General features: G+C 41.4%; 1 protein-coding gene and 1 pseudogene across 4 annotated transcripts; one reads left to right on the top strand and one right to left on the bottom strand.

The window, feature by feature from the left end:
• The first annotated feature begins 95500 nt into the window (after nt 1–95500).
• Nucleotides 95501–189065, top strand: LOC132439771 (nitric oxide synthase-interacting protein pseudogene; annotated as a pseudogene).
• Nucleotides 189066–232966: 43901 nt separating this feature from the next.
• On the bottom strand, nt 232967–287577 carry XPNPEP1 (X-prolyl aminopeptidase 1). 4 transcript variants are annotated; one of them, XM_060034097.1, is made up of 21 exons: nt 287497–287577; nt 279805–279893; nt 274787–274911; nt 262913–262976; nt 261614–261718; nt 258097–258189; nt 257700–257843; nt 255367–255462; nt 253147–253228; nt 251369–251579; nt 247250–247339; nt 246588–246638; nt 245342–245400; nt 245130–245207; nt 243169–243240; nt 241363–241423; nt 239803–239872; nt 238765–238938; nt 238072–238148; nt 236756–236854; nt 232967–233520 (listed from the first exon to the last, which is right to left on the bottom strand). In XM_060034097.1, the coding sequence occupies exons 1-21, from the start codon at nt 287526–287528 to the stop codon at nt 233392–233394; spliced, it is 2001 nt and encodes a 666-aa protein (XP_059890080.1). In that variant the 5' UTR covers nt 287529–287577; the 3' UTR covers nt 232967–233391. The 4 variants fall into 4 exon arrangements, with proteins under 4 accessions (XP_059890080.1, XP_059890082.1, XP_059890084.1 ...); XM_060034099.1 differs by lacking the exon at nt 287497–287577 and adding an exon at nt 281466–281610; XM_060034101.1 differs by lacking the exon at nt 274787–274911 and having other exon boundaries at nt 287497–287517.
• Between the last annotated feature and the right edge of the window lie 781 nt (nt 287578–288358).

Below are 288358 nucleotides of genomic sequence, written 5' to 3'. Positions count from 1 at the left end.
GGTTGACCACCTCTTCGCCACATGGGCTTCTCCAACTTGATCACTTACTTTGTCAAACCCATGAGGACAGCCTCTCACCTAGGGAAGGACCCAGTTTCTCTTTTAATGGCTTTCACTCCAGACCCACCCAGGATAGATCAGAGAAAATCATTCTGTTTAAATAAAGATCAACTGATTTGGATCCTTAAATACATCCGCAAAATCCCTTGTCACTTTGGCATGTTCTACTGGCTAGAAGCAAATCACAATTCATGCTCACGCTCAAGGGGAAGAGAGTACACAGGACATGAATATTAGGGCATAGAAATCATGAGGTTACCCTAGGATCTATCTGGCACAAACACTGTGTGTACTATTTTAAAAATGACATAAAACATGCCTATGAGCCTCCAGTCTGCCCTGACTTCTGCCTGCTTCCCATCTCAGTGGAGATAACAGCAGGGGAGCTCATCCAGTAGTGCAGTAAGTTCAGTGGGGACAGGAGTCCAGCCCCTCTGCCTGACCTCCCTTGCTCTTCATCTCTTGAAGAACACGTCTCGTGCACTACCACTGAGGCCACTGTCCTCCCATCTATAGGTTCAGTTCTGCTCTACTTCTAAGATAAGTCCAGGCTTAGAGCACAAAACACTTGTGTATTTTCATCCTTTCCCCTTACTCTCCTCCCCAAATCCAGTGAACCTTAACTAAGGCCAAACCATTCTTCTTTGGGATTTCCAGAAAGGTAAGGTTCAGCGCTGACCATTAGACATCATCACTCCCCAGCCACATTCCTTGTTATTCTGATACTATTGAATGACTTCTGGTTCCCCAGCTGTGTCACAGTCCTGTTCTCTGTGCTCAGACACACTCTCCTGACACTTTCTACCACACTCCCTCAGTATCTCCAGTTTGTAAAACGTGGCATATGCATTAGTCCTTTCAGAAATGATATACAGGCACCATCCTCAAAACTTATGCACAGCTTGCTTCCTGAAGTCCAGGATAGCCTGGAATGACTCAGGACAAATTTATCAGTTCTCCAAATGGAATTTCTAAACTGATGGGCTTCACAGACTGATTATTAAAAAATGTCTCTGTAGCCTAGACACAGATGAACAAATGCTCTTAGGATCTTATTGAAATCTGTGGTTAGTCTACCAGAATGCAATTTTGGTGTTTATAAATGCATTTGACAAAGCTGAGCTGATTTTTAATTTCAGTTCTGTCAAAAAAAATCAATCAAAAAATAGCTTTTATGAACTTATTTGTTAAATGCTCAGCACTATACTAGAAGCTGTAGGGGATTAAAAAGAAGAGTAAACCACAGTTTATGACCTCAAAGACTTTACAATCCAGTTGTGGATACACACACACCATTCATGAAACAAGAGTACACAATAAAAGATAAAAATAAATAATAATAGTTGCCACATTTTGAGGATCTATGGAACTAGTCACTTTAAAGAGTGATTTTGCAGCCTCACAGCAATTCTGAAAGTTCTCACTTATTTTCACAGCAAAATGGGCAGAGCCAAGTCTTTCTGATACCAAAGTTGATGTTCTTTCCACCTAAAACAAAACCAAGCAACACAAAACAAATGCAAGATCCTGAGTTCCTCTTAAGATTCTTATTCAGTTGCAGTCTGGCATTTAATAGTTTTTTAGGATATCACGTGGTGTACTATACGGCCAAGGAGTAGAAGTGAACTAAAACAATAATTCATTGCATGGCCCAAGTACTAAAGAATATACATATTAAAAGCTTTTAGTAAGGGAAAATTTCTAGCAGGTATGCTGGGAAGAAATAATGTGCCCTATAACAGGTGTTTCCCAGCCACCTGGGACTTAAATGTTAATCAACTTGTTCCGTAGTCATAGCTTGACTTCAGGTCTAAGAAAAAGTAAATGAATGGATAATACTAATATATACATATTATTCACGAAAGCTTACACTGTATCTCCACAAGCATCATTTCATTTTAAGTATCACAAGAATTTGGGAGCAAGTAGGGGTAGTTATTTTATTTATTTGTTTCCTATTGAGAAAACCAAGGATCAAACTTGCTGCAGGTCATACAACTACCCAGTTAGCAAGCTCTGTGCTCACTTCATTACTCGACTCTGACTAGCCCACCCCCATGTCCCTGCAGCTTGATGACACCCAGGACAGGATACCTATCTGTGGGGCCCAATGCAAAATGAAAATCAGGATTCAAAGTGTATTAAGAATTTCAAAGTGTATTAGGAATTTCAAAACAGCAACTGCAGGGTATTAAAGCAGCATGGGGCCCTTCTAAGTAACTGCACAGGTGGCATGCCCGTGAAGCTGGCCCTGATGACACCACTGCAAATTAAACTATGAAATCAATAATTCAAGGAGCTACTAATTGAATAAGGCAAAGGGTATGGATGTACTAAAACTAATCACTTCTCCAGGAAGCACTGCAAAAGTACCTCTGACAAATGCAATCCAGCAATCCAAGCTGTATGATCATAAATTATTCAGATTAGGAAATGCATGCCCATCAGCTTTTGGGGGAATGAGATAAACACATTTCTTCCCAAGTTACTTACTGAACACATTAATATGTATTTTCCCAAATGTAATGAACTGACATGCTTCAGACTGTGAGAAAGTGAAGGCATCAGAAAGTGCATTCAAGGGCAGGAAAACCATCAAATTAACTTGTAGCTTTCAGCAAACTTACTCTATTTGGCCTATGCTTCTAGCATGCCATTTCAGAACAAACAACTTCAGGAAGGCAGCTACACAGGTGCTTTCACAACTGAGTGAAGAGCTGAAATAAGAGACTGGCAGTGCTATCAATGAACAGCAGATGTTTGCAGGCGAGCTGGGATCTGCTGTTTGAATTTCCAGAGTAACATGAGATTCCGGAATGTATAAAAAAGCCCACTTTTGTCAGTCACCTCTGAACACCACACCACAGAACTATTTGGGTGTGAGAACCAACTCCGTTCCTTATGAGGGAGGAGTGAGGAACCAGCAGATTGCCTTCTTGTCCTGTTATCTGTACTTTGATCTTACTAGAAAACTTCTGAAAACTGGAAATCTTGTCAAGAAAACTCCAGAAAGATTTTTGAACCAGGAAATGCGCATTTGGGGGGTGGAGAAGGAGAGAAGGAAACATTCCTGCATAAGTAACATGTTTCTTTCTTTTTTTTTTTTTCATTAAAAATAAGCTAAATGTGATCTAGGAAAAAGAAAGCATTTAAATCAATCAAACATAAATAAGGGAAAAGTTACACAAATGTCGATTTTATTCTTCAAAACAAGTGTGCATAGATTACAATATATTGTTGGACAGCAGTTATCATCTACTCCATTTGAACGTGAATATAAACAGTTGCTTGTCCTGGAGTTCAACCAGTCTGTATTTAAATCCCCAATAGCTATTTAATATCTGGGTGAGCTTAATTAGGAATATTGGGTTCTTTTGATCTGGAGTAACAAAAACCAACTTAAGCAAATAGGAAAAGATACTAGAGTATCTTACTAAACCCAGTAAATAGTTGAATAACCAGGTTATAGGAAGAGTGAGAACAAGGACAACTGCAAGGACCTCCTCAAATAAACTTGGTAGAACTTTCCTCTTGGTCTCTGCCATCACAGCAACGTGGTTTCTACTGAAAGATTCAGTGAAGTTCATATATCCACACTCTGAACTCTTCTAATACAGGCATATTCACTTGGATGGGTTTTATTGATAAGTATCAGTTGAGGCTCACACATCCAGAAGTACTAAAACGTTCACAAATGTCCAGAAGACATGGAACATGAATACTAGTCCTAAGACAGAAGAGTTTTACTCTCAGTTTCCTTTCATTTGCCCCACTCATTGTGGATGGACAAGAGATAACATGTTGGAGTGCTCCAAGACAAAAAGAACTGTGTACTATGGGTGTGCTTAACTAAGACAAGGGTTTGCCCAGAGATTATTACAGGGAAACAGCACAACATAGTGATAAGGATGTGGGTTTTCTAACTGAGACACCATTGGATTCAAATCTGAAATGACCCACTCCTTGATCAGCTGTTTGAGACTGGGAAAGTTATAAAATATCTTTGAATCTCAGTTTTTTTAATTAATATCATTTTCTCTGAATGTTAAGATAATGAAAGGTCTTTGTGGAAAACTGAGAACTATGGGAAGTTTCAAGGCATACATTGTAATTGCCCTGTAATCTAATCCCCTGGGCCAGAAGGTTAACACTGTAATATAATTCTTATAAATTTTATATATATATATATATATATATATATATATATATATATATATATATATATTTCCCACAATCACTGCTTCAGCTGCAGGCCACAATTTTGAAGTTTTGTTTCATTTTCATTCAGTTAAAACTATTTTCCCTTGTGATCTCCTCTTGGATCTGTTAATTATTTAGAAGTATGTTATTTAATTTCAAGTTTCATGGATTTCCAAGATATCTTCCTGTTATTGGTTTCTAATTTACTTCTGTTGTGGTCACAGGACATACTCTGTGTGAGTTCAATCTTCATAATTTACTGAAAATTGTTTTATGGCTCAGTATGTGGTCCGTCTTGAATATCCCATGTGAAAGGATTGTTTTCTGCTCTTACTGAGTGCTGTGTTCTATAAACATCAATTAGCTCGAGCTGGTTAATGGTGCTATTCAAGTCTTCTACATCATTACTGTTTTTCTGTGGCAATTATTAAATCAAATTTTAGAGTAATGTTTTGAAATATCCAATCATAATTATAGGTTTATCTATTTCTCCTTTCAGTAATGCCAGATTTTGCTTTATGCATTTTGAAACTATGTTGTTGTGCTTACACATTTAGGATTGCTATGTTTTGTTGATGAATTAACCCTTTCATCATGGAATTTTCTTCTTTACACGTGCAAATCTTCCTTGTTATGAAGACTATTTTTTTCTCATATTGCACAGCTACTCTAGCTCTATCATGATTATTCATTGTATTAAATATACTTTAGGGCTTCCCTAAAGTATATTTTTATACTTTACGCAGTGGTTATACGCAGTGGTTGAGAGTCCGCCTGCCGATGCAGGGAACACAGGTTCGTGCCCCGGTCTGGGAAGATCCCACAGGCCGCGGAGCGACTAGGCCCGTGAGCCATGGCCGCTGAGCCTGCGCATCCGGAGCCTGTGCTCCACAACGGGAGAGGCCACAACAGTGAGAGGCCCGCGTACCGAAAAAAAAAAAAAAAAAAAATATATATATATATATATATATATATATATATATATATATATATATACTTTAAATGCATTTTTAGTCCTTTTCATTAAACCTCTCTGTGTCTTTTTATTTATGTGTTTCTTATAATAAAGTCACCCTAACTGGATCTTCTTTTTAAATCCAGTTTAACAGTCTTCACTTTTAATTGTGTTTTTAGGTCATTTGGTTAACAGTGTTGTTTTTTGTTTTTTAGGAATCCAAATTTTTTATGTGAAATATTTTGACCTTTAAATATTGCCAACTCATTTAAATACATTTTTAAAGCATTACATGTGTGTGTTCGGGGTGGGGGGGGTGCGGGTGAGGGGAGTTAGCTCCTGGTCAGATTCAATCATCCCACTTCCAATCTCTATCCTCTGGTTTAACTGTTAACTGATCAACTAATCAGTTGATCAGTTTAATTTTCTCTTCAATTAAATCATAAACCCCTTGAGTACAGGAACACCCACTTTGTAACCATGACAGAAAAGCATATGATAAATGCTTGATAAACCATTGATTGACTGTTGGTGGACAGGTGACATCATATGCATACCCCAAGGCACAGTCCTCTCCATGACAGAGTGCTAGGGAGAGGTCTGGAGGGGATCCCACAATGGGACACTATGACCAAGGTGCTGCCTATCCATTGAGTGTCATTCCAGTGAGACACACGTGCACAGAAAATAGATCCTCCCAAAGTCAACGTCATCTGCCCCCAAGGGATGGGATGCCAGGTCACATTCTGGACACTCTGCCAGGACAAATTCAAATTCAAGAGCTTTTAAATTCCAGTGGTCTGTGTAGTACAGAGAGAAGATGCCCAGTTCTCAGAGAGTCAGAGTTGTAGAGAGAAACAGAAAAGGCTTCCAACCCCTCTGTCTTTTAGGAGAATAATATCCTGACTCTTAGTAAAGTTGTGGCATGGCCATTGTTGTTCATTCATAGTTCTGGGTTCTTACCTTCAGAATCACCAACTTCACATCATCAAGTTCACAAAAAGCCTAAGGAATGAACCAAAGGTCCATCTCTGTAGTAAAGGCAGGTTCAAAGCAAGGAACCAGACACTCAGATTCAAAGCTTTAGTTTATCCCTCAAGAGCCCTGGCTAAGGTGCCTAGCCTCTCTGACCCTCTGTCTTCTCAGCTGAAGAGTAAGAACAGTCAGCTTGCAAATACCTCTCAGTGGAATAGATAGCAGTGTCAGGAGTGGGGAGGAGCACAGCCTCAAGTCAGACATGAACTTGAACCTGTTAGCTGAGTGACCCAGGGAAAGTTACTTAACTAACCTCTTTGTGCCTGACTTTCCATACCTACAAAATGAAGGCAAAAAATAGAACTTAGCCCACTAAGTTGTTCTAAAGATCAAATGACATTATACCTGTAAAGTATGCTGCAAGTGATAAGTTTGAGTTCAAAGGTGGCAGGGAAATTGGTGCACTGTAAGGAATTACTATTACAGGATCTTTGGTTCTAGTCTCCAGAGTTGCCAGCACCCCACAGGGGTCATCTCGTTGTTGTTGTGCTGTTGTTGTTCCTTCCCCAAGATTGCAGGGTCCTGCGAAGGAGAACTTCTCAGCAGAATCTATTTCCATCAAAAGCTAGTGTGTTCACTCCTCTGAGGCTACACAATTTGCATGCTTCATGCCCACTTGGAAACAGATCTAGGCAAAGGCACTTCTATGCTTCAAGATCTTACACACAAAATGTCCTAACATTGCCTGAGAGTGCTTTTATGAGCATGTGTGTCTTCACTTCAGGGTGCCTAAATGGGCCTCTATGTTGCCTTCCATATCTCTGTGAATGTAGGTCTCTTTGTATCTCTGTGTGTATCCTTGGCTACGTCTATACACGTGAACTCTTGTGTGTGTGTCTCTTTCTGTGTATAACTGTTTGTCTCTTCATGAAACTATATGTCTACCTCTTCTTGTGTGCATGTTTCTCTGGATATGTATCCAGAGTCTGTGTTATGAATGTGTGTGGGTATGTGTCTGCACCTGTGGTCTTTTTTATGAAGTTCTAGGATTGTCCTTCTGTACCAGGATACATGTGTATATGTGTGTCAGGAGCCGTAGTCTCTAACCATGGACCATGGGGGTGTGTGTGCATGTGCCTCTGTCTGTGATGTGTGAGTCGCCCATCAGGGTTGTATACGTATCTATGTTCTCTCTGTGCTGTGTCTGTCAGTGAAATTCCTTGTTTATGTCCCTTACCAAAGGGGCCACAAGCATGTGTTTCTGTGACAAAAGACAGAACGGAACAACTTCAATTTGGCCCATCAATGCTCCTTAATTACTCTGTGCTATTGTCAAACTCTTGGAAAACACAGGCCACTGGTTTTCAATCTATCTGCACGGGTTCTGGGGAGCTTTTAAAGGAACACTGATGCCCAAACTCCAGAGATTATAATTGCCATTTATTACTCTGCAGTGGAGTCCAAATATGAGATCTTTGTGAAGCACCCAGGCAATTCTAATGTGCAGCCATGGTTGAGAAAGACTGTATCAGGGAAATGGACAGGCCTCTTCCATTCTCCCTAGAAAGATGCACACTGCTTTCCTTGCCTGTGACATTACTAATATCAGGGGGAGAAGGAGGCAAAAAAAACAGACCTTCCCTCTTTCTAAGGAGGAGGCGCTACCACAAAGGACCCTGTGAGTCAACAGTCTGCAAATTAACCTATGAAAATAACTGAGGAGAAACTCTCCTTCAAGCCCAATCCTTCTTCCATTCCAGTAGACATTTGTTTTGTTTTACATATATGTCTGTCTAATTAAAAGATGTAGAACTACCTTAATTTCTATATAAACTCATTGTGTTTACTAAAAATCTTTCACAAACCAAAAGAGGATTTATTAGTATAATAAACCAAGTGCTTCATAAAAATTTAAATGCATTTTTGAGCATTTTTTACCAAGGAAAAGTGTTAAAAGAGGAAGGGTCCATGGGGCTTCCCTCGTGGTGCAGTGGTTAAGAATCCGCCTGCCAATGCAGGGGACACGGGTTTGAGCCCTGGTCCGGGAAGATCCCACATGCCGCAGAGCAACTAAGCCCGTGCACCACAACTACTGAGTCCATGCACCTAGAGCCCATGAGCCACAACTACTGAGCCCATGCGCCACAACTACTGAGTTCGTGCACCTAGAGCCAGTGCTCCACAACAAGAGAAGCCACCACAACGAAGAGTAGCCCCCACTCGCCGCAACTAGAGAAAGCCCACATGCAACAACGAAGACCCAACGCAGCCAAAAATAAATAAATAAATTTATTTATTAAAAAAAAAAAGGAAGGGTCCATCATGGGTCAAAATCTCTCATTTGTAGGAGTGGAGATCTAAAGTTGAATATGAGAAAGAATCCAAGAAGGAGGAGGGAAGGAATAAAATCTCAGATGTTTAGACCCTGGAAGCAGAGCCACCACATTCCATAAGATGCTTTTGTACAAATTAGAAAATCCTTTGCCCAGGATTGTCCCACTCACCTTCAGAGCAGCGTGCCTTATGATTTAAATTATAAGGGTGGGAGCCTGTAGGGAAGGTTCTATTGAGGGACTGCCTATTCCCTCACTTGCAACTCCTGCCTCTAGGGAAGTTCTGAGACTCTGAGGATCTTCCACCCATGTAGACAGATTTGCTTTTAGGCAAGAGAAAGGTAGTAGACTCTCAAACAGTCCTTGGGAAGCACTACTGAAGCTGGCAGAGTACCTGCAACTCAGTAGATCTCACTGAATATTTGTGAGAATATGAATAATGAATGATTGAATGAATGAATGAACTGCTCTTTAGCGATCTAATGGAGCTGAACAGGCAATTCAGAGGGCTCTATCAGCCAACTAAAGGAAGCACAAAAAGTTGACAAGAATACTTTCTGAGCTCAGTAACTTTCTCACCAGGAGAACCTTCCTGTGGAGCAAAATACACACAGAGAAGTAAGACATATGCTACTGTCCCCAGTGAGGGAAATGTGAAGAAAATATACAACCTGTTATGTATCCAGAGCCCATTTTAAGGAAATATTAATTTTAAAAGATGGGATTGGATTGCCTAAGAAGTTTAAGACAGGAAAGATGGAAGCCTCACAGAATTTTAGAGCAGGAGTTGACCCTGGAGACTGTCCAGCACAGTCCTCCCTTGTTGTAGTTGAAAGTCTGGTGCCCAGAGAGACATGAAAGTGTCCACCTAGTCCCTCAACCAACTGGTGGTGGACTGTGATCAAGAACCCCAGTTTGGGGGCTTCCCCGGTGGTCCAGTAGTTAAGACTTCGCCTTCCAGTGCAGGTGGTATGGATTCAATCCCTGGTCGGAGAGCTAAGATCCCACATGCCTCTCAGCCAAAAACCCAAAACATAAAAAAAAAGAAGCAATATTGTAACAAATTCAATAAAGACTTTAAAAATTGTCCACATCAAATAAATCTTTAAAAAAAAAAAAAAGATAGAGAACACCAGTTTAGTTAATCATCATTTGCTGCTCTTTCCATGCTCTCCGGCTCCTTACCTCCCTGAAGAATGGCTTAGGCAAAGCTATTTGGAGGTGCAAAGACAAACTGAGAGACCTCACTAACCAGTGTATGGACCATTATAGCTCTGGGGGTTCTGCTTCCCCAATTCACCCAAACTATTAATAAAATGATCATAATTACTTCTCCTCCAGGAATTAAGGAAAAATCCTCCTTTTTCTCTCAGGCCCACTGTTTAACACATGGATGAAATGGTCACAAGCATGATGCAAACCTTAACCTTAGCAAGAGGAGTTTGAGATTACCTCATTGCTACTTATCCTCTGACTCAGGGTGGTGGACTCCTGGGGTGGTAGAGGGGAGGGCCAAGTGCTTGTATCTTCTGATGAAATCAAATCTCTTTGTGAGAGTTTGGAAGCAGAAAAAAAAAAAAATCAAATAAACATTTTTCTCTGTAGGGTGCCCCCCAAAACTTCCCAAGAGTAATCCTAAAGCTTATGCAATATGTTTGTATAAATCAGTCATCATTAAAAACTGTTCAAGCAAACTGCCAAATCGATCCTACTATCAAGTAGATTCAACAGCTTTTATCTGCCCCCAAATTCCAGTTATCTCTTACCCAGCAAATTCCTTCCACCCCGCCCTCTACATGCAAAAGCTTCTTCCTGCTTCTCTTGAAAGCAACAGGCTGCCACCCCCTGGCAAGAAATCATCTTGGAGAAACAAGGTTGGATCTTAAGACCCTTGAAATGAAGGAAAGAAAATGTCAGGCTAAAACGTGTCAGTTCTAAAAGGTACTAATCAGAAAGTGACCATTAGAATGTTGCCAAGATTTAGTTTCCTAGGATGGGCAAAAGAAAATATGTAAGAAAAGAAGTGAGAACATTGAGGCAGAACCTATAAGAGAAAGAATTATTCCTTGGTAATTCTGCTACTCTGAATTGAGCACTTGCAGGTACAGCATGCTTCTGCATTTCCTTCCCCCCAAGAATAAAAAAAAAAAAAAACTCAGGACTGAAAAACTTTATTGCATCTATACCTCTTGAATCCCCTGCCCCGCATCACAACTTCATCAATTTTCCCACTCTGCTCAAATAGATGTAGCGATTTTGTATTTGTAACCCTGTTAAGAAGCACATTCTACAGTTTATATATGCCTATTTTACCTTCCTGCCTTGTGAACAGAAAAATCAGTTGGAAATCCCAACTAAATAGGGGATTTCCCTTAAACAAAATAAGGGAACAATGTTATTCTCACTAGTAATCAGAGAAGTGAAAATTAAAACATGAAAGTACTGTTTTTCACCCAGGATGATAGTAGAAATATTTGTCACTGATAATATCAACCACGTAAATAAAGATGTAATAAGATTAGCACTTTCATACACTGTGAGCAGCAGTATAAATTGTTACTACTTTTCAGGAAAGCACAATGACATACAGAATTCACACTCTTTGACCCAGTGTGCATATTTCTTGTAATTTTCACATAAAAAAATAATGCAAGGAATAAACAAGTAATAGACACAAATATATCCATTGCAGGTTTGTTTTGAAATGACCAACTTATTTGTAACATTGCAGAGTATGCTTATGATACAATGTTAAATTTAAAAACAGGAAAACCAGCCAGAATTTTCCTGATAAGCAGTAGGAATCCATGCTGGTTAGTTTCACCCTCAAAATTATATTAAAACAACATTACAAAAGTGTTCCTGCAGAAACTGCAAGAGATTCATGGAAAGGACTCTGACAAGTACTGAAAAATACAGGTTTCTGATAACTTTTCAGATCATACCACTGAACTAGGTAAGAATTTACAGAACTCTAATGAAGAAACTGATGGCTTTGCAAAACTTCTAACAAAAGATGAAGACAGGGACTTCCCTGGTGGTCCAGTGGATAAGACTCAGAGCTCCCAATGCAGGGGGCCCGAGTTCGATCCCTGATTGGGGAACTAGATCCCACATGCCGCAACTAAAAGATCCCACATGACACAATGAAGATCCTGCGTGTTGCAACTAAGACCTGGTGCAACCAAAGTAAATAAATAAATAAAAATAAATCTTAAAAAAAAAAAGATCAAGACCAACAAGAAGTAATTGTATGGGACTAAATGAACTGAGGAGAATAATTATAATATGACTTTTTTATTTGAAACATTGCTGAATTTTTTAACATTTTAGTTTTCCATATTTAAGGAAACTTTTTCTCTTAGGCTATCTATGATTCACAGCAATTTGATAAAATGTACCTTGTAAACAAAAATGAAGCATTTACTTTTTCTCTCTGCCTTATCTCTCCAGAATTTGGAAACTCTCATTTGAGTATTCTTATTTTTATGGCAGTATAGTCATTTGCATGAGTTCAATAAGAACCTGTTCTCCTTGTAACAGGACACAATCGGAAATACAGGCTACAATACCAAGAATTTGACTAGAATGTCATATTGGAGAGAGATATACAAAGACTCAGATATGACCAAACAATTTTAAGGAAGTGCTGGGAAAAATCAGCCTAGTACCTTGCTTGTAAACTTCCAGCAAAGTAACCTTAAAAAGGGCTTATATGGTCAATCATTATTCTTGCCGCATTAATGTAAATAATCAGGCCATTTCAATGTAAACAAATTAGTTTTACTATGATCATCTTTGATAAAAAGGAGGATAATTATGGAGGGAGAAATTAGTTTTGCATCTTTGTAGATATTAGGTTCTTATCCTATTAATTGTCTTTAAGGCTCTGTTATACACCTGTAAACTGGACTGGATACTAAACTCTTCTGGTTTCCTCAAATATCAGACTACAAATCTCTAAACTGTTTCCAATTTTCTCCCACCCTTTTGATTTAGAATCAGTAAGAACAAAGACTGCCCTTAAATTTCCTTGGAAGGGACTATACCGGGTCCTCCTCACTTTACCCAGATGGCAGCCAAACTTTAGAGACTCAAGCCTTAGGTGCACATCTTATAGGTAAAGAAGGCTCCACCTGACATCTAGTCCTATACAAGCGCTGGAGACTTCTGAATCAAATTCACCTGCAGGAATTGAAGCAGAAGACAGCTGAAGGAGACAGCTTTCTCAAGATGTCAGGACCAGACCTGTATACCTTTTTCCCACAGTTACTTATCTTATCCTCTCCCTTTTTTTCTTGGAAAGAAACACCCTTATCTGCATTTTTCCATCTATTACAAAAGGGTGAAACTTACCTAATTGTTGGGCTTGCCACCAGAAATTTCAATCAATTCTTGACAATGGTGACCATTTAGTCCATCCTGTAACAAATTTTTTCACTTGTCACAAGTGTTACTGCTAATTTCACCCAGTGTCCCCTTGACATCAGCTACAAAGTAAGACTTTTGAAGCCTCCCACCGTCCACCCCATTAAGCCTCCATGGCCACCTTAAACAGGAACTACCCAGGGGCATACATGACTATAAGTGTGCCTCCACAGGAAGAGCCTTTCTCCTTAGGATCAGAATAAGTGCCAATGAACACATGATCAGAAATTTCTCCCTAACATTAGGAGAGCAAGACAATTCCACGGCCAAAGCAGTAGCAGGCCAAAAATGACCACGTGACTCTTTGGATAAAGTAGTTTTAGACAATGGCATGGCCCTTAATTATCTACTTGCTAAACAAGGAGGTATTTGTATGATAGAAAATACCACCTGTTGCACATGGATAAATACCTCTGGAGAGGCAGAAATTCAATTACACATGATCAGGGAACAAGTGCACTGATCACAACAAATTTCCCCTGATACTCTATGGTCTTTTGATCTGTTTATCTGGCTAACATCATACAAACTGGACTTATATTACTTTTAACTCTGCTTTGCATAATTACTGTTTTTGCATAGTTATTTTTAAGCTCTGTACCTGTTGCCTGTCAAACCTTTAGAAACGACATACCCAATAGGGTGACACTAGCTCAGTGCTTCAAGATGATCTCTAATGCTTACAACCTAGATGGGATATAGACTTTAGATGGGAAATCCCTGAGAGTTCTTCCTCATGCCCCTCCTTGTTACTCAAATGTGGCTTCAATGGTTTCCAATTGCTATGCACTTTCCCTCTGACATGAAACATGACAACCACTAAGGGTCCTTCCTGGTACCAAAGTGACAAAAACCACTAAATATGGACAACCTGACTCTTGATCAGCAATGCTTTCGAGGAAAGATCTTGACCAAAATAGGGAAATGTGAAAATAAATAAAAGAAAACTTCATTTAAAATGGAGTCAGGAAGCCCTGAAGGGAAAGCTCTCATGCATGTACCACTCGTGGCTGCCTGCATAACCAGCAGGAAGAACAACAATAAAAATCATTTTAACAAGGTCTGTTTGGATACAATTAATTCTTTGTGTAAAATTCTCTCAGTCTCAACTTCTTATCCATGATGATAAGAATACTACTTTTCTTCTAGTACAAAGGAGGACATTTTTCACATGGAAATTTCATCTCTTGCTTTTAAGCATCTCCCTGCCTCAGCAACAATGCTTTAGCCACCACTTGCAGCCAATAAGAAACTGCCACAACCTCAAATTCTTGTTCCTCTCCAATGAACTTTTATCCAAAACAACACTCCCCAAGTTCCTCCTAAACCCTCATAAAAGCTGACCTTCCCTTTGTCTATTTGGATTTGCCTATAATTCATCATAGCTTGCCTGTCACGAATTGCAATTCTCTGCTATTCCCAAGTAAACCCATTTTGCTGGTAAAATAACTGGCTATTTTATTTTTGAGGCTGACAAGTTCTATATTCACCACCCTTCCTCGGTGGTTTCCTCACTTTTGCAGTTACTCCTCACACAAACTACCAGTTTTCAAGGCATCTTGTAAAAAGCATAACATAAAGGGGAGGGGGTGAGATGAACTGGGAGCTTGGGATTGACATATATACACTAATACGCATAAAATAGATAACTAATGAGAACCTGCTGTATATTGTAGGGAACTCCACTTTGCTGTACAGTAGAAACTAACACAACATTGTAAGACAACTATACCCCAATTAAAAAAAAAAAGCATAACATATGCATAACGTAACATAACATAAAAATAGCTCTCCCATGGTGGGAGAGCTACGTCTTCCATTCTTGATACCATCATCAGAGGAATTCCTGGCACATGGGTTGTGTTCAGTAAGTACTGATGAATCTATTTATAGTTAATGATGATTGCTATCTCTATATGCAATAGGGATGGGCTGGGTGTGCAGCTATTGGCAGGCAGCCTTTACTGCGTGACTGTTACTGGGCAACCACGACAGTGTGATAGAAGAGGTGCGGTGCAGAGCCGTTAGCAGGCCCGCTGCCACTACCATTACCAGGCAACCGTTACTATGAGACCACTAGCGCTTTAGGTGGAAGGCTCAGGTTAGGCCAAAGGTCGGGTGGGTAGCTGTCCTCCAGCAGCAGACAGTTAGGTGAGAGGCACAGCGCAGCCTTCTCCCCGGGGCCCTCCAGGCCTTCCAGCCTCAGGCCAGCAGGTGTGCTGGGGGGGGCCTGGGGAACAGGCTGGGGGCTGTGTACTTCAGGGTTCCAGAGCCCTCGCCAAGGCCGCCCACAGTCCAGGCCCAGGCCTTAAAGTGGCAGTGAACCTCTCCCCCATCCCCGCCTCTGCAACCTAATGGCAGCTGCAGTCTGCATGGGTCTCAGTCCCTGGGACCTGGCCCCTGCCGTTTGGGCAGACTGGGGAGGCTGGGTCCTGGGGGCCTGGCTCCCTCAGTGATGATGGCTGGGTAGAGTCTAGGGACCTGTCCCGGAGGATGCCACCAGCTGAGATCTACCTCCTCAGCTGGGCCTGGGCACTGGCGGGAGGACGCAGACTGGGTGCTGGATGAACGCTCCCGGGCAGGGTAACCAGCCCCCGCAGAGCCAGGACCTCGGAGGGTGAAAGTTGTGCCTTGGGACCTTGCCCTTTCTTGTCAGAACAGATAATACGATTTGTTTGGTGGAAATTTACAGGAACACCGTGACCTGACCATGGCCTGACCTCAAGAACAAAGGATCTGACACCAAGAAGTTTGCAACAACTTAACCACACCCCTCCCTCACCTCTCCTATAAAAGAGCTTTCCAGTTCCAGGGTTTTTAAGACATGCAACACCGGTCTCCTTGCAAGGCCGTGCAATAAAACTTTCTCTCTTCCAAACGCCGATGTCTTGGTATTACTGTTTGGCCTCACTGTGCTTCGGGCACACGGACTTGCATTTGGTAACATATACAGCACTCTTAGCATGAGAAATGTATCATAACAACAACTCCTTAGATCTCACCCAGAAGCCCGTGAGGGTGAGTAGTGCAGAACATCTCACTGTGACAGAGAAGGAATCTGGATTCAGAGACCACATCTCAAGTCTGGTTGACAGAGCCAAACTGAGACATCTTCCTATAACAACCTCCAAGTTTCCATCTCAAATTTCTACTTGGCTGAGCTGTTACTCATCCTTCAAGAACTAGCAGATATTTGCCTCCTCTGTGACAATGACAATGCCCTAGAGAACGTGACCCCCAATCAGCTCTGTGTTCCTATCACTCTTACACATATGTTCTGCAACATTTGTCACAATGTAATGGTCTTGGGTTAATAAGACTCTCAGACTGATAACCCTTGGGAAGTAGCTTCCCTAACTTTGTCATCTATGTCTCCCTAGTGCCCAGCACAGAGCCTGGGTACACGGTAGGAGTCTGATAAAATATGTTTGACATTTTATTTCTGTTGTACCACACAAACAAGTTAAAACCAAACCAAGATATTCATAGGATTATGTTACTCTTTAGCAAGCAATACTTGCTTGCTAGAAGGACAGCTGCACATGAATCTCACAAACATAATGTTGAGCCAAAGAGGCCAGATCCAAAATAGTACATATTTACTTGAAGTTCAAAAGCAGAGGCAAAATTAGCTGATGGTGTAAGAACTGCTATTGTGATTTGTCTTAATACAATCTGTGCCTGGACACCAAAGGGATTCACAAAAACTTTTAATGTGTTCACAAATTTCATTACCAGCTGGCAATGAGTCACAACTAAAAGTGACACCCCTCTGGGAACGTTTCTGGCAATTACATGACAACTGAAAACACCATGAAGGATACCTTTATTTGGTATTAATGTTCTCAATGCCTGGAGAACACTTTAAAATAGTCTTTACCTATGGCATCCAAGATTTTTTTTCTCAAGAAGTTAAAATTTCTAGGATCAGCTTAAATTATAACCGTTCTTTCAGGTTGAAAAGATGAAGAATTTTCTCAAAAACATAAAACCTCCCCGGAAAAGATCAAAGATTACTGGCTTCCACCTGCTCTGTGTCTCGCCCAAGCCTACTCATGCCTCTCTCCCCAGTTTCAGCCTGCAGGAATACAGCAATCCCTTTCCTCCATTAAAGCAGGGAGGAGGCCTATGATTTTGTTCTCTTCATTACAGGAGGTGAGGCAATGGGACAAGAGGGGGTTGTTGTCACTGGGATATCTTTTCCTAGGAGTGATCACACCAGGGAACGGCGGCTCATGCACAGGCTGGACAGTCTGACCACACTCTCCATGAGACGAGAAGATGCCACAGAGCTCCCTCCCTGTAACGCCTGTGGTGAGTTCCCGCAAAAAGGGAATCTCTAAGGGCAGACTGTCCACTGGCATTCTCCTCCCCTCTGAGGGAAGAAGGTAGAAGGGGTGGGAATCCTCATCTAAATTCCCCTACAAACAGGAGAGTTTTTGGTCTAACTTAAGCCCACAAGAAAGCCCAGCAAGTAAAGTCCCTGGAAGGAATGACAGCCTGTTGAAATTTAACTCTTTCATCTCCATAGCCCTGACACTTTGTGGCTCCCAATTTTTTGCCTGGTCTTCACACCCCTGTGAGCAGGGAGACAGGTCACACTGTCTGCTCACTGTGAAGTTTCTGTCAGGGTTGGGCTTTGGAAAGGAACATGGGGATTGGGTGGGATGGAGGCCACTTCGATAGAAGATGGTCTCAAAGGCTCTAAGTTTGCAGCAACTCCGGAGTTTAGAAACCCCATCTACTCACATTCTCCAAGAGATCACCGTTAACAATTTCACCCTTCACCTCTCCTCTCCTCGGGCTGCTGTCGTGGCCACAAGAGTGCACCAAGTCTACAGACGCGTTTGGAGTCTCCCTGTCGAGAGCCAGTTCGATAATGACTAGCCTTAGCTCTCCAGCTCCAGGTGGTGGCTTCGCCTGGGTACTGGTCCTGTGCTCCGGCTCTCGGGGGTCGCAGTCCGGGCCCTCGCCTTGGTCCCCTCAGATTAGGGAGCGCACGGAGCGAGGCAAAGAAGTGGCAGGAGCCCGGCCTCTTGGCCTTGGTGAGGGACAGAAGTTCCCTGGGGGTGAGGACCCTAGGCCCGAGGGACCCAGCAGGAGCCGCTGCCGCAGGCACCCAGTACCTGGAGAACCCAGAGCCCCGTGCAGGCGAGGAGCGCGCTCGGCCCGGCTGGGGAGCCGCCGCCGGCGCCAACTTTTCCCATCGTGGGAGCGGAGAGGAGCGGAGAGGATCCCGGACCAGGGACGGCGGCGTGGGGCTCTCTGCTGGCCGGCTGTAGGGGTCAGTCTCTCAGAACCCCAGCTCCAGCCAAGTCGGGCAGCGGTGTGGATGGACCGAAGCTTCGCGGGCAGGCGGCGACCGCCAGCGAGGAGCAAGGCGCCACCACGCGGGCTGGAGCTGGGGTCTCGCGACGCTAGCCGAACGCGCCGCCTGCGGAGCGCATGCGCAGAGCCGGAGCGGCAAAAGGTCCCGCTTGGCGCCAGGCTCCCCACAGTGAGCCGGCATGGGTTGTGGACACACTGGGTGCACCGCCGCCGCCAAGACCCCCACCCACTAGCTGGCGCACCGCCGGCCGACTGCTCTAACCCCGCGGACTTTACAGTCTCAAAGCTGGTGCTACATCGTGAGGTGGAGGCTTCCTCCTCTCTGTTTGGGGCCATCTTGACCTGACCTGGAGCACAGAGTGTGTTTCCTGGCCTGGGCAGAAAATGATGCTAATCACTGATCTTGTGTGTGCTTTGGATCCTGACTTCCGAAAGTGCTCCTCTCTCATTGTGCACCTCATCCTATTTAAAAGAACACTTTCCCACAGGCCACCTTCGCAGGTTTGTGGGTGTGTGTTTTGGCTTCCTCAAAATACTGCAAACTTCTTGAAGACAGAAAGACTAAACCGCGAGTTCCAGGAGAGAAAGCCCTGTGTTGGATTTTGCTCACCTTTGCAGCCCTACTTAGAAATATGTGGAAGGCCAAGGATGACACAGATATCCCCCGCAGGTACCAGACAACATTGATCTTGTTTTCACCTTCAGGCGGAGCCCAGAGGTGGTGATATGTGCATTTTAGTGTCTCCGAATGAACCTAAATGGAGTTAGCCAACTTCAGCTCCAGTACTGGATATTCTGCCACTCGTTTGTACAGGATCCATATTCCAGCCACCTCTCGGCTAACTGAGCCTTAAAATGAAGGGGTTGTGTAGATGGCAAAGTCTCCTCCAGTATCTAAAGTTTTGAATTGTAGGATCATATCAGCCCAGAATCTCAACTGCTGTCTAAAGGTTCAGATGAAGATCTTTGGTGGGTGAATTTTTAAAATATGTTTTAAATTACTAAGTTTTTACTTAAAAGCCAGTCTTTTTTAAAAATAGGGATAGGGGGCTTCCCTAGTGGGGCAGTGGTTAAGAATCTGCCTGCCAATGCAGGAGACAGGGCTTCAAGCCCTGGTCCGGGAAGATCCCACATGCCGCGGAGCAACTAAGCCCGTGGGCCACAACTACTGAGCCTGAGCTCTAGAGCCTGCGTGCCATAACTACTGAAGCCCGCGTGCCTAGAGCCTGTGCTCCACAGCAAGAGAAGCCCTTGCACTGCAACGAAGAGTAGCCCCTGCTCGCTGAAACTAGAGAAAGCCCACGCACAGCAACGAAGACCCAATGTGGCCAAAAATAAATAAATTTAAAAAAAAATAGGGCTACGATAGGGAGGGTGGGAGGGCGATGCAAGAGGGAGGGGATATGGGGATATATGTATACATATAGCTGATTCACTTTGTTATACAGCAGAAATTAACACAACATTGTAAAGCAATTATGCTCCAAAAGAGATGTTCAAAAAAAAAATACGGCTAAAATGTCTTCAAATTTCTAAGTCCTCATAGACTTTGTAACATTGCTATTTGTACATAGGAATTAGAAAATAGATATCCATGACTAAATTAATGAATCTGAGGACAATTCATGCCTATTACAAAAATAATAATAATAATAATTCCTGTGTGTGTGTGTTTTCCATTGCTATTTTCATGGTAACATCACTAAAAATTTGACCCCTGTGTCTATGACAGGCCTACCTTGAAGACAACATAAGAATAGATCCTCACTGATGTTTCCAGTAGAGTTCAAGAAAACTTCTCTTGCACAAACTCTCCCAAGGTGGGTTTATAACAAAGTTCCCTGAGTCATAATTCTTAAGATCACTCCAAGGTAAGTAGGAATAGAAGGAGGGCAGCCTTCTCAGCCAATGAGGTTGAATGTGTTGATATTTAATGGAGGGATGTCTAACATTAAAACAGCCTGGAATTACCTTCCAAATTTCCCTTTTTTGTCCCTTGAATAATGTCTCATCCTTGGAGCCTAGCTCTGTACCCTTCCATAAAGATAACAATATCTGGTGGGATGTGGCCTCTAGATACGAGAAAGGACAGTGGAGATTCTCCCTCACCCTAGATTACAAGTGTTCTTTGTGAAATCCAGGCTAAGGCATTCCCTTCTACTCAGAAAGCTTTGCAGAATCATTTTCTTTTTAAAAATAATTAATTAATTAATTAATTTAATTAATTTAGTTTTGGCTGCATTGGCTCTTCCTTGCTGCGTGCGTGCTTTCTCCAGTTGCGGCGAGCGGAGGCTGCACTTTGTTGCGGTGCGGTGGCTTCTCATTGCGGTGGCTTCTCTTGTTGCGGAGCATGGGCTCTAGGCACGCGGGCTTCCGTAGTTGTAGCTCGCGGGCTCCAGAGCGTAGGCCCAGTAGTTGTGGCACCTGGGCTTCATTGCTCTGCGACGTGCGGGAACCTCCCGGACCAGGGCGCTTGAACCCTTGTCCCCTGCATTGGAAGGCGGATTCTTTTTTTTTTTTTTTTTTTTTTTTTTGCGGTACGCGGGCCTCTCACTGCTGTGGCCGCTCCCTGCTGTAGCCTCTCCCGTTGCGGAGCACAGTCTCCGGACGCGCAGGCCCAGCGGCCACGGCTCACGGGCCCAGCCGCTCCGCGGCATGTGGGATCTTCCCGGACCGCGGCACAAACCCGTACCCCCTGCATCGGCAGGCGGACTCTCAACCACTGCGCCACCAGGGAAGCCCCAGAATCATTTTCTTAATGCCTTCTCTTCAAGTCCAGCTTACCTCCTTTCCAACCTGGGTAAGTATGCTGGAGTTCCTCCAAGAGAGGAAAAGCAGATTGAAGAGTAGAACCCAGATAGATCCCTAGTCAAACATAGGACTGGGAAAAGCATATATAAAGGGGGTAGGAGAGAAGAAATCAGAATATTTGAAGGCTATGAGCCAATACTTATTTGCCTTAATGTGCTTACATTTCAACTTAGGACTGTTACTGCCTTAAATTATTTTTCCAACCTGAGGTACTTCCTGCAGAAACTTGGTGAAAATACAACTGATTTTTCTCCCCATAAAGGTTGCATTTCCTTTCTTCCTGAACTAACTTCCTCCCTAAGCTCCTTGGAATGGGGAAGTTTGAGATCCATTTGAGAGGAATTCACTAAGGCTTCATCATTTTTTTCATCTCCAATCTTAGTTTTCCATTTGAAGAAGGGTTTAATCAGAAAGATCTAGATTAAATTAGTTCCAAGGTTGGTTTGTTGTCTGCTTGGGTTGTGTGTGTGTGTGTGTGGTTACTACTATTACACTACCTTTTAATTCGTAGATCTCTGCTCCCCTCTGCCCACTGTCAACAGGAAGAGGTTAAAAAACACCACAAATTCCCCAAATACACCTCCTTTAACAAAACTACCAAAGAAATAGCCTAATCAGGTAGAGAAGTGAACTAATATAATCAAGTAGTTTCTAATCCACCCTTTCCTTAAGAGTTTTGAACAGATCCCATTGATGGGATGCTAGAAGGATGAGCTCTCCAGTGGGTGGGGGAGGGGGAGGGGAAGTTGATGTCAGCGGCCAGGCAGTGGGTATAGATAGGTGGTTCCTACAAGAAATCTGAAGACTCTAAACATGAAAAATATATCTCAACTCTTTCTCCTTATCATGTCTACCCTAGCAGCTTCCACACTACTGTCCCTGCTTCTCTGAGATTCCCTCTCTATTTCTTCTGTATAAAATTCATTCGCAAAATGGGTTTATACACCCAGCAGGACCAGACAATGACACAGTGGGGGGGGAGAAGGTGGAAAATAATTTGTTTTTATATATTCTTAGTTTTTATATTCAAAATCAAGCATGCCCATACTGTACTTTAAATACTCCCTTTGTGACCATAACAAGTTGAGTTTATCTTTTTACTGATATTCCTTATATAATTATACTTTTGTTATTTCAATAATTCCGTTTTCTTTATAGTATTTTAATAGACATGTTTTAGAGCAGTTTTAAGTTTATCACAAAATTGAATGGAAGGTACAGAGATTTCCCATATAGCCCCTGCCCCTGCACAAGCTTGGCCCATTATCAACATCCCCCAGCAGAGTGGTACATTTGCTACAGTTGATGAACCTATATTGACACATCATAATCACCCAAAGTCCATAATTTACATTACAGTTCATTCTTGGTGGTGTACATTCTGTGGGTTTGGACAAATGTATAATGACATGTATCCATCATTATGTCAATAGTATTGTACAGAGTAGTTTCACTACCATAAAAATCCTCTGTGCTCAGCCTGTTTATCCCTCCCCACCCCCAACTTGATAGTATTTTTATTAGTCATTTCACTCTCAATGGGAATGTGACTCTGCTGCCACCTGACACAGTTGACCCTTGAAAAACATGGCTTTGGACAACATGGCTTTGAACTGTGCAGGTCCATTTATACAAGGATTTTTTCTAATAGTAAGTACTGCAGTACTACATGATCCACAGTTGGTTAAATCTGCCAATTTGGAAGTATGAATACAGGAAAACCACATATGTGAAGGGCCGACCATAAGTTATAGGCAGATTTTCAACTGCAGGAAGTGTTGGCTCCCTTAACCACCACGTTGTTCAAGGGTCAACTGTATATTAACATAAAGGTTCAATTCATTTGCCAATTATCAAGGATTATAATGTCTAATTACAAATTAGATGGTACTTTCTTTATTTGCTCATTTATTTGAAATCCTTTTTCATGTAATTACCTCCAAAAGTGCATACTTTTCATTACTTATTTTTGCTGATGGGTTAACGAACAAAGCAGTACTTTGAAAATTATAGCCATCTAACATCTACATTTAACAAAGACTCCACACTCTAAGGGATATTATTAACTTGACAGCAGTTAAAAACTACAGCACAAACGCTTCACTGAAAGATACATTATGATTTTAATAAATTTCTAAAATGAGATAAACAGATCTTTGAAGGTTCTTTCCTACTTTGAAGTTTTATAAATCACAATTAGAGAACAAGTTTAAATGAATTTATCTTTATATGAAGGTTATTGGGAAATTTTTAAGATTCTGGGATATTTTTAGGGAAACAAATTTGGTGAACATCTGTTTTGTGCCAGGAGCATTCTGTCTTTATTTCATATTTTTAACAACTCTGATCTATGGCACTTTCACTCCCACTTGACAGATGAGATAACCAAGGCTTTGAGTGATTAAGTAATTTCCTAAGCCAGCTGCAGGGGGGCATTCCAGGCAAAGGGACCAGCTTGTGTTGTGCGGAAGCTGAGGTCAAAGGCACACGGGGAGATGGAGGAAGTTAAAGGAAGGCCTTATGGCTGGAGCATGGGGATGGGGCAGAGTCCAATCTGCGGCCCAGGAGGCAGGCAGTGCAGCTCAGGAAGGGGTTAATGGCAAATGTTAAGGAGAGACTTCTTTGTATCTTCTTCACACTCACTGTAGTGTGAGGAATGGATTGGAGGGGTGATTACAAGAGTCAAGGAGAAAGCATGTGGCTTTGTGAGAGACTTAGGGAAGAGTGATAGGCACCAGTTACTGACTGCAGGGTGATGCCGGTGATGAGGGAATGAAGATGAGGGAGTGATTTCCAAGCTTCAGACTTGCTCACCTGTGTGGAATGTAATACTCTTCCTTGGGACAAGGAGTACCAAGAGAAGAACCACTCACAGGATTTTGTGGGTTTGTTCTAAGACGTGGTGGGGTGCATTTGAAATATGCAGAATAGGTTGTAGGGTGTAGGGGTATGGAGTTCAATTGGAAATATCTGGGCCAAAGCTCTAAGTTTAGGAGTAAAAGTGAAGACCATTAAATATTTACTGCAGTGTTTCCCAAGCTGTACCTTGGACCTTCTAAATTAGGGGCCCCCACAAATCCATCCTGTCACTCAGTGTTCTCAGACCTTCCTGTGCATTGGAGTCACCTGGGTGTAGCAGAGCAGACAAACACAGTGTGTGCCAGCAGAGCGCCTGGGGTTGAATCCTGGCCCTGGAGCTAGTGATGTACACTTGAGCAAATGATCAACCTATTTAGCTCTGTTAGTCTCCGTCTGTGTAAAATGGGAACAATAGTATCTACTGCACAATGTTTCGTAAAGATTAGATAATATACATAAAGCTCTAAAAATGATACCCGATACATCATAAGAACTCAATACGTGTTAGTTATCATAATTTTCTGGGAAGCTTTCTAAGATGGGGATTCATGGATCCCAACCATTTGTCTGGGATTTAGTTCACACTGTATCTCAACTTATGTCCTTTCAGTCTGTGCCATATTTATACTATCCCTCATTAATTATTTATATCAAAGTAATACAGGCTCATGGTTAAATAAAAATTCAAGATGGGTTTATCATAAAAAGCAACAGCTTTTGCTCTCACTGCTCCTCACCTGAAACCTCCCTTCCTAGAAATAAACAATTTTAGTCATTTTCCTGGTTTCAGTTTTCTGATGGTTGTTATAGCCATAGTTCTTAAGTATTAAATTCATGCCAGTGTACCATCATTTATCCCCTTTATATGTACATTGCCTTTGCTTTCTGTAGTTTTTGCATCTCTTCTTTTCACAATTCTTCTAGTTGTTATTCTGTCTCAGCCTTGTATCCCAAAGGAGCATAGTGAAAGGAGAAGGAGGATCTTTCTGCCTTCCCTTCTCAAGTCCCAGGGCTACATAGAATCAGTGGCCTTCCAGAGAGAGAGCATTGCCCTGAGGCCAAAGTCAGCCTTGAATCCCTCACCAGCAGGGGGCCAAACCTGGGATTCCCCATGTGACTGCTTTTAGAGGGTTGTTTACTTATCTCACTGTAGGATGCAATTTCGAAAAGATTCCCAGTACTGTGCATTACAAAAACTTTGTAAGAACACACAAAGTAGCTTGGTGCTCATCTCAGGCAAAATTTGATGACCTTAAGCTACAGTAAGACTTTCTTTGGCAAAAACGTGTCTTTCCTCTTTGCCAGCATGCTGCCTGCCACTTTATTTACCTACGTGAACATGCATAACTGCACCTGTTAAAATAAATGGGACAAAACATGAATGTCATTGCTTTAGCCTGCGACATTTGGGCTTTGTTCTTTGAAGCAATCATTCACAGAATGCAACATTTCACCTGTTTCCTTACAGCAATGAATGACAAGTTAGTTTAAAGTGATGTTCCCATTCTCATTTGGAGTTACAAAGAAGGGACCTCTTAGGATATTTGAAGTGTTTCCTAGGAGGGATTTCTGCTCAGCTTGCAGAAGAAAACATTCAGGTGAATGCATAAGAGTATGAGTTAATTAGTAGGAAGGAGACATCCAACAAGACATCTCTGCTTACCAAATACAGGTAAACGCAGGGAAACACTTTTCATTTGATTTCAAGAAAAACTTTTTGTTGAGTACAAAATTTATCTTACATTGTCCTGCTACAGAGTTAGCAAAAAGAGCATCCAAATTTAAAAGCATTATTTTGGGACAGAATAGAAACGGAAGGATAAATTATTTGCTGTAAATTTTGCCTTTTCAGCTATGTGTTTATAAAACTGTTATTGTGACAAAGTCTCACCTCCCCTCTAATTTCAGAAAGGCTGTCAGAAAAAAAAATCTGTTCATTTTATGTCTAGGAGGAAGCACATAGTAAGAAATAATGATGCAATCTTCCATTTGAATAGTGTTTTTAGCTTTTCAAAACGCTTTGCTCTCCTATTTGAATCTCATGAGAACTCCATGAAAATGTGGGGCTGGTGTAAGTGTCTGTATTTTTCAGATGAGGAAACTGAGGCCAGAATGTGAATGATGGGTCCATATTGTCTTTCATAGGGGCTGCACCAATTTATATTAACATTCACAGCATGCAAGAGTAACCTTTTCCCCACATCGTCACCAGCATTTGTTTTGGATCCTACAGCTTTACTAAATTTATTTATTCGTTCTAACAGTTTTTGGTGGAGCCTACAGGATTTTCTCGATATAAGACCATGTCATCAGCAAACAGAAACAGTTTTACTTCTATCTTTCTGATTTGGATGCTTTTCATTTCTTTTTCTTGCCTGATTGTTCTAAGACTTCCAGGACTAGGCTGAATAGGAGTGGTAAGAGTGAGCATCCTTGTCTTGTTCTTGATCTTAGAGGAAAGCTTTCAACCTTTCTCCTTTCATCATGTGTATAATATTAGATGTGGGCTTGTCATATATGGCCTTACTATTTTGAGGTATGTTCCTTCAATACCAAATTTGTTGAGAGTTTTCATAATGAAAGATGTTGAATTTTGTCAAATGCTTTTTCTGTATCTATTGAGATGATCATATTTTTTTCTTTAATTCTATTAATAGGATGTATCATATTTATTGATTGTGTGTGTTGAGCCATCCTTGCATCCCAGGGATAAATCCCACTTGATTGTTAGCATTTGTTGAGAATTCTTACATCTGTATTCATAAGGGATATTGGTCTATAGTCTTCCTGTAGAGTCATTATCTGGCTTTTGTATCAGGGTAATGTTCCCTCCTCTTCAACTTTTTTGGAAGAGTTTGAAAAGGATTAGTACTAATTCTTTTTAAAATTTTTGGTAGAATTCACCAGTGAAAACATCTGGCCCTGGGCTTTTCTTTGTTGGGAGATTTTTTTTATTACTGATTCAATATCCTTATTCAACTTTGGTCTTACTCATTATTTTCAATTTCTTCATGATTCTGTCCTGGTAGGCTGTATGTTTCTAGAAATATTTCCATTTCTTCTAGGTTGTCCACTTCGTTGGTGTATAATTGTTCATAGTAATGTCTCATGATCCTTTATATTTCTGTGGTATCTGTTGTAATGTCTCTTATTTAAAATTTTATTTGGGGGTGGGTCCTTCTCTCTTTTTTCCTGGTTAGTCTAGCTGAAGATTTGTCAATTTTATTTATCTTTTCAAATAACCAACTCTTAGTTTTGTTAATCTTCTCTATTGTTTTATTATTCTCCATTTTACTTATTTCTGCTCTAATGTTTAATATTTACTTCCTCTGCTAACTTTGGGCTTTGTTTATTCTACTTTTTCTATTTTCTTCAGGTTTAAAGTTAGGTTATTTGAGATTTTTCTTTTTTCTTGATGTATACATTTATTCATCAAATTTATCTTCATTCTTTCTTGTTAATATTAACTCATGATAACCTCAGTTTGGCTCAGAATAGTGAGAAGTAGTTCAGTCCCTGCTTAGTCATTTTATCTTCAGATGAATAAGTTGTTTGTTTTGTTTTGTTTTTTTATCAAGAAGGCTCTGTACCTGGATAGTACCGATGGCAGCTGACAATCATATGAATTTAAAGCCCCAAGACAGGCTATCCCCTCAAGAGCTTCCTACATAGACTTAACTTGAGAATCAGAATCCTAAGACAGTTTAGGGGTGTGTTTGTACTGAATGAGGGCCATGAAATAAACCCAAAGGCAATGGCATTTTGTTATATTGTATTTCAGTCCTTGTCTCTAATAAAGTATGAACTTGATTGCCTCTCTGAATGTTATTAATCTAAGACGGTTCACATTTAAGTGAAGAGATAGCTGGCTGAGTGTGTTTGTGTGTACGCGCACGCACATGTGTGCGATTCTGAACAGCATTTAGTCTTTAATCAGAAAGTCCCTGTGCAACCTAATTTAAATGGCTTAACTGCTCTGAGTCACTAATCTTCTGCATTGCCAAAATAAAGATACAAATATATCTAAATACAGATCTGTAAAGGTGAATAACTCAGATTTCTGCACAAAATAAAAAAGTAACTTTAGAAACCTCATGAAAGATTAACTCATAGGTAATTTCAAAATCACTAGCCACTCCAAAATTTCTAACAACTTGAATCATTTCACCATCTATGCCAGTTTGGGTTCATGATTGTGATTTGAAGCACTGTAAAAATATGAAGTGATTTCAGAACAATCTGTGGTAAATGTATATGCACATGTATTTGTCCTGGAAGGCAGGAAGACTTTGCCTATCTTTCTGGCCCCCCTTTGTATAATAAAGATCCAAGTCTGTTAAAGATAAAGGGTTTTACAGAAAAGTGGAGAGCGGCTTGAAGAAGAGTGCAGAGCTTTTCCAAAGGCAGGAAGCAGTGCCCTCATGCTGGGGGAAGAGAGCGAGCTCTACATCCCTGGGCAGGTGAGGGTAGGGGGTGCTGAGACAGCACCTAGGCAGGCTCTAGAGAAGAATAGATGCGAGGGTCACCAGGATAACACCACCAGCACCAAGGACCTAGCCTCACCCCAGAGTTTCTCATACCACAAACGGAGTCAGTAAAAAGAGCGCCCCCTACAGGCATGGACAGTGAGGATGTCAGCAGTCAGCATGCAAGGAAAGAAGGGATTCTGCCTCCCTTTTCTGGACATGACCTGTGTCTCGAGATGCTAGAATAGTTCTGTGGATAGAAGGGGCCCCGTAATGACTGAAACTGATTTTCTATCTAGTCCAGCTGGATGATACATGGGGCTAAATTATGTTGGTTAAAATGAATGAAAGTTATATTTCTTACATTTCTGAGCTAATAGGCTACCATGCATAGCCATTATGAGTACTGTGTGTAATTTCCGCAGTCCCAATCTTTGATAATTAGCAATCCATGTGTGATAATTATTGTAACACTGGCATCATAACAGGTGTCTGCTGAAGACCAGTGGATATCCACAATACCCATGTCTCATCCAAGCCTAGGCAATTATGGAATTCCAAAATCATATTTTCTTTCACCTTTCCATTAAAGGACCAAAGACATGAATGAAAGAGTAACTGATTTTTCAAATTTAGATTAAGTTTAGGTATGCATGACAGGACCCATTTCCCATAAGCCTTGCCAACACTTGAAACTTTTAGACTGTTTAATATTTACTGACATCTGCCAGTTGATTGAGGGCTACCACTTCTGGAAAGGATTTTTCTGGCCCTTAAAGTCTGAGTCTGGGCAAACAGGTAAAGGTTGTGTGAGGGAGGAGAAGGGAGATACCTTGATAGAGGAGTTGGAAGAATTATTTTCTCCTGAGGACTCCTGTCTCCAGGGGTGAGAGGGACAAGTGTCAATCAAATCCTCACTAAATACAGGCCCAGGACATAGTATTGATTCATTTCTCTGTGTTGAATGTGATGACTTTGACCTGTCCCAGGATGCGAGGTGCCAGCCTTTCATACTTGCCAGTCTTTACTGAAGGCTCAGAATTGCCTGTGATGTGCATCCCATTCTGGGTTAATGCTTATTTAATAAGCATTATTAAATTTTATTTCTCTATTATTATTTTATTTCTCTACTAAATTTGTGGACAGGATTTCTGGATTTGGAGAAGTTTTTAATTTTAGTTATATTTCTTTTAATTATATTTTCTTTTTCACATGCAATCAGTGATTGCCACTTGGAAAAGATGTGTTAGAAGTGGGTAAAGGTGTGTCCTCAGTCATATTTTTCTCTTTCGATATAAATAAAGCATTTTTATGAGCCAGAGGGAAGTATCAATGTGCTCCCTGGCATTCTATCTCCTGCTCTTCCCTTGTCTGCATGTTGAGGAGGGGCTGCCTGTTAGACATCCCTTACATTCCATAGAAGGTGGAGGGACTCTTCAAGGAGGATGATAACTGGAGAGAATAGAGGTCACAAACCAGGATGTCTTCAGTAACACATAAACGCACGTGCTTCTCAGCTCATTGTTGAGAAATGAGAGGACTTGGGAAGCCCTTTGGACACAGGCTGTGTAGTAAATGTATGGGGCTTGCTGGCCTCCTCTTACCTGAGTTGCACATGGCTTCCATCTTAATAGGGTTTCCAAGCTGCGTTCAAGTCATTTCCAATTCCTTGGGAGAAGAAGGACTTTCTTACCTGCTTTTCAAGGCCCAGTCATCTGGCTCTTTCTTGGATCCATTCATTTCCGATTTAATTAACTATTTTTTACTTGAAAGCAAGACAGCATAATGTGTGTTCTTAAATTGCTGCTGGAATTTATACCCAGATCTGGTGACCTCAAAATGGGAACTCCGTGTTCTCACGTGGAAATGATATTAATGGTAATAATTCTTCAGAAAATATTTGCAGTAGGAACATTTTTTGAAGAATTAAATGTATGTGGGAGTAACATTTACCTCTTCATATTAGTTGATTTATATCTCTTTTAGCTGTCTAATATTATTTTATTTAATAGACAATACATCTTAATGATTTAGGAGCTTTCTTTTCTTTCCTTCCTTATTTTCTGATTACCAGTCAACAGATTTCTCAAGTGTCCTAGGACCAGAAGTTCCCCTTTTCCTTAGGTCTTCTAGAAAAGTGAAATGATCCACAAGAGGCCAAGAAGAGGAATGCACTGACACAGAATGAGCTGGGTCTGCAACTCCAGAAAGTTCCACAATGTGCAGAGATTCCATAGAGGGGACCCATAACAGTGCTTTTTCTCTGTTTTAGAAAATCCTTTTACTCTGGGAATTTAAAGTCCGGATCCCAGCTCACTAACAAACATCTGCTCTTCATTGATAGCACCATCTGGTATTTCAGCTCCTCGATCTGTTGTAGAAGCTTCGTGTAGCTGCCTCCCCAAATTAATTTTTCTATAACAACTTGTTTTCTGGAAGCACAGGCCAAATAGGGTAGTTTTGCTGAAAGCTACTAATTTGATGCTTTGCCCCTTGTTTGAATAGGCATTCCTACGCCTTCCTCTCGTCGTGGTCTGAAGTCTTTCAAGCCATTATATTTGGGGTTATGTGGGATGGAGGGAAATGCACGCTAATGCCCTGAGCAAGTGGCTTGGGAAAAAATGTGTTTATCTGCATTTCACAAGCTCATGAACATGCATAGCCTAATTTAAATTATTTATTTAGAGGGATGATTATGATAATACAGGCTGAGCTATATCTGTCCTAGGAGCTTAAAAAGTACTTCCTAGAGTAGCGATTACTCTTAATATAGCTATACCCTGCTCCCCACTCAGTTAGCAGCTTCTTCAATGATTGATCTCACCATTCAGCTTGCAGCAGTGCCACGAAGTTCCATGCTGTGGGAGCAGCTGAGTGATGCAGTGAAATGAGCACTAACGAACCAAGTGAGGTTCAGTAAGTCACTTGGTCACTCTGGGTCTCAGTTTTCTCATTAGTACATAAATTACCTGACCTATCACACTACAGGTTGTTGTGAAGCTCAAATGAGAAGAGTACCAAGACACAGTGCAATCAGTAATGAGCAATATGCACATATTACAAATTTCATCCATTTATCTCTTTTTTACAGATTCCGATGAAATCAGGTACCTGTTGCTGCAACTCTGGAGCAAGATGCTTAATCTGTAAGTCTGTGGTTTAGGGACAAGTTGTCTCATCCCACACCAAACTCTCTCTTCAGAATACCGTATACTTGTTTTTAGCGTTAGGCTGCACGGTGGCAGTATGATTTGGCACAGTGGTTCTTCACCTTGGTAACATGTTAGAATTACTTAAGATTCTTTTTTTAATTGAAGTATAGTTAAGTTACAATGTTGTGTCAGTTTCTGCTGTATAGCAAAGTGATTCAGTTATGTAAAAATATATATATATTCTTTTTCATATTATTTTCCATTATAGTTTATTAAAAGGTATTGAATATAGTTCCCTACGCTATATAGTAGGACCTTGTTGTTTATCTATTGTATATATAGTAGTTAGTATCTGTTAATCTCAAACTCCTAATTTATCCTCCTGTCTGTGGGTCTGTTTCTGTTTTGTAAATAAGTTCATTTGTATCATATTTTAGATTCTACATATGAATGATATCATATGATATTTGTCTTTATCAGACTTACTTCGCTTAGTATGATAATCTCTAAGTCCATTCATGTTTCTGCAAATGACATTATTTCATTCTATTTTGTGGCTGAGTAGTATTCCATTGTGTATATATAGCACATCTTCTTTGTCCATTCATTTGCTGATGGACATTTATCACCTAGGATTCTTTAAATATGCCAATACCCAGGCCTCAAATAAACAGAATGTCTGATGGCATGACCCAGGCATCTGTATTTTTTAAAGTACATCAGTTGATTCAAATACACAGAGAAGAATGAGAACCGCTCATTCAGAGGAAAGAGCAGCATCCAGACACCCTTGGCTCCACCATTCTGCTGACTATGTGACCTCAGGCTGAGGTCTCTGGACCTCAGTTTATAACGTGTAAAATGGGGAAGGGAGAACTGACAACTTTCCGAGTTTTTATGAGGATACAGGGTCACTTATGTAAATTGCCCAGCCCAGTAGAAGCTCAGTAGTTGTTCACTTTTATTATTTATATACTGACTTTTATTGTATACTCTTTTTCTCAGTATGATTGTGAGGGTCCACATCTGAAATATAAACTTTTTGAGGACGGAGACTGTGCTTTACTTTTCCTCTAAATCCCTTACAGCTCCTAGCACAGTACTGAGCATAGAGTAAAGAGGTATATATCAACTATCAATATAATAACTATTTTGATTAATTTATTGACAGGAAACTCAAAGTCATCTTCAGCTCTGTTAAGCGTATTTTAAAACATCAGAATTACATTCTAGTAATTCACCACAGCTTTTGATAAAATCCAAAGGGCATTTGATCATCTCTGTCTAAGCCACAAAACCTTTTCTGTAATCAAACTACAAGCCCATCAGCTTAGATATTACATTTAAAGGACAGTCATGTTTGTCCCAAGGCATTTCATTTGATACAAGGCACAGGAAGGAAGCTTTATCAGTTTAGAAGGCAGGACCTGACTTTCATTTCTGAAAGAACTAATATAGGAATCATGTTCTGGAAACGGGTGCAATTGGAAGGCAGTCAGTATAGCCAGGTGCTTGGGTGCGTGAACCTGGGAACTGATTGAACTCCTGAAGGTGGGATGGACAGAGACTCTGGGAACAAGGTGGGGAACCAGAGGGTATTCATTACTGTGTCAAAGCAGTAAGGAACTATTTACATCCTTTCTGGCTTAAGCCCGGATTGGTCTTAGGGGTAGAACAGAGGGATCTGTGGGGTCAGCTGTAGCGAGGGGAGAGACACAGCAAGGAAGGTCAGGCAGAGGTCATTCTCTCTCAACTGGACATGCTACATCACCACACGAGCATCCCTGCTATTCTCTACACTATGTTGGGCAGCAGGCATGAATTAGAGCAGACCAGCAGCCTGCAGACATGTTCTGGGTGGCTAGTGTATTTAGTTCACACAGTGTTTTGAAACATAGCATAACTAGCAACGTGTTACTCTAGATCTTAACAGAATTCAGCAACTTCATCACCTTCTGTGCCATCTGCCTGCCCCTGTATGATTTTTAGTTTGCAAACTCAAGTTAAAGCCTGTTGATAGCCACAGAAAACGGCTGTTGTTTCTGTCAAGTGTTGTCGATAAAATTTTATTGCTCTTCATTTTATTGCACATTCCAAGTTTCATTCGGGTGTTCTTTAAGATTCCCCCGCCCCCCGCCCCACCCCCCCGCAAAGGTAATGGTAACTCAGACCCATGAGAGAACAGAGATATGGTTCTTATCCTGAGTCATTATTTACAGGGCCCCCATAGAGCTTTGGAGTATGCGCCATAGGTGTGCCTGGGATTTGAGGATGCAGGGTTGTACAGAAACATATGGTTGTAAGAAGTCAGCAACAAACTGGAGGTCAAGGAAAACTAAGGCCCCAGAGTCATGGCTTACAGTAAATCAAGTCAAAACTCAAGTCATCTGAGCACCAACATGTGGACCAGAATGGGAGGCAAGGTCTGCCTCTGTCAGAAATCTCCAGTGTACCATTCTCTCTAGGAGGGTTGACCATGGGCATGAGACAGTATATGTGACAATTTTGTTATGTGTTTTACCTGGAAAAGAAGAGCTGTCACCAGCTCAAACTTCTATATTTCTAGTTTTAAAAAGTTGCCACCCTTTCCATTTTCTCTCAGGTCTCAGAAAAATCACCTTTGTTGGAGTAATTAGTCAAATAACTAGGCCTGATATGGGAAAAGAATATGGAGGGTCATTTTTGTTTTTAAACATCTTTATTGGAGTATAATTGCTTTACAACAGTGTGTTAATTTCTGCTTTATAACAAAGTGAATCAGCTATACATACATATATATCCCCATATCTCCTCCCTCTTGTGTCTCCCTCCCTCCCTCCCTATCCCACCCCTGGAGGGTCATTTTGAAAGAGATGACTCTCTGGGCTGATGTCTTTCTACTTATTGGATTTCCATTAATACATTATTACCCTGTAACTATTTTCATAATGGGTTTTTTAAATTTTGATTTTTACTCATGGCTTTTATAGCATGAAATCCATGATTGTAACATCACAGTTTTTTCCTTTTTGCATTTCTTTCCCAATTTTTTCCCCAGATGTACCATATATTGCATTATGTCTGTAATATAATACAGTTGTGACTCTTTGCCATATAATCTGTTATCAAATTTTTCTCTTAGAAAAATACTGTTTTTATATTCATGAAGACAATATTATTCTATGGCAAAGTTATCTTTTATTAACATTAAAATGATAGCATAATATGCATATACATTTGCATAATATTCATTTACATTAACATAACATTCAATTGCATTTACCTAAGATAAATTACCCGAAACAGGTTAAATACAATAATGTGCATTTTAGTTGTTTTCAATTGTTTGGTTTTTTAAAAAGCCTCTTACTTCTTTATAATTACAGCTGGGATTTGGGGATGCAGGGTGTTGTACAGAAACATATAGATATAGATAAAAATATAGACATAATCAGTATCTGCAGAGAATTGGTTCCAGGACCCCCAGAGCTACCAAAATCTGTGGAGATTATGGCATAGCATAGTCGGCCTTCCATATCTAAGGATAAGGAACCAGTGGATATAGGGGGCAGCTGACTGTATTTCCTTAGGATAAATCTCGTAAGTTGGATTGCTGAATCAATGATTCTGAATATAAAACAAAACTTGTTAAGTTTATAAAGAATTTCCCTATAAGTTTCTGATTTTAATACTCAAACTTTCCAGTAAAGTGGGCAAAGCACAAATTATTTCATCCATTTTACAGGCAGAAAAACTGAGCCAAAGAGAGATTAAATGACTTGCCCAAGCCGGATGAGCCATAGTGCAGAATAAGACCTAAAATAAAAGTCTTCTAGTTCTTGGCTTTTCCTTCTAAACAAGAGACATTAAGGAGACTTTCTGTTTCGCTTTATTTTTTTAATTGTCATTATCATTTCCCTAATTTATAATTTTTCTATTTTTTGTTATATTTTGGAGGAAGGGTAGCAAGGGAGTTTAGTGAAGTTCAGTAATAATAAAATTCAAAACAAAATAATGAGGAAGTTTACCATAATAACTAATGACAGTAACAGAGCCCTGTAAGATACCAGGCACAGCGCTAAGTGATTTATATCAATAGTGTGTGCTGGGGCCAGCAAGCTGATTGTATGGACATCTTCCCAGCTTGAAATGGCCAGGGCGGGGCACTTACACCATGGAAATCAGCACGTGCTGACCTCTCCACCTCAACCTGAAGAGCTGCTTGCCAAACATTTACTGGCATACCCCATGAAATGAATTATTTCATTTCATAGCTCCAAACAAGCTGATTTTACAATGATAATCCTCATTCTCAGGTGAAAGACTAAGGCCAGCGAGGGTAAATGATTTCCTGGTATTAAACACCTATGAAGTAGCAGATTTGGAATCTACACCAGTCTGATTCCAAAAATTAACATTTACCCACCAAATATCACTGTTTCCTATCCATCCAAACCAATGCAGATAGTTCAACAGCATTCTGAGATGACTGGGGGCAGATTCTAGGTTATGGATTTTGATTTTGCTTTATTTTTCCAAACTCAAGTGGATGATAAGGCTCAACTTTGAAATAATCTTGCTGTCTCTACCAGTCCCACTGTAACCCTTTGAGGCAAGTTGATGGTAAAAACAAAAAACAAAAAGAGGCTCCCCTTTTCATGAATGAATTGTTCCAAGGGCATAAGTATCTAGCCCAAGGTGACTAAATGAGTCCACAGCCCATATAGCCCACACTCAGTCCATTGGGCCCCACTGATTCCCATGGTGAGGGAGCTGAAAGCCTCGGGCTTGTGACTCAGGTAAACAATGGAGATGGATGCTCAGCCTGTTTCTGCAGTGAAATGCCATGTAACTTGACTGTTGTACCTGATATTGCACAACCATAATTTCCTTTATGTAAATCATTCCACATCCCCTTAAAGATAGTACCCGTATTTGTTAATATTGTTGTTCTCCATGCATGCCATCTATGCCAGAGCTAGTTATTCAAGGGATTTTCTTTGCATAATTATTCTATTCTGCTCTTATTCTAGATGATTTACATAAAATTGACTTATTACTTTTTCAGATGTAGAGATATAAGCCAACGATGGATAATAGCAACTAATAAGAGGAAGCTGTTTCAGGCAATTATTTACAGTGTAGAAACAAATATGTTTGGTGTGCCAACCGCAGGCAAAAAAGAAAAAGAACCCAGCATTTCTGGGGGCTTAGAAACTACTTATCAATCATATGAGATGTGTAGTTGGTCTTTGTGTTTCTTAGAAAACTGGGACTTTGGAAAAGAGTTTATTAACTACAAATGAGCATTCCCATTGAAATACCTTCCATCTAATGTAGGTAACTAAAATTACTCAATATCTGTAAAATATTTTACAGCTTTCAAAAGGTTATGGATATAATCCTTGCAATACCACTTTAGACAGATGGTGTTAATGCTCAAAAGTCATACAGCTTTCCAGTGGCAGGAGAACTCAGGCTTTCTTTCCTGAGGTCCAGTTCATTTTTCATTCTACTAGTACCACATTGTATCTCTGGATACAGGAAGCACATTTAAGGTGCATAAAATAGACATTCGGGTGCCAAATCAATGATCTTTAAGAGATGGGCATGCTTATGATTGAATTTTTTTCTTATTTACCTTCCACTTACTGGCTTCAAGGGACAACTGTCACTGAAATATTCTCAGATGTATGATTTGGGATGAAACAGAGCTAACTCCTACCCAATATCTCCTAAATTTCTCTGACAAATTCTCAGCAGTCTCTTACTAAATATTTCTGGAGGTAAACTGTTTAATTAGATCTTTGGGAAAGTGTCTAAGACACTTTTTCTTAATGTGAGTCAATATTGGTCTTTGACCTCAATTTAGGACTGTCTTCTCCATTTACACAAAGATCTACTTGTATATAGCAGAAAGAATGATAGATCAGGTGATTTTACTGTTTACTCCAGACCAAAAAGCTCTGCCTGAAAACTCTTCAGATTTTGGAATTCTTTATCTAATCCCTGCTATAGATTTTTTTTCCTAAGTATCAATATATCTAAATGCTTTTTCCTAAAGAGTCCAAATGATAATTGTATGATATGGGGTCCGGGTTCCTCACTAATCCAGACATCTTTAGTTTGTCACTTAACTGGTCAATAAAGTGAAGAATTTTAAAATTCTTCATGATGTGCCAAACCACAACTCCATTCAGTATATCTGCTCTTACTGGGGAAAGCAGTTATGCAAGTTTCAGTGTTAAGAGAACAGAGATTTATTTTAGGTAGATCTTTTTGGGGAGATGATTGCTGAGAACATCATGTTTCACCTTGTTTAATGGTCATCGTGATTTACTGGAGAGAGAATGGAAAATTGGTCAAGCATATGGAATAAGTGTGAAATAAGCGATTGAGAGCTCTGCTCTTTGGCAAACAAAATTGGGCAGTATCAGTAAATAAAGGAATCACTGTACTTTAAAAAGTAAAATGTTTCAAGGTTAGTATAAGCAAAATAAATGAATTTAATACGTGTAGAAAAAAATCTGTACAGGTCATCAGGATACTACGGAAAAACACATAATATAGGAGGAAAATGAATTTCTATATTGGGGGCACCAAAAGAGTGATCCAAACCAACTAGTCTTAGATTTTGATTTATAATCAGCTGAACTGCTTTTTTCTCCATGACTCTCAGAGACTTCCTACCTCTGAAAATAATAGTATAGTGATCAAAACCATGTGAATACATAGCAACAGTCAGTATGAGCTGATAAAGTCCAAATCCCGGTTTGCTTCCTTGGAGACATGTGTTGAGAGAGTTTGAGAAGGATTCCTGCAGTAGAAAAAGGAAGTAGTAAGGTGGGGGTAGATTTTGGTTTGAGATAAAATTGTTGCTCTGAGCCTCGTTAGGGAACTTCTTGAACATTGCAGATTTGTTGGATCTTTCATAGATTTTCCACATGTTCAGTGTAGATAAAAACCAAGTGTCTGGGCTCCACGTAGCCTCCCATGTCGTCTGATTTCACTGTTGTCTGGAGAAACTCCCCAGATGGAGAAGCCTTTTAAATTTGAGGGTCCATAAAGGGGGTGACTAGGAGGAGCAATTTCGTTATCACTGCTAATTTTAGGAACACTTGTGCTTGGAATTCTTTACTGAGAAGAGGCACCTAAATACTTACTGCAGAGTGATTATGTTAGGATAATCCAATGGAGGTATTTTTAAAATACAGAAAAGGAAAAGTAAAGCAGAAAGAAATTACTTAGTTATTCCTCATTCCAAAGACAAAACGTACAGATTTTGATGTCAGCCCTTCCGTTTTTTTCATATCTGCATGTGTTTTCATTTAGCTATATTGTGCAAAATGGGGTGTATTCTGCATCTACTATTTTGTAACTTGCTTCTCACTTAATACATTATAAACATTTTTCATACCATTAAGTATTCCTTTAAAATTTGACTGTGTGTGGCTGCATCGTGTCTGCAATTTGTTTAGTCAGTGTCCTGTTATTAGATTTTATGTTGTTTCCTATTGTTCACATTATACTTGTTCATAAATATTTGTGTGCCTATGACTAATTTTTTAGGATAAATCCCTATGTGAAGAAATATTGGATAAAATAGAATGAACATTTTTAGCTTTCAATACTTACTGCCAAAGGGCTATTTCCATGGTCTATCGCCAAGACTGAGTATTAACATTTTTTTTAAATGGAAATTTGGGGCTTCCCTGGTGGCGCAGTGGTTCAGAGTCCGCCTGCCAATGCAGGGGACGTGGGTTCGTGCCCCGGTCTGGGAAGATCCCACATGCCGCGGAGGGCTGGGCCCGTGAGCCATGGCCGCTGAGCTTGCGCGTCCGGAGCCTGTGCTCCGCAACGGGAGAGGCCACAACAGTGAGAGGCCTGCGTACTGAAAAAAAAAAAAGGAAATTTGATAGGTCAAACACAACATTTCATATGGTTTTTCTCTGATTAATAGTGAGGATGATTATACAGTTTGTCCATCTGGACATTTCCTAAGCTGCTCATTCATGCTCCATAGAATAACAATAATGTGTCGCTGGACTAGAGCAGCCAGACATTGCTGACTCCAGTGTTTCTCCTGAGTCAGTAGTGAGGCTGGTGGCTAAAGCTTGGACCGAAAACAGAAAGTCAACCACAGCTCTGATAGTGGCTTGCTACAGCATTTGGGCAAGTTAATTCTCTCCTGTACCCTGTTTTCCCCATTTGAAATATAATAACCTCAACCTGTATTCTACATAATCTTACATTTGGGATAGGATGACCCTATCCTAACCTAAATCCTATAGTGAGTGTGTGATCCAGATCTCCTTAAGCCTCAGCTGCTTTCACATTCTCATCATGTTTTGGGTTTTTTGGGTGGCATCTGGGCATTTTTATTTGTCCTCTCATGGTCCTCAAAGCTTCCAAAGTAAGAAGAAGTTTGCAATTCTAGAAAATATAATAAATGCTGAAAAGTTACTGATCATTTTATACATGCCAAGCATTGAACTAAGGACTTCAAATAACACACACCAGGTCCTACAACCTCTTAAGATAATTATTTTTTCAGATGAAGAAATTGAGGCTAAAATAGTTTTTCATAACCTGCCCATAATTCCTGTGGTTAGTAAATAACAGAATTAGGCCTAAAACCTTGGTTTTCTGACACCAACCAATACTTGCTGTGAGTATCTTGGGATCAAAGCCTGATTTAAAAGCAAAGCACTATAACTTTCCAAATACAATAAATATCTAATGCCAGGTTAAATTCCTTCTGGCACCTAGGATTTCCCTAGGCCATCTTTTCTCACTGTCAAGTTGATGTGAACTTAAGAAATGCAAATAACATTTGATATTAGATTAAATTAATATAGTTAGCAGAGTTTATCAATGACAGAAAAACAAAAGCAAACTCTCTGCAAAATGCATCATAATATCAAATTTGATAGAAAATTCATTATTTCCATTGAAAGTTTGAAACTATGGAGTGCCTTAAAGATAATTTTCAAACTTCTCATCCATGAATATGCAAACTGAGACAGCAATGGGGAAGTTAGTAGAAACCAAACCTGGGATTAGAATCTAGGTCTTTTGATTCCTAATCCAGTGCTTTTTCTGCTAAAACATTGTGTAACTTGTGACAAATGATGAGTATTCTTGGATACAGAATATAAATACACAAGCGCAAGGAGACATATCACAGAGGTGTTCCACTTAGAGATTATAATAGCATCAAACTGAAAATAACCCAAATTTCAATCAGTAGAACATTTGATAAACAAGAGTACATAAAAACCATGAATCTTACCCAGCCCTTCAAAATCATAACAGAGAGCTCTGTTTATTGTCCTAGATAGAGGAGCATGATGTACTATTTGACAGAAAAAAAAAAGGCGTATTACAAAGTAGCATGTATAACATGGCCTGCTGTTGATACATATGAAGTTGCACACTTACATCTGTAGATAATGCGGCTTTTGCTAGATGATGGGATTATGATGATTTTTCTTACTTTTGTCTATGTCCTTGGTTCAATATTATTTCAATTGCTTCTAAGAATTTGTTATATGAAACAAAATGCTTTAAAACAAGAAAGCAGTTCTTATTCTGTGTACCTTTTAAAATGACCTAAACCAGTGCTTCTCAAGCTTTAATCACCTGGAAACCTTGATAAAATGCAGGCTCTGATTCTACTGCCTGTCCATGGTCTGGGGTGGAGCCAGAGTCTGCGTTTTAAACAAGCTCCCATGAGATACCGATGCTGCTGAAGAGAAGAACAACACTTTGCATTACAAGGATCTAACATTTTTGTTAATTACCCCAGCAGGTCTTTTCATCATTCATTCCATATGTAGTTTCTGGCAATCCTGGCCTGGAATTGTTTTCCCTTGTTTGTTAGTGCTGTAGTGATTTCTAGGTAAATAGAACCCTGGAGCTTTCTTATTTTTCATGGAGTTAATAAACATAAACACTGGGGGACACTATTTTAAATTCCTGCACACGCATTATAAAACTAGAAATAGTACTCAATATTGCTTCTCCCATCAGATAATTTTTATCTTGATATCCTCAACTGAGGATATTCTCTGATTTAATGGCATTGGTTGTTTAAATGTATGAACAATTGGGGAGCAATTATGATTAAAAAAAGAAAACAGCAATTGACAGGTTGCTCAGAAAGTTAAATTAGGTCATAATATGAATGCTAATTCTCAACACACTTCTTAATGTATTTTCATGAAGAAAATTAAAGCATTTTAAGAATGATTGGGTATGAGAATGGCCTAAGATTTCTTTTATGAAAGCAAGGTGTCAAAACCCTGTACTTTGGAAGAAAATTGGATGAAATAATATCCGTTAGAAATAATAATGTAATCAACAGTTACGTAAAATATGGCCAATGTTATTACTATGTTTAGCATTCATTGAGTCTTACTAGGTAGTACCAGGCTGATCAAATTGATTTATGTGCATTATTTTATTTGATGTCTTATTAAAATTTTGTAAAAGTTCAGTAACATGTCCAAAGTAACATATCTAATAGGTGGTAGTCAGTATTTCGATTCATATCTGTGTGACTCCAAACTCAAGATCTTTATCACTGTGTATATACTTTGAGACTCATTCAAGGAATTGAGCGTCTGCCTGATGTGTACCAGGCATTGTTCTAGGTAACAGGGAACATTTAGGGAATGAATGAAACAAAAACCATGTCTTCATGGAGCTTATGTTCTAGAGAAGATAAAGAAATAAATATACTTATAGATTTGTATGAGATCTTAGTCATTTATCTGTATAATCCTGAGTGAGAAATAGAAAAGTTGCTTCCCTCTTTTGGCCTTCATTTCTTCAAATATAGAATTTGGATTTTGCACTCTTAAGTTTGCTTTAAGCTCTCAAACCTCTATGTCCATGAAATTTCAAACCATTGTGTTTATCTTTACATTTCCTGCTTCAGACTATCAATAGGACACCTTACCAACGCTTCCTGATTTCACATTTTAGAGGTGTTTCCTTTTCCAGTCATTATTGTTATTGATATTATTATTACCATTATTAATGACTATGAATGCCAGGTCAGGCTCCTATGAAATGACTTGGTGGCTTTCCACGGCAGTGTTTATGTCACCTGCACTCCACCAAGCCACCTCCTCCTACTTGAGCCACACTGCTGATCTTGCTTGTGGGCTCTCTGCCATTGTAACGGATGGGGCCAGTACACTGGACTGAGGACCTCGTGTATGAGACTCAAATGCACTCATTGGAAATTATTGTGGAATGCTCTTCAGTCGTTGCCATGAAATGAAACAGTGTTCCCATCTGGATTCCAAAAGATTCTGAGTCTTAACTCAATCTTCTCTCCTTTAGGAGTTTCACACCTAAATATTTCCTGCCCCTTATAGAAAAACACTAGGCAATACTAGGACCAGCACAAAAGGAATCTGGGTATGGATTTGCTCTCTAATACTTCTGCAGAAAATAGGTGTCAGTAGGCAGTTCAGGCCTCTTGATTCGCTAGTGTTTCTCTCAATCATCAATTCACTTACTCTGATAATACCATATATGATTGCCTAGTGTGTGTTAGGTACCCTGGGATCATACAAACTATGATTAAAATAAGGCCTTTCCTTCCAAGAGCCTTATATTTTAAACATGATTTTTTAGACATGCAGAATTGTAGGACTAGAGCAGTGTTGGATATTTTAGATAATTTTTGGTATGAAAAAGTAATACGAAGTATCTGAATCTTTCAGACACTGATGTGTAGAAAAGAATGGAGATGAAGCCCTGCAATATTTGTAGTGGGTGGCCAACAAATTTTGAAGTATATAAACATGATCGGCTTTTAGGGAAAAGACATAATGATCACTTCCATAGGTGGAGTAATGATTGGTGGTGGGGGGGGTATTACTCCTTTGAATTTGGAAAAACTTGTCAGACCCTGAAATTTCAGAAAAAGCAGTAAGTGAAGAAGAGGATGTTATATATGTTGTCTTCTGTGTAGAGTAAGAATAACTTGAGTCATCTGCTGTGGAATTATACACATATTCAAATAGGGACAGCCTACCAATGTCAAGTTTGATTGAATTCTGTGCATACCATCATCCCTTTTGAGCAAACAGTCTCCCTCAGTTTCAAATATATAACTAACAGAGGCAAGATAAGCTCTTGTCTTGCCAAGGAATACTCCAAGAATTTACAAATTGGTCTCAAGCCCTTCACACTTCCTTGGGAGTGAAATAGAAATTGACTAGGGTGATCAAAGTCCCTGTTGTCTGCCATCCCCATCAATTTGCAATACCCCTTTCTTTCAAAAAAGAAATTTCATTTCTTACCCATATTCTTATTCTTATTCTTATTCAGGCATAAGAATAATGAAGTGTGTTATCACTCTACTTTTAACCAAAAGAGACCTTCTTTGTAGGCACCCACTCAGTTTTGAAGATCCTAAAGCAAAAAAAGTACCCCAGCCCATCTGTTGTATGATAAAGAATTTGTCTGGTCTTTGACGCAGGTTCCTTGAGTGGAACTTCTAAAATCCTTGGACTTCCCCCAAGTGACAGGAGTGTCTTTGTTATGCATGAGCCCTCTGGATCACATCTGAGTTTATATTAATGATATTAGATGATACAAATGGGGATGGTCACCAGAAAAACCAACCGTGTGATTACAAGGTTGGCTCTTTGGGCCAGCCCAACTCCCGAGAAGTGGAGTGGGGGGCTGGAGATAGAGTTCAATCGTGTAGCCAACGTTCAATCAATCATGCCTAGGTAATGAAACTCCAGTTAAAAGCTATGGACATGAAATCAGAGGATCTTCTTTGTTGTTGAACACATCAATGTCAATGTGCCTGGAGGGAGATGGGCCATGATTCCATGGGGAGAGGGCATTGTAGCTGTGCGTTTGGGACCCTCCTAAACCATGTGTCTCTTCATTTGGCTGGTCCTGATCTGTATCCTTTATAACAAAACTGTAACCATAAGCAAAGCACTTGTCTGCATTCTGTGAGTGATTCTAGCAAATTGTTGAGCCTGAGGGGTTGTGGGAACCCCTGAATTTGCAGCCAGTTGATCAGAAGTGTGGGATTCCTGAAGTGCAGCTGGCTTCTGAAATGAGGACAGCCTTATGGAGGACTGAGCCCTTAACTTATGGGTTCCACACTGATTCCAGACGATTAGCACCAGAATCAAATTGCAGTACACCAGTTAGTGTTAGAATATAATCAAGGAAGAGGTTTGACCAAAGGAAGCAGTGCTTTCACGCCTGGTCACTGTAGTTAAATTCTCCTGCCAATATGGACATTTTCAGAAAATCTGAAGCTTATTACCATAATTTTTGCCCTTTTAAAAAAATTTTGCTTTAAAAAGAGGGTCAACATATACAAAATAAAAGTAAAGTTCAAATGAATGTTTAAATGGACTTCCATTTCAGCCACAGAAAGACACATTACTTATTTAACAGGCCATGGATAAAGCTATGTGGCCACAAACTGGAAAATGGCTGAAGACAACAGACTGGACCACGGTTTTTCAGGTTTGAGTGTGACAGCCCCTCCCTGGAGTGGGAGTTCTCACCTTCCTCCACCAGAGCTAGACAGTTTCACAAGGGAGCAGTGACAACAAAACATGACTTCTTAAGAGTAGTAAGAGCACAGACTGCGGGATTTTGCAGAACTGGGTGTGACTCCCAACTACAGAAATAATTAGGTGTGTGACTATAGCCCTGTTACTTAATAGTGTGAGCCTCAGTTTCCTCACCTGTAAAATGTAGATAATAATTCCTCTCTTCTTGTGTGATGGTGAGGATTAAGTGAGATGAATAAATGAATAAAAGGTAACAAACTGTGCCTGAAAATAAAAATAGCTTCATAAATAGTATATTTAGGGCCACTCTGCAACTTGAGACTGCAGCTCTTTGTTATCTTATCTCTCAGTCTGTCTTCATCCTTTCTGGGTTTTGCCCCAAAGAAGAATTTAATATTTCTCTGCTGAAACTTCAAGTCATTTATAGAATATTGAAAAAAAAAAGCATGCATTTACATTGGACTCTAAATGTCACTACCTTCTTGCTCATCTGGGCCTTTTTTGGCAGTTCAGTTGAGTTGGGTAAGTTTACATGGGCAGTATTTTCAACATTTGTGTTTCAACATAGTGGCGTGTGTGTGTGTGTGTGTGTGTGTGTGTGTGTGTGTTTCCTTCAAGCAATTGGTATTAAAATACTTGCCTTTTGTGGACAAGCAGGACCGTGTTTCTACAGTTCATGATTTCTCTGATTTGTGTATTCTTTTGTTCCTTATCTTAAAAAATGCTTCAGGCCCTCTCTTTAATCTCTTGTGTGGATTTCATGCAAGCAAACATCTGTGAGCCCCCCTATAACCACAGCAGCCCCAAACTGAGTTCTCGGAAGGCTTTGTTTCCTGACTTCAGAGCACCTGTGTGCTGAATTCAGAAGCCAGAAGCTCCCTCTCGTCAGGTAGAAAGAGAGGTAGCCACAAGCCTCTGGTTAGAACACACCTGCCCTTCAGGCAAGGCTGGAACTGGAAGTTATCATAGATGGGGCAGCGAGAACCTTCTCTGGTTTCTTAAGACTGAAGTCTCAAGTCTGCTACTGTAGGCTCTCTCTTCCCAATGTTTCTGTTGAGTAGGTCTGAGTCATTAGAGAAACATGGGTTCAAAGGTGAGAGAGGGAAGCTCCAAATGTTGCCTCTGGGGGATTAGTTGAAAATATACTCAGATCAGGTGGTATTCCTGGCATTTGTGAAACCAGTGGAATATTTTACCTGAGTACACGATCTGTGCTGTACTTGGTACATAGGGAATGACTTTGTTCCACATCATGGAAAGTTTGTCATGGGAGAGAAATCATTTCAGAGAATAAGAATCAAGGTTGCTCTGGAACTTTCTTCCCCCTTGATTTTACTAGATAAGCTCTACATAAGCCTGTAGGAGGATTAGGTGCTCATCACACACTGCTCTCCCTCCATCAACACAACCCCAGTGCAATTTCCTATCAAAACCTGCTCTGGGTGGACATTTGCTGACTCTGCTCTGCTGACAATTGACTAAGGATAGATGAGAATGGGACCATGTATTATGTACTGTGATATGGAAATGACTTTGAGAAGGTGGTTTGTCACAAAAGGCTTCATAATACTTCATCTTAACTCTCTAGATTTACTAAATATTGTTCAAGTCTTTGCTGTGATTTTTACCAGTAAACTGAATTCATAATATTATAAACTTAATAAAATCATGTATATATAATGATCCTAAAAAGCCATGAAGGTGAACAGACTTTTCATAAAAGGACAAAGTCATTTTATGTTAATCTTTTGGGGTCACAAGCGAAAGAATGCATGCTGTCCATGTATAAAGGTAACTATTTTTTTCAAAGATAGTGTTTTGTGGATAGACTACTTTAAAATATAGGTCACAAAAGCACAGAGATTTCCAGTGCCTCCTATCTCATATTAATTGCAACTAAAAATTCTGGGGCAATACAAAAAACAACTACTTGAGAACTTGGAGACCTTAATAATAGGCAGATTGAGGAGGGGAGACAAAACTTTAAGGACAACTGGTAGGGGGTAAACTTCTCAAGGTTTTCCTTTATTCCCCAGGTTAACCCAAGGGCTACCTCAGTGCTTAACTACATAGTGAGTGAGCAAAGCAAAACCTCTGAGAGAAACCTTGTCTTTCTGGCCAGAGGACCAGGAAAAGGAGCCCCTGTGAGCCTTACTATGGGGGGAATTAACGTTTTTGTTTTGTTTTGTTTCTCTCTTTTTTTCCCCCATCCTTAGTCCAAAGGCAGCCCTAGCCACAGCAACAGCTCTGGCAGCAGAACAGTAGCCTAAAACCCCAAGAGAAAACGTGTCTCTCTCTGTCCAGAAGAATTCAGAAAAAGAGACCTGTGGTTCAAGGAATGTGGAGAAATCCCATTATTTTTCTCTCCCTTTTCTCTCTCTGCTTTGACTCCAGAGTAGCCCCAGCCATGTGGAGCTGTGCAGAAATAAGGATGGATGAAATTCCAATATGAGTCCTGTGTTTCTAGTAAGACGACTAGGAAACAAAACACTAGGAACAAGAGAATGTGAGGGAAATCCCAGAGGAGAAACCAGGAAGAGAGGATCCCCTATTTCTGTCATGATCAAATTCCAGGCTCAACCCCCAAGATACACATGCATAGGATAGACCCCAAGTAGCATAGCAAAGGCTTTGAAAACTGAACAGATGTTGGATTCTTCAACTACAGAAAGTTAAGCAGAACTCATGGGCTGACGATGACTGAATTATTTCCTTCTAAAACAAAGAGTTCCCTGGCGGTCCAGTGGTTCGGACTCAGCGCTTTCATTGCCTTGGCCCAGTTTCAATTCCTGGTTGGGGTACTAAGATCCTGCAAGACACAGGACGTGGCCTAAACAAACAAACAAATAAATAAAACAAAATCAACATTATTTGGAGGATTTTTACAATACCAAGGGTCTGACAACGTAATATTCAAAATGTCCAGAATATAACCCAAAATTACTTTTAAAAGAACCCCCCAAAATGCTCGATTCTCAAGAGAAAAGACAGTCAACAGATGCCAATACATGAGGCCCCAGATTTTGAAATTATCAGACTTTAAAAGCAGTTATTATAATCAGCTCCAGAAATAAAAGTAAAAATGCTTGAAATTAATGGAAAGATATATACGTTCTCTATAGAGAAATAGAAACTGTAAAGAAGAACCAAGTTGGAATTTCTGAACTGAAAACGACAGCATTTGCCATAAAATATTCACTGAATGAGTTCAATTGAATAACAAAGACACAGAGGAATGAGTTATTGAAATTTAAGGTATAACAATAGAAATTTTCCAATCTGAAAAACAGAGAAAAAGGTTGAAAAAAATGAACAGAGCCTTTGGAAGCTGTGGAACAATCAAAAAGATCTAGTGTTCTTTTCATTTGAGAATATGAGGAAGGAAAGAAGAACACTGGTATAGAAAAAAATTGAAGAAATAAGGGTCAAAAACTAAAATTGGTAAGAGTGTAAAGAATTAGACTGTTTTGCAACTCTTGTGTAGCAAAAACACAAGAGAATGTGGTTTTCATTGATGGACCTAAACTAATAGTTTTCTTGATAAATTCAAAAATGCAGAATGTACTTTTCCTCGACTTACTTTGGACCACCATTTGAGGACTGAGAATGGTTAATCTCTTAAATGCACTTTTCTGGACTTTAGACCCTCTTTTCAAGAACTGGAAACAGCTTAGTAGAGTATCTTCTTTGCCCTCACATCAGATTCCTACTTTATCATTCCCATTCTTCATATTTCCCCTTCCTGCTGACTTTAATAAGTCAAAATCCTTACTAACTGTCAGAAGTCTAGTGCAATCAGAGTTTTGGGTGGTCTCTCTTACTATAGCAGAAATAAAGCTTTCTCTTCTCTCATTTATTGGTGGACATCTTAATCTAGAATCTCAAATACCAGTATGTACCAATTTCTTATTTATAAGAAGGAACTGAAAATACATACTAGATTTTCTCACTACATTCAAAGACTTCAGAGAATTTTCCATATGAAACTGCTGCTTACATACTAAGTCCTCATCACCTACTACCTCAGTGTCCTACCTTTCTGCTATTTCTAGTTCTAGTTCCTTAAAATTTATCTATCATAGTTGCCAAAGTGACATATTAACATGAAAATATGACCGTGTCACTCTACAGTTAGAAATTCTTTCTGTACATTCTCTTGGTATAAGTTCTTTGTCAGATATGTTTTTACAGATATTCTCATACAGAATGTGGCTTGCCTTTTCATCTTCTGATGACTAGGATTTTTTTATTTTGAATAAATCTAACTTACTGTTTCTTATGTTTTTAATGCCTTTTGTGTTCTAAGAAATCTTTCCTGTCCTAAAATCATGAAAATATTCTACTTGTATTCTAGAAGTCTTATGGTTTTGGTCGTAGTGTTTAAGTGATCCATCTCAAATTAAATTTTTGAGTAAGATAGGAGACAGGTTTCATTCTTCTGTCCAGCTGTGTAGATGCTCCAGAACCATTTGTCACAAAGACTTTCTTTTTCATGTTAAATTTATTTGTGATCAATTCTAGACTCTTCTGTTCCATTAATCTATTTGTCTCTGCTTATGCCTTTGTGATATGATTTAGGACAGTGAATCTTAACACTAATTTGCTTGATATCTGGAAGTCGTAATGGATGTTATAATAAATACAGTTTCATTTCCTGCTCAAAGATCAGTGGTCTTCTCCACAAGTAAGATCCAAGGAGAGATACACACCTCTGCAGCTCCAGGATAACTTCATCACTCACAAAACTGTCCGTAAAATTCATTATACAGGTTTCTCAGGGTCCGATTTATTTTCCCAGTCCTGCTTTTAGAACAATGTTTATTGCACCAGACATCATTGGATAGAGGCTCCAGAGCATTTGTGCAACCTCAGCTACCATCTTGCTATCACCTAGGACCAGTGAGCTAACTCTCCTCTGTGCATGATAGTCCCAAAATATTGCTTTCTTTTCCACCTTAATGGATGATTAGTGGGCTGGAAGGCTAGTCATTACTACCATTATGAAATAGGTTTTCAAGCTAAAACTGAGATGGGCAGATCTGTGCATTTTCCTGTGTATTCATTTCAGATTGGTCTGAACAAAGTACTATAGACATTATTCTAGGGAACAATTCCATTTTGTCTGTAGGACTGAATCAGGTGACCTATCTGTAATGGGGCCTATTATTCCTCTGCATTCACTTCTAAAATCTTATTATGATAGAAAAAGATGGGCCAAATCAGCTTCAATTGCATCCAGACTTCAAAAGTAATTTCATATCTGCTTCTAATCTAGCTATTTAAAAGTATAGCCTCCAGATGAGTTTCTCCATCTATCTTTCTTGTAAAAAGTGATTATTAATAAGAAATAGATGATTATGCCAACCTTTCCTTTACCACATAGAATGAAAGCATGCATCTCTTCCGTGTGAAAAATATAGGGTGCATGTTTCCATAATTACAAATATACTTCTATCTCTTTTATTCCTGCTGAGAACAATCTTTCTGGAAAGCTGTTATTGATGGCTTACAATCAGTGTGCAAATGATAGGTTTAGAAAATTAAAATAGCTCTAATAGAGTGGCAATAGATTTCTTTTTCAATATGTATGATGGAAAACTACAAGAGCTTTGGACATAAGATATCCACTAATTTTTTTCTAAAGTTTAGTGTTACCTGTATATTTCATAGCAAAGTTGGAAAGGACTGAGCTTGCAAAGACACTGGACAGTACTGTCAGTGAAGCATCAATAGAAAGATCACCAGTTCAGGTTAAATATTTTCTTCTCTCTTGTCTTGGCAGCAACCCCAGCTCTACCTTCTCTGCTGTATATAATATAACTTACTTCTATAAATTTATGAAAAGGACTAAGAGTTTTAGAGTCTTACACTTCATGGGAGGTACATAGACGTATCCATCCATCACACTTTCTACTCCAACTCATGCTAATCTATTCCATCTCTCAACTCCTAGAGCACCTGCAGAGAGTTTTGGACTTTAATGTATCTGTTCTCATAATGTCCGGTTAATAATTAGTCTTTACTCCTTCACAGAGGGTTTAACTCCTTGAATATTGGAAACATGTCTCTCGTTTCTTTGCCAATGATCTTAGCCTTGTGTTAGCCATTAAGTGGATGTCCAATAACTCTTCATATATTGATTATAAAAATAATAATTATTTTAGCTAACATATATTGAGCTCTGATATGTGTCAGGCTTAACTAATCCTCATGACAATTGAATTATATTATTATCCTATTTCTACAGATGAGAAAATTGATATTTAATGAGGGTAAATGGCTTACTGAAAATTGCTTGGCTTGTAATCATAGTGAAAGAATTACATTTTAAGGCAATAGACAAAGAAGCTACTGTACATAGCCAGTAAACACTATTAGTAAAATTTTTAGTCATAGGTATCCTCAGAAATGTAACTGTAATTATCAGATTAAGCTAGTAACTTGTTGGATTTTGTCAGATAACAGAACAATCCAGAAGCACTATCAGTCACAGCTCTCTCAAATTACTACAAAGAAAAAACATGTCAATTTAAACAAACAACTAGTGAGGATTAGTGATGAGAGTATAATAGAACCTACAGATCATTAGTTCATTGTTCTTCCCAGCCCCATCTCCCATTAGCTTCACCCTAACTTCTAGTTCTTAAAGATATTTATAAATCAGTGCAGTTCCTTCTCTCAGGAATTTATATCCACTGTCAAAAGGCAGGATTAAATTTGCCTGGTGTCATCCTCAGTTGACTCTAGCCGTGCTTAGCTAGCTCTAACAGAAGAAGTGAGAATCGTAAAATATCATGAGCTGGTATGTTTAGATGAACCATGTTGCATATATATGCCATTCATGGAGTTGGGTTCTTAAGAAGCAAAATAAATTGTTTCCTTAGAGGAAGTGCCTCTGGTAGAAGGCAGAGGTTTCTTTTGGTCTAAATAGCAAGAGATATGAGAATGAAAGGAGAGAGTTGATGTTAGTTTCAGGTGTACAGCAAAGTGATTCAGTTTTACATATACATGTATCTATTCTTTTTCAAATTATTTTCCCATTTAGGTTGTTACAGAATATTGACCATTATTCGTTGTTCTATACAGTAGGTCCTTGTTGGTTATCCATTTTAAATATAGCAGTGTTAATCAACTATACTCCAATATAAACTAAAAAGTTTCTTAAAAAATGAAAAAAAGAAAAGAAAAAGAGAGATGATGATTAAAATGTTTGAATTAAAGCTAAACATCGTTTCTAAATATAAACGTATCCATTGTGAGCCTGACAAATTTTTTTAAAGTCAAATGAGAAAAGAATTCAGAAATAAAAATGAAGCCCTTACACGTCAGTTAAAGAGCAAGGAGACTTGTGTTTTCTCAGAGTATGGTATTTTCCCTCGTCTAGCAAAAGAAGAGTCAGACTTGAGATTTGGTGATATGAAAATAATTATGTAATGGGGACATTTGCTGGAATGTCTAAGTGGTGAAGAGAGGGAAATCACCAGGTAGTAGAGAAAGGGATGTGCTGGTTGGCTGAATTCTGAGCAGTGTGCATTATATAGATGGTGGGGGAAGAGGGTGGAGGGTTTAAAGGATCTCCTTCCTTCCATGAGAAGGGCTGTCACAGAGGAAAATCAGAAATTCTTTAGGCATCATTATCATATGTGCACCTAACAACAGAGCAAGGTTGGTTTAACATCTGAAAATCAATTAATTTAATCTACCATATTAATGGAATAAAATGACTATAAATTGATGAATGGATAAATAAAATCTGGTATAACTATATGATGGATACTATGAAGCACTGATACATGAGACAACATGGATGAACCTTGAAAACATTATGTTAAGTGAAAGACACCATCATGAAAGACCACATATATCATTCCATTTACATGAAATGTCCAAAATAGGCTACTTCTATACAGACAGAAGGTAGATTAGTGATGGCCTAGAGCTGAGGGGGTTAGAGGCTGAGATGGAATGAAGAGTATTGCTGATGGCCACAGGATTCTTTGGGGGAAGACAAAAGTATTCTAAAATTAGATTGTGGTGATGGTTGCCCAGCATTGTGAATACACTTGAATTGTACACTTAAAATGGGTGAATTGTGTGATATAGGAGTTATATCTCAAAAAATGTTTTGGTTTTTGATTTGTCTTAAAATTTTTTGGATATGGCTGAGCCCATGGCTGAGCTGGGAGGCTACTGTAAGCACTGAATATTTTGTTGGACCAAAAAAAAGTAAGTGCTCAAATATTGTGTTCTTATCAAATAAATGCAGAATTGGCCTGGAGGGGTGCCCACCGGCCAGATTTGAAATAATTTGAGCAACAGAAATAAAATCAGGGCTTCCCTGGTGGCGCAGTGGTTGAGAGTCCGCCTGCCAATGCAGGGGACACGGGTTCGTGCCCCGGTCCGGGAGGATCCCACATACCGCAGAGCGGCTGGGCCCGTGAGCCATGGCCACTGAGCCTGCGCGTCCGGAGCCTGTGCTCCGCAACGGGAGAGGCCACAACAGTGAGAGGCCTGCGTACCGCAAAAAATAAATAAATAAATAAAATCATACTGTATAGGAAAAACTATATTTAAACAATCCATGAGTCCATAGTATTGATAATATTAAAAATAAATGTTATGTAAATATATCTAATACATAGAAAGAAGAGATAAAGAAAATCTCTTCTTTATAAAAGAATGTCAGATAGTAAAAGTAGAAGGAATGATGGAATTAGAAAATCAACATTCTGTTAACCCTATTATAATAATCATTTAAGGAGGGAACATCAATAAATGTAAAAACCATTGGATCAAAGGGATTGGAAGACACATTCACATTATCTCAGAGTATCACCCAACAGATTACTAATAACAAAGGGAAAACTGTAAAATTGAGTGATCTGATAGTTGCCCCCTTAACCAAGTGGTCAAGCTTGCCATCGCCAATAATAAGATGTCCTGATATTCTGTGTCTCCTGACATAAGTATTGTGAGATACACATCACCTTTGTTGGGTTCTTGCCGGAAATGTGTGATCTGAATTTAACCAAGGTATAACAGTCAGACAAATCCAGAAGGTGGAAAGTCCTGCAGGACATGTGCCCAGGAATTGTCAAAGGATGCAATACCATAAAGAAAAAAAGGGGTGAGAGGAAAGTTTTAGGTTATGGGAGACTAAAGGGACCCAACAGCAAATGTTATGTATATATCTTAATAGGATTCTTATTTTCAAAATAAAGCTATAAAGGGTGTTTGGGGGACAATATTGAAAAACTGTGCATGGACTTCATGTTTGATGATGTTATTGAGTTAGTTGATTTTCCTAGGTGTGACAATGATATTGTGTCTGTGTAGGGGAAAAAAATGTTCTTGCTCTTGGTTTATGCATGACCAAGAAGTATTTCGTGGAGAAATATCAAGATGTCTTTATGCTACTTTCAGAAGATTTGGGGAAAGAGATGTATTAGCTTATATCTATCCTCACAGAGACATGTCCGTGTGTTTACATATACGCACACACACAGAGACAGAGCTATTTGGAAAGCTTAAGTGTAGTAAATCTACATAAGGGATGTACAGGCATCTATTATATTCTTTTTTTAAATTTCCATGGCTTTGATATTTTCGATACTAGCTTATTGCCCATATTACTAATCTGGGAGTTTAATGCTGCACATTTGTGTCTCATGTATTTTTTTATTCTTTGCAGCACTAGTAAGGTACCCACATCATAATAAAAATATGTAATTGCTAACAGAAACAATCATCTTGACAGGGGCTGCTTTTAGATTTTGCCCAATAGTGGAGGTAGAATGTTCCAGAGAGATCTGAAATTCATAAGTAGATAAAACCTGTTCATTAAAGATCTCTCTGTTTGTACCATGAAACCTCTAGCATACAGAGTGAATGGGTTTTCCTGTGTTCTCAATGTGCTAACATTCCCTGCCCTACTTCCTCAGTGCAAGAAAGATTTTCTATAATGAAAATTGTTCCCAGAATAGGATTAATATAGATGAGATTGCCCAAATACAATACGAATGATAATCTCTGGAGTTTAACTTTCCAATTCTGCAGGATTTGCAAGGAAAAAAAATTAAATTTTCCTACAGATAAATGCATTAACATTTAATAAAAACAAAGATTACAGGGTTAGTGAAAAATAAGGAATTTACATAAAGTCATTTTATATTTGATCAAATACACTAAATTGAGTAGCATAGTGTCCCAGATATGAAAAAGGTGTGGATAAGAGGAAAATTTACAGGCTGATGAAATATTTGGTTACTGGAGTAAAAAATTTCCAATGCATGTGTGTTGGCAAAAGTGACCAAATTCCTATTTTCAGAATGATTATCCTTGTAGCTCTTGGTAGACTTGTGATATCAATGATCTAAGAAATTGACCATGATATATAGTATTTATGTTCCAAAAGATCGGTAATGGTCATGGGAAAGCATAGTGTAATTTTTGTTTTCTGCCATCTCCTTATGAGGAATGACTCTTCTTCACATTTGATTAGCTTTGCTGGAGCTATTCTAAAAGTGGGTACCAGAGCCAAATGAGTAGGCTTAGAGTGGAAACTGGGAAAGTAGTCTTTGTGTTAATCTGGATGGGCTAGACCATGCTGCAGGAACAAATGAAAACCTGATGTATCAGTAGTTTAAGATAATAAAGCTTTATTTCTTCTTCACAGAATGCCCAGTTCATGTTGGGCAGCCGTCCACTATGTTGTAACTCCTCCATCTGAAACATGGGACCTCTAAGGCACCGTGGGAAGAGAGAGATCTAGAATATACCGTGAATTGTGTACAAGAGCCAGGTCTTGAAGCGTCTCTAATCCCTCTTACCCATCTTTTCTTGGCTAGAACTCAGCCATTTGGCCTCAACTCGACTATAAGAGAGGCTAGGAAATGCAGTCTTCCTGGGAGCCCAGAAATAGGAAATGATGCAGGGGCTGCCTACCATTGCTTCTGCTGTAGTATTCTCTTTACAGGGTGGCTACTCATAGGATGAGTTCCTGGGGTACCTGGTGGTCAGTTTTTTACAAATGTGCCCAAAACCTAGCTAAGAATGAAGCCATCACAGAAGAAAACAAAGTAGAGCCGAAGAGCTTTTGACCATCACATTGTTATAGTCTGTGGATCCTGCTGGGATGGTGAGCCAATAAGTAATGCCACTTCCTTTGTTTTCTCCCTCTTCTCAACCACAGAACATGCAGAATTATTGAATATATGGTTCATGAGCATGGTACGCCCACCCTACATACCTTCACAGCCACCTGCATATCACTTAGCACAGTGCACCTAAGAAACAGTTTTTGGATGACAATGAGGGGCTGGTCCCCTGTGCCAGGCTATGTGCTATTAGCTTTATAACAACTCTCTTATTTACTCCTCCCACAGACCTGTATGAATTACCATCAACCTTGTTTTACACATCAGGAAACTAAGACTTAGGAGATTACTTGACTAGAGCACAGTTTATCCTAAAACACACAAAAAGCTAGGATTAAAACTCAGATTGTCTGACTTTAAAGTCCAGTGACTTAATCGCTATACAGTACTGGATGGATGAATCTGTCATCTGTCATCTCTGGAAACTTGGCTTAGAGGACTGACAACATTCTCACTTGGGCACTCACTGTGAGCAAATTTATAACAGGTATTATTAAAGGATTAAAAATAGATTGTTGTTCCTGATTTAGAGCAACTTTTACTTTTCTCTAGTTTCTGGAGTATGGTGGAGGTAGCAGAGGTGGTCAGGGTAGCACTTTAGGATTTTCTGGGGTATAGGTATGTGACATTGGAAAAAATTCTCCAGGCAAAGGTGATAGACCTCTGCTTTCTGCCCTAGATGATGCTACTAATCTAAGATTCTTAGACGTATATGGAACGTATGAAAGGAAGAAGAATGACCCCCAAAGATAGCTACACCCTAATCCCCAGAACCTGTGAATGTTACTTTATATGGCAAGAGACTTTGCAGAGAAATGAGTGTTAAGGACCTTGAGATGAGATTATCCTGGATTATCCAAGTTGGCCCAATCTAATCACATGAGTCATCAAAAGTGAAGAATTTTTCCCAACTGCAGTCAGAGAGAATCTAAGATGGAAGGCAGAAGATCTGAAAACAGTAGTGTGAAAACAATTCCTCAACAATTCCTTTGTTGGTTCTGAGATGTAAAAGATGATGTTCAAGGACTAGAGGAAAGTTTCTAGGAATTAGAGGTTGCCCCCAACTGACAGTCAGCAAAGAAACAGAAACCTCAGTCCTACAACCGCGTAGAACTGAATTCTAACACCTGAATGAGCAAGGAAATAGATTCTCCCCTAGACCCCTAGAATATCACACAGCCCTGCCAACATCTTCATCTTAGCCAGGTGAGATCTGTGCCAGACTTCTGACTTCCAGAACTATAAGATGATGAATTTGTGTTGTTTTAAGCCACTAAGGTTTTGGTTACTTGTTACGACAGTATAGAAAACTAATACAGTAGGCATTTAAGAAATAATTTAGTCTACACATTCATTTTATTACTAAAGATACTGAGGCCAAAGAAATTAAATTACAGTTTAAGATCTCATTTAGGTTAGTCTAGTTTACGGGGACTCGAGTCTATAATGAGAATAAATTACAATAATAAACACAAATTGTCAAAAATTAGGTATTGCCACAGTTTCTTACAAAATTAGGAAAATGGATATATTTGTGATTCTCAATAAAGGAATGCAGTTGGCTAGCTCAGTGGTTCTTTGCAAAACAGAACACATTACTATCACTTGAGAGATTTTAATAAAGGCCAATGTCCAGGACCAATACATAGAATTTCTAATTTTATGCATTTGTGGTGGAGTCCTGACATTATTATTTTTTAAAGTTTCCGGAGGTGACTTTAATGTGTAAGCAGAGTTGAGAAACACTGCTTTAACAAGTATTCAGCTTGCTAAGCTTCCTCGTGACATCTGTAACGTCTTTATATATAATCACTTACGTTGGTTCTACAATAACACCAAAAAAGCCAGTGTGTTACATCTCCTGGCTATCATTTGATAATGATAGACTTGTCTGCACTACCCCATCATTAACAAGCCCTTGTTCCTTCAATTACTCCTTATTCAACAGTTTCTTCAATATATTGCTTTTCTATTGCTGCATGACAAATTACTCTAAAACTTGACATTTTAAAACAACAAAGATATATTATCTCACATTCTGTGGGTCAAATATCTGGGTGCTTCTTGTTCACAGTCTTTCACAGCAATAAGGTATCAGCCAGGATTGCGGTCACCTGAAGGCTCAATCAGGAAAGATCCATTTCCAAAATCATTCCCATGGCTATTGGCAGCCTCAGGTCCTTGCTGCTTGATGGCAGAGACACCAGACCCTTTCCATATAGCTACTCACCGGCAGCTTGCTTCCCTAAAGCAAGCACAGAGAGACAGACAGACAGAGACAGAGACAGCAACATAGATACAGAGAAACAGAGAGAGAGAGTGAAAGAAGTGGGAGAAGGAGGCAGGGAGGTATCAAGCAAACTAGAAATCACAGTCTTTTGTAACTAAATCTAAGAAGTAATATCTCATCATCTTTGCCACATTTTATTAGTAAGAATTTAGTCAGTAAATCCAGTCCACAACCCAAAGAAGGGAATCCACACAGCAACACTTTGGGGCCAGCACGGTATTATTTTAGATCAAATTCGGATACATTAGTTAAACACCCAGGTCTATGAGACATCAAAGCCCACCCTGCACTAATCCACAACACTACAAGTTTCCATGAATTATACTCTCCAATTCTAGAACCAAATTTTAAAATTTCTACCTAACATACTCTATCTCGCTCAGCCACCATCTGGATGTTTTAGAATCTCCTGACCTTGGAAGGTGAGACCCACTTGTTCCACCTCATCAGAGAGACATCTTGCACCATAGTCCCATATTTTATTTTAAGAACCATCTAATTATGTATTTTCTCTTTGATCACCTTTACCCTGGAGGATTCTCTTTTTACGTATTATCATTATACAAATTGAAGTGATCTTTATCATTATTTTAATGTTATGAATTTTATTGTATTTTGAATAGGTAATGTATATATCTGACACAAAAGTAAAAAGAAAATATAAAAAAATTGTGCCTTTGTGCAGTATTTATCCTCCTCACCTGAACTCTGAATCCCATCACCTCTTGCCTTATTAAAACCTTAAGCTGTTAAGTATCCCCTCCTATATCTCTAACCTCTCCTTCTCTACCCAGCATTTCCCAGTACCATTCAAAGATGCTGAAATCACTTCTATCTTTAAAACAAGCAAAATTTTAAAATAACTTACGTGAATCACATATTCTCCTCCAGCTACTGCTCTGTCTTGTTTTCTTCAAACCAGTTATCTCAGAAGAGGACCCAACTTGTACATCTTCCCCACCTTGGGTAATGGCATTGCCATCTAGCTGGGCAAAGTAGAAACCCCACCGTCTGCACTTCTTCACCTACCATTTATTACTCACTTTACTCCAGTATGACTCTGACATGTTCTGCTTTATCAGAATGCTCTTAGATCAACCATGACCTTCTCTTTACAACCAGTGGGCATTTCTAGGTCCTCATTTCACTTGAGTTCTCAGCAACATTTGACACTGTTGAGAACTCCCTCCTTTCTGCAGCCATACCCCATTCTCATCTCCCTTGGCTTCTGTTCTCCCATTTCCCCTTGGCATTTCTTCTACTTTGGTAGCTGCTCCTTCTAAGTCTTTCCCAGCTCTTCCTTACCTACCTGCCTTTAAAGATTGGAGCTTTCCAGGGCTCAGCCTAGGCTCTCTTTCCAATCTGTATTTTTCTGCAGGTAATTTATCTTCTTAAGACTTCTAGATTTATATTCCCAACCCAAAACCCTTTTCCAAGTTCCAGATTGGCATAACCCCCTCCCACGAATTTCCACTTAAATGTTTAAATGCTTATCAAATCCGTTAAGGATGAGAAGTAAAATCAAGGTTATTTACCCCAAATAGGTCCTCTTCCGTATCTTGAGGAATGGCACCACATTCCAGTTGGCAAACTAGAAACCCAGATGTCATCCTTAACCCCTATCTCTCCTTCACCTCCTTTGTCTAGTCCACCACAGGATTTACGTTTTACCGCTTAAACGTTCCTTGTTTGTGATTTCAGATACATTACTCGGTATAGTTTTCAGCTATAATATTTCCCACTTCCCAAACCCCACCGAAGTCAGTTACTCTGTGGAGATGCCCTTACATTCCAATCTGACTGTGGCCATCGAGAATGAGTTTATAATTTGAGAAGCCTTTTGTGATTTATAGTTTAAGGCACTTAGTTAACTCTAAAGGTTTCCTGTCAGTTCTTCACTGGACAGAGTTAATTTCCACAATTTCAGGTTTAAGTAAAATTATTGTGTCTTTATTGCCTTTTATGTTTTTTAGTTCATTTTTTGAATCACGCACTATTGACTTAAATGCATTTTTTTTCTTAACCTCTTCTTTTTTTTTTTTTTTTTTTTTTGCGGTACGCGGGCCTCTCACTGTTGTGGCCTCTTCTGTTGTGGAGCACAGGCTCCGGATGTGCAGGCTCAGCAGCCATGGCTCACGGGCCTAACCGCTCCGCAGCATGTGGGATCTTCCCAGACCGGGGTGCGAACCCGTGTCCCCTGCATCGGCAGGCGGACTCTCAACCACTGCGCCACCAGGGAAGCCCTCTTAACCTCTTTTTGGAAATGAATTATACTCCCCTAAACCTTCCTCTCGGCCTAAGTGGAAAATCTTTAAAAATTGTGAAACAGGGCTACTACCTTGCTATTGTAGAACTGTCCCACATTAAGTTGATAAGTCATGCAGGAAGAAGCTATTTATCAAAGAAATATATGTATTTGAAACAAGTTCAGTTTAGTTGCATGATGTGCTGGATTAGTTATCCAGCCCTTAATAAATAATTTATAAAACTCTGACCTGTTTGAAAAATAATAAATGAAACCTCATAATAAATTTTTAAATGTTCATATGTCTTGAACTGTACATTGAAGAAACGTTATTATAGGTCTTCAACATATCATACGCACCCATTATGCTGAATTCAGTAGTGAAATGGTTGTTAGTATATTTCTAAATAAATGCAAATAAACCAAGATGGTAGAGTAGGAAGACCCTGAGCTCACCTTCCTCCATGGACACACCAAAATTACAGCTTACAGAGAAACTATTTATGAGAATGACCTGAAGACTACCAGAAAATATTTTCCACAACTAAAGATATAAAGAAGGAACCATAAAGAGACTGGTAGGAGGGGCAGAGACATGGTATAGTCAAGACCCACACCCTGGGTTAGGCGATCTACTAATAGGAGGATAAGCACAACTGCAGAGGTTTTCCCCAAGGAATGAGCCTACGTCAGGCTCCCCAGCCTGGGGGATCCTTCACCATGAAGGTAAGCCCCCAGAATGTCTGGCTTTGAAGGCCAACAGGGCTTGCATATGGGAGACCTAGAGGGCTGTAGGAAACAGAGATTCTGTTTGTTGTTGTTTTTTTCTAAATTTATTTATTTATTTTTAGCTGTGTTGGGTCTTCGTTGCTGCGCGCAGGCTTTCTCTAGTTGCGGCGAGCAGGGGCTGCTCTTCATTGCGGTGCGCGGGCTTCTCATTGCCGTGGCTTCTGTTGTTGCAGAACACAGGCACATGGGCTCAGTCATTGTAGCTCACAGGCTCTAGAGCGCAGGCTCAGTAGTTGTGGTGCACGGGCTTGGTTGCTCCGAGGCATGTGGGATCTTCCTGGCCCAGGGCTCAAACCTGTGTCCCCTGCATTGGCAGGTGGATTCTTAACCACTGCGCCAACAGGGAAACCCGAGATTCTGTTTTTAAGGGGTGCATGCAAAATCTCACACACTCTGAGTCTCAGAGCAGAGGCAGTAATTTGAAAGGAACCTGGGTCAGACCCACTTGCTGATCTTGGAGAGTTTCCCGAAGAGGCAGGAGGCAACTAGGAATCCCCCTGGGGATATAGACACTGGTGGCAGCCATTTGGGGAGCTCATTCTACCATGAGGACACTGGTGCTGCCAAGCACCATTTTGGAGTCCTCCCTCTAGCCTGTTAGCACAGGGGGCTTCCTGGGGCTCTAGGGCCTGACATCACCCTAGAGCCCCCTGGGCCTGCAGACAGACAGCGGGGCTGGGGCCAGCCCCACCTACGAGTGTACCTACAGTAGTAAGACCCAGCACAACAAAAGCATCATGAAAAGATGCTCAACATCACTAATCATCAGGGACATGCAAATCAAAACCACAATGGGATACCACCTCACACCTGTCAGAATGGCTATCATCAAAAAGACAACAAATAACAAGTGTTGGTGAGGATGTGGAAAAGAGGTGATTGTAAATTGGTGCAGCCACTGTGGAAAACAGTATGGAGATTCCTCAAAAAAAAAATAAGTAAATAAATAAAAATAGAACTGCCATATGAACCAACAATTTTACTTCTGGGTGTTCACCCAAAGAAAACAAAAGCACTAGTTTGAAAAGATATATGTGCACTCCAATGTTTATTGCAGTATTATTTAATATAGCCAAGATATGGAAGCAAACTAAGTGTCTGTCATTAGATGAATGGATAAAGATGTGGTATACACAGAGTGGAATATTACTTGGCCATAAAAAATGAAGTCTTGCCATTTGCAAGAACGTGGATGGATCTCGAGGCTATTATGCTAAATGAAGTAAGTCAGAGAAAGACAAATACCACATGAGCTCACTTACATTTGGGATCTAAAAAACAAAACAATTAAAACAAAATGAAAACAAGTTCATAGATACAGAGAACAAATGTTCTCTGTGGTTGCCAGAGGGGAGGGGTCGGGGGAGTGAAACAGGTGAAAGGGGTTGAGAGGTACAAACTTCCAGTTATACAATAAATAAGTCACGGAGATGGCAGTTCACAACATAAGGAATATGGCCAATAATATTCTAATAACCTCATATAGAGACAGAGGGTTACAAAACTTAGTGTGATCATTTCCTAATGAATGCAAATGGAAAATCATTATGTAGTACACCTGAAAGTAACATACTGCACATCAACTATATTTCAATTAAAATTTTTAATAAATAAAATAAAATAAATAAAACGAAGGAAATTCTGACACATGCTGCAATGTGGATAAACCTTGAGGACTTTGTGGTAAGTAAAATAATCCAGTCACAAAAAATGACTAATATCACGTGATTCTATTTCTATGAAGTACTACAGTAGTCAGACTTATAAAGACAGAAAGTAGAATGGTGGTTGCCAGAGGCTGGGGGCAGTGGGGAGTGGGGAGTTGTTTAATGGGTATAGCATTTCAGTTTTGCAAGATGAAAAAAGTTCTGGAGGTTGGTAACATAACAATGTGAATGTACTTAACACTACCAATCACACACTTTTAAGTGGTCAAAATGGTAAACTTTACCTCAATTAAAAAGAAAAAAGAGGGCTTCCCTGGTGGGGCAGTGGTTGAGAGTCCAGCTGCCAATGCAGGGGACATGAGTTCATGCCCCGGTCCGGGAAGATCCCACATGCCGCGGAGCAGCTGGGCCCGTGAGCCATGGCCACTGAACCTGCGCGTCCGGAGCCTGTGCTCCGCAATGGGGGAGGCCACAACAGTGAGAGGCCCGCGTACCGCAAAAAGAAGAAAAAAGAAAGTAAACTTTATGTTGCATACATTTTCCCACAATAAAAATAAAAAGGAATAAAGTACTGATACATGGCATAACATCATGAAACTTGAAAATATTATGCTTAGTGAAAGCAACCAGACACATAAGACCATATATTGTATGCTTCCATTTATATGAAATGTCCAGAAGAGACAAATCCAAAGGCAGAAAATCGATTAGTGGTTTCCAGGAGCTGCGTGGAGGGAGGATTGGGATTTCCTGCTAACGGGTATATGGTTTCTTTTTGGAGTGGCGAAAATATTCTGGAATTAGATAGTGGTGATAGATGCATAGTTTTGTGAATATACTTAAAAATACTGAATTGTATACTATACAAGGTGAATTTTATGGTATATGGATTAATTATCAATTTAAAAAGCTGTAAACAAAAAAAAATACAAATAGTGTGAAAGATAGATAGATGGTAAATAAACTGCTATTGATTTCAAAGTGGTTGATATTCTTTATCCCCATCACTCACTCTCTGCTACCATAAGATGAAAAGTAGATAATCTTATGTGACAGATACCATCATGTAATATTTGGTTCTTCTTGAAGTCCTAACTGAACTTCAGTACGCAAGGAATCAGCACCTCATTCACCGTTACAGTGTTCAAAGGAAAATATAGTATCTGGTATTTATAAAAGCATAGGGATTTCCTTAGTACTCATAAACGAAAACATACCCTGTGAACAGAAATTTACTCAAAGTGGATCAATGACCTAAATGTAGTAGCTAAAACTATAAAACTCTTAGGAGAAAACATAGGGGTAAATCTTCATGACCTTGGACTTGGCAAAGGATTCTTAGGTATGACATCATAAGAAGCAAAAGAAAAAATAAATTAATTGGACTTTATCAAAATTTAAAACTTTCATGCTGCAAAGGACATTATCAAGAAAGTGAAAAAAACAACCCACATATTGGGGGAAAATATTTGCAAATCATATATCTGATAGGGAGCTTATATCTAGAACATATACAACTCAATGAGAAGAAGAAAACTCACTTTTAAAACGGGCAAAGGATCTGAATAGACATTTCTCCAAAAGACCAATAAGCATATGAAAAGATGCTCAATATCATTAGTCATCAGGAAAATGTAAATCAAAACAACAATAGATACCACTTGACATAGACCAGGATGGCTAGGATCAAAAAGACAGATAATGACAAGTGTTACTGAGGATGTGGAAAAATTCTCATACACTGCTGGTGGCTAAGTAAAATGGTGCAGCTACTGTGGAAAACAGTCTGGCAGTTTCTCAAAGGATTCGTCATAGAGTTACCAGCAATTCTACTCCTAGTTATATATCCAGGAGAAATGAAAACATATGTCCATGCAAAAACTTGTACATGGATATTTATAGCAGCATTATTTATGACAGCCAAAAGGTGGCAATAACCCCGATGTCCATCAATGATCAACAAAAGGTGGTACATACATAAAATGGGATAGCATTCAGCCATAAAAAGGAGTGATGTACTGATACATGCAACAACTTGGATAAGCCTTAAAAACATTATCCTAAGTGAAAGAAGCCAGTGGTAAAAGTCTACATAGTATATGATTCCATTCATATGAAAGTCCAGAACAGGTAAATATACAGACAATAGGAAGTAAATTACTGGTTGCTTTAGGGCTGAGGAGAGGGGAGGTAGGGAGGGGAAGATAGGAAGCTGAGAGCTAAAGGTTATAGGGTTTCTTTTTGAGATGATGAAAATGTTGCAAAATAGACTGTGATGCTGCTTCTACATATCTGTGAAGATACTCAAAACCATTGAATTGTACACTTTACATAGATGAATTGTATGGCATATGGATTATATTTTAGTAAAGCTATTGTTACAGTGGGGGGTTCTTCATTAGCACCAGAAGAGGGGGCAGTTCTTTGCTCTGTGCTCCCCAAGGATGTGGCAACAAATAAAAGGGAACAGTTTGCAGAACAGTTGGGTGTATGCATTCTGGAGTCAAGTTGCTTGGCTTTGAACACTGGAATACCTCCTGTCACTTCCCAGTTGTGTCACGGAGCCCCATCTACCTTCTCTGAGCCTGTTTTTTCATCTTGGTAACAGTAGCATATATGGCATATGATGTTAGGCAAGAGGGATCAAATCAGAAAACTCATGTGTCTGAGAGAGTGTAAGCACCCAATAATTATGGACTGGGGGTGAGGGTACCTTGCTTGATATCCCTTGACCATCTCAAAGCATCTAGTCAGGCAAAACATCGGCTCAGCCCGTACGCGCCCAAGCCTCTCTCAACTGGAATAACTTAGGGTCTCTACGCCCAGGATCTGCCCAGCTAACTCCTCACTCAGTCCCGGTCTGGAGAGTACTTTGTTTCAGCAATTTCAGCCCACCAGGTCAAAGGGTATGGGATGCATATCACTACTTTACTTTTTTAAATTAATTTTTATTGGAGTATAGTTGATTTACAGTGTCGTGTTAGTTTCTGCTGTACAGTAAAGTGAATCAGTTATACATATACATATATCCACTCTTTTTTATATTCTTTTCCCACATAGGTCATTACAGAGTATTGAGTAGAGTTCCCTGTGCTATATGGTAGGTCCTTATTAGTTATCTATTTTATATATAGTATTGTGTATATGTCAATCCTAATCTCCCAGTTTATCCCTCCCCCCACCTTCCCGCTTGGTAACCATAGGTTTGTTTTCTACATCTATGACTATTTGTTTTGTAAATAGGTTCAGTTTTACCATTTTTTTAGATTCCACATATAAGTGATATCATATGACATATCACTACTTTAGATTTGGCATCAGTCGTGCCGATTTTGTGGTTTAGAATCTAGACACTAGACACTCGAGTGTCCCTTTCAACTCCAACTTCCTGCCATGATGATTTTAGTCTTTACGACTGGGCTTTTGCCTTTGGTTTCTCACCCTGAACCAAGGTTACTGGTTGATACCACAGCCAAGCCCCTAACTGACCTATTTGGTTGGATCCCTGACATTCTACCCTGCCGTTGACATCACTCTCTCCCACAGAGTTGAATATTGTTCTGGTACTCAAGAGCTACTAGCTTCATCTTGTTACAGGGACTGATTACCTGGAGGCAGAGCCCTTCTGCCCACCTGAATTAGGGTGCTCTGCTTCCTAGGCTCCTACTACTATTTCTTGGTTAGATCTCCATTAAAAAAAGACTTGCCTGAACTTTGACCTCTGTGGCCAAATCTTCAGACATAACGGATTAGAATGCCAGCAGTGCATTGGGTTGAACACAGTAGGACCCAACCTTCAGTCTGGTCAGTTTCTTTATGCAGAGTCAAACCTCCTTCTCTCCTGCCTTGGATCAGTGGCTCAGCTTCCAGCAGGCATTCAGCTGAGTGACAGAATTTTTAATTTTTATTTATTTATGTACGTATGTATGTATTTTTAATTGAAGTGTAGTTGATTTACAATGTTGTGTTTCAGGTGTACAGCAAAGTGATTCAGATATAGATAGATACATAGATAGATTCTTTTTCAGATTCTTTTCCCTGATAGGTTAAAAAATGTTGAGTATAGTTCCCTGTGCTATACAGTAGGTCCTTGTTGGTTATCTATTTTATATATAATAGTGTGTATATGGTAATCACAGACTCCTAATTTATCCCTCCCCCACCTTTCCCCTTTGGTAACCATAAGTTTGTTTTCTATGTCTGTGGGTCTATTTCTGTTTTGTAAATAAGTTCATTTGTATCCTTTTTTTAGATTCCACATATAAGCGATATCATATGATACTTGTCTTTCTCTTTCTGACTTACTTCACTTAGTATGATAATCTCTAGGTCCATCCATGTTGCTGTAAATGGCATTATTTTGTTCTTTTTATGGCTGAGTAGTATTCCATGTGTGTGTATATGTGTGTGTGTGTGTGTGTGTGTGTGTGTGTATGTATACACACACACACACACACACACACACACACACATCTTCTTTATCCATTCATCTGTTGATGGATGTTTAGGTTGCTTCCATGTCTTGGCTATTGTGAATAGTGTTGCAGTGAACATTGGGATGCATGTATATTTTTGAATTATGGTTTGAGCGACAGAATTAATAAAGGATGTTAAATCATCATTTGTCTGTTAATAGGGTTTTTTGATGATTGAAGTCAGAAAAGTGGTTATTTCAGTAGAGGTTACTGACTGAGAAGAGGCACAGGGACGCTCCTAAGGTGCTGGAAATATTCTATATCTTGATCTGAGCGAAAATTATTCAGTATTTACATATGTAAAAATTTGTCAAGCTGCACATACAAGATCAGTGCACTTTATGAACTTCATATTTGTTATGCCTAAATAGAAAAAGGGGGAAATACAGTAATGTTTAATGTTGAGGAACATGATAACAATAAGTCCTGTGAAAATAGTCGTATGTACTGTAGAAATAGTCATGAACATATTTGCTTTACGAAAATCTGCTAAAGAAACTTCTCTCCATTTTCGCTGAGCCTTGCTTCAGTTTCTCCAGAACATATATTTATTTTCATTTTGTAATTATAACGCTTATTTCCCCTTCACTTTGGCTTCCAGGCAGCTCTAAGTCCAATATTCAGTCAATCCAGGTACCTGTGTAGTATTTTTCTTGTGTTTTTTAAATTAATTTCAACCTTACCATACATTTTGGCTTATTTTTTTCCAACTTTAAGTATTTTGTCCTTAAATTTCTTCACTTTCTAATTTTGGCAATCAAAACTGTAGATAACAAGATCTCTACTTGGTTTTATTTATTTGGTGCTGTCTTCCATGCTTTTATTTATTTATTTTTTTTAACATCTTTATTGGAGTATAACTGCTTTACAATGTTGTGTTAGTTTCTGCTGTATAGCAAAGTGCATCAGCTATATGTATACATACATCCCCTCCCTCTTACGTCTCCTTCCCACCCTCCCTATCCCACCCCTCTAGGTGGACACAAAGCACTGAGCTGATCTCCCTGTGAGATGCGGCTGCTTCCCACTAGCTATCTATTTTACATTTGGTAGTGTATATATGTCCATGCCACTCTCTCACTTCGTCCCAGCTTACCCTTCCGCCTCCCCGTGTCCTCAAGTCCATTTTCTTCTACTTGGTTTTAAAGGATACAATTAATGACCTTTTAAGTATTTTCTGAGACTATAATTGTATTATTTATATACTGCATCCGTTGATTCGATTGAGTTTGTTTCCTTGGGGAGTAATTCTTCTGTTTGATGTTATTGGTACTTCTCTATACTGATTCTAACTTTCCTTGATGTTTGGTGATTCCTGATTCTTGATGTTTACAGATCACTTTCTGAACAGTTCTCTTTTTCACATTTCTCTTTTTTAGTGAATTTGGAGGGTGGATGTGGGGAGTGGGGAGGAACTGGAGCTAGATGTGATGTCATTTGGTTTCTAATTTTCAGAAATTCTTTCATTTTCCACCCACTAGTAGCAGTTCTTTTATTTTACAGCACTGCTGTTGAAATTTTTCTTGGAAAGTAGCAGCACCATGGGCTCAGTCTGCCATCTTGAGATCTCTTGAGAACATGAAAGATCTCAGCAACAGGGGAGCAATATGAGCTGACAGCTGTGGAAATACGTTCACCAGTGACACCAGCATTCAGTGGGCCAAACTCTGGGAGTATGAGCTGCGAGTCAGAAAAGCATGGAGGCAAGATGATGGGTAGCGGGTGATGTTGGCAGGCACTGCTGGGTACCTACCAGGAAACAGACTTTATAATCTGGATCTGTCTCTTATTGGTCATTACAGTGCAGTTTATGGACAGGCCAGCCATTTGTAAAGGACCAGGGACATAGCAGACAATAGCCACCTAGTCCTAAGAATTCAGAAAGTTTTCTTAATTCACTACCCTCCTCCCACTGATTAGTAGCTCTCTGCTCAGATGTGCTGCCTGTTACTGATGTCAGGCATAAACCTCTAAGACGGCAAGCAGGCAAGCATATGGAGACTGGGTCCCTGTGGAGAGACTGGTGCTTTCTGACTTTTTCAGCCTGAGGAAGAAATGCTTTGGGTCAGTTATTTCTGGCAATTGCCTGGGGGTAGCCCATGGAAGGATTTGTTAGTATTTTTGATGAAGATCCTTTTGAAGAGAAGGATAGAGTTTTGAGAATTTCAGTTCTAGTCAAAATAAAGATTTTGTTAGTAATCATATTTATTTCTTAGTGCAATAGCAATGATTTAACAAAATATTCTATATAAATCTCAGTGTACAGTGCTTGGCATATACTGAACACTTAATAAATGTTAGCAGTAGTTATTTCTACTATTATGTGCTTTGTTATCTGCTTTGACTATTGCATTGGGTCACTGTCAGTCACCCCTCTAAATACCTAGAATACCTAGAATGTGTGGCGGTACAGAGTTAAACCCAAACTATCTCTATATCATTAGAGTCTCCATGGAGTGTGTAGTGAAGCAGCTGTGATTGTATAATAGACAAAACAGCTGCAGCTACCCTGAAAACGTTAGGGTGGAAATAAAATTATTCCTTTCAAATGTTTTTTTTCTTTCAAATTCAATTAAATAGGTTTATAATAGACTCTGAAGCCACTTACAAAGTCATGAACACAATATCATATCCATACCAAGTCCTTTACGGCTTCCAGGGCTTTCATTCCAGTGAGAAAGCAATTCTTTCCTGTTAAATGGAAGTTAATGAGTTTGAAAACATCGCCCAGCAGGAGAGCGGGCAGTGACCATCCTGACAGCTTTCAGAGAGATCTGAACTTTGTCAGTTTACTGACACAATTAAGCTGTGATGTTTTATTTGTATTTTTGAGGCTTTGCCATAAAACATTTACTTTCTTTTGTTTTTCTTCTCCACCCCTCCATTTCTGTTCACTCTATATTAACAAAGATTAAGGCTGCAATTCGAGTCAAAACATGATCTCCTTAAATCAAAACAACTTATGAAAGTGCATTGATGAGAATGTGTCTAAATACCCCAGTATACTTCCTGATTAGTTGTTTGGTGACTCCCAATGCATAATTAAAGGTTATTCAAGCAAATTCCAAAGAAGAGCTTCCTTGTTTTTTTAAGGTATCCCTAAAATTATATGTTAACTGTCATCGTTGTACTTCCTTCTTTTTAGAAATGTACTATGGATTTTTAAAAGGCAAGGGAGGGGGGCTTCCGTGGTGGCACAGTGGTTGAGAGTCCGCCTGCCGATGCTAGGGGACACGGGTTCGTGCTTGGTCCGGGAGGAACCCACATGCCGCGGAGCGGCTAGGCCCAGTGAGCCATGGCCGCTGAGCCTGCGCGTCCGGAGCCTGTGCTCCGCAGCGGGAGGGGCCCCAACAGTGAGAGGCCCGCGTACCGCAAAAAAAGAAAAAAAGGCAAGGGAGGGGATTGTGGAGGCCATTAATTTGCCCGGGTGTTTGATGCAGAACTTTTTCTTACTTTTCTTTAAACTTCCTGCTGATCTCCGCTTACCTGGGGCTGTACTAATTTGCATGTGTTCACCTTAGACCCTTCAAGACAACAGAATTTAGGCTGCTGGAAGTTAAGGAATCCTCCCTAACAGAAAAGAAAATCAGTGAAGGGCATTTCTTCAAATCCATACCAAGCCAAAAAGCAAAAATGCTGGTTTTTCAAACTTTCCAAACATCAAATACAAGACCTCAACCTCACCAGTCACTATATCTATCTATAACAAAAACAGAAAAACGGCTTACCTGGTGATTAAGCCAAGCACTCGCCATCTCTGGCTGAGGCAGGAGCACAGGTTGCAAGAAACTGGGAAATCCAGGCCAATCATTAGATGTGAGCTCCCTTCGGGACACTTTCTAGGAATGCATTCTATCCCAGCTGGCCTTAGGCCTCTAAGCTGCAGTGGAGAAGTTCCCAGAAGTGAATTTTTCAAGTTTCTGAGAATGAACCCTCCTCTCTCCTTCCCAGACTGGCTGGAAATATCAGAGTGTTCTTTGCTCTTGCCTTTTGACTGACTCATCTGGGACATAACCGTGGGTCCCACTTAGAGAAGCATTGTTCTAAAAGAGGGATGAAAACAAAAGATGTATTTAATTATGATTGTATGTAATTTTTAGATAGGTATTTCAATCACATAGTTCAGATTTCAGAAGGTACGCACAGTTTGGTAAAATTGCCCCTCCAAATCCAAATAACCAGCCACCCTGTCTCCTCGCCAGAGGCAAGCAACTTTGTCATTTTCTTTTGCTTTCTACCAAAATATTCTATGCAAAATCAAAAGTATTATAAATACATATTTCCTTTTACTCATCTTTAAACAAATAAGCTTTGGTTTGTATCTTGTTTTATTCAATTAATAATATATCTTGGAGATCATTCTCTACATTTTAAAGTACATTCCGTATCAGGTCATAGAGAGCTTTCTCATTCTTTTGGGGAATTTATCATAATTTAACCAATCCTCTACTAGTAGATATTTGGTTTGTGTCTAATGATTTGCTCTTACGAATGGTGGCACAAGATAAAGTTGTGTCCTTGTATCATTTCACACATGTGGGAAAGTATCAGTGGGCTAAAGCGAAATTCCTAAGTCAAAAGGTAAATTTTACTTAAAATTTTGACAAATATTACAACTTTTTCTCCTTTAAAACCTTCTACCTGTAATACATGAGTGTTTATTTCATTAGACCGTTTTCAAACTGTACATGACTTTTTTATTTTTTGCCAACCTGATATATGAAAAATAGTACTCAGTAGAGTTTTAAATCATATTTTTTCTTATATGTGAGACTAAGCATCTTTACATATATATTATTTGTTTTCTGTAAACTATCTTTTCCCAAATTTTTACTAGACTGTTGGTATGTTATCTTATTGATTTGTACGGTTCTTTACATATTAGAAAAATTAGCTATTTCTGATATGTTACAGTTTAATTTTTAGTCTGTCATTTGTCTTTTGATTTTGATTATATGCAAAATAAATTGATATTTAGAAGGCCTCTTCCACATCAAGATTTTATGTGTGTGTGTAATATATATGTGTATATATGTGTGTATGTGTGTGTGTAATATATATGTGTATATATGTGTGTATGTGTGTATATGTGTGTGTGTGTGTGTGTGTGTGTGTGTGTGTGTGTGTGTATATATATATATATATATATATATATATATATAAAGACTGCTGTTTTCTGAGACTCAATAGAACATCAGAAGTTGATGGAGACAGAGTAGTTTTGAATGGACCCTGGGCGCAGAGGAAAGGTACCAGGGGAGATCACAGAATAAAAGAAATGGAAATGTTTGGTTAATGAGCAAATGCAGGAGTCCCCTGGAAAAAGGTGTGACAAGAAGATACTAGGAGTATAAAGAAGCTGGTTATGAGACAGACTGATAAGGAAAGGGCTGGCAATGTTTACAGATCCTATCATATGTTAATCAGCAGGATTCCCCTGCTTTGGTTGGGTTTGCCTCTAGAACTAAAGGCATTTCTTTGCTTACACAGTGACAATGGGCAGGCATGAGAAGGAGAACAAGAACACAGACACCCACAGGTCTGTAACCACCGTTTACAGAGCACTGGTGTGTGCCACACCCCTGCTAAGCCTTGTACAGGCCCAGTGTTATTTTTAATATTCACCACCGCCCTATGACATAGGTACTGTTGTCATGTATATCCTACAGATGAATAAACTGAAACTTAGAGAAGTTAAGTCAGTGCCTCACATTTCACGTCTATAGAGTGGTTTCTATATGACTAGAAATCTCTTAATTCTTTGCTGTGCAACTAAGAGAGCATTTTTATTAAGCTAAACTCTTAAACAGTTGGAGCCAATCAGTGTCACTTGCATATCTATAGTGAAACCTTCTCTGAAGGAAGCAGGGAGCAGCATACCAGTTCTGTGCTTCATCCAGTCTTTGAGAGCCTCTGCTTGCCTGCTGTCAGCTGGGAGTGCTCATACAATGAACCAAGCATCTCCAAGAAGACCCCGTTTTTGAAACGTAGAGACATGCACTGCAAAGCAATCATAAGGGAGCTAGGGATAAAAAAAAAATGTCAGCAGTTTTGAAGCAGAAAAGAAAAGGTTTATGAAGAAAACTCTATTAAAGTCATCAACTTCCTCTTGCTTTAGGTCAAAAACTTACAGCATGCTGGAATACTGTTTGTTATGTTACAAAAGAGTGCCAGCAGTCATCTGTTTCCTTGCCCTTGTCGTGTTTCTGCCCGGGGTATTTATATTTGATCATTGTTCTCTTAATGGATTGAACTAATAAACAAGCACGTGAAAGCTATAGTACCTACAGATCTAAAGTAAAAGGGAGATATAAAGTATATTGTCTGAAGATTTGTAATGTCCTTTCCCGAAGTATCATCAGGGAAGTCAGTTCGGCAAGAATGTCATTGATTTATGGTTGAGGACTAGGGAATCTATTGGGAAACTAAATGCCACCCAATTAATTCATCTTGGAAAAAAGGAATTCACAAAGTAGAGGAGGGTAGAGTAGAAAAATCCCTCTCTAGTGTGGACTTGCCTGTCTTTGAGAACAAAGTTCAATTCTCAGAAGATTATACTTAAGGGGGGATTAACCCTTGTCATTTCCACAATACATCAAGCTCAGAAAAGAATGTCTCTTAATCATTTTATGGAATTACACATGGTCGATCTTTGATGATTAGACTTTGATCATCACCAAAGACAGAACCAATAGGACCCAACTGGGGGTGCCTAATAAAGACGAGGATGTAGATTGATGAGGTTAATATTTAATCATCAACAGAGCCAGAGCACACAGAGCAAGTGTTTAATAATTATTTGAATTCATGACAGAAAAAAAAGGAAGGGAGGTTGAAACTGGTAGTCTCCGTGGTCAGGATTCATACCCATGGCCTATGATTCTAGCCTAGAGCAGTCGTTTTGGAATAACATTTTAAAATATAAACTCCTCATATTTGGGGGATCATACTGTGATTTGCCAGACATCTTAACTACAGAATTTAGCTGTGGCGAAGCAATTTTAGCTTCTCATATATTCAGCTCCCATATTTAATAGAGGAAAAAATTGTGGCTCAGAGAGATTTGATGGTCATCTAAGGTCATAGCCCTAATTAACAGCGTAGCTGGGGTTAGAATTTGAGTTTCCTGACATTCTCTTCTACACAAATCTAATTTTCTATTAATAGAAACCCAGAGATCGAGACCAATAACATTCTGGTTTATCAGCTTTTCTTCCAATTCTATTTGCACCATGTATTAACTCATTTAATTTATATGTCAAGTATTTATTGAGCATCTACTGAATGTCAGGTTCTGGAGGCCACTGAGAATACAGCATTGAATGAGACAGCCATGGGCTCAGCCCTCATGGGTTTTACTGTCTAATGGAAGCCAGGCACTAAATGAGTCATTACAAATGAAAGGGGGAGCTCTTCAGGGCAGGCATTAATTCTACTTTCTGGGCAAAAAAAATAAAATGCCCCCAAGAGGCTCCTAAGCAAATGTAGGAGCAAGAATTTGGACCTTTGACTCTAAATTCAGGATTCTTACGAAATCACACTTACCTTTAAAGTATAGAAGCACCACTGCCTTATATTGGTTATCAATCAGTTTCTTTGTTGCCACAGCTCAGAGCCTCAGAGAGCAGGTGCTGAGCGTCACATCAAATAGTTACTGAGCTCACAAGTTATTGGTGTGAAAGGGATACCTGGAGAATGTAGACCATCTCCTGCACCAGAAGATCTCATAGTCTGGAAGGAGAGAGAAGGTATGTACCCAGAACAGAGTGCAACGTGAGTGAGCACCAGAGGGGGACAAATGAGATGCTGCGTCAGAGGGCAAGGGAAGGAGACAGGACCTGTGCCTGTCGGTGGACAGGCAGGTGGCACAGAGCTCACGGAGGAGCAGTGGAGATGCCCACTGGAGTCTGAGAGTGAAAGGCTTGGATTTCCAGACTGTGGCCACTGGGGACCCGCTTGAAGGTGCCTGAGCAGGAAAGTGTGATGGGCAGACTATCCCCAGGTTCCAGGGGATTAATCTGGTCATGATATTTCTTAATTTCTAAGAAATGGGTAGCTCTATACCCACAGCTTGGCAAGGATCTTCAAATGAAGAGATTCCTCCCCTAAAAAATGAAGAAGACACATGTGACCTAGCATACTCCAAGTCACCTCTCGAGGATGAGTTTTAAAGTTTTGACTCAGATTCTCAGAATACCCATTGAATACCAGCATTTTTCTAAATGACAAATGCACATACCCTTGACAGAGCAACTGACCTCTGGAAATTTTACCTCCGGAAGTGTTCGCGTTGTTCCCTGCAACATCCTTTGACATTGATTCACTATGCTGTACAGCAGAAACTAACAGAACATTGTAACTCAACTATACTCCAATAAAAGTTAGTTAAAATTAAAAAAGTAATAACAAAAGATTGGAAACAACCCAAGTGTCCAATAGGAAATTGATGGAATCAGTTACTGTATATACATGCAATGAGACATTATGCACATATAAAAAACATGAGAAATCTTTCCATGTTCTTTAAAAGAAGGGCTGCTAATTGGGAAAAAGTGGTACAGAAGAGTCTGCTACTTTCTGTATAAAGAAGGAACAAAGAACTATATTCATATTTAATTTGCGTTTTCAAAATCCCAGAGGGATACATTTTAAAAAATCTACTGAAAAGTAGTTATCCAAGGGAGGAGGGTAGAAAGACAGGAGTGGAAATGAATCTTTTCATTCTGATCCTTAATTATATTTTAAATACGTGAGGGCATTACCTAGTCAACATAGTATTTTATCAAATGCCAAGGAGCAGAACACATTCAGCGGGCACTTCCGTTGCCCATGGGGCTGGGCTGTGATTCCCAGCTCGACACAGAGGCTCCTGAGCAGAGTGCAGACCTGGAGCTTCCATACAGAGGAGGGCCACTTACCAGCATTTATTCATTCATATCCCCTCCAGAGAATCTAATTCCTGCTCTCTGTGATCAGGCAAAGCTGCTTGTTCTCCTGCAGCAGAACTTGTGCATCAAAGGAGGTTTTGGAATGTACTCAGTCACTGAGGTACCATCTCTGTGATGGCCTGTGCCCTGTGCCCAGCCCTCCTAGCAGAAAGAAGCAGGTAATCGAGCACTGGCCAGTTCCCTGAGCTCAGAGGGCACCTGCCTGAAGAGCAAAGGGCACCCACTTTCTAACAAAGATTCCACTTTATATCAAATCTAGAGGATGACAGTTGTCATTAGTGTCTAACTAGAGGATGACAGTTGTCATTAGTGTCACCGTCAGCAATTCAGGAGTTGCCTCCTTCACCCCTCTGTCTTCCTCTCAACTTTCTTAGAGTGGGGGTCTGGGTGTGTGTGTGTGTGCATGTGTGCATGCGCTATGTGTGTTCTTGCTTGTGAAAGAAAATAGAACATAGTGATTTAAAAATACAAAACAAATTTGCGTAAACATGGGTTCAAATCTGAGTTTGGCACTTATCAACATGGCCTTGAAAAGGTTACTTAAGACTTTCCTGGTGGCGCAGTGGTTAAGAATCCACCTGCCAATGCAGGGGACGAGGGTTCGAGCCCTGGTCCAGGAAGATCCCACATGCCACGGAGCAACTAAGCCCATGAGCCACAACTACTGAGCCTGTGCTCTACAGCCCGTGGGCCACAACTACTGAGCCCGTGAGCCACAGCTACTGAAGCCTGCGTGCCTAGAGCCCATGCTCTGCAACAAGAGAAGCCACCACAATGAGAAGCCCACGCAAGGCAACAAAGAGTAGCCCCAGCTAGCTGCAACTAGAGAAAGCCCGCGCGCAGCAATGAAGACCCAACGCAGCCAAAAATAAATAAATAAATAAATAAATTTATTAAAAAAGTAAGAGGTTACTTGACATAGCCCAGTTTCCTCACCTAAAAATGAGGTGGTTTTATAAAATAAAAGAGAAAATATATTAAAGCATTAGCCTTTTACCTGGCATTCAGAAAAGACTCAATAAATGTGTTGCTGATGATGTACGATGACCTTCTCCTTGTTGTGAAACCTCTGGCGTAGAATAATCTGGAGCCATTGGGTAGAAAATATATTGAATAACCCTATCGGCTTGTTTAGATCAGTTGCAATAAAGAGACGTGGAATCTCCTCCAAGAGTTCCATGGAAACTTCTTTCATCTTCCTGAAATGATCTACCTGAAACCAAGAGGTGATATCTCCTTCATGTAGCTTTGGAAATGTTCCCAATTCAAACTATATATTTGTTTATATATGTAGCCAGAGTGGCTGACAGACATTTAAGCTGCATTAGGCTTCTTGGCTGTAACCTCCTCCTCTAATTAGGCTTGTAATTGCAGAGCAAGGACAAATTGATTCAGCCAAAACATCCTCTACTGGGAGCCTGGCCACAAGACGGACTCAGCGCCCCCCTCTCTTCATATTCCTTATTTTTTTTTTTAATTTATTTATTTATTTTTGTCTGCGTTGGGTCTTTGTTGCTGCGTGATGGCTTTCTCTAGTTGTGGCGAGCGGGGACTACTCTTCGTTGCAGTGCGCGGACTCCTCATTGCAGTGGCTTCTCTTGTTATGGAACACAGGCTCTAGGTGCGCGGGCTTCAGTAGTTGTGACACACGGGCTCAGTAGCTGTGGCGCACGGGCTTAGTTGCTCCGTGGCACATGGGATCTTCTCGGACCAGGGCTTGAACTCTCGTCCCCTGCATTGGCAGGTGGATTCTTAACCACTGCGCCACCAGGGAAGTCCCTCTTCGTATTCTTTAAACACACTCAGATGACATACCCCACCATCCCCTGGAGAAAGCAGAAACTCACGGCTGCTCGCAGGCCCCGGTCTGGCTCCTAGAACAAGGCTGCTGCTCCATTCAGGTTCACAGCTTTCTGTTCCTGAACCTTTCAGTGACAGAGAACAAGGACAGACTCTGGGGAGAGACCCTGGACTCTGAGGAGGGTCCCTCTAGCCTGTCCTCTCACAGATCTCTTGAGTGAAGCTGTGACTCTTCAGGGAGTCCTCTCTCTTTGCCTGCCTTCCTTCTTTCCTCCCTCCCTTCCTTCCTATTTTCCTTCCTTCCTTCCTTTTCTAATACAGATAAATAAATCTAATAAGCCTAAAGGATTTGCTACTACTATACCCACTTTAAAGGCTTAATCTTTTTGTTAAAGGTGAGACAACTTGCTCTGAAAGACATTAAGCAGCTTATCCAATGATGATTCAGGTAATGGTGAGCTGGGATAGGAAGCAGATCAGTCTGACTCTAGAGCTCACACTCTTAGCCACCTTGCTGTACCGCCCCTCATTTTGAAAGAGGGTCCTTGGGCTAATTGCTTTGCAGAGCATGAGAGGGGCATACCACTGGGCATTCTCCCTGTCCGTCGTATTTTAATGGCACACAGAGAAACCTGATTGCTTGGGCTGATTGGAACGTGAATGCTGTAGAGGAGGCTTATTAATGGACCAGGGTTATTCTGAGGTCCTAGCAAAGCATGGGTCATCTCCAACTCAAAACCATCAAGAGCTATAATAGCCACTTCTTTCCAGGATATTATTCAATAATCAAAGTCGAGTTAAAGGGTAAAAAAAGCAACACTATATCTCCAGAGGAGGATATAAAGGATACAGGATCTCCCCTTGCCTGTAATTCTAATACATCTTCTCAGAAACCTAATTTGGACTCAGGGCTTCCCCATTAACTATATAAATGGAATTAAAGACTTGATTCCAGCAGAGAACATGAAGTACTTAAGGAATTGCTTCAGCCAGATGACGCATTATTAATAGTAATAAGGGGTGGAAGTATATAGTATTTCTATGGCCCTTTATTTGCAGAGAGTGTTTGTTGGCTTCCTCACACACATATTACAATCCTAATGGTCATTTTGTGCACTCCCATTTGTCATGCCTGTATGTATTTGCAGCATTTAAATATTTGTGACTAAATTAATGCTCATGGAAGCCCCGTGTGGTCTGCTGCTTCATCTATTCATAGAACACTTGCCTTCCCAGCCAAGGACCTCACCCAAGTCTCCTTGACCATCACAGGCTTCTGCAGGCTGTTTGAGGTCATGAGGCCTAGAACCAATTGTCTTCTGTCAGTGGAGACTTTATTGATATCCTGGCTCATTGAAAGATCTTCTATTCTTGGGACTATGTTTCTGTTTTTAGCTGCAGATTCTTTTCTTGACTCTATTTCTGTAGTTCAGTGCCTTTAATTAGGTTCACTCTTAAGATACCTGAGATTTAATTCACCAAATCCTAACTACAGGCTTAACTGGCATAATGCAGAGTAAATTATGATTTGCTGTAGATAATATTTATCTACCACTTTCCACTGTAAGTCCACATCTGATACTGCTTTTCCTGTTTTATGAGTTAGGTGGTGATGATGATGATGATGATGATGATGATGATGATGATAATCAAAAAAGAATTCATTGGGCTTCCCTGGTGGCACAGTGGTTGAGAATCCGCCTGCTGATGCAGGGGACATGGGTTCGTGCCCCGGTCCGGGAAGATCCCACATGCCGCGGAGCGGCTGGGCCCGTAAGCCATGGCCACTGAGCCTGTGTGTCCAGAGCCTGTGCTTCACAACGGGAGAGGCCACAGCAGTGAGAGGCCCGCGTACCGCAAAAAAAAAAAAAAAAAAAAAAAAAAAGAATTCATTGAGTACTGAGATATCAAGCACTTAGTTGAGTACTTCACTTACACATTCACATTTACCCCTCACAAGAAACCTGTGAGATATTATTACTATTATTGTTATTATTAATATCATTCCCATTTTACAGAGGCAGAATCTGAGGCCCAATTCACATAAGCCAGCCAGTGAGCTTGATACTCACAGCCAGGTTATCTGACTCTACCCCATGCACTGAAACCATGATAACCCTTGTACAACCCTCATTTGCTCCAGATCTCTTGAGACGGGCAAGCTGAGGATATGTTGTGCTGGGTTTTTTGAACTGTTATCTATCTTAGTCTCACCTATGGTTTGTTTAGGAAACTTCTGTGTACTCAGGTTGCCCGGATGTTGAAAGCTAAAAGTCAGAGAATTATGCTCCTCTGTGTTGCCTCTCCTCTTTATCTGTTTTTCCCTTTCCAGAATGATGGCCTGAGTCTCAGCTTTATGGGGTTTTTTTAGAATAGAATTGAATTTTCTTCATTTTACAATCTAACACCTTCTACTCCATGTCCTAACAGCAGTATCCTGGGCTTTGGGGATTGCTATTGGTCCACATGTTGGTGACAGTAAATTAGCATCTGGCCAAAAGACCCGGTTTTTCTTGTTGAGAAATATGAATCTCTGAGGCCAGGGAAATTCTGCAAAATATAACAAAGTTTACTTATATTTCTTCTGTACTCTCACCTCTGGCCTTTCCGGTGTCCCCAGATCACTCCTCTCATGTAGGAAAGCGTGACTGTTGATCCACACTGCGTGTAGGTAACATAATGTGTTACCTCTTTCAGGTGGCACTAAAATATATGATAGTATGTGGAAGACTTAAGCTAAAAGAATGCTTCTCAAGTGGTAGAATTTAATGTTGAAACAATAACACTTAACAGGTATCATGTTCTTACTTAGCTACACCAAGTTCTTCCTGTATTATCTCATTTCATTCTTATGTCAACTTTATACAACAGGTACATGATTCCATCTTACTAATGGAGAAATGACATATAGTCTGCCTCATGTGTCCCAGCTGGTAAATGGGGGAAATGAATTCAAATGCTGATCTGTTTCATTCTAAAACTACACCTAACCTCTGTGGTCCAACCCGATGAAGGACACAGGTGTGATCAGGAGACCCTTCCCTATGATGATCAGGCAGAGGTGCCCCCCACTCTGCCTGCACACAGGCTGATCCTGACAAAGGCTTAGCTGAGGTCCCCTCTCACATCCACAGTGATGATGTTTCCCTCCCATCTGTGGTGGGAATTTACCAGGTGGCAGAGGGTGACAGTGAGGGTGATTCCTGAACCCGGGGTATGGCTGATGAATCAACCCAGGGAATCCTCAGAACCAGCTCTCCTTTGGACAGAATTAACCTCTTTCCTTCTTCCATCCTCAGTAGGAGAGGAGGGGATCCTACACAAGGAAGGAGAGAGGACCCATTTATTGAGCACCTACTGGATGCACACTCTGTGCTAGGCTCTTTCAGACTTATCTCATGGAGAGCTCAATCCTCCTTTTCTTCATAGGGATCTGTTGACTAAACACTGTTTTGACGGAGCAGATACCTGCAAAATAAATCACAGAGAACTCATTTGGCTTGGCTTTTGCATAGTTTTCATCATACAAGATAAGACATTAGATCAAAGTCTGTGCATTGGTTAGTTTTTATGCACCAACTTGGCTGAGCTATAATTCCATTATTAAACACTGTCAGGTGTTGCACCAAATGTGGTTAACATTTACAGTCAGTTGATTTTGAATAAAGGAAATTACACTTAATAATGTGGGTGGGCTTCAGTAGTGGTTAGATGTGGTTAACATTTACAGTCAGTTGATTTTGAATAAAGGAAATTACCCTTAATAATGTGGGTGGGCCTCATCCAATCAGTTGAAGGCATTAAAAACAAAAACTGAGATTTCCCAGAGAAGAAATTCTGCCTCAAGACTGCGATATCAACTCCTGCCTGAGTTTCCAGCCTGTCCTACAGATTGCAGCTTCCACAATAGCATGAGCCAATTCCTTAAGAATAAATCTGTCTGTCTATACCTATAATGTGTCATCTGTTTCAGCCTGAAAAATTTGAAACTCTCAAAAGCGCTCAGATGGGAGCTGCCAACCCTTGGAGTAACAGTGCTGCCTCTGCTTTGTGTCTTGGGTGTCATTCTTTAATTCCCAGCATCCCTCTAGTCACTCTTTAGGTGTCACTGTCACCCAGCTCAAGAGGTGAGAGGCCACATGGTTCTGAGTTCTTCCAATTCTACCCCCATTGAAAAGTTTAAAAGAACACAGTGTGGCTGAGCAGGTGCTGCAGAGGCTTGGAGTTTGTGTCACTATAACGTTGTGTAGTGTGGACCTTTAAAGAAGAAAGGGGCTGCCTGCATTGTCTCCACCCCATCTTTAATGCAGATGAGTTGATCATAAGCACCTTGCTGTCCTCCGTGGAAAATGCCAGTTGTGGAGGTCTGTGTCACTTTCAGAGTCTCCATCTCAGGGCCTCAGACTTTTGTAGCATCAGACATTTGTAGCATGGAGTCAAATTTAGTCAAATGTGACAGATTTAAAGTCCATTAAGTCCTGGGGAAAGAGCATCTGAAGAGCCCGAAGATGAGCTCATTTACCTCTCTTCAAAGATAAGTTAGTGAAAAAGTTCAACAGAGGAGTGTTCAGCAGGTTGAAGCTCATAAATCTGTCAGTAAACTTTACTGACTGCATACAGGAAATTAAGCAAGGCTTTTTTTTTCCTTACCTCCAATATCATTTTGAATGATGTACTCTGCCTTATGGAAAGATCATCTTCTTCTTGGCTGCTAGCCAGGCTTCTGGAAGACAGGGACAGATTTTATTTATATATCAACCTGTTTCTGATTCAGAGTTTAGGGTGACATATAGTCAGGCATCAGGTTAAAAAAATCATCTGTTAGAGGTCAGTCAACCCACTTTCAATTATGCTCAACGGGATATAATTGGTGATATTGACAATGCACTGGATTGCATTGATTTTCCCATTGGAGTGAAAAACCTTGGGACACTTTTCTTTTTCGTCCCAGTACCCTGTTAGTTGTGAAAAATTCTCTAAGGAAAAATTATGTTAGTCATAAGTTTTTTAGATATATCTATGCTGTTTTCCTGAAAGACTTGACCTTAAGTGTAAATAATTTACAACTTACTGCATGCTGACTCTGCAGGATTTCCACCCTGTCTTATTCTGGTTCTGTAATGAAACAGAGACGCCCAGCGGAAGGGTGAATAGGAGCTAGAAGCCAGCCACACTCCACTTGCCAAGTTACTCACCTTGAGGAAGGGGCATCTTTCTCCAATTCACATGAGTCACTGGTTGTTTATATACACCGTTATATTTATTCTGCACAAATGTTGCACAAGGTAGAGTTATGAATGTGGAGAGAGGGAAGATTAGGATGTACCCTGTGCCGTAGGGTTGGAATTATTGGGATTAGTACGGACTCATGATATTTAATAGAGAGACAGACAGACATAGTCATAAATATATGTAAATGTGTGTGTTTGCACACACCCACACACACTTGCATGCGCATTTTCTAACTCGGTCTACTTAGAATAAGGCATACTAGGGCTTAAATCTTAGTACCTTGTCCATGTGGAGATGGCTTTGGTCAAATCATTTACCAGTTGTAACCCCCATCTTTCTCATCCAAAAAAACCCCCAAAAAACAAGAAAGAAAGGAAAATGGGGATGGTAATAATAGCTACCTAACAAGGTTATTGTGATGATTAAATGAGATAAAACATACTTATGAAGTCTGGCACTCCCAAACTCATTCTATGAGGCCACCATCACCCTGATACCAAAGCCAGACAAAGATATCACAAAAAAAGAAAACTACGGGCCAATATCACTGATAAACATAGATGCAAAAATCCTCAAGAAAATACTAGCAACCAGAATCCAACAGCACATTAAAAGGATCATACACCATGATCAAGTGCGGTTTATCCAGGAATGCAAGGGTTCTTCAGTATATGCAAATCAATCAATGCGATACACCTATTAACAAATTGAAGGATAAAAACCATATGATAATCTCAACAGGTGCAGAAAAATCTTTCGACAAAAGTCAACAGCCATTTATGATAAAAACTCTGAAGAAAGTAGGCATAGAGGGCACCTACCTCAACATAATAAAGGCCATATATGGCAAACGCACAGCCAACATAGTCCTCAATGTGAAAAACTGAAACCATTTTCTCTAAGATTAGGAACAAGACAAGGCTGCCCACTCTCACCACTACTGTTCAACATAGTTTTGGAAGTTTTAGCCACAGCAATCAGAGAAGAAAAAGAAATAAAAGGAATCCAAATCGGAAAAGAAGTAAAACTGTCACTCTTTTCAGATGACATGATACTATACATAGAGAATCCTAAAGATGCTACCAGAAAACTACTAGAGCTAATCAGTGAATTCAGTAAAGTTGCAGGATACAAAAGTAATGCACAGAAATTTCTTGCATTCCTATACACTAATGATGAAAAATCTGAAAGATAAATTAAGGAAACACTCCCATTTACCATTGCAACAGAAAGAATAAAATACTTAGGAATAAACCTACCTAAGGAGACAAAAGACCTGTATGCAGAAAACTATAAGACACTGATGAAAGAAATTAAAGGTGATACAAACAGACGGAGAGATATATCATGTTCTTGGATTGGAAGAATCAACATTGTGAAAATGACCATACTACCCAAAGCAATCTACAGATTCAGTGCAATCCCTATCAAACTACCAATGGCATTTTTCACAGAACTAGAACAAAAAATTTCACAATTTGTATGGAAACACAAAAGAACCTGAATAGCCAAAACAATCTTGAGAAAGGAGCTGGAGGAATCAGGCTCCCTGACTTTAGCCTATACTACAAAGCTACAATAATCAAGACAGTATGATACTGGCACAAAAACAGAAAGATAGATCAATGGAACAGGATAGAAAGCCCAGAGATAAACCCACACACATATGGTCACCTTATTTTTGATAAAGGAGGCAAGAGTGTACAATGGAGAAAAGACAGCCTCTTCAATAAATGGTGCTGGGAAAACTGGACAGCTACATGTAAAAGAATGAAATTAGAACCCTCCCTAACACCATCCACAAACATAAACTCAAAATGGATTAAAGACATAAATGTAAGGCCAGACATTATAAAACTCTTAGAGGAAAACATAGGCAGAACACTCTATGACATAAATCACAGCAAGATCCTTTTTGACCCACCTCCTAGAGAAATGGAAATAAAAACAAAAATAAACAAATGGAACCTAATGAAACTTCAAAGCTTTTGCACAGCAAAGGAAACCATAAACAAGATGAAAAGACAACCCTAAGAATGGGAGAAAATATTTGTAAACGAAACAACTGACACAGGATTAATCTCCAAAATATACAAGCAGCTCATGCAGCTCAATAGCAAAAAACAAACAACCCAATCCAAAAATGGGCAGAAGACCTAAATAGACAGTTCTCCAAAGAAGACATACAGATTGCCAACAAACACATGAAAGGATGTTCAACATCACTAATCATTAGAGAAATGCAAATCAAAACTACAGTGAGGTATCACCTCACACCAGTCAGAATGGCCATCGTAAAAAAATCTACAAACAATAAATTCTGGAGAGGGTGTGGAGAAAAGGGAACCCTCTTGCACTGTTGGTGGGAATGTAAATTGATACAGCCACTGTGGAGAACAGTATGGAGGTCCTTAAAAACTAGAACTACCATATGACCCAGCTATCCCACTACTGGGCATATACTCTGAGAAAACCATAAACATATGGTATGGGGATATATGTATGCACATAGCCTTTTCACTTTGTTGTACAGCAGAACCTAACACAACATTGTAAAGCAATTATACTCCAAGAATGATGTTAAAAAAATAATAAAAGGGGGAAGTCAGACTTTACATATCTGCTGCTGGGTCTTTAACTGAAAGCCTGAGATAGGACTCACACAAATGCTGGAGTTCTGTGGCTTCGCTGATACAGATGGCACTTGAAGAAGACCATCAAGAGAGCCTTGCATGTTCTTGAGAACTGCAATCTGGCGAATTATTTAAAGTAGTGTTCTTAAGTCACTTGAGGAGTCGTTAAGCACTCGGTATACTGATTACACTCTTTAGATTTTCTTTGGACCAAATTACAGCATAAGAATGTCCTTCATAAACATGTAATTACTTCGAGGGAAAAAAATCACATTTCAGGAAATAATAATAGTAAATTATATAATGCTTTACATATTGACTTGCATAATTTTGTTAGGTTTCTAAGGGTCTTCATGGAACATTTTGATCTTCGCAGCTTGTGATCAAGAACTTGTGGATGCTTTTCCAAAAGCAAGAGCCCAGGCAAGGAAGCAGCCTTTGGGTTAAGGCTGGGTGGGAAAGGGGGAACAAGCCCCCCAGAGAGTCAGAGGAAGGCTGACTCTCCTCTGAGGAAGAATGCCCACTTTTGGGTTCAAAAGAACATAGACTGTGGATTCCCCAGGTAGAACCTGGGTCAAACTTATTTTTCTTCACTTTCCAGCAGTGCATCCTTGGCATGTATTCCTTGTCTGAGAATTGTGGATAATAGCATCTACTTTGAAGTGTTGCTGGGAGGATTGTCCATCACCATTGTTGGCCCTTGGACTGTTGGCCAAGGTCTGGGCCTTCTTTTTTTTTAACTTATTTTATTGAAGTATAGTTGATTTACAATGTTGTGTTAATTTCTGCTGTACAGCAAATTTTAAAAATTATCTGATCCTCTCTTTCTTGGGAAATAAAACACCTCCTTTGTCTAGAGTAATGGTAGGGAAAATAAAGGTCAGATCATTTCAGATGCCATCAGCCTCTTTTGATTTGAGATCCTCAGGTTTAGTCTACCTTGTGTCTATTTATTCTCTCTCTCTCTCTCTCTCTCTCTCTCGCATCAGCTTTATGGCGTAAGCATTCTTGTCTAGCTGACTCTTTCCCAACACTATCACAATGTAGACACTGAATTATTTTCACTGACTGAATGAAGTGAGGGTCAATAATTCAGTGTCAAATGTCTTGGGCATGAAATTGTCTTTATTTTTTTCATTGAAGTATAGTTGACTTACAATGTTGTGTTAATTTCTGCTGTATAGCAAAGTGATTCAGTTACACATATACATACTTTTTTTTGTATTCTTTTACATTATGGTTTATCACAGGATATTGATTATAGTTCCTTGTGCTATACAGTAGGACCTTGTTGTTTATCCATTCTATATATAATAGTTTGCATCTACTAATCCCAAACTCCCAACCCATGGGGCTTCTTGATTGGTCCTGGTGCTCAAAGTTATGGGCTCACTGGACCTTCTGCAGATAGTGGCTCAAAGCAGACCTGTCTCATTTGGCTGCAGTTTTCTCAAAGATCCTCCTCTACTTGTCCTGAAGATCCATCCCAACTACTGTGAAAAACTATTTGCTTTTGCCGAAATGATTTTACTTTGCCTTTGCCTTTTATAAACCCAGTTTTCGCTTATGTTATAATTAGACCAGGGGAGGGAGAGGGCTGATTATATACCTTTGGCTCAGTTAAACTCAGGTTTTGTTCACAAAACTTCTGCTTATAAATATTTCCTTGGGAACATATATGTTGAGAAGACTAAATCTCCTTGTAGATTTTAAAATACTTTCAGAAAGACCACATAGTATCTTAACTCTATTTTATAATCTTTAACTCACAATTCATGCTTTTCAAAGCACATTGTATTCACTGTATCATTGGGTCCTCAGGGCGACGGGATTATTATTTCTACTTCCCAGATTAGGGAGTATGAAGTCCAAGAGTTTGTGATTCAGCATCCACAGAACTGACATTAGGGTTTGGACTGTTCTTTCCCAACGCTGTGTTCCCAGTGCTTCAACTTTACCATGTTGTGTCCCATTAAAGATACTTCATGTGTGTAATAATAATAATAATGGCAAAAATAATAATAAAATACCTTCAAAACACTTTGTACTCAGCATTTTTCTTCTTTTTCCCCTCCAGACTTCTGCTCCCAAGAAATATGTTTCAGTACCATGTTTTATTAACTTTAACTAAGTTTACAAGAGGAAGTATTCAACTAGAACAACCCTAATTGGCTAGAAACATAATATAATAATCTCTTTTCACCCAAATTGTAGAGGAGTTAATTGGACCTGCAGAGCCAACAGTTAAACACATTGGTTTAAACATACAGTGAATCTAATTTACTCCGAAAACATTGTTGCAGAAGCAGGGCAAATGGAAGGGAAGGAGGGAGTATTCTGAGCGGAGCTTTAACTCAGTTTAGTTATCTGTTCTTGCTAGATAAACAAAGCAAAACATAATAATTTACTTAAATATATCTGTTTGTGTGTGTGTGTGTATGTTTGTAAGATAGATAGATAGGTAGAGAGATAGACACTTTTCCAATTGAAACAGTCAAAAATTAAAAAATTATAAATTTTATATTGGAGTTGAACTAAGCCAAAATCAGCAGGTTGAGATCACTGTGTTCCCTGCCCCCAGCCCCTCATAACCATTATCCCTAAGAGCCTAAATACAATAGGAAGGGTTTTTTTCCATGTAATTTTTGCCCTATGGCAAAAAACAAACAAAAAAAAAAACCTTAAAATTTAGTGATTAAGAACTGGTCCAATTTAAATCAGCGGTTACTAGTTGCTTGGTATATTAGAAATCAAGTATATTGATTTTTAGTATATTGATTTTAGTTCCTCCTGCCACTCAGTGGGCTCCCAATCTCTGTTTGGCAAGCTTTGAAACCTGCTTACCTCATGAGGTCCAGACAGCTAAATGAGAATGGACTTTTAGACTGAAAGTATTACTAAGATGTCAGCAACTCGTGTGGAGATTCAATTCAACAAAAGCACATAGAAAACACATATATCTTAAAATGAAAAGTTTTCAAGATTCTTTCACTAACGAAGGTGCTCTCAATGGGACATTTTCTGATAACACTTTGTTAATCAGTGTTTTGCCTTTTAATTATACCACGTAATTCACATACTATGTGATCCTTACTTTTCACAAATTCAAATTAATCATCATTCAGTTGGTGTTAATTAATAAGTATTAGTTGGCAAGCCACAGATTTGGAAATTTGTATTAAGCAAATATTTCCACCACCTTCTGGAAAGAATGTGTCTCTATATACATCTTCTGAACTTCTTTTTTTTGAGACTTCCCTAAGCAGAGGTTGGAGTAACTGTGTCCTTACTCATTATTAGTTCAGTGCTTTTCACAGCAAAAAGCACTGTCACATATTCTACACTTTGGATTTGAGCTTTCATCTTGAGACCTTTCATTAACATATTACTTAATGCCTAGAACCTTATTTATGTGTCAGGAAAAAAAATCAGAACACTGTTCAGATTGGGCTTGAGGGAGATAACTGCAGGAACAAATTTTGTTGACGACTTTGGCTGAGTGTATGTAGTTTGCTACTCTTTTTTATTTTTTCTTTGCTTGGAGGTAAACTCAATGATGTCAGTGATGTGGGTCCTTCTCATTTTTATGTTGCTGGAATTGGCACCTGTTGTTTGGTCTGATTCCAGACTACCTTCTTCCAGGAAAAGCCTATTGTTGAAGGCTCTCTCTCTCCACACCCTTAAACTCTGTCATTTATCTCATATTTTCTAAACAGATACCATTTATTCATATAGCCCTGTCCTCCTGGCCACATTGATTGGCCCAAAAATGAGTGCCTGACCCAAGCTGGGTCAATGAGTCTTTCCTCATGGATATTTGGATTTGGAAACAGGAGGAATATTTGGCCAATCTCTCTCTGGTACTGAATCCATAAGATGTACATCTGGGGAGATCTTGGTGGTCGTGTTTTTGGCCACATAGAGGAAGCTACTCTGCCATAGAGAGATAAGAGGCTGAGATGACCCAAAGAGGGAAATAAATGAGAGAGGAAGAACATCCCGATATTTCTATTATTATAGAGGTCCAGCCATAGCCTTGTTCTTGGGTTCTTGACCCAACATTTTCTGATGGAAATGTTCACATATATAAATGTTGAAATAATTTTACAGTGAACACTCGTATCTACCACCTAGATTCTACAGTGAACATTTTGCTGTATTTGCCTTATCACATATCTATCCATCCCTTATCCATAAAATCATATTTTTCATGCATTTTAGCTTAAGTTGCAAACATCACTTCACTAAAACCCTGAACACTTTAGCATACATATCATTAAGCAGAGTTCAATTATTGTTTACTTATTGAGGTAAAATTTACATATAGTAAGATGCACAGACTTTAAGTGTAGCATTCAGTGAGTTTTGGCAAATGCATACATCTGTGTAACTCAAGTCCCTATCCATATACCTAGTATTTTCTTTAAATAAGTTTCTCTTTTCACTTAAGATAATTCAAGTCTTTACTTTCTCCACCTGCAACCAAGAGAGTCATTGTTATACTTTAGCAAATTCACAGCTGAATTGGGAATTGGACTATCTTAGTCTGCTTTTGTTATAGCTTAGTACACCATAATAAAATAGCACAGACTGGGTGGCTTGAACAACAGACTTTTATTTCTCACCATTCTGGAGTCTGGGAAGACCAAGATCAAGGTGCCCGAATTCAGTTCCTGGTGAGAACCTTTTTCTTGGCTTGTCGATAGCTGCCTTCTCACTGTGTCCTCACGTGGCAGAGAAAGAGAGAGAGCCCTAGTTTCTCTTCCTTTTTTTCAATAACAATGCTGATCGCATCACGGGGGCCCTACTCTCTTGACCTCATCTAAACCTAATTACCTCCCAAAGGCCCCACCTCCAAATATCATCATATTGGGGCTTAGGGCTTCAATATATAAATCTGGGGAGAACACAAAAATTCAGGTGAAGCAGGTTGGCGCTGTCAGTCAAGTCTACTATATCCTTCATGATTTTCTGCCATTTTATTCTATGAATTACTGAGATGGGGGTATTAAAATCTCCAAATACCATTGTGCCTATTTCTCCTTGCCATTCTAGCAATTTTTGCTTCATGTATTTTGAATCTCTGTTATTAGCTGCATAAATGTTTAGAATTGCTATGTCCTCTTGATAAATTGACCCTATTACCATTATGAAATGAACTTCTTTATCCCTGGTAATATTCTTTGCTGTGAAATCTATTTTGTCTGATATTAATATAGATGTTCCAACTTTCTTTTGATTCATGGAATGACAAGCCACATATGGAAGAAAATATTTGCAAAGCATATATCTGATAAAGGACTTGTATCTAGAATTTATAAAGAACTCTCAAAATTCAATATGCAGAAAGAAAACAACCTCATTTTTTTAAATGGTAAAAAAGTTTTAACAGGTGCTTCACCACAGAAGACACACAGATGACAAATATGCACATGAAAAGATATTCGACATCATTAGTCATTATGGAAATGCAAATTAAAATCACAGTGCAGTCTCACTTCACACATATTAGAATGTCTAAAATTAAAAAGACTGACCATATCAAGGTGTCAAGAATCTGGAGGAACAGAAATCCTCAGTGCACCTGCTAGTGAGAGTGTAAAATGCAACAACCGCTTTGGAAGACGATTTGGCAATTTCCTGCAGAGTTAATCATATGCTCACAGTGTCATGAAGCTGTTCCATTCCTGAGACTTTACCCAAAAGAAAAAAAGCATATGTTCATACAAATGTACATGTTCAAAGCAGCTTTGTTTGTAGTAATAGCAAAAAAATGGAAACAACCTAAATACCCATCAACAGATGAATGATAAACTGAGGTATATGCAGATAAACTATTACTCAGCAATTTAAAAAAAAGAAATGAGGGCTTCCCTGGTGGCGCAGTGGTTGAGAGTCCGCCTGCCGATGCGGGGGACGCGGGTTCGTGCCCCGGTCCGGGGGGATCCCACATGCCGCGGAGCGGCTGGGCCTGTGAGCCATGGCCGCTGGGCCTGCACGTCCGGAGCCTGTGCTCCGCAACGGGATAGGCCATGGCAGTGAGAGGCCCACGTACCGCAAAAAAAAAAAAAAGAAGAAAGAAAGAAAGAAAGAAATGAGCTATTGATAAACACTGCAACATGGAAAAATGAGAAAATAATTATGCTGAGTAAAGGAAGTAAGACAAAAAAAATAGCACATGCTTTATAATTCCACTGACATAAAATCTAGAAAATGAAAACTAATCTAAAAGGACAGAAAGCAAGATACAAAGCAACATGAAGGATTGTTTGGGGTTAAAGGATATGTTCATTACCTTGGTTGTGGTGATGTCTTGACAGGTGTATACATATGTCAAAACAGATTAAATTGTATACTTTAATTATATTCAGTTTATTATATGTCAATTATAATGCAATAAAGCCGTTTTTTAAAAAGTGCCATATCTATCCAAGAAAAATGAAAACATGTGTCCTCACAAAGACTTGTAAACAAATGTTCTTAGCATTATTCATAATCACCAAACATTGGAAACAACCAAAATGTCCATCAATTAGCAAACAGGTAGACAAAATGTCATATGTCCATACAATGGAATAGTATTTAGCAATTAAAGGAATGAGCTACAAATACATGTTATGACACGGATGAACTTCAGAAACATGATGCTCAGTGAAAGAAATCAAACACAACGAATACATATTGTATGATTCCATTTATATGAAATATCCAGAAAAGGCAAAGCTATGAGAGACAGAAAGTAGCTTAGTGGTTGCCTAGGGAGTGGGTGTGGGAATGGGAATTAATTGTAGATGTGCATTAGTGATCTTACTGGGGTGATGGAACTGTTCTAAAACTGATTTATGGGAATGGTTGCACAACATGGCAAGTTAACTACAACAAATAGTTCCAAATTCTGGCCCACCTTGTCTCGATTTTCTCAGCTCACGGTGAACTCTCAGAATGGATGTGCATAACTGGAAGCAAAGCTTGAGGAAACTTAACAGAAACAGCTACAGGAGTTGAGATACTGCCCTGTGCCCTAATTAAATAACTCCTCTGAGTAATACTGTTACCTTGAAAATGTGATCTTGGAAGATAGCTGTTTGAACAATGAGCACATTATAAGATTATGGCCCTGAAAATGAACTGTAGACATTATAGGAAATTAAAGGGGAGAACAAACATCACAGTGGTTTCATATGCCAGGTTGGTATCCATCAGAGGGTAGTACTACCATCTTAGTATATTAAGAAGTGTAAATTCTGAAAAACATTCCTAAGTGCAGTGAAAGCCAGGAAGTTATATTATAACCTAGGGCTTAGTTTTTTATGTATGCCATGAAGCTGTGAAAAGGAAAAAGAAGAAAAGGTCGATTTTTTTTTTGTTCTGGAAGTTTTTCTTCTCTCTCTGATGGTGAATATAAATTTCATCCTTAAAATGGAAAGGCAAGGAAATAGAAATATAATTTTACACACTTTTGCATTGTCCAGTGGGAAGGCTTATAGACAGGCAGAAATTACTTCATATCTTTCTGGGATTTCTGTCCCATAGAAATAGTGTGGTATTATATTTGTATGCAAAGCAGTGGGGGTCCTGCTGGCAGTGAACTCAGTGAAGGTGGGACTAGAGTGTCCTCAGGGATGGTGGTTGAAGTTAACCTCATCACAGCCTCACTATCCAATGACATTGACTCCTTGTGTTTGCATGTAAACCAGAATTCAGTCATCAGCACTACACCTAGGCAATACTTGCCTGATGGGAGTGAAGGCAGATGAGAAGCTTCACTCACAGAATATGTGACAACGACGCTAAGGAGAAAGCCTGGCGAGGTGACAGTCTACAGGGTCCTCGGGAACAAGGTGTTGTACTTATCAAGATTTCTGTGATCCTCTGCACTTCGATTACTGCTAATACTCAACTAAGGAGATGTCCTTGTGTTTGCTTCTGAAAAGAAATACATCTCCACAAAGAGGGGAGATAACAGCTGTTATATAAGATAGTGAAATGCATTGTTTGTGCTTCAAAGCAGTTCCAGCTCGCAATGCAACAGGAGCCTTTGCTTTTGAAAATACTGTTCAAAGAGAAGCACCAGTGGGCTTGAGTGTGAGCATTGCCTGAAGCACTTTAAATGCTACTTAAGAAGGATATAGAATAGATCTAAGCATGTCCATCAGATTTACTTCATTTTTATTTTCTAGGGATGGACAATTTGAGTTACTTTCAACAGTTTGATTCAAAAATAGATTATCCTGTTCAACACTGGTCTTTGACTCACAAAAATGTTATAGCTAATGATGAAACAGTAGCTAATATCTATACAAGGGTAGAACATTCAGTAAACTGATAAACTGAGGAGGTGAAAACGTTGAGTAAATTCATGAACAAACAGTCTGCTTTGACTTCTGCTGTGAAGGGTAATTCATTCACCTTATGTTTGAGTTAATTACAGAAATATAACCTAAGTGGGCTCCTGCTATGAAATGATAAAATGCACAAGATTAATACACAAATGTGGGAACATGTACACATTTTAATTCAATAATACAAACTTGCAGCTTTAATTAATAATAGACAATCAATCAATAAAAAGGATTGATTTTGACCAATAAAAATGTGACTAGTAAACTTGCTCCTTATTTTTCTCTGTTCTGGATTTAAGAGAGCCATTGGTCTCTTCTTATGATACTAGTTTGTGATGCACTTGTCACTAGCCTTCCTGTCTTGTCACTGGCCTTCCTGTTTAAGGATGATGCCGCTGATGGTGTTGCCATCTGTGTGAGCAGATGTAGCTGTGATGTCTGGTGGATGTTCACCTGATCTTTTCACATCATTCTCTGTAGCAAGAGCTGCTGCTAAACAGGCTTTGCTGTAACCAACTTTGACGTTTAGACTCCTGTTGGGCCCAAAACACATGTTCAGAGTCAGCTGCCCCATACCTCTTACTTTCATACTGTATTGGCCTAATTACTGCTTTGATTTCCTACTTGTCTCCAGCTTGGCCTCCACGTTATAGGCGAAGGCATATCTTTAAGGTGTTGCTTCTCTTTTGTCTGCTTCTCACCCTTCATCTGTTTAGATAGAAAGGCAACAAGTCAAGTAACCATAGTCCATTCTGATGGACTGTAGGCATTTCAGGAAAAAAAAATTAGAGGGGAGAGCAACTATCACAATGGTTCAGTATCCTGGACTGGTAAGTGGCTCAGGACCTCTTTTTTCTTATTGAAGTAGAGTTGATTTACAATATTTTTCTAGTTTCAGGTATCTATTTTATGAATCTGTTAATCCCATACTCCTCATTTGTCCCTCCCCCCACCCGCTTTGGTAACCATAAGTTTGTTTTCTTTGGCTGTGAGTTTGTTTCTGTTTTGTGTATAGATTGATTTATATTATTTTTCAGATTCCACATATAAGTGATATCATATAGTATTTGTCTTTCCCTATCTGACTTATTTCACTAACATAATATTCTCTAGATCCATCCACATTGTTGCAAATGGCAGTATTTCATTCTTTTTAATGGCTGAGTAATATTCCTGTGTGTGTGTGTGTGTGTGTGTGTGTGTAGCCAGTCGTCTGTTGATGGGCACTTGTCTCAGTATCTCTTTACAGAATCTAGAAGAAGGCTGAAAATTAAACTTGTATTCCACCTCTCATGAGTAGGAATAGCCTTTATGTCAATACTTCCTGCAATGAGGGGTAATATTAAATAATTGTTATATTAAATATTAATATTTATGTTTATTAAATATATTTATATTAAATTATATTAAATAAACATCAGGTTTGTATGAGAATTAAATGATATAAACACATACAAAACATCAAGAACCATGTCCAGTATACAATAAATGTTCAGTGAATATTTGCTTTTGTCTTTGTATAAAATAAAAATCACCTTCGATTCCAGAATTTGAGGCAACACTGTCTTGGCAGAGGGATTGTCCTAAAAGAAATAAAATATACAGTAGTTCAGCTGAGTTGCCCAGGTGACACCACCTAGTGGGGGGTCCAGGGAAAAGTGAAAGAACAGGGTTAAGGCCTCGAAAAGTAGCACCAGGGGGAATGAAGAGGGCAATGGAAGGAGTGAGAGGCAGAAGTAAAAAAAAATACTTGCTCCATTCCAGCTTTGCTAGAAAGAGCCAGGTTACACATGAGTGCAGCACCACATGAATGCCACATTTGGTGTATGCATGGGTGGGGCTGGGGATGGTGAGAGAGTGAACGCCTTTACTCAGATAAACCATGGCACTGGGGTGCGGTCCTGAGGGGTAAGGGAAAAATAAAGACACAAACATTGTTAGAACTAAGTTTTAGCTCTCCCTCTTGACCCTGAATGTCCACTGCTCTGACCCCCATAGAGATGCATCAGTTTCTCTATGGTGATCTATTTTGGGGAGACCAAAACCAAATCGATTTGGAGAGGTCACGAGGCTTATTGGCCTCCAAAGTTCACTTTTGAGCAGGACTGTCTCAAGATACAACAGACAGGGAGTGGTCAAATCCTCATGGAACTCATACTCCTCTGTACTGCCAACAGCATCACCAGCTTACCTTGGGCCACCTTTATTTGTTTTGGGGCTTTGTTGTTGGTCCTAGATCCTAGATGCAGGCCATATAAGGTGTCCTTTCCTGCAACTTTCCTAAAGCAATTAAAGCCCCCTTTAAAAAGTTGTTTCCCAAATCCCTTTGAGGGGTTTACAATGAATCACATACAAGATGAGTGTGCCTGCAACTTAATAATAATAACAATAATAATAATAATTTATTGAGCACTTTTCAGGTGCCCAGACCCTGTGCTAAGCACTTCCTAGGCCTTATACCATTTAATTTTCATAATCACCCTCTTTAGTCTTTCTAGAAATGTCTTTTTGGGAAAAAAAAAAAAAAAAAAACCTCTTTAAAAGTTCATTCCTGAAATCCCAAAGTTCCCCAATAACTACTTCTCACAACAGTTTTGCTCCATTTCCCATGAACACCTTCAACTCTTCCCAACTGCAAGGGGAACAGTTCATACTGCAGACACACCACGAAAGCTCAAGAAGCTCACAGTACCCTAGCAGGCAAGGCAAGGAGAAAACAAGAGGCTTCAAGGCACCCAGTGCAGCTTTCAGCTCTGTACATGTCCCTAATTGTAGATTTCCCAAAATTGTCAAGGGGAGAGGAAAAGTGAGAGGATAATAAAGTGAGAGGATAATAAATTAGCCTGTGATCTAAGCCACTCAAGTTGGAAGAAGTTCTCAGGAAATTGACATCTAGAGAAACTCAGCTTGCTTGCTCAACATAGTCCTATTTTTGTTTATAAAAGTCACACAAGTATATTACAAGTATATATTCATCCCACAAATGTTTCTCTTATTACATTTTTCTCTGTAAACGCTCAACAACACCTATATGCAAAGACCATTAGCAGAATGCCAACATAGGCTTTAGAGTTTGTAATTTTAAAAAGCAACAACTAATTGTAGAGCAATTATACCCCAATAAAGATGTTAAAAAAAACAAAAAGCAACAACTAAGATCTGCTGTAACTCATAAAATATACAACAAGGGATTTTGAGGAAGATTGAAAAATAGGAAGAAAAACTGTGCTCCCAGCAGGCAAAATATTCATGATATTTTTAATAATAATGAAACATAAGACCTTCATAAGGCAAAACTAAAATCCATTTTGCGTGTGAAAAAAAATAGGTTCCATTTAATTTTTTTAGGTTTTTTGGTTAGATTTTATGTTTCTTACTGAAAAGTTTGAGGATATGAAAAGTATAATAAGTGCCTGAGGGGAGATATGGAAGAGGGAGCCAAATAAGACTAGGTGAGGTAAGAAGCCTTTCTACAAGAGTATCTTCACCCTCTTTTCTTCACAAATTCAGTTTTGTTTTACTTTCAGAAGGCAAAAAGGGAAACCAAGTATTGGCTGGCTTGCCTTTATTTATATAATCTATAATATCCTGGCAAAGCATACATTGAGGGGTATAGTTTGTTACTTATGCTAACTTATGAGGTTTACCTAATTCACCTTAGAGAGGGAGGAAGGGAGAGAGGCAGGAAGATGAGCATTTTTAGTTCTTCAAAGGAATTACGATCATCGTCTTCAAATACCAGATGGATTTGTCCTAACGGCGATGGATTAGACTTACACTTTTGAGTGGTATCTGCAGGCATGAGAGTTCAATAAGGAAGAATCCAATATTGTAGTTGCTGGTTTCATTTTATCTTCCACTCAGTTCTAAGGTCCCTGAAGTTGGGATCACATTTTTTTTTTAATTCACTACTGTTTCCACTGCCTAATAAAGTAGTTTGTTTTTTGTTTGTTTGTTTTTCTTGCGGTACACGGGCCTCTCACTGTTGTGGCCTCTCCCGTTGCGGAGCACAGGCTCCGGACGCGCAGGCTCAGTGGCCATGGCTCACGGGCCCAGCCGCTCCGCGGCATGCGGGATCTTCCCGGACCGGGGCACGAACCTGTGTCCCCTGCATCGGCAGGCGGACTCTCAACTACTGCGCCACCAGGGAAGCCCCTAATAAAGTAGTTTTAAATAAGTGTTTGAGTAGGAGCATAACTACGTGATGGTTGGACCTGTCCAGTCATGGAAGCAGTAAGCTTTCCATCACCAGGGATGTTCCAGCATTTCTGACACGTGGGGTTAGAGTAGAAATCTGAGTGTGAGGCAGGGATTGGGCTAAAGAGTATGTGATGCCTGATTTAATTCTGATCTTCTGAGATCCCATTCATTTGGAATATCTGTTTTGCCTCTGTGCCTGTTTACACAGTTTTTAGGAAGCTCTTTCTCCCCATCTACAAAATAGTCCTCAAGGAAGAAGATGTAATTGCATGGCCTGTGCTAAGGATGGGGAGCTGTGTGCTTTTTCCTAGGTCCTTCTTATGTTTCCAGGAAATCTGATGACTCCCTCCTTTATTCCCTTCATTGTGTCGTGGCCTTCTTGGCTAAATCTTCCCCTGTTACCAGAAAAGAGGGTGAAGTTACTCTGGTATAAAGGTTTCAGAAGGTGCTGGTTACTGAGGCCACTGAAAGAAGCCTCACTCCCCAAGAGGCTATTGTTCTTCTTACATGATACCTGATTGTGAGGCTTCTTAAGAAATTCACCGAGGAGACTGGGCCACAGTCAAGAGAGTAATGTTACTGAACATTCCCTATGCATTGCTCCTCAGAGCCATCTGACCTCTGCATGTTCCTGTGATGCGTATATATATGATGCTCCTCCCATGAGTCAGCAGAATTGGGAGAAAGCAAGAAAGACAGCAGGTACCTCAGGGCCTCCTGGGTTCCCAGCTCTCCCTCTTTGAGGGACAAATCGTACCATTTGGAATTTCTAAGAAGTAGAAATTTTTTGATGTTGGAAGGCGTGCCCCAATCAGCCACCTAGGATTGTCTGTCTCCCTGAGAGCGGCTCTGATTAAAACCCCTGCCGCAGTCTCCTAATCGACCTGGAAGTGATCGTGTGTCATTTCGGGTGTTCACTTGCTCCCTTCATCTCCCATCCATATGTTGATTGGCAGAAATGCAATAGTTACTGTTTTCATTTATGCTTAATTTAAAATTTTATTGGCTTTGGGGAGCAAACAGAAATAACAATTTGCAGGAAGTAGTATAGAATACTAAACATTTGAGAAGGGGAAAACGTATAAGGAATCAGAAGAGAATATCTCATGACACAGGGAAATGGAGTTGGTCCAAAAGAATGCCCATGAATCTGCAAACTAAATTACAGAAGCTCTCTCAGAAGGGGAAAAAGGTGGAGGGAATACACATACTTTGTCTCATCTAACACTCACCCCTTTGAAGGTATGTCAGATGGGAATTAAATTATTCTGATTTGACAAATGGAAAAACTGAGGTACTAGATAATCAAGCAGCTCACTCAAGAGCATAACTCAGTGACTGAACCTAGAGCATTGATTTTTTAAGCTCTTTGGGGTTATAGAAACAATTAAGAATTCTTGGAAAGACTTTCTCTCCAAGGTGCGGGGAAGGTGTAGCATTGCCCAAGCTAGTAAATTTTTGTGGTTTATTTCTGGGGATTCCCATACCCTTGAAGGCTTTGGCCTCTGTGCTAACGACCTTTCTCACCTGAGGAACATTTCCCAGTTTCCTAATTCCATGCACCCACTGGGGGAATTAAAACTGAGGTATTTTGTAAATGCATTTGAAGGTCATTTCATAAAATGAATCATGATTGTCCTTAAAATGGCTAACACGCTTATACTCTTGATCTAAACTCTCTAGGGAGTCACCTAGAATGTGGATTAAAAGCTCCTCTCTTGCTGAAGACTTGGAACCAGGATTCCTAAGTGCAATTCAATGGGCCTGGGCAAGCCTTTAACAAAGCTTTCTCCAGTCCACAGTGAAATAAGAAAAATAAGAGCAAGTGAGTTTTTCATAAAGATAACTTTAAAATTTCTGAAATCATGTCTTTCCCATATTTTTAGTGATGAGTAGTTTTGCAAGGGTTTTCTCTGCTTTAAAGGGAATGGTGGGGGACTTCCCTGGCAGGTCAGTGGTTAAGACTCAGCGCTTCCAATGCAAGGGGCACAGGTTTGATCCCTGGTCGAGGAACTAAGATCCCACATGCCACACAGCATGGTCAAAAAATAAAATAAAAAGAATTAGAACTTAAAACTGGAAATTTTTAAAAAGTTAAAAAAAAAAAAAAGGGAATGGTGGTATTGAGAGTCCAAGTGTTGAATGGTCAGAAGTCCAGTCTCTGGCTCTACCACCCACTAGCTGGGTCTGACTGGGCAGTGTTCTTAGCCTCTTTGAGCTTCCACTGCATTATCTGTAAAAAGGGAATATTAACAGTATCTATACCGTAAGTGTTGTGCAGATTCAATATAAAGAATCAGTCACATATTAAACCCTCAAACGTTAGCTAATGTTAGGAGTAGATGGTAATGTATATCACTATCTATAATATATAAAATAGATGGTAATGTATACGTATATATGTACACATAGTCATATGCATAAAACCATAGCAAAAAGAAGTTGGCAATTCTAGATAGATGCCTGAAATTATGTTTTTTTAACTTTACCGTCATGTAATCCAAATGTCTAGGAATTATTGTTCTTATTGTTATAAGAGGAGAGGGAGAGAGATAGAAGGGAAGAGTGAGCATCCAGGGGTAGGGAAAACTTTTTAAAATTATCTGATCCTCTCTTTCTTGGGAAAAAACCACCTTCTTTGTCTAGAGTAATGGTAGGGAAAAGAAAGATCAGGTCATTTCAGATGCCTTCAGCCTCTTTTGATTTGAGATCCTCAGGTTTAGTCTACCTTCTGTCTATTCATTCTCTCTCTCTTACATCAGGTTTATGGCATCAGCATTCTTATATGGCTGACTCTATCCCAGCACTGCCACAATGTAGACACTGAATTGTATTCACTGAATAAGTGAAATGATCAATAATTCATAGTGTCAAATGTCTTGGGCATGAAATTGTCTTTATTTTTTTAATTGAAATATAGTTGACTTACAATGTTGTGTTAATTTCTGCTGTACAGCAAAGTGATTCAGTTATATATATACATATATATATATATGTATATATATACATTCTTCTTTTGTATTCTTTTCCATTATGTTTTAGCACAGGATATTGAATACAGTTCACTGTGCTAGACAGTAGGACCTTGTTGTTTATCCATCCTATGTATAATAGTTTGCATCTGCTAATCTCAGACTCCCAGTCCATCCCTCCCTCACCACCCACCCCCTTGGCAACCAGAAGTTTGTTCTCTATGTCTGTGAGTCTGTTTCTGTTTTGTAGATAAGTTCATTTGTGTCATATTTTAGATTCCACATGTAAGTGATATCATATTTGTCTTTGTCTGACTTACTTCACTTAGTATGATAATCTCTAGGTCCATCCATGGTGCTGCAAATGGCATTATTTCATTCTTTTTTATGGCTGAGTAGTATTCCATAGTATATACGTACCACATCTTCCTTATCCATTCATCTGTCGATGGACATTTAAGTTGTTTCCATGTCTTGGCTATCGTGAATAGTGCTGCTGTGAACATAGGGGTGCATGTATCTTTTTGAATTATAGTTTTGTCTGGATATATGCCGAGGAGTGGGACTGCTGGGTCATATGGTAGTTCTATTCTTAGTTTTTTAAGGAATGTCCATTCTGTTCTCCATAGTGGTTGCACCAATTTACATTCACACCAGCAGTGCAGGAGGGTTCCCTTTCTCCATACCCTTTCCAGCATTTGTTATTTATAGACTTTCTGATGATAGCCATTCTGAATGGTGTGAGGTGATATCTCATTGTAGTTTTATTTGCATTTCTCTAATAGTTAGTGATGTTGAGCAGCTTTTCATGTGCTTGTTGGCCATCTGTATGTCTTCTTTGGAGAAATGTCTATTTAGTTCTGCCCATTTTTCCATTATGTTGTTTGTTTTTTTGTTGTTGAGTTGTATGAGCTGTTTGTATATTTTGGAGATTAATCTAGGCATGAAATTGTCTTGATGTTGTAGGTGCTCTGTCCTCTCTTGGCCCACGCATCCCACTGGTTAAGGCACAGTCCCTGCCCAGCTCAGTCCAGGAACCGTGACTGGTGGGGGGGGCTGGAATCTTCCCTCCCTCTGTGCTACAACGTGGGACCCAAATGACATCAGGCAGGCAGTCTGTCTCTCTCTCTTTCTCTCTCCTTCTCCTTTTTATAATTTTAATGTATTTCAGCATCTAAGATGACCTACCCCACTTCTTTATCAGCCACAAGCAACTCATTACAATTGGTTTTTAATGTCAGGTAGCTCCCAGCTGTAAAGTCGGAACATGTTTGTCTTATTTAAGTAGGGAGAAAGCCTTTACCTGGGATGAAAGATAATGGTGATATGAGAGGCACAGCTATCAACTGTGGTTTAAAGTAGATGCGTTTGTAAACGAGAGTAAGAACATGCCTACTTCAAGGACTGAACTGCTCTTTGGTGGAGAGTGTGCTAGGGACAAGAGCAGTGTTTGTATTTCTTTTATTAGGCATTTCAGAGAGTAAACAAATGTCAACACTTTCACTGAAGGCAACAGGCAGCCACTCAAACACTCTAAACACAAATTGCTTTGACAAGTGATCAGGTGTGTTCAGAATAGAGCCCATCCCCTGTAGGCCAGGCGCACTCCATACCAGCACCCAAGTGTTCTGCAAAGTCAGAGTTTGTGCCTGTTCCATTCCCACCTGAGTCGAACTGATTTTAGAGAGCTAATGCCAAGGTAAATGCAAACAAATTAACATGGCCCAAAGTGATAGGCAAAAAATTTTTAATTGGACTTTAACCTCAAACCAACAAAATACTGAATGTTAAACAATTTATAATTATAAAACACAGCCCACAGTGAATTAATTTAGGTCTCTACGATTATTTGTATATTGAAATAGAATATCAGGTTTCTACTTTATTTATCTAAATAAACTGAGACTGAGGGCATTAGGTGAGGAGATAGATTCAGTAATTCCTATTGTTTGTCTATGAAATGAGTTGGATTTCTAAATATGATTGAAATTTTCAAATAATCTCATTAGTAGTCTCCCCTCCCACCTCTCTGAAATGGAATCCTTTGATCAGCAGGGACTAGAGAGGAAGGATATTAAAATGAAAATTTATGCTTGATTAGTGCAAGAAAGGCATATATATATATATATATATATATATATATATATATATGTAGATTTAAAGAGAGATGCTAACTCTTCTTTAGGAAATCTATTTAACATCTATTTTATAGATGATCAACTCCTTCACAGTGGAAAGGGGAGGGAGGAAGTGGATGAGCTGGGGGAGTAGAATGGAACAGGGCAGGCCGATAATTGCTCCCTTTCTATTACAGTGTAGTTTCTCCAGCAGCAACCAAGTTGAAATTAAACATTTATCATAGCCAAGTGCAGATGTATTTTTTTCAATCTAAAATTTTTGGTCTGTATTATTAGTACAGATCAACACTTCCCAAGAATTTTCTGCCATATATAAATTCTTTAGACACTAATTAATAGATGTTAATTGAAAAGTGGTTTCTAACATTAAATGAGTTTGTTCAATCCAAGGTTTCCCAAAGGTAAAAGGATGTGCACACAGCAGGAATTTTGCTGCTTATAAAAAGGAAAATTAACCTCTGTACACATTCTATGAAATGCCACATGGTTGAAAAACATGGATCTATCTAATAAAAATAATACCCAATTTAAAAATCCTAGTATAAGCCAGGAAATGGGATAAATGCATATACAACGGCTAGGCTGAATCATATCACCACAAAATTCATTCATATGTTGAAGTCCTTACCCCCAGTACTTCAGAATGTGACTGTATTTGGACAAAAAACTTTAAAGAGGTAGTAAAGGTAGGGGGACCTTCAAGATGGCAGAGGAGTAAGCTGTGGAGATCACCTTCCTCCCCACAAATACATCAGAAATACATCTACATGTGGAACAACTCCTACAGAACACCTACTGAATGCTGGCAGAAGACCTCAGACTTCCCCAAAGCCAAGAAAATCCACACGTACGTTGGTAGGGCAAAAGAAAAAAGAAAAAACAGAGACAAAAGAATAGGGACAGGACCTGCACCTCTGGGAGGGAGCTGTGAAGGAGGAAAAGTTTCCACATACTAGGAAGCCCCTCACTGGTGGAGATGGGGCATGGGCAGGGCAGAAGCTTCAGAGCCACTGAGGAGAGCGCAGCAACAGGGGTGCAGAGGGCAAAGCGGAGAGATTCCTGCACAGAGGATCAGTGCCGACCAGCATTCACCAGTCTGAGAGGCTTATCTGCTCACCCGCCAGGGCAAGTGGAGGCTGGGAGCTGAGGCTCAGGCTTCAGAGGTCAGATCCCAGGGAGAGGACTGGAGATGGCTGCGTGAACAAAGCCTGAGGGCGCTAGTGCACCACAGCTAGCCAGGAGGGAGTCCGGGAAAAAGACTGGACCTGCCTAAGAGGCAAGAGACCATTGTTTTGGGGTGCACAAGGAGAGGGGATTCCTTCCCTGTCTGCCCAAAGAAGGCATAGTGCTGCCTAAATGAACTCCAGAGACGAGCGCGAGCTGTGGCTATTAGCTCGGACCCCAGAGACGAACATGAAACACTAATGCTGCTGCTGCAGCCACCAAGAATCCTGTATGCAAACACAGGTCACTATCCACACCCACCCACCCCCTACCCCCCAGGAGCCTGTACAGCCCGCCATTGCCAGAGTCCCGTGATCCAGGGACAACTTCCCCGGGAGAACACGCAGCACACCTCAGGCTGTTGCAACATCACGCTGCCCTCTGCCGCCACAGGCTCACCCCACATTCAAATTATAACTACCATACCCCTCCCTCCCCCAACCCTGAATGAGCAAAAACCCCCTAATCAGCCACTGCTTTAACTCTGTCCTGTCTGGGCGGAAACAGATGCTGGAGGGTGGCCTACATGCAGAGGTGGGGCCGAAATGAAAGCTGAACCCCAGGAGCTGTGTGAACAAAGAAGAGAAAGGGAAATTTCTCCATGCAGCCTCAGGAGCAGCGGATTAAATCCCCCCAATCAACTTGATGTTCCCTGCATCTGTGGAATACCTGAATAGACAACGAATCATCCCAAAATTGAGGCAGTGGATGTTGGGAGCAACTGTAGACTTGGCGTTTGCTGTCTGTGACTCATCTGTCTCTGATTTTTATGTTTATCTTAGTTTAGTTTTAAGCACTTGTTATCATTGGTGGATTTGTTTATTGGTTTGGTTGCTCTCTTATTTTTAATTATTATTATTTTTTAATTTTTTATTTTAGTAATTTTATTTGTTTATTTTTCTTTCTTTTTTTCCTCCGTTTTCTTCTGAGCCATGTGGCTGACAGGGTCTTGGTGCTCCAGCCTGGTGTCAGGCCTGAGCCTCTGAGGTGGGAGAGCCAAGTTCAGGACACTAGACCACAAGAGACCTCCCAGCCCCACATAATATCAATCAGCGAGAGCTCTCCCAGAGATCTCTGTCTCAACACTAAGATCCAACTCCACCCAACGGCCAGCAAGCTCCAGTGCTGGACACCCCATGCCATAAAATTAGCAAGACAGGAACACAACCCCACCCATTGGCAGAGAGGCTGCCCAAAATCATGCTAAGTTCACAGACACTCCAAAACACACCACCGGAAGCGGACCTGCCCACCAGAAAGACAAGATCCAGCCCCACCCACCAGAACACAGGCACAAGTCCCCTCCACCAGGAAGCCTACACAAGCCACTGAACCAACCTCACGCACTGGGGTCAGACACCAAAAATAATAGGAACTACAAAGCTGCAGACTGCGAAAAGGAGACCCCAAACACAGTAAGTTAAACAAAATGAGAAGACAGAGAAATATGCAGCAGATGAAGGAGCAAGGTAAAAACCCACCATACCAAACAAATGAAGAGGAAATAGGCAGTCTACCTGAAAAACAATTCAGAGTAATGATAGTAAAGATGATCCAAAATTTTGGAAACAGAATGGAGAAAATACAAGAAACATTTAACTAGGACCTAGAAGAACTAAAGAGCAAACAGACAATGATGAACAACACAATAAATGAAATTAAAAATTGTCTAGAAGGAATCAATAGCAGAATACCAGAGGCAGAAGAACAGATAAGTGACATGGAAGATGAAATAGTGGAAATAACTACTGCAGAGCAGAATAAAGAAAAAAGAATGAAAAGAATTGAGGACAGTCTCAGAGACCTCTGGGACAACATTAAAGGCACCAACGTACGAATTATAGGGGTCCCAGTAAAAGAAGAGAAAAAGAAAGGGTGTGAAATATTTGAAGAGATTATACTTGAAAACTTCCCTAACATGGGAAAGGAAATAGTCAGTCAAGTCCAGGAAGTGCAGAGAGTTCCATACAGGATAAATCCAAGGAGAAACACACCAAGACACATATTAATCAAACTATCAAAAATTAAATGCAAAGAAAACATGTTAAAAGCAGCAAGGGAAAAGCAACATATAACATACAAGGGAATCCCCATAACAGCTGGTCTTTCAGCAGAAGCTCTGCAAGCCAGAAGGGAATGGCAGGACATATTTAAAGTGATGATGGGGAAAAGCTATAACCAAGATGACTCTACCCAGAAAGGATCTCATTCAGATTCAATGGAGAAATTAAAACCTTTACAAACAAGCAAAAGCTATGAGAATTCAGCACGACCAAACCAGCTTTACAACAAATGCTAAAGGAACTTCTCTAGGCAGGAAACACAAGAGAAGGAAAAGGCCTCCAATAACAAACCCAAAATAATTAAGAAAATGGTAATAGGAACATACATATCGATAATTACCTTAAATGTAAAAGGATTAAATGCTCCAACCAAAAGACATAGACTGACTGAATGGATACAAAATCAAGACCTGTATATATTCTGTCTACAGGAGACCCACTTCAGACCTAGGGACACATACAGGCTGAAAGTGAGGAGATGGAAAAAGATATTCCATGCAAACTGAAATCAAAAGAAAGCTGGAATAGCAATTCTCATATCAGACAAAATAGACTTTAAAATAAAGACTATTACAAGAGACAAAGAAGGACAATACATAATGATCAAGGGATCAAACCAAGAAGAAGACATAACAATTGTAAATATGTATGCACCCAACATAGGAGCACCTCAATACAGAAGGAAAAGGCTAACACCCATAAAAGGGGAAATCAACAGTAACACAATCATAGTAGGGAACTGTAACACCCCACTTTCACCAAAGGACAGATCATCGAAAATGAAAATAAATAAGGAAACACAAGCTTTAAATGACACATTAGACCAGATGGACTTAATTGACATTTATAGGACATTCCATCCCAAAACAACAGAAGACACTTTCTTCTCAAGTGCTCAAGGAACATTCTCCAGGATAGATCATATCTTGGGTCACAAATCAAACCTTGGTAAATTTAAGAAAACTGAAATCGTATCAAGTATCTTCTCCGACCAAAACACTATGAGACTAGATATCAGTTACAGGAAAAAAAACTGTAAAAAATACAAACACGTGGAGGCTAAACAATACACTACTTAAAAACCAAGAGATCACTGAAGAAATCAAAGAGGAAATCAAAAAATACCTAGAAACAAATGACAATGAAAACACGATGACCCAAAACCTATGGGATGCAGCAAAAGCAGTTCTAAGAGGGAAATTTATAGCAATACAATCCTACCTCAGGAAACAAGAAACATTTCAAATAAGCAACCTAACCTTACACTTAAAGCAATTAGAGAAAGAAGAACAAAAATACTGCAAAATTAGCAGAAGGAAAGAACTCATAAAGATCAGATCAGAAATAAATGAAAAAGAAATGAAGGAAACGATAGGAAAGATCAATAAAACTAAAAGATGGTTCTTTGAGAAGATAAACAAAATTGATAAACCATTAGCCAGACTCATCAAGAAAAAAAGGGAGAAGACTCAAATCCATAGAATTAGAAATGAAAAAGGAGAAGTAACAACTGACACTGCAGAAATACAAAGGTTCATGAGAGATTACTACAAGCAACTTTATGCAAATAAAATGGACAATTTGGAAGAGACAGACAAATACTGAGAAAAGCACAACCTTCTGAGACTGAACCAGGAAGAAATAGAAAATATAAACAGACCAATCACAAGCACTGAAATTGAAACTGTGATTAAAATATTGGCAACAAACAAAAGCCCAAGACCAGATGGCTTCACAGGGAAATTCTATCACACATTTAGAAAAGAGCTAACACCTATCCTTCTCAAACTCTTCCAAAATATAGCAGAGGGAAGAACACTCACAAACTCATTCTAGGAGACCACCGGCACCCTGATACCAAAGCCAGACAAAGATGTCACAAAAAAGAAAACTACAGGCCAATATCACTGATGAACATAGATGCAAAACTCCTCAAGAAAATAGTAGCAAACAGAATCCAGCAACACGTTAAAAGGATCATACACATGATCAAGTGAGGTTTATCCCAGGAATGCAAGGATTTTTCAATATATGCTAATCAATCAATGTGATACACCATATTAACAAATTGAAGGATAAAAACCATATGATAATCTCAACAGGTGCAGAAAAAGCTTTCAACAAAAGTCAACAGCATTTATGTTAAAAACTCTCCAGAAAGTAGGCATAGAGGGAACCTACCTCAACATAATAAAGGCCATATATGACAAACCCACAACCAACATCATTCTCAATGGTGAAAAACTGAAATCATTTCCTCTAAGATCAGGAGCAAGACAAAGTTGCCCAGTCTCACCACTGTTATTCAACATAGTTTTGGAAGTTTTAGTCACAGCAATCAGAGAAGAAAAAGAAATAAAAGGAATCCAAACTGGAAAAGAAGAAGTAAAACTGTCACTGTTTGCAGATGACATGATACTATACATAGAGAATCCTAAAGATGCTACCAGAAAACTACTAGAGCTAATCAATGAATTCGGTAAAGTAGCAGGATACAAAATTAATGCACAGAAATTTCTTGCATTCCTATACACTAATGATGAAAAATCTGAAACAGAAATTAAGGAAACACTCCCATTTACCATTGCAACAAATAGAATCAAATACCTAGGAATAAACGTACCCAAGGAGACGAAAGACCTGTATGCAGAAAACTATAAGACACTGATGAAAGAAATTAAAGACGATATAAACAGATGGAGAGATACACCATGTTCTTGGATTGGAAGAATCAACATTGTGAAAATGACTCTACTACCCAAAGCAATCTATGGATTCAATGCAATCCCTATCAAACTACCACTGGCATTTTTCACAGGACTAGAACAAAAAAATTCACAATTTATATGGAAACACAAAAGACCCCAAATAGCCAAAGCAATCTTGAGAAAGAAAAACGGAACTGGAGGAATCCGGCTCCCTGACTTCAGACTATACTACAAAGCTACTGTTACCAAGACAGTATGGACTGGCACAAAAATAGAACTATACATCAATGGAACAGGTTAGAAAGCCCAGAGGTAAACCCACATGCATATGGTCACCTTATCTTTGATAAAGGAGGCAAGAGTATACAGTGGAGAAAAGACAGCCTCATCAATAAGTGGTTCTGGGAAAACTGGACAGCTATATGTAAAAGAATTTAATTAGAACCCTCCCTAACACTGCATACAAAAATAAACTCAAAATGGATTAAAGACATAAATGTAAGGCCAGACACTATACAACTCTTAGAGGAAAATATAGGCAGAACACTCTATGACATAAATCACAGCAAGATCCTTTTTGACCCACCTTCTAGAGAAATGGAAATAAAAACAAAAATAAACAAATGGGACCTAATGAAACTTAAAAGCTTTTGCACAGCAAAGGAAACTGTAAAGAAGACGAAAAAACAACCCTAAGAATGGGAGAAAATATTTGCAAATGAAGCAACTGATGCAGGATTAATCTCCAAAATATACAAGCAGCTCATGCAGCTCCATATCAGGAAAACAAACAACCCAATCCAAAAATGGGCAGAAAAACTAAATAGACATTTCTGCAAAGAAGATAGACAGATTGCCAACAAACACATGAAAGGGTGCTCAACATCACTAATCATTAGAGAAATGCCAATCAAAACTACAGTGAGATATCACCTCACACTGGTCAGAATGGCCATCATCAAAAAATCTACAAACAATAAATTCTGGAGAGGGTGTGAAGAAAAGGGAACCCTCTTGCGCTGTTGTTGGGAATGTAAATTGATACAGCCACTATGGAGAACAGTATGGAGGTTCCTTAAAAAAGTAAAACTAGAGCTACCATATGACCTAGCAATCCCACTACTGGGCATATACCCTGAGGAAACCATAATTCAAAAAGAGTCATGTACCACAATGTTCACTACAGCACTATTCACAATAGCCAAGACATGGAAGCACCCTAAGTGTCCATTGACAAATGAATGGATGGATAAAGAAGATGTGGCACATATTTACAATGGAATATTGCTCAGCCATAAAAAGAAACGAAATTGAGTTATTTGTAGTAAGGTGGATGGACCTAGAGTCTGTCATACAGAGTGAAGTAAGTCAGAAAGAGAAAAACAAATACCATATGCTAACACATATATATGGAACCTGAAAAAGAAAATCGTTCTGAAGAACCTATGGGCAGGACAGGAATAAAGACACAGACGTAGAGAATGGACTTGAGGACACGGGGAGGAGGAAGGATAAGCTGGGACAAAGTGAGAGAGTGGCATGGACATATATGCACTACCAAATGTAAAATAGATAGCTAGTGGGAAGCAGCTGCATGGCACAGGGAGATCAGCTCGGTGCTTTGTGACCACCTAGAGGGGTGGGGTAGGGAGGGTGGGAGGGAGACTCAAGAGGGAGGGGATATGGGGATATATGTATACATATAGCTGATTCACTTTGTTACAGCAGAAACTAACACCACATTGTAAAGCAATTATACTCCAATAAAGATGTTAAAAAAAAAAAAAGAGGTAGTTAAGGTAAAATGAAGTGGACCCTAATCCAATATGATTGATGTCCTTCTAAAGAGATGAGATTATGTCACAGACAACACAGACCAAGAGATGACCATGTGAGGACATAGCAACAAGGTGGACATCTACAAGCCAAGGAGAGAGGCCTCAAAGAAGTAAACATCCCAACATCTTGATCTTGGATTTCTAGCCTCCAGAACTGTGAAAATAAATTTCTGTTGTTTAAGCCACCCAGTCTGGTATTTTATTATGTCAGCCCTAGCAAATTAATGTCATTATGTCATGTAATCCCCACAATGACCCTTTAATGAGAATGGCATTATTGTTATCACCTACTTTCACTGATGAAAAAACTGGGCCTTGAGTATCACTAGTACAATGTCTAAATGAGTGCCGAACCTTTACAAGACCTGCTTGCTTTTACTCCCAAGAATATCCAGCAATTCTTTCTCAGATCTCGTTCTTCCTAATCTTACACATCTTTGCTGAAAAAAAAAAAGAAGGAAACTTGCCAAGAGGTTAACTATGGTCTGGAATATGACAAGTAATTTTTACTTTCTCTGTATTTTCCACAACAAACTTGCATTCGTTTTCCAATTTAAAAATATAAATAAATGAGAAAAGGAAGATTCATGATTAATCCCAGCTATCTAATTTGCCTCCCTAATGGATCCCCATAAGTGACGTGTTTTCACTCTGTCACACCTCCCCTGTTAACCCTTTGTGTTTGTGTTACTCTCAGTGTTGTGTCCATGTGTGTTTGCCCCAGTCACTTGGCTGGCAAGCTCCTTAAAGAAAAGGCAGTCTCTTGGTGTGGCACCTTATGTTTTCATATCCTCTTGCATTTAGTTACTATTTTGACGTTACAAAAAGAACATATGCTCCATAAGAACAACTTTTAAGTTATTTATTATGTATTCTCTATTAAACAAATTTCTATATTTGAAAATTTGGGCTGAAAATTTCCTTGTGCTTAAGGACTATCCTGCACTTGGGGGGCGCTTTTTTTCCGAATAAATTAGCAGATAATCGCGTTAAAGGCTTTGGACACTTTTAACACTTGGATTCAAATTGTCTAAGAGCTTCCTTGAAGAGGGGTGCACTCTCAGCATGTGTGAGTGTCAGCTGCATCCTTGCCAACACTGGCCATTTTCATTTTTAAAATAGTCTTGGCCAGTTTGACAGGTGACGGTGATATCTCCTGATTGCTTTAATTAATATTTCTTTAAAAATTGAACATTCTTTCACATGGTTATTTTACAATTTAATATCCTCTTTCTAATTTTTAATCATTCTATTTATTAATGTCTTATTTATTTGTATGAGCTCTTCTGATAAAAGTATAATAATCTTTTGACATATTTACTGGAAATATTTTTCCCAGTCTGCCTTGTAATTAAATGAAGTAAGATTTTAAATTTTACACAGCCAAGTCTGAAGATTTTTCAGTTCCTTCTAACTTAGGTATTACTCTCTGTTTTCATTTAATTTTATTTTCTTTCTCTTTTTTCAAGATTCTCATATTTTCAGTAATGACTTTGTGCTTACAATAAATGTTAAAGTGAAAAGTGCAACTTAAAGTCAATTAGTTAGAATAGATGGGGAATGACTAGTGAATGGAGTGGTTGATTCAGATGTTGTTTTTCCAAGGGCTAACTTGTACCCTGCTGCTTTCCTGCTTACTGAGTATGAATATCTCTGTCCTGGATTCCACAGTATTTCAGAATTTCAAGTTTGGTATCCAACCTCCACAGGCAAAGAAAGAGGAGACAGATAAAGAGGAGAATTCTTTAGTGATGACGTTCTCCAAGGGCTATTTCCCTTCACGCCCTAGTTTCCTTGGCTCTTTTCTCTGCTTCTCCAATGAAGAATGTGTGGAATGTGTTCATTCCCTTCTTCTAAGAAGCCTCCTTGGCCACTGCCTAAGGTCAGATGCTCCCACTGTGTACTCCAGGATAGTACTTGCCTCAGCATAGCCGCTGTACTCTCTTACTGCACTTTCTTTCTATTAGTTGCCCTCAGATCACAGCTAGAATGTAAGTTCTTTGAGGGAAGGGACTACTAAAATAAAGATCGCAGTGGTTTAATATAAAAACTAAAGCGTAAACTCTGCAGAGAAATAGGAACACATTAGAACCCCTCTCCCCAACCCCACATTCACTTCTTGGGATCTAATAGTTGTCTTAAGACAAATGATTCAAATTCACAGCCATCAGCATGTACACTGTTCTTCTTAGCATTCTGGCTGATTATTTTAGGACATTGCAGCTAACCACCAATATGCTTCTTGCCTGGAGACTTCTATTCTTGCCTGTAGGGACCTGGATCACTGTCTGTCTATAAAAGCTACAAAACTCAAGGCCCCAAAAACAGAGATTCTGATCTTGACTACAGCTAGTTTGATATGGTCTCATGGCAATTCAGGGGAGCTACTTAACTTTTCTGAATGTCAACTGCCTTATTTACAACTCTGGGAATAACAGCAACTACCTTAAACCTTGTTGGACGCTCTTGAATTTTATTGCATGAGGTAAAGCATGAAAAAGTCTGGCCTGTAACTGGCTCTCAATAAATGCTGCTTCATTTCCCTCTTTGGAGTTGCAGGTGCTACCTCACCAGCAGATAGTTACCCCAGAATAATCCACTGATGAAAGTCGGTGGCCAGACCAATGGTCAGCCAAGCCCTTTATCTTAATCCTGGCTCCAGGCTCTCAGTTATGGCCCAGACTTGCACTTGCCCTGAGAAACAGGGATCTACTTAAAAGGCCAGTCTGGGATGAGCTGGTTCTAGTCTTGACTCAGAGTAGTTTAAACTCTCACATGGCTTTTCTAATAATAAACTTTGTCTTATATAATGTGAATTATATTAGTCTCCCCATGAGATTATAAGTAACCTAAGGACTAGGAGAGTGTCAGTCATCTCTTTGCACATTATGGCATCTGGTGCAGTGCTCAGGAACCAGAGAGGCATAGTAATACTCTTTGAATTCGATTTCCCAATCATCCCATATTTAGAGAAGAGGTATTATGCCTCAGTTGGAAAAGTAAGAAGACTGACCCCCAACGAATCATCAACACAGTTGTCTGCCAACCCAAGAATCTGTCTTGAGTGTTCATCCCCTCCACACAAGACTTGGGGATCCCATACTGGTTAGTTTCAGCCAAACAACATAACCTAATCCTTCTTTCCAGGGGTTGGTTTAGCATGAATCAAAGAGGCTTGAAGGGGGTATCCTGAGAAAAGTGTCTGCTATTAAAAAGAAACACATGAGAAGAGAGAATCGGACTTCTTTGGAAAGATGCTGTCCTATCACCGTGTGACCGTGAGGGAAATAACCTGATGAACAAGGCCCACATGTCAAGGAGTAGAAAGCTGGAAACATCCAGCTGGGGTGATGGGATGCAGCTGTGGCTTAAGGACCCTGGGTCCAGCCACCTCTGCACTTCTTGCTATGTAAGATATTAAACGTGCTCATTATTAAAGCCAGGCAATTTTTTTGTAACCCAAAGCAGCCCTAATCCCAAGCCCTTCCAGGAGGTCATAGGAAAAAACCTTTTCCTGGAGCCAGGTGCAGCAAAGGTTTTTGGTCTGATCTAAGCTGAGGGAGCACATCAGTCACCCGGTCAGTCTTTGTCTTGATTTAGAGTTTGCACATGGCACACTGTTCTCTGTGAAGTCCTTGCAGCACTAGAATAAGATTCAAAACATCTTGCTGGCCCTCAAGGAAATTTAAGTCCCCCCAGAGGCCTGAGATGTGACCTGCCAGCCTGATCTTTACGTGATAGCAGGCCGTTCCGTTACTTATCTCTTCAGCACTGGGTGCACAGTAGGTCCTCAGACAACGTATGCATATTGCCTGACTGATCAAGTAACTCCAAGTAATGTGCTTCCAGGGAGCATGATTCCCAGAAGCAGAGGAGGGAAGGGGAAATGCAGGAGTGAGAGGAAAATGTAACCTCACTTTATTTCTGTGGTGAAAAATTCATCCTAGCTTTTGCTTTGAAGCATTACCAGGCCTTGTCTCGGAAACTGGCAGTGACTCGCACTAAGAGTTCCGAAGCCCCATGTGGATGTATGAGAGGCATCTCTTCAGTTATACAGCAGAGGCTGTTCCGTGGAACTCCTTCCAAATTACCCTTTTAACGTGGTGATTATTTTTTTTTGTATGTGTGCCCTGAACAGATTCTTAAATCTGGAAGCAAAGAAGAAACTTGGGGGAAACGTGTGTCTGGATGACAAAAATACTCCTTTGTGAGAGTCTGAATTCCTTTCAGCTATTATGTGTTTCATAAACATCACAGTGAATTGGCAGACAGTCTGGCTCAGGCATTTGTGGAAATCTTTTAAGGACAAAGTGATGCCTTGTCTTCTCATTTGTTATGTTTTATTTTTCTTGTGTTATATATGAAGTTCTACAGTGGAATCTCTTCTGACCTTTGATAGAGAAAATAACTGGGACTAAATTATTATTTAACTTCCACAGTACTAACTTGTGTTTTACTTCCTAAAAGTAAAAAATAGCTCTAAATATGGGCTTTTTTATTACTCTTCTCTGCCTCTAGGTTCTGTGCTCCTCATGTCCTGCTACAGGGTATCCCAGGCCAGAGGAAAACAGGAGAGCTAGCTCTGGGGAAGAAACGATGGAAATTGTGGACGGAGGACAGCAGGGCCTTAATCTGGCTCTGACCAGTAGCCACCTGAGGGGTGTGGTGAAAAGGGCCATTAGAAATGAAGGTTAGGGGCCCTTCACAATGGGCTGTAAGAAATAAGAGGTTTGGGCTTTACTCTGCAGACAGTGGAGATCCAGAAAACATGTATTTGAGCTGAGGGGTTGTCTTGGTTGTGTTTCCCGGAAGCAGACACTGAGAGGAAGATTTGAACCCAAGGAGTTTGTTTGGGAGGCAGTCAGGCAATGGGAGGGTAGTGGGAAAGTGATGTTGAGAACAGGGACAAGGCCAGCAAAGCAGAGCTATTGGTTAAATGTACCCCAGATGAATACCATTAGGGCAGAGCTGTCTAAGCCCTGTGGTTCACAACTAAGGCTCCTAATCTCGGTTTTATTCTACCCCATAACTGGTGGATGAAACCTCAGAGAAGAAGGGACTCTACAGCAACAGACAAGTGAAGCCTGATGTCCAGAAAGTTTGAGAAAACACTTCAGTTGTCATCAGGAACATCGATGAAGATTTGTGATGAATTTAAGTCCGGGTGTGTAGATCAGGGCAACAGGAGACAGAGACACAGGCCATGGTGGTCCAGGGCAAGAGACGATGAAAATTCTAGAAGAAGATAAGACCAAGACGAGAAGAAGACAGGACCTCACACTTACCTGTTGGCGGCTGCCAGGTTTTGAGAGAGCAGTTCTCAGAATTGAGCTATAAAGTAAGGACCTTGTTGAAAACATAGCCAAGTCCCCAGTTCCAGAAGGAAAGTTCATTTTCAAAGTTGGCTGTCAGGCCTAGGCTCAGGTTCCCATGTGAGCTGTTGAATTTGAGACTCTCACATTCCTTCTGAGGAAGGTCAGTGTTAGTCCAGGAAGCCAGCTGCAATACAGGACCAATTAAGCAGTGACAGCGGGAAAGTGGAGGAACTGTGGGGAGCCCAGCACATCCTTCTGGATGGAGAGTCTCCAGGCTCATTTCTGGGGGATTGGGTGGGGCATCAGAGAGTGGGCATGTCTGCTCTACCCTCTAACTGCAAGATGACCATTCAATGTGGAGAAATTTAATCAAACTACCTAGCCTCGCCCTTTCTTTTTTCTTTGCAAGAATTCTTAAGGGGATACAGGGAAGACAGAAATGAGAGATTTAAAATTTCAATGTGATATTCTATCATATTCTTAAGACAAAAGTGGACGATTTTAGATGCCTCAAGGAAATGGAACCACACAGTATCTGTCCTTCTGTCTATCTCACTTAGGATAATGGCCTCAAGATGTATTCATGTTGTCTCATATGGCAGAACTTTCTTATTTTTTAGGCTGAATAATAGGCCATTAGATAATTATATCACATTTTCTTTCTCCATTTGTCCTTTGGGGAGGAATGGGGAGTCATTCAACATGTATAAAGTTTCATTTATGCAAGATGAATAAGTTCTAAAGATCTGCTGTACGACTCTCTCAGTTAACATGAGTGATGTACACTTAGAATTTTTTAAGAGGGTAGATGTCAGGCTAAATGTTCTTACCACAATGAAAAGAAGAAGGAGGAGAGGAGGAGAAGAAGAAGAAGGTGGAATTCTTTTTGTTATGAGATTTCCTTTGTTTGTTTTTCGCCCAAGCCATGAAATAACAGGGTACCTAAAACTTTCCACTATATGCTGAGTCAGCCACGAATAACAGAAAATGTACCATGAAAGAGAGGGAGCTGCTTTAATTCCTGAGCTATCTGCTGCCATCACAGGAATGACTGTGAGATGGAAGGCTCAGGACCAGCCCCAACACAGGGAGCGGAGAGAAGGAAAATGAGCTCGAGCTAGAAAATCATAAGCCTTAGCTAAATCTCAGGCTTCTCCTGTTTTCCTATGCAAAATGAAGTGACTTCTAGAAATGGAGAAAATAATTTTGCCCCAGAGGCTCATTACAGGTGAGCCTCTCAGACCTACTCAGACATATCTGCCCTCAAGGCTTCAGGGAAGCTATCAGAAAGAAACTAAGCATGAATCAATAGTACAGGCAAGGTCTTCCCTGGTGGCGCAGTGGTTGAGAGGCCGCCTGCTGATGCAGGGGACACGGGTTCGTGCCCCGGTCTGGGAAGATCCCACATGCCGCGGAGCGGCTGGGTCCGTGAGCCATGGCCGCTGAGCCTGTGCGTCCAGAGCCTGTGCTCCGCAACGGGAGAGGCCACAACACTGAGAGTCCCGCGTACCGAAAAAATAAAAATAAAAAAGTACAGGCAATACTGGAATAACTTAGATGTCAGACATATGGGCTGGTTAAATAAATGGATATGCTGCCTCTAGAAATGACAGTGATGATCTATGGGTTTTTTGTTTGTTTGTTTTAGAGAAGAGTGCATCTCTTTTTTTTTTCGAATTTATTTATTTTATTTATTTATTTTTGGCTGTGTTGGGTCTTCGTTGCTGTGCGCGGGCTTTCTCTAGTTGCGGCAAGCGGGGGCTATGCTTCATTGTGGTGCGCGGGCGTCTCATTGCATTGGCTTCTCTTGCTGCAGAGCACGGACTCTAGGCACGCGGGCTTCAGTAGTTGTGGCTCACAGGCTCTAGAACGCAGGCTCAGTAGTTGTGGCGCACGGACTTAGTGGCTCCGCGGCATGTGAGATCTTCTCAGACCAGGGCTCGAACCCATGTCCCCTGCATTGGCAGGCGGATTCTTAACCCCTGCGCCACCAGGGAGGTCCCTATCTATGTTTTTTGACATGGAGAGATGCTTGCTCCACATAGTGTTAATTGAGAAAACAATAAGTAAAAAATAAACAGCATTATGATGTTGCACTGGTTTAAAATGCATGACACTGCATTGGTGTAATGCATATTTTTAAAGTCTGGTAGGAAAAACAAAGTGTTAGTGATGTTTATCTCTAGGTGATGAGTGTAGTGATTTTTTAAATCTATATCTTATATTTTTAACAGCAAAAATAGATTTCTTGTGTATTTTTTTAAAAGCATAGTCAATAAGGATTTTCTTAAAAAATGTTATCCCTCCCTCTCCCATAGTGATGCAAGTATTGTCCTGGATTGAGCGACTGAAGAAAAGCCAAATATTCCTGAGTAGGAAAGGATTAAAATAAAAATTCTTGAAAGATAAAAAATAAGATTTTTTCTGCAATGACATGTGTTATCTCATGGTGGGATAATTAACACAAGTCGTGGAGAGAAAATGGTAGAATTATATTTAATTGGTTCCAAAGGTGGTTGTCTATTTCAGCCTTTACCTCTGAATAAAATTAGCAGACAGATGTAACCTGTGTGAACTTTTTGCCTTCTTATCAAGAATTACTACAGGGATAATATATTAGGTAATTGTTCCACCTATTATATGATATCTTATTTCAGCAGTGTCTATAAAATTCAAATAAAGAGAAATCTCAATAGTGTTGGCATGATAAAATGAAAATTATTAATAAGAATAAAGTTCATCATAGACAAATATATTAAAGAACAACAGTATGTTAAGTGTTGGCAAAATTATACTGCAAGGTCAATCAGTTTCTCTAAAGAGTTTTTCTTAGTGAGTAATTAGTACAAAAAAATGCCGATGACTCATATATCACAGATAGTGAAGAAAATTGAGGCATGTGTGACAGGAAGCAGATGGATCATCTAATTATTTTTCAATTACAGGTAACACATTGAGTGCAAAAATCTGCAAGTCATCCATCTGTCCAGCTGTTTCTTATAATAAATAAATACGTTATTCATTAGGGTAGCATGTCATAAAAAGCAAAAATAAAAACAGCCCACGCACAACGTATATGCCCTGAATGGAACCCCAGGAGGGAAGAATGGGTGAGCCTGTGTGGGTGGAGGCTGTAGGCGCCAGGAGGTGGGTGCAGCAGAGGACGGTTAGTTGCCTTTAGACAGGGACTATTAATGGTTGGGAAGTTCCTTTTTCGGATAGATGAAGTCCGGTTTAGTAATCTGGGTGTTTCCCAGCAACAAATATGTATGGCAAACTATCATCCAGCTTGCCGATGTATAATAAAGTTTATTACACCCATTTCAGACTCTCTGTGCAAACTTGCAGTGCCATAGAGCTGACGGAGAGAGATCTGAGCCAACCTCCAGTGCTGTCATTAAAAATGTTTTAACTGAAACTTTTATTGAAATAATTGTAGATTCACATGTAGATGTCAGAAATAGTACAGAGATTCTTGTATACTTTGCCTAGTCTCCCCAGTGGTGATGTGCAGAACTGTAGCATGATATCACAACCAGGATACTAACATCAGTCTTATTCAATTATTTATTGACTGATTTTTCAGATTTCCCCAGCGTGTTTGTACTCGTGTGTGTATGAGTGTGCTTAAATTTTGAAAATCTTCATCCATTGAATTATAAGAGAGGTCTTTATTCTCAAGATTAACAGCTGGACTATTATGTATTCTCATAGGTTCCCCCTGTTAGAGTGGGAAGGGGTGAGGGGAGGTAGGGGACACGCTGAATCAACTCATCAAATAGCATATATTTATTGACTGCTGACTATTTTCTCAGCTGAATCTTAGAAATTTGTCCTATCGTTAAGTATTATATGCTAACAAGGATTTATAGAGAGTGAAGTGCTACTTGCTTTCTAAACAGCATCACTATAGCTCATACATCTGCTCTACACCCTCCATCCATACATCCCTAGGCTGGTGTATCCTTCACTATCTGTCCAGTGGCCGCCTTTATTCAAAAGCTATGTCTCTGAAAAATCCAAAGTTAACTGAATTTTATGCAATGCTAAGGGCTTAGGTACTGGCCTCAGACAGATCTAGGTTCAAATGCCAGATCTTTACCTGCCTGGTTTTGGACGATTTATCTAAACTCTTCCAGGAATCAGCTTCCACATCTGAAATATGGGGCTAATAAGAGCCCTTATCTCATGGGATTGGGATAGTAAATGAAACATTTCCTGCAAAGCACTTCTCAAGGAGTTTAACACATAATATGCCTAAATACATTATTATCTGTATGTTAATGTTACATGGCTGTAGAGTCAAATAGTTATATTGCATTTTCTTATGATCTTTAATAAATATAAGGAAATTTTATTTTGAGGAAAAAGCAGCAGTCTTTTGTAGAGAGAAGGAATTCTGTGTCATCTGAATACACTATTTCTCAGTGCCATAGTCTTGGTAGTTTGAGACAGAAGCTTTCCTTAGAGCAGGACATTTGCACTCATGATTGTGTGTGGGAAGAGGACTGGCATGTCCATGACACACATCTCTCTGGTGAGGCATGAGTTCAATGCCCTTGATCTCCTCCATGGTGTGGTGAGTGGGCTACACAGATGTCAGTTACTGTTTTGTGGGGACCCAGGCTTCTATGAGATGTGTTGGTAGGACTAGTTCATGGGTAAATTTAGTGACAGTATTCTCCACACCGGGCATAAGGACTTACGGTGTGAAAAGGATTTTGGAGTCATTTCTAGGCAATATACAGGATGTAGTCTGGACACCAGCATATTGAAATTTGGGCACTGTGCTGTGATTTTTTAGGACAATTGGCAGTCTGCTTCCGGCACTAACACTCCCCATCCAGGATTTCTGGTTGGGGCATGTTGATATTCTGGTTGCCATGTTCTCCTCTCAGCAGGCTTCAGGTTGACCGCCTGGTGAAGAGTCCAGAAAGAAGAAAATACTGTTTGTAAGCAAAATATAAAGGAAAGAAATGGCACTGGCTGCAGATAGATAAAGAATAGAAAATCTGAGCCCATTTTATTTTGCTTTCAATATGTTTCAAAGAAGAAAGCAAGAAAGAGGGTTAGTGTCATGGAATGGTAGGTTTGGGGTGGTGCTGGACTACAACTTGCTTTGCTGTAAATGAGGTTAAGGATGGGCTGCTGTGCATGAAGGGCAAAACTGCACAAGACAAATATCCACTAACAGTACTTTAGCAAAATCAGGGGCTTGACTTTGCACCAGCTCCTTTTCCATGGGAATTGTCTCTGAGATAGCCACCATTTCTGGAGCACTTACTATGCTAAGCACGGTGTTAAGTACTTTCAGTGAATGTGGAACTGGTAACACGGGCCTCATTGCACAAAGAAAGGACAGTTCAGCCATTTACCTGAGGTCACCTGGCAAGTAAGTAACCAACTGGACCTAGACTTGAAATGCTGGTAAGGTATTTAGTGCCCAGATCCCTGGATTTCAACAGTTTGAATATGCCTTTCTGCTCATTTGCATCTGTTCCAGGAACGTCTGTTCTGCTCCGTCTGTGCACGGCCTGTTTTCACGCATCCCTATTGTCTCTCCGTGTGTGAAGAAGAGCAGCCAGTTACTGCAGTGTGTGGCCATTTACCGCTAATGATGCCAGTGGCTCTTTGAATGGAAGGTAGGCGCTGCCATTGATTCATGAGACTCTAAAGTTGCGGTTCCTCGTGGATCAGGTCCCGGCTGCCGTGAGACGAGGCAATAGCACAACTCGGGACTTGCTTGCCTCTGCTGCGGCAAGTCCTTCCTTCAGTCAGGGGTGAGGCAAGGTGGCAAATCCAGTTTGGAATCATCACAGGGGCTGTGAGGTGGCTCCTCACCCCCTCTCTGCAGCAATGCTGGAGTAAAACATGGGGGAGCATGTTTTATTCTACCAGGAACCAGAATTCCATTTAGGGAGGGAAAGACATACATGGAAAATCCAGTGTTTGGTGCCAAGTGGGACTCAGGGACCTGGGAATCAGATGGCATCAGGGATTTCAAAGAAAAGGCCCATGTGCCTCTGCCTGGACACAGGCAGGAAGAGGATGAACAAGAGAAGAAATCAGAGGAGAAAATGGATATGGGGCTGGGTCCTGAGCGGTGAAGTTGCCAAAAAGTTCTTTGGAGAGGAGAAATCGTCCACCTTGTTTGCTCTGTGATGTGGATGTCGAAGTGACACCCACTCTATGAAGCCATGCATGTTTCATGGGAGTTGTAAGTGTGGGTGGGAGGTGGACGAGAAATCAATGAAGGGGCTGAACTTGAAGTCTGCGTCAGTGTGAGGAACAAGAGTATCGAATGGCAAATCTGGAGCCCAGGACATAGAGGAGGCCACAAGACTGTCAGTCCCTGGGGGGTTCTCAGAAATAGCGAGAAGGGCTTTGGACTCCCACAAGCCATGGAATTGTGTATGTGCTTTTGTTTGGATGGTTGGTTGGTTTTTATTAAGACTGTATTTTTTATAGCAGTTTTAGATTCATAGCAAAATTGAAGGGAAGGTATAGAGATTTCCTGTATGCATGCTGTCCCCACACATGCATAGCCTCCCCCATTATCAACATCCCACACCAGAGTGGTACCTTGTTACAGTTGATGATGTGCAGTGACATCCATAGTTTACATTACAGTCCACTCCTGGTGTTATACATTGTGTGTTTGGACAAATGTATAATGACATGTATCCAACGCTATGGTATTATACAGAGTATTTTTACTGAGCTAAAAATCCCCTGTGCTCTGCCTATTTATCCTTCCCTCCCCACTAACCCGTAACAACAGCTGATCTTTTTACTGTCTCCATAGTTTTACCTTTTCCAGAGTGTCACATAGTTGGAACCATGTAGTGTGTAGCATTTTCAGATTGGCTCTTTCACTTAGTAATATGCACTAAGTTGCTTCCATGTCTTTTCATGGCTTGATAGTTCATTATTTTAGCCCTGAATAATATTCTATTGTCTGGATGTACCATAGTTTATTTATCCGTTCACATACTAAAGGACATCTTGGTTGCTTTCAAATTTTGGCAGTTATTAATAAAGCTGCTATAAACACCCATGTGCAGGTTTTTGTGTGGATGTAAGTTTTCAACTTTGAGGGATAAATACCAAGGAGCATGATTGCTGGATGATATGGGAAGAGTACATTTCGTTTTGTGAATCACCAACCTGTCTTCCAAAGTGGCTGCATTCCCACCAGCAATGAATGAGGGTTCCCATTGCTCCACTTCCTCACCAGCATTTGTTGTTGTCAGTGTTCCAGATTTGTGTAGTGGTATCTCATTTTAATTTGCATTTCCCTGATGACATATGATGGCATATGATGTGGAGCATCTTTTCACATGTTTATTTCCCATCTGTATATCTTCTTTGGTGAGGTATCTGTTAAGGTCTTTGGCCCATTTTTTAAATCATAGGTTTGTTTTTTTATTGTTGAGTTTTAAGAGCTCTTTGTATATTTTGAATAACAGTCCTTTATCAGATGTCTTTTACAAATATTTTCTCTCAGTCTCTGACTTGTCTTCTCGTTGTTATATGTGCTTTTTAAGGGAGGGCACATGTTCAAAGCCATCTACCTAGATATCCGTGGTCAAGGGGCTCTTACTAACATCCTGGTTACATAATTTTTTCTTACATATCTTTAGTTAGGGGCCTAGAATATGTCGTTTGGTTATAAGTATGGACTTTGTAGACTCAGGTGGGGAACTCTGGGGAAAGAGAGTTGCTTTGCTTACGAGGGCCACCCAGGAAAGTTAGTCACACCAGTCTCCATCTCTGGCTATGTCATGCACAGATGACATCTCTGTCTCCTGCCAATCACTGTGTAAAGAAAACGGCCACTCACTTGAAGATTCTCAGAAGTACCACGTGTGCAAATTCTGGGCTCTCAGTCCCTGAGAAGCCCACTTGCCTTGAGTTTAAAACTTAAATTTTGTTGAATTTTTAATGCCAGTTTTATTGAATTCAGTCAAAAAGGGAAATGCACAAACCTATGATATATGATCCTATTTCTAAGTAGTGATTTAGTTTACAGTTTTTCTTTGAGACATAGCTTCTCTTTAAAGTACATATTTATTCAATTATTTGGGTCTCTGGGCAAGTGACTGCCAAGGCCAAGGCCTCTTCAGGGAAGAACATTACTGGGAGTGGAAAAAAACCCAAGGAGTTTTGGATCTGCTTGTCAGGTACACAGATTGTGGGTTTTCTAAATGAAAGATTGCAGTGTCACACCAATAAACTAGCAATAGAAAAGCACCTCTGTCTGTAATTGGAGGATTGTGAACTGGAGGGATTTGGATGCAGTCTTAATGTGAATCAGTCGGTTGTTACAGAGGAACTCCGCATGTTCAGTAAAACCACCTAACGAAAATCACACTCAGTTCCTGGCCATGGGACCTGATTCCAGCCCCTAATTTATTTTTATGACATTTGGTAGTAGGGAAACTCACTTTAATACAACAGTTCTGTCAAGGCAGCTTTGGCTTGCTACGTGCATGCAAATGCCTGGCTAAATAGCTCAGCAAATCCGTCACTATTCAGAATGGGTAGGTGCACTCCTGAGAGAGGAGGGAGAGCAGAATCACTGGACCACAGCCTGGTGAGTCAACAAAATCAAGAGTCAGAAACAGTCTTTAAGAGAAAGTGCAGGTGGGGAGGGGAGCTCTCTGAAGTTAGAGTGCAGGACTTGGTACCCAGAGGACAACCTTGGTTCCATTTCAGGGCTCCATTTCTCCAGCACCCACCTCTTCTCGTGTGTACATCCTCACCCTCACCTCAACTGCATTTCAGCTTCCTTAATGATATAGATGACTGTCATTTTCTGAAAGGAGTCCTGTTTTTATTTTTCACTTCTAGCAGTCCTTCTATCCTCATCACTGCACATACATTGGTCAAGACACCATTTGAGACTGTAAACCAGGTATACTGTAAATTCAGGTTGCACTGCAGGACCCAGGAGCTCCACAACAAAGCACAGGCAGCCTCCTGTCTGTCGGTTTGAATCCCACCTGTTCTTTAGAGTACATTTGTTCCACGTAGACTCCCCTGACTACCTCAACTCACAGGAATTGTGCCTGTCTTATTTCTTAGAGAACAAATAATGGTACACTTCTTCAGACACATCTTAAATTACCTTAAATTACGGTTATCATTTCATGTGTGTATATATTTGTCCTATCAGGATATATGTTTGTTCTCTCTTCTTAATTATAACTCATAAAGGCATCAGACCTTGTCTTTAAAGTAACTAGCCCCTGCATAATACTGTGCAGTTCCAAAGCCACATCTCCTTGGCCTCCTTGAGGCCAGTTTTAATCCCCTTAAAATCCCATCAGTAAATGCGCTGTGTTCACCCATCCCAATGAAAAATTCAAAGAAGTCTATTGGAAAAGCAAAATATAAAATATTAAATCATAATGTGTCCATGGAGACACTCAGACATATGCTTATAAATCTTCCTGGGCTTCCAACATGAAAGAACGTTTAATCTGTTTCACTCCAAATGCTCTCATTCACTTCAATATTGTTCGTAGGGAAAGAAGAGCCTATGGGGTTTGTGGAAGTTGGCTTTTGCAATATTCAATTTTTCAGGCTCCATGTAAAAATGTCCCAGAGTTAGTTGATTCAAACTTACTTTTACAGGGCAGAGACTGGAAAATCAGCAAGGAGTTTACATGAGCTAATTCATTAAAGAGCCCAGCAGGCCTCCCTTTAGAAAAGACCAAATAAAAATCCTAGCATCAGAATCTTGAGAACTTTGCTCCAGGAGTTCTTTGCAAAGAAGTCATTATATTTTATAAACCTTTAGAGTACCATAATTGCCCTGCTTTACCTGGGAATGAAAGGTTTTGCCAAACTGTCTATTGGAATAGCTTTAAAATCTCATTTTTAAGTAGAGTTTATTGGCTTTACATTGGGAACATTTTGGTTTTGGGAGGACAAAGGTGCCATCTGCTTGCACTTGAATTTGTTCTGACCTGAGACGTTAACGACATCCCTCCCTGAGAATAAGTGACGATCATGATTTACCATGATTAACTAAGCAGATGACTGATTTTAGCTCAAATACTGTATTAGCAACCTGTCCACAAGCAAAGAAAGTCCTGGGTTGTTCATTTAATTCCAAACAAAGGGAAGATGCATCTAATAAATTTGCTTTTGCCACTTCACTGAAAATTTTACTGATGGGCACAGCTTTTTCTTGCATTTAGGTAGAAGTTATTTCAAGCCTTAGGAGAGTTGAACTCTTGGAGGAAAGAGAAGAACACACTGTGCTGTGGAGGAGAGATCAGGATAGTCAAGTCTCCCGTGGAATTCTTGTCTGTAATTGCAGAAGCAAATAATGCAGGTCAGACATCATTGCAATTATTTCAGCCCAGTTCCTGCACAAACTCAGTGCTCCTTGACCTTTATTCATACCCAAATCCCATACTATTCACCTCCCAGGCTATACTCACTCAGTTACCTGGCAAATTCCATATGTCAGGATTGGGCAGATCTTCAAGAAAAAAGACAGTGCTCATCATCGTTTTTAGTATTTACTAGTATCAGGACTTGGTGTGGGTGACTGATGACCCTCCAGTAATTGATCTAGGCCAAAGTGAGCTGACTCATCAAGGTCACGTTCCTCCCCAGGGACAGCCCTCATGCAACGACTATTTACTGGGGGACGGAAGTAAAAGCCAGCCTCCTTGCTTCAAAGAGGAACAGCTCTGAAAGGACAACCAGTTTCAGAGATCCTTATAGAATCAGTACTCTATATGATTTCATTGTACAATGCAACTTCCCTCCCTGCGCAATCTTGCTTCCCTCTCCCATCCCAGGTATTGTTCCTGAAAGCATTCCCCAATAGTGCTATTGCATGCAAATCTGAGAATTTTAACATCTATATCCTGGGTCACCTAACCTACAACAGTTGCAACCGGAAGTGATCCAAGTGGGCAGATTCCAAAATGAAATGCTGGTGCTGGATTACTGACAGACCAGCAGGGTAGCAATGAGGACCCCCTCACTGGTGGTAGGCAGAGCAATGAAAGCCCCTGACATGTAGGTGCAGTAATTGTTAAGCACACTTGACAGGAGTGCACTGGTGGGTGCAGTGTCTCACACATTTGAAAGTTTCATAGGAAATAGTAATTATAAGGACTTTGGGTCTGGAGAGCTGTTGATGGGGACAATAAATATGAGAAGAAAAAAAAGCAACTAAAGACAAAAAGGGGACATGTAAAAGCCAGAGGGCCTTCTTGGCAACACATAAAGAAACTCCTCTCCTACAACCTGAGGGCAGAAAGGGTAAAGGATCAGGCATAGGGCTTAAAGCGTAGCCGAGCTCAAGATAGTGAGGAAGACCAGGTAGAAGCCTCTAAAACTCCACTCCTGCCCCAGCCAAAATAGTAAATCAAAAGCTGTATCCCATCATGGAAGGAATGGCAGAGATTAACACTGTCCTTAAAGTCCTGAGGAATGTGTGGTCCTTCCTAATCTCTATGCATTCTCTATATTAATGGTCACCTACTAACATGTAGCTAGGGCTCTGTTAGTTTGCTCTAGCAAAGATATCATAACCGCTGCATCTGGGACTTTTACTTAGTTTGGTTTACTGTGGTCCACTGTGGTCCATCATCCTCCAGGATTCATCTGGTTTTTTCAGAGGCAAGACCTAACCCTCATGCTCTATACTGCTTCCTAGACAACAGATTATAACTTGACAACATCTGCAATTTCTCTTTCAAAATAAGAGACCAAAACCCTAGGAGAACTAATGGAACACCCTCTTGCTTTTTTTTTGGCACTTGTCCTTAGTTATTATTACCATAATATATTTACAAATGTCTCCCCTTGTCCTTTGAGCAGCATGAGAAGGCAGTGCAGTAAAGTGATTAGACACAGGGGCTCCAGAGTCAGGTAGACCAGGGTTTCAGTCTCTGCTCAAATTTTTAATAGCTAGTTTCATTGTGCAGTTTATTTAACCTCTCTAAGCAAGTTTTCTGTTCCAGAAAGGGGAAATAAATTAGCCATTTCCTAAGGTTATCTGAGAACTTCTTGACAGAATATATAGAAAGTGATTATCACAGAGCCAAGCAAACATTTCCAAATAAAAGTCTTACTATTATGATTATGCTTATGACTATGATTATTATTAAGAATTCTTTGAGTTTCTATCAGGTAATGTACATAGAGCACTGGGTAAATTTTAATAGCAGATGTTCAGTGATTTAGAAACCTTCATATTTGTTTTAATTCTTAGAATAAGAAGGTTGACAAACCCAAGTCACAAAGTTACAAAAACTATATCTCCCAACCAAAAATGGAGGATGGTATGGACTGAATCTTTGTGTCCCCCCAAATTCACATACTGAAGTCCAGATCCCAAAGTGATTGTATAAGGAGATGGGGCCTTCAGTTGGTAAATAGGTTTAGATAAAGTCATGAGGGTGGAGTCTTCATGGTAGGATTTGTACCCTCCTAAGAAGAGACCGGCGAGCTTGCCAGCTCTCTTTTTCTCTCTCTGCTATTTAAAAACATAGAAGGTGCCTGCTAGCCAGAGAGGGAGCGTTCACCAGGAACTGAATTGGCTGGCACCTTGATCTTGGACTTCCCAGCCTCCAGAGCGTCAGAAATGAATGTCTGCTGTGTAAGGCACTCAGTCTGTGGTATTTTGTTATAGCAGCCTGAGCTAAGGCAGAGCATACGATCTAACAAAGGATATTTTTCTAATTGCTAGTATACCTATGTGTAAAGGCTTGCCAACTATTAAAAACAAAAATAGAGTTCTTAGTAATGATGTTTCTTCACAATATGGTTTTTGTTGACCCATTTTAACTGAAAAGTGTACACTCACACAATGGGTCTTATTTTGGGACTTGCGGGCTGTCCAGCCACCTCTATAGAGCACAGTCTCTGGAATCAGAAACGTTCAAGTCCCGTTTTATGTGAAATGCATTCTTCTTTGTTGTAAGCTTGGAAACACTGTACTCTTCTCTCCCATAGTTCCAGTCTTAATTACTGCTCCCTTTGCCAAAGGCATTGCTCCCAGGGTTATTTCTCTGATCAGTGCTTTCAGCAGCCATCAACAAAATGGCCATGCCAGGGCCTTACTGCCCATGTATTTCTGCCCTACACTTTGTTGCTCTACGGTGGTTATACCTTTTGATTCTTTTCAAGTAACCTTCGTCAGTGCTTCTGCACTGGAGGCAGTTGTTTCTGGGGCAGTGGAAACTCTTTTGAGCTGACCAGGGACTCTTGCAGAAGCTGTTAGGGTAAGTTAAAGGTAGGCTGATCAGGGTTCAAATCTTGGCTTGCCCACTTTGAACCTGCTTGGCTTTGAGCAGACCATCTGTCTGAACCTCAGTATATTCTTCTGTGAATTGATAACAATCAAATCATAATGCCTACTTGATAGGGCAGTTGTGAGGATTAAGTGTGTTGACCTGTGAAGAGCTTAGCACAGTACCTGACGCTGGATATGCCGTCAACAGGAGTTAGCTTTTGCTAAGATTATCACGGATAATACCATGGTCCTTCTAGTTTATTTATTTATTTTTTATTTTATTTTTGGCTTGGGTGTCTGTTGCTGCACACGGGCTTTCTCCAGTTGCGGCGAGCGGGGGCTACTCTTCGTTGCGGTGCGCGGGCTTCTCATCGCAGTGGCTTCTCTTGTTGCTGAGCACGGGCTCTAGAACGCAGGCTCAGTAGTTGTGGCACGCGAGCATAGTGGCTCCACAGCATGTGGGATCCTCCCGAATCAGGGCACGAACCCATGTCCCCTGCGTTGGCAGGCAGATTCTTAACCACTGCGCCACCAGGGAAGCCCGGTCCTTCTAAATAGATATACCTTTCCTCTTTTAAATATTGTAGAAGTTATTTTCCTTTCCTTCTTGCTACTGTGAACAGCACTGCAATGAACATCTCTGAATGTATATTTCTCCTTACACTTGTCCAATTATTTCCTTTTATGTGTTCTTAGAACTAGACTTTCTGAATCAAAGGATATGAATTTTTCTATATATATATGTGTATATATATATATATATATATATTTAAATCAATACCAAAGTCTAAGAGGAATATATTATCTAGCTAAGTGTACATTCAAAATATTGAAAATCTGGAAAACATTGACTGTTACTTGAAATTGACCTGACTATGGAAAATCTCCAGCTTGGTAGAAAATGCTGGTGGTCTCAGAAGGAAGTTTATTGGCTCCAGCCTGGAAGATATGCTGTCTCTGTGGCTTCTAAGCCTGACTCTGGTCACAGGAGGCTGCTCACACTCAGACAGACTGACTTTTAGGAAGAGAAAGCCTGGGAGAAAATATACTAGCTAGTGCCCCACTGCCCAGTATAGAGAGAATCAGGTCATAGTGAATATTCAGCAAAACTAAAGGGGAAAGAAAGGCAAGGGAAGGAACTATGGCTAGAGAGTGTCTTAACTCAAGATTGAGAATGTATTCTAGGTTCCTCACTTAATTTACAGTGTTTTAAAGTCCCTAGTTCCTCTGGGCTAAGACCTGTCACAAAACTTTCTTTCTAGTATTTCCTAATCCCTTAAAATGAGTCATTTGATGATTGCCTGCATTCTTTTTCTTAAAATGTTTTGCATTGCTCCAGTGGAGGTATGGATTTGTCAGCATAGATAATTGTCTGACTGAAGGCTGATGGACATGAAGGAGGGACCTAAAGACCCATTTGCCTGCTAGGACCCAAATCCTACAGGTTCATGGGTCACAGGTGCTGAGAGCTCCAAGAAGTATCGAGAAGGAAACCTCGCAGAAAAGATGTCTCTGAGTTAATACTCTCTTACTATATAATGTGAATCCTTACATAGACTAGAGAAGATTTGACTAAGGGTGATTGTATAGTAGTGAAGAGCTTTTTTTTCCCTCTTTCTTACAGAAGCCATGTTCAGAAGGTCCATTCTGGTACTAGACTAAAGATATCAACCAATGACCTGACTTCCATAACAAATACAAACAATTACACTCATATGACTTAATACATGTAGATATTATACTAAGCACTTTAGAAATATAAACTCATTTAATCCTGAGTACAGTCCCATAAAGTGAACAAGATTATAATTCACATTTTAAAGTTGCAGAAACTAAAGCACAGAAAGGTTAAGTGACTTGCCTAAAGTCACACAGCTAGTAAGTGGTTAAAGAAGCCTGACTTCACATTTTTATACAGGGCATCATGATCTCAGTAAAGCCTTATAAGGTTCATTAGTCTGGCTGGCCCCGCCAACAGCCACCCGTATGTCCTTGAAATGGGGTCCCGGCACTAGTAATAACAAGTATTTGTGACCACCTACCTCGTGGCCACCTACCAAATTCCATGCCCTGTGGATTTTGTTTTACCACTGCCCTGCAAGGCGGGTCCTCAGTCCTTTCATCTATCAAATGTGTTTTATTCACATTTGATAGATGAAGGGACCGAGGCTCAGAAAAATTAAGCTCCTTGTTCAAGGTTACACTGCCAGTGAAGGCCAGAGCTGTCATTATCACCTAAGTCTTCCTGTCCTCAAAGCTCAAGGTATTAACTACTCCCCTGTACTGTTTTAGACATAAATGTTGGGAAAAGAACAAACCTGGCAGTGAAAAGGTGTTGGGTAGTTCTAGCCCAGCTCTCCCGCCCTATTTTAAAATAAATGCTATCAGGACCAAGGTGAGCGACACTGTGTCCCCACTTTTTTGAGTCAGGCAGTGACTTGCCTGTAGATAGCTGTCGAGGTGGGGCATGGGTAAGATAGAAACACTGGAAAGCACTACTTCTCATTCTTGGCTGTCTCCACCAGAGCACAGAAAGCTAAAGAATACATTAAAGCAATATTAGTTATTTATTCAAATTATGGCTTTGAGTTCTGATTTATTTACTTTCTGCTTAAAAATCATTCCTTGCAGATTGTATTCATGATTCTCAGAGATTGGCTGAAAGATAGTAGCTATTTTCCTTCTTGGCATGAATCTAAATATAGTTTTGCAATGTGCTTAAATCTTCAAGAAAACGCTATAATGAAAAAGTTATCTTCCTCCGAATAAGTTCAAAAATGACACCATGACACCAGTTCCTCTGTGTGAAATCTGTCTTTAAAAATGGCACATCAGTTTATTACGTATCACTGAACAGACAGATGTTCAGTTTGTGAAAGAATGTGTGTTTTTTAAATTTCAGCATTTGTGTCGCTCGCCTGTCCCCATTATCCATCTGGTACCTTTCTACGAATCCCCTAGAAGCTATGGGGCACCTTTTGGGACACACAGTTGGGCTCATTAGATTGATAACTTTTCAAGGCAAAAGATAATTTTCTTTAGTAAAATGATATAATTTAAAGAATGACTTTTTTCTGACAACATAGCCAGATGAAAGGCAAAGTAGTGGAATGTAGAAGTGGGTTGTTCTCCACAGGAGCCTGAGCATCCCACTGGCCGGGCTGCGTCTTGCCAGGAGCTCCATCACATGTCAGATGCACAATGAGGGTGTGTCAGACTTGGGTTTGGAAAACAAATAGCTTATTACAAAATGCCTCATCTTAATTAATGAAGACAGATTAGTATGCTTCAAATCTTATACTGACTCAATACTGGATAATCCTTTTTTTAAACTTTAAGAATGGTAATGTTTTAAAGACATAGAATGATGTGTGTAACTTTGTATAATTTAAAAATTAAGGCAAGCAACTGGTTTTATTGTTGACATTTTAATACTCTTATTCTGTCATTAATGAATTGTGAAAATGAAGTCTAAATGCTGAACCTGTATGCATGCTATTCAAATAGTTGGAATGCCTTCTCCCCAGGAAAAGACATGAAAAATGAAATGTCAGTGTGGGACATTGGATTTGAGTGTGTTCTGGAAAGGAGCGGTCTTGAGTGGGGGCGTGTTTTCTGTATTCATCAGCAATTTGAAAACAGATTGGGATTATTTCTTATATGGAGAATACTGAAGGATTCCTTACACAGAAATTGAGCCAAGGGATTCAATTCTATATATATTCACCGTGGATGCTCTGGGTTCATAAAAGGAGGGGTTCATAAGAACCCCTCCTCCACACTATCCCTCCTCCCCTGCCAAAAACTGCCACAAAGCTTAGGCTAAAAAACATTTCTAATTGAAGGATAAAAATACCTACTATTTACTGAGGGACCATTTTGTAAAAGGTGCTTAAAATGTATTCTTTTTAATCCTCACGATAACGCTATAGAGTAGATTTTTAAACCCATCCTGTGAAAGGTGAGGTCCAGAGAAATTCAGTAACTTGCTGAATATCACCCTCTGGAAGTGATGGATTCAAACATAGGGCTGCCTTACTCCACACCATGATCCTAACTACTGTATGTTTCTGCGTACACCACACACACGTGCACACACACACACACACACACACACTCTACAAGAAAAATAATGGTATTATTCAGCCCAAGTGTGCTGGAGCCACAGAGAAGGAGAGATGAACTCCAAATAAAGATAAATCCTAGATTGTGTACGTTGACTTTTACAAAGTACAATTTTGAGACGGTAAATTTTGACAAAATAAACTCCAAATAGCAATGCATGGAAACTACTATATTGTGATAAATTTATTGTGACCAGACAGAAATGTATTCAGAAATAAACTGAATAAATTCACTTCAGACAGATCCAGGATACTGATCTTATTTGGTTAAAGAATACTCATTTACTTACTAACATTAAGGACAAATGTTACATTTTACTCAGTATCTACAGGTCATCTTTTCCACTAGATTTCAGAATTTTTGTGGTAAAGCAGGAATTGTAAAAACTAGTCATTTATGATATGTTATAAACATGCAAAAGAGTATGATCTTATTTTATGGTTGAGGACTAATTAAAGGTACCATCAGCCAGCTTGGGGAATAGACTGACTTTCATTTGGTTTAAAATAGGTTATAAAAATAAACATGACTGTAAAGGTAAACAACATTCAGAACAGTGCCTAGCACGTAGTGTGGACTTAATAAATATTTGATGAAAAGTGAATGACAAATGCCATCTATCCATCTATTGCTGTGTGGTATGTGGAACACTTTTTTCTTCCAGTTTTGTTAAGATATAATTGACATACAGCACTGCATAAGTTTAAGGTGTACAGCCTAATGATCTGACTTAGATACATCATGAAATGATGACCACAGTAAGTTCAGTGAACATCCATCATCTCCCATAGGTACAAAATAAAAGAAAAAAATTCTCCTTGTGATGAGAGCTCTTAGGATTTACTCTATAACAACTTTCAGATATGACATAGAGCAGTGCTCATTATATTAACCATGTTGTACATTACATCTTTAGTACTTATTTATCTTATAACTGAACATTTGTTGTGGAACACTTCTAAGGTTCAGAAGTTCATTGGGCGTAAGCAAAATATAATTATCTTGCAATTTTATTTAAAAGCAAATATGATCTATAAAGAAGTTTCTATAAAATGTGCAGGAGAAAAAAATTACAATTATTCCCATAACTTTGTTCCATTTTACAGTAGTTTTGTGTACCCCAAAAAATTACCAAGTAGTCCTTCAAGGGAAGCTATTATTGTCTATTCATTAGAGGGTTTATGTGGCAGGAAGTAATGCAGCCCTCTTTTCAAGCTGCTCTTCATAATACTTATTTTACAAAATTATCATAGAAAAGAATCCTCACTCTAACCTGTGTTACAAAATTGAATGGACTATTTTATTGTCTAAAAATTTCCATGTGGACAATAATCTTAAACTATAACAGGACACTGTGGTTTTATTAACATTGATTTTTTTCTAAGGGAAAGGTTCAGAAACAGTCTTATTTTAGTGATGACTGCTCAGTGGTTTACATAAAATAAAATCAGTTTTGCTTTAGAACAGGAAGTACACAACATAAAATAAGGTTAAGATTGATGTTAAAGTAAGATGGCACTGCTGCCTAGCTGGGAAATAAAAAAAGAAAATATTCAGCTCATTTTTTATAAATTGTTAATCTGGTTTTGTGTTTTGGTTGTTTTTTTTTTTTTTTTTTACAAAATTGTCAATATTTGTGACAGAGAAAGGAGAAATCAAAGCCTGACTTCTCTAGCCAGCAGCCTGCTCAAAGAAGGAACTGCCTCACCTTAGAATACATTTTGTTTGCAGTAGGTTGCTTATAATCCAAATAAATGATTTACTTCTTATTTTATGACTCTGTTTTTAATGAAATATACGAAAAGATATTAAATAACTAACATGTATTTCATTTTTTTTTTTACAGCTCCCAAATCACTAGAGTTTTTGTCGGATGAGTCAGAATTCACTAAAGAAGCTGTGTTCTGTTTCACTTGTCTCACAGTTTACAACAGCTGTTTATTGAGAACTTACCAAATTCAAGGCACCATGTAGAGTAGGAACTAGAGAGATGGTAAGTGGAATCCTTGTCCTCAAGGGGTTTCTAACCTAGCTGGGGGAAAGAGGCACATACTTAAAAGATGGATAACAGTTCCAAGGCTGTTTCAGAGACCTGGTCATTCTCCAAGACCTGCGAGAAAAGAAAAGCACCACCTTTTGCTCCAGGAATTAAGTGGAGGGTCCCCATTAGAGGACTTACACCCAAGTTTATATTGGGTAAGGGTGTTATGCTCCTTGCTCTTGTTCTCTGTCTTTATAACCCCTCTTAGAACTTTATTTTGGCATCCTGATTCTAAGTAATCAGAAGTTTGGATATGTACTCTCAAGATCCTGGGTTTCTCCTACTTCGGTACAATGTGTAAGGGCAAATTTAGCTCACAACCTAAGTGAAAATACTCATGTTTTCTGCCTCCTGAATGTGACAGAGAATGGTAGTAAATGAAGAAAATGCACGGTTAACCAGAACGGAGTTTCTCACTCTTGACGTTTGGGGCCAGGTAATTCTTTGCTAGGGGTGGAAGAGGTTGTCTGTGCAATAATGCAGGATGTTAAGCAGCATCCTTGGCCTTTACCAGTTAGATGCCAGCAGCTCCCCACGCCCATTGTGACAAGTAAAAATACCTCCAGACATTGCCAAGTGTCCAGGGCTGGGGGGCGGGGGGCAGGGGCCAAAGTTATCCCCAGCTGAGAACCACTGCCCTGGAATGATCAGTTACACCTCAGAAAATGAGAAATCTATGTGTATATATATATGCACATGGAAGATTCTAGCCAGTCTCTAGAGTAAAGCAACAAACAATATTGAGAGATTTCAGCCACCCAAACAAACCATCAGGATTCAAAATGCCAGCAATTGCATCTCTTATCAGAATGAGTAATTTCAATAATATTTACAAGCTTTGTTAGAGGCTTCTGTATTCTTAATTAACTCACACCCTGACCTACAGGGTGAATTATGAATGAGAATCTCTCCATGGAGCAGGGGGACAAGTTGGACACTGAAACCTGGTTCTGGCTGCAGAGCTCGAGACTCATTTTCTACCTCATTTTCACAAACGCCTTGATTTGTGATGCTTTTGGTTATTCCTCAACAACATTTCCATTGCTGAATTTTGCATCTCATTTTCTACAGATTTTTTCATCCATAAAGTTTCTTGTTGAAATTTATAGTCGTTTTATAATTTCTGTATTAACTTTTTTTTTTTTTTTTGTGGTACACGGGCCTCTCACTGTTGTGGCCTCTCACTGTTGTGGCCTCACACAGGCTCCGACGCACAGGCTCAGCGGCCATGGCTCACGGGCCCTGCCGCTCTGCGGCATGTGGGGTCTTCCCGGACCGGGGCACGAACCCGTGTCCCCTGCATCGGCAGGCGGACCCCCAACCGCCGCGCCACCAGGGAAGCCCTGTATTAACTTTTATACTGCATTTTACTGTATTATACTATTTAGGACATTGATATCACATGCAGCCATTAACAGTTTTATTCACTATAAAACTCATCAAGTCATGAACTGACATGCTCTGTATCTAGCCTGTAGGAGCCTACCTCTCTCTGTCATTTTTCTTATCTTTCTAACACTCTCAAAAGGGCATTTTAATGACCAAAGTGTTTGTAAGTCCCATTCTATCAGCAGTACCCACAATATCTTCTGGAGCCTTCTTTCTAAGACAGCTGTCTCCCTCTCTCTCTCTCCTACCAACAGTCTCGTCTCATTATTAACCTTTCCAGCCAAAGGATGCAAGAGAGGACTCGGGGGGGGGGGGGGGCCGCAGAGCTACAGTGCTTTGTTGGGACCTCCCTTAGGACTGGCCTCTTACGTTAAAGGGAGAATTTCTGTTCTGTTATTTCTGTCCTGTAGCTTTGCTATCTGAGTCTGATGCCTCAAGTCCTAATTCCAATTCCAAGTTTACCCAGAGGCCCAGTGTCATTTCTATTGTCATTTCTGAGACTTAAACCTCCTATCTTTAAATGAGGGTATTCCCTGTGCTATACAGTATATCCTTGTTGCTTATCTATTTTATACATATTAGTTTATATCTGTTCATCCCGTACCCCTAATTTGTCCTTCCCCCCTTTCCTTCCCCCTTTGGTAACCACAAGTTTGTTTTCTATATCTGTCTAAGTCTGTTTCTGTTTTGCACATATATTCAGTTGTATTATTATTTAGAATCACTATGCTGTACACCTGAAACTAATATAATATTGTAAATCAACTATACTTCAATTTTTAAAAAATGAGGCTGGATGATGTAAAAGTCCCTGACCACTCAAATTGTCTATAATCATATCAAAAATTAAATACAATTACCCCTTAATCCATTACAGGCTAAAACATCACTAGCTTAGTGTACATTTTAAAATGCCTTCTGAAAAAAATAAAATAAAATAAAATAAAATGCCTTCTGTTCCTCAACTGCTAGAAAATTTTCAGAATGTGTAGATCAGTGTTGATTACAAATGTAAGTGGCACCCCCTAGAGTTTCTCACAACTTATACAGCCACCTGTGATGCCCAGTTCTAAACGCCGTTCATTAGCTAGAATGTAGACAAGAATTAGCAGGATCACAGGGTCACCAGTGAGAGAAGAAGAGAATGTCAGAAGATGGACAATAGGATAGGAGATGTATGGAGATAGGATAGGAGATGTATCAAAAGGGTACAGTCAAGGGACAAAAATCATATCAGGTATTTAAACAGGGAAATTGAAGAATTTTTAATTAGATAAAAAGTTGAAGGTAACAAAAAAGGCAGAAAGAGACAAGTATCATAGAAGTGGCAATTGTAGGAAGAGCTACCACCCCTAGTGATGGGGAATAAAAGGAAAAGGGTTGGAATAAAAGGAAAAGCTGGAGGAGAGGCCCATGCAGTTGAAATTCAGACCTCTGAGGAGGCAGGATGGGCTGGAAGGCACTATTGTTCCTGAGGGAGATACCACAAGGCTGTTTCTGAGAGTGTTGGAAAACCTGCCAACTAGATTCAGCTGCTACTACAGAAAGGCAGCAGGAAGCCACAGAAAACATGAAGGAAAGAGAAAGCCCGTTCTTCCTCCAGCCTTGCAGTGTCCATCTAGACTAACAGTGGTCCAGCTGGCAAAGCAGAAACATAACTTACAGAATCATCTATCACAAAGAAGAGCACGGAGAGCTGTTTGGAACTAAACGGATAATAAATAGCACACCAAGTCTGTCCTAAAGCAGGGATGACAAATAGATTTCATCTGTGTACCAGTTCTAATAATGGCAGCATATTGTGTTGAGAAGGATGCTGAGGTTATACTTATGCAACAGAAGAGAGCCCTGTAATCATTTAGAATATCTTCCATGGGCAGTAGGAGAGCATGGTGGCATAGAGTTGTCATTTCTGGCCTAGAGCCACCTAATTGTCCCATGCACCTTTTGGGTTTCAGTCTCTGGAGACAGAGACCTGAACTCCTTCTCAGCAGCAGTAGATGCCCCATCTCACTCCATCTGGCAGAGGGTATGATGGGGAGCAAAGTAAGTTAGAGGTGCTGACACGGTTATAAGTTTCTTGGCTGTGCTTGAGCACCTCTTGGGATGGAGAACACATCATCTTCATCTTCAGGGAGTTCTGATAAATGTCTTCCTCATAAAGAACTTAGATCAACCTCAATGTAACTCCTATCCACCGGCCCCACATCTACCCCTTTCAGAAAGACAGAAATAAGTCAAATTCTTTCTCTGCATGCCATCCTTCAGATGTTTGAATCCGGTCACCATATTCCACCAGATCTTTCTTCTTGAGGTGAAATAGCCTAATGCCTCCCACTGTTCCTTACGTGGATGGTATAGAGATATCCCTGTCCTGTCTTCTGAGTACACTTGGACACATCTCAGCCCCTCATCAAGGGTGGCCTGAAATTAATACTCCAGATGAGGTTAGAAGAGCACCAAAGAATAAAGCAGAGGGCTTCCCTGGTGGCACAGTGGTTGAGAGTCCGCCTGCCGATGCAGGGGACATGGGTTCATGCCCCGGTCCGGGAAGATCCCACATGCCGTGGAGCGGCTGGGCCCGTGAGCCATGGCCGCTGGGGCTGCGCGTCCAGAGCCTGTGCTCCGCAATGGGAGAGGCCACAACAGTGGGAGGCCCGCGTACCGCAAAAAAAAAAAAAAAAAAAAAAAAAAGAATAAAGCAGAGAATGGAGTTCATTCTTTTATAGATCCCATCAACATTTCTGACGACCACGTCTCACTGAAAACTTTCATCGGGACTTATTTTCTTTCACTTCAAATAATCCTCAGCCCTTCCACCCCCAGGACTAGCAATTTCCAGTGGCTTCAAACTACCAAGGAAAAACATGTTGTGGTCAATACAAACTACTGGAAAGTCTCTTTGGAGGAGAAGGCAAACAGCTTTGTGAATGTTTAACTAAGTTAGAAAATTAAGCTCTTTCTTGCTGATGGTGGCTGTCATAAATGTATGCTCCAGTGAAAAGAAGCTTAAATCAATTTCGGTGTTCTCATTGAGCTGCGAACTTTGTTATTGTTCCTCCTGCACAATATAGATGCCATAAACCATATCTAAGTGTGCAGAAGACATTTACTTCCACTGGGGTTTTCGAGCCAGATGAGATTTTTATAAGTGATTCTGTTCTGCCTTTTAACTACATTTTAATTTAAATATATTTTTAATCATAGCTTTAAAATTATCTTCACTATGTAACCAAAGTTTAAAGTAATGGCATATTTTTAAAATACATGCAAAAATCTCTTAGTCAGGGTCTTTAAATAGTCCACTTGCATTATTTATTTTAGGTTCATTTAACTGCACTATAATTTTATGAAGTTTTAGAGTGGTGTGGCATATGATGTAATTGCCGATTACACAGGCCGTATTTCCAGGCACATTATCAGAAGAATCTATGAAATAACAGGGAGTTTAACAAGAACAAGAGTCTTCAAGAAATTACCTGATGAAAGTTCCACAGATACAAATTTCTAAAAGTTAAGGGAAGAGAGATAAATATGATTAAATACGAAGAAGTCGGGGGCGTGATGTAGAGAACAGCAGGAGAAATTCTGATTTGTACACAGCACCCTGGAGGATGGATGATCTGCTGAAATTAAATATCAGCCTTCAGATTCTTAAATTTAAAGCCAATCATCACTTCCAGTGACTTCATTTTGAAGGACTAGGGGGTGTGCCCCTAAAATGTGAAGGAATTATTTTCTGGGTATAAAAGATAAAATTGAAAGATCAAATACATATTATTCTAAGGAAAAAGCAGATGTCTAAAGATTATAGGTATTAGTTTTCTCTTGCCCCTGTAACAAATTACCACAAACCCAGTGGCTTAAACAATGCAAATTTATTATCTTGCAGTTCTGTAAATCAGAATTCTGAAATGGATCTCACAGGTCTAAAATCCACATGTTGGCAGGACTTCACTCCCTTCTGGAGGTTCTAGGTAAGGATCCATTTTTTTGCCTTTTCCAGCTTCTATAAGCTGCCCTCATTTCTTGGCTCAAAATCCCTTCTGCCATCTTCAGAGCTAGCAGTGTTACATCTCCATCTGACCTAAGCTTGGAAACGTTCCCCACTTATAAGGACTCATGTGATTACATCGAGTTTACCTGGATATTCCAGGATACTCTCCCCATCTCAAGGTCCTTCACTTAATTACATCTGGAAAACTCCCACTTGCCATGCAAGGTAACATTCCCATGTTCTGGAGATTAAGGCGGGATCATCTTTGGGTGCCATTATTCTGCCTCTTACACTGTATAAAGCAAAGATGAGGCAACACTCCAAGAAACAAATTGCTTGCAGGGGACTTCCTCAGATGAAGATTATCCTTTCATCTCATGTACTTTTTTAGGACAAAATTCACCATTCAGTACTCCCAACCAGCCCCCACCCCCCAAGAAAAGACAAGAGGGCAGCTATCTGCAAGGAAAGGGATGGGAAGTGATGGGAACTGATCTAGAATGATGGCCGAGTCCAGATTAGGTGTAGAGTAGATATGCCAGGGACTCTTCTAAATACTTTATGCAGATAAATTTATTTAGTCCTCATAGCAGCAGCCCTATACGCAAGGAATCTTATCATCTTCCTGTTTTCCCAATGAGGAAACTAAGGCACAGATAACTTGCCCAAAGCTACCCAGAGCCTGAACGTTAACCACTAGACTACACAACCTCCTATCTACTGACCAGTTAATAGGTGGGTTGCAAGTAATTTGTGACTAACAATACTTTTACAAAAGGTCAATGATTTACATTTGAGTAAAGTTTATCTCTATGACAACACTCTTGCTGCTACCTTCTGATATGGGTTTCTGGTTATTACTTAGATGTTGGAGAAGGAACAAGCATTGAACTAGTCAATTGATCTAAGTCGGTTTCTCGCACTTCATTGTGCATAAGAATCACCTGGAGTACTTTGTGAAAATACAGATTACTCAGCCCTAACCCCAGAGATTCCTTTAGATCTTGGAATCTCTATTTCAAAAAAAATTCCAAGAGTTTCTTATACAGGCTTCCCGGCACATATTAAGTGCAATATAGAGTGTTTGGAAAAACTGCAGTTGGATGACCTCCCTGGAGCATCCCCCTAAGGCACTTGCAAAGAACCCCACATTTATCCCATTGGAGCTCTTACCATATCATATAGTAATTGCCCATTTGTTTATCTGTCTCCCCTTCTAGACTACAAGGTCTTTAAGGTCAAGGCTGTGCCTCTCTCAGTGCCTTATCTCTGCTGCCCACCCCACACTCCACGGATATAGGTGCTCAGTTAGCCATCTGTTGTCAAATGCATGGCTGAATAAACAAATCAATCATGAAATGGTCTCAGATCACACAAAACCATTTTCAGATGGGTCAGCTGAGAGTTCCACATGCCTCATTTAGTTGAAGATCTGCAGGTAGTAGGAAAAAATTGAAAAAAAAAAAAAGAACACCATAAGCTAAGTTCACTGTTGAAGGACAGAACAGAAGCATATGAGCAGAAGCTCTTAGAGAGCAGTAGAAATAGGCAGTAGTCTCAGCGTTGGTAGGTGATGACTTCTTGTACCAGCAAGAGACAGTCAGCAGCCCTAGGGGCAGACAGTGTGTCCTGTGTGAACTCTTTTCACAATATTATACTGACTTCAGATTTATTTTGCATTTTGGAGAGAGAGTGGTATTCTATAAATAAATTAATAAACAAGGAAAAATGTTTGTGATGTCTCAAAGCGATTGTCTTGTGGAAGGACTAATCTGAGCCACCCAAAGTGACTGTTTCATAGTGTGGTTGTGAAGATCTCCAGATCATTTGTACAAAGTGTCTAGCACAGAGCCAGGCACAAGGCAGTTGCTCAGTAAATACCTGTTGAATAATCAAGTCTCAGGAAACTTTGATAAGCAAAGACCCATCTCAGCATGACTCTGTTTCTGCCATGACAATCTAAGGGAACCCACGTTAATCATCCCAGAAGGACTCTGCACTATTTCCCGTAGCCCCGCCTCCATTAAATTTTAAGACTTTTTTTTTCTCCTGGAATATTTTGCCTCTTGTAAGAAAAACTCTTTGTGTTGTTTTCATCTGCCAAGAAATTTAAACAAACAATTTGAGGAGTAAACTGTGACTCTGAGGACAGACTGCAACTTATAAATTTTAACCCCGGGTTCTTCCTGGACTGAGACCCAGCAGTGTGACCATCAGCAATGTGGTGCCTTTCAGTGATACAGAATGCTTGCTCACAGGCCATGATTTCATGAAACGTGTTCCCACAGTTATAGCAAGGCCAGGTAACCCCCAGATGCATATTATCATTTATAGCCATTCCCCATAAGACACCTAAGAGAGTGATCAAATGCTCTTGTGTCAGCACATAAAACAAATACCTGGCGGATCATAAAATAATGATACATTATTGCGGAATATCCACATTGCTTCTGATATTGTACTTGGGAGATATTGTTAATTTTAGGGATGAAATTGCAGGACAGGATAGGACAGCTTTCAACTCCAAATAGAACATGCTCAGGACCTCAGCGAAACTGACATGGCTCTCTCTAGCCTTGGCCACAGAAGCTCTGAGTGCTAATCATCAAAGGACATTGGGTACAATTTACTCTCGTGGTTTCCAAACATTTATTTTAACAATTGACCTTCTTAAAATTAATCATGGACAGATTCCTCTATGTATATAATGGACAAATGGCAAGCACTCTGGTTGAAGATCTGAACTCTCATCTTAGCCCCGTCAGCTCCTAAATATATGAAATTAAGAAATCACTTTCCTTCTCTGAGCCCTACATTTTGTTTTTGGCATTCTTAATCTTAGAATGGAAATAATAGTGCTTGCCTTGTCTACCTTATGATGATAATTGCTTAAGAATCAGACAAATTAACATTGGAGAGTATTTTGTAAATAATAAAAACCATATACATCTAAGGTAGTAGTAGTATTACATGAAAAGGAAAAGCACAAGATAGAATATTATAAATAAGTAATTTAAGTTACAGCTATGAAGAAAGAGAAAGATTCTTGGTAGTTTATGCAAACTATCTGTTCTTAACTTCTCATAGATTCAGATATTTGAGATGTTTAGAATAACACTAGATATGGTCATAGATCAAGGATGACACATTGATTTCTTCAAAAAAAAAAAATGCGATGATTCAACTACCTAAAAGGGTGGGTTAATGAGAGTTTTAGGATATCTCAGTGCTCATCAGGGAAGGAATCATAAGAGATTAGTGATGTCTGCTATGAGTGGAAGGTGAGAATAGCACATGTTTTCCATTCCTGTCGGATTAGTTTTATCCCTTTGATTCTTTCGCTCCACTTCTTTCCCCTGAGTTTTCAGTCCTGGGTCCTTAGCACTAGCACTCACTCCATTTCACAGGACAGCTGGAGCCACCATTCCCAAAATTTCCGGGTAGCGATAGGGGCTTAAAGCTCAGTTTTCTTCTTGATGCACAATGTGTACATCCTTCTCCTGAGCTATTTTTAATTCTGGTTAGTCGACCAGCTCATCAGCGTCCCTTTCTCCATAGTATTCTCTCTCCTTCATACTGTACGACCCTTAGAAAATCATCTCAGATGACGTTCCATTACAGCCCACATCAGTCAGCATCTGACCAGCTCAGTGCTATGATATTGTAAATGTTGTCTCTTCCCTGTCTCTGGCACACTTAGAATATGAATCCATCAATTCTGTGTGAAGGAAAGGTAGAACATTCTGAGTTAATTATTAAGGAGACTAATGAACTGAGAACCTGGGTAAGGCTCATAAAGAAAAATGGCTGAAACTTCATCAGCTTTGTCTTAAGCTCTGTCGTTCAGCCTGGCCCACCTGTTTGGCCAATGTCTGTGCACCACTGGGAAGGGCAAGTGTTGAAGTGACTGCCTGTAGAGACCTCCCGCGTATTTGATGAGGACACCCACTGCCTGTGCCCTGGAGGCAGCACAGCAGGTTGCCAGCATCAGATGTGCATTCTGCCATGATGTCAAAATCCCTGATGTATTCATATGTGTTCTGCTGCTTGTGGCCATAATCTTAATCATGTCAAGGAAGAGATGGCAACCTTACCAGCTCCATCTATCTCTAAATCTTGCCCCTATAATCACCATGGCTCGTGGATCTCCTAACCTTAAGTTAAATTTATAGTTAGCAGAAAACAGCTGTTTTCCTTTCCAAAGCAAGCTGCAATGAATGATTGAAGTGGATACAGAAATCACTTTATGCTTTATGATGTGTTGATTAATAAAAGTTTTAAAACATTCTAATGATACAAGTGTAAACTTTTTTTTTTTTTTTTTGCGGTACGCGGGCCTCTCACTGCCGCGGCCTCTCCCGTTGTGGACGGAGCACAGGCTCTGGATGCGCAGGCCCAGCGGCCATGGCTCACGGGCCCAGCCGCTCCGCGGCACATGGGATCCTCCCGGACCGGGGCACGAACCCGTGTCCCCTGCATTGGCAGGCGGACTCTCAACCACTGCGCCACCACGGAAGCCCACAAGTGTAAATTATTATTACTATCAAAGAAAAAAATTGATGTCTCTCAAAATAAAAAAAAAAGTCTAAAACTTGGCAAGCTCCTCACAAAACATGGACAAAAAGAGGTACTCCACCGTAGAGCACCTAAATTTCTTAATACTTATCAATTTTATGCTTCATTAGTGTTGGTGTATTTCTCAAAAGTTTGTGAGAAGTATTAATCTTCACAGAAATAATAATATGGGGCAGGCTAATATTGTATGGTGACTGATGAGAATTCCTCCTTTTATTAGTATATTGCACTGTAGTTTTTTTCATTGAAGTTGTTGCCTCTATAGCAGCTGTGTTCAAAGTCTGGGCAGCATGATTCGCTGTGTTTAGCAAACAAATTTACATCTGAAGTAACTGCTTAGGTGTGGGTCCAGGCAATATGGTTTCTGAGAAGATCATAGCTTGAATGTATTCTCCCTTAAATGGGTGAGATTCTATGGAGTTTTGTTCAGCCACTGAGCATATGCCATTATGAGAATAAGACCCAACAGAGTGGACATAGAGTAACTGTATTGGGGAGTTCCCTGGCTGTCCAGTGGTTAGGGCTCTGTGCTTTCACTGCCGAGGGCTTGGGTTCAATCCCTCGTCTGGGAAGTAAGATCCCACAAGCCGTGTGGAGCGGCCAAAAAAAAAGTAACTATTCTTTACACCTTTTAAGCGTGATTTCATCTCCTTCTAGTCCCACCTCTGCTTCTAGTCACTGCTGTGGTGACTTTGATCAGCTTTGCACAGGGACAGCCTGACATCGCTTCACCTCAAGACCTGCTCTTGCCTCCTGCCCTGGGGCTCCTCTGAAGCTGGCCACTGATATCTCCAGGACCCGCTCAGCATTCAGGTATGCAATTTGGAAATGCAGAGGAGTTAATGTCTGTGGAGCCTCCCTTGACTGACAGGGGAGGGAAACTTTGCATAAATATTTCCTTCTTTTATTCCCTAGGCAAATAATTGTGTGGTACATTTTGTAAGGCTCCCCAGAAGGTACCCTGGAATAAAGTGCTAGTCACCAGTAGCAATAGGCAACTCAACAGTGCACTCTTGTATTGCTTTTCCTTCATTCCCTATTCACTGTCTTTGCCCTCACAGTTGCATCCTGGGATCACATTCCCCAAAATCCCCTTAATGCAGCCTTTATTTAAGGGTTAAGAAAATCTCCCTCCTGCTGTTTTAAGTATTTACAAGGCATGTGTGCTGATGTTTTCAATTACCCATTAATTAGTCACAGAATTTTTCTATAGGTATGAGCTCAGAATCCCTCTGAACACAAGATTGCAGGCAGGCATTGTCAGTTCATCATCACCACAATCTCTGACTCTCATTCTGTAATCATTTGAAATCTATAAATGCTGGAAGAACAGAGCTCCCCATGCTCACTGGGCAGTATGGTCTTTTGTTGTGAGGTGGATGTTGAGAAGTAGGCTAGCCTTACTCATTAGCTTAGTAACTGTCATATCAATATGTGACATTTTGTATTCAAATAGATGCCTCAAAAAAGATACAATCCGTTGGGAATAATTTAAACCTTACATGTTAATTCTGCAAATTACATTACTTACCATATAAAAGTACACAAGAACAATTATTCTTTGACCTAGGATAAGGCTCATCTCGTTTCTGCTTTCTCAAATGACCTGAGTGACACTCTAGACCAAAATAGACATAAAAAACCTATATAGAATATTCCATCCAACTGCAGCAGAATATTCAGTCTTCCCAAGTACACATGGATCATTCTCCAGAATAGATCATATAGTAGGCCATAAAACAAGTTTCAACAAATTCAAGAATATTGAAGTTCTATTATGTATCTTTTCTGACCACAGTCAGAAAAGCTGGAAAATTCACCAAAAAACGTGGAAATTAAACAACATACTCTTGGACAAACATTGGGTCAAAGAGAAATTAAAAGGGAAAACAAAAAATATCTTGAGACAAATGAAAATGGAAACACAGCATACCAAATCTTAAGGGATACAGCAAGAGCAATTCTAAAAGGGAAGTTTATAGCAATAAATGCCTACATTAGGAAAGAAGAAAGTTCTCAAACAACCTAACTATACACATAAGGAGCTATAAATGTAACAAACTAAGCCCAAAATTAACAGAATGAAGGAAATAAAAAGATCAGAGCAGAAATAAATAGAGGTCAGAAAAAATAGAAATAATCAGCTAAACTAAGAGCTGATTTTTGAAAAGATAAACAAAATTGACAAGCCTTTAAGTAGACCTAGAATAAAAATGATAAGACTCAAAGTCAGAAATGAAATAGAAGACACTACAACTAGTACCCTAGTTGTGCAAAGGTTCGTGAAACACTACTGTGAACAATTATACACCAACAAACTTGAAAACTTAGAAGAAATAAATAAATTTTTAGAAGCCTACACCCTACCAACACTGAATCATGAAGAAATAGAAAAACTGAACAGACCAATAATAAGTAAAGACACTGAATTAGTAATCAAAAACCTCCCAACAAAGGAAAGTCCAGGAGCAAATGGGTTTCATGGGTAAATCTACCAAACATTTAAGGAAAAATTCACACCAAACCTATTCAAACTTTTCCAAAAAATTAACAAAGAGGTGACATTTTGAAACTCCTTTTACAAGGCCACCATTACCCTCATACCAAAGTTAGACAAGGACATTATGAGAAAAGAAAATTACAGGCCAAAATCTTAACAAACATTAGTGCAAAATATCTCAACAGAAAATAGCAAACTATATTCCACAGCACTTTAAAGATATCATACACCATGATCAAGTGAGATTTATCCCTGCGGTGCAAGAATGATTCAACATCTGCAAATCAGTAAATGTGATACACCACATTAAGAGAGTGAAGGTAAAAATCTTATGATCATTTCAATAGATACAGTAAGAGCATTTGACAAAATACAAAATCCTTTCATGATAAAAATCTCAACAAACTGGGTATAGAGGGAATGTACCTCAACATAATAAAGGCCGTATATGACAAGCCCACAGCTAACATCAAGTTCAACAGTGAAAAGCTAAAAGCTTTTCCTCTAAAATCACGAGACAAGGGTGTCCACTCTCACCACTTTTATTCAACATCGTACTGGAAGTTCTAGGCACAGCAATTAGGGAAAAAAAAAGGAGGGAGGGAGGGAAGAAAAAGCATACAAATCAGGGAGGAAGAAGAAAACTGTTTCTGTTTGCAGATGATATGATCTTACATATTAAAAACTCTTAAGACTCCACCAAAAAACTGGTATTGTTACAACTAATAAACAAATTCTGTAAAGTTGCAGGATACAAAATCAACATATAAAAATCGCTTATGTTACCACACACTAGTAACAAACTATCTAAAAAAGAATTTGGTCATCATTCTTTATCTTTTTAATCTAGAATTCCCCCATCTTTTTTCGTCTTTCATAGCATTGGCATCACATCAAGAGTTATATGACGTCCACTAAAAAAAAAAAAAATTACATAATGTCAATTTATTTCACTATTAGATGATGTCGTTTGATCACTTACTTAAATTTATGTTGGCCAGAATTCTTTATTGTAAGAATTTCTCCCTTTGAAATTGGTGAGTAATCTGTGAGCTGGTACACTGAGATTATGTGAACTCCTGTTTCCCAATATACTTCCACGTAATTGTTTTGGCAGCATTTGGTGATTCTTGGCTGAATAATTATTATATTGATAATTGCAAGATGGTGATTTTCTAGTATTCTTCAGTAGAGAGGAGCTTTCCCTTGAGAAGGTGAATTTTTTAAATGGTATGTACTGAAATTTTCTTATAAACTTTGATGTATAAAGTATTTAGTAGCCCATAAAATATCTTGCCTGGTTCAGAAACAACTCAGAAATAAAACTGTAGGGCCTATAGCCTTACAGGGAATGTGAAGCTAAGAGGTCCTCGCTCTTTACGCAGGACAGAGAGCCTGCTGGACAGCTCATCACCTGTTAGTGTATAGCTGGTCTCTTTTCCTATCAGCTATTTCTGTCGGGACTGGCTCTACTTGTGTTCTTAGGGGGACAACTCTGTTAAGAAGGTCTCTCAGTGGGTTTGTAGCAGTGTTTGGGGGGGAAGTAAACAGTTATGGAGTTATGCTCTTCCAAGACAACTGAACTAGGGGTATAGAGTTGTGAGAACTAATCTAGACTTTGCTGCATTCTAGTTCTGTGGCCCAGTGTCACACCAGAAAAATTAAATTCTAATGGTTAATCATAGGATTCCATGCCTACGTACAGTTCCTTATGAGTTGTGGTTTGTTGGTTGGTTGGGTAGCTGGTTTTAGCATCCATTATAAAATTTGTTTTCCAGATTTTAGAGGACCTATGAAATGTACTTTTCCCAAAAATATATCTGAGGGGCGGGCCATATTGCAGGTGCAATATTTGGCATTATCATCATCACCAGCATATTGAGTGCTAACTCAGTGCCAGACATGCTGCAGAATGCTGATCAGACACTCTCATCTATGAGTCAGAGAAGTCAATGTGAGAATATTACTATCACCTGGATTTGTGTAGATGGTAAAACTGACTCTTAGAAGCTAAGAGATGATAGAACCAGGTGTCAGCCTCAGGTCTGTCTGATTCAAAGCCAATGAATGATCTTTACCATGGTGCTATAGTCACTCCCATATGGGCACCAAAAGAGCAATAAATTGTTTGGAGTTTTTCACGGCCCTTTATGAGATCCAAAGGTGCTACAGGAGCTTGGTTTTCTATTCTCTGACTTGTGCTGCCATCCGTATACATCTTCAGTTCTCATTGAAAGCAAACCAGGATCTCTCACCCTCACCCCAGGAGAATATGCCCAGAGGCCTGTGAGCAATAACATTCCCGTTCCAAGGTTTCCGTCTTCAATTTCAATCCTGCTGTTTCCTTTGGGTGCTCGTTTGTTTTAAATCTTTTTCATTAAGAAGCTACTGGCTCTGTCCTCCTTGTCTGTGCTATAAATGTTTTTATTTTGTGAAATTGAATTCTTATGGATTTGCCAGACTATGAATGCCCCAGTGACTCATAAAAGCAGGAAAATACATAACCAGAGTTATGCATAACTAAAAGCCTAATTACAAATGTGCTGATGCCCTTAGTTTGAAAACTAAAAATGAAATGAGATGTATTAGCTTTTGTTGTATTTCTCTGACAAAACTGGAGATGGTCATTTTTCCAAGCACCACCCAGAGGGAAGAGGGGAGAATTATTCACCAGAGTGTTGCCAGAGGATACTGGACTCCCCACCACTCCCTTGTCCCATCCAACCCTTTGTGCTAGTTTACAAAGACTTCATAGGCCAGAAGCATATGGAGGATTTCTGTGAAGAATCCACATGTGCTCAGCTACTTGCATATGTGTGTGTTTTGTGCTTTCAGATGTTTCCCTATGACAAGAAGGAAATTCTGAAAGGGCGCATTGACGGCATCAGTTGTTTTCATTAACATGACATCACTGGGAGATGGCAAAATAAGAACCTGAGTGTTAGAATCAGATGGTCACAGACTCGTGTTGAGTGTCTGTGCTATGCTGCCTCTGGCATAACAAGAAAGAAAAAAGAAACACGGGCTCTGTCCTCAGGAAATTTATCATCTAAATTATACATACATATGTGCATATGTATGTATATCCATTATGTATTGCATACATATGTGGGTAAATAATAGATGCATTATTGGATACTTACTATGTAGTAAGCATCTCAAAGATACCATCTTATTCTTCATATGAGCCCTATGTGGTTGACATTATCATCTTCATTTTACAAATGACTGAACTATACAATAGGCACAAAATGTATATGATTCTGAATATTCAGTCCTAGTATTGGGTATGCACTGCGTGCCAGGTGAGGTAGGATGGGCAGTACATAAAGCCAGATGTATTCCTTATGGTTCTTTACAGTCTGGTTGGGAAACTGAGACTAACACAAATGAAATTTCAGAAAAGACCACAAGGATGGCTACTATTAAGCATCAGGTTGGGTGATGTAAACTGTTGTGGAAGGTTAAGAAGGGAGCAGTGAGAGGGCATCAGGAAGGAGAGCAAGCCAAGGGATGGGCTTTCATCAGGGGAACAACTTAAGAACAGAAACTTAATGTGGGAAACAGAAACATCCACGCTGCAAATTTTCCAGTTAGCGCTTTCTATCCAACATGGATGTTAGGAAGATAAGATGGAAACCAAAGTGTCTGAATCTGTGGGAACTTTGTACAGAATTGAATGTGTAGCTGGCATCTATTATATTTGTGGTCTGTTTCTTCCTAATGGAAACCTTAGTCCAACTCTCCATGTGATTCATGTTCAGTAACCAGTCAAGGGGCTCACCATTCATACCTGAGAAATGAGTGAGAATACATGCCAGTTAGCCAAACAGAATTCTTCCTAGAGACTAACGTGGGTCTTCTTTCTGGGAGATCGTGAGTTCTGAGGACCATTTAGGGCCATACCTCTGGAGATCAGCTTGCCACTGGCAGGAGACAGAGCACAGCAGAGAAGAACCTAAGCAAGGCTCATATATCAGTGTTCAGAGATGACAGTCCTGATGGTGTTGTTAGAATGCCTGGACGGAAACTGACCTGAAGGCAGTAGTTGGGCTTCCCAGTTTGGTTTGCTTGCTTGCTTGCTTTGATTAAATTAGTTTGACTTAGGTTTCTTTATACTTATAACCAACACAATCCTGATTAACACAGAATGGAAGAATGGATGGAATAAGATGTGGAACGAGAAGTCTTGGGCAGGGGTCCTGCAGCAGAGGGACTGGAGAAATTGCTGGGAAGTAGTCCCTTGTTCCTGCATCAGTTTTTGAGGGATAACTCCTATGATTTTCCACTGTCCAATCAATAAAAAAAGTTATGCCTTTACTGCCATAAAGGAGAACTTGCAAAGTTCTAACAAAGCTGAGAAAAGGACTTTGAGATCTCTGAACCAAAGATAAAGCAGTAAAAGACTAATATTTATTATTAAGCATCTGAAATAAGTGCTGTTCCATTTTCTTCTTACTTAGACACATTTGAGTGTGTTAGAAAGTAGGAAGAAATGCACTTTTCAAGAACCAAACATCATTTATTTAACTTGAACCATCTGTTTTATGATTTCTTTTTTAGGCGACATTTCACGTCCTGCTGCTTTCGAGAGAGCTGCTGTCTTCCTGGTCTATAACCCTCTCATTTCTTCTGTATCTTATCACTTAATTAGTCCATTTGTCAGCCAATCCATCTTTCTCTCTTTTCTCTTTTCTCTCCCCCCATTTCCTACCTCAGAAAGTCTTCTAACTGAACTAGGCAAATGACTCCTAGATAATTATCTTCTAAGAAGAATATAGTGCATTTTTTATGTATCCACCAAATGACACACTCTCCGCTACTCATCCTGCCCTCACCCAGAAAGCCGTGACTTGCCTGCCTTCACATCTTGAATGAAAGTAAAGTTTATTCTTTAGCTCTGGCTCCCGACAGCCATAACTTATAGCAATAAAGGTTAATGTATTGGATGGAAGGGAAGTAAATTTAAGGTAATAATGAGAATGATTCTTTATCATTCCTGACAGATCTTGAGCTCTGTGTAGGCAGTAATTAAAGAAGAGTTTCAGAAACCATAAAAACATAAATAAGATTTCTAGTAAAACTCTTTATTGTAGCTAGGACTTTTTTATTGTATTTTGGACTGAGTTGAGAATACTCTCATAGACTTTGTTAAGCTTTTTTCAGAAATCACCCGGATGGGAAAGATTGAGTACAATGGTGGGGTCCCTGTCAGTGGTCATCTCTGCCCCCCAGTAGGCATAGAAACATGGAGAGGACTTAGAGGGAGCTACCAAAGCTCTTTCAGTTTGGCTGGAATGGGTTCCTGAGAAAGGCATAGACACCAGGACCACCTGGGCCAGTTCAAGAGTCTGGAAGGGAGTAAACACAGTGGAGGTGACAGAATGTGAATGGCTGTTGAATAAACAGTGGTCCTTAAAAGTTGCTGAGGTCTGAGCCATGCACTGAGAAGGTGATAGGCCGGCAGCAGGGAAGTCTTCTGGCCAGATGAAACTTTCAAAAGGGTAATAAAAGATCTGCTCAGAAAGATTCTCGATTAGGATGAAATTTCCTCCAATGAAATCACAAGATTTCTTCTCTTCACAGATTATAGGGTTTTGAGGCATGTGCTTTAGAGAAAGACACAGACTGGAACCGGTAATTTCCTTCTTCTTCTGGCCATAATGAGGAAGGAAGAGGGAGCTAATGAGAGCTATCAAGAACGGGAATGAATGGGCCAGGGAGAGGCGAGACAACAGGGAGACTTAGAGCACATGCGTGCATAACTCAGCCTCCCTGCAAGATGGAAGGTGTCCAGTGAAATCAGGGTTGAGTACACATCTACAGACTTGAAGGGGAAAGGACAAGGAAGAGGCACCACAGAACATCAACCTGCAGCCCAGGGATGGGAAAGTATGGAAGCTGGGAGGAGGTATTCTTCCAAGTCCACCTGTCGTAGTCCTCCTCAAAGTCAGGGACATGTCTGGGAAGCTGGAGGTTACTTGCCTTTTCCATGAATTTTCTGGTCTGTTTTGGCACTATTTGGCAGTGCTGGCTTCCTCTTTCTTGCCTTTTCCTTTCATGTATCAGTGCATCTAACCACCCATTCTCCAGAGCATCACAGGGCTGAGCCAGCCCACCCCACTTTATCACACTCCATTGAAAGTCAGAAATATAAGAGAGAGTATAGATCTGGAGTCACAAGGACTGAGATGAGGGAGCAGTTTTCCCCAGTGTGGAAGAAGCAAACCCATCTTCAGCTTCATTGGGCATAAGGAAGCAAATGACCCAAGCGTGACTGAGCTTTAAACTGAGCCAGACAATCTAAGGTTAAAATTCCAACTCTACCACTTATACAGCATTTGGTATTTGTCCCATTACATGATCTTCTGTGAGCTTCAATAGTCCCATCTGTAAAAGAGAAATAATAACACCTATCTTGATACTGTTTTAAGGATTAGTCATAATGTTCAGTCAGGAAAAAGAGGCATAATCTGAAAGGGGAATGGATTATGGAAGGTAGCCAAGGGAAACCACTTGACCATCTCATGCCCACTCTTGACTTTGGCAGAGAAAGTTCAAGGTGATGGCATGTCAGTCTAGGAGGAAAATATCAACTCAGATGCTGGCACCCAAATCAGATGCTATGTAAAGTTCCTTGACTTGTTTGTTTGTTTTTAGAGATATGATTGACATATAACATTATATTAGTTTCAGTTGTACAACATAACGATTCAATACTTGTATATATTGTGAAATGATCACCACAATAAATCTAGTTAACATGCATCACCACACATAAACAATTTTTTTCTTTTTTTTTTTTGGCTGCTTTGGGTCTTAGTTGCGGCACATGGGGTCTTCATTGCGGCATGCGGGATCTTTTGCTGTGGTGTGCGGGCTTCTCTCTAGTTGTGGAGTGCAGGTTTTCTCTCTGTAGTTGTGGCGCGCAGGTTCCAGGGCACGTGGGCTCTGTAGTTTGCAGCACACAAGCTCTCTTGTTAAGGCGCGCGAGCTCAGTAGTTGTGACGTGCGGGCTTAGTTGCCCTGCAGCATGTGGGATCTTATTTCCCCGACCAGGGATCAAACCCCCGTCCCCTGCATTGGAAGGCAGATTCTTTACCACTGGATCACCAGGGAAGTCCCACAATTTTTTTCTTGTGATGAGAACTTTTAAGATCTATTCTCTTAACAACTTTCAAATATACAATTCAGTAATATTAACTGTAGTTACCAAGCTGTAAATTACATCCCCATGACTTATTTATTTTATAACTGGATGTTTGTACCTTTTGACCGTTTTCACCCATTTTACCCACCCACCACCCCTGGTAACCACCAATCTGTTCTCTGTATCTATGAGTTCAGTTTTTTTGTTTTGCTTTGTTTTTAGATTTCACATATAAATGAGATTATATGGTATTTGTCTTTATCTGGCTTATTTTATTTAGCATAATCACCTCAGGGTTCATCCACATTGTCACAAATGCAAGATTTCATTCTTTATTATGGATGAATTTTATGTATATATATAAAATCACCTTTTCTTTATCCATTCACCTACTGATGAACACTTAGGTTGCTTCCACGTCTTGGCCATTGTAAATAATGCTGCAATGAACATTGTGGGGGCAGGGCATATCTTTTTTTTTTTTGCGGTACACGGGCCTCTCACCGTTGTGGCCTCTCCCGCTGCGGAGCACAGGCTCCGGACGCGCAGGCTCAGCGGCCATGGCCCACGGGCCCAGCCACTCCACGGCATGTGGGATCCTCCCGTACTGGGGCACGAACCCGTGTCCCCTGCATCGGCAGGCGGACTCTCAACCACTGCGCCACCAGCGAAGCCCAGGGCATATCTATTTTTGAGTTAATGTCTTCATTTCCTTTGAATAAATACCCAAAAGTGGAATTGCTGGATCATATGATAGTTCTATTTTTAATTTTTTGAGGAGTTTCCGTACTGTTTTCCATAGTGGCTGCAACAATTTACATTCCCACCAGTAGTGCATAAGGGTTCCCTTTTCTCCACAACCTCATTAACACTTGTTATCACTTGTCTTTTGGATAATAGCCATTCTAACAGGTATGAAGTGATATCTTATTGTGTTTTGGTTTGCGTATCCCTGATGATTTGTGATTTTGAGCCCCTTTTCATGTACCTCTTGGCCATCTTTATGTCTTCTTTGGGAAAATGTCTATTCAGATCTTCTGCCTGTTTTATAACTGGATCGTTTGGGGATTTTGCTATAGAGTTGTGTGAGCTCTTTATGTATTTTGGATATTAACCCCTTATCAGATATATGATTTGCAAATATTTCCTTCCATTTGGTAAATTGCCTTTTCATTGTGTTGATGGTTTCAAAGATTTGCTGTGCAAATCTTTTTTGTTTGATGTAATCCCACTTGTTTATTTTTGCTTTTGGGCTTCCCTGGTGGTGCAGTGGTTGAGAGTCCGCCTGCTGATGCAGGGGACACGGGTTCGTGCCCCGGTCCGGGAAGATCCCACATGCCGCGGAGCCGCTAGGCCCGTGAGCCATGGCCGATGAGCCTGCACGTCGGAGCCTGTGCTCCGCAACGGGTGAGGCCACAACAGTGAGAGGCCCGCGTACTGCAAAAAAAAAAAAAAAAAAAGAATGTTCCTAATAAAAGTTCATGCACAAATCTCGTGACCCAGACTACAATGCTATGAAAGTAAATCATGCATCAATTAATAAATCTTTTCTCTCTATAACCTCTGCATTGAGTTTATCAGCCTTCCTGTAACTGGAATACAGAATATATTTCTCCACACATAAAGCAACTGACACTCTCTGCAGCGCCCACCCCTCACCCCCCCAACCCAGTTGCACAGATAAATTCTACCGTCATTTTTATAGCAGCTCCTGTATAAATCTGGATATTTTATTATTTGAGATTTTGCATTGACAGATTTTCAAAATTAGCTCATTTTACGTTCTTGCAAATCATCATGCTGGGGGTAATGAAGAATGAGTGTTCATGACAGGGAATGACTTAGCAGATGACACAGGGAACATCAGTCATTCTTTGTCCTCTTCCTGATTGCCTTAGCCCCCTCCTCGATTCAATTTCCTTCCTGAAGGGTAGTAATAGTATTGGATTAAGTTTCTAGAATAAAGATTGCCAATAGGTTACCTCTTATGAGCTCACTCTAGTTAACAGTGCTGTCCAAGCTCCGTGTTGAGAATAGCTCTGAGGTCTGGTCTGGGGTCAGTCGGAGAGAGTACTTGGGTTGATCAGCAATGACGGCCATGGGTATAGGAAGGAAGAGTATCAGTAAACATGCCAGATGTTTCCTATTCCTGTATCTTTCAAAAGAGACCAAGGGGCAAGTAAAAGTTTATATCCCAAAATAGAGATCAAATTTCATGGAGCCTGGTGTCTGGAAGAGTGCTGTTGCTACTATGCTGACATTGAAGTATGTGGAATATGGTTCAGTCTTGATATTCTTGAGAGAGATAATTAGAGAATTTGCAAACCCACCATCTCAGAACTAATCATAGTATTAAACATATATATGAGCCAGGCATTATTCTACACGCTTTTACATGTGTTTTTCTTTGGAATTTTCACAACACTCTTATGAAGTAGGCACTATTATCTCCCTTTTACAGAAGAGGAAACAGATACAGAGAAGTTAAGTGATATGCCCATGATTACAGACCTAGGGAGGGTGTGGCTGGTGATCCATGTCAGGCAGTCTCAGTCCAGAGCTCTTAACCCCTGTGCTGTATGGGCTCCAGAGTGCAGGGAACCAACTCTAACTGAGGCGTGGATGCCAGTAGTCAGGTAGGGACCCTCAGTAGCTGCATAATGTGCTCCTTCACACCAGCCTCACAGTTAATTTGATTGAATCCTGTCTAGGCACTTTCCATGCACTACCTCATCCAGAAAAACCTATAGGATTGCTGTGATTATTCCTAAACATGCACCTGTAGGGTTGCAAGCAAGTGGCCAAAACTGAGTACTGTAGGCATAACTCCAAGAGGCAATAATGCCAAGTAACTCTTACAACTCCATTTAGAAGATCAGTATTTGGAAGACCGCACTAGAGAGACAAGTAGAAAAAACATGTGTAGGTCCCTATTCATTCCCAATGGTGGGACCGTTCAATAAAAATGCAAAATTGTGGCATGCTAAAGAAAATCTGGATGTAGTGGTGAACTAAGCTTGATTCTTTATGTTCAGATAGCATCAAATTCCACTTCATTACAGGTAACTATTTTATGGAACTCACTTGCATCTATAATTCATTATGTCTCATTTCTTTTCTGCTCAGTTATCTCTGGTTTATTTGAAAGTGCATCCCTTAGGAACCCCATTTCAAAGGAGCTGGTTAATCAGGACATTGGTTCATGATAAAAAGATGAGAACCTCTTTCTAGCAGTGGGGGAAATTACCAAAAACCTTTAATACGCAAGGCACTTTATGAGAAAGCAGTTAAGTCATTTTAGAAGCAAATCCTGTGTAAAATCCTCTTCTTAGAAAGGGGCTTGAGCTAAAAGAGATGGAGCCATTTGAGGATGGCATTTGAGATTTTTTTATTCAATCCAAAAAAAATAAGCATAGGCTACAGCCTCTCTCTTCTGTTCCAAGTCCCTAACCATTCCTGAAATTATATTGAAGAAAATTACAATCCTTGAATATAAGAAAAAGGGGACCTCCATGGATGAGAAACCATTAGGCATCCCCAAAATGTGGAAAGCAAAGGGAATGAAGAAGGAAACCACAGCCCAGCCGACTACAGCAGGAAGTGGGAGCTGCACCAGAAGTTTTCCATCCCTGGAGGTGGTGGATGCTGGAAACGTGAAGGATTCAGGAGCACTGACTTCACAAACCCTTTTATTGAGGTGAAATTCACATAACATAAAATTCACTGTTTTAAAGAGAAAAATTCGGTGATATTTAGAACAATGTTGTGTAACTATTACCTCTATCAAGGTCCAGAACATTTCCTCACCCCCAAAGAAATCCCATACCCATTAAGTAATCACGCCTCATTCCTCCCTCCTTCCCACAACCCCTGACAACCACCAATCTGCTTTCTGTCTCTATGAATTTACCTATTCTGGGTTGTTCACATAAATGGAATCATGTGACCCTTTGTATCTGGCTTCTTTCACTGAACATAATGTTTACAAGTTCATCAACATTGTAGTATGTATCAGTACTTCATTCCTTTTCATAGCTGAGTCATACATATTCCAATGATGATATATACCACATTTTGTTTATTTGGTCTTTCATTGCTGGACATTGGGTTGTTTTCACTTTTTGGCTATTCTGAATATTGCTGCTATAAACATTCATGCACAAGAATTTGTTTGTGTTCCTGTTTTCAATTATTTGGGGTATATACCTAGGGGTGGAATTGCTAGATCATGTGATAGTTCTGTTAAACATATGATAATGTTTAATTTATTGAGGACATGCCGAACTGTTTTTTTTCCCAGTGGCTGCACCATTTTACACTTTCTCCACAGCCTTACCAACACTCATTATTTTTCATCTTTTGGTGATGATGATGATGATGACGGCCATCCTACTAGACATGAAGTGGTATCTCATGGTTTCTATTTGCATTTCCCTAATGACTGATGATGCTGAGCATCTTTTCATGTGCTTGTTGTCCATTTGTATATCTTCCTTAGAGAATATTTATTCAGGTCCTTTGACCATTTTTAAATTGGATTATTTATCTTTCTGTTGTTAAGAGGTCTTTACATATTCTGAATAATTAGACCTTTAACAGATACATATTTTCTCCCATTCTGTAGGGTGTTTTTTCAGCTCCTTGGTAATATCTTTTGCTTCACAAATGTTTTTAATTTTGATAAAGTTCAACTTGTCTATTTGTCTTTTGTTACTTGGACTCTTGATGTCCTGCCAAACTTTTGATGGCTGCCCATATCTCAATTATAACTAAGTTCTGTGTTTTCATGGCCTTCTGGTCCTCTTCTGCTCTCCCTGGTGCCCACTCAGCACAAACTTCTCATAGATTGATTTACCCTGTTCATCCTTCCTTGGAGCCTTCCTCTGGTCATTCTTCTTTATCCCTGCCTGACAGGCATCTCTTCATGTTTTCTTTTTCATCTTCATAATCCCTTTATTATCAAGTATCTTTCTTGACTCTTGGCCTATAAATAAGTCCAAACTACTTCTATTCAGAAATTCAAAGCAAAGAAATTTCTCTCCAGGTATTTTACATCCTTCTCCAGTGAGCACCTCACCTCCCTCCTCCTACGAACAAAACTTCATGAGTCACCACCCACATTGCCTCCTTCTTACCCCTCCCCTTTTTAATCAAGCCTTGGCCACATTCCTGAGCCAGCTCTTGGAGAGGCCACTTGTGACCTCCAGTTTGCCAAATTCTGAGGACACTTTACAGTTCTATTGTGGCTGGTCCCCTCTGCAGCATAAGACAGGACTTTTTTTTTTTTTAATTTTATTTATTTTTTTATACAGCAGGTTCTTATTAGTCATCCATTTTATACACATCCGTGTATACATGTCAATCCCAATCTCCCAATGCATCACAGCACCTCCACCCACCCCCCCACCCCCACCCCCACCCCCCCGCCGCTTTCCCCTTGGTGTCCATACGTGTGTTCTCTACATCTGTGTCTCAATTTCTGCCCTGCAAACCAGTTCATCTGTACCATTTTTCTAGGTTCCACATATATGCGTTAATATACGATATTTGTTTTTCTCCTTCTGACTTACTTCACTCTGTATGACAGTCTCTAGATTCATCCACGTCTCTGCACATGACCCAATTTTGTTCCTTTTTATGACTGAGTAATATTCCATCGTATATATGTACCACATCTTCTTTATCCATTCCTTTTGTTGATGGGCATTTAGATTGCTTCCATGGCCTGGCTATTGTAAATAGTGCTGCAATGAACATTGAGGTGTCTTTTTGAATTATGTGTGTCTTTTTGAATTATGGTTTTCTCTGGGTATGTGTCCAGTAGTGGGATTGCTGGGTCATATGATAATTCTATTTTTAGTTTTTTAAGGAACCTCTATATTGTTCTCCATAGTGGCTGTACCAATTTACATTCCCACCAACAGTGCAAGAGGGTTCCCTTTTCTCCACACCCTCTCCAGCATTTATTGTTTGCAAATTTTCTGATGATGCCCACTCTAATTGGTGTGAGGTGACACCTCATTAAGACAGGACTTATGAGTTCTTTCTTTTTAAATCCTTTCATCCCCCCGTTGGCTTCTGTGACACAAACTTCAAAAGGCAACAATGTCTAGAAAGTGGCTACAAATCCCTAACATTTATTGAGCACTCACCATAATTACATTTCACCAGAGGAAGAAAAGGACGTCATCATTGTGAGCATTTCTTTTTCCCATTTTATAATCTGGTTTATGGCTGTGGCCTTGAGATTCACAAACATAGAGCCTCTTTGACATGGTTTGACATGAAAAATCAATCTGATACCTAAAGGTTGAAATTCTGCAAGGAGCACTGAGGATTAGGGAAATGGGTGTTATATGTTTCAATAAGTAAGTAGCATTCCATAGTTCCTTCAGAGGGTGACTGATGGCTGGGAGACTGGAGAGCCACCAGCCAAAGTTCAGACATGGACAAGTCTTAGGATGGGTACCTGCTCAAGCAGATGGAAAACAGAAACTACAAAGCTGTTATGCTAGAGTGTGGTTAATAATTTACAAGAGGATGCCCTGATTTAATAAGATGGGATTTAACTGTGAGGTTCTTTAAATGGGCAGCTTTCCTCATGTCTCTAAGTGTTTATTAATAGCACATTAGCTAGAGAAGAATCTGAGGGAGCTTAAAAGAGCTTAGAACTAATTTGTAATTATAATGACCACTGAGAATCAATATAGAACATAGGGATAGTATTTCTAAAGTGGTTGATTAATGTCAAAAGAAGCAAATGCTCTTGACTTATAAGAACTCGGCATGCAACCCAACCACAGATGGCTTAAGCACAATAAGACTTTATTTTCTTATGAAAATAAAAACTCCAAGCGTAATGGTAATATTTATCTCACCATATGGCTTGACTCTAGACTCAGATGACAACCTTGCAGTCTCTCTTCTCCGTGGTGGCCCCTTTCTTATCTTGTCATGGCTGTGAGAGTTCCAGGCAGCATCTGTTTATTCCAGGAGAAAAGAAGTAGCACGTCTCCCTCCTGGTCACCTCAGTCAAGTCCTAAGATTAGTCCTCAGTGGTTCACTTTGGTTCTGTGACTATCCCTGCATTCACTTTTTTTGTGGCCAAGGGAACAGAGTGTGTTGATTGGCTCCAGTCTAAGGTCACATGCCCACGTCTGGAGCAGGAGGTGAGGTCAGCTTCATCCAAAACACACTCTTGGAGAGTAGGGCCGCTTGGGATCTCTAGAGGCAAATGGAGAGATTCTTTACCAAAAGAAGGAAAAATGAAAGCTGGGGAACTAAAAAAAAAAGAACAAGGGTTCACTATGCTCAGCACATACATGAACTTACTGGGTTACAGTTTCGGTGTAAAGCTAGAACCAAGCAGGATTCTCACACCCATACCTGGGACAGATGCTTTTGTGCCTTCCGCTAGCTGGAATGTTTGGCCTTGCTACAATACAGCCACCAGGAGACTCTCACATATAGCACATGCCTCCACTTGCCACGGGCATCTTCCACGGAGACTTCCAAGCACATTCTTTGCAGGCTAAATCTCTGTGTCTACCTGCCTATGGTGTTACCTTGCCATCTAGTGCCATCCCTGAGAAGTACAAATGAACAATATTGATCTGGTTAGAAAATATAAAGAGGAAGTGCAAACTTTATTTTTTTAATGTTCCAAGGTGGAGAGAACATAGAGCACAAATCAATCTTGCGTGGATTTTCCAAGTGTCTGGGGTTTAGCATAAGAGCAATCCAATTCAATAATTCAATGCAACCAGGAAAAAGAATGTGATTCTAAGTTTTATTCTTATTTAAAGTGAATGAGGCCACCAGTTCCCATTTCAATGGAAGTATTTCAGGAAGCTAAGTTTCATGGGTGAATCCTGCTGCATGTGTGGATGACTGCAGAGGTACGACTTGGTTTCCCAGAGAACAGGGGAGAAACGTCGATGGAGGCAGGTAGATCTCTGGCTTTTGTCTTCTCTCCTTTTCACTTCTTCCTTCTCTTTGTACAGAGTTTAGTTGTTCTCGCAAATGCTGCATTTCGTATTAGCTCACTTTATCATCTTCTTCTGCTAAAGTAGAGCCGGTCCACACACTCCCAGGCCAAAGCCTTTGATGGGAAGAAGAGACTCAACTGCTAAACGTCCAGTAAACGACACCATCCTAGAAAGACTTGGGTGCCCCTGAAGAGAAATCAAGAAATCTTTACCTAAGACAGAGTGCAGCTTTGAGACTCAAGATCTCAGTCTTGCCTTGATTCTTCTTAGAAGCAGCAACACAGAATTGTAAATTCTTAATCCCAAGTTCATTCAATTCTGCATCAAACACCGCTAAACCATTTTTGTTACCATTTCCTCACATTTACCCATATTGCCCTCAAACGAGAAGATTCTCTTTTTATTCCCAGCCATTATTAAAATTTAGGACATATTACCTCCTTCTCAATCGTATCACCTCTTTCCAAGATCGTTCTTTTCTCTACTAGTCGCCTATTTCCTGAAACCTTACTGCATTTATCACCAGGACCCATATTAATACTTAATCACGCAATTACTTGTTTTCCTATATATTTCTCATATTTTTATAAGAAAATGGGTCTAAATTGCCTACTCCTAAAGGGCTGGACCCATTATTTAGTATCTGCCATGATACCTGATTCATACTAATACCTGTTGCTGAAATGACCCCAATTCTTCTCCCAACTCTACAACAGTTCTCAAGTTGTCATATTTCTCCAAACCTTGATTTCTGGATCCATCTGTTCAGTAGTCCTCAAACTTCAGTGTATCAAGGGTGCTTGTTAAAAGGAAGACTTCTGGGCACTACCTCAAGAGATTGTATTTCATAGATTTTTGATAGATTGAGCAATCTGCCTTTGTAAAATTGCCCCACCTTATTCTGAGGCAGGTGAGCCAAGGACCAAATTCTGAGAAAGGCTTCCAGAAAAGCTTTCCAATTCTATCCAAGGGGATCCTCAGACATCAGGAAGCATTATCTCAAAGAATGAGTTATGCCACATGTGAATGCTTCTGCCTCTGGGGGTGATTTATTGGCCTAAGTTTCTGGCACTGATAAAACTTCCAGTTTGATGATTCAACAGAAGTAAAGCCACAATTTGTGTAGCCAAACTGTTCAAGGCTCTCAACAGCATGTAAAAAGGAGATCAGCTGGAAGCATGAAATGTGATTACCTTCATTCAATTGGGGCAGGAGGCTGAGAAGTTCAGTGGCTTATCTAGTGCTCGTCAGCAGCGGCATGAGACAATCCTCATCAGTGGTCCCCATAAGACCCTAAGTTTGTGACATTCCAGGAACTGGGGACAAAGAAGGCATGTGAACCAGCGTGCCTGTGGCAATGTAACACAAAGGGAAGAGCCTCAAATTCAATGTCTGAAGGTCTAGATTCTTTTTCCTAGTCTGCAAGGAATATTAACAGCTAACATTTGCCAAGCATGCTGCCAAAAGTTTTCTTACTTTTTCTCATTTACTCTGCTAAACAATGCTACGAGGTAGACTCTGCCAATATCAACATCTTCACTTTAAAGTTAAAGAAATCAAGTCTCAGAAGTGTTTCTTACCCATTGTTATACAACTTTAAGTGACAAAATTGAGATTTGAAGCCAAGGAGTTTGATTCCAGAGGTCCAGAAAGCACCTCACTATACTGCCCCTGCCTAAGCCATGTTAGGGACTCAGGCATCCCTTCTCCATGCATCTAGGCTGTGTAAGTAGGATTATACCAGCTCTCTTTATTGCATAGGATTGACCTGAGGGTTCAGGTGAAAGGATAGATATGCAAGTGCTTATAAAGTATGTGTTTCTATGAAGGATTCAAAAGAAGGAGGCAACAGACTCCAGGGGTGCCTCAATCCAGAGAGCAACCAGGGCAAGCTCTGGGCATCACAGAGTGTCACAACTGTGCACTTTCTGTATCTCTGCAGCCCCAAAAGAACACAAGCTGCTTCTTCTATCCAAACAGGTTCCTAATATGAAGCTCAGTCAGGTAAACTGTGCACCCTAGGGCATTTACCACTGCTGATGGAGGGAATTTTGGAAATTAGATTGAGGTAATTGAGTGCTGCCAATTGCCTGGGCCCAAGCTCCTTCTAACTGATACCTCCACTTAAAGGATTGATCAGTGAATGGATCTGATCCCCCAGGGCAGGAATTGATCAATTGTGGAAAATTCCACTGGTGGGTGAAGTAAGAGGAAGACTGAAAAAAAATCATTTGATCCGTAACATGGAGATCATTGATTACATTAGTGAGAACTATTAGAGTGAAGGGACAGTCGCCCAATGGGAGTGGGAAGAAAAGTGAGGGTGAGGTGAGGAAGTAGAGAAAATTATCTAGAGAGCTTTGGCTCTGAAGAAGCGGGGTGGGTACCTGGATGATTTTCCTGCTACAGTGCACAGCTTTGCTTTGGCTCTGACAGTCTAAGATCTCTACCTCTATCTTCCCTGCTTCACAAAAAGCAAATGCACTCAGACCTCAAGTGTCACAGGGGGATCCCTAGGGCTCAGCTCAGAGTATCCACTCTGGCTCTGAAATACAGTTGAACACACTGCATTTGTCAAATCACCCCACGAAATAAGGCCCCAGGAAGGCCATGGCCCACAGTCAGGAAGCTATTTGGAAGGGTTCTAAGGATGAGAAGAAAACGTTTGACAGCCTGTTTCTTTATTAAGAAAATTGCTGCTTTGGGTAAGGTTTCAGTATGAGCAAGTGTTTCTGCTAACGTAGGTACATTGGCAAGTAACAAATCCACTGTTTGACATGGCAAGCGATGGTGATAGATCCGTGTTCCTAAATACTAAACTTAATAACTGAAGCTGTCTCCTTCTTGAAGCATTAACTCACTGAATTCTGCCACTCAAATAAAGTGCCTGAAGCAGACATATATTCCTTGTGATCTCACAAACCAGATGTCTCTATAGCTCCTTTTTGCTTTAATGCATGAGCTTTAATGGTGGTAGAAAGTTGCAAACTGTCTTTTGTCACTTTTTGGTGGCAATAATTTAGCATCTAATGAGCAAAACTCGCAACTCGTGCCCCGGGAAGTGCAGAAGCTCGGAAACTAATGCTGGGGGCGCAAATGGGAGAGACTTTATAAAGGGAACAAATGTGGCTCAGACATGGAAATCAGGCTGAGAAAACAGGCCCCTGAGTGTACCTGGGAAGGAATACAAGAAGGGAACTTTAAAGGCAGGTCATTTATGCATATTAGACTAAAAAGGGGCAGCTAATGCCACAGGAGTGATAAGAATAAACTAATAATCATAATATTGATAGTAGAACCCATTTATCAAGTGCCACATAGTGTGTCCCATGCACTGTGCCAAGGGCTTTGCCAGATGGTCTCATTGGGTCATTACAGCAATCTCAGGAGCTGTTCAAAGAAACCAACTGCTCTGAACTTCAGTTTATAAATCCTCAAGATAGAAATTAGAAGGATGACTAAGGTCACAAAGCTAACTTCAAGTTTTAGAGACAGATTTTAAATCCAGGTGCCTCTGACTCATGAGAACAGGGCTTTTAACAATTGTGTCAGGGACTGGATGAGAAATAAAGAGATCTGGACTTTTTCCCACACGTGGCTACAAATGAACTCCATGACTCAGAACCAGAAAGGTAAAATAACTTTTTCTGAGTTTCACATCTACAAAATGAAGAGTTTGGACTAGGTGAATCCTCTACTCCTGTCCAGAATTAACACTGCCATTCTCATTGGCCTTCCTACTAGAAATTGCCTGAACTTTGTAAACCTCTAGTGACAGAGCAGACAGTTTTAAAGATGGTCCATGCTGTTTAAAGAATAGAAAACACAGTTTGTGCCACAATCATTGTGAAGTTGAAATATCCAGTAAACCGTCTTGAAGTTTTAGCTGCACTAATCACACACCCATCCTCTCCCCTCAGTTCTAGTCAACTGATAACAGAAAGTTAAAAACAAATAAACATGGAATTGATTTCTGGGCCAACTTTATCACTGGTAAAACTGCAATGGAGAATACTTTGGGGCCCCCTATTTCCCATTTTGTTCTTTTTTATTTTAACAGCATAATTGAAATATAATAAGGCATACACTGTACATATTTAAATTATAGCATTCAAAATGTTTTGACATAGGCATACACCCATGAAAACCATCAACATGATCAAGATAGTGAGCATATCCATCACCCAAAAACTCTCTGGTGCCCCTTTGTAATTCTCTCTCCTGCTCATGTTTCCCCTGCGCCCTTCCCCTAGGTAACCACTGATCAGCTTCCTATGGCTATATTTGCATTTTCGAGAATTTCTTGTAGATGGAATTATAAGGAATATACTCTTTTTCTGTGACTTCTTTCCTTTGGTGTAATTGTTTGGAGATTCATCCGTGTTGTGGTATGTATCCATAGTTCATTCCTTTTTATTGCTGACTATTCCATTATAGGACTTTAACAAAGTTTTTTATCCATTCATCTGTTGATAGACACCTAGGTGTCTATCTTAGGTTTCCAGTTTGGAGGCATTACAAATAAAATTGCGTATATGCAAGTGGTTTTATGGTTAGATGCTTTCATACCTAGGAGTGGCATGGATCCTATGATAGGAATACATTTAATTTATCAAGAAGCTGCCAAACTATTTTCCAAAGTATGTGTACATTACCAACAGCAGTGCCTGAGACTTCCCATCCCCCGCATCCTCAGCAGCACTTGATATAGTCAGTATTTTTTATTTTAGCTGTTCTACTAGGTGGTATCTCACAGTGGTTTTAATGTACATTTCCCTAATGACTAATGATATTGAGCATCTTTGAATGTCCATACTTTACATCAATATATTCTCTTTGGTGAAGTGTCTATTCAAATCTTCACCCCCCCACACCCTCTTTTCCAATTTTATCGAGATGTAATTGATATACAACATTCTGTAAGTTTAAGGTGTACAACATAATAATTTGATATATGTATATATAGTAAAATGATTCCCACGATAAGGTTAGTTAACACATCCATCACCTCACATAGTGAGGAACTTTGTGAGTTCATCTTCATTCATTTTCCGCACCCTCTGCCACTGGCAACCATCAGTCTGTTCTCTGCTTCTTTGAGTTCAGTTCTTTTAGATTATGCATATAAGTGAGATCATACAGTATTTGCCTTTCTTTGTGACTTATTTCACTTAGAATAATACACTCAAGGTACATCTATGTTGTCCCAAATGTCAGGGTTTCCTTCTTTTTTATGGCTGAATAATATTCGCTGTATATATATACCACATTTTCTTTATCCATTCATCTATTGATGGATACTTAAGTGATTTCCATGTCTGGGCAATTATAAATAATGCTGCAGTGAACATGAGGGAGGTTGCAGATATCTCTTTGATATAGTGATATTATTTCCTTTGGATATATACCCAGAAGTGGAATCGCTGGATCATATGGTAGTTCTGTTTTTAATTTTTTGAGGAACTTCCATACTATTTTCTATAGTGGCTGTACTAATTCACATTTCCACCAACAGTGCACAAGTGTTCCCTTTTTTCCACATCCTCACCAATTCTTGTCATCTCTTGTCTTTTTGATAATAATCATTCTAACAGGTACAAGATAATATCTCATTGTGGTTTTGATTTGCATTTCCCTAATGATTAGTATTGAACACCTTTTCTTGCACCTATTAACAATTTGTATGGTTTCTTTGGGAAAATATCTATCCAGATCCTCTGCCCATTTTTAAATTGGATTGTTTGTTTTTTCACTATTGACTTGTATGAGTTCTTTATATATTTTGGATGTTAACCCATTATCAGATATATGATTTGCAAATATTTTCCCCCATTCAGTAGGTTGCCGTTTCATTTTGTGGATGATTTCCTTTGCTGTGCAGGAGCTTTTTAGTTTGATGTAGTCCTGCTTGTTTACTTTTGCTTTTGTTGCCTTTGATTTTGGTGTCAAATCGAAAAAAAGCATTGCCAAGACCAATGTCAAGGATATTACTGCCTATGTTTTCTTCCAGGAGTTTTATAGTTTCAGGTCTTAGATTCAAGTCTTTAATCCATTTTGAGTTAATTTTTGTGTATGGTGTAAGAGGGGTCTAGTTTCATTCTTTTGCATGTGGTGTCCAGTTTTTCCCAACACCATTTATTGAAAAGACTGTCCTTTCCCCATTGTATATTCTTGGCTCCTTTGTCATAAATCAATTGACCACATATGTGTGGGTCATTTCTGGGCTTTTTATTATGTTCTATTGATCTATGTGTCTGTTTTATGCCACTACCATACTGTTTTCATTACTATAGCTGCAATATAGTTTGAAATCAGGAAACATGATGTCTCTAGCTTTGCTCTTCTTTCTCAAGATTGCTGGAGCTATTTGGAGTCTTTTGTAGTTCCATACAAGTTTTAGGATTGTTTGTTCCATTTCTTTGAAAAATGCCATTGGAATTTTATATATATATATATATATATATATATATATATATATATACACACACACACACATATATACATATATATATATATATATAGTTTTGTTTTGGCTGCATTGGGTCTTAGTTGCAGCACACAGGATCTTTCATTGCGGCGCACGGGCTCTTCGTTGCAGTGCGTGGGCTTCTCTCTAGTTGTGGTGTGCAGGATCCACAGCTCGTGGGCTCTGTAGTTGTGGCACATGGACTCTCTAGTTATGGCACGTGGGCTTAGTTGCCCTGCAACATATGGGATCTTAGTTCCCCCAGCAGGGATCGAACCAACATCCCCTGCATTGCAAGGTGGATTCTTAACCACTGGAGCACCAGGGAAGTCCCTGCCATTGGAATTTTGATGAGGATTGCATTGAATCTATAGATTTCTGTGGTTGGTGTGGACGTTTTAACAATATTAATTCTTCCAATCTATGAGCACAGAATATCTTTCCTTTTATTTCTGTCTTCAATTTCTTTCATCAATGTTTAACAGTTTTCAGTGTATAGATCTTTCACATCCTTGTTAAATTCATTCCTACATGTTTTATTCTTTTTGATGCAATTGTAAATGGGATTGTTTTCTTAGTTTCTCTTTCTCATAGTTCATAATCAGTGCATAAAAATGCAACAGATCTTTGTATATTGATTTTGTATCCTGCAATTTTACTGAATTCATTTATTAATTCTAACATTTCTTTTTTTTTTTCTTCCCTATTTTCTCTGGCTAGTATTTCCAATACTCTGTCAAATACAAGTAATGAGAGCAGGCATCTTTGTCTTGTTCCTGATCTTAGAGGAAAGCTTTCAGCTTTTCACCATTGAATACGATGTTAGATGCGGCTTTATTGTATATGGCCTTAATTATCTTGAGGTACATTCCCTGTATACCCACTTTGTTAATCCTCTAGCTGCTTTTAAGATTTTTCTTTTTGTCATTGTTTTTGAGAAATACGATTATAATGTGCCGTTGTATTGTTTTCTTCATATCGTTTGTGCTTGGGGTTTATTGAACTTGTATCTGTTGATTTACAGTTTTTATCAAATTTGGAAAAATTTTAGTCATTATTTCTTCAAATATTTTTTGTCCATTTCTCCCCGTTTCGAAGAATCCAATTACATGTATTTTCTGCCACTTGAAGTTATCCCACAGCTCCCTCACGTTCTGTTTATTTGCTTTTGCACTCTTCTCTGTGTTTTATTTTGAATACTTTCCTATGTCTTCCAGTTTACGAATCATTATTTCTGAAGCGTATGATCCACTGTTAATCCCACCCAATGTATTTTTCATCTCAGACATTGTAGTTTTCAGCTCTAGAAACTTGATTTACATCTTTTTATATCTTTCACATCACTACTTAACATGATTAATCTTTTCTCCAGCTTCTTGTGGAGTACAGTTACAGTAATTGTTCTAATGATCTTGACTGCTAATTCTGTCATCTAATCATTTCTAAGTCAGTTTTGATAGATAGATTTTTCTCCTCACTATAAATTTTATTTTCACGCTCCTTTGCATATCTAGTAATGTTTGGCTGGATTCTGACCTTGTGAGTTTCCCCTTGCTGGGTGCTAGATAGTTTTGTATTCCTATAAATATTCCTGAGCTTTGTTCTGAGATACATTTACATTACTTGGAAACAGTTTGAGTCTTTTGGATCTTGCTGTTAATCTTTGCTAGGTAAGACCAGGGCAATGTATAGTCTGGGGCTAATTTTGTCCTGCTACCGGGGGGAAAATCTCTTTAGTACTCTAACCAGTGCCCTATAAATTATGATGTTTTTCCATTTGACTAATGAGAGCAAGAACTATTCCTGGCTCTGTGTGACCTCTGGACATTATTACCTTTAATCCTTTTGGATACCTTTTGCCCTGGCCTCTAGTAGTTTCTTTACACACACATGCTGATTGGCGCTCAGGTGAAGAAGCCAGGGGACTCTACAGATCCCTACAGAACTCTCTGGAGTTCTTTCTCTGTGATGCTCTCTCTAACCAAGCTCTCTGCTCTGCAAACTCTAGTCACCTTGGCCCTCCTTGTTTCTCAACTTCATCTTCTCAATTCAGGGAGACCACAGTGCCCTACCTGGGGGTCTCCTCTGCCTACAATGCCTGGAGACTCTCTCCAGGCAATAACTTGAGTCCATCATAGGACTCATCTTATTTGTTTCCTGTCTCTCAGGGATCACTCTTCTTCATTGTCCAATGTCCAATGTCCAGTATGTTGAAAACTGCTGCTTTAAATTTGTGTTCAGTCTTTTTGTTGTTGTTTCAGGGTACATCCGGCCCCTGTTACTCAATCTATGCTGAAAGTGACCATTTTTAATATACCATAATTAGTAATAGCTGTATTACAATAGAGCAAAATACAAGTGGTAGAATTCTTAACACCTTTTTGTAATTCCTGAACTTGACATGAAGAACGTTGCTTGTGTCATATGCATCTGAATACCTGCTCTTAAGTCAGTCACTATGTTAGACCCAATTTGTGTTATATTTTACTTTAAATATACATTATCACAAATTTATAAATAAAAAATGACCGCTTTAAATAATAAAAAATAAAATAAAATACAAAAAATATATGACACCCAGTTAGTAAATGACAGAGAAATGATGGAGTAAACTCAGACCTATCTAACTTCAAATCCTGCCACCCTTTCAGAAAGACATGCTACCACCAATGTGTTCATTTGATGAACTGGTTGAAATGATTGTAATGTGTTCAGTCGGTGCCAGACTTTGTGGTAATAGAGATGATGGGTATTGTCCTAGCACTCAGGTAGCTTATAGGCTATTAGAGATGGAACACGAAAGTAAAATAACTGGAAAAGAAAGGAATTGCTAGACTATGTTCTATATTTGTGAATGAAAGCCAATGAACAACAACAACAAAAAAAAGAAATTTAGAAATTGGTACCTTCTCACACTTTTTCTGCCTTTGTGATGTGTGCAATTGACTCCCTTCCTGGTCACGTCTTCTACTGGACTTTCAGGATCAAGCAATTCCTGGCCAAGAAACAAAAGCACAATTGTCCCATTCTCAAATGGATTCAGATGAAACTCATAATAAAATCAGGTACAGTTCCAAGAAGAGATATGGAACCGAGCTACTTCTTTGCTAGTAGTTTGATTCCATAATAAATACATGAGATCCTTTGTTTGGGGAAAAAAAGAGAAATTGATGTCTTCTCCTTTCTGCCTTTCAACTATGATTTTTGGCCTGAGGCTGTGCACTCTCTGTTAAAGAGTTATGTCCTCCTCATTAAAACAAATGTCTTTTTTAATTAGAAAACCATGTTCACTAAGTCTGACTTATTTTGGGGACCACTCGGTGTCTCTGGGAGACATAAAAGTGCACGATGGGGCTTCCCTGGTGGCGCAGTGGTTGAGAGTCCGCCTGCCGATGCAGGGGACGTGGGTTCGTGCCCCGGTCCGGGAGGATCCCACATGCTGCAGAGTGGCTGGGCCCGTGAGCTGTGGCCGCTGAGCCTGCGCGTCCGGAGCCTGTGCTCCGCAGCGGGAGAGGCCACAACAGTGAGAGGCCCGTGTACCACAAAAAAAAAAAAAAAAAAAAAGTGCACGATGACCTTGCAAATGGAGCCACCATTGGGTGGTGAGGGTGACCTCCTTGACCTTTCTTAGTAAGCCACATAGAGTGCCAGAAAGGACCAGGACTGTGGAGTCAGCCAGATGTGGATTCGAATTCTAATTATCCCATTTACCGGCTTCTCATTTTTGAGAAGATGGCTGATGCTTTCTGAGCCCCAGTTGCCTTACAGTATCTACCACCCAGGATTGTTATAGATATTAAATATGGAAATTAAGTGTTCAGCACAAAAGAGGCACTCCAAAAATAGTGGTGGTGTTGACTGGTGCTTCCTTCCAGTTGTAGATTTGGGGATAAGAAGCAACATCCTGGCAACTAGCAGCTGGCCTGACTTCACAGGAATATGGGAATGGTTTTAACTGAGGCCAAAGCATAAAGCTCCACACTGGGTAATAGACATTATTTCTTAAGAATGTTCACTCACGTTTGTAAATCTGAGCTGTCATATGGGATAGGTGGGTAGCATTGATTCCCATCGCCTACCTTTCCTCAGTTCAGTGCCCAACTCAAGAAGGTTCCCCCACCATTTGGAATAAGCTAGAATGCCCCTTTCTAAAATTTAAGGATTTCCACAGTTAATCCTAGGATCAGAAAATGTGTGTGCTGGAGAGAGAAGTAAAGGGACGTCTAGCACAACCTGAGTTGCATAATCTTAGTATCTTGAATGGCTAACAGAATCTGACAAAGGTTGGGTTGTAATCAATGTAATCAATATTGATTGTTGGATATCTACTAGCATTGCCCCTTCTCCTCTCAGAAATCAACTCAGAACAATAAGAAGAACAAGAAATGCAAGCTCTAACACTGACAAGCTCAATGACATCTGGACCGCTGAACCACAATATATGAGAAACAGCCACCAAAGCAGTTACAGTTAAATAGGAGCAAGGGAGGTATGTGGAGAGAGAACACTTACAGCCACACGGCACAGAAAACTGGCAGAGCGAGGTTCTCTGGAGCACATGCCACACCCTAGCAGAAAACCAATAATTCCTTACTGGGAATACTGAGAATGTTGTGCTCCAGTAGGAGTCAGCAGCATCCTTGGACCCAGTTAAGTGTCAGAAAGGAGCAGGGTTGGGAGGCTGAGTGAAGTATCACACCAATGTGCAATATTTACAAGAAGGATTCTCTTGGTGAGACAGAGAAGATAGAGGAAGCATTGGTGACATCCTTCAGCAACTTATCTCTATTGTCCTGGGAGAAGTGGAAGCAGAGCCAACTTATACTCACAACTCTGGGTCTTAAGAAAACACACTGTGAACCGTGGACAGTTCAGCTAACCCATAACACTGCCTGGCTCCTCCATCACATAAAATTCCTACCAATAGAAAATCCAGGGAGAACTCATCCCTTTCAAAGTTGAGTAATATAAATAAATGTCAACCCAGAAAGTATCTATAAAAATATATCAAAAGGAAAGAATAAAGGGAGGACAGGGAAAGGAAGACACAAGTAGAAGATGGAAGTTCACTCACCAGATAAATGTTACCATGGATCAAATTTAGAATTTTTTTAATAAGCATATTGCCTGGAATTTATTTAAAATAAAACTCAAGCAATTGTTCAATAAAACAGAAACTCAGAATAGAGAGCTAAAAGGGCTCAGGGAAGATGAGACCTCAGGAAGAATTGAAATACTGCTCTCAGGAGAGGAGTGGAAGAGAAATAGCACACATTACAGAAATGTAGGTCAGGTTCGGAGCAGCACAAAGGAGACTAGACATGGCTGAAAGTTCACTAAAAATGTGGGCATTAGGCTTAAGAAAAAAATAAGCAAATGTAAATAGAAATACACACACACACAAAATTAACAGGATAAGGATAAAATAAAAAAACAAAGATTAAGTAAATCCAACATATTTAAAATTAGTGTTCCTGAAGAATACAGAATCATTGAAATTATTCTTACACTGACATATAAATAATATTTAAATAGCTATAGATGTCTGTGTACACGAATTTTTTCAGAAACAAAAGAAGCATTGCATATATAGATCAAAAAGTCATACCATGTCTCTGGAAATTTTGAGAATGGTCATCGTCAAAATGAAGTTCATGGTCATTGCCAAAATGAAATTCTAACAAGTGTCTGCCAAGGTATAAATGGATAAAGAAGATGTGGTATGTGTGTGTGTGTGTATATATATATATATATATATATATATATACACACACATATACATACATATATGCACATATATATATGTGTGTGTGTGTATATATATATGTATATATGTATATACACAATGAACATATTCAGCCATGAGAAGGAAGAAAATCCTGCCATTTGTGACAACAGGGATGGACCTTGAGGGCATTATGCTAAGTGAGAGGTCAGACAGAGAAAGATAAATACATACTGTGTAATATCCCTTATATGTGGAACCTTAAAAAGCTGAACTCATAAAAACAGAGAGTAAAATGGTTTTTACCAGGGGCTGAGGGTGGGAGGAACTGGGGAGATGCTGTTTGAGGGTTCAAACTTGCAACTAGTAGATAAATAAGTCCTGGAGATGTAATGCACAGCATAGTGATTACAGTCAACCATACTGTATTAAAAACTTCAGAGTTGGTAAGAGATTAGGTCTTAATTATCCTCACCACAAAAAAGAAATAATGATTATGTGATGTGATAGAGGTGCTAGCTAATGCTACCATGGTAAGTACATTGAAATTTATAAATGCATCAAATCAACACATTGTACACCTTAAACTGACACAACTCATGTGCCAATTATAAAAATGAAATTCAAACAAAATACTGGATTTCAAATATTAAGAATTCTCTGTGCAACCAGGCAAAATAATTAAATAAATCGACGCACCTCAGACTCTTCCCCGGTGAGAGTCAATCTAGAAAAGAACAGAGCAAAGCCTAAAAGTCTTCATGGAAAGAAAGAACGGGACCAAAACTTTTACTTCCAGCCAAATTAGCATTCTACTATAAAGGCCATGAACATCTTCGAGCATGCAAGAACTCTGGGAATATAATCCCCATGAGTCTTTCTAGAAGGTGACTTTCTAGAAGATTCTCAAGGGCAAATTCCAGCCAATTAAGAGCTGAATAGAGAACCTATGGCTAAACTTAATCTGGTTAAGTGAGAGGATAAACCTAAAATAAACGTGGGGATTATAGTTACAGAACAGAGTGTAAATGTTTTACAAGCCCTGACAAAGTGGAAATGATAGGACAAAGTTGGGAGAAAAAAATGGAAAGTAGCATAAGCAACTTCACAGCAGGTAAATCAAGTAATAGAATTCTATGTCAAGAACTGTGAAGAGTGAGCTTTTACTTTGCTTGCAAGCTAACAAGTTATTCTGCCACGGTTCCAGTGATGCTTACAGAAAGTCTGGGACTCCTGGGTCAGAGGCAAAGCAGCATGAACCTCATGCTCACATTAATTCCCCTCGTCCCCCAAGCCCTATGGGGACAATTCAGAGCAGCCTGAATTGATGCTGTGCACACAGTGGGTCTGCATCATAGCTGAGGAACCAGAGTTTAGGAAACCCCAACCTCTTATAAGGGGTCTGTTAGAAAACCTGCCCAAACTTTGCCCCATAGGGAGACATTATCTTTATTATCTTGGGCAGCAAACAAATCTTTCCCCTGCCTTGGAGGGTGACATTATATATTTCAAGGTCCTTTGCTATATAAATATTATTGAAAAGATTGTGCCCAACAGAAGTTGATACAAGTCCTGCAGAAACACAAGAGACCCATAGACAATTATTGTCACCCAACCATATAAAATACTTAAATGTTTACAGGTAAGCACTAAGAAAACTCATATAATCACTATAATCAGGAAGTGCATGAGAAAGAGGCAAGTTGAGAGGAAGCTGAAATGTACTGATTTCACCATAGTTCATAATAAGGAATAAATGGTATTAGCCAAAAATCACTAGAGTAAATATAAAGAAACAGCCAAGATATACTCACAACATGAGAAATAAGGCATGCAGCATCATTTGTAAAAGCAAAATCCCTATTTAACCTTGACGTTTCAACTGAAATGTCACTTCCCTATGGAGGCCTTTCCTGAACATCAGACCAGGTTTGCTCTCCTTCGTATTGCCTCTCATAGCTACCAAGGTCATACAGCTAGTTAGTGGTGGAGCTGAGATTCAGGCCTAAATTTGCTCGTGCTGAAGTCTGCACTCTTAGTAGCTCATCTCTGCTGGCTACTCACTGATTCATCTAATTATATTCCATTCACACCTGATAGTACAGAGTTTTGTTTTGTCCTCCAAGTTTTCATATATACAAGTCTTAATTCTCCAATACCCTTGTAATACCTGAGACATATCTTATGTTTCCTGAGTATGGCCCCCAGGACCTAGCACAAAACAAGCACTCTTTAAAATCATTCAATCCATGATATCGAACACAAATGAACATCTGGGAAGCCCACTAAATGCAGACTGATCACACTGCCTTACAGCACACAAGTACCAGTTTGAAGGAGAAAAGCCAAGACCGACTCCACCTCCTGGTCCTAAGCACTAGATCATTATCTGTCTCTAAAGAATCATGTGTGAAATTCCTGAGGTTATAAGGAGAAACTACACACAGTCCTTGAAATAGCTTTCAAGGGTGAATAATGCATGCTCTATATTTAATGCATGAGAATGCAAAATGCAGAAAATTGCACAAGAGAGGTCAAACTCCCGTTCCCTGCAACAAGAGATCTTTCTGTCTTCCTGCCAATAAATGAATCACTGGTTATTAAATATTGTTTACCATCTAAACAGGGATCCACAAAGCCTGTGTTCTCTGATCTCTTTGTTTCAAGTCTTCTCCTAATCAGGGACATCATCGCCTAATTTAGTGATGCCATGTATCTTGCACCTTTCTGAAAAGTGGGCACCATAGCTCCACTCCCTATAAAACTGGCTACCATGTTGCAATTTGAGGAAAAATAAATCTTACCATCATGATGATAGTCTGTGCAATTGAAGCCAGGATAAAGATGGCTCCGAGAAAATGGAATCTTTGACAGCATAATTTTTTTTTTCTTTTTTTGCGGCGTGGGCCTCTCACTGTTGTGGCCTCTCCCGTCGTGGAGCACAGGCTCCGGACGCGCAGGCTCAGCGGCCATGGCTCACGGGCCCAGCTGCTCCGCGGCATGTGGGATCTTCCCGGACCAGGGCACGAACCTGTGTCCCCTGCATCGGCAGGCAGACTCTCAACCACTGCGCCACCAGGGAAGCCCCGACAGCATAATTTTAACACTGTCAAATTATTCAGCTTTTTTCTTAAAAGTCACTTAATACTCCACACAGACATTACTTTTGCCATCAAATATCACTTTGGAAAAAGTTAATAATTTAGGAACGTCTACATATTTGTTAAAAGGCTAATACAGCAAGTGCATGAGATGCCATAACCAGAGAGCCCTCTCACCCTGCGAGTTTTGTGTGATTGCTTCAGTCAGCATCATTAACACAGGGCATCAGAGAGAAGGGGGCAGCCAATAAAGAGGCACTCCCAGTAATTGGAGACCAGAGTCAGCATCAGCACTGGTATGGTTTAGGAGGATGCTGTGACCTTTATTTGGTAAAGAGACCTTTCCTATCCAGCAGTAGTCTTATCTTTTACTTTAAAACTTAAATAAAAGATTTTGTTGTTGCAAAGACCTTAGTCTTTGGGCTGAAGCTCATTCGTAAGGGAAATGCATTTTTGATGTGATGATGATAGTAGTGGCAATTAAGTTGACTGAGTGCTCACCGCATGGCAGGCACTGTCCAAAGGACTTTACACATGCTGCCTTATTTCCTTAAGTACCACACAATGGGTAATATTGTGAACCCCATTTTACAGATTTGAAAACTGAGGCACAGAGTTTAACTTGGTTAAGATCTCACAGCTAGTATGAGTCATAGGTATTGTAACTACTACACTTTACTGGTTCCTACAATTCAATACATGCCAAGCTACCTATGCATGTACAATAGCTGCAATTAAGTACCTGCCAAAGGGCCCCATGGTAAACATTTTCTTAGTTGATCCTCACCAACAAAACAAAACAAACAAACAAAAAGAGGTAGATCTTTACATTCTCATTTTATGTATGAGGCAACTGAGGATTGTAGAGATCAACAACTTGTCCATAAACACTGCTCCCATTACCTAATTTTTAACTCTATATTGAAATATAAGTCTCAGTACATTAAAGAGTGTTTCCTTTCGATCATTTTCTGGAAGTTAAACTTTTCTTGTTTCTTCTAATGGTAACTTCCAATTCATCTCAGCATATACAGAGCCTTTTCAATTGGAGGGACTTTTGGGGCCCTGGTAGAAGTCTTCCAGCTTCAGGACCCTAAACACATATAACCTGAAGACTAATAACCATGACCCACGTGAAATTTTGAGGAACACATCCGAAGGGGTGTAGAGGCTGGGTGAGACCATGGCATTGGCGGGGGGGGCTTCACTGGGGCTCCAGTTTTTCCATGCTGTCTCCAATTGCCCTGTGTGTAGAGGGAGAGAGGACCAAGTATACCTTGACACAATCAGTAAAGCCTTTGTTTTCTGAGCCTGAGTGATAACTCTATGATATATTCCATCCCTCTCCTCCAATACATCTCTCACACTTGGTATTATCTCCATGGCAACTAGGAATGCATCCACAACCTTGAGGATATGTTTGTCTGCCTTTCTACCTATCTTAAGGTTAAGCTTGTTAACCTAAGTGTGTCAAAACATGATGGTTTCCAGCTCAATTTTGAATTAACTTAGTGAATCATGAAATCCTGGGAATCAAACTGCCCTTTTTCAAACCCGTGCTCTGCAGCTTGTCAAACACGAGCAACTTAGCCTTAGTGAGGCTCAGCCTCCTTCCTCATCTATACAATGAGGACAGAAATATAAGACTATTAGGAGGATTGGATGGGATTTCTCATAACGTTTGAAAACTAAAACCTAGGACAATAATTCGTCTTTAGAAGGGCTCCACAAATGTTAGCTCCACCGTTGGAGAGCATCCCTTTAGCTGTGTAATGTGTTGACTAAATGGACGTAGCACACGTGTCCCAGGGTTTTACTCTCAAAGGTTTCCAGTTGGCTCTCTGTGGGTCATCTCAGAAGCCTGATGGGGAAAAATAGGGGACATCCAGGTTAGAGAACCTGTGGTGAAACACATTCGTTAAGAAACAGCCAACCTCACACACTGCAATCCAAGTACCTTTGCTTGTTGAAGAGAATTGGCTTTAATTACCAAAATACCCTCGTCTGAATTGCCTCTCTGTTTGAGAAAAAGAGCTTGAAGAGATTGAAGAAAAGGGCCTCATTCCTAACTTCAGGTCTTCAGGGATGGAAGGAATGAAGCCCTCCCCTCATCACACCACCCCGTAGGAAGCTGGAATGGCTAGTTTTCTTCTGGGGATTTGAGATAAGAGACCTGAGTGAATGATCATGAATTTTCAGCTGTTCCACAAGAGGTGCCTCATGATGAGCCTCAAAATAGGATGAAATCTAGGCAGACCTCCCAGATGAACACTAATTGGAGCAAAACCTTTTCTGTGACAAATGGCAAAGCTAAGGTTTTTGTGCTGTGTATTTTTTTAATGGTGCTATAGTCCAACTAATAAAAAAAGTGATGCAAAATCAATAATTCCTACCTTCCCCAATGTACACCATCTAGCCTAATCAAACCCGTTGACTTGCTGCAACCCACATGAGCAACTTGTGTACATAGGTTTTCACACCTGCCTCTTGGAATGCTTCTCTTCACTGCCACCCCACTGCCCATCCTCTAATCCCAGAGCATTGTCTAGCCCTTCCATGCGGTTGTCTCTGAGAGCTGCTGCTCTCACTGACGTCTGTCTTCAGAAACCCAAAGGAACTTACCATGCCTTCTGAGCAATGCTTCTTACACTGATTATTTACTCATTTTCTATAAATGCTAGGAATTGCTTTTCTTCACAACTATTAATTATTTAAATACAAAGACTATGTCAGATATTTTTTCCATCTTTTCACAGCATAACAGGCCCAGTAAATATTTGCTGGTTGGTTAATAATGACTTCTGTGTAAATAAATACTGCAAAATTTGTAAAAAATGATCAGTTCAAATACTTCACAATAAAATATTTCTTCCCCATCCCTCATCTTAAAAATACAGCATTTTAAAGCCAGAGGGAAGATTCCTCAACCAATCTCCTCATTCTTTAGATGAATCGACTGAAGCTAAAGAAGGTGAAGTGACTTGATTAAGGTCACATCTAACTAGAAGCCAATTAGGGCCAGGGCCCAGATCTGCAGACTTCTAGTGATGTACCCTTTCTGATACACAGCGTGGTGCCCCAGGGTTACACTCTACTTGTAAGTTGGTCATCACAGTTCAGTAGAGGGAAGACAGACTGGGAGCTAGATGGCATGGGGCCACATCCTTGTTCTTTCACTAATTCATTCTATGGCCTTGGAAAAATCATTTAACCCTTTGGCCTCAGGCTTCACAGCTGCAGGAGGAAAGATGTTAATTCTGCATGATCTAACCCAGAGTTCAGCAAACTACAGCCCACAGGCCAAATCTAGTACACACTTGTTTTGGTAAATAAAGTTTTACTGGCATACCCGTTTATTTACCTATTGTAAATACCTATAGTGGAAGAGTTGAGTAACAGTTAACAGAGACCATATGATCCACAGGCCAAAATATTTACTATTTGGCCCTTTGCAGAAAAAAAATTGTTGACTCTCAATCTAACCTATATGTAGTACAGTTGTATGAATCTAATGTATGCAAGGATTCTTTTCATCTATAAAGTGCTATATCCACATTTAAAAAATCATTGTTATTGACAACAATAGTAGCAATAGCAATAGTAAATCATGAAACATCATTTGCAGTAAAGGCATAAAATTTTCTTTGTTTGGGACTTCCCTGGTGGTCCAGTGGTTAAGGCTTCGCCTTCCAATGCAGGGGGTGTGCGTTCAATCCCGGGGAGCTAAGGTCCCACATGCCTCCAGTCCAAAAAGCCAAAACATAAAACAGAAGCCATATTGTAACAAATTCAGTAAAGACTTCAAAAAAATTGTCTTTGTTTAATAGGTGGCATCTACATGATATATTGCTTGATTTGAGATCACCTCACCTCACCTCACTATTGTTCATAGTAACATGTTTTTGCAGAACCAAGTGACAATTTTAACAGATCCAGGAATATTTCAAACTAATTAGATCATTTATATATAAAATATAAAGCAAGTGTTTTCAGAAGAACATCAGGTCATCCACGGAGAGCATCTGCCCTCATTTTCATCACTAACCTGGCTCGCTATGTGGGTACCATCCTGTGTTATAAGTACCATGTAATGGAATTAACATTCACCTGGAAATACTGACTTGACACACACTGACCTTTGACTATTGGCTCTGTTACTCTAAATGTATTAAGCTTTTCCATTGATGTTTCTGGGAGGGAGATTGGTGGCTCACCATGGTTTTCCCCTGCCATGTACTCTGGGCATGGACATTAACCAAGGAAGACAAACTGTTCTCAGCAAAGTGGGAGATTAATCATTGGCCATGTCCAACTCACTGCCATGGTAATGACACGGGATTTTATCCTAAGAATTACAGCAGTCATTGAAAGGCCTTAGAAGAGCTCTTCCTCTGATGTAACCACAATGTAGATAACAGGTTGGAGGTGCAAGAGCAGGTGTGGGAACTGGCTAGGAGGCTGCAGGACTAGCCCGAGCAGGAGACAAGAATGACTTTGACTAGAGTTGTCATGGAGATGGGGATATGCAAACCATCATGAACAAGCTGAAGCTGGGGGTGACGTGGGAAGAAGCAGAGGAGGCAGGACAGGCACTGGCTTTGTGTTAGCCCAGATCCAACCTAGAGCTGCACGAGGGCGGTTAGCGAGAATCCAGCTAGATTGCATTTCCCTCAAATTCATCTCCTGCCCCTATTTCTAATGGTCCTAGAGGCCCATAAAACCAATTCCAATTAGGGGTCTTTATTCCTCTCCAATAAAACTTAAAACTTTCATTTGATTCAGTAAATTCTTAACAACATCTTTTTATTTGCCTCTTTAAAAAGCCATTTTTACATGATGTAAATATAACAGTTATTTAGTAGTGATAAATACATTCCTAATTAAACAACTATTTTATTACTTACTAACAGCTTAAAAAGTCTGAGATCCGTCGGGAAATAAAATATTTTATTTACAGGAATTGGGCTGAGAGACCTGATCTTCCTGGTGCAAATGAGTCAGAAATGACCAATATAAGTAAGATGAAACAGGATTTATTAGGCTTTAAGGCTGGGGTTCCTGTTTCCTTTGAAGTATTACTCTGCCTGTATTTGTATATGCATGTTTATGTATACGTGTGCATATGTGTGTGTATACAGAGAAGTTTGCCATGAAAGATAAGAAATGTCTATGTGATATGAACCTTCTCCCACCTGCATGACTAAAATATTCCTCTGAAATTTCTATGTCAGAAAAGAGCCTGAAACTTCTAAATGTTAAAGGCAAATACCCCTCAGAGAGATGAAATAGGGAACTTCGATCAGCTATTAATGACTCAGTGGAAACATACATATCTTCTCCAATAGCTGAGAATAAAGCATTGAGGCCATGGGAGTTTTGATGAAGGATATGTTCAAATCATAAATTGCACTTCCAGGCACCACGATGGAAATATCTAGAATACTGGGCACTACTATGCTGTTGGTTGGGGGAACAGTAACCAAAGACCAGATTTTCAATTTTACAACTTTTCTGAGGCCAGCCCTGACTCCTAACCAAATCATATATTAAAGTTGGGCTTTATTTCTGCCCCCTTGGACAGGCTTGTCTTGGCCTGGCCCAGTACCCCAGAAGGTAATTATCTTTTTTTTTTTAACTTTTTAGTTTATATTGGAGTATAGCCAGTTAACAATGTTGTGCACAGCAGATGCACAGCAAAGCAACTCAGCCATACATATACTTGTATCCATTCTCCCCCAGACTCCCCTCCCATCCAGGCTGCCACATAACACTGAGCAGAGTTCCCTGTGCTATATACTAGGTCCTTGTTGGTTATCCTTTTTAAATATAGCAGTGTGTACACGTCAATCCCAAACTCCCTAACTATCCCTTCCCTCCACCCTTAACCATAAGTTCATTCTCTAGGTCTGGGAGTCCGTTTCTGTTTTGTAAATACGTTCATTTGTATCATTTCTTTTTAGATTCTGCATATAAGCGATAGCATATGATATTTCTCTTTCTCTGTCTGACTTACTTCACTCAGAAGTTGATTGTCTTTATGTTATGAGAACGAGGTTTCTAATAGTGTGGGACATTCACGGTCTTGTGAGCTTGTTTTCAAATGACAAGAATGGACCTGTATAGACCTAGCCAGACTCTTTTGCTTGGATCACTTCAACATCCAAGTCTATGTAAAGAGGCTGGGACAGGGACTGAAGTGTAGGCCGTCTGTGCCCATGGAATGAGAAGAATGATCTAAATTTTGCATCCTTCTGTTCGGCCATTTTTTTCATCAGTTCATTCATCTATTCAACTATTCAACAGCTATTTCTTGAGCATCCACCTGTGCTGGGCCCTGTGCTGGAGACTGGAGATATGGGAGTGAGAAAGACAGCCCGGGTCCTGCTCTCATGAAGGTAAGACCTGGTAGTAGACCAAGACTGAACTTCATTGGAAACATGTCATCCATCCTAGAAGGGCAGGGGATAGTCACCAGCTCTGTCTCTGTTTTACCATGTGACCTTGGGAAACTCTCCTGCCCTCTGAGCCTCAGGTTCGTTATCTGGGCTTTCGACCAGATGCTCTCCAAGATCTGTACCATTGTTTCTTGTGGCCTCCAACCAAACATGACTGGCTGATCGGCAGCCATGCTTCTCTGCAACACAGACACATCTGGATTCCTAAGAAACACCTCCGGGGGACTTGGAAGTGGGTGAAACTACGTCATGGGGGGTGGTTTCACTAGGCATTCTGGCTTTCTTTCCATTCTTCCTTCATTTTTCTAAATCTCTGCTCTGTACTGGCTAGGCAAAGGAAGATGCATGCGCCGGCACTCTCAGCGTGTTTCTTCTGAGCCTAAGAGTGATAAGACAAGAGGAGGGGGTGCAACTTAAAGATGCTTTATCCATCCTGATTACTTTTCAGAGAACTAATCTAAAATCCAGGGGGCATAGTAACTTGATTAAGATCCCACAGCAAAAAGGAATCAGTCTGGGGCCAAGAGGTACACCACCAGGCTTGCAGTGGCATGCCCCTCCTGAACCCAGCATGCTGCCACAGTGTTCCCACATCCTGGTCACTTGGTCCTCATCGTCGAGGGGGAAAAGAGTGAACTGGGAGTCCGTGCTGTCTCACCAATCCACCGTGCAGCCAAATCACTTAACCCCAGTAGCCTCAGCGCCACAGCTGCAAGAGGCCAGATGTCTTAGTGCATAATGCTGTTGTGCAAACAGAACGCAGGTCAGTGGTCAGACAAAGAAGCTTTTAAACTCAACAGTGCTACATCCTTGCAAACCACTGGAATCACTGTTGTGGAAATGGTAGCAGTAGTAATAGCCATAGTAAATCATGAAAGATAAACTTCACCCAAGCCCATCAGGATTTTTGTCCATTAAATGTGTGGCAACCAAACTGCCTCTGTGGTGTCCACAAAATAATGTTTTGTAAAACTAGATTATACCTTTGAAGATTTCTGAAATATTCTAGGAACAATTGATATGAAGACTTGTGTGCAAAACATAAGTGGATGTTGTCAGATCAGCAGCTCAGCCACGTAGGGCCTCTGCCACCACTTCCATCACGAATGTGACCCACCGAGGACTCCCCCATGTGCCATAAATGTGTAGTTAGACCTCCCACCTGAGACTCTGATTTGGAGCAAACTGACTTTCAGCGTTCATATTTGTTGCTCTAATGCATTGGATTTATTATCATTAGCATCATTATTAGCATGGAATTAGCATTAGCATTTTTGAGAGGGAAGGTTTTGCCTCCAAGTGGTTGATTCCCTGGTCTGTTATGGACATACTATTTCCTCAGTTCAGGTAAATACCATTCTCGGAAAAATAGGAACATTAATCATTGGATCCATCCAGTCCCCTATCCATCCAGCCCTTGGGAGAGGATTGATTTATGGAAAGTGCTAGCGTCAAAGTCAGAAAACCAGTTTCTGCAATTATGCTCCACATTCCACAAATACCTGAGCCTCAGTTTTCTCCTTAAACACATGGAGCCAGTATCTTCTTTCTCCCCTCCTCATAAAGGGTTTTGAGAAGAAAATAAAGAGCAAAAGAAAAGTTATCATAAACATGGAATGTTTAAAAAGAATGAAGTACATACCAAGTAGTTGTATAATATAGAGAGAGACTAGCCAATACATAAGTCTTTATCTTGTGCCAGACACTGTTCTAAGCTCTTTACATAAAATAAACACTATTGACTAGTAATAATAATAGAGTAAGTTTAATAAAGATTTATCCACATGGATGTTCACAATTTTCAAGCAGGGCATCAGCACTTTTCAGCCGTCTCCAGGCACAGCTGTGTCTCAATTCCAGGACAGGAAGTAGAAGAGTTGCTGGGCCATGTGATCTGTAGGAAAATCTGTGCAGACTGTTCTACCCCTACAGCGCTTTGAGTGATTGGCTCCTGACCCGAAGTCCCACAGGGAAAGGGGAAGAGAGTGAAATTATTTGCTCTCCTTCTGATATAATTCCCCATGTCAGGATTATGGTGTCGGGTGCAGTCGTAAACCCCATGGATGAAAAGATAACTTAAAATGCACATTTCATTCTATGTGTGGGTATTTCAAAGGACCTCAGGGTTGATCAGGAGACAAGACGGTAATAACATGCCAGTTAGTTAAAGAACCAGAGGATTGAATGGCTTTGTTCAACTACTGCTGAACTGATGTGCCCACATGTAGAAGATTTAAAATGTTGGCTCCCAGGCGCAGGAGCTAAATAAACCCACTTTGTTGTTGTTGTCTTAGTTTTCTTTCCCCAGAAGATAACATCTACCGTGTAATAAGTGGAAGTTTCTCCAACACAAGACACCCACTAACAACTTCCAAAAGGGATGGGGCCCAGCTGGGGCCAATAGAATGCGCGGTCTTGTCGATCATTGGTGAAGATAACATAAGAACTAAAAGAAGAAGGAGACTGCGCCGCAGGTGAAGGCCTACAAGAAGCAGCAGGGCGCCGGGCGTGAGAAACAAAAGGAGCTGCAGAGGGCGGCAGCGCAGGACCCGGCAGGGGGCTTCCTGGAGAAGTAGGCGGCCACCGAGAGCCGGCCCCTCGACCCCTTCACGCCCAAGGCCACCTCGGGGAACGACCCAAGCGATGCCCCACGGGGCCCAGTACGGGCACTGCACGCAAGGACAAGGACAAAGCGCTGCCCAGCGTGTGGATCCCGCCGCTGACCCCTGAGGAGACGGCCACGAATCAGGAGAAGCCGTCGCGCCTCGTGACCTGGCCCACGTTCGGGAAGCGCTGCGCATGTCTGCACGTCCCCCCTGACGCCCGTGTGCTTCAGGCCGCTCCACAGCTCGGTGAACCGCGTGGGGCTCGTCACGCGCGGCAAGCACTGCCTGTGCGCCAGGACCTGCGAGCCTGAGGAGCGCTTCGCCGACCGCCGGGCTGCGGTCCTCTGGAGCCGTGGGCACCCTGGAACGCGTGGAGAAGCCGGTTCGCAAGGACCACGTGGACCCCGTGAACCGGAGAAGCTCCCGGACCGCGGCATCATCGTGCTGCAGCGGCTCCGTAGTGAAGCTGCAGGTGGAGAAGTCCAGGCCACTACGGTAGCTGGTGAGCACATCCTCCATTTTGTTAGCTGAGCACATGTTGTATGCCAGGTACTGTATCGGGTGCTAGCTGGGATTTTAAGGGGAATAACGTACTTTCTGCCCTCAGTAATACCAAACTGCCATTTCTTGAGTGCCAGGGTTGCTGGGCACAGTTTTAAGTATCCTATATGTATTTGTTAATAGATCCTCATTAGCAGCCCAAGAGGTGGATGCTATTCAAAAAGTTTATAAATAATAAATGCTGGAGAGAGTGTGGAGAAACGGGAACCCTCCTACACTGTAAATTGGTGCAGCCACTATGGAGAACAGTATGGAGGTTCCTCAAAAAACTAAAAGTAGAACTACCGTATGATCCAGCAATTCAACTCCTGGGCATATATCCAGAAAAGCTGAAAACTCTTGCTCAAAAAGATATATGCACCCCAGTATTCATAGCAGCGCTGTTTACAATAGCCAAGAAGTAGAAACAACCCAAGTGCCCATCAACAGACAATTAGTTTAAGAAGATGTGGAATAGATAGATGACAGATAGATAGATAGATAGTGCAATATTACTCAGCCATAAAAAAAGAATGAAATTTTGTCATTTGCACCAACATGGATGGACCTAGAGATTATCACAGTAAGTGAAGTAAGTCAGAAGAAGACAAATACATGATATCACTTATATGTGGAATCTAAAAAATAATGCAAATGACCTTACTTAGAAACAGACTCACAGACATAGGAAACAAACTTATGGTTACCAAAAGGGAAAGGGAGGGGTCAAGGGATAAATTAGGAGTATGGAGTTAACAGATGCAAACTATTATACCTGAAGTAGATAAGCAACATGGATTTACTGTACAGCACAGGGAACTATATTCAACATCTTATAATAACCTAGAATGGAAAAAAAATCTGAAAAAGTATATATCTAACTGAACCACTTTGCTGTACACCTGAAACTAACACAACATTGTAAATCAACTCTACTTCAATTTAAAAAAAAGAGGAGAATGCTATTATTATCATCACTATACATATGAGGAAACTGAGACACAGAGAGTTTAAGTAACTTGCTCAAGGTCACTACGTAGTGATTGGAGTTGCTGGGCTTTGAACCCCAGCAATCTGGATTCAGTGTTCAGGAGACCAACCGCTGCACTCTACCACCTCTCCTGTGGGAGAGGGGATACGACAGGCACAGGCACGATCACCCTTCGCTCAGTGCTACCCAAATGGTTTGCAAATTCGTGCTTCAGAAAAGGGACATGGTTAATCAAAGAAGGCTTCATTTTGTTATGAAGCGTGTAGAACTCCACAGGCAGGGATGGGTGGGGGTCACCTGCAGCTAGTGGGAACGGTGTGAGCCAAGTCATCCTGATAGAAAACACTGCTTCTCACACTTTGATGTGAATACAAGTCACCTGTTTATTGTTGCAAGGCAGTCCAAGCACAAGGGGTGTTAGTGAGACTCCAACCAGATGAGGCTTTTCCCCAAATTCATTATCTGCCCCTGTTTAAAATGAACATGAAGGCACATGAAACAAGTCCTCTTAGGGTCTCTTTATTCTTCTCCAAGAAAACTTGAAACGTTCATTTGACCCAGTAAAATTCTTAATAACCTCTTTTTTATGTCCCTCTTTTTAAATCAATTTTATGTGTTCTAAGAAAAAATGATTAATGACTAGTGAGAATGTTTCCCTAATACCACAGTTACTTTCTTAAACTTCCCAATTTAAAAATGCTTCAAAAAAATGCTTCAGGTCTGAAATTTGCCTAGAAAATCAATTATTTACCTAATGTGTGTTATAATTTTCTTTCAAATAATTATCTAAGGGTTGGAAAGAAAACAAATTGTGCTGAAAAGCTCAAGTATGTAACTTTAGGCCTGATCTCCCTGACAGAAATCGAGAGAATTTGTCACTATGAAATGAGAAGGATTAATGAGCATCTGTGAGTGAGGCCCTGGTTTCCTGTGGAGGGCGTATGTGCGTGTGCACATGTGTGTGTGTTTTCACTTAAGTGCACTGCGTGTGCACGTGCATATCTGTGTACCAATGGATGATCATTAAAGAATAGGTGTCTTTAAACAAGAGGCTCATTTTCAGTCCCAGTGGCTGGGAGTTGAAGTAAGTGCCTGTGTGGCAAATCCCCACCCACCCCCGCTGAAAGATTTCCCTCTGCCTCTCTAGGGCAACACCTGAAATGTATGTTTTGTAGCTAACTCGCTAGACAGGTATAGGATGTTTTAGTCAGCCACTACTGATTCAGTGAAAGTGTGATTATCAAATACTCTATTCTCCCACAACTGGCTTCCATGGGTAATGAGAGCTTTGCTGGAGGACATGTTGGAATCATGAATTGGGACCTGGGCTTTCCAGGGCACCTTATGAACAGTGCCCTGGGCACTAATTAGGTAGCAACTCTTGTAGACTGAAAAAAAAAAAATGCGCAACCTAAAAGTTGAGAGCTATGTTTTATTCAGTGGACATTCTGAGGAGACAGGACTCTCAGATCCCTCTGAGGGACTGCTCTGAAGAGGCAAGGGGCGGGCCAGGATATATAGGAGTTTTTGCAACAAAGACCAGGTAGTCGGAACATCGGAAGATTACTGCTAATTAAAGAAAACCAGACATCTCAAATTAATGAAATTAGTGCTTTTCTATGAATGGGAAACTGCAAAGTCTGGACTCATTGAAATCATTCCTTTGATATGCACCTCAGCTATCTGGGGGCAGTAGCCTGTGTTTTCACATCCTGAGTCTCCTCAGGGTGCACTGTTGGGAGTGGCTGCATCAGTTGGCTGTTTGATGGCAAGCATTCCGTTTCCATCCTGAGTTCCCTCAGGGCTCCCCTTCAGGGCGGCTGTAATGTGGTGGCTTGATAGCTGCCACATCCTTTGTTTACTGATGTGGCAGGCGGCATTCTTAGTTCACACTCTGGTACAGGTAACCAAAGGTCCACTTGGTTAACTGGTCGACTCCGCAAATTTCTGGGGACCCATTCTGTCTCCTAAATCATGCATTAAAATTCGACGTGATTTTTGGTCCTGTGGACAGTCTTCAGGCTTAGCTTGACACTCCTCACCACTCTAGAATTTTTCTTTCTTATGGCTCAGGCAGAGTCAGACCCAGGGCTATCTTCCCTAGTAGGAACAGGCTTGACATTCTTTAGAAGATTTGCAAATAATCTTCAAACCCCTATGTCCCCTTGGGATACCCTCCTACCTCCCCCAGACTAATTAGGATACAAGAGAAAAGCCCTGGGTAGAGATTCTGCCTCTCTCTCTCCCTCTCCCTCTCTCTCTCTCTCTCTCTCTCTCTCTCTCTCTCTCTCTCTCTCTCTCTCTCTCTCTCTCTCTCTGCCTCTCTCTGTCTCTGTCTCTGTCTCTGTCTCTCTGTCTCTCTGTCTCTCTGTCTCTCTCTCTGTCTCTCTCCCCCCCCCCCTCCTATGCCACCTCAAGATCTCTCTCTCCTTCTCTCCCTCCCTCTCTCTCTGTCTTTCTCTCTTTCTCCTTCTCTCTCCCTTTTTCTCTTCTCCCTTCCTGCCTTCACCTTGTTTATTTACATATCGCATCCACTTTCTCTTGCCTTACTCTTACTTATCCTCAAGCCTCAGATTTATATCATTTTTTTCTGAAAAGTCTCCCACAACCACCTCTTCAGTCTCCCACTCCCCAAATTACATTAGGCACCATCCTCTGTTCTCCCTTTATCATATTTATTATTTTATCTGGTAATTATCTTCATATGGGATTGGCATCTGAAATGGGGTAGGGTCGGAGAGCAGTCTTATAGGACTGAATCTTCAAATTGTGGAATCTGTTACTATCTTCTGGTAGACAGTGTCAGAATTGAGTTGGACTGTAGGACACCCACCTGGTGTTCAGAGAATTCCAATTGGAATTGAGTGCAGAACCTTCTTAGGAAGCCACACATAATCTTTCTTCTTTATGTGAAAGTTCAGCTGAGCCTTCTCCTGAATATGAGAAATGGTCCTTGCCATATAATTTTTTATTTTTATAAATTTTATTTATGTATTTATTTTTTGGCTGCGTTGGGTCTTTGTAGCTGCGCGTGGACTTCAGTTGTGCTCGTTGCAGTGAGCGGGCTTCTCATTGCAGTGGCTTCTCTTGTTGTGGAGCACAGGATCTAGGCACTTAGGCTTCAGTAGTTGTGGCACACAGGCTCAGTAGTTGTGGCTCGCCAGCTCTAGAGCGCAGGCTTAGTAGTTGTGGCGCACGGGCTTAGTTGCTCCGCGGCATGTGGGATCTTCCCAGACCAGGGCTCGAACCTCTGAACCCCTGCAGGCGGGTTCTTAACCACTGCGCCACCTGGTAAGTCCTTGCCATACACTTTTGAAGGACCATTATTGTCAACCCAACACCAAATAATACTGTCATCAGCGAGAAAGATGCTAAAATGGAGAATGCTGACCCCTAGTTAAGATTAGAGTAGGAGTCAGTTACCATCTGTTAAGAGCTCTTTGGGTGCCAGACACTGTGCTAAATGATTTGTATACATTATCACAAACGCTATGGTAATCTTATTCTCTGTTTTACAAAAGAGAAACAGGCTTAGAGAGCCAAGGTGACTTGGCCAAGGCCACACTGCTCGTACACAGGCAAACCGGGAATAAGACTGAATATCTGTCTGCACATTTCACAGTTTATCTGCTGCTCCACACCACTCAGAAACCTCAGTTAATCAGAATGTTCAGGGAGTGTTGTGATGAAAAGGGCTTTCAGTTTGGATGTAGAAATTAGTGTGTGTTGAAGGTCACCAGTTTTTAAGTGTTGGGTTACATTACTGATGTGAACCTGTCTGTTGTCATTGCTTTCTCCCTTAGAAAGAGGACAAAGGTAGCTAATACGCTGAATAATTGGTTGTTTCTATCAGAAGAGTGCTGGCTAGTAAACACTACTTGCATTGTTTTTCAAATCCTACCTTCATTCATAGAGTCCTGAAACTTACACATGTGTACAAGGGTCCACTCCCCTTGTGTGAGAAACAAAAAGTCTTTTAAAAAAATTTTATTGAATTATAGTTGATTTACAATGTTGTGTTCACTTTCTGCTGTATAGTGAAGTGACTCAGTTATAGATATATGTTCTTTTTCATATTCTTTTCCATTATTGTTTATTATAGGATATTGAATATATTTCCCTGTGCTATACAATAGGACCTTGTTGTTTATCCATCCTATGTAAAATAGTTTGCATCTGCTAATCCCAAACTCCCAATACTTCCCTCCCCCAGACACCCTCCCCCTTGGCAACCACAAGTCTGTTTTCTATATCTGTGAGTCTGTTTTTGTTCTGTAGATATGTTCATTTGTGTCATATTTTGGATTCCACATATAAGTGATATCATATGGTATTTGTCTTTCTCTTCCTGACTTCGCTTAGTATGATAATCTCTAGGTCCATCCATGTTGCTACAAATGGCATTATTTAATTCTTTTTAATGGCTGAGTAATATTCCATTGTGTGTGTGTGTGTGTGTGTGTGTGTATATATATATATATATATATATATATATATATCTCACACCTTCTTTATCCATTCCTCTGTCGATGGACATTTAGGTTGTTTCCATGTCTTGGCTATTGTAAATAGTGTTGCTATGAACATAGAGGTGCATGTATCTTTTCAAATTATAGTTTTGTCTGGATATATGCTCAGGAGTGGGATTGCAGGATCATATGGTAACTCTATCTTTGGTTTTTTGAGGAACCTCCATACTGTTTTCCATAGTGGCTGTACCAATTTACATGCCCACCAACAGCATAAGAAGGTTCCCTTTTCTCCACACCCTCTCCAGCATTTATTATTTGTAGACTTTTTAATGGCCATTCTGACAGGTGTGAGGTGGTACATTGTGGTTTTGGTTTGCATTTCTCTAATAATCAGCAATGATGAACATCTTTTCATGTGCCTATTGTCCATCTGTATGTCTTCTTTGGAAAAATGTCTGTTTAGGTCTTCTGCCCATTTTTCTATTGGGTTGTTTAGTTTCTTGTTATTAAATTGTAGGAGCCGTTTGTATATCTTGGAAATTAAGCCCTTTTCCTGTCCATTGCATCATTTGCAAATGTTTTCTTCTAGTCTGTAGGTTATCTTTTCGTTTTGTTTATGGTTTCCTTTGCTGCGCAAAAGCTTATAAGTTCGATTAAGTCCCGTTTGTTTATTTTTGCTGAAAAGCAAAAAGCCTTAGGAGTAGAAAGATGCTAGTAGAGGAGGGAACACAATGTGGGTAGAGGACCTACAGCCTCTGCAGTGCACAGAGAACGTGGGTCCCAGTATTTCTTGCCACATTTCAGTAAAAGAGAAAATAAGAACAGTCAGAGTGAATCATGACAGAATGGATAGTGGATCGGGCCAAGAGTTCCAGCCCCAGTTCTTCACTTCCTCTTTGTGTGACCTCGGGTGAGTCATTTTATCTCTCTGGCTCTCGCTGAACTCATCGGTAAACGGAGCAGTTTGGTTTAGGGGATATGTTACGTCTATTGGAGAAAAAAAATAAATGAATAGTGATTACCCTGGGAGTAGGAGGTGTAATGACTGAAAGAGAGCATGAGGGGGGGAGGTTTGAGGTTCTGGTAATCTTGACCTGACTGCTGTTCCAAGAAAGCGTTTACTTCGTGAAACATCATCAGTCTGTAAGCTTACTCTTGGTGTACTTTCTATATGTACTTTATTCTTCAAGAAGAAAGCTTACATTAGAAACCAACAAACCAAAAAATACACTAGGCACTTTAAATCCTAATTGGAAGAAAAGGTCAAGTATAAACATAGAAAAATGTTTTTTAAAGTGTTTAAACCCCCTATGAGTCTTCTTCTCATTTGAAGAGATAAGTGACTATTAGAAAGGAAAAAAAAAAACCTCGGCTCCAAATCATGATAGGATAGTTTGGACAGCAAATCATCATTTACATGGTCACCTATCACAGATTTTCCTTTTGAAATATGATCTGAATACTACATAGTCTGATTTGTTTTAACACCCCCTGTTCTGAAGCATTATATTTAATAAGTTGAAGTAGGAGGCATTAAGGTGAAACCTACTGTTACCAAAACCACGGAATTCCAGCAGCAACATTGTTACCCTATGGTTCTATGATCCCACAACGCAATGTAATGAGACTTAAAGGGTGTCAGGACTTGGGGACGCCAGGAGTGTGGAAAAGGGATGGCCATCAGTTCTGTGAACACAGATCACATTTAGATGAAGGTAACCTTTTCTTTACCATTAAAAGCAACCTTTTATTTTCATGTAACCTGAGTTTCCAATGAATATAGGGTGTACACAGTTGAGGGTTAGGAGGAAGGAACTCCGATACTTCAGACACTGAGACAGCACAGCGGCTTCAGCTTATGAAACAACAGCAGAGGAATGGGAATCACTCTGACCACTGTGGGACAGAATACCAGCCCTTGAATCAGCCTGTTTCAGAGGTGGCCCTCAGGCAGGCTTGGCAACAAAGCATATTCTCCAGCAGAAGTCAGAGCCTAAAAAGACAAGCATTAGTGTTAGAAAACTGATGTCTTATAAATGCGGATTTATGAGAATGTAAATTGGTACAACTGCTTTGGATCATTATCCAGCAGTCCTGGTAAAGTTGAGGATATGCATCCCTTGTGACCCAGCAGTTCCTCTCCTCGGCTTGTGCAGTATAGAATCCTGCCCACAGGTGCCCACAGCACACGGGTAAGGTTGTTGCTAGCAGCATTGTTTGTAATTCCATCAACACGAGAATGGATACCTAACTTATGATACATTTGCACAACAGAGAAGATGCCTGGACCAGAAGGATATGTATCAACATGCATTTGTCTCACGAATATACTTTTGATTATAAATGCAAGTTTCAGAAGAATACAGTATGACAATATTTTATAAATTTTCAAAGCAGACAAAAAAATACTGTAGTTTTTTGTTAGGCATCCATATATATGTATTAAAGATATAAAGAGTAAAAACAGGAATGATGAACAAGTTCAGTAACCTCCCTGAGAAGAGATGGGGGATGAGGGGAAGATTCGAATAGGTAGAAGCATGAGACATTCATAGGTGAATCACTATGATAATACAGTTCATCGTATTAGTCTTTATACTTTTTTGTATATCCAATCTTTTATGCAGTTTTTAAAAATTTTAATTGAAAAAATAAGAGTAAGATTTACTCACTCATCCTTCCATCCGTATGTTCATTCATTCAGTATGTATTTATGAGCATCTACTTTGTGCCAGGCACCCCTTTAAAGTCAAAGAGGAAAATGAGAAAAGTAAAAAGGATAGTCACTGACCTCAAAGGTCTCGTCAGGATAAAGAGACACACAGAGAAACTTAGACCACAGTGTGAGACTCCTTCCTTTTACAGTGAAGGAGTCTGAGTCGAAAAGGAAGATACAGCTTGGGCCAAAAGTACACACAGAACCTGCCTCCCAGGCATGTGGCTAAAGATGAGGGTGATCATGGGAGGAAAGCAAACCTAGCTCCATGGTCACAGGACACAAAGCTCACATTGGACTCCTGGCTCTTCTTCCCAGGATGCAGTGATAGCCATCATCCTGGCAAGTGGTCCCACTCAGGCGCCTGAGCTGTTTCAAACAAATTCTGCACAAAGGGTGATTTGTGCTGTGTTGTGCTTTTCTTTCAACATAAGTGTCATGATTCTTGGCGTAGAAGTGTAACAATGATAGGGGTACATTCATCAGTCATTCTAATGCCTTGTGTTTGAAGAGCAGTTTGAAGCTATTTTTCCCCAAGACTACTTAATATCAGAACATATTGGTTCAGACTACAGCCCTCTTCTGTGCTCTCGCTCACAAAAGAACCAAGGAATGCATTGTCCATGTTACAACCATTTGTGGGGAACTGGGTGGGGGATGTACCAGACATTACACGATACCAGAAACCGAGCAAGGCGGGAAGATGGGGCAGTGTTCTGTCAATTCCAAGGAAAGAAAAATAACCTGCAGTGTTTTTTTCTTACAACCTGTGTGATGCTGGTGACAGTAATACCAGTAAACTAAATAAGGAATGATATACATACATATTGAGTCATAATTCCAAAGATGTCCATTGTCATTAAATGGCATAAGGAAAGCCCAGAAGTAGTTTATGGTAGAAAAAATATGACTCCTTCATTAAATACCTCTTAGACATCTGGAACAAAAAAATGGTGGCTAAACATTACTAATATTTTCAACATCTGTGATTCTGAATGCTTTGAAAATATGCACATGTGTGTTAATTTATACTTTATAGCTTTACAGCCTCTTGCAGGAGGATTAACTCTAAGTCTCACATCGTGCAGATGAGGACACAGAAACCCAGATGGGTTAAACAGCAACATCCCACAGTTTGTGAAAGAGCTGGAGCAGGAAACTGGCTCCCCTTATTCCCCCAGCACAGAGCTTCCAATTTCCCCTCAGCGTACATAGCAGTGCTAAGTCATTGACAGTAGTTCACAGAGGCAGTGGCTCTCAAACTTTCATTTGGGTTTGAAGTTTAGGGATGATTCTGAAATCAGTTGGCCTTTCATTCATGGGCAGCCAGCGGCCATAAAAAATGAGGATTGGTGTTTTCCCTTCTGAGCAGGATGGGAGGGGGCATAGCTGGCTGCTGTATGCAGGAGTCATTAGCCGTGAGTCTCCCTTGTTCAGAAATACTTTATAAAGATGATGTCTATCCTCTGTCAAGGTGACATCTGTTCTGCAAAGAAATCAGAGCAGTGAGTGCAAGAAACATGAAACGTATCAAGCACAGAATACAAAAGCAAGGGCTTTAACTTCCCTTGAAATGTAAGGTGGGATGAATCACTGGAGTGCAGCTTGGGTTGGTTTGTTCATTTGTTTATTTTTAACGATAGGAGGAAAGAAGATAAAAGATCTTTCCTGGGCCTGGACCATATGTCTATAGGCAATCTTTGGTGTCACCATAAAAGCCCTGGCATCCCATCACTCACATTGGAAACAAGTCTTTCATTTATCCTTCCATTGGTTCCTTTAGGCCTGAGCACTGGTACTGATGTCTGAATTGCTCTGGAGTATAAAACTCTCTGGAGTCCAAGAGACCCCCACGCAGTCATAGAAATGCCTGCCACCTGTGTACCTAACTCGACTTCTTCTCCGTGTGAGGGCCTTTTGTGGGTCCAGCTTTGTCCCAGTCAGGGATAGGCGGTCACCTAGATGCCCCTGACTGCCTCATTCTACCCAGCAAGAAGTAATCATAGGGCTGGTTCAGCAGCCTCTCAAGATGGCTCTGGATTTAGCTTGAGTGCCCCCTGTTGACCAAGCCGTACTTATTTTCCCAATGCACTGATCTCCAGATTTCAGATTCTCCTGTTTGGATTGCTAAGATCCGCCTGTGTTTCTCTTGGTTCTCCTGGACCCAGTCACCTTGCCATCTGTGGTTTACAGTCTCTGGGAATTGGATGAAATGTGATGTTGATCTTGAACTTCCTATTTTTACCAGGGTTAGCACCATCACAAGCCATGTGTCTTTCAGAGAACTAGCTCCAGGGTCAAACCCTGCCCTGATCTGACACACCATCAGCTGCACCAGCAGGGCCTCTGAACTGATACCCATAGCGCCACATGCTGTAAAGAACCAAACGGTGCAATGTGGAAATGACCCCTGGTCACATAGAACATAAAGCCACCAGAACAGGACGACAGCCAAGATGTAACAGAGGCAGGTGCTGGTCCCTTGTGACTTTTGCTCTTTTTATCCCTCATTAGCTGGATGGCCATAGGACAGTTACTTAACTTCTTTGAGCCTTAATTTCATCATTTGTAAAATGGGAATAACAATACCAACCTTACTCAGTGGTGATTACACCTAATACATTTCTTGCTGTGGGGCACTGGTACATAATGAGCTTTTAGTAAATGGTGGATCTTATCTTTATTATCCTGATTGATGGAACATGTGAAAGTGCCTGAATTATAGTAGTTGACAAACAGGTATTTGTAGAAGGATTTTGGTTATTTCAAGGCCTTTTTTAAAAAAATCTCCTTACAGATTTATGGAAAAGCAGGTGCCCATCAATCCTTTCACTGCCTCCTACCTTTACTGTCTCTTTTCTTTGCTTTCCTGTACCATGTAATTATTCCCTGTGGTTTTCTGGAGCCCCAGAAAACACAGCATCATGTCAACAGTGATGCTTAGGCATTTGTGTGACACTGAACAGTGTTTACATCCTCATCTCTTACATCCTTACAACAGCCAATTGGGGCGTTTGAACAGGCATTGTCCCCCTCTCAGTCGATGAGGTCATCAAAGAGCGTCTAACCAGTTAAGTGTCAGAGAAGAGACCAGAGCCCAGATTTTATGATTTCTCACCATAAGCTATGGTTCCATGTTACAGGCTGAGTCTATGTTCCAAATCTCCCCAAAACCTGAATCAGAGAATTAAAAGTTACTATGTCATCTGTAACCCCTTTCATCTGTCATAAGCCTGTATTGAACAAAGCCATTCTGCAGGGCATCAAACATAAACCATTAGTGTACTCAACGCTGTGTAGGGGACGGGGTGACCCTGAAGCACCTCTGTGTCCATAAGGTGCCTGTGGTCTCTTTGGAGGGACAGAGTAACTGTGATGATGACAGCAGCATGAGGCCACGTACAATTCCATAGCCACTACATTAGGGAGCATTAGAAGACTTGTACTAGAGCCCAATCCATGTAGATTAGGTGCTTGATTTTGCGTAATTCATTTGTATTCCTTGAGTAGCAAGATACTCACAAAAGGTTTTTTGGTTATTCCTCTCCTAGAAGAGACCTAGAAACAAGAAAAGCACAAGGAACACTTGGGCAAACAAAGATGAATAGGATTTCCCCTGAAGATCTGCCCCAGGTTGGCAGAAAAAGTCCTCTCTCTCTCTCTCTCTCTCTCTCTCTCTCTCTCTCTCTCTCTCTCTCTCTCTCTCTCTCTCTCTCTCTCGCGCACACACACACACACACACACACACACACACCCAAGAGTATTAGCATGATAGAACTAGAAGCAAAAAGCAAAAGGTATTACATTATTTTTAAACCTTTCTAGGCCTGGGAGGCATCACTTCTGATTACAACTTCCCAGGAGCTGCTGTTGGGTTTGTCAAGGTGCCTTAGTTTCCTGATGAACATGCGTATGTCTGTGACATACATAGATCAGAAAGAAAGAAACCTCTGGGGGAATATAGTTAAGACATTGCAGGATGGTGACCCAGTAAGAAAGCCAACCCACATTCTTTCAACTTGGAAAGAATTGCTGAAGCCACCTATGTCATTAGATTCCTTCACAAAATATGTTGCTGTGCACAGAAAATAGATGTTGGTAACACAAGAGCTCCTGGAAAGTGGAAAGTTCTAAATATATTCACAGCTGTTTCCCCTCAGGTTTTGGGTTTTGCTCCAGAGCCAGTTTCAGAATCTTATTTCAATTGAAAGTTTTTACCCAATCTGATATGCATTGAGGTTCCATCAGGTAGAATCCATTGACAGAAATTGCTTCCTGCAATGATATATGATTCGTTCATTCACATCTCTGAGGTATTTAGAGGAAATTATCCATGAATTGCATCATTAGTTTAAAAGCAACTGCAGTTGTTTTTCTGTCAGTATAACTTTAAGCCACGTAAGATCATTAGTTGGGAAAACATATTTGAAAAGAGTATATAACTAGTTCTCTCCCCAGAACAGTATGATTTATGTTAGAGAAACCTAGCATTGGAAATAAAACTTTTAAGCATAAGTCATCCTTGGGAATGACATCTAGATCCCCTCTTCTCCCTTGACACGCCCCACCGCAAAGGTGTCCAAAAAGTACAAGGATATTTCTAGGGGTACAGAAAACTGTGAAGATATCCACATTACAGCTGCAAACTACTGTGATGACAGAATACGTCTCCATTGGCTCACTCAGCAAAAAGCCAAGCAGATTATTTGCCGTTATTCTACTAGACCGTTCATCAGCCTTAGCTTGCTTTCTCAGTTTGGTGGCCTCCTCGAGGGTTCTCAGTGTCTGGCTGCTTGGCCATGAATTAGGAGGCAGCAGTGCCAATTACATCTCTGCCCAAATTGCTGACACTGGCATCTTATTTAGAGTCCTGTTCTTGACTTTTAGATCACCTCTTCCTCCCTCCTCTATATGAGAGTAAAATTCAGTGTGAGATGAGATTCATAAATGTCATGTTGTGGTTTTACCGTCTAGAAACATCAGGACAGAAATGTGCTCGGAATCTTACCTTTTGTTCTCACTGTGCTTCTTACTATCCAGCACCAGTGGAGTCGTTCAGATCTTTCTTAGCAATGAAGTATAGTCTGAAATAGTTCCGTAAACTACATAAGCAGAGAGACAATGGGAAAGGCAAGGGTGAGTGCAGCCAAACAAGTTTAATAGAAGGAAGAGATGATGGTTTGCTTGGCCATTCTTTGCGCTACCATCAGAATTTGGATTTTTATGGCAAGTGCTAATATATGAGGAGCTACAGAGGGGCCTTCAATGATGTTGATGCTCAGGGAACAGAGCATGGTGTCAGTTCCATGGCCTTCCCCTGATTCATCTGTAACAGAAGGGCTGGAGTTCAGTCTCAGCTCTGTCACCTTAATAGTTTTGTGATTTTAAGAATCATTCAGCCACTCTGAGTTTATAATCTTCATATATAAATCTAGGGCCTAATAACTAACTGATGGAATTTTGAAAACTGTATAAGATGATGTATACAAAGTACTTTGTACAGTGTCTAGTTTATATTAAGCAAGTCAATAGTCGCTATTATCGCTGTTAATAATAACACTACTATTATATTTCTTCCAATGGACTTTAATCATTTTTAAAATCGGTTTCTGTCCCCAGTATATAAATAAAGGGGGAAAAGGACTCCCAAAATCTTAATTCCCATGATTACATAATAATCAAAGCCTTTTAAAACAGCGCACTCTTCCCAAACTACATGTTTATAGGAGGTAAACCAATATAAACCAGCATAACGTTGGTAGAATCTGTAGGATGCATCTTTTAGGGAAGGGTGGGCAAAATTTCAATATGAAAAGCAATGTGGGTATTTGCTGCTGAGAGTTTATTTTCTCTTTATATCAGAAACTAATTATGTGTTCCTAGTCAAGATTTATAAATAATTACGATAATATAATTCAGAGGCTTGGTGTATAAACTAGGATCATGCATTGCATTTAAATGTCATGTCATATCCTTTGGTGTCTCAGTGTGTAAGAGTTCCTCAGTCTTTCCTTGCCTTACATGACCTCAATATTTTTTGAGTTGAAGCTAATTACTTTGTAGAAGGTCCTTCAGTTTTTTCTACTGTTCCGTCGTGATTTTTGCATTTTAAGCAGGAGTCACACCGAAATGATGCTGTGCTCGTCTCAGTGCATCATGTCAAGAGTCACATATCAGGGACATCATATCCATGAGCCCTGTAATATGAGAGATGTGAACTTTTGTCACTTGGTCTGGTGCTGGCTAGGTTTCTCCATTGTAGAATTAATTGATAAATATGTTGTACTTACTTGAAGCCACATCTCAGGAATCTTTGATTCTGAAATCATGAAAACTCTTCCTACTCAGAAGGGGAAAAAGTGTTCCCTAATTCTCAGGAGATGGCTGACTGTCATAATTTTAAACAAAGTGTGAGGATTATTTTTAAATAATTTAAATAGATTAATAGAAGAGTCTGACTTGCCTCATTACCTTGTCATCAAGATCAATGGATAGATCTTTATCCTTACCTTACTTGACATTTTAGTGGCATTTGACGTTTTGACCCTTCCTTACATGAAACACTCCTCTGTTACGTTTTCCGTGATGACAGTCTCTAATGTTTCTCTTCCTAAAAGCTGGCCAGACTTGCTCCTCTGTCTGACCACGTATATATTTTTGGTTCTTTATCTATGTAATGATATATAACAATAATAATATTTTAGATAAATATGTTTAAGAAAAAAGAAGCAACAACATTCCAAACTGCTTGCAAAAGGCAGGGCTTAATCCTTTCCCAGTCTGGACACAAATCAACCCCGAACAATACACAACATTAAATTGCAAAGCAATTAAGCTTGAAGGCCTAAAAGACCCAAATTTGTTTTATAATGAGAACCATGAGGTCCCAAATTGTGAAGTGACTTTCAAGGGTCCCTCTTGAGTCACTGATAAAATTAGAGGGAGAGAAGTTTTCCAGTGCCCCAGGCAGTAGTGTTTCCCTCCACCATCTTGCTTCCCAGCCGAGTATCTTACAAGAGCCACATTTCTGTTCTGCCAAGAACAGTCAGTGGTTGGTCCAGAGTATCCTCGAAAGCTTTTTCCAATGCCTCTGTTTATCCCAGACTAAACCTTGACTCTGCTTTGCTCTCACCTGGACAAAAGAAAGAGATTAGGAAACACAGGCTAGGAAAAATGGCCTGGAAAAATACTTTGTATGTTTAACAACTCTTATTACTTGCTTATGATTAGCAAGAGAATAGATATATAGGGCAGAATGTTTAGAAACTACATGGGGGAAAAAGCTGTCAGATGAAAATAAAAATGAACCATAATCCTGCCACAAAAGGATAATATATTCTCTTATAAATCTTTCTATATGTGCATATGTAACAATAGATAATAGTAGATAGTAATATTTTTTCTAGCTAGCTAACCAGCTGCTTTTTAACAAAACAAATGGAGTTTATTATAGTTTCATAATTGTATGTAGACATTTTTACTAATTTATGTCCTAGCGACTTTTTTCTATACCTTTAAATATTCACATAAGTAATGTTAATGCTTGTTTAGTGTCCCATAGTAGAAATGCATCATTATTTGCTTAATGAATCTTGGAAACTTCAGACTGTTTGCTTTAAAAAAAAAAATACAAACAATGCTTCAATGCATTTCTTAATAGAACAGTCTTTGAGTATAACCATGATAATCTCCTAGGAGGGAAAATTGGGTCAAAGAAATATATATACATTTTTAGGATCATTGAAACATACCAACAAGTTGCTTTCTCAAAAGATTGTACCAACTTATTGTCCTATCAAAAGTACATTGACACATTGTAAATCAACTATACTTCAATTAAAAAAATTTTTTAAATGCGTTAGCAAACTCACAGTGTGTAATCATTGGCGGAAAAAAAGCCACTTTGCTAATATAAGTGAAAACATTTTTTAAATTGTGGTAAAATATACATAAAATAAAATTTACCATTTCAACTATTTTTAAGCATACAGTTCAGAGGTCTTAAGGACATTCACATTGTATTGCAACCTAACCACCGTCAACGTACAGAACTTTTTTCATCTTCCTAACTGAAACTTCATACCTATGAGACACTAACTCCTCATTCCCCTTCCCCTCAGTCCCTAGCAACCACCATTCTACTTTCTGTCTCCGTGAATTTGACTACATTAGTTACCCCATATAAACAGAATCAAGCCTTCTTTGTCTTTTTGTGACTGGCTTATTTCACTTAGCATAACGTCTTTAAGGTTCATCCACGTTATAGCATATCAGAATTTCCTTCCATTTTTTTGATAGAGTATAATTTTAATCTGGTTCTTCATATTATTTATTGGAATAGCTAGTAAGTAATACAGAATTCTGAACCAAAGTATAACTAATAAATTTTTCTAAACCTCTGATTTATATATTTGAAGAAACTGTAAAAGATTTTTCAGGCTTTTAAATTTACATTAAGAAACTTCAGTGTGTTACTGTGTGTGATTTTGCATGATGGTGGTAGTTAAACAGGGTTGGATTGCTAAAGAAGACTCACAGGACCCCAAATGACGATGCTTACAAACCCACAGTTCATTACAGATAATGCATACTCAGTATAGCAAGGGCATTAAATAAGGCTGTGCATCACAGCCAAAGGCTATCTCACAGCAGGGGATCTGGAGCGCCCAGGTGAAAGCTGCCTTTGCCCCTACTGTAAGGCCCTGGCAGAGTAGACGTTCTCAAAAAGATCAGGAACCACTGATGTGTGCAGAGAACACCTTGGAACCAGGGGGTCCAAAATGCTGTCTCAGCTGGACATTTTTATATTTTCCTGGTCATGTAGGCATCCTTCTGTTAAGTGACCAGCCTCAACAGCAGAGCCCTCCAGGAGTCTCACTGAGACCAGATGCAAGTTGTCAGTCTCACTGTTATGCGTAAAGAGTGCTGGCACCCAGCCCTGAAACTCCTCAGACCCAGGATTACAAAGCAACACTATTCTTTTTTTTGTTGTTTTGAAGTTCTGAATTTTATTTTATTTATTTTTTTGTACAGCAGGTTCTTATTAGTCATCCATTTTATACATATTAGTGTTCACATGTCAATCCCAATCTCCCGATTCATCACACCGCCACCACCGGTCCCGCCGCCGCTTTCCCCCCTTGGTGTCCGTACGTTTGTTCTCTACATCTGTGTCTCAATTTCTGCCCTGTAAACCGGTTCATCTGTACCATTTTTCTGGGTTCCACATGTATGCATTAATATATGATATTTGTTTTTCTCTTTCTGACTGACTTCACTCTGTACGACAGTCTCTAGATCCATCCACGTCTCTACAAATGACCCAATTTCGTTCCTTTTTATGGCTGAGTAATATTCCATTGTATATATGTACCACATCTTCTTTATCCATTCGTCTGTTGATGGGCATTTAGGTTGCTTCCATGACCTGGCTATTGTAAATAGTGCTGCAATGAACATTGGGGTGCATGTGTCTTTTTGAATTATGGGTATATGCCCAGTAGTGGGATTACTGGGTTGTATGGTAGTTCTATTTTTAGTTTTTTAAGGAACCTCCATACTGTTCTCCATAGTGGCTGTATCAATTTACATTCCCACCAACAGTGCAAGAGGGTTCCCTTTTCTCCACACCCTCTCCAGCATTTGTTGTTTGTAGATATTCTGATGATGGCCATTCTAACTGGTATGAGGTGATACCTCATTGTAGTTTTGATTTGCATTTCTCTAATAATTAGTGGTGTTGAGTAGCTTTTCTTTCAAGTAGCTGTGCTTCTTGGCCCTGTATGTCTTCTTTGGAGGAATGTCTGTTTAGGTCTTCTGCCCATTTTTGGATTGGGTTATTTGTTTTTTTAATATTGAGCTTCACGAGTTGTTTATATAGTTTGGAGATTAATCCTTTGTCTGTTGATTCGTTTACAAATATTTTCTCCCATTCTGAGGGTTGTTTTGTCGTCTTGTTTGTAGTTTCCTTTGACAAAGCAACACTCTTAATCAGTATGCTTCATGCCTTGATCAGTGGTCAGTGTCATGCAAAACAGCTCAGCTTGATTCCAGATCTGCTGGAATTAACACGCACAGCATGGAGTGTAGCGCTGCAGGGGAGGTATGACTTATCTGGTTATGTTTCAGTTTACTGTAGAGGTAGGTTCAGGTTTTCACAAATGCTAGTTACTAATAAAATGTGGCTATGGATGTTGTTATGAACGAATCACATTTAGTTTTTATCTCATCCCATAATTCTTTAACCAGAGATGTAAGTCTTCTCACACCAGGTATTGCTAGATGGTGTCTATTAAACTGCATTTGTCCCTTTGTGTACTAGCGTTGCTTCTTCTCTTAGAGCAGATGACCCTACTGTTTACTGAAAAATTCTGTTCTGAAATGTCTTTCAAGGTTTTATTGTTTGCCTCATATACTTTGCTTTTCCGTTTATTACTATTATATTTTAGGTTAGCCATACCTTTGGGCACTGCTAGATAGAAAACATAACAAACAAGCTGAAAAAGATTTAAAATTTTTCTGTATTTAAAAGAAAACTCAAAAGGTTAGTGTGCTTTTTTTAACGTTTCATGATTTAATAGCTGAAGTTGGAGACTTATTTCTCTTTTTTTCTCCTGTTCTCTTTATTATTTTTAGTGTGTAAAAAGAATGTTTAACATGAGAACCATATTCTTAGAAAATTGTTAAGTATACAATACAGTATTGTTAACTGTAGCCTCCATGATGTACCATCACTCTCTAGGACTTATTCATCTTGTATACCTGAAACTTTGTACCCTTTAACTAATACTTCCCCACCTACCCCGTCTTCCAGCCCCTGGCAGTCCATTCTGTTCTCTGCTTCTATGAGTTTGACTATATTAGAATCTTCATGATGGTATCACGTAGCATTTTTCCTTCTGTGTATAGCTTATTTCACTTAGCATAATGTACCCCTGTCCAGATTCAACCATCTTGTCCCAAATGGCAAGATTTCCTTCATTTTTAAGGCTGAAGCACATTCCATTGTACATATATACCATATTTTCTTTATTCATTCAGCCATTCAGCCATTCATTGATGGACATGTAGGTAGGTTGCCTCTGTGTCTTGGCTCTTCTGAGTAATGCTGCACTGAACAAGGTGCAGATATCTCTTTAAGATGTGATTACGATTCCTTTGGATATATTTTCAAAAGTAGAATTGCTGGATCATATGGTCATTTTTTTTTAACTTTTTTGAAACACCACCATACTGTTTTCCATACTGGTTGCACCAATTTACATTCCCACCATCAGTGTATAGGGGTTCCTTTTTTTCCACATCCTCTCCCGCATTTGTTATTTCATGTCTTTTTGGTGATAACCATTCTGACAGGTGTGAGGCAATATCTCATTGGATTTTGATTTGAATTTCCCTAATGATTAGTGATGTTAAGCACTTTTTCATAAAACTATTGGTCATTTGTATGTCTTCTTTGGGAAAGTGTCTATTCAATTCCTTTGCTCATTTTTAATTGGATTATTGGGGTTTTTGGCTTTTGGTTTATATGAGTCCCCTATGTATTTATTTAGTATTGTTAATATACAAAGAACTACACATGTTTAATGTGTGCAGTCTGTTGTAAGCATTTACCACATTTTGTTTATCCGTTCATCCAACCAGGGACACTTGGTTGCTTTTAAATTTTGGCTGTGGTAAATAACACTGCTATGAACATGGGTATACATATATCTGTTTAAGTCCCTGCTTTCATTTCTTTTGGATATACTCCGAGAAGTGGAATTGCTAGATTGCATAGTAATTCTATTTTAATTTTTTGAGGAAATAAGTAGATGAATACATTTTAATTTTTAAATCTTAAATTATTAGTGAGGAGTGACATTTAGAACAATTTTATGGGTCTTGGCATTTCTTTATTTGTGACATGAGTACATATTTTTGAACATTTGTAATTTTTATTAATATTAATAATAGTAACTATTTCCTCTTATGGAAGTTGCAAGTATTTTTCCATTTATTATTTACTTCATTAAAGGTGATGTATCTATTTGTGTATGTATTTATTTTAGAAGTGGGGTGAGAGGAATGGAACGATTCTTTCTAAAGTAAATAGGTGCAGTATGCAAATTCAAAGTTCATATGCTGACACGAAGCGTAGACTGACAGAAATGGTTTCCAGAGAGCAGCACGTCTGGCCTTTGAGTCTTTGTCTTTGCTATGATCCTTGACAAGCAGGCACACCTGTTCGCAGCCTAAGTTCCCTCTGCCCAGCATTTAAGGAGGAAGATGTTCTTGCAGGAAAAGCAGTAAATCTACAGGAGAGATGCCCGTAAAGTCTCATTCAGGATGCTTAATGTGAGGGATTTTGGTGGAAAAAGAAAATTCCAACTATATTGTCACTAAGCTGCTTGAGAAATAGGCAGTCAAGTCGTGATTAATGAGCATTTCCTGCATCATTTATGCCCAGCCCTCTGCAGCTTACTTCTGCAAACTCTAATGCAAGGCCTCAGAGGAAATACTATTTTCTCAAATAGTATTTCTGTTTGTCTCCTATGTCCACTACTACTTTCTAGGTCACACAGAGAGCAGTCAGGTTACCAAAAGAGTAAAAGAATTATCAGGCTTAAAAAGCAAACAAGACAAAGAAAAACCAAACAACTCTTAAATATGAAAGGTCTGCTTTAAACCTTAGCCCACAGATGTCTTCAGATTTCTTAAGGTTCTTTTTCTTGATCTCTGAACTGCCAGTTAACTCTGTTTTTCCTACTCACAACTCAGTAGTGGCGTCTGTATGAATTAGTCAAACTCGGAGGCAGGTGGGAAATCTGTGTCTTTGCTTTAACCTTAAAATCAAACCCACTCCTTTACAACAGTGTTTCTCAAACTGTTTTTTATTATTATCCCTCAAAAGAGCCCTTTTAGACAATTTTTCCTAATCACCCTCCTCCTATGAAATTTTAATATCATAGGTACGCTATGTATCTGTTTATGTAGTGTGTGTGTGTGTGTGTGTGTGTGTGTGTGTGTGTGTGTAGTAAAAGAGTAAGGTTTTTTTCCACCATCTCGCTCTGGCAAGAATCAATTTTTGCCCCCACGAGAGCAATATCACATCTATTGAGAATGAATGATCTACATGTTTTCTCTAAACAGCCCATACTCACCTTTAGAATCGCAGAATCTCAGAAATATAAGGAAACGTATTGTTCTGCTGATTGAATTGTCCTTACCCACTGACTTGTAGTAGACCCATCTGGGAAGACTCTTTCTTTTAAAATACAAATGCTGGGGCTGGATCTAAGATGTACTCTCTCAGACTCTCTGTAGTTGGGGCCTGGATAATTTTTTTTAGTGCCAAGGGATGTAAGTGCACACTCCAAATTTTGAACCACTCATTAAGTCCAATCTTCACTTATTAATAACTTTTAAAACAGCTTACATTTATTGACTACTAATGATGTACGAGGCCCCCCTGTCCTGATTCTTTATCTCAGATTGCTTAAAGTAACCCCATTACTTAGGTATTACTATTGACATTAGTTCTTTTTTACAGTTGGGGAAAGTGAGACATAAAGGAATTAAGGAATTCACCCAGTGATACACAACTAGTCCAGGCAATTTGACGCCAGAATCATCACTCTTTATCATTTGTCCACACAGCCATGCAGCCACCCTCATGCATAAATCATCCACTGAGGTGTCACTTTCTTGTAAAAGAGACACACACCAACGATTCCCCTTATACTTCTGGATAAAAGTATGTTTTAAGAGAAAAAGCGTGGGATTTAGAGTCAAGTAAATTCAAGTTGGAATTTTAAATCCTCCATTTTCTTAGTATGTTACTTGGGAATTTCTTTTTTTAGCTTATTATTTTATTTATTTATTTTGGCTGCATTGGGTCTCCGTTGCTGCGTGCAGGCTTTCTCTAGTTCCGGTGAGCGGGGTCTACTCTTCGTTCTGGTGTGTGGGCTTCACACTGCGGTGGATTCTCCTGTACAGCACGGGCTCTAGGTGCGTGGGCTCAGTAGTTGTGGCTCACAGGCTCTAGAGTGCAGGCTCAGTAGTTGTGGCGCACGGGCTTAGTTGCTCCACGGCATGTGGGATCTTCCCGGACCAGGGCTCGAACCCGTGTCCCCTGCATTGGCAGGTGGATTCTTAACCACTGCTCCACCAGGGAAGCCCTATTTATTTATTTACTTTTTTGGCTGTGTTGGGTCTCCGTTGCTGCACGTGAGCTTTCTGTAGTTGTGGCGAGCGGGGGCTACTCTTTGTTGAGGTGCGCAGGTTTCTCATTGCGGTGGCTTCTCTTGTTGTGGAGCCCGGGCTCCAGGCATTTGGGCTTCAGTAGCTGTGGTGCAAGGGCTCAGTAGTTGTGGCTCGCGGGCTCTGGAGCACAGGCCCAGTAGTTGTAGCTCACAGGCTTAGTTGCTCTGTGGCATGTGGTATCTTCCCGGACCAGGGATCAAACCCGTGTCTCCTGCATTGGCAGGCGGATTCCCAACCACTGTGCCACCAGGGAGGTCCCGGGAATTTCTTAACCTCCTTGAGCCTCAAAATCTTCACTTGTAAATGGGCTTAATGGCACTTTGTAAATAAGGTTGTTTGGGGGATAAAACGAGATAACATGTATAGAAGGCCTAGGCTAGTGAACACACAGCAGGTAGCTAATAAATATTTGTTCTCTTTCCCCTTCCTTCTTTGTCTCTGCTTTAACATGTCCAGTGAAAATAAGCTCACTGCCAACATAATGAGGAAACCAGAGCAGAGTAACATTTCCTAGTGACCAGTGTATGATCTATCACGTCTCCCAACAAGGGCACTCGGGGATACTGGTGACCATTCTTCACAGATGCAGAGCCAAAGTGTAATCGATGTGTGTAGTTTATTTTTGCAACCACTGAGCAGTCCCATAATTAAGGTAATGAGCAAGAAGTGAGAGGTGAGCTTAACACTGAACTGAAGAAAAGAACCCTGAAAGAACATTGCCCTCTGAGGATATAAGAGAATGCTGTGAGGGCAGTAAGCAGGTCTTGTCAAGGAGTAACAGAGGAGATAAGAGGGACCAAGCAATGTTGTGAAAACTCAGGGATGCTTTCATAGATATTATAGGTCATGGGTTAGGTTCCTCAGGTGATAGGCTCTGAGATGCAGATTTGCATCCAGGAGATTTATTGGAGGATGTTATCAAGACATAACCTATAGGGAAAAACAAGTAGAATTATGAAAAAGGAGGGATTGACACTGACACTGTCACGACAGTGTCCTCAGCTGATTCCCACAGGGAGGGAGTGTGAACTTGGGTGAGGTAGCTCTCTTTAGCTAAGGGCAGTTCTCAGAGAGCAGCTCAGCTGAGAGCTGTCGGCTGCCAACAACATCAGCAACTGGGAGAACGACTCTCTCAGGCCTAAATGTGGGAGTGGACAGGGCTGGGGTGCACCGTAGCATCCACTACAGTCTAACCCCTTGAGTTAAGTGGATTCACTTGCTTTGGACAATAATTTCTGGGAACATCTCCTTCAAGGTTCTAGTTGATCTTCTGTCCTGGAAGAGAATCATACTCCTAGAGCCCCTGGTGGTGAATTAATTCTTTAAACCTAGGACTGTTTCCTCATGAACTTCCTGACTTCACTGAGTGGTATCTTCGTATCTCCTCTGTAGAAAAATCTCATTTACTTGTATAAGAACACTAATAGAGAATAGATAAGAATGGGAAGAAGTGGAAAAATAGGGTCCACTTTCAAAATTTATGCAGCTGAATAAAGGAAATGAGGCGTGAGTCGGGGATAGAACATAGAGAAGGACAGTGGCAGAGAAGAGGGAAGGTGGCCTCTGTGGAGGATGAAGATTGGAATAGTGAGAGAGGAAGTGATGGGCTTCAAGGGGTGTGGCGTGGAGAGCGGTAGAGGGAGTGTGCACCAGTGTGAGATCTGGTCATCCACTCATGGGAGATTTTAAATCAAATTATTGGGTGTCTTCACATCTTTGGTATGAAATCTGGACTGGCCCGGTGGAGAGGTTGACTTGATAAGAGAAATGAATGAGGCTGACCCTATGGATCTTTGTGGGGAAATAGGCAGATTGCTCTGGTGGATGGCACAGGGGGGACCTTCCTGGCCTTCTCTTCCACGGTCCCTTCTCTGGGGGGGGGGGGGGGTGTTGAGGCGGGAGGCATTCCTTTCCCTCTGATACCTACTCTCCTGTATCTATCAGCCCACAAATAGATTTTCTTTTGCCCCCAGATAATAATAACAACAACCCCAAAGCTATCCATTTTGATTCATACAGATCTGTGCCCTGCTCCCAGCCGGGCCTCCTTGCTAAGAGAACTGAGGGAAGTGAGGCTGCCCAGACTAAAGTTGCTGATCTTCTCCCAAAAGTCTCCCTGCTGAGGCTTTAACAAGTGAAAGTTTGCTTTTTAAGAAAGTGCCTTGCAAAGGGCAGCCCTGTATTTCTCTGTGGCTTGAGCAATGTCATTGCTGCCCAGAGAATGGAGAGAGAGGGGATTTAAAGGGCTTCTCAATAAGTCACAGGCCTCAGCAGAGATGCAAATCCATAATTTATGGAGGAGGAGATCAATCACTAGAAAACACATCCTGCCTATTCAGGTGAGCCGTTGATCTCCGAACTCCTGTCAGTCCATCACGCTGAAATGAAGGGTCTGGGCCAAGGACACCTGGTACTGCCTTTCTCTGCCACTGACTTTTAGGGCACAGACAGGAATTTTGTCATTGTCTCTGAGGCTTTAAGACCTATAAACAAGGCAGGGTTTGGAAAATAGGTTCATATAGGGGAAAATAGGAGAGGAAGAGGAGTCTACACTTCATCAGATCTATCTTAAAGGGACAAGCTCTCAGCTATTCCTGCAGGTGATGGGGAAGCACACAGGAATCAAGTCTTCTGTGTGTGGCCAGAAATGAGATCTGGAGATTGAAGGCTGGTGGTCAAGCTGAGGATACAGAGACATATGATGAGCGTTGGCTTATCTAATCCACTTGCAAGATAAGAGGAAAGGGCAAGAGGGAGACTGAAGGGAAAACAGGAGAGCAAGTGAAGGACAGAAGTCGCCACAGAAGAAAACTGAAAGTGAATTCTTTACTCACTAAAGAATCACAGGGAGCAAGAGGAAGTGGAAACCTAGAACCGTAATATGCCTAGAATTGCTCAGCGGTCTGGCAGACTTGACCCAAATCTAATGTTATTCTCATTTTCAAATGCCCAGGAGTTCTAAGAGGTACCTGCTTCCTGTCCCTGTAATTTATGGAAATGGAAAAACCCAGACACCACAGCAGCTCCACAGACGTTCATGTCCCACTGGCCTGCGCTCCAGCTGGTTCTTCAGGCCACACAGGTCCTGTCAGGCCCTCTGGAGAGGAGGAAGGCTTTGGCCAATAGGAGCAGCTGGGAGATATTTCCCTCTCCTGCTCCCACTGAGGCATACTGTAAGGACCTTTATGGACTGAAGTGAGAAGTATCCCACCAGTATTCTTTGTTCTTTCGTTCAGGACTCCCAGAAGAAAAAGCATCCACTCCTCCCCTAATACAACCTGCTCACAGAGACATCATTTCCACCAAGATATCAGTGGAATTTCTTCTCCCCTGTGTTTTTACATTTTAACTGAGACCAAGCCCTAAGTCTGAAAGAATGAATTGCTAAGAGTGAGATTTTAGTAATAGCCAGCCTTATAAGTAGGCTGGGCCCCAGGCAAACCACTCTTGATGTGACCTATAGACACTGAAGGATCCAGCCTCTGCCCAGGTCAACTTATATCCACTTGTGATATTTGTCTCTCTCCTCAAACATACCACCATCTCATCAGTCCCAGGGCCTTTGCACATGCTCTTCTATATGGAGCTCTCTTCTGCCACTCTTCACATAGTTAATAGTCCAGATTAGCCTTTGTATCCCAGGACAAATGTCACTCCTTCAGGGAAATCCTCCCTGCCTCTCAAGACAAGGTCAGGCCTCCCTACTAGAGACTCCCCAGTACCATGCACCGCCCCTGCATTTCTCCTTTGTCCTGAAGGCCTCAGATCACAAGCTTGACAGTTTCTGGCCACCTAAAGAAGACCAGTGTGGCTAGGGTATAGTGGGCAGGAGGGCTGAGTAGGTTAGAGAGTCAAATAAACCAGGCCCATGAAAGCTGAATTCAGGATTTTAGTCTAAGGGCATTCAGAAAACACTGCGGGTTTTAGGCAGTGGAGTGGATTCATATTGTAAATGATTACTCCAGCTACTGGGTGGAAATGGATAGAGGTAGGAGGCAACATTAGAAGCAGGGAGATTCATTGGAACACTATTGTGATGAGGATATATAGTGAGTTGTACCAGAGGTATTTAGTGGAGGTGCAGAAGTGTAAATGGATTCAGTGTATGTTTGGGAAGAAGGTACCAACGACGTATTCATAGATTGAATGTGGTGTTTGAGGGAAAGAGAACTAGCTTTTGACTTGAGTAACCAGTAAATGCAGCACTGTTTACTGACATGAGGAAGATTGATAGGAGTAGGGAAGTGAGGGAAATTGATGCTGTTTCGGTAAGTTAAATTTCAAGGCTTTTAGACATGGAATTGCTAGGGAAGGTCAGAGCTGGAAAATGATATTGTGCCATTATTGATCTATAGATTGGTTTACCAGGGCCAGCGTTGCTACTTGAGGACAGTGGAGGAAGGGGATGACATCAGTGTTTGCAAGTGAGTGAGCTTGTAGAACCATGGAGCCTGACTGAGCGAGAAGGGTAAAAAGGACCCTGGAGCAGTGAGAATAGGGCAAACGTGATAGCGTAAGAGGACTGAAAGTAACAATGAGGTTATGTGATTGGTCACATGGGAGATCCCAAGTAGGCGAGATGGAAGCATGGAAGATGGTTGTCAGAGAGTGGATTTAACGGGCAGACACCTTACACGTTCCAAATCCCAAGCCTCTGCTATGCTGGTGGTATTGCTCTGCTCCAAAGTATCTTTCCTCCTTTTTCGGCACCCGTCCATCCGTGGATGTTGTTACCCACTCTAACTTTAAACCAGCTTGATGCGCCTGTAGGCTGCCTACACATTGACCATTCAGTGGTCGCTGGGCAGGCTCCGAAGCCATTTGTGAACGCCTTCCCACATCACTTCCTGCTGCTGTAACTCCGCTTGATTTCTCACCCTGTGGGACTCTGCTGGGCTCTTCCCCTCTTTGCTCTGGTCTAGATTCTCGGTTCCTTTATCCATGCAAGATCGTGCCTTCTGCTCCGGATTCTCTCGGCTGGTAACCACTGCCCCAGTTAGCTTTTTGGAACTAAGCCTCTGGCTGACATGGCACCCACTGGCTCTGCCTGGTTCTCCACAAGGGAGAGGATTAGAAGACGGCCACAACTTCCTCCACCATCCCTTCCCCAGAGCCTTCTCTAGCAGGTGCCATTGCCCTACTGATGAGCTCCTCCTCCGTTTTCTCTCTACACCTGAGAATATGTTCCCGTTAGCTTTGTAATAAACATACTCCTCTGGCGTGCTTTAACTGTAGGAATCTTATTCTGCTCCTTATTCCCTTTTTATTTTAACACCTGCATATGAAATTTGATCTCAATCTTTTTGTCATTCATTTTTATATGGAATTGGTTGTTTTCCTTCCTAACTTCATGGCTCTAGAGCTCCCTCTTCTGCTGTTTTTGTGAAATGTTCACAATATGTTGCCTTCCTTACTGAAAATCGCGCTCTGGTCTCCCCTCCTTGCATCTGGACTTTCTTTCCTCCTTGCCTCTGTTAACCCCGTGCTGCTCACTTTGGATCTTATTCCCGGCAGTAAGTCACTGTGGGGTGTGGTCTTAGAAGGAATTTTGTCTGGTTAGCTTTGAGAGTTCGTGGGGCCCTGAATGCCAGGCCCTTGAGAGCTCACCACTTGCACACAGGCTGGCAGAGTCTGAAAAAGTCCTGGTCTCACCAGTTGTTCTCAGGTTGGCCCTCAAGCTTCCAGTGAACACCTGTCTGCTTGTTTGGGAGATTGTGGCATATGTCAGATGCCCCACTGCTTTCCTTTGCTTTCCCCGGCGCAGTTGTGAATACAGTTCAGGTCTTGGAGTTGGTGGTGGTTTGGCGCCACTTACTCATACTTACTGTTTATGAAGATACTTGGTCAACTAGCTTTTTTGTAGCTGTTGACTATAAACTTGGGGGAGTTGGAGTTTTTCCTACCTAATTGCTCTGCTTAATTTTACAGGTGTACTTGGCGAAATGACAAAAGAATGCCACCACTGCCATTATTCCAGGCTCCCTTGGGTTATCTGTTTAAGCCTTTTAACAACCCTCTGAGGTACTTACCATTATTATTCCTATGATATAGATGAGGCAACCAGAACCTGGAGAGGTTAAGCAGATTTCCCAGTTTCAAATATTATAAGTGGTAGAAATCAGATGGGAATCCAGACATTCTGCCTGTGCAGCACACACTACTAACCACTCTGCAAAGCTGCTTTTAAGTGTCATTAAGCCATCAGAGGGACGAGTAGAAATTGGACAAATGAGCAGTAGGGAGAAACCTGTTCTGGGTTGAAAGAACAGAATAGACAAAGGCCCCATGGCTTCCCTGCTTCTGAGGAATTAGAAGAAGCCAGTGTGGCTACAGACTTGTGAGACACGAGGTGATGCATAAAAAGGAATCAAAGTAGATTATTCAGGACACTGCAGGCCATGGAAGAGACTTTGGATTTTATCCTATATGCAATGCAAAGTCATCAAAAAAGCTGTATGCAACATTCTCACAGAGCTTGGAGGAAGGACCTCTCTGCTCCACTTAAAGAATGAAGTTAGGTATCTCTGTTGTTTTCTTTCTTCCAGTTTTATTGATACATAATTAACATACAGTACTGTATAAGTTTAAGGTGTTCAACATAATGATTTGACTTACATACATCATGAAATGATTACCACAGTAAGTTTAATGAACATTTGTCATTTCATATAGATACAAAAGAAAAGAAAAAAAATATTTTTTCCTTGTAATGAGAACTTTAGGACTTATTCTCGTAACAACTTTCATATACAACATATAGCAGTGTTAATTATATTAATCATGTTGTATTACATTGCATCTCTAGTACTTATTTATCTTATAAGTGGCTGCTTTCGTCACCATACAAAGATATTACATAATTATTGACTGTATTCCCCACACTGTACATTTCATCCCCATGACTCATTTATTTTGCAACTAGAAGTTTGTACCTCTTAATTACCCTCAGCTATTCACTCATCCCCTCACCTCCCTCCTCTAAATTAGGTATCTTTGGACCTAAAGAATGATTTAACCAGAGAGGAGATGAATGAATGGCATGACATATGCATTCATTGCCCATTTAGAAGTGAACCAAGATAGGAGTGAAAGTGGTTCCTAGGGAGAGGAAGTGTCGTGAGAAAGGAGGCTAGAGAGCTTAGACAGGGGGCCAGATTGAGAAGGCCCTGGACAGTCCTTGCTCAGTGGGTTCCTGGGAGCAGTGGCTTTTCTCCACATCAGTTGATACTAGGAGAAGAGTGGTGACAGAGCCACAGAACCTTTGACACAATCAGAGCTAAAGAGAACCACTGCTTTACATTGAACAGAGCAGCACATTTTTTCGGGAGACTATTTCCCCTTTTGCAGTTTTCAGGACTCTGCATCAGAAGGTCAGCCACATTCACCTGTCAAGATATTCTGGGTAGTTTTTTAAGGAACCTCCATACTCTTCTCCATAGTAGCTGTATCAATTTACATTCCCACCAACAGTGCAAGAGGGTTCTCTTTTCTCCACACCCTCTCCAGCATTTATTGTTTCTAGATTTTTTGATGATGGCCATTCTGACCAGTGTGAGATGAAATAGAACTACCATACGACCCAGCAATCCCACGACTGGGCATATACCCTGAGAAAACCATAATTCAAAGAGTCATGTACCAAAATGTTCATTGCAGCTCTATTTACAATAGCCAGGACATGGAAGCAACCTAAGTGTCCATTGACAGATGAATGGATAAAGAAGATGTGGCACATGTATACAATGGAATATTACTCAGCCATAAAAAAAACGAAATTGAGTTATTTGTAGTGAGGTGGATGGACCTAGAGTCTGTCATACAGTGTGAAGTAAGTCAGAAAGAGAAAAACAAATACCGTATGCTAACACATATATATGGAATCTAAGAAAAAAAAAAAGGTCATGAAGAACCTAGGGGTAAGACAGGAATAAAGACACAGACCTACTAGAGAATGGACTTGAGGATATGGGGAGGGGGAAGGGTAAGCTGTGACAAAGTGAGAGAGAGGCATGGACATATATACACTACCAAACGTAAAATAGATAGGTAGTGGGAAGCAGCCGCATAGCACAGGGATATCAGCTCGGTGGTTTGTGACCACCTAGAGGGGTGGGATAGGGAGGGTGGGAGGGAGGGAGATGCAAGAGGGAAGAGATATGGGAACATATGTATATGTATAACTGATTCACTTTGTTATAAAGCAGAAACTAACACACCATTGTAAAGCAATTATACTCCAATGAAGATGTTAAAAAAAAAGATATTCTGGGTAGTAATGATTCCCTTTTCTTACTATTCATATCAGTTGCCTTTTGTTACAGTCACTGAGGCTTTGTGAGATGGCTTTGTGATGTGTTCTATATAATATTCCGCATTTTCCTATTCTCTTTTAAACTTCAGCAGAATTATCAGGGAAAATGGGAAAAAAAGGATGCTGCCTGTGACTCGGGTATTATTTTTATCTACATCACATGGAGGAAAGTTGCTTAAATGCTGTGGGATTGTCTTCCTGGGATCTCACATATTAAGTAAATATATAAAGCAGAGTCACTGTTCCACACCCTCACTGATGAGTTAACTTCTAGAGCTGCTCTAGGTTTCCATTTTAAACTCTGCCTTCTTGTTTTAAGTTTGCAGTCATTGGAAATTCTTTGTGAAAAGGCCACTGAATGAAGAGACAAAGGCCATAAGCCAGCGGGAGGTTGGGACAGTTCTAGTCAGCTAGGGGTCATCATGTGGAAGAGATGGCAGGTGAGAGTCACTAGCGGCAGCTGGGGGATGAGGGCATCAACCTGGTGAAGGGAGTCTGGGTGGGGCACCAGGAGCATCTGCCGCCTGGACTTAGGTGGGACCACATCCCTAGTATTTCTAACAACACTTTTGTCTGGGTAAAAGGATCTACTCGGTAATAGAAGAGTTTCAGAAGAGTTAACAAAGACTGCCTTTTCAGAAGAGTTAACAAAGACTGCGACATTTGTTTGCTCTGAGATTTTGTCTTAGTGGCTGTGCTCTGGATCTGGTCTCGGTCCTAAGGCTGTGCTTTAATGGCCACACCTTGAAATGGTTAGAAGCAGTTTCATTTTCAACCCTGAGAGTCCCAGAATCCCTGGGCTCTCTATATCTATCTGAATCTGTTGGCAAACTTTCTTCCCTGAGCCCATCCCTTTCTTGTACTACCTTATCAAAAAAGGCTAGTAGCAACCAGCTCACGTTTTCAAATTCTGCTTTAAAACTGACTAACCCAAGTCAAGAATACTCTGTTTTCCAGACTGCCACAGGCAATAGTTTCACAAAATATTTACCAGTACATAACACGGGTTGCCATTCTTCCAGCATCCTATAAGAGTTTTCTCACTGCCGTCTGTTCACCAAGAGACCATGCAGTGATTGTAGAAATATAATTCTTTGAAAGGGCAGTAAAGAATTAGGGCCAATAACGCAAGGTGGATTAATGAGAATCCTTTTCATGGGGATGGAGAATAGAAGTTACCCCTGTGGATCTAATCCAGATCCTTTCTGCCATGTGATTATCTACTAAGAGAGCCAGTCTACAGATGTAGACAAATGAACAGAACAAAGCAGAGGTGTGAGAGGCACCAAGGGTTTCCTGGGTTCCTGTCACTTTGCACTTTCCCAGTTCCAGCTCCTGAGGCTCAGCTGTTTTCCTTTGCCTCTGTGAGTCCCCTTTCCCCTATCTTTATGATAAATTCCCATTTTTACTTTACACTAGCTTAAGTGGTTTCCAGTTACTTGAAATCAAATAGTCTCAACTAATTCAGAAGAACATGATGTACCTGAGACCAAAGTCATGTACCAATCCTCGTATGGTCCAGTGCCCCAGCCCCAGCCAGTCTGATGCTGGACCAGATTATCACTTGGCTCTCTCCTGGTTCTGAAGTTCTATGTAAGGTGCTTCTGAATAAGCACACTGATGTGAGGAACCCATGACTTCCACAAGTAGAGCCCGTGACAGGGAACCACCGTAGAGCGAGTGTGTAACTCAGCGCACAGCCACCTCCGTGTGCACACTCTACCAGCTGATGATAAGTGATAAGTAAGCGCTCACTAAGTCTTTCTTTCTCCGTCCAGAACCAGCACATTGCCCTCTGCTCATGGCTGGGTACGTAGTTGTGTGAAGAAAATCAGTTGCCCTATAACTATTGTCTTTTTCAGTTTGTAAATCAGTGTTATATTACTTTAATGAAAAAAATTGGGAAGCATTCTTTATGATCTAAAATAGTAAATGTAGTACAGAAAAGACAGAGTCTTACAAGGTCCTATGGTATAGCACAGGGAACTATGTTCAATATCCTGTGATAAACCATAATGGAAAAGAAAATGAAAAAGAATATGTGTGTGTGTGTGTGTGTGTGTGTGTATATATATATATATATATATATATATATATATATAAAACTGAATCACTTTGCTGTACGGTAGAAATTAACACAACATCGTAAATCAACTATACTTTGATAAAATAAATTTAAAAAATAAAAAGAACCAGCACATTGGTTTAGGTGCATAAATGTGAGTAAAAGAGTAATTTACTTTGTAGATTTAAGTGGGCTTTGCAGGTGGAATCAACTATCTATAATAGACACTGAACTAGAACCAGCAGACTGTACCATTACGATATGTGCACACATGAAAAAAAAGCAAACAAGGTTTGCCATGTGAGCAATGAGAGAAGTTCCCCACTTCTAGTAGGTGGGGTAAAATTGCTGTATCCTACACTTAGGACTAGTCAACCAACCAGTATTCTGTCTCAGCTCCCTCCAGTAGTTTAGGTGGCAGGTAGCAGGTGGGTTAGGAATGGAGGTGAAGGACTCCATAGCACATCCAGGACTGCCTAGCCCGAGAGGTGCAGAGCAGATGCTCATCCAGGGCAGAGAAGTAATCCCAAGAGAGAAAACGTTAAAGAACTTGGCCTGCGGTTGACTTAATTAATACACCACTTCAAGTGTGGGGAAGGTCCTTATACAGACGTCCCGGCTGGTGATAATCTGGCCTCAAGGAAAACTATGGAGCAGGTGGCTAACATTGCAGACCACTTTGTGATTAGAACAGGGGGACATTTGATGGCATGGGGTTTTAGCAAGAAGTTCTGCAGTAAAGGATAGAGTGCTTCAGCCAGGGGCTTAGTGAATAAAATGTTGACTCCAGATGGCCATGAACGATGGCACCTAACTTCTGTGGCCCTGTTCCCTCATCTCTAAAACAACTTGTTGAGTTTCAGATTTGGCCATTTTTAAGTATATGGGATAGATTAGGTATGACCTCTCTTGAAAGTTTTCCCTGCAAGATATCTGGTAGGATATGTCTTCCCATGTGACAAAATGCCATTAAGAGTCATAACTGCTGCTGCGCAACTTTTGTCTTTTAGTAGAAACTCCTATTCCTTGAACGATGTGTATTGGTACATCTTTCTCTGCTTTTTTTCTCTTTCAAATAAAATGTCTAATGTTTGACTTGCTTATCCATATGTGTTCTGGGAATCAGTTTCCGCCCAGTACATCCTGCTGGTTTATTTCATAGCACACTTTTAAGGAGTGAGGATGCAAATGGCCTCACAGGTAACTTGACCTTGAAAAACTGTGGAGACTGACAGAGGGAACTCATCTTTGAGCAGCTGTTCTCAGTGCAACATTCGAATCTGTAGAAACATAGCTAGGCTCATTGGATGAACATTTAGAATCCTAGTAAATTGCTCAGAGATTCCTAAAGTCCATTTTAGGGGATCGGACCATGCGACTGTGGTTTTTGATACCGTTATTTTAATTTGTGTACTCTGTCCAAAGTTACATTTTAAAAAGTGTTCGTGCTTTTTGTAAAGTGATACGTTTTAAGCACACTAAAGGTCATTCGAGTGTTGTTCTCCAAAAATAATAATGTCTACCTAACATTGTGAAAATTTTAATGATTTTTGCTTACTCTAGGAAGTACTTTTTGTCTCTCCTGCTGTTATCTCTTTTACTTGCCTTATGTAATATCATTGCACATAGGAACCCCATGGATGAGAGTCATTTTCAGAGGGGAAAATGAAAGGCGTCACCTTGTGACTTTCCAGTTTCTAATGATCCGTATATTAGTCATGTTCAAATCCCCCACTGGACTAGAACAGATACATTCCTTAAGCCTTTGAGGTTTGTGTACCATGTCTCTCCAGAATGTTAGAGCCAGAAAGGGCCTTAGAATTGGTCCACTTTATGAAATCGTTTTATTTTTTAGATGAAAAAAATAGTGTCCACAAAAGTTGAGATGACTGGTTCAAGGTCATTTGGCGAGGTGGTAGCAAAGCACAGAATAAAATCTATTCTAATCCATCTTCCACTCTGTTATCCTACCTAACAGCTGAAATTGAAGACACCATGCTTTTCTCCTGCAAAGTTTTTAGCTAAAAAAATAGGAAAAAAATCTGGTTTCTCTTCCCACTTCATCTTGGCTCCAGATCCTGCACCTAAGTTCTTAAATCAGAGGATAATAGAGTAGACATGATTATGGATGTATTCAGAGAGCAGCAAGAGCAAAACAACTAAAAACAATAATCTTTGCAGAATCCAGTAAGGAAACACAAGACCACCCACATGGTCCTGTGTCCAGTGACACCCAGAAGGAGACCAACAACATGACCCTCAGAAAGGAGGCAAATTAAAGCACACAGAAGGGAATGAAGCTGGAGCACCTGCATCGTCAATAACCAGTGTTTGTTTGAACAACTGTAGCACTGAGAGAAGAAAAAAAAGAAAATTCCACTATTGTAGTTGATTCAAAGAGAGACATGCTACAGTTTCTTTGATGTTCTATCAGAGGAGATCTGCGACAAGCAGCCGGGCTTGAAAATACAGAGCTCTTCTGTTGGGAGGTCAGCATTAAGACTAAAAGATATCAGGAAACATCAGTAGGATGGACCCAGGGATTTCTACATGTGTGACTTGGATGCAAGACTGTTTTTTCAGCTGTTAGAGCTATGTAGCATCCGTCTCAGTAGCATGCCCTGAGGTGACCAACACAGTGGCAGGAGATGGACCATGGTCTCCTTGATCTAACCGGAGAGACATGGAAGCTCCCCACTAATGATACTGACTGCCAGCAACATCAAACCTCAGTGCCAGTGGGTGAAACAGCAGTGAGAACAGCAAGAGTCCAGCTGAGGAAAGACCCCTAGGGGTGGAGGTGAAGGAGGACTTAGAGAGGAGGTCCTGACTCTCTCCCCTTTGCTGACCACCTCCTCTTGGGCCTGTGGGTCTTAACCTTTTTGGTTCATTTGGGGCCATCATATTGTCATCCATTATTGCCCTCCTGTGTTCCTACTCAGGACTGATACGAAAGTTGGAAACATGAGCTCCAGCTCCTGTGCCACCTCCTCGTGTTCCCAACACTGGTCAAGGCTGCATGGGAAGCTCTTCACCAACTCAGCCTTAACACAATATGGGGGCTTCCCTGGTGGCGCAGTGGTTGAGAGTCCGCCTGCCGATGCAGGGGACGCGGGTTCGTGCCCCGGTCCGGGAGGATCCCACATGCCGCGGAGCGGCTGGGCCTGTGAGCCATGACCACTGAGCCTGCGCGTCCGGAGCCTGTGCTCCGCAACGGGAGAGGCCACAACAGTGAGAGGCCCGCGTACCACAAAAAAATAAAAAATAAAAATAAATAAATAAACACTATATGGTGGTGATGGTATCATGGTCCCACTAATACACTTTTCAAGCCCCATGTCTTCTTCACAGGGCCCTTAGTGCTCTTCATCCCCATTTCTCCAAATCTTCATCGTCCCTTTCCCCGACAACGCCTCTGGAACAGTCTCCTTTCTCCCGAAATTATTAGCTCATTCATGTGCTTGGGTGACTCCTGCAGCCAAGGGGGTTTCTATTCACCAGTTCCCTTTCCTTGTATCTTTGAATGATGCAGCTTCTGGATAATTGACGATCTGTGCTCATCTATGTAACATCAGTGAATCTCTTCACTCTTCTAATACACATTTAACTGGGACTTAAATATCCCCGTGAGCTACCCACAGTATAAGAAAAATAAAAAGTTCTCTAAAAGCCTCTTATTTTTCCCAAGACATACTCTGTGGTTGTTATCCTTAAGTATTATTGTAAGTGTTATCTAACAGTGCACTGGTTGCTGTGAAGAAACAGAGGTGAGTTTCAGTGAGTTACCAATTAGAGAAAGAAAGAAAGAAAAAAATATATATATAATATCTAAGAAGTCAGGGAAAGCACAACGGGAAAGGAGACAAAATACTAAGAGATTGTTAATTACTTTGTAAGAATGTTTGAGATGCATGGAGGGGTGTGTGTTTCTGAACATGTGTTTAATAAACCTGCGAACCCACCGGAAGGTGCCTGTGAGACGCTTGGAGTGTTGCTTTGATGACTAAAACCGGCAGCCAACTAGTTTCCAAATGGAAAAGGTTTCCTTTACTTAGTTTAGACAGTCGGTGTTCATTGTTCTAATCACTTTGACCAACCACCCCACAGGTCTCTGGATCCTGGTGGTTGATCTCTGGCCATTTCCAGATGGGTCACACCTTACTCTAAATGGGGTTGTCTCTGAGCATGGGCTGTAACCTACACAGTCATTTTTCCTACAGAAATGAGTAAGTTTCCAGTAAGGACAAGGCATTGGAAGTCCAGGGGATATAGTAGTGAGCAAAGCAGACGAGGTCTCTGTCCTCATGGAGTTTACAGTCCAGCGCAATGGACGCACTTACACGTGTACCTGTGTGATTGTCTAATCATAGCTACTCTGGAGGCAGAGCTCTGTGAGAGTTCAGGTGAGAGACAGAGGTTTCCCTGAAGATGGGGTGATTAAGCAGTGGTATAGAGGTGGGTGGGGATTAACTGGGGGAGGGGAAGCAGCATCTGGAGGTCCATTAGCACAGAGAGGGTGACACATTTGAGGAAACCAGACGGTGATCAGGGTGGCTAGAATATAGACAAGACTGGCCAGACATGGGGCCAGAGAGCCAAACAAGGACCGGCTCCGGCAGGGTCTTGTGGTTCACATGTACAGTCTTGAATTTCATTCCAAGAACAATGGCAAGTCACTGGGGGTGTGTTAAATGGTTGGATCTGTGGTCCAGTAACGATGAAGAGTAGAACAAGGCTTGACTGTTGAAAGCATGCTTGCCTCTGACTGATATGAAGCAGTTCTTGAATATCTCTCAAACTTGTGTATGTCTTTTTACAAGGGAACCTTAAGAACGTCATGTGAGGCTTTTATCCTCTCAGCATCTGCGGGGAATCTCTGCTCTTGACTCTGCCCAGATGGGGGGAGCCCAGTTTTCCTTTGGCTCTGGATACAGAGCCCTCTTGTGCGCCACGCATCTGCCCTCCTGTGTTTCCTTCAGAAATCCACACCTTTGTGAGCCAGAGCTCAACCATGGAGTAATGAGGGAGGTGACTAGGGAGCAGGGCGTGGGTCGGGTCTGTGGGAAAACCAGCGGCTAAGTTACCACGTGGAGGAGGGTAACTGGATCTTCCTCAACCTCACTCCCCAGCCCTCCTGGGACAGGTGTTCAAATCTTGGCTTATGCCAGCTAACATGAATAGCTTTTGAGTTTTGAAAATAATTAAATATCAGTTTGAAGTAGCAACCGAAAAATTGACCAAATCCATAGAGATTACTGAAATCAGCGTCTTGAGGCACACCTCAGTTTAGGGAGAGCTCAAAATTAAGAAGGATATTTGCTGTTGCTCCTGAGCCCCTGCTGCCTTTTCCAGTCCACCCTGAGGGCCGTTTTCCCTCCACTCATCCTTTCTTTTGGTGACTCTGGGCACAGCGTGCTTCCTCTCCCTCATCCTACCAGCCAACAACTCCTGTTCCCCTACCCTGTCTATCTCCTAACTACTTTCTTTTCTCTTTTTTTATGCTTATTGATTTCCTTACAGAATGGAATTGAGTAAAGGGAAGATGTATGAAGAAACTGTACACACAATATTATGTCAAGAAGAACTTCCTCAGAGTCAGCTCTGTTACATGGTAGATTGAGTTCCCAAGGAAAATAATGAGGCCAATCACCTGAGTTATTTAAAAATCAGCTGGACAAAGAAACCAAGGGTGTGCTGGCAGGAAGGCCCCAGTCTCAGCTATATTGGAATGAAGAAAATGATCCTAATAGGATTTTTCTCTCCTCATTTTACTTTTTCTCTAGGCTGAATCCTTTAACTCATGCTGAAATCAGTTATATCCAAAGACAGCAAGATTCACTACTTTCCTGTGGCCAAATTCATCAGAAACTAGAACAAAAGCAGGGAAAGGAGGTATTAAAGAATCGCTTTTTCAACTATCAAGAAACTCTCTGGTCCCATGGGAGAAAATCAGTGTAGAACTCTCATTCTTGGCCTGTTCTTGATTCTGTGATCAAAGGAAAAATTCTCTGGAAACAGGAGGGTAAGTTCTGCTAACATTTCATGGTAAAAACTACTATGTTATACATAGCTTCCTGCAGGATCTGCATATAATTTTTGTCCATCAACAAGTAAAATTTTATTCTTTGAACAACACGTTTTCCCACTACATGTTTCTGGCCATTTCTCTGAAGTCCATTTATTTTTTTATACAGCCTTGCAGAGCATTGCAGAAGCCTTTTCAAACTCAAAATATATGAAATATAGTCATTACTATATTGGGGCAGATCAGTGTCCTTCCCACCTAGCACTCTAGTGTCCAAGCAAAGATGCTATGGTTTTCCATCTTGGCATCGTCAGATAAACATATTCCTTTACTTGACCCAAGACTTCAGTGAAAAATCTACCATGATTTAATAATCAGATAGTACCTCATACATAGAGCACTTGTACTTTATAAACTCTTTCACTAGTATCCACTCTTTTGATCTTCAATTTGGGTATTATTAAGTCCAGTATACAAATGAAAGATCTGAAGCTCAAAAAGGGGGAAATAATCTGCTCATTGAATGACAGAGATAGCAAGGGCAGGCTGGAACACAATCCCCGATCTGTCTCCAAAGCCCTAGATTCTTCCCATTCTACCACCTTGCCCTTCTCAGGGGTTTGGGGCAGCCTCACCCTAGAAACATGCAGGTGATAAGTTTTAGATGCTGAATGCAACCTCTATATATGTCAGACCAAAAACCTACACCCTCAAATAGGACATAATAAACATGGTGTTTTAATCAGTGACCCAGATGAAAGTAGCTGCTTATCTACTTTCAAGCATTTTTCATTCATGGGGAAACAAGGATGCAAATTAATTTGAACTTTGTGTCTTTGGGTTGAAGGAATTCACCTGATCCCTGAAAATGAGATTCATTCTGCCTGTTCTCTTTGCAGACCCTCTTTTCCTGGCCTCCTTACACCCCCAGGGTACCTAGGGGTCTTCCCCTGGGCATTGAGAAAGCAGTGTGTTGGAGTAACAATAACTTACTGCTGATTAGGTTTAATTGGAAGATCAAGCAAGGTAAACCCACACAATGCCTTGAGCAGGAACTTTCTGTCTTCTGCAGCTGACTGGTTCTCTGCCATTTCCAAGGACCATCAAAAACTGCAAAAACTTGACCTTAAGGATGGCAAAGAGTAAAGGAAGAAAACTTGTGAACATGGAATTAATGCCCTACTGAAGGCAGACCGCAAAAAAGATTTTAACAAGACTCACCACTACCCCTGAAGGTAGGCAGGACCTGACATCTGCTTCTAATTAATAGAATATGGCAAAGGTGGTGGGACGCTGTTCCCATCTGGCTAAGCTGGTGAAGTAAGCATCCGTGTTCACAGAGCTCATCTGTTTGGCTTAAGGTGATTGGGGTGGGCATTGGTTTTTGTTTTCTGTTACTTGCAACAGGAACTGTACTAACTGATATTACACCACTGGCAAACTCAGAAGTCTAGTTTCCCACGTTGATCTCCACAGCAACATAGATCAATCAGAGTTATAGATTTTTTTAGGGCTGAAAAGAACCCATTGAATTTCTAGTCCAGCACACTTTTCTTTATGAATTAAGATCCACAGTGTTTTGGAAAAGGGTGACAAACTATATACCGATCAAATTTCTTGACTTGAAGTCAAATGATTTTTTTCGACTACTCCACACTACTTCAATAATACATTAAGAATCTTTTAGACTGATTTTTGATAACCAACTATGTACTCAGCTTTCTGCTCCCCCGTAAAGAAAGACTGAACATTGAGAAGTACTGCCCTTTGGAAAAACTGAAGAAAGGCATAAGAATGTCAGTGCAAACAACAGTAAAAATTCTGTGCCCCCTCCAAACATTCTAAGATGATATAAGATTTTGTAGGATTTATATTTATCCACATATAATTTTCGAAATAGCCTATTTTTTTCCAATTTTTTATTGTGGTAAAATACACATAACAGTATTCATAATAAAAGTAGTGAGTGGAAATATAGTTGAACTATACTTGTTAAGGACCTTTTTACTGTGTACCTTCAATTACTCCTTCCTGTCCTTTGTGCTACCATTGTCATGTATTTTAATCTTATGTATGCTATAAACACACAAAACATTGTTACTATTTTTGCTTTAAACAAGCATGTGTCATTTAGAGCAGTTAAACATAAGTACATGTTTTATTTTAAAAAAACTGAATAGTTTTTTATCCCCTATCTCCTATTTCTCTTCTTCCTTCCTTTTTCTCAGCCACCATTACCACCATATCATTTATTGCAGAATATATTTTACTTAGTCACAGGTCAAATTGATCACAGGTCAGATTTAATTGACAGGTTCTTAAAATTTAATTGACAGTTATTTTTTTTAATTTATTTTAACATATTTATTTATTTTTGGCTGCGTTCGGTCTTCGTTGCTATCTTCGTTGCTATGCACAGGCTTTCTCTAGTTGCAGCGAGTACGGGCCACTCTTCATTGTGGTGCGCAGGCTTCTCGTTGAGGTGGCTTCTCTTGTTGTGGAGCGCGGGCTCTAGGTGCGCGAGCTTCAGCAGTTGTGGCACGTGGGCTCAGTAGTTGGCTCATGGGCTCCAGAACACAGGCTCAGTAGTTGTGGCACACGGGCCTAGCTGCTCCGCAGCACGTGGGATCCTCCCAGACCAGGGCTTGAACCCGTGTCCCCTACCTTGGTGCGCCACCAGGGAAGTCCCGACAGAGTTATTTTTAATGGGATTCTGGATATAGGTGGAGGTAAGAAACTCCTTATCTTAACCATAATTTTCAATTCCTTTATTTATCATAGTAAATAATTTCTGAATTATAGCCATTAATAAAATTAACTTCTCTATCTACAAAATGTAATATTATCTAGAAGTTGTAAACTTATCTTTGGTCATTTTTTAAATACACAGTTCTACGTGGTGATGGAGCCAGAGTTAATAATTTGGACCTCTCGTTTTACTTGCTTTCAGTGGGAAAAAAATTACGTTGATACCAAAAAATTATGTTGATAGCTTTTTAGAAAGCAACCAGCTGAAAGCAGTGGATCAGGAACAATCTCTAAATATGGATTAGTGTTACATTTGATTCAAGATGGATTTGGGAACCTGTTTCAATCTGGTTTAATTGTAGGATGTACATTCAAATGTAATGAAGGGGATTTTGCTCCTGGCCATAGAACAGCTATAACATCCTATCTTTTGTTCTATAGCCAACTTGACCTAGTGGATATCTATAGAACATTCTACCCCAAACTGCTGAATGCACATTGTTTTCAATTTCACATCTAACACTCGCCATAACAGACCAGATGCTAAGCAATGAAACAAGAATCAATACGTTTTTAAAAACTGAAATCAAAGAAAGTATGTTCTCTGACCAAAATACAACTAAATTAGATATTAATAACAAAATGATGTCTTAAAGATCTCCAAACATTTAAAAATTAACATATTTCTAAATAGCCTACGTGTCAAAGAAGAAATCACAAAAGAAATGAGAAAAAATGTTGAATTCATGAAAATTAAAACAGCATATATCAAAATACATATGATGCAATTAAAGAAGCGTCTGCAATATATCCATGTACAGCACAGGGAACATAGCCAATATTTTATAATAACTATAAATGGAATACAACCTTTAAAAATTGTGAATCACTATGTTGTATACCTGAAACTTATATAATATTGTATCTCAACTATACCTCAATTTAAATAATAAAATAAAAAGAAGTGTCTGTAGGAAAAGTTATAACTTTGCTTACATTTAAAAAAAATGATATACAAAAATCAGTGTACGACAAAGATATTATAAGAAAAGACAACTACAGGCTGACATCCCTTGTGAACATGGATGTTTTAGAATTATTTTTTAAAAATTAAGAAAGTGAATCCAGCAATATATTTAAAAAGCCAAAAAATTATGACCAAGTGGGAGGTGTCACAGGAATGCAAGTTTGGGTTAACATTTAAAAATCAATCAATAGGGCTTCCCTGGTGGCGCAGTGATTGAGAGTCCGCCTGCCGAGGCAGGGGGCACGGCTTCGTGCCCCGGTACGGGAAGATCCCACATGCCGCGGAACGGCTGGGCCCGTGAGCCATGGCCGCTGAGCCTGCGTGTCCGGAGCCTGTGCTCCGCGGCGGGAGAGGCCACAACAGTGAGAGGCCCGCGTACCCCGCATACCGCAAAAAAAAAAAAAAAAAGGAAATTGCATATGTACAGAATGGCCCAATGTCTGTGCATATGATGTGTATGTGTGCATAAATATTCTTTTATCCATGCACACATACTTTTTCTATATATTAATGAATGCTAAATACAAAGAAAGAAATTGGCAAAAATACATAGCAAATAGTGGTTATACCTATGGGGTATGACTTGGGTTCCTAAAGCAGCAGACCCAAAGACAAGGATTTGCATGTAAGTGGTTTAATGGGAGACGGCTCCAGGAAACACTGGTGGGAGAAAGGGAAAGTCAGACGCAGAAGGGAAGGAAGAAAATAAAGGGTGTGTTATTGAACAAGTTCCCACAGTGGGCAAGGAGGGCTCAGTCCCACTGAGAAACCCCAGGAGGCAGTGTAGACCACGCCTCGGACATCCCAGCCAAGGGAAGAGGAGTCCGTTTTCCCATGCCCAACCATCATGGTCTGAGGCCTCAGGGGCTTTAGCTCTGCCGGCCCTTCAGGCTGCCCCTCGTGCGCAAGTCCAGAGAAAGCCAGATAGGGAGTAGCAGGCACCTGCCAAAGACCACTGTCTATAAGTCGTGAGACAATGAGACGCCTGCACTGTCCACTGTAGGGTAGACCACAGTAGACTGCCACTTTCGACATGATTTTTTGTTGTTGTTGTTTTTTAATATCAATGACGTATTTTAAAATCTGGAAAGAAAAACTTAGAATACTCAACAAAATATTAGGTTTTCTAGAGAAAAGACTTAAGAGGCTTGAAAGTAAGTCAGAAAATATGCAGGGAGGCCAGGGAATCTCTCCTCAAAGGGGTCCTTCCACCTAGAAAACGTGCCCTGGACGTGCGCCCACCCCACACACAGGGTGGATGGTGCCGGAAGAAGAGAGACGGCGGAGATGAAGCACGTTCTGACATTTTATTCACTGGTCATAAATACAGTCTCGTGCGCATGAAGGGGATCATGAACAAGGGACTAGCACCTGGAACGTGACTGTCGCAGAGCACTCACTGCTTCACCATCACTGGCCAGAGGACTCCCTGCAGCTGCTCGGGGCATCCCCCGGATCAGGCTTTTGGCTTTGTGGCGATCCTCCTTCTGGGACAGCAATTTATTCTTGGCTCATTCTCAACAATTTTAAAAAAATTCATAAAAGATAGAGTGTTTGCAAGAAAATATCAAAGAGGATAAGAAGATTTTCAGTTCTTCTCAGAGTCTAAAAGTAAAACGGGAAGGTAAGGAAGAAGGAGAGAAAGGGAAAAGATGTCAGGGGTGGGCCAGGCTTCTTCCTTTCCCCAGAGCGTTTAAAAAAACAAAAACAAACAGGTATTAATGCTGTTTGGAGATGGGCTGCGTCTCTCTGATGAGCCACTCGAGGGCTTCCTGGCGGCCCTGTTTTTGCAGTTCCTTCCCGATCACGTCCCTGCAGGTCAGGTGGTAGTTGTTGAGCCAGTCGCACTGCAAGAGGGAAGGAATACAGATGTGGTCTCACCATCACACCTTCACCAAAGGCTGCGCAGCGAGCAGTGAGGCACCATGTGCTGAGATCACAGGATGAGTAAAGGAGCACAAAACCCTTTCTCCCTGCTCATGGACAAGCGACCTCCTTGTGTTCTACCTCCCTGGAAACAGATGGGACGAGGCCACATGGCCGGTGGTGAAAATGCTCCTGGAACCACCTGCATGTGGACTGGAGTGACGGTGAGGGAACCACGAATGCCTGACGGTAAGCCGTGGCTCTGGATGCAGAGTAACCTGTAACCGGGTGTCCCCCTCGACAACACCCCTGGAAGCCATGACGAGAGAGTGGGGGCAGGGGTCTCACAGCTCCTGCACCCACCCTCGTTGCCTCAGCTGCTGTGAAGACACACCTGAGGCTGTCCTGCCAACGCGCTGAGTTTCCTATCCCGTGTCCGCCTACAAAGCTGAATAAACTAGGATCAGTCAAGCCGGTGAGGGTCTTGTGAGTGTGGCCGTCTGGATGCGCCCAAAGCCTTTGGAGGTCAAGGCCTGCGCTGCTGCAGGGTGAGGCTGGGAGTAAGCTTGACCTTCAGAGCCTCAAATGAATGGAGCCACCACACCAGGAGATAGAAAAGAGGTAAAGTATGGAACCTGACCGGACTTGGGGTGTGTGTGTGTGTGTGTCTGTCTGTCTGTTGGGACGGGGCGGGGGGTACTGATGCGCTGAACCTGATGACAAGGGTTCTGCCAATCTCCTCTGGGTGAGGAGTGAGGGAGGATGAGGGCTGGAGGGAAGCCCGTTCTGCCAAGACGACGACAACCCATGCTCCCCACTGCCCCGAAGGGGGCCTGACCACATCACATCAGACAGACGGGTTGGTGTCGCCGATGACTTTGACCCAACTGGTGCTCCTAGGCCCACGGATAAGAGGTGGGGAAGAGGGGTCGGATATCAAACACAAGCAAACGGCTGCATATCAGCAGCAAGGCCAGGCAGGGCTGTAAGGCAGCCTGCCGTCCAAAGCAGCTCAACAGTACAGACAGGAGCAAGCCTGGGGCCACAGAGACACTCCCAAGACCCTTTTGGTTGGGGCAAGCTGGGGCACCCGCCACCGCAGGGGGCTGGAGCAACGTCACAAAAGCCTTGGCAGCCTACAGCACACACATTCATGTCCAACCAAAGTCCTCTGCTGCCACCTGGTGACAAATCGATGGGAATGCAGCACTAACCCCAAAACTCCCTCAAGTTTCTACTAAGACTGGGAGACGGTAAAGGGCAATGACTGGTACTTTAAAAGCCCAATGGACAGCATCTTGCTGTGGGGTATTACGATGCCTTAAGACAGAATGAAGCCCCAGATTTACTGAGTGGTATATGGGAAATGAACACTTTTGCTAAAAGAGGTAATAAAATACACTCTGCTTGGAATATTAAATACTGTCCTCTACTTGTAATTTGTGGAAACTTGCTAATGATTCCAAGGTAAGAAGATATTATCTGTCTTATAAAAACTAACTGGCTAAAAGAATAGTTCAGTGATTGGGGCATGTAAGGTACAGTAATGAACACTGGACCAGGCAGACAGCACTGGTCTCTGTCCAATGTCACGGGGGAGTCACAGGTTAAAAAGACTCTCCCCCAAGGAAAAATGGCCTCGCTTAACCTTCCTCAGGCACTATTTCCCTGGATAAAGTGGAAGGTCACGCGGAAGAAATGTGTCCTGACTGGTACACTTCACGCGGACAGCAAGGCCTATGTGACCTGGAATCACTTGGCAGATGCCACAGCCTTGGGCTTCCAAGAGGGTAAAGTGACTTCTTAGTAGAGGGTCCCTTGCTAAGACCCTGGAAGCTGTGCTTGAGGGCCACAAGAAGAGACTGGCTCCTTGGGCAGAGGGCTGTAAGCAGGGTGGCTGCCGTGCTCACTTCTGTGCTGTCATCCCCTCTCACCTAAGCCAGCCCTGTGGGACCGGAGAAGAGGCCCAGGGCCGCAGGAGAGACTCTTCCCGCTGAAAAGACACACCTGACACTGTGCTGCTGACAGGCTGCTGCCTGTTGTGTATCCATCTACAGCCTGAGTAAACCAGCATCAGCAGGGCTCGTTTGGGTGCTGTGAGCGGGAACGTTTGGCTGAATCGAGGCACTGGCGGTCAAGATGAGGTGCCCAAGCACAGAGGCAATCGAAGCAGCAAGTGGATGACCTTCCTCTGTCACCCATCTGTGAGCTGGATGGGGCAGAGGGGAGCGTCTGGCTGGGAGGAGCCTGTTCCACGGCCCTGCAGAAGGGAGCTCCTCAGCCCTCAGAGGCGCTTTCCTCTAGTGCCAAGCACAGGGCCCACGCAGGCTCCATTGAGGGTACGTTTCTGCCTCAGAAGCCCCTGGGGTGAGGCCAGTGGCTGCCTCTGGTAACAAGAACTTCTCATCCCTCGAGTGCTGCACCACGCGCCTGCCTTTGCCTTCTGCTGCACTGCTGCCTGCCTGCCTTGCTCTGGAATTCCTGTCCTTCTGGCTTCTGGCTTCCTGGCTTCCTGGCTTGGGCCTGACCACTTCACAGCAGACAGACAGGGTGGTGTTGTTTCCACCCTGTTTTGACCCTTGTCCCTGCTCTGACCCTGATCACCTGCCCCATCCCTCAAGCCTTACTCCAGGTTCCTGGGCCTGCCGCCTCACCTGGCCTCATGAGCCTGGGGACCCGTGCTGGGATTTGCAGGGCTTCCAAGACCTGTCACCCTCTGAGCCTGACACGTGAGCGCTGCTGTGCGTCTGCTCTGTGACGGGTTTCAGAGCCCAGAGCAACAACCTCTCTCCCTGCCTGTGACAAAACTCGGCATATGGTAATAGCGTTTGCTTCTCAGTTCCTTAGTTTCACGCAACACAAGAAAACAATCTGGCGTGTGCAATGCCCCACCCACCCACAAAAATGCAGGGAAGACACATGCCCATGTTTGCTAAACACGCCTCAGGGCAGCTATGGCTCTGGCCCTCCTGGAAAACAACAGCACACTATTCATTCCCACCTGTGAAGCCCTACCATCCCCAACAGTGAGGAGAGCAGGGCTGTATCTACCTCGAGACCCAAAAATACAGGAAAAGCACCTCCAGTCCTCAGGAGACCTAGGATTTTCCAACTCAGCTGGCCTAGGCGCTAACTTAAAAGTGACAGCGGAGGAGAGAACGTAGGGCAGCTCTCCACCCCACACGCTTCTGCCCTCCCCCAAGGCTTCCTTGTTACCTCTTTGTCTGTAAGAGAATCCACATCTATCATTTTGGTCTGTATCGGAACCAAAGTTAGAGGGTCAAAGGTCAGGCTTCCCCGGTTACTGAAGTTATACTGTGGGAGAAGGAAGAAAACAGAAGCTTTTACTCCTCTTTACCACAATGACCCGCCACGAGGTCACTCCCACCCGACAGGACCGTCCTTCAGAGCCAGGTGTAACTAGGAATCGAGACGTGGTTAGCTGGTCACCATTTTTAACAGACACGGGAGACACGATGGACACAGCGGATGCCACTTTCCAAGAGCTGCTCCACTGTGCAAACCACAGCCTGTGCCACCAGGAAAAGCCCAAGAGTGCTGAGGGGCTCCCGGCAGCAGGTCCACAAGGCTCCTGCCTGCTGTGATGGAGGAGAGGCACAGGGGGTGTCTGGAAGCAGGGGGAGCTCTGGTTTTGGTTCTCGAGCCTCTGCTAAGGCATGAGTTCCCCAGCAGATCCCTTTTTTTTTGACATCAACCATGCAGCCTGCCTTGACCCAGCCAGGCCCATCAGGTGACAGGTAACAGGTCTGTCCGGTGCACGTGGCATGGAATGGCCAGGGTACACAGGGCACGCTGGGTCTCTGTTCCTGGCGGGGCCTGTGGGAGTGAGGGGAGAGGCCACTCTCAAGAAGAGTGACATGAGTGTGCAAGCAGAGAGCAGACTCCTGCAGTCGCTTCCCTGAAGACTTAGGAAGCCACCTCCCCCCAACGGTTCCATTTCCAAAATCACCCATGGAGGAGAAGCAAACAGGTCTTCTAGGTCAAGCCCAGCACCTAAAGCCTGCGAGCTCTTGGTAACGTGATGGGGAGAGGGTGACACACCTGTCTTCCAGAGGGCACCACACCTGTGGGGCCCGACCCAGGGGGTAACTCGGGCCTCCTCAGCTTTACCTGATAAAAATCATCTGGGGCATTTGTTGAAAATAGTTCCCGGGCCCCAGCCCTGGAGATTCTGCTTCAGTGTCTGGAAGGGGCCTTTAAGCGAGCACCCCTCCCCCACAGCAGAGGCGGCTTGACGACAAGCTGCCGCCTCCAGTAAGCTCGGAGCCCCAACTAACAGCAGCAGGGGGCTGCCTGGGGCTCCACGAGGTCCAGTTCAGGGTCCCAGTTCACTAAGGATCCTCCTTCTGGCTCTGCAGAGGAGAATGAATTCCAGGAGAGGCACCACTATCAGGGGAAGGAGGCTCCATTCTGGCCCCAGAATGACATGCTCTTGGTTCCAAGGACAAAAGTCCTCATCCTCCCCCATTAAGGAATAAGGGAATTTAAAAAACAAAATCCTAATTACTCACCTTGGTCTTCACAGGCACCACCAGGACAACATTCTCAATGCGAATTCCGAAAGCCCCGTCTTCATAATACCCTGGCTCTAAAACAAACCAAACCCCAAAATGAGAAACAGCCCACCACGAAGATAAGCACAGAGAAGCCTGCACTCTTGGGACGCCAGCGCTTCCCAAGAAACAGATGAAGGGCCACTCAATCTGGGTGTAAGAGCCCAGAGAGCCTCCTCCCGCAGGGCACTTTTAATAGGCACTTGAGGTCCAGACAGAGAAAGGCTCAGAAGTTCCTGAGAACTGGCTGCAGGGTAGGGAGTACAATAAGAGAGGATCCGCCAAATAAATGATGGGGCATATCCATAAGACACAATGATGCAGGCAGTAAAATACATTCACAAAGATGTGGTAACGACATGGGAAAAGACAAGAAGCTAACGTAGCAAATTATTAAGCCATGTTTCCCCTGGGTGTCTGGATTACAAATGATTATCATTTTCTTCTTTATACTGTTCCATAGTCTCACTTCTTCTACAATGAATATTTATCACTTTTATAATCAAAAAAGGTTGTTGTTTGTTGTTGTTTAATTCAGGAGGGGGAAATTATTTCCAATTTACTTTATAATAATGAAAATATAAGAAACAACAAAGAGCTTTCAGAAAGGCCAGAGGACCCATGCACACCCTCTAGGTAAGGGACACCTACCATCAGTGACAATCATGCCGGCCTCCAAGGGCTCATCAGAGAATGTTTTATAACTGATGCCACAAGGACCCTCGTGAACATTCAGAAAAGACCCAACACCGTGTCCCGTCCCGTGCAGGTAATCCAGGCCAGAATCCCATAAAGCTGAGCGGGCGAAGGAGTCAAGAAGGTGGCCTGAAAGACACAGTAGGAAGCACTCGGTGATTCTGTACAGTACTTTTCAACTTGCAAAGCACTTTGGAGATTACATTTGTTATGTTTGGCTGCAGAACGTGAAACAGAAACCAGCGGGTAAAAGTTACTGGAGGATTCAGGTTTCAGCCCAACACAAAGAAGAACTTTCTCACAGTCAGAGCTCCTGAGGAGGGCAGCTCCCCCACCAGTCAGAGCTCAGTCTGAAGCTGGAGGATGCTGGTGAGGAATGGTCGCCTGTAGCAGGTAAGGGCTGCAGTAGATGACATGGACGTTCCCTTCCCAGCGCTGGGACCCTACAGTTTCAGAATTACAAGATGAGATTCTAACCAGACTGCAAGCGTGGGGAAAGTGGTGCCCAGGGAGATGAGTGCCGGCCCAGCCTAAGCAGACTCAAGGCCCAGGTCTTGTCAACTCCCCGTGCAATGGCCCACCCACCCATCCTCATGCAAAAAGGTATATGTCTCAAGTCAGGTTCTCAGTAAAGTAAATCCCAATGAGGGTCCTGAAAGGAGGCACTGGCCCAGCACTGAAGGGCAGACAGGAGGCTGCGCCAACTTCCACTGGGGCCCTGAGGCCGTCATGCCCTGCTGCCCTCTCCTGGGAGCCACCCACATGGGTCACCCGACACCATAATAGGTCAGGAGGGAGGCTCACACCTGACCCTGGGCCCAGTCCGAAGCCTGGCTCCCTGGAGGTCCTCTCAGCTCAGTCCATGCAGCACCCCCATTTGCCCAGGATGGGCCTGAAGTAGGCTGGGGGCTGGTACGGCAAGGGAAGGACATGTTCTTCCACCCAAACTTAGACACGTCTGATGCCTGCCATATGATTGAAGGAATCACCTACCTTTGGTTCCAGTCGGGAAAACAGCTGCACTCACAGCTATGTGGCCCTTGAGGACACATGTGAAGCACTCCTGCCAAAGAAAACCCAGAGGGCATGTTCAGGACTGGCAAAGACGTTTTAATCCTGTCGTTTTCGGGTAGCTCTGAAAACCTTGCCTCTGAAGGTTTTGTAGCAATACCACAGAGAAAATCAGAGGAAAAAGGAAAAAAATCTGGTGGTGGAGAAAAACCTTGGCCTTGGTACCAATTTTCCAGAAAATCTTGAAATTCCATTTAATAAAAGAGAACTGACTGGGAGATGACCCCACAAGTCTTTCCCTAGTAATGAACATTCTGCCATACTCTCGGCCATCTGAGCCTCGGAAAGACTGGGGAAAAGTACTAAGAAGTACTGATGACACTAGCTAACACTTACTGAGCTACTCCTCTGCCAGGCATGATGCGCACAGCACTGTGCGTTTAATCCCACACTTCTTACTGGAGGCACTCTTGCCATCCCCACTTCATAGATGAATGCCAGGTCACGCAGTTCATAAGTGGCAGCATGTGGCCTTGGAGCCAGGCAGCCCTGCTTCAGCCTCTGCGCACCTCACCACCATCTATACTCAGGGTTTAGTCCCTACTGCCTGGACAAGAAAAGTGCTGTTTGGAAGGGTAGTGGCTTGCCAGTAAGGTGCAGAGTCAGGACTAAACCCCACACTGTTCAATTTGGTCTGGATTGAACACAGTACAAGAAGAGTCACACCAAAGGTAGGTATCTGGAGCCAAGGTCACACCCTTCTTCATCTGCTGGTGCCTGCAAATGAATGACACAAGGGACCAACTCTGGGAAATGTGCCCTGCTCTACCCAATAAAGCCCTCTTCCCTGGACAAGCTTCCTGAAGGAGCTCCCTGGAAAAAGAGATACACTCAGAGATTCAACCAGTATTTGCCAAGCAGTGACTATCATCCAAGAATCTGCTGGGCTCACAGAACCTTCACAGCCAGCCTTGGAGGTGAGTACTCTTCTCACCGCTTTTATGGATGGTCTAAGTGTTGAGTTCAAGGTCATGGAGTCTGTAAACAGCAGAGAAGATCTGAAGCCCGGTCTCCAGACTCATGGTACACATCTCTCTACCTTACAGCTGTTTCCTCTTTTCCATGCCAGACAGACCAGAAACTGAGCAGTGCATGTCATTTCAGAGGGTTCCTAGCGAGTTGAGCCTACAAATAGGAATGCTGAACTTGAAAAAAGAACGGGGGTAGCTTTCAGAATGAAATCTAGCCACTGTTCGTAAAAAGGCATATTTTCACTACCCCACTCCCTTCCCCAAAGAAACTTCCTGACTGAAGAGAAGGCCAAAGCTATTAAAACTTGAATCTGAGCCACTCTGACCTTAGCAGACAGAATGCTTTTAAAATCTCTCCAATAATTAAATGGATGTCATAAAGCAGATAGCCTGATTCCACAGTCATGAGCTATTTTATTGCCCCACATATAATTTTTACTTATGTATACAATCCTTTTCACAAGAGAGAACTTGTCAAAGAGCAGAGAGGGCCTCTCGAGTTTTCTCTTACCTTCTCATAGGCTGTAGGGGTTCCAAAATGCATGGTACGAGTCACATCTGTGGTTCCATCCCTTTCCAAAAGGAAGGACAAATTAGTTTTCACTCAGAATAAGCTTTTGCTCAAATGTGAGACAGATGAGGATGTGGAGAAATTGGAACCCTCATGCACTGCTGGTGGACATTAAACTAGGAGAGCCACTCTGGAAAGCAGTTTACAGTTCCTTAAAAGGTTAAACACGGAGTTACCCTAGGACCCAGCAATTCCACTCCTAGGTAAACCCCCAAGAGAACCGAAAACATATGTCCACACAAAAACTTATACATGAATGTTCATAGCAGCATCACTCATAATACCCAAAACGTAGAAACAACCTAAATGTCCATCAACTGATGAGTAAACAAAATGTAGTATACACATACAATGAAATATTATTCAGCAATAAAAAGGCATGAAGTACTGATGATACACACTATAACCTGGATGAACCTGGAAGACATTACACTAAGTGACGGAAGTCAGCCACTGAGGCCATATAATCCCATGTATATGAAATGTCCAGAATAGACAAATCCAAACAGACAGAAAGTACACTAGTGGTTCCCTGGGTAGAGAGAGTGGGAAGCGACTGCTAACAGGAATGCTGTTTCTTTTTTGAGGTGATGAAAATATTCTAAAATTGATTGTGGTGACAGTTGTACAATTCCGTGAATAAACTAAAAACCATGAATTGTACACTTCAAATGAGTACGCTGTATTATATTTCAATGAAATTGTTAAAAAAAAAAAAAACGAGACAAAGTGTGAATGCAAGGATGGCCCAGTGTAGTGGGAGTGAACTCAGTCAGGCCCTGACACACACACTCTTGGTCTACAATGTGAGGACTGTTTCACGGAAGACACCATCCCTGGGATTATGAATGAAAGGGAGGTGGACAAAGTAAATAGGAACCTGTTTCTAGCAAAAGAAGGTCAAACTCTAATTCCTCCTGTCAGGATGGCAAGCGGTTTATTGGACCCTAAAAATACCCAAATGCATCTTTTAGAACACCCTAATCCACCCCTTGACACAGAAAGAGTAACTTCTAGAATACTGCTAAAATTTAGAAGTGAACCATTAGAACACCATTACCCAAGAAATCCAAATACCCTTAGTGCTAGGCTTTTATTAACTCCAACACACACATCCCAAGGCTAGGTTGTGGCTTCCATCTCCACCAGGCAAAGTCCCAACTTAAGTGGAGAAAGGAGTAGTAAAAGGCCTTGCTCGTGTGCTCTCAATGCAGACAACACCTATTCCTCTCCTTCTCGTGGGTTCCACATCAAGACCCAACCAAATCTTGGTTTCTCTGAGAAACTATTCTAGATGATGACTGTGAAAGCAGCAAGGCATGAAGAAGGAAATTCAGAAATTCAGGGACAGCCCTCGTTTCTCATTCATTCATTCAAAATTATGCCATCACTTCACAAGGCCCTGGGGCCACTAAAAGTCTGGGGAGCTGCCAGGTGATGTATGGGCTGGAGCAGAAGACTTCCCAATGGTTCTGAAAGCTTACTTTCAGTTATTTATTTAGTGTTTAACAGCTTCCAGCCAAGGACTAAACATTTCTATCAAACAGTCTTTTGTGGGAACAGGATCACAACTGGGCTATTTCAACAAGGGGTGAAAAAAAGGACAAGACGTGGAAACAATTCCATCAGTGGCTGGCGCAGAATGAGATGACCAGCTGAGCACTCTCGGCTGGAGCCTGGCTTGTCCACCTACTCATCTGCCTTGATTCAGTGGAGTCAAGCTCTACGCAGCCCCGATTCACTTACTTGTATTGAGCACCCGAGTCAATGAGGTACACCTCATCCAGAGACAAGGTCCTATTCGTCTCAGGGACCGGCCTAAGAAAGTTAATTAGAAATTAATTATTCCACAAATGTAAATGCTTCCTGAATCTGGGAGGAAGGAATACAAGAGTTCTTTGTACTGTGCGAACAATTTATGTAAGCCTTAAATTATATCACACTAAAGTTACCCAATAGGTTAATTATTTCAACTAATATTAACCTTCTACTATTCAAAGTCCTAGTCAACCTATCTCCCCAACAGATAAAGAGCTCAGGAGAAGGAAATAACATATTTCTTTGTATCTTCCTCCATTTGTGACTGGAAGAAAACAAGTGTTCATCAGATAATTGTAAAAGCTACAGAAAATAATCATCAACAGAAGCAATAGGACCAAGCTGGGAAGTGGGAGGAGAGCAGCCGCAGTCATTTGTCTTTTTTTTTTTTTTTGCGGCGGGGGGGTGGGGGTGGGGGTGGTCCAGGCCCCTGCCTCAGCCTCCACTTCCCTCCCTCAGTCCTAATCCCACCAGGTGCCTCCCCACTTGCTTCCTAGACCACCAGACAGGCAGAAGGTCAGTGTCTCAGTCTGGGAGAAAACCTAACAGGATTTTTGCTGGGGAAAGGAATGGACCATGATGCTCTTATGCTGGAGCTCTTTTTTCAAATGAACATCTGGTATTTTTTAAAGTGATCTGATTTCTCCATGCCTTTTTCCAGACAATATGCTGCACTGGGAAAAGCTAAAAGGGACGCGAGCATTCCAAGTCTCCGCCCTGCAGCCGAGAGAGGTTCTCCTTCACTTCCAGGCAATAAGGGTGAAAGTGGGCACTCGAGCCCAACTGGCAGAAGAGACAACCAGACACGGGCCCAGTTTCAGCACCCTCTCTGTCAACAGGCTTCCAACAGCCACAACGAAGAGACACCAAAGGAGAAGCAAAATTCTCCCCCCTTGGTCTGAAATTATTTATTGTGTTAATTATATGCAAAATTCTAGAGTAGTATCCAGCCAGGAAATTCATCACCTGCATTAAATATAAGATAAAACTAAAGTCCTTTTGCTATTTTAATGTTGGAACAGAGGCATTAATGTGAGAGAACTGTACAGTCACATATCTGTGACTGTCTCCCACACAACAGCTTCAAAATTTGTCCCAAGACTAAAAACTCTGAAAGTGATTAAAAAGGCGGGGGGCAGGAATTTGTGCCCACGTACAGCACTGCAGCACAGTGAGACAGCCAAGTGTTCCTTCACTATGCACATCACGGGTGGGGAGCAAAGGACTCAAGATGCCCGCACGAGGCAGAACCGTGTAAGCCAGGTGAAGCTGAAGCTGGAGCCCCACTTCCCACCACCTCTACAGGCAGGTCTAGCAGTTCTAAAATACATCAGCGCCCCCTTTGTCTCACAGTGCAGGGATGCATGGCTCTGTGGGTCCACGGGCTCTTGTAGGTCATGTGGTACAAATCCCCATAGGGTGGGGAGGAAAGAGAGGTTACAGATTATCTCTTCAACCGTAGCAGGGTGCTCCACAACCTAGTGATAAGCTTTTTTGGTATGGAGGTGATGGAGCTCACAGGACGTTTGGACTAGTGCATCAAGAAGGCTGCCACTGTCAGAAAAGAAAAACACTAAAAATTCTAACTACTAAGATTCAGGGATTATGAATACAGATACTGCAGCCTCAAAGGAAAGAAGGACAACCCGTTTGACATCGCGAGAATGTCAATGCGAAACCTCTGTGCCTAAGAGTTGGCTCCCAACAAGATTTAGAGCAAAGAAGAGAAAATAAGACCTCCAAGGTCCTATTTCCCATATAAGAACAATCTCAACAGACACACGGAGGTGGGCGCCAGGGCCTCTGGTAGAATAATGTCTCTCCCCTGCTCAGGCTCCTGTGCAGAAGCAGCAGCAAAGCCGGGCAGCGTGCTCCTCCGCATGCCTTACGCGTAGTGAATGATGGCGCCGTTGGGTCCCGTACTGGAAATTGTTGGGAAGCTCAGGTCCACAAAGTCAGCCTGCTGCCTGGAACAGAAAGATACACAAGAGCAGAGTGGCTTAAAGGTTTTTACTGTGCCAAGAATCAGGGCCCTCCCGGCTTCATTTAACTTGCCAAGGAAATGAGCACAAGGTTCATGGGCCCCCAAAGTGATCCTTACCTGCGGAATTCCTCAGCTTTGTCAGCAGCTGAGATCTCCGTCACGCCACCTTTGGGCACCTATAAGGAAGTTGCTTATAAACCACTGGGGTGTGATAAATTCATCCGTCTCCTACATATTATAGGAGGTGCATTAAAAGCTTACTTTTTCCTCAATCCCCATGTCCCAACTGTCCAATCTATAGGACACAGCATATGTCTCATCTTTACAAGGAGGGAATTTCCAAAGGCTCTTACCAAGGCCATCTAAAAGTAGAAGCGTTTCTATACATTTAATTTTTCACTCAACTATTTCCCTGAGTGTTATATCCTGAAAACTCCCAAAACTTAATACACCTAAATTTAAAAATTAAAAAGCATCCCCACCTAGGATATTATCCTAAGAAAGTGATCCTAAATAAATAAAAAAGATAAATGCAAAGATATTATTACAAGGTAAGTGCAAAAAAAATTTTAAACAATCTAAAACATTTGAAAATAGAAGGAATGGGTAAATAAATCAGTCTAGCTACTAAACACAGTCTCTATTTGAATCATTTTTTTAAAGACCTCAAAGCACATGGAAAATGCTCACACTATGATAAGTAAATAAAATAAAATACAAAATCATAGCTGTACAGTGAGACACATGTAAAAATGATTTATGTTGAAAAAACAATGTACACAGATGAACAATTGCCGAAGAGGAAAAAACTGCTACACCAGTGGGAATCAGGGCGGTATTTTCTTCTTCCAATTTAAGCTACTTTAAAAGATTTGTTTATATAATATTTAAAGGAAATATGATATTGTTTAATAAGAGCACAAAGAAATCACCTTCCTGTCAACTACAAGGAGTGAAAGGGCAAGAAACTAATGCCCAGGAATCAATTTAATATAAAAAGTTTTATGGCTTAAAGTTCAAAACATACACAAAGATCTTTTTTCTCTTAACACAGTCAGCTTGCCTGTAATATCGTAAGAGTCATTTTTTCTTATAATGAAACTCCACTTAGTTATAAGACAATTCCTTAACCACAAAGGATCCATTCTGTTAAGGAATTTCTTTCTTCATCTTTGTTACTACTGTCCATAATTAAAGAATTTTTACACACACACCAAATTCCCACAAAGAACTATTAAAAGAGAGTACTAAAATTAGATCAAGATCTTAGACCTCGTGGTCAACCAGAGCCACAGTTCGAATCACATGTAGATAATTTCTGAATAATCTATATCCATGTGTTAAACAAAGACTAAGAACCGACCTCTTTCTCCAGCCAGTTAAAGAGTTCACAGAGGGCAACAGCATCTTTAATCTGTGCAAATAACAGAGACATTTTTTAAAGTTATTACTGAAAATCAGATGGGCAGATTCAAAGCCCAGCCCTAATGTGATACTGAGAGGGCTGCACTTATAGGGCTACAAACTATCAGCAATCAGGGCTCTACATGCAGGCATTTCCTGTGAACAAGTGTGCAGCGATTTCCACTATGGGGGAAAGGGCTCCCCTGCTGTTGAGTAGTTCAGGCACAATCAGGAAGGGGCCCACCTCAGAGCACACAGGAGCACCCTCAGAGGGGTCATTCCTGTACTACTGGAGCAGGAAAGACAGGCCACTGTCAAAAGCCATCTCTGGGCCCCAAATCTTTCTAGATCCACTGCTGGCCTTGAAACACAAATCTAGGCCTCTTCAGAGGCTTCACCTTCATCATTACCATCACCTACACTAACATCATCAACCTCCTTTTGTGTTTTATATTATGTAGAGATCTAGCCCATCCAGTATTTTATTTCATTCTCTCATTAACTCTGGAAAGCTCAGAGAAGTTCCCACCTTGTGCCAGGCTCAAGGCCACACAGCAGGTGAGGGAGCTGGGCCTTCTGACCACCATGCATCCCCTCTTCTGCACAGGCTGCTTTACTCACGTGAGCTCTCCTCATGCCTTCTGATTCAGCAGAATTCTTCACAGCTTTGGCGATGCAGATGGGGGTGTAAGGCATACAGCAGCGATGATCCTGGGGCGAAAGGCAGTCATATGGGAAATCGAGTCTGGCTCACTCACCCAAGACCAAGGCTATCACCTCTCCACCCAGCACAGCACACTTAAGACAAATCATTGGAAGAGCTCCCACTCAGGACCCACCCAGCTGTCCCCTGGGGCCTGAACACCTGCCCTTTTTGGTTGGTGACTCTGAGCATGGCGAAAGGTGCTTGAGCTCATCCAAAAAGATAAAGTAAAAGCATAAAACAAGTTATTTCTCGTCTATCCCCCACCCCGTAGCTTTTTGAGACTGCTGGCTGCCAGCCATCAGAGAGATACTGCTTTTCAAACCTCCAAGGTCATGGTCAGAGTTCACTAACAGATCAAAGCTTGACAGAAACAACTCCTTTCTGGCTGCACAAAGGAGGCTTTTTCCCACTGTCTAGGGACGCACATGATGGATGAGGGGGGAGGGGAGGCTCCTGCTCAGGGATCAGCTACTGTTAAAGGTCTGATCTTAAAGGGCCTTAAAGGGCCGGGGAAGAGCCTTCCCAATTTGAAAACAAGTTAGAATCCAGCCCTGTGTTACAGGAAGGGGGGAGGGATTTTGCACCACCTTGCACATGCCCTAGCACAGAGCTTCTCAAAGGGCTTTCCTTCTCTCCACTCTCCTTGCTCTCTCTCTCTCTGAGATACCTACCTGTCATGAGACAAAGGCAGGCATGATCCCCAAGGAGGTAAAGCTCTGAGTAACTATGTCATGCAGTGTGACAGTGACAGGGGTGTAATGGCAGGCCAGGTCTAGAGGGCCAAGCCTGGGCTCCTCCCAGGATGGCCCACTGCTAAGTGGAGGAGAGAGGCCCAGGGCAGGACAGTCAAAAAGGCTACAACTCCTTAGGTAGATTTATTCCTAGATATTTTATTCTTTTTGTTGCAATGGTAAATGGGAGTGTTTTCTTAATTTCACTGTCAGATTTTTCATCATTAGTGTATAAGGATGCCAGAGATTTCTGTGCATTAATTTTGTATGCTGCTACTTTACCAAATTCATTGATTAGCTCTAGTAGTTTTCTGGTAGCATCTTTAGGATTCTCTATGTATATTATCATGTCATCGACCTGTATGCAGAAAATTATAAGACACTGATGAAAGAAATTAAAGATGATACAAATAGATGGAGAGATATACCATGTTCTTGGATTGGAAGAATCAACATTGTGAAAATGACTCTACTACCCAAAGCAATCTACAGATCCAATGCAATCCCTATCAAACTACCAATGGCATTTTTCACAGAACTAGAACAAAAAATTTCACAATTTGTATGAAAATACAAAAGACCCCAAATAGCCAAAGCAATCTTGAAAACGAAAAATGGAGCTGGAGGAATCAGGCTCCCTGACTTCAGACTATAATACAAAGCTACAGTAATCAAGACAGTATGGTACTGGCACAAAAACAGAAATACAGATCAATGAACAGGATAGAAAGCCCAGAGATAAACACATGCACATATGGTCACCTTATCTTTTTTTTTTTTTTTTTTGCGGTACACGGGCCTCTCACTGTTGTGGCCTCTCCTGTTGCGGAGCGCAGGCTCCGGACACGCAGGCTCAGCAGCCATGGCTCACGGGCCCAGCCGCTCCGCAGCATGTGGGATCCTCCCGGACCAGGGCACGAACCCGTGTCCCCTGCATCAGCAGGCGGACTCTCAACCACTGCGCCACCAGGGAAGCCCAGTCACCTTATCTTTGATAAAGGAGGCAAGAATATACAGTGGAGAAAAGACAGCCTCTTCAATAAGTGGTGCTGGGAAAACTGGACAGGTACATGTAAAAGTATGAAATTAGAACACTCCCTAACACCAAACACAGAAATAAAATGGATTAAAGACCCAAATGTAAGGCCAGACACTATCAAACTCTTAGAGGAAAACACAGGCAGAACGCTCTATGGCATAAATCACAGCAAGATCCTTTTTGACCCACCTCCTAGAGAAATGGAAATAAAAATAAACAAATGGGACCTAATGAAACTTAAAAGCTTTTGCACAGCAAAGGAAACCATAAACAAGACCAAAAGACAACCCTCAGAATGGGAGAAAATATTTGCAAATGAAACAACTGACAAAGGATTAATCTCCAAAATTTACAAGCAGCTCATGCAGCTCAATAACAAACAAACAACCCAATCCAAAAATGGGCAGAAGACCAAAATAGACATTTCTCCAAAGAAGATATACAGATTGCCAACAAACACACGAAAGAATGCTCAACATCATTAATCATTAGAGAAATGATGGAGAAAAGGGAACATTCTTGCACTGTTGGTGGGAATGTAAATTGATACAGCCACTATGGACAACAGTATGGAGGTTCCTTAAAAAACTACAAATAAAATTACCATACGACCCAGCAATCCCACTACTGGGCATATACCCTGAGAAAACCATAATTCAAAAAGAGTCATGTACCAAAATGTTCATTGCAGCTCTATTTACAATAGCCAGGACATGGAAGCAACCTAAGTGTCCATCAACAGATGAATGAATAAAGAAGATGTGGCACATATATACAATGCAATATTACTCAGACGTAAAAAGAAATGAAATTGAGTTACTTGTAGTGAGGTGGATGGACCCAGAGTCTGTCATACAGTGTGAAGTAAGTCAGAAAGAGAAAAACAAATACCGTATGCTAACACATATATATGGAATCGAAGAAAAAAAAAAAAGTAATGAAGAACCTAGGGGTAAGATGGGAATAAAGACACAGACCTACTAGAGAATGGACTTGAGGATACGGGGAGGAGGAAGGGTAAGCTGTGACAAAGTGAGAGAGTGGCATGGACATACATATACTACCAAACGTAAAACAGATAGCTAGTGGGAAGCAGCCGCATAGCACAGGGAGGTCAGCTAGGTGGTTTGTGACCACCTAGAGGGGTGGGATAGGGCGGGTGGGAGGGAGGGAGACGTAAGAGGGAAGAGATATGGGAACATATGTATATGTATAACTGATTCACTTTGTTATCAAGCAGAAACTAACACACCATTGTAAAGCAATTATACTCCAATAAAGATGTTAAAAAAAAAAAAAAAAGGCTACAACTAAGGTACCTTGAACTCCTGTGCCAGGCCTCAGTTAAAATGAGGGGGAAGGTGTCAGCTGCTTAGCACCACCCAGCAGGGGCTCAGTCAAGGGCAGGGCTATCAGTATCATTTGACCTTTGACAAATCCCCAACTCCCAAAGCCTCCCTGGGCCTCAGGTCTCCTTAACTATGAAATGTGGTGGGAGAGGTGGGTGTAGGGTAGTGTCTCCCAAACTTCAGATACTCTCATACCACCTGCACAGGTCTTACCCTAGCTGCTACCCCCTGGACCCTTGTTTACTAAGACTTTTCTTTAGACTATCTTTGAATCAACATAGGTTACTGAACTCAACTCTCTCTTAAGAAACAATTTTTATAATATATGGTCTCATATGCTAATCATATTTTTTCTAGTACACACTAAAACACTTTTTTTATAGTTGATATACAATATTATATAAGTGCGAGGTATACAACATAGTGATTCATAATTTTTAAAGGTTAAATTCCATTCAAAGTTATTATAAAATACTGGCTATATTCCCTCTGCTATACAATATATCCTTGTAGCTTATTTATGTTATACATAGTATAGTTTGTACCTCTTAATCCCATATCCCTATCTTGCCCCTCCCCCCTTCCCTCTCCCCACTGGTAACCACTAGTTCATTCTCTGTAACTGTTAAAACGCTTTTAAAACAGAGACATTTAAATAAACCTAAGTATGAATGTGTACCACCTAAAATCATCTCTCATGTCACGTTTTGGAAAACACAGAACTCAATGGGTTCTAAAAGCCTCACACTCCAGCCCAAAGGGCTCATCCAGGGAGATGACACCTCTGACCCAACAGCCAGTCCTGGAAATCTGCCTGAACAACCTCTGCTTCAAAGACAAGCCGCACGATGCCAGGACTGGACGGGGCCTGGCAGCTGGAGTGGCAGGTTTAGGTGGGTCTCTGGGGCTACCAACCTTGGGGATGGCCTCGCTCACGGCATAGCTGGCCTTGTCGCTGACCCAAACCTTCTCCCTCGGGGAGAGGCTGGCGCACAGGGTCTTGAGCTCGCTCAGGATGGACTTGTAGGGAAGCACCTGGATTCTGTATTCAGCTTCCAGGCCCAAGTCAAGCAGCAGGTGCTCCTTCACACTGGGGGCATCTGTGCGGTCGCCATCAATGAAGAGCCTGCAGAGGGGCCAGAGGTGAGGTGACAGAAAAGGCGGGCACAGGAGTGAGAGGACGAGAACACAGACCCACACACAAGCGACAGGCTCTACCTCCCGGCATGCAAGCCAAGCAGTTCCTCTTTCCTCCACGCCTTTCCCAAATCCTGCTCCCCAAACTGCGCTCCCTGCCCTGCGTATGCCGTCACCTTCCACCCCACTCCCCAAGCCAGGACCTGGGCACTCTCCTCCTTGATGCTCCTCCTTCACTCCTACATTGAGATCTTTGAACCTATAGCTTAAACACCCCTCAAACCTCTCCAGCTTTTACTGTAGCCTGGCCCAGTCGCTGCCCAGGTACAGGTCACTACCGTCTCTCACTTGGATCAGTACCACAGCCTCCTAACTGGTCTCCCTGCCTCCAGTCTTCCCTATCCACCCTATTTTTCGCAGCAATCATAATTCACCCCGTAATTTCACTCCAGTCATAACATTCTTTATGATTTACAAGCCTGACCATGTAGTTCCGTGTGAAAAACTCATTCGGTAGCTCCACAGCATCCTCAGGACAAAAGCCCCAAGCTCCTGAACCTGGCTCACAAGGCCTTGCTTATGGGGGCCCTGCCCACCTGCCGGCTTCCCACTCCAGGTTCCAACCACACTGGACCACTCTGGGTCCTCCACGCATACTGTGCTCTCTCCTGCCCAGAGCCTCTGAAAATGCTGCTTCCCCTGCTTAGATCACCGTTCCTCTTCCTCCTCGCCCCCTACTCACCTAGCTAACCCACACGTACCCTTAATCTCTGACTCAACATTACTTTCCCCAAGAGCCTCCTCTGACCAGGTCAGGCCCCTCCAATAACACCCGTACCCACTCCAATGACAAGTTAGTGCCCACTATGTGCCCAAATGCCCTCAGGTAACCTCTCATCTCTGCAACTCTAACCCAGGACCCTGTCTGTCTCATTCACCCCAACATCTAACAGAGACCCCAGCACATAACAGGCACTCAATAAATATGTTGTCTGAATGCAGAAAGCCATCCAAATAAGAAGAGCAATGGCAGGTTGGCCACAAGCAGCAGTTTAAAAAATAAACTGACAAGGCACAGCTCAGGGGGTTTTTCTGTGTCACTTCTGACCTTCCAAAATGACTGGGTCTATTTGCATCGTGGACCCAGGATTGTATAACAGAGCCCACATTCCCCTTGGCATTGGCTGCTAGGAAACCTGGAATCAAATGTATGGCCTGAACAAGACTTTGCAGCAGGAATTTTGTGAACTAACCTCACTCTCTCCAGTTTTGTTCTGATGTCCTTGACCACCTATTTTTTTTATCTCCTAGTACTACAGAGACTTTCAGAGATTTCAAATCATTTTCAGGATTAAAAGAGAGGCAGGATATAAATAATTATCTACTGTTAAGGAAGACAAGAAGGGGAAGGAAGAGAGGCAGGAAAGGGAAAGGGCAGGAGAAAAGCAGCATTCTAGCACAGGTCAGGCCGAGGCTGGTGGGCCCGGGCCAGAAGGGGGCGACTGGGGCTCCGAGGAGCGTGGGGAAGGACTTTCAGGTGCGGGGCCAACACTCACATGATGGTCTCTAGTCCTATGATTGCATAGGAGAAAAATACTGGATTGTGCTCCACATCTGATCCTCGGAGATTGAACAGCCCTGGAAAAAAAAAAAAGTTCCTGTCACCTGCCTGAGTGAGAGTTTAAGGGGTAGGTTGTAGAGCAAGGGAAGAGCTTCCACTCGCTAGGGAAGGACTGGGCGGCATCTCTCAGAGAAGCTGGGAGCCTCACTTCCTGGTCCCACCTCTGAGCTGCAGTTGCTCATATCCGCCAAATGATGGCACCAGAACTGTTTCTTACGCTACCGCATCACCATCCCAAGAAGGGGATGGAAGAGTTATTAGTCAGAAAACCCAACAAATGCCCTCCAGACAAGAGTTGAAATGGTCCACCTGGCGGTGACCTGCCAGGCCTAGCAGGCCTGACGTGCCACAGAAAAACGCTCCGGCACTCCCAAATACAGGGGACGGAGCCAAGCACTCGCTCCCTTCTGAGGGGAACGACCTAGAGTAGAAAAACTGAGACCCACCCATGAGGGAGGCCAGATGAGGCCCTCTGTGCGAGGGTCAAGAGCCCCAGGAAGGCGGGGCTTCCCGGCAGAGGAACAAAAGCAGTGAGTCAGCAGGGCTCCAGCCCACGAATGAAACCCGAGCCTGCGGCCCACCCGGAACCACGGCTGGGTGGAGGACCTGCCTTGGCCAGTGTCAGGGGGTCTAGTGAGGTCACTGCGTGTTGGAGAAACTTAGAGGGACCAGCAGAGAGCACAGCTCCCGTCCGAGGACTTCCAGCTGCCTAATGCTTGCTCTCCTGAGGATCAGAGTGCAGAGAAGACCCTGGCGTAAAAAGCACTGCCTCTATTTTAACATCATGGCCTCGCAAAGTAAAGCAATGAGGCAACATGTTTTACCTATCAGACCAAACTAGCACTCTTTTTAAATGACAGCACCTGGGGCTGGCAAGGGTGTGGCGAGAGGGGTGTATTCACACACGCCTGTGCAACCTTTCCGGCAGGTACATGGCAAAATGGTCAAAGCCCTGCCATGCACACCCCCTCTAATCCATAACACCACCTCTAAAGCCAACCAGAAGTTGGAAGAAAATTACCAGAAACTAAGACATGGATTGTGATGCACCAGGACTCTGATGGATGTTAACAAAAGCACGAGAACATTGGAAATTACTCAAAGGGCGTATGTAGGGGAATGGTTAAGTAAATTATGATACAACCATATGATGAGACATTTAATATTCACTTAAAATTATGCTTATGTATGCTTAGAGTATCCCGATACACTGGAAAAAATCTAGCTACAAAATTACAAATGTGCAGAATGTTAACTGTGATTTTCTGTGTGTAAGGAAATTATAGGTGATTTTTTTTCTTCTTTCTACTTCCTCTGCGCTTTCCAGGTTTTCCGCAATGGAAATGTGTGTCTTTTTAATAATAAAGGAGAGAAATTAGCTTTATATGTTATTTTCTCCGACGTTAAAGTTATTTAGTTAATTAGGGATATAAATCACTGACACTCTTGACAAAGTTTGGAACTGGGAATTAGAGAGCTAGGATACTGTGCAGTAAACTTTCTTTCTCTAGTGAGAAAAATCAAAGAATAAGGCAGTGCCTTGTCTCAGGTACCCTGGGTCAAATCCAGTCAGAAAATAGCAGACATATTAAGAAGATTCCTTCAGGTTCTAGAAGGCACTGAACAATTCCATGGGGATAGTTTAAGGTCTAAAGATTAAAAAACTGCTATTGTACCAAAAGGCTTGTTGAAGAACTTTCAGTTCCTGAGTTTTCTGAAGTAGAAATATTTCTAGAACATCCTCATTGTGAAGAACTTGGGGATATACAGGAAAAGGATAAAGAAAAAAATATCTCCTGTGATCTTACTTCTATACCCATAGAGACACACGAATGTTGACAGGCACCAAAAGTTTGTTGGAAATGTCCCTCCTTAGAGATGTGAAGTCCTGAGTAGACTGGCCAGAGAGGGACATCATCACAGATTTAACATCAGCCCCTGGCTGTAATACAGCTCCAGACCAAGCTACATTCCCCTCCCCGACTCCCTATAATTACTTCTCCATCCTACTCGGCATATCATATACCCCACTGGTGACAGTCTTTTGCTTATTCCCTGGCCACTCAGAAAGCTGAATTGCATGAACACACAGATTCCCAGAGAACCAATGCAGAGACTGGGTAACACACCCCAACAGTGAAACCAGAGCACTCACATGCAATCTCATCCAGGGCAGTGACCACAAACCACACGACGTTCCTCTCGGCCATTTTCAACCGAAGATCTACAACTTTGTCCTTCCAGGAGATGCCTGCAAGAAACAAACATACTTGCGACTCCAGCCCTGGTCTGGTCCCAGGGACCTGCGGAAGCCAAGTGAAAGAACCCATTCCAAACATTTTTAACCAGCACCATATCCCAGGGAGCATGTTATCTGAGCAGACAGGAGGCCCAGATTCAAGCCCCATACATGAGAAGTGACTCTAAGCTAGTTGACTGTCAAGAGCCCCGACTACCTCAAAGAAAAAGTAATTCATTTGTTCATCCAACAAATGTCTATGAAGCATCTACACTTCCCAGGCATAGATATCTGCAGGTACCATGCTGGTCACTGTGGTTACAGCTCTGAGCTACATGCAGTCCTTGAGCTCATGGGGCTTAAAATCTAGAAGGGAAGACAGACAATTAAACCAGCAATTAGTGGGACTTCCCTGGTGGCACAGTGGTTAAGAATCCACCTGCCAATGCAGGGGACATGGGTTCGATCCCTGGTCTGGGAGGATGCCACATGCCTTGGAGCAACTAAGCCCACAAGCCACAACTACTGAGCCCGTGTGCCACAACTAATGAAGCCTGCACACCTAGACCCCGTGCTCTGCAACAAGAGAAGCCACCGCAATGAGAAGCCTGCACACCACAATGAAGAGTAGCCCCCGCTTGCCACAACTAGAGAAAGCCTGCACAAGGCAACGAAGACCCAACACAGCCAAAAATAAAATAAATAATTTTTTTTGAAAAACACCAAAAAACCAGCAATTAGTTACACTTCTGTACAGGGAGCTTTGATTACACACTACCCAGCAGAGAGAACTCACCGAGTCTTAGAGGTCAGGGGAATATCACCTACCACTTTACATTCCTGGAGATACGAGACTTGCCCTTCAGTGCTAAGACCGAGGAATTCTCTACAGTCTGACTCAGTGTGACAACCACTTCCAAATCACACTTGCACTGTCAGACACAGCCACGGCCTCCCTGCTCTCCCCAGGATGAAACTGCGGTCCTAGAGGAGCTCACCCCATCACTACCACCACCACCACCACCCAGCATGAAACAGCACATGTAACGCAGGGCGCAGCCACCTGTGAACACAGCAGGCATCTGTCTTATTCGCCCAGCACCTAGCAGTGTCCTGTACCCAGCAGGCACTCATGTGTCTGCTGAACAGAAGTTTTACCAGCCACACCTGCTCTCCCCCCTTCTATAAGCAATAGGTCAGAGCCTCTGCTTCAGTTGAACAAAACTCAAAACACGCTGATGGAAAATGCTGAGCTGACCCTGGGCCACTCACTGGACCCATCCCCCTAATCTGTAATACCCTCAGGTGAGGGTGTCACAAGGAAAGCAAGCTGGGGGCTGTCCCCACAACTAAACGCTGCTTTGAAGACCAGCTCGGGAATGCTGTTTAAAACTTGACTGAGAGTCTGGGCTGTAATGCTTTCTTCCCAGGACCCCTCTGGGCAATGTGCCTACATTCCAGACATCCCCCATCCACCTCTCCTCTGCCGTTTCTACAGCAAGTCTCCCTCCCCTGCAGCCCCACCTCCCAGGCCTTTCCCTCTGCGCTCCTCACTCTTCCATAAATCACACTTTCGTCTCCCACAAAACGTTCACAGAACTTGCTCCTCACTCACCACTATCACACAAGCCAAAGAAACCCACCCACACCCCAAAGCTACTAAAGCAGAGGACAGACAGAAGGAGGGCGCCTGGGAAGGTAAACATACAAATGCTGACAGAAGAAAAGGAAATGGAATCTAGAAACCTCTAGGCTCACTATAGTCCAATAAAAATTAATTTAAAAAACAAAACAAAACAAAAGACAATCTGCTAAGGCTGGGGTGTGTATACAACCCAATCAGCTGTTGACACTGATTGTGGATTAATAAATATAAGAAGGAAAAAAATTTAAATAAAGAAATAAACCTCTCAAGGTGACTAAATCAAAACAAGAAAAGAAACCTGTAGTCTGTTTCCAATATTAGACACTTTAGAGGGGCAGTTAGCAACTGAATGGTAAAAAAGCCATCTCAGCAGCACCCACAGGTCTGCCCAGAGGAGCTTTGCAAGAATAAACTGTGCCAAAGTAGGTGGCAAGTAGGTGGCAACTGTGGAAACAAACTGAACTCCTGCTGCATCAAATGCCCCATGTGCCAGGGCGGGGCAAAATCCTCCAGTCAGCTCAAGCTCGACCTGGATTCAGACGACTTTCGTTGAGGTGAAGGGGCCGATGGTCGGGGGCCTTCTGGGCACAGCCGTGGTTCTGACCTGTGTAATCCAGGCCCAGTGTGATGAGGGGCTTGCACGGACGCTCAGGCCGGTCTGTCCAGATCTTGTCCACAAGGTTCTCCTTGACAGGAATGAGGTGGTGGCCAGCACTTCTCAGAACCTTGGCCATCTTCTTCCAGTAATCTGAGGAGAAACACACGTGGTCTAGCTATGAACTGAACACCCTTTACAGGCAGCAGGGCTTTGAGAGCCTGGCACCTTCTGAAAGGCTATCCCGTGGCCCTGTGCTAACTCTTCTCCTCACCTTGACCTTTGTTGTGACATCAAATCATGCTGAGCCCCAAAATGTTCCACAACCCACAAGCAAACAGGGAGGATGGAGAGGCCTCTAGAACTCACTTCCTCACCCAAGATGAAAGGGCCTATGCTTACTCACCTGTAGGAATGATCAGTGGGTCCACACCAACCCTGGATCCTTCAGGAAGTACGCTCACCAGCCAGTCTTCCTGAGTTGGTGTGTCCTTCAGACCTACAGAGGGAAGAACTGATGAGAAACTATTCCCAGGGGACCCGAGCTCATTGTCCTATCCAGAAGGAGGAAATTCACCAACATCATGATAGCAGGGTCTTTATTAAGCACCTTCTTCAAAGAGAATTGACAGCACTTGGAAAATCTGAACTTCCCTTAATCCTGGAAGGCTATGAAAAGCGTAAGATGCTATAAAAGGAAAACATAAAGTAAGATGGTATATAAGGAATGGGTAAGGCAGAAGAAAAAAGGAAACAGGATTTTCATTAGACCCCTGGTAAAAAGGCATCCCAGGAATCGCTGCAATACAGGTACATGGTGTCATCGTGAAGATCCTCTTGTATCAGCCTTCGGTCACTTTACCACTACTGGTGATGAGAGGGTGGGTGGTGATATGGTGAAGGCTAGAGCTGGAAGCCTCCCTTACATCGCACACCAGGTAAGGGGAACACACACCACAGTGCCCTCCCCATATCTGTAGGGCAGCATTGCAGAGTGAAGGCCCCCGCCAGACAACCAGGCCTGACTGGCAGCAGAGAAACGTATCCAAAGACTGTAAGAGGGACACAGAGGAACCCAACATCGTGTCTTTAACTGGCTCCCTGGGCTTCCCAACTACCAAGAGCAAACAGTCACAGGACACCAAATAAGCTTCAAAAAAGGAACTAAAGCTATTTTTATATCCCCGTTTTTCTTTAATTCGACCCAGTATCTTGTATGTTTCAGATGTATACTTTTTTCATCAAATTTTTGCTAAACAACTAACATTTTGAGAAAATATTAAGAGCAAGAGTTCACATATTCTGAAATAGTACTGTTTTACCATTCTCCCTAGCGAGTACTGATAACCACATAACCACAGAAGGGAAGTTCAAAGGTTTGTAAAGAAATGAGCTCATGGGACTTCCCTGGTGGTCCAGTGGTTAAGAATCCGCCTTCCAACGCAGGGGACGTGGGTTCGATCCCTGGTCGGGGAACTAAGATCCCACGTGCCTCAACCACCAAGCCAACTAAGCCCAAGCGCCACAACCACCAAGCCCACATGCCTCAACTAGAGAAACTGTGTGCCACAAACTACAGAGCCCACATGCTTTGGAGCCTGAGCGGCACAACTAGAGAAGCCCGCACGCCACAACAAAGAGCCCGCATGCCGCAACTAAGACCCCGCGTGCTGCAACTAAGACCCAATGCAGCCAAAAAAAGCAAACAAATAAATAAATATTAAAAAAAAAAAAGAAATGAGCTCATGAATCTGTTCTAAAAAACTGCCTAGAAGCTGGCACTGAGTTGTTATTTTGTTATTTGATTCTTTCCTATTTTTTTCAAACCGCTAAACAAGCCACTTACTAACAAAGTTTCTTTAATGCCCCTAGTATAACTTTCACAGGATGAAGTCATATCATCTCCTAGAAGACAGATGTTTGGCAAAACCCCAGGGATGAACCACTCCCCAACTACACCCACCAGAATCTCCCTACACAGGAGAGACAGTGAGGAGGTGGGCTTAGGGCAGAAACTAGAGAGGGGCTTGGAAGGGAGAAGGACTCACCCGCTGGGGCTGTTTTAGAGGACAGGCAGACAGTATTCGCTCCTCTGACACTCTGACCCCCAAAGCGCTGACTTATCTAACAGCTGGAGTTTAGGCCCCAAAGAGAGATGACCACACCCCAGAGGCACACTGAATGATCCACTGGGGTACAAACAGAAAGTATTAGGACTTCCACTGGTAATTTTTCTTAAAAAATAAGATATAAATCTTTGCTTGTATTTGAAATACAGATGGACTGGGCGCATATACCATCAACAGAGGCATGTAATCAAAAAGTTTAAAGGTCTAGTGGCCTATCCATTTATAACAGCCCTACAACCCCAAGTGCCTGTGTGTGTGTGTGTGTGTGTGTGTGTGTGTGTGTGTGTGTGTGACAGAGAGAGAGAGAGAGAGAGAGAAGAGGGAGAACAACTGGGGCAACAACCACCTGTAGCTTTGATGTTTCTATATTTTTAAAAAGACTTTTGAGAAACGGAAATTTAAAATAAATCCACTGCCAGGATAAAAACGTTCCTAATTCCTCCTTCCCTAAGACAAACAACACTCATATATGTGGAGAGTGTGTGAAACACACACACACACACACACACACACACACTACCTCAGTAGGCTAACTGCTTGGATCTTGGAGTCAACTCAACTCAACTCAGTGTCAACAGCCCTCTGTTCCGTGAACCGTGAGTCTGGTAACAACCTGATTTCCTCATTACTTCCAACTACAAACAAGAAATACCAGGGATTTGGCCTCATCTTCTCTTCCTCACTCAGCCCTGGTAGCCCCTTTTCCCTCCTTCTATTGTCCAAGTTCAAAATTCAGAAGGCAGAGGCCTTTGTACAACCACTAAAATCATGTTTCAAAAGACTATTATAGTGACAAGGAAAAATACAGCATAAAATTAAATGAAAAACCAAGAGTACACACACACACACACACACACACACAATCATTATCCAATAAACACTGAGCTCTATGCTTCCCATATACTATTTCTTTAACCCTCACCATTTTATGTGGTACTTTCTATTACTATTCCACCTTACATATGAGGAAGCTGAAGCACGGAAGGTGAAGCAACTTGCCCAAGAAAGTTCCAGACCCATGCTCTTGCCCTATGGCTGAGCTGCCAGAAGCAAGTCAGGATCCTCAGAGGGAGAGCTTCCTAGCTTCAGTTGCCAATGGCCCCTTACCTTTATCTCACTTTGAATCGTGAGGCAGCAAAGAGCAATGGAAAGGCCCCAGTGCATGAATCAAACGCACAGCAAGCTATGTGAGCTGCAGCAAAGCAACTGTCCTCTCTGGCCCTCAGTTTCTCCTCACTGAAATGAGTATCCTGAACCAGGATCTTCCAAAATTAAACGCGTAATGGTATGTGTATATCAGCATGTCATTTTCTTGCTTTTCCTTGTGCCATGAACTGGACTGTGTCCCCTCAAAATTCATACGTTGAATGTAACTATATTTGGAGACAGGAGGTTTAGGAGGAAATTAAGGTTAAATGAAGTCATAAGGTAGAATTCTAATCCAGGAGGACTGGTGGCCTTCTAAGCAGAGGAACAGAGAGAGATAGCCATGTAAGGATACAGTGAGAAGGAGGCTGTCTGCACGCCAGGAAGAGAGCTCTCACCAGAACCTGACCACAATAGCACCCTGATTTCAGACCTCCAGCCACCAGAAATGAAAAAGTAAATTTCTGTTGTTTAAGCCACCCAGTCTGTGGTATTTTGTTTTGGTAGCCTGAGCAGACTAAGACACCTTGGATTCTAAAAGGGGCCCGTGGCCCCATAAAAGGGGTAAGATCCAGAAGCCCTGAGGAGCCCTAGGGTCCCCTGCCAGAGCTGGCCAACTGAAGTTGAGATGGCTGTGCCTCTACGCACCCATCTTCATGAGCGTCCAGTTGCTGTCCATCTGCTTGGCAGCCTGGAGGAAGTAGCGCCCATCAGTCCACATGGCCGCATGTTCTTCTGTGACGATGGCTGTGCCTACAGCAGGGGAGCAAGGAGATGAGAAAAGTTTCTGACCACCACCTAGAAGCTGCACAAAACGGCAGCAGGCAGGCAAGCACGGTGAGGGGCACCAGATCCCGTGTGGCCTCACCACCGCTCCGGTGGGGCCTCTGGTGGGGCAGCGGGGCCTTTAACTCCAAGAGAACCTCCAGGCAAGAGAAGATGATACCACTGAAAAACAGCTGTGGGCCAAGCTCCGAAAGAAACAGTCCTGAGTCAGCCTGGGTATTGGTCCCTGCACAGAAAGGACCCCACTTGTACAGCATGAGTCAAGGTCAGTAGAAAGAGGTCTGTGGACCTGTGGCCACAAGGGTCTCGTAATTAACAAGACAGCAGTGAATCTGCTCAGTGATCACAGCCATCTGCTCCACCAGACACCCTAAAGGAGGTGTTTCACCTTTCCCAAGAGAGACCACCTGGATGCTGTCAGTGTTCATTGTGATGCAGCAGTTGGTCACCAGCCAGGAGTTTATGCCTCCCACCTCTATCTGCCCTCAGTTCCCACAGGCCCAACAGAACTCAGGGCTTTCAGCAGAGGTGTCAGCCAAAACCAATTCTAAAGTGCCTTTTACATCAACGGAAGCAGTGCGCTAACTGCGAGGAGAGGGGTTTGCACCGAGTCTAGCAGCTTTGAAGGATGGGAGTCTGAAGGGGGGAACCCATCCTAAATCTCAAGGGCACAACAGCTTTGGGAAAGTTAGGGCAGGGCAACAATGTAGCTCAACATTCATCTTTGTTATTTAAGCTGAAACTGAAAACAGAGAAACCAAAAGTGAAGCGCTTAGACAATTACACAGGACCAATAGGCTAAGGAGGGGGTTTTAAGGGATGCTATTAGTGTCCCACTTTTTATTTTTAGTGCTAGTTACACGGGGTATTCAGGTTAATTGATACACTTTTCTGTATGTATGTTACAGTTAATAAAAAGTTCAAAAATATTTTTTAAGTAACATTTTTTAAGATTTGAAAAGCAAAGGCATAGAGAAAAGAGACACTAAAATGTAAGCTTAGGAGCTGGGGATGCTGGGACCACATCCCCTCTGCAGAGGCTCAATGGGGACGTCTGGTTTGCCTTTTTTTTGGTTCTGTATCACGGGCTGAAACCGGTTCTAGTTATTTTTGAGAGGCAAACAAAAGTACCAAAAGAACAAAGAGAATTTAGAAACTCACCTGCAGAGCCATCAAATCCAGAGACAAAGGCCCGCCGACAGTCACAGGGAGCAATGTACTCACTCTGGAAAACAAAAAGGACAAGGAATTGGACCTTGATCAGTCACATGCGACTCCTGCTCAGCCCAGCAGGGCTGCAAAGCTGGCAAAAGCTGGGCACCTGCCTTCAAGGAACTGCCAATCTAGCTGAAAAGGCAAGCTGAACATTTTTTTTTTAATTAGTGCACACTACAGAAGACCCTAATTAATTACGGGCTAAAGGGCTGTTCCCTTTAACCTCAATTTTTTCATCTGGAGAACAAAGCAAGTCAAGAGAAACAGATCAAAACTGCTCTTTCCTCACTGAGATCTTACTCAAAAAACAAACCAATAGCCTTCTCCCTTCCCTGCCACTGACATTTAGGCATCTGTTATTTTTCTCAAAAGCCCAAATTTCTGTTTTATGTGCCAATAATTCTCTAACTTAAGTCTCTTTAGATATCAGCTTATTTCTGAACTTCCTGTTTGTATCCTCCATCCAAGGCAGTGTCACCAATCTCTCCCACGCAGACCCTGTCCCTTCCTGTTAGGGAACAAAGGGAAATGCTTCCTCTAACCCAGGAGGCTTCAGCAAAATAAAACATCATGTTCAAATCCAGGTCCTTCCCAGCCGATAATCCCTTGCCTCTGAATGGAATGGGATTAGGGCTAAGAAGGTAAGAGGTTCCCATTCCTGGGGAAAGGGTACGAGGCCACATTGTGTAACTTCTGGTAATAGCCAGTGAGGCACAGAGAGTCAAGTAACTTGTCCAAAGTCACATAGCTAATAAGTAGCAGAGGCAGGACTTGAACCTGGGCGGTTTCAGAGCCTCAACTCTGAAGCCCTATGCCACGCTGCCCCCATAAAACACATCGCATCCCATCCTCAAAATAACTCTCCAGGATAAGACCAATAGCAAATGAGAAAACTGAGGTTCAAACACAGAATCTTTAAGTAACCAACACGTCAATAGCAGGGCCAGGATCTGGTCTACTCGAGACCAGAGCCACTGCTCCTTCTCCTGTTAGCAGGTTTTTCCTGAGCTAAAGGACTTGGCAGGGTTAAGAATGCTTAGGATAGAGAAGGGGGCTGCTGGCTGGACCCCAAAGCATTTTGGGACAGTCAACATGATGTAGGGGAAAACGGCTCCCAGGTTCTAGTCCTGCCGCGTGGATGAGAGCTGCCCCTTTCACCAAGGCAGCCACAATCGCAGCCTCAGACCAGTCACAAGACCATGACCCACAGAGGTGCTGGAAGGGTCAGCAGAAAGAATCATGATGGCAGGATGAAGGGGCTCTGAGAGCTCTGGGTCGCACCTGCCCTCTAGCAGGCCCAGCTATGTGGTCTGCAACGAGTCTCCTCACCTCTTTCAGCCTCAGTTCCTCATTTCTACAACGGGTCATTTCAGATTGCTGAATGCAATGGCAAGCAAATGTTTGATCCCGAAAACACAAGGGAACATTGACCAGACAGCACTAAGGACATAAAAGGAAGTGGCCTCTGGCATCATTTGTGAACTGCAGAGCCCTCCTTTGTTTACTGACCCAGGAATTAGTGAGTGCAAGACTGAAAAAAAAAAGTCCAAAATGGGAGAGTCTGTTCCTACCCTTCTCCTAGTTCTGTTGTGAGGAACAGTAAGTGAATGTTCAAAACAACTCACCAGAAACCTGGGAGTGCTGCGTATATGCAACAGAAGAGACGATATTAATCTCTTCCTCCTGAGGGGTGAAAAAGCAGCTAAGAGGCTGGGAAAACTCAGTTAACAAAAAAAACCTTGTGCTAAAACTCAGAGTACACAACAAGGAAAATACAGAGGGGGCACTCTGGACCAACAAGGAGGTCCGCCTGGCTGGGTGCTCTCCCACCCGACGCACAGTGAGGAGGCAGGTGAGGGGCTCGGCCTGGCTGGGCTCTGGCACACAGGGACACAGCTCTCGAGGAGTGCCCCACCCCTACCTGGGGAAGCCCGGGCGGAGGCTCACGTCCCCCCAGGGGTTACCTGGAGCTGCCTCTCAGCAAAGGCAGGAGAAGAGTTTCTCCAAAGGGAGAAGGAATTAACAGCAGGTGGATGTGTTTGGTTTGGGATCGAGATGAGGGTGGAGCAAGAATGTCTAGACATGACCTAAGTGGTCAACACGCCAGAAAGACATCACTGACCAAAGCTGTCACCTCCACACCAACAGGCTAAGCAGAGCCCAGACAAGCACTGGGCCCGGGCCTCCCACTCTTCCCCCAGCCATGAAGCTGGCAAAGCCCGGGAACATTCTCCCTAGAGAACAGCAAAAGGCCTAAAATAAGCCAAAGCCTTAGCATACTAGGAAAAAGCCGCAAAGAAACACAGCCGTTGGCTTTTTTCTCCAAAACTGTCCATTTATCTCCATCTCTAATATGTCCCTGTCCAAGCCTCCCTCATCTCTACCTGGACCACTGTCCCTACAATCCACTCTTCATACACACTCAGAGGGAGCTTTTCAAAATGTGTATGTGTCATGTTAGCATCCCGCTTAAAATCCTCCAATGACTTCCCATCACACTTAGGATAAAATCCAAACCCCAGGCCAGTCCCCAAGGCATAGCTTGGTCCGGCCCTGCTCTCCGCCCACAGTCCTCCCACTCACAGTGCTCCAGCCACACCGCCTGCTTTCTGCTCCTTGCGCTTGCCAATCTCATTCCTGCTTAAAGGCCTTTGCACATGCTTTCCTGTGCCTATAAAAGTCTCCCTCTGGTCAAGGTATGGCAGGCTCCTTCCCATCATTATATTTCAGGTCAGATGTCACCTCCCCAGAGAGGCTTGCCTAGACTATCCAGCTACAGTAGCCACTCAGCGTCTTCTACCTCTCTGTACATTTTTCTAGATGTTTCTCTTCTTAATGACTCTTTTACACTGTTATTGTCCTGCCCCCCAGAATGTAAGTCCCATGAGATCAGGGTGTTTGTCTGTCTTGTTTGTCACTGTCCCTGTACAGGGCACAGGTGACACACACTAGGCCCGCAACCAATACTTGCAGAATAAAGGAAGAGCAGGAGGAGAGATGAACCTTTCTCCGTAGTTAAGACCTTAGCCACCTCTTTGAAGACAGAGAAAGGGCTACAAGCCAAGAAATGCAGGTGCCCTCTAGAAACCGGAAAAGACAAGGAAATGGATTCTCCCCAGAGCCTCCAGAAGTCACTTTAGCCCTGCTGACCACTGCAGACTCCAGCCCTCCAGAACTGTAAGATAATAAATTTGTGTTGTTGTAAGCCACTAAGTTCGTCACAGCAGCAACAGGAAACTAATGCTTTATCCAACAGGAGAAAGGCCAGAAGAGATTACAACTGGGGTTTCAAACTCAAAAGCCCTAGGGTACAGGCAGGTAAACGAAATGAGTAAAGCAGGACAAGAGGCTGTCTCTTCTAGAGAGAGCAGTTCCCACTCAGCTCTGATTCCTGTCATGCTGGAATATGAACCACGTGTTGCCAACCTTCAGTATTTCAGGAAAAGCTAAATATATGTATGTTCATGAGAGATCACTCAATTTTTAAACGTTGGCACCTAATTCAAACAATTTAAATAACACACAGCCAAATAAAGCACATCAGTAAACCACAGAAAAAAAAAAAAGCCTCAGCCATGTCTCACAATCCAGCTCAAACATGCCCTCTTCCACAACACTTTCTGACCCAGCCGGCTTTCAGAGATCTCCCACACCTCTGGATTTTACCAAACCATCCACAATGGCATTCATCCATGCTCCCCACCTTGGGTGATGATAACAAATAATACTGGCTAAGCCTGACTACTTGCCAATAACTATCTTCATTTCCCCTAATTCTAACCCCAACAGCAGCTCTGGAAGGTAGCATCCTTCCCATTTACAGATTTAAAGAAAAAAAAGAAGAAGAAGAATCAGCAGCTCAGAGAAGTAAATTACTTACTTACCACCCCCCCCACCCCACCCGAACCAAGACACCACTGCTCTAAGTGGCAGAGCCGAGATCTGATCTCAGGTCTGACTTTCAAAAGCCCATGCCTTTGCCACACTGCCAAGCAACTGCCCCCCATTCACCTCTACCTTCATCAACCACATAACAGATGTCTCCTACATGCAGGAATCAAACCTATGTTCAAGCCTGGCTCCCCCACTTACTGGCTTTCTTGTCTCTTAAATGAAACCAAGTCAAGGTACGTGGGAAAAATGGATAGCTGCCCAAAGATTCACGCCCTTTCCTTACTGTAAAGTCACTGAAGAGCGGTTGGTTTCCCATCCAGGACTTCATTTCCCAGGCCCCCTTGCATCTAGGCAGGATCACATGACTAGTTCTCACCAACGGAAAGAGGGTGGGAAGTGATATCTGAGTCAGGGCAGTTAAAGATGGACGCACCCTCTCCATACTCCTTCCCTTCCTCCAGCTGGAATGGTGGCATCACATGATGGAAAGTGCCTGGATCCCTGAATCACTCTTCTTCCTAGTGGAAGAAAGTCACCCACCAACCAGGAACACCCACTCTGGACTGCTACATGAACAAGAAATAAGGCTCTGCAATACAGAGTCACTGAAACTTTGAGATGTGTTACCACAGCTAGTGTTACTCTAATTAATACGGTGAATAAAATCACTCCGGGATAAAAATCACTACCTCCACCCCAGGAGAAAGCCTATTTAAGAAATACAAACAGGAAGCCAGCTCCTGGAGGAATGGGAGTAGAATCAAAAAGAGTTTCGGAAAATCGGAGTCATGTCTTCCAGAAGGAGGAACCATAAACACAGCCAAAAGCTCAAGGTAGCAAAGCCACCCCCACAAGGATGGGATCTGTGGACTAAGCCGAGCCCAAAAGCAGACGAGGGGCCTCACAGAAGGGGAGGATGAAGAGTTCGGAATTCTCAAAGGTGGGGCCAGCGCAGTTCTGGCCCCAGCCAATGATTCCCCTGGTTTGGAGCCAGTCGTGCCCGCAAATCCCAACATTTGCCTTAGAAGGTACAAGAAAACACCCAGATTACAAGAGAGAATGGACACTTCTTCGCTGCAAAAGTCCCCCCGGGCCCAAACTCATTAATACTACAACCATTGTTCTGAGTTTAAAAGAAAAAAACCTTAGAGTCGAAAAGGACAGAGAGGAGCAGACCCCTGGAGTGCCAAGTCCTTGCACAATTACATATTCAGGGTGCGTGTTGTCTCCAACATGCAACAGTGTGTGGGTGTGTGTATTTGTGCTTTGGAAAGTACACAAAGGACAGATTCAAGACTCCTCTTCATTTCTCTAACACCCTCCCCCTCCCCAACCGTAGGAGAAATTCCATCAACACTGAATCTAGCCTGAAACGAAACAGGAACAAGAGCCCCAGAGCACAGCAGCCTCTCTATTACTGAGGAGGCTCCTGCGGCAGGTCACACACAAAGCCAGCACTTCCTGTCCGCACAGTCCTGGCAAGGACCCAGAGTCCCACTTAACAGTCATCCCAACGAGGGCCCTCCTCTCCACAGGACCTGAAACAAGGAACGTGGGGCTTCTCATTTCTTTCTTTGGATGGCAACACAAACCCTCTCAGCTTCCAAACTTCCCAGTTCCCTCGGTCATCTGCCTGCAAGGTCCTCGCTCAATCTATCTACCGCTTCTCCTCCAAATCCTTCCCTTCTTCTCTGCTCCTAAGACCAGCACCCAAGTCCAGGCCCTCTGTACCCCGACGCTGGGATCCTGCACTGGCCTCGGAACAGGCTTCTCAGTTCCCAGTGTCTCCCTTCTCCAATCCACACTGAACACTGCTCCCGTTGATTGATCGTGTCACTCTCTTATTCAAAGACCTTCAGTGGGTCCCTACTGTGTAACAGAAACCTAAACTCCTGACTCTGGTGGCTCCTGAGTGGCCTTGACCAGACCCTATTATTCTTTCTTCTTTAGGGTTATCATTATTCATGTTCTCCTACTTCCATGGATTTGCCCATGGTATTTCTTGCACCTCTCTACCTACAAGCACCCAAATTCTATCTGTTCACATCCCAATTTAAATGTATTTCCATCATGAAGCCTTCCTTGACCCTGCCAGCTTAAAATATTCCCTCTCACCTATGAGTTCAGTCCACACTTAAAATCTGTGCTTAGCATTAGAGTAGCCACCAGACACATGTAGCTACCAAGCACTTGAAATGTGGCTAATGTGACTGAGAAACTAAATGTCTGATTTTATTTCAACTAATTTAAATATAAATTTTAAAACTGATGCTCAAGGCTCAGATATTACAAAACTTTTTAAGTATGTTTAGAACAACTTTGGTATGTAAGGCCACTTTTTCAACTGTAAATTTTATGAAATCTAAATACAGATCAAATATTTCCAACAAACATTCCACATTCAAGTTGAGATGTTTTGTAATGAAATACATACCGGAATTGAAGACTCAGTATAAAAAAAGAAATGTAAACTATCTCACTAATGATTTTTTATACTGATGATGTGATGAAATGATAATATTTTGGACATACCGGGGTAAATAAAATGTATTATTAAAAATAATTTCACTGTTTCTTTTTACTTTTTTTTTACTATGGCTATTAGAATAGTTAAAACTACATATGTGCCTCATATACTTCTACTGGACAGTGCTGATTAAGTTCTTTCCTATGACATTTACTAGTCACATTTTGTGTTAGATTTGTGACTGGGGCTATCTACTCTTTAACCTCTTTAAGGGAATATTTTCCCTCATTCATTTCTATAATAGTAATAATAACAACAACAGAAATAGCAGCTAATATAATGAGACTTATTAGGTGACAGACATGCTTTAAGCATTTATATCTATTAACTCATTTGATCCTAACAACAGCCCTAAGAGATAGATATGTCACTGTCCCATTTTTGCTGGTGGGGAAACTGAGACGCAGAGTTTACCTGACACTTAGGAGTTTGAGGTAACTTACTTGAGGTCAAGCAGCTAGTTAAGTGGCAAATCTGCCACCTGAACCCAGACAGTTTCTAGAGCCCATACGCTTACCTGTATGCTAACTGCTTGCCTTTTACATTTGTCCCAATACTTAGCCCTGATATGGTAGTCAGGAAATATGTACCAGACAAGCAAAACACAACTTCCCCTGCCTTGTAAGGCAGATGGCTAAGCTACAGCAATAGAAATGATAACCAAAGATTATAAAAGAAAAATGGGGGGGGGGGGGGGGTAGTGGGGAGGGAAGTGAGAGAGAAGAGGACAGCAAGAGTACAAAAATATGTTTGTGAAGCCTAAACAAATAGACACTTCTGCAATAAAAGTGCCGCCAGCTCATATCAAGCAAGCTTAATTTTTTGTGTTTTCAGGATGTTGCTGGAAAACACATTTTTCCAGGATTAGAGCTTCAACTTCCTCATTTAGGGAGGAGCCATCCAATTCTGATATTCCAGATCCATTAGCAGGAGGTGAAACACTGAGGGAAAGCCTGGAACATCACTGGGGTTTGGCCAGAGTCTCTGCCATTCCCAAAGCTGAATAGGAAATTGCTTTGGGTCTATTAGGTCACACCTAATGTCAAAGACAGAATTTTAAAACATCAATCAGGGTATTAGACCAAAAACCAGCATTATGATACCAAAAAAAGTTGGCTCAGGAACAGCACCCAGGACCAAGAACATCAAGATAAACTTGGCTTGGCTACAAGAACGTCCCCTACCAGTAAACACAGATTTTATCCTAACTCCAGGCAAAAGAAAACTGAAACCTAAATACCAACACTACAAAGCTTCCAGCACACCCTTAACTGGAAACCTTCAAAGGTTACTGCAAGTAATACTCACAGGTCAAATCTTTCCATACGATGAGGCCTCACCTAGAGGTGAAGGTTCATAAATAAAGCAGAACTAGTAGGAGTTTGGCTGCTGCTCCACAACAGCCTGTGAGACCCTTTCAAAGGAGAGACCCAGTTTCGGAAAACAGTGTGCTAGTGCTATGAGGGTTAAGGTTATGTGTCAACTTGACTTGCTAAGGGATTCCCAGATAGCCAGCTGGTAAAACATTATTTCTCGGTGTGTCTGCGAGGTTGTTTCTGGAAAAGATTAACATTTGAATTGGTAGACCCAATAAAGATCGCCCTCACAGATACACATGGGCTGCATCCAATCAGCTGAAAGGCAGAGAATGAAAAACACCACTGCTGAATCCAGCAGAGAATCCATGTGACAGGAGGCCCAAGTCCAAAGGCTGAAGCCTGGGCCTGACAGGAGGCAAGGAAGAGCCCATCAGAGGCACCCAGGCAGGAGAAGAAAAAAGGAGCTCCTTGAGGACAAGGACAAGGTCTGCCCTTCTTAAATGGTGGGATGCCCAGTTCCTCTGCTACTTACACCTCCTCAGGCCCAAGCTATGTTGGCTACCCTACCTACTCATCCAGCCCTTAGTCAAGATGAAACTTTGGTTCCTATGAAGCTGGTGAATCTTGTTCATCTAGAGAACAGAGGTGAATGGAAGAATTCTGTTACCAAAGCCCCACCCTAAACCCCACCAGTCTCTCCTTACCTCCCCCCGTCTACAGTACAGGGCCACCTCGGCTTTCTCACGTGCCAACAGCCCCCTTCTGGCCTGATCTGCTGCTTCTCCTACACTTACACATTGTTCTCCCACCTCCCCCTTCACCCCTTCAACCACTTCTACTTGCCAAACCCTCATCTTCAGGGGCCTCTCCTCTTTACACCTCCGCTTCCTCTCACGTCTTCAAGGAGCAAGTTCAAACCCACTGTGGTACAAAAAGTGCTACTGAAGGTCAACAGACTAAGAAATTCCATGGAACAGAGTCCCTACCCCACTCCTGAGATGACTATGGAAATTCCATGGACATTTAAATCTGAAAAGTGCTGAATACTTCATCTGTTCCTTAGAGTTGTACAGTACACACTCATATATTAAAGGCCCTGAGGAATCCTACAGTTAAGAAACTGTTCAAATGGGCAAAGGACTTGAATAGACACTTCTCCAAAGAAGATACACAAATGGCCAACAAGCACATGAAAGGATGCTCAACATCACTAATCACCAGGGAAATATGAGTCAAAACCACGACATATTACCTCATATCCACTAGGACACCACCACCAAAAAAAAGAAATAACAAGTGCCGGCAAGGATGTAAAGAAATTGGAATTCTTGCACACTGTTGGGGTAAATGTAAAATGGCATGGCCACCATGGGCAACAGTATGGAGGTTCCTGAAAAAATTAAAAATAGAATTACTATAGGATCCAGCAATCCCACTTCAGGTATATATCCAAAAGAATTGAACAAGATCTCAAAGAGACATTTACAGATCCATGTTCAGTGCAGCATTATTCACAAGAGCCAAGAGGTGGAAGCAACCTGAATGTTCATACACAAATGAATAAAGAAAATGTAGTATGTGCATACAATGGATTATTATTTAGCCTTATAAAAGAGGAAATCCCGTCATAAGCTACAACATGGATGAACCTTGAGGACATTACACTAAGTGAAATTAAGCCAGTTACCAAAAGACAATACTGCATGATTCCACTTAGATGAGGCACCTAAGGTGGTCAAATTCTTAGAAAGTAGGATGGAAGTCGGCGGGGACAGGGAGAGGTGTTCAGTGGCTGTAGTTTCAGGTTTGTAAGACGAAAAAGTTCTAGAGATCTGCTGTACAATTATGTGCACACAGTTAACACTGATGCATTGTACAGTGGTGTGAAAAATGGTTAAATGTTAAGTTTTTTTACCACAATAAAAAAAAAAAGGAACTGTTCCGCTCATTTCACTATGTTCTTGACCCCTGACTACATTTTTTGCAGAACACCTTACAAAACACAACAGGAATGCTGTAGAATACGGTTTGGGAAACTCTGTTCTAAACATCAAAATATCCTGAATGTCATGCTGTCGCCTCAAATCATCCAATCCCTTTGGTTATTCATTTCAGCCCTTCATTTGCTTCTGAGGCCAGGAAGTCTCCTGTGCCTCCAAGCAGGGGTCCAATCTTGATGCTGTCCCCAGGTTAACACTGGCCTGATATTGTCACGACCATATGGTTTGCCACCGTTGGAGAAGGGGCAGAAAGGAGGTCAGCTAGGGTGGACCTCTTTGGGGAACTTAGCTTCAGCTAACAGTAATACCCTTATCTGCCACCCCCTCCATCATGGCAGACCCTCATCAGTCATGTCAGTGCCACACGTGATCTCACATGTGAGCGCACACACACACACACACACACACACACACACGCACACACACGTACTTACACACTCACAGTGACCAAGGGTAAACACCAAGCTACTACACTGATCAAATTCTCACCCAGGACTCCGGATTTGGAATTAAGGTTCTGGTTCAATCTGGTATCTTGAAAGTAACAGATAAAGAGATATATATGCAGAAATTGTGGGGTGGCCATCTATTCACTATCTACCTTGTTGCCTGAGACAGAAAGAAACTTATCTGCAGCAAGAGCTGAAACCCCTCCCATTCCAGTCCTCCTAGGGGGCCAGCTGCACCCTGCCCTCAGGTTCCACGGGACATCCTACCTGAGGCACAACTCCAGAGAGTACCATTCACAACCTGGAGTTGTGCCAGTGCAGTGGCCCTGCCCCTAAGTCCTTATAAAGCAGCATTTTTATTGCTCAGAGTACTTCAAGGTGGTTTCTATTGCCTGCAACTAAAGAATTCTAGAACACCAGTATTTCTGACTATTGCTTTTTACTTCCTTAGGCTTTTGCCAGAGGAACTTACCACCTTGTTTCTGAAAAGCACCCTAAGCTTCCCTGCTTCTCTGCCTTTGCTCCTACTAATCCTTCTATCTAGAATCCCTTCCCCCTTCTCTATTTACCCAACTCTATGCGTCCTTCAAGGCCACGTTCACATGCCTCCCGTGCCCATGAAGCCTTCCATCATCCTCCCCTCTTACCCTCAAATATCCACAGCCCTCTGCCCAGATTTTCTTGATGGAACATCCACATTCCACCTTGCAATATAGACACGTGTATGCGTATCTTAACTCCATCACTAAACTGTCTGCTTCTTGAGACCAGGACCATTCTCATCTTTGTGTCATGTACCATACCTAAGGCAGTGCACATAAACAAAGGCTATAAAAAGTATATGTGTAGATGACTCTATGGAAGAATAGCACTTTGTATACCATCTCAGGTCTCTACTAAACCGTAAACACGGGAGGGAAGGAATTCAAACTTAAATTCGTCTTTGTAACCCTGCAGTACCATGACCATGGTGTAGGCATACAAACACCTGCTGACTCAATGAGCTAAAAAAGTAAATCCTAGAATCCTTTCGTCCTCTGCTTTTCAGCCCCATCACATGCAGTCTCCACCTCTCTAAACCCGACTCTCCCATAATTAAATCACTCGTGTTCTCAGATATAGAGGGCACTTATTGAAATGCTTCCACCAAAGGCAGTGGCTGGGGGGATGACGGGGGTAATATACAGAATCATCCCTAAAACCTGCTAGAGTGGAGATCCAAGATGAATTTCTGGCTGCCCTTCTGGCTGTGCCAGTGGGACAGGACAGTCTGGATGGGGAGAAGGGAGGCAGGACAGACAATTCTGCTGGGGACATGGTGTGGCAAAGGAGATGGGGTAAAGTGCATCAGCAACAGAGAGGTCCAGACTTCTGCCCCTTCGTTTATCTCCTAATTCTTCCACAATTTATTGAAAGCTAGCTATATACACTGGAAATAAGGAAGCCAGGGCCACATCAATAAGCATTCAGTGAGACTCTACTGGACACAGGTCCCTGTGCCTAGCCCTGGAGAACATGCTTAGATGTGAGTTGACAACTTGAATCCTACAAACACATTGGGGCTGAGGGAAAGGAATAAAAAGAAACGAGGGGCTGACGAGTTCCATCACCAGCCCATCTCCACTCAGTACCTGGTGGGCATCTCCCGACGGGATGATGTAGGCCTGGATTGGTTCTGTCACATACTCCAGGTTCCTCATGGCTTGTCTCAGCTGCCGAAGCAGCTCCGAAGTTACCTTTGGAGCCATTCTGCTGTCTGCAACAACAGGAGAGTTTGTACCAAAACCAGACTGCTCCACGCCACTCAATGACTAGTTAAGTACCAGAGTGGTACATCTGTTATAACTGATGATCTATATTGACACATCACGATCCCCCGAAGTCCACAGTTTACATTAGGGTTCACTGTTGGTGCTGTATACTCTATGGGTTTTGACAAATGTATAATGACACGTATCCATCATTATGATTTAATAGTTTAATAGTTTTCATTGCCCTAAAAATCCTCTCTGCTCAGTCTATTCATCCTTCTTTCCCCTCCCCTCAATCCATTGGAATGACTAATCTTTTTACTGTCTCCATAGTTTTGCCTTTTCCAGAAAGTCATATTGTTGTAATCTTACAGTATATAGCCTTTTCAGATAGGCTTCTTTCACTTAGCAATATGCATTTAAGATTCCTCCATGTCTCTTCATGGATTGATAGTTCATCTCTTTTCATTGCTGAATAATATTCCATTGTCTGGATGTACCACAGTTTGTTTATTCACTCACAAACTGAAGGACACCTTGGTTGCTCCCAAGTTTTGGTGATTATGAATAAAAATAAAACATCCATGTTGCAGGTTTTTCTGTAGACATAAGTTTTCAATTCCTTTGGATAAATACCAAGACACATGATTGCTGGATCACATGGTAAGAGTATATTTGGTTTTGTAAGAAACTACCAAAATGTCTTCTAAAGTGGTTGTACCATTTTGCATTCCCACCATTAATGAATGCAAGTTCCTGCTGGTCCACATCCTAGCCACCATTTGGTGTTGTCAGACTTTTGGATTTTGCCAACCCATTTTTTAAACAAATAAAAAATACCTGACTTAACCAAAAACATCCTAATGTACAATGCTGTAAGTAATTTACGTTGAGGCTATTGTACTACAGGTTATCCTCAAGAATTTACACCCTGGCTCACTGTGGCTTGTACTCTGCTAGGTATAGATCCTTTTTTTGGTTTTTTTCTTTAGCATTTTTATCTGCTGCTTCTCCATCATTACCAGCACCTTAGGCTATAAAAGCCTCAGTCTTTATGGTTATCTCCAACAGATTCCCCGACGAGGTACCATACTACTACTCTTGGGACTCACTGAAAAAGTGCCCCATTTTATTCATAATCTGCAAGGGCAGCTTCAGCTGCTGGCCTCAGGGCTCCCACTCAGAAGTCTCCAAAAGACAGAAGTACTCAAAGAGAGAGACAATGGAAATGGTCCTATTCATGACTCAAACATGTCCATGATCCCTGCATTACAGATGCTTCTGAATACTTTTCAGAGGGACATCCTTTCCTTTTGTCTGACCTACTGAGCCTATAATTTCTCATGTACTTGAAAAAGAGGGATCAGAAGTATCTAATCTGACCTAAATTTATATGTCAATACCTCCATTGGGTTCAAAATGAAGCCTATTATGACCTCATAAGCTTGCCAGCATCTGAAAACTTTATTATGACGTCTTTCAGGAGCTTCAGAATAAATCTGTGTTTCCGAACCATATTTCTGAGCAGTTTAACATTTTTAAAAGTCAAGCAAAAACGTAGACATCCTTTGGAGCAGTATTCCAACCTTGGCTGCACATAAGAACTACCTGGGGAACTTATTTAATTAGTCTGGAGTACAGCCTGAGCATCTGGAATTTTAAAAAGCAACTATATGACAGCAGCCAGTATATTTTCTTTCAAGATCATTAATTTCCTCATAGAATTGGGCTTCTATTTGGGCACATCCTGACTTAACAGATTTTGATGGCACTGACTGGGTGTTTATAGCACTGACTGTAGTATGGATCGATATTTTGTTACTGACTTCATCAGTGAAGTCAACAGAACTAACGGCAAGCACAAAATCCTCAATTACAAACTGAAAACCATCAAAGGCAAAATGGAGCCGGTCAAAGACATCCTCTGCTTCCTGGTCACCACAACCGTCCTCCTCAACACCACATTCTGAACTTCATCACCATCTCTTGCCTCATCATTACATTCCTCCTCTTGACTGGCCTCCCCAGAATCACCAGCATCCTCAGTTTCACTCCACTACAGTGGCATCTTCACACTTCCCTCCACAATGCCACCTGCCCCCCTCACCACTATTAACATCTCCCCTGCGCCTTCCTTCCTCATCCTTCATGCCCTTCATATTTGGTCGGTGTCCTGAGTCTGATGCAGCCACTTGTCACCTATATCAGACCCAATGAAAGAACTCCCAATACCACAACTAACAGATAAGATGTGATAAGGGGTGGGAAGCAGCCGCATAGCACAGGGATATCAGTTCGGTGCTTTCTGACCACCTGGAGGGGTGGGATAGGGAGGGTGGGAGGGAGGGAGATGCAAGAAGGAAGAGATATGGGAACATATGTATATGTATAACTGATTCACTTTGTTATAAAGCAGAAACTAACACACCATCGTAAAGCAATTATACCCCAATAAAGATGTTAAAAAAAAAACGATGTGATAAGGGGCAGTGGCTGAGGCAACGAATGGGCTGTGGCAGTGGAAGCACCTATCAAGGAGGAGGATACAATGGGCAAAGGTGGCTGACGGAGAGGTGGCCACAGGCCAACAGGCCTTAAAAGTGACTGAATGGGTGAGCAGCTAGAGCTGAGGAGGAGACAGAGCAGGTATAATTATAAGACCCAGCCACTGAGGTGGCAGCAGTTGAAATGAGTCAAGATGGCGGAGGTGAAAATTATGGCTGGTGATCCTCATAGGGTAATTTTTATGAGGATTAAATGGGCTACTATATACAAAGCACTTAGAAACAGGGCCTGGCATATAGTAAATGTTGTGTTTGCAATTACTAGAGGTAGATACACAATTAACTAACTGTGAAAGCAACGTGATAAATGGTGCATTAGGTGTATATATTGCTTCTCCTTAAGGCAGAGACCATGTCATCTTCATCTCTGAATCCACGTATCTAGCCAAGCACCTAACATATGCATACACTCACTCAAAGATGGCTGAATGAATATCACAACTTTGTGTCTATGATCTTTTCAGACTCAGCATAACAGTAATGAATCTTCAGTGAAAGAAAGCTAGGATCCTAGAAGATGCTGTATAATAGCATCTGCTCATTCCATATCCCATTACTTTTCAGAAATGTTAGAAGCAGCCAAGAGCTAATCAGGGTGTGCAGGGAAGCGGGGAGCCAAGAACAACAAACCTAGGCCATGATGTAAAATTAGTCCATACGTTGCCAGGCATTTTTAAATCATGCTTTAAAAAGAATGACTCATTTGAAAGTCTCTTGCATATGTGGGTCTGCTTTTAGACATAAGCTCCTAAACCTTCAGCCTTTATCACAAACAAAAGACTTTTCACTGCTTGGAAGTATATGAAGAGCACACCCTATTTACCTCACTGGGTGGCTAGGAGAATTTAACATGACAGCATGTGTGAAAGCTCCATGCACAGCATCTGATACATTGTAGAAGCTCAAGAAATATTATTTGAATCTGAATCTGAAGCACCAGCTGGGATTCCTCCATGCCTTGTTATAAGAAGAGAAGGGACTAGTTTACTCCAATTTCAGCATCTTAACATTTGTACAGATGCCAAGCTGCTTTTCCAGCATCCATAGCTTTAGAGATGGTGGTTTGTTTCTCTGTCCCACTGCTGAGCAAGGGCCAAGGGCTTTACATACATTAGTGGTTAATTCTCACAATAATCCCCCCCAGGGAGATTTCACTATTCCCATTTTACAGATAAATAAACAGGAGTTAAATCCTTGCCCAAATCAGCTGGGTCATCAGGACCAGGACCCCAGCTCTAGCCAATCACCAAGCCCACGCTCTATTAGATCATATTATCTAGGGGACATAACAGAGGCTCTCTTAAAGCATTCTAAGACCAAAGGAATCGAAACAAGTGGGCTCCAGTTTCCAGCTGGGATTTACAACCTCACACAACTGAAGCTTTCCAGTTTCCAGCTGGGATTTACAACCTCAGACAACTGAAGCTCCCTGAACCTCTATTTCTTCATATGTAATAAAAAGAAAGGTAAGTTCTCTTCAAACTCTAAATTCAATTATTCTATCACTTTTCCCTTTCCTGCTTCCTCTTTTTCCCATTCCTTCCTCTCCTCCCTCCTAACACGGCCCCAAATGTGTTGGGTACATCTACATTTTTAAAGAAAAAGGACCTAAAATTGGATGTAGCTGCAGCATTGACCTTCCAAAGAAAGATCCGTTATGGTTTCTAATGTGCTTCACGGGATTGATTTTTTCAGTCAACTAGAAGGAAACACTATAGTTCTCCTGGGTAGCCCACAGAAAAGCACCAGTTTACATGGGCCAGAAATATAGAAATACACCACTTTTCAGAATTCAGGTTTCTGGCAACCCAATAATATAACTAACCAGTCCTGGGAAGAGGATACGGTTCCAGAAAATTTTCCCAAAAAGATTTTCCTGAATGCCCATTCAATTTATAAAGCACAATAATACACCATAAACTTTTCTTATTTCATAGTCTTATGATGAAAACTGAAAGCTAATCTCTAAGGTGGTCAATAAAGGATTACATTAGAAATTAGAAAAATCAGAATAGGACTTTTTCAATAACAACCTGTCTCTACCACTACCACCACCATCACCACCATCCCAAGAACAGGAAATGCAAAAACCATAACTCTAACTTTCTACTGAAAAATAGCTATACGCACACACACACACATAAAAACAATAACCAACAACCCGGGAAACCAAAAGACAAAATGGTTTTTAATTTCCAGATATATATCCCTTCATCCCCACGCATGATCAATTATTAATCCCTTACCCTCTCTTCTCTCCCAACTTGGTGTTGGGGTGAGGGAACCCAAAATCCTTTTGAGATGTTCCATCTCAGTAACAGATAAAATTATTACCTGTTTCTACACCTGGGTCTCCTGAGTGTGTCGCCTCGTTAGGTTCAATTATTCTTAGATTTTTCAGCTGAAAATCCTGGTAGTTTGCCCTAAGGAAGAGAAAGAACAGGATATTGCAGACTTTGACCTTAGTAAACGTGGCAAGGCTTAGTCAGAGAGGAACATCAACTTGACTTAGCCGTTTTCCTTCGTGAGTCAGAAGAACTCTCACCCCAGTATCAGTGATGAAATAAGTTTCAGATAAAACTTGCAGATACAACAAGACCATTGGCAGGTAAACCTTCTCAGTCTCAATCTCTAATTCATGATTTCTCTTCAGCTATGTCTAATCTCCTGTTTAACTAGTCTAAAAATATTTTATTTGCAATGACTATATTTTTCACATGTACAGCTCTATTTGGTTATTTTTCAAATTTGCCTGTCCTTTCTTCATGGTGTCATATTCCTTCACTATGGTTTCTATTCCTTCTCTTAGCTTTAATTATTTGGGGCCCTTATTTTAAAATTCATTTCAGACCCTCCACTAGAAGGTCTTGGAATAGTAATTCTCAGGTTTGCTCGGTCTGCTGGCTCCCTCTTGGTGGGTCATTCTTTTTCTTATAGACTCACAGACTATTTTATCTATGAGAATGAGACGTATCCTGGATTGTACAAGCACTACTGTCACTGTTGTTTGCTTCTGAGATTAATTTTCACTTTAACTTCTTAGCAAGGAGATTTACATACAAGTATCCTGTCCTCATACAAGGATAGTCTGGTGCCATGGACCCCAACTACAAATGCCTACAGCGTGTATAATCCCTCAGGATATGTATATATCCTGGATTGTACAAGCACTGCTGTCACTACTGTTTGCTTCTGAGATTAATTTTCACTTTAACTTCTCAGCAAGGAGATTTACATACAAGTATCCTATCCTCATACAAGGATAGTCTGGTGCCATGGACCCCAACTATGAAGGCCTACAGCATGTATAATCCCTCAAGGCTCTGTTTACCAGATGCCATGCAGGCTTTAAGCTCCCCTACATTTCTGGCACCTGAGGATTTCTCTTTCTTTCAAGCCCATTCAGTCAACAAATATTTACTGAATTACTGAAAATCTTCTATAATCCAGGCCCTATTCTAGACACAACAGTGAACAAAACAGAGAACATCTCTGACCTCAAGAGGTTTACATGGTGGGACAGGGGAAAGCAGGAGGATCCTAGAAGGGGAGGATATAGGAGGAAAGGCAACAGACACAAGAAAACAGTCTAACAGGCAGTGAGTATGTGTTCTATGAAAAAAAGTCAAGCAGGGCAAGGGGAAGACTGTCAGAGAGGTAAGAGGAAAGGTTATTTTAGATGGGGTTGCCAGGCAAGGCCTCTTTACTAACAGATGACATTTTAGCAGAGACCTAAAAAAAAGTGAGGGATGAAGCCATGTGGATGTCTAGGGGAAGAACACTCCAGAAAAGGGGAACAGCAAGTGCAAGGGCCCTAACGCATGGTATACCTGAAGGAAAGCAAGGAGGCCAGTGTGGTATTGATGTGTGTGTTGGAGGACAGGGAGGTAAGTGGTTAGGAGACAAGATCAGAGGCAACAAGGAGCCTGTTGTTGGCTATAGAAAGGGTTTTAGATTTTATTCAGCTATGAACTTAAAAATAGTTTTAATTTTACCACACTTGTATGTGCTTAGACCACCACACAGCCAGACATTTTCACCAGTCACTCCAGGCCTGCTCTTAGATGGCTGCTACTTTAATTTCCTTGGACAGAATGAGGTGTCCTTTACTGGGGGAACCGTATATTCTTTCATTAAAAAGTAAGGTACCTAAATATTTCTTATAAATATAAATGCAAATATCCTCAACAAAATACTAGCAAACTGAATCCAGTAAGATATAAAAGGATCACACACCATCACCAAGTGGAATTTATCCCAGGTATTCAAGATTGGTTCAACATATAAAAATTAATGTAATACACAATGTCAATAGAATAAAGAACAAAAACTACATCATCATCTCAATAAACACAGAAAAAGCATTTGACAAAATCCAACACCCCTTCATGATGAAAGTACTCAACAAACTAGAAAAGGAGAAGTTCCTCAGTCTGATCAAGAATACTACAAAAGCCATGGCTAACATCAACCTTAATGTCAAAAGGCTGAATGCTTTCTCCCTAAGATCAGGAACAAAATAGAGATGTCCACTCTTGCTACCTCTAGTCAAGATTGTGCTGGAGGTCCTATCCAGGGCAATAAGGCAAGAAACTAAAACAAAAGCCATCCAGATTAGCAAAAAAGAAGTAAAACTATCTCTACTGCAAATGGCATTATCTTCAATATAGAAAATCCTAAAGAATCCACACAAAAAATCAAAACTAGCAAACAAGCTCATCAAGAATGCAGGATACAGGGCATTCCCTGGTGGTCCAGTGGTTAGGACTCCACGCTTCCACTGCAGGGGCACGGGTTCGATCCCTGGTTGGGGAACTAAGATCCTGCATGTCATGTAACGTGGCCAAAAAAAGAAGAAGAAGAAGAAGAATGCAGTATATTAAATCAATATACAAAAATCTGTTGTATTTCTACATACTTGCAATGGACAATGCAAAAATGAAATTAAGAAGAGTTCATTTATGACAGCATCAAACCAATAAATACCTAGGAATAAATTTAACAAAAGAGGTAAAAAACCTATACTCTGAAAACTACAAAGCATTTTGAAAGAAATTAAAGAAGAACTAAATAAATGGAAAGACTTTCCATGTTCATGGGTTGGAAGACAATATTGTTAAAATGGCAATACTCCCCCAAATAATCTACAGATTCAATGCAATTCCTATCCAATTCTGGCTGGCTTCTATGTAGAAATTTACAAGCAGATCCTAAATTCATACGGAAATGCAAGGAATCCAGAATAACCAAAACAATCATGAAAAAGAACAAAGTTGAAGGATTCACCCTTCCTGATTTCAAAACTAATAAACCTACAGTAATCAAGACAGTGTGGTACTGGCCAAAGGATAGACTTATAGATCAATGAAATGGAATTCAGAAATAAACCGTCACATTTACTGCCAATTTTTTACAAGGGTACCATTCAATGGAGAAAACTATAGTCTCTTCAACAAATGATGATGGGACACCTGGATATTCACATGTAAAAGAACCAAGCTGACCATCTACCCTCACACTATATACAAAACTTAACTCAAAATGGATCACACAGACATAAATGTTTTTTTAGAAGAAAACACAAGCATAAATCTGCCTGACCTTGAATTAGGCAATGATTTCTTAGATATGACACCAAAAGCACATGCCCCAAAACAAAAATAAATAGACTGGACTTCACTAAATTAAAGACTTTTATGCTTCAAAGGATACCATAAAGAAAGTGAAAAGACAACCCATAAAATAAGAAAATATTTGCAACTCATATATATGATAAGATTCTAGTATCCAGAGTATATAACTATTACAACTCAAAAATAAAAAGACAAATACTACAATTTTTAAATGGTCAAAGGCTTTAATAGATATTTCTCCTAAGAAGATATACAAATGGCCAATAATCACATGAAAAGATTTTCAACATATCATTCATTAGGGAAATGCAAATCAAAACCACAATGAGATACCACTTCACATCCACTAGGAAGATTATAATTAAAAACAAACAAACAAACAAACAAAAAACAGACAGTAACAAGTATGGGCAAGGATGTGGAAAAATTGGAACACCCAGACATTGCTGGTGGGAATGTAAAATGGTATAATAGCTTTGGAAAATTGTCTAGCATTCCTGAAAAGATTAAATACAGAGTTAGCCTATGACCCAGCAATTCCACTCCTAAGTGCATACCGAAGAAAACTAAGTCCACATAAAAGCTTACACACAATCAGCCTTTATCACCTTTGTGCTTCTGTCTGTATTCCAACCCCCTTCCCCCCACTGGATCCTGCTGGAAGCAGCCTGGTCTGTTTCTGAGGCCCGGGTTCCTGTTCCGCTAACCCAACTCTCTAGTCACCTTTGCTTGGCTGTGTAACCAAATAGTTGGGATCACAGAAGAAGTCCTCTTCCCTGCGTGTCAGCACAGAGGCTGTGACTGCCACCCCGGTTCCCCACCAAGTGCCCTGTGCCCAAACCCGTCCCCGGCGTTGCGCTGCGTGAGTTATGAGGTGCCTTTCCCGGAACCCTCCTCTCGCTTGGACCCAAGAGAGATGACAGCTCTGGCTGGGGCTCTTGGTTTCGAGAGGGTCTGGACTGGTTTGGGTGCTTTAAAATAGATTTTTTAGTTCAGTGGTGCTTATGGGGGACACGGGAATAGAACTTCAGTGTGAGACTTGGGTGATGGGAAAGTTAAATATTGGTCTTTTTTATTATTTTTTTTTGCTTTGCTATTGTTACCACTTTTGTCTCCATGTTAAAATGCCCAAAATGGAAAAAAAAAAAGCTTACACACAAATGTTCATAGCAGCATTATTCATAATGGCCAAAAAGTAGAAACAACCCAAACATCCATCAATTGATGGATAAATAAAAGTGGTCTCAACACACAATGGAATATTATTTGGCAATAAAAAGGAATAATTACTGATACATGTTACATCACAGTAAACCTGGAAAACATTTTATGCTAAGTGAAAAAAGCCAGTCAAATTAGACCATATATTGTTTGATTCCATATTCAGTGTCCAGAATGGGCAAATCCATAGAGACAGAAAGTAGATTAATGGTTGCCTAGGGGCAGCGGTGGAGCTGGGGAAATGAGGAGTGACTGCAATGTGTACAGGGTTTCTTCTGTGGAGGATTAAAATGTTCCAAAAATTGACCGTGGTAATGGTTGTACAACTCTGGGAATATTCTCAAGACCACTTAATTGTACTTTTTAATAGGTGAAATGTGTGGTACATGAATTATATCTCAGTAAAGCTGTTACATTTTACAAAGTAAGAAACCTTTTCTCGGACAGCGATACAAGTCACATTCTCACCTGATCTCCCTTGACTTCATAGGCACATTTACAAGATGGTGAAACAAGGAAGTCAATTTCTCTATTCAAATTTAACTGGTGCCAGTGACTGGTTCAGACACAGGACAAGAGAGCTGGAGGGAGGTTATTCAGAAGTAGCCCTATTCATTCACTTCACAAGAGAAGAAACAAAGATAACTTGCCACAGGCCATACACATCAGGAGCTGCAAAGCCAAGACCAGAAATCAGGTCTGACAGCTGATGCTCACAGAGAACTTGAGTTTAAGCTCTCTCTGTCAGCATCACCACCTCCACCTGCCTGTAAGGATCAAAGGAGCCACAAAGCAGCTAAACATTAAAATGGTCATGCTCCTGTCATACCCTGGTCTCTGTAGAGTCCAAGATCCATCTACCCTTCACTTACTTGGACAGACACATTCTCAGACTCTCAGTCAAAGCAAGGCTATCATTAAATGTTAGAGCTAGAATATACCTCAGAGATGATCCAGCTCAGCTCCCCCCTCTAGAAAGAAACTGAGAAACAGAGATCACACAATTTGCTCAAGGCCTCGGGGCTATAGGATGACACAGCTAGAACTGGAGTCCAGGCCTGCCAACCTCCAGCTCAGTGCTCTTCTCCTGCCCAGGACTTCTTCAGTCTACACCTTCTCAGTGTCATGATGTGTCATGAGATGGGTAAGAAGAAAGAAGCATGCAGAGAACTTCCTGTTCAATCTTTTTATAAGATGGTTATGGCACATTTTTCTCCCTCTCTCTTTTTAAAGAACTCCCTGCAGTGTTGTTACCCTCACCCTTCCCCCAGTCCATGATGAGAATTATACATGGATATCATTCAGGATGGGGCAAAACAAGGACCAAAATGCTCAATCATGCCCTGTGAGGTGAGACAAGGGGAGAATGGAACAAGTTCTAGGATGAAGAAGTGGGCAATGTTATTTTGCCTACCCAGAATCCAACCCTCCTTCTTTTGATCAGAGCACCTAGGTTTTCTTTCTGAGAACGTCTCTTCTCCACTTTCAGTCCACAGAGTTGGAATGAGCCTCACCCATTCACCCACCAAGTACTGGGACCCAGACCTGCTCAATCCACCCCTCCAAATCACAATGATCGGTTCTGGGATGGACATTAGGATCAAATCAGTCCAGCGAGGATCAGATCTGGAATTTCTGCTCCAATCATTGGGTAAAAGGGCTCTATTTCTGCGGGGGCTGTCAGACTAGAACTGTCATAACCTGCCAATGGAGAAAGTCTGCCTGAGAATGAAGCCAACACTGAAGAAATCAGAGCCAAGAGGTGTAAGAGAGAAGCCAAGTCTGATGCCAGTGTGGTCTCGTGGACTCAGCTGCACTAGAAGCCAGCTCACCCCCTTACCTAAGTCCATTTGAGTTTAGTTTCCATCACCTAAACTAAGTCATGTTTACACTGAATGGCACTCAAATTCTGCCATTAGGGGAGGTGCCTGGGGCAAATGGCCTCCCTTCTCTCAGCCTCTCAATTGCCTCTTGTGTGAGGTAAGGAGGCTCTCTCAGCTGATACTGAAAGACCCTTCTACCCTTAAAATGTTGTGATTCTATGAATCCAGCAAAGACCAACTTGGTCCTCAAAGGCTACTTCTCGGCCTCTAAGTTTCTAGAAAGAGAACTCATTATCCACTTGCCTGACCCCACTTCCAGCACTTAACACATAGGCAGCTCCTTCCCCATGCAGGTTAGCCGCACATCAGACACCCTTCCACCGAGCGGGCAGGTCCTCTACTCATCCCCAACATGCTGTGGCAAGGCCAAGTCCAAGTCAAGGTCAGCTTGGGATCTGTCCACTCACAAACACAAGCACAAGCCATGGTCTGTGTTCAGCAAGTGAGTCTGGTCATGCTGTCCAGCCTCTTCATTCAAGTTGCAACTGTTCAGAGGACAGCTGATCCCGTGTGGATTGCCAGGGAGTTTGGCTTCTGGCCTTTGTGACATCTCAACGTATCTCTCAGTCTCCCATTTTGTCAGCTGCTCTGGTTAAGTATACCCTGGTTGTGGCGGAAGCACAGGCTGAAAGCCGTTTAATGTGAAACCAGAGGATTATCCTTCTCACCTCCCTGAATCCAGGGAGAACCCAGGGCAGGTTACTGGTGGGATTTTCCTGGAGATTATGCCCAAGTATTCCCGTACACAGCCTCTGAAACCATCTAGGTGGGAAGGGCCGCGGCTGCCGATCCTAGTGGCGGTGACAGATCAGGAAGACGAACTGAAGGTGTCATACTGTCATACTGTAATTTGAGAATTAGATTCCCAGGGTAGAGGGGCGAGGGCACGGGCTCGCCCGCCTCCCCGAACCCCGGGAGGGGCCAGGAGGGGTCAACTTCCTGCCACAGCGGGGCCTCTGGCCGGGCCGGGGAGGGGGCTGCGATGGCCACCGCCCCCTCAGGCCGAGCGCCGCAGCTCCGCACACACACTTGTCCGGGGACCCGGCTCGGGCTGCCCGGGGATGCCCGCGACCCCGCCGGAAACGAACCGGAACTTGCCCGGCTGCATGGCTCCCTCCCCGTGGCCTCGCTCGCGGGGCTCCGGTCAGCCCCGGCCGGCGCCCGACTGCGGTGGGCAGCCCACCGCTCCTCACCCGCTCGTCCCTGCCCTCCAGAGTGCAACATGCGCGCTCGGGGCCGGGGGTGGCGCGCGCTGCCCGGACACCGGCTCCGCGGCAGAGTGCCCTCACCTTACTCGCGGTGCCTTTCTGGAGGCTGCCATTCGGTGGTGACGTACCCCGGCCCACGTCACAGCAGCGCAGACCAGCTGATCTCCCGTGGACCTGCGAGAGGAAAGGAGGCCGGCTTCGCCCGCCTCTGTGACGTACGCCTGCGCCGCGGCCCCGCCCACCCTCAGGCACCCGCCCACCCGCCCTCCAGACCGCCCCACCCCCCGGGACCCGTCTGCGTTCCCATCCCAACCCGCATCGCGTCTTTCCTTGCGGCGAGCGAGAGGGTGGAGGCTGTGCCGCGGCGCGTCAGTTCTGTTCATTCTTCTCGCCATTCCCCAAGGAGGAAAAAGAAGGGCTTTGTCGGCTGAAGGGGCTGCGGCGCGATGAGCTGCCCTTCAGGGATGTTCTAGCTTTTAGGAGGACGTGGCCGGTTCTGGAAGTACCTCAGCACGACCTCACTTCCTGAAGCTTTACTATATCCCCCAGATCACTTATACAGGCGAAATCCCGCTGCACACTCCACTTGGATAGCCAATAGGCTCCTCAGACTTACAATGTCCGAACGGCACTCCTGGCCCAATGCACCAAAACAAAACTGTGCTCCACCAAACAATCAGTGGCTAGATCCTGGAGTCATCCCTGCCTCTTTTACACCCCACGTCCAGTCTGTCAGAAAATCGTGTCGGCCATGTCTTCAAAACAGATCCCTAATCCAACCGCTCCTCACTACCCACACCTGTTCCCCCCCTAGGTCTGCGTCACTACCTTCTCACCCTTGGGATTGATTACTCAGGCTTCCCTAATGCCAGGGGCACCTGCACAGTCTAGTCTAAACACAGCAGCCAGCTCAGTCCTTTGAAGTCTGAGATCTTGTCCCTGC

This window comes from Delphinus delphis, chromosome 16 (genome assembly GCF_949987515.2).
Source record: "Delphinus delphis chromosome 16, mDelDel1.2, whole genome shotgun sequence".
In the NCBI taxonomy this organism is placed as follows: domain Eukaryota; kingdom Metazoa; phylum Chordata; class Mammalia; order Artiodactyla; family Delphinidae; genus Delphinus; species Delphinus delphis.
The sequence above is the reverse complement of the archived record's forward strand: the minus strand, read 5'-3'. Positions and strand labels throughout refer to the sequence as shown.

What these genes read in the sequence shown, in the direction of transcription:
- XPNPEP1 (XM_060034097.1), bottom strand. Translation starts at nt 287,528, where the DNA reads ATGGCAGCCTCCAGAAAGGCACCGCGAGTAAG. An exon ending in AGAAAGGCACCGCGAGTAAG is followed by an intron (nt 279,894 to 287,496) that starts GTGAGGGCACTC and finishes TCTCTTCCTTAG; the next exon opens with GGCAAACTACCAGGATTTTC. An exon ending in TGGATTTGATGGCTCTGCAG is followed by an intron (nt 261,719 to 262,912) that starts GTGAGTTTCTAA and finishes CCCCTGCTGTAG; the next exon opens with GCACAGCCATCGTCACAGAA.